This window comes from Fundulus heteroclitus, chromosome 17 (genome assembly GCF_011125445.2).
Source record: "Fundulus heteroclitus isolate FHET01 chromosome 17, MU-UCD_Fhet_4.1, whole genome shotgun sequence".
NCBI lineage: Eukaryota > Metazoa > Chordata > Actinopteri > Cyprinodontiformes > Fundulidae > Fundulus > Fundulus heteroclitus.
The window spans coordinates 181740-441533 of NC_046377.1; the positions used below are offsets into that span (position 1 = coordinate 181740).

The 259794-nt window shown below is 40.7% G+C and overlaps 5 protein-coding genes across 5 annotated transcripts; 1 reads left to right on the forward strand and 4 right to left on the reverse strand.

The window, feature by feature from the left end:
- Positions 1 to 50761: 50761 nt before the first annotated feature.
- On the reverse strand, positions 50762 to 167265 carry mpped1 (metallophosphoesterase domain containing 1). Its single transcript, XM_012876772.3, has 7 exons — positions 167096 to 167265; positions 154883 to 155261; positions 149152 to 149333; positions 113927 to 114152; positions 63816 to 63931; positions 53768 to 53881; positions 50762 to 51763 (listed from the first exon to the last, which is right to left on the reverse strand). The coding sequence occupies exons 2-7, from the start codon at positions 155059 to 155061 to the stop codon at positions 51645 to 51647; spliced, it is 936 nt and encodes a 311-aa protein (XP_012732226.1). The 5' UTR covers positions 155062 to 155261; positions 167096 to 167265; the 3' UTR covers positions 50762 to 51644.
- A 32467-nt stretch (positions 167266 to 199732) lies between these two features.
- Positions 199733 to 202951, reverse strand: b2m (beta-2-microglobulin). The gene is made up of 4 exons (XM_012876758.3): positions 202805 to 202951; positions 201766 to 202038; positions 201122 to 201153; positions 199733 to 200119 (listed from the first exon to the last, which is right to left on the reverse strand). Exons 1-3 carry the CDS (start codon positions 202866 to 202868, stop codon positions 201140 to 201142), a joined length of 351 nt encoding a protein of 116 aa, XP_012732212.2. The 5' UTR covers positions 202869 to 202951; the 3' UTR covers positions 199733 to 200119; positions 201122 to 201139.
- A 7281-nt stretch (positions 202952 to 210232) lies between these two features.
- hspa14 (heat shock protein 14) lies at positions 210233 to 217479 on the reverse strand. Its single transcript, XM_012876747.3, has 14 exons — positions 217411 to 217479; positions 216112 to 216192; positions 215872 to 215954; positions 215371 to 215419; positions 215123 to 215228; positions 214963 to 215053; positions 214651 to 214755; positions 213108 to 213269; positions 212852 to 213007; positions 212613 to 212715; positions 211863 to 212078; positions 210759 to 210923; positions 210481 to 210548; positions 210233 to 210404 (listed from the first exon to the last, which is right to left on the reverse strand). Exons 1-14 carry the CDS (start codon positions 217477 to 217479, stop codon positions 210326 to 210328), a joined length of 1533 nt encoding a protein of 510 aa, XP_012732201.2. The 3' UTR covers positions 210233 to 210325.
- Positions 217480 to 220487: 3008 nt separating this feature from the next.
- On the reverse strand, positions 220488 to 228962 carry prl2 (prolactin 2). The gene is made up of 5 exons (XM_036149370.1): positions 228892 to 228962; positions 226737 to 226977; positions 222949 to 223056; positions 222521 to 222700; positions 220488 to 220836 (listed from the first exon to the last, which is right to left on the reverse strand). Exons 1-5 carry the CDS (start codon positions 228960 to 228962, stop codon positions 220642 to 220644), a joined length of 795 nt encoding a protein of 264 aa, XP_036005263.1. The 3' UTR covers positions 220488 to 220641.
- A 10372-nt stretch (positions 228963 to 239334) lies between these two features.
- rint1 (RAD50 interactor 1) lies at positions 239335 to 258845 on the forward strand. Its single transcript, XM_012876707.3, has 15 exons — positions 239335 to 239593; positions 240451 to 240576; positions 241221 to 241336; positions 242960 to 243133; positions 243240 to 243377; positions 244722 to 244902; positions 246102 to 246212; positions 248464 to 248689; positions 249575 to 249712; positions 250368 to 250462; positions 250990 to 251094; positions 252605 to 252825; positions 253317 to 253497; positions 255035 to 255153; positions 258420 to 258845. Exons 1-15 carry the CDS (start codon positions 239363 to 239365, stop codon positions 258631 to 258633), a joined length of 2376 nt encoding a protein of 791 aa, XP_012732161.3. The 5' UTR covers positions 239335 to 239362; the 3' UTR covers positions 258634 to 258845.
- Positions 258846 to 259794: the final 949 nt, after the last annotated feature.

Below are 259794 nucleotides of genomic sequence, written 5' to 3' on the forward strand. Positions count from 1 at the left end.
CTAAGAATAAACGGCACTCAGAGCACACACACAAAAGAAGCAACATTTCCTTTAGGAAATGTGGGTTTGTAGCTTTTCACTGCAGAAAAACTGTTTGTGCCCATAGTCTCATGTGAAAATTAAGAAACAGAAAAATTTATTTGATGAATACAGGGCTCTTTAGACTTGTAGCATTCTGCCCAGAAACACTGTAGTTAGCTCAGGTGGACCGTCAGAACTACCCCTCTAAGTTTTTATAATTCTATCAGTTATGGTAATATTATGAATTTATCCTTAAAATGTGTGATCCAGTTGTCCCTTAAATCCAAAACAATTGATTCCATAACAAATTTTCTAGTTTTCACTTAAACAATTCTGCTATTTATATAATTTTTCAATATGAAGGAGATAAAAAGTGCCTTCATACTGGAATAAAATCATTGATGTACCGAAAGCAAACAATTTCTAACTGTGCTGTATTGTACATCATTGATCATGTATTACCAATACTGGTCAAGTTGATGATTTATGTTTCAGTCATTTTCACCCCGACTTGGTCATACCTGATCCATTGCAGATGGGGTTACATGTGTTGTAATGAACCAGGGTGGGTACAGGTAGTGATGGAAATGTGTTGACATGATAATGTACTGTTTATGATGGGTTTTGTTTTAGCTGAGGATTACTGGTTTAAAATAAGCAAATAAGTCAATTTAAAATAAAGCACATGACATAAAGTAATGTAAAGATATTCACTGAACCTCTATCTGCAGTAAAAATATTCCCCCACAAATTGCAGAATTATACTGAAGCCTATAAAAATAAGCACTGTAGCTGTGTTTTAACACATAACTTTATATCTTCAAAACATGTCCCGTATTTTGTCCTCACTTAGGTCCGTGTGAAAACTTTGAAACATTTTCATTTGTTTGGGTAGTGTGAATGGCAGCATGGTGGCTATACTCCATCCTACTCAACAGTTTCTGAGAAATGTTGGTGTTACCATTTCAATTTGGCGAGCAGTGTTAATGGTTCCGATTTAGTGTATCTGCCTACACGTTTCAGCACTAAACAAAAAGCTGCAGAAACCTGATGGCTTTTAGCGTGCTATCTGGTCTGTCTGTGTTCTCTTCTTGACATAGCTTGCTGGGTCTACTGTCCGTGCAAAACTCTTCTTTGCAGCGTTTATGCACTAGTCAGTTCTTTATTTCCTGCCACACTGTGTCTGTCGAGATTTGAGCTAAACCTTTGTGTTGATTGATTGTCTTAGACTCCTTTGTATGCTCTGCTCTGCTTTATTGAGTTCAGGGCCCCATCCACGCAAGGACAAACACAGTACATTTTCATAAATGATTAAGAAAAAAATTGTGTGTCCACATGAGCATGGGGTACCACTGAAAATGTTGGAGAAGGTATGCTGGGCAAAAAAAAACAAAAACAAAAAAAAAAACAACACCAGACATGCACAGGCAACACATGTTAAGTAAACAAAGCGGCGGAGGATGAGAGTGAAACTGTCATGGTTGAGTTTTGATTTGTTTTTTTTTTTTTTGTTATTTTCATTTTTTCATCTCTTTTGGGTTAGGTTTGACTTTATTTATTGTTAGTTTTCAGTCATCAGTTATTTTCTGTCATTTTTCACTTCACCTCCTCAGCAGTCAGTCACACCTGATAATCATTTACCAGTTAATTAGTTAGACCCTTGTTCCACCTGTGAAGTGCTCTATTTAAACCTCCCTCTGCCTTCAGTTCAGCACTGGGAGGCGGTTCGGTTGGAGTTGGAGAAGGAGAAAGACGAAGAAGAAGCGGGGAGATTGTGAGCAGAGTGAAAGTCGGTAGGAGTTGATTATTTCTGGCGGATTGCATAAACTGTACATTGAATGTAACTTTATGGCTTCTACATCAGGTGGAAATAGTGGAGAAGAAATGGAATGGATGATGTCTAGGTCGTCTAGGAGAAAGAGAGAAATAAGACAAAGACAGGAAAGAGATAGAAGTTGGTCAGATGGGAGTGAGGTTAGAGAGGAAAGAAGTAAAAAGACAAAAACAATAAAAAGTCAGGAAAAACAAGTACAGGGAGAGAGAGGAAATGGGGAAGAGGAGTGGAAAGTCACAGTAGAGTTTAAACAAGAGGGAGGACATCTTCATCCGATAAAACTAACAAAAGCAATAGAGAAAGAAATTGGACAAATTAATTCAGCCAGGATAATGAATAACCGAAAGATATTAATTTTTGCTACTAGCAAAAAACAACAAGAACAGATTCTCAAAATGACAACCTTGGTAGGTGAAAGAGTCAAAACATTCATCCCTGGTGCAGCTGCAAGATTAAGAGGAGTGATTACAGGAGTTCCACTAGACATGACAGTTGAAGAAATCAAACAAGAAATAAAAGGAGGCAAAGTTATGGAAGTAACAAGGATAAAACACAAAAGAGAAGGAGTAGTTAAAGACATAATGGCAATAATATTGATGTTTGAGGATGTTGTGCCGGAATCGGTACAGATAGGATACATAAATTACAGGGTGAGAGAATACATTCCAAATCCAATAAGGTGTTTTGTTTGTCAGAGAATGGGTCATGTAGCAAAGGAGTGTAAAGGGAAAATGAGGTGTGCAAGATGTGGAGGGTCGCATGAGTATGGAAAGTGTGATAAAGACGCTAAAGTGAAATGTTGTAATTGTGGAGGAGAACATAGTGCAGCATATGGAGGGTGTATAGTACAAAGAGAAGCAAGGCAAGCACAAAGAATAAAAATAACAGAGAAGGTGTCATATGCTGAGGCATTAAAGAAAGTTAGAAAAGAAAGTACAAATAACTTGGGAAATAAAGAACTTAATCAAGGAGATTTAAATCAGGAAAATAATGATTCACAAAGAAAACAGAAGCAAATCAATGTTAGTTCAACAGCTGAACGTAATGTATGTAAGCACAAATGTAATGTTGATGAGAATACAATGATGGTGAAAAAAGATAATTTTGTGGCATTTATTTGTCACATTATTAATGTTACAGTGCAAATGAAAAAGAAAAGTGATAAAATCAAAACGATTGTAGAAGCAGCAGGAAGGTTTCTGGACATGAAAGAGATTCAAGCAGATCAAATTCATAAACTTCTGAGTTCAGCTGGAAATGATCAAGAAAAGGATAAAAAAAAAAAAAAAAAAAAAAATGGTAATTCATATTCTACAATGGAATGCTAGAAGTCTTATAGTAAATGGTCAAGAACTTAAAAAATATGTACACAAATTAGAAACAGTTCCAGATGTTATTTGCATACAGGAAACTTGGCTAAAACCATCTTTAGATTATAAAATTCCAGGGTACAGTTCAGTCAGAAGAGATAGGAGTAACAATAGTAATGGAGGAGGTTGTGCAACTTTCATTAAAGATGGATTGGCATTTAAAGAATATCAAGTACCTGGTCAGTATGAATGTGTAAGTGTAGAATTATATAATTTAGAAAAAATTGGTAATATTAGGATTCTCAACTATTATAATCCATGTAAAAGGTTAGACAGTGAGGTGTTTAATAACATTTTAGGATCAATAACAAGAAGAGAAGTTTGGTGTGGGGATTTCAATGCACATAATAGCCTATGGGGAAGCAGACAGACGGACAATAATGGTAAAATAGTAGAGGAAATGATGGATGAAAGGTCACTGGTGTGTCTTAATAATGGACAGGGAACAAGAATTGATATACATAAAGGAACTATGTCATGTCTTGATCTAACATTAGTATCCAGTTCAATAGTAAGTTCTTGTGAATGGGGTGTGAGGGGAGAGTCTACAATAGGAAGTGATCATTTCCCTGTTAGCACAATTATTAAAGATAATTTATTTAGACAAGATGAAATTAAAATCACAAGATGGTGCTTTAGTAAAGCAAAATGGCAAATGTTTAGAACAGTATGTGAGCAAACTAGTCATTTAGTGACATTAAAAGGAAATATAGATGAGTGCACTAAACAGGTAACGGATCATATACTAAATGCTGCAGAAATAAGTATTCCAAAAGCAATTATTAAAGGAAAAACAAAAATTGTGCCATGGTGGAATGAGGATTGTAGCAGAGTGATTAAAGAACGAAATAAAGCTTTTAAAACTCTACAGAAAAATTTGACAGGAGAAAATCTTATTAAATATAAGAAGAAAAGGGCAGAGGCTCGTAAAATAATTAAAGAGGCTAAGAAGGAAACATGGAGAAATTATTGTTCATCTATAGGAGCAGAAGTTAAACTACAAAATGTTTGGTCAATGTTTAAGAAAATGGGTGGGAAAAGAAATCAAGTTAGAATTCCAGCACTGGTTAGTGGTCAAGAAATTGTGGTGTTAAATAAAGATAAGGCAGACATTTTGGGTGAGGCATTTGCAGCAGTGCATAGTGGGGAGCACTTAGGAAATATACATAGGAATCAAAAAGAACAAAAACTCAAAGAATTTAATGATATATACAAAAAGAAAGATAGATCTGTATCAGCATTAGATGAAGAAATAAGCATGAATGAAATAAAAACAGTTATTAAAGATACTGGATATTCAGCTCCAGGAGATGATAATCTTTGTTATGCAATGTTTAGAAGATTACCGGAAGCAACGTTAAAATTAATTATACGACTTTTTAATAAAATTTGGAGAGAAGGTGAAGTTCCAAAGAATTGGAAAATTGCAATAATCCTCCCATTTAATAAACCAGGAAAAGATACTTCAGACCCAAATAATTATAGACCAATAGCATTGACATCTCACTTATGTAAGTGGATGGAGAAAATATTAGTTAAGAGATTAGGGTTTATTTTAGAGCAGAGGCAGATATTCAGTAATTATCAATGTGGATTTAGAACAGGAAGGTCTACAATGGATGCACTAGTGAGAATTACTAATGATATAGAAAAAGGATTAAAAATGAAGGAATTGATAATAGCAGTATTCTTTGATATAGAAAAAGCATATGATTCAATGTGGAGGGAAGGTTTACTGATTAAGTTGGGAAATATGGGAATAGGTGGAAGAATGTATAATTGGATAGCAAGTTTCTTTGCAGATAGGAAAATTAGAGTTAAAGTTGGTGATAATTATTCAAGAGATTTTAAAGTAGAAAACGGCACTCCTCAAGGGAGTGTAATTAGTCCTTTACTTTTTAATATTATGATTAATGATATATTCTTAAATATAGATAAATGCATTAAATCAGCACTATATGCAGATGATGGAGCCATATGGATGAGGGGAAGGAATGTTTCGCACATAGTAAAAAATATAAAGAGAGTTGTAAATAAAATAGAAAAATGGTCATATGAATGGGGATTTAAATTGTCAGTGAGTAAATCTTGTTATATGATTTTCAGTAATAAAAGAAATATTGATATAGGAGAAATAAAATTATATGATCAACCTATAAAAAGAGTAGCAGAATTCAAATATTTAGGATTATGGTTAGATAGTTCATATAATTGGAAAATACATATTAAACATTTAGAAACAAAATGTAAGAAAGTAATAAATCTCATCAAAGCCGTGGCTGGGAATGATTGGGGGGCTGATAAGCAGTCACTATTGAATATTTACAGGGCACTTATGAGATCAGCAATAGATTATGGATGTATGGTATATGGAGCAGCAGCTAAATCATCATTACAAATAGTAGACAAATTACAATATAGGGCATTACGAATAGTTACTGGAGGAACTAAGACTACCCCTATTAATGCTCTTTTGGTAGAGGCTGGAGAAACTCCTTTGGAAATGAGACGGGTCAAAATATCACTTTCATACTGGATCAGAGTTAAAAGTAGTAGTCAAGAAAATTTAGCAACAAGCATTATAAAGAACTGTTGGGAATATTCCAAATTTACAAGAAAGGGTTTTGGCTGGAATGTGAATAAATGGGCAAAAATATATGAGTTAGATAATAAGACATTTGCAAAAAATAATCCAATTAGTGCTGTGCCACCATGGTTGTTTCCAGAAACCAAAGTTGACCTTAAAATACATGAAATGAAAAGAGAATGGAAACATAATGAAGTTGGGGTTAAAACTAGCATATATATTAGACAATGGTATTATAGTTATTTAAAAATATACACAGATGGTTCAAAAAATTCAAAGGGAAATGTGGGAATAGGGATATACATTCCAGAGTTTAATATATGTAAATGTGAAAGATTAACAGACCTTTTATCTATATACACAGCAGAAATGGTTGCAATTATTTTTAGTTTACAGTGGGTGGAGGAGGTTAGACCGGATAGAGTGGTAATTTGTACAGATTCAAAAGCTGCAATAGAAAGTATTCACTCAGGAGGAAATAATAGGAAAGACCTTGTTTTAGAAATATATCAGAGTTTATTTAGGTTATTTAGATATGGAATAGATGTTAAGTTCTGTTGGGTACCGGCACATGAAGGGGTGATAGGAAATGAAAAAGCAGACAAGCTAGCTAAAAAGGCTTTAGTAAAGCAAAATGTAGTAGAGATTACATTTGGGAAAGGGGAAGGGAAATCAATAATTAAAAAGAAAGAAACAGAAATGTGGCAAAAAATATGGGATGAAGATGAGAAAGGAAGAAGATTATATAGGATTCAAAAATCTGTAATAATTAAAAATTATGGAGAAAGAAGCAGAAGGGAAGAGATCATTTTTACTAGATTAAGAACTGGACACACATATCTGAATGAGTTTTTATATATATTAGGGAAGAGAAATGATGATATATGTGAGGGTTGTGGAGCAAAAGAAAATGTGGATCATGTTCTGATGAAATGCATTAAATATGCAACGGAAAGAGAGAGGATGAGGAAAGTAATTATGGAAAATGGGAGAGAATGGAGTATTAAAGGAATATTAGGGCGAGATGGAGATATAGAGGAAAATATGGTAATTAATAAAGCATTGTTTTTATTTTTACATAACACAAAATTAAAAAATAGAATATAGTAGGTTGAGCCACAGAGTTACACACTCATGTACAGTAGGTGGCGGTATGCACCTATAAGTTGTTTGCAATCCGCCAACAAAAGGAAAGAAGAAGAAGAAGAAGAAGTTCAGCACTGGGCCGTCATCATTCCACACCTTTCCATGCCAGTCCCCGTTTTGCCTTGGAAGCTTTGTTTTGCTCCTGTTGTTAAGGTTAGTCCTGCCAGTCACTCTAAAGACTGTTTGTTCACTGTTTGTTCCTGGAGAGGTTCTGCTCTGTGTCCTGGTGTCTCCAGAGAACTGCTAACTGGACTAGCCATCCTGGAAAGGCTCTGCTCTGTGCCCTGGTGTCTCTCAAGTTCTGCTAACCTGACTAGCCGCCCTGGAGAAGCTCAGCTCTGTGCCCTGGTGTCTCTCAAGTTCTGCTAACCTGACTAGCCGCCCTGGTGAAGCTCAGCTCTGTGCCCTGGTGTCTCCAATGAACTGCTAACCTGAGTGCTATGAGGCCTGCTAGCCGAGCAGCACCTAGCAAGTGTGGACTCTCTGTCTCCGGGCCGTCAGCTCCTGCCATCATCTACATCCCTGACTTTCTGCAGTCCTGAACCTCCGGTCTTCATCACTCATCACCCAGCACACTTCTTTCAACAAAGTCTCAAACTTTTAGTTCCGTGTGTGCGTCCTGAGTTCATCGGTAAACAAAACCCTGACAGAAACATATCAGGTTACCAAATGAGATGGAGCTACAACGTAATCGTTTAAGTTTAAATGTATGGAGCCAGAAAGGTCTCGATATTCACAAATACACATGTGAATCATACATGCACAGGACAAGATCCACAGTTCGATTTGTGCAAGCACAAAAAAATAAAAATAAAATAAAAATAAAAAAAATCCACGCACTCAATTTTTCATTTTCTGCCCTCAATTGCAAAACTACCTCCCTCAAGTCCTGCAGCTCTGCATCCATAACTACACCTTTAATCAACTAATAATTAAAACCAATATAGGGGGGACAGGAAAGCAGGACGTCTGGGCCCATATACAGGAGACACTGCTGCTCAACGTTTAAACTTTAACCCAATATTAGCAAAAATACAACAAGGGTTCTACCCCTTGGAGAAAAAGAAAACACACAAAAAAGTTTGTCTCTATTCTCAAAGGCAATCCTGCCAACAATGGCAGTTTGTGGTGTGAAAGTTAATCTGCTGTTCTGCCCTTTTAAACTTCACTTCAGAGTAACCAAATAAGAACTAACAATACCACTTTAGGGATTGCATCCAAGGAAATAACTTCAGCACCAATAAATGGCTCAGGTACGATCACCATTCCATGATTTAAAACAACAGGTATTTACTTCTGTCTCATTTTGTTAAAAAAAAACAAAAAAAAACAGGTAAACCACGCTGGAATTGGAGGGGAGGGAGGTGTGCAGAATTGAGGCCTGCAGGGGAGAGCCGTGTGACCAGGGAACAATGGTTCCTGAAATAAAACAAAAATTAAATCAAGACACATAAATCACCCCAAACACTGAACTCAAACGTGACAGAACCTTAACACCAACCCCTTCCACAACACAAAGGGCCAGTCTCCCTGAAAGCCCTCCACTCCCTTCAGCCTGGAAGCAAACAAACAGAGAGATTATATTATACGGAAAACAATGAAGTAATCACAAACAGTAAAACTTAAGGACAAGACTAAATCAAATGAGTAAACCCCACCCCCCCGACCCCATGTACACAGTAACAAATCACGGTTCCGATTAAAAAGCCTAAAATTCTAAAACTGCTAATAATAAAGACAAACATAAAGCAAAGCAGCAGGGTCTCCACAGAATCACCACAGCTCCATTGTCTGAAGAGAAGTGCAATTTAACCGTTATTAACTCTGGCAAATTGAGATTATTAAATGGCAAAAGGAGCAGATTTTACCTGCCAAACCTTGGTTTACTCTAATTATACCGGAGAGCACTTTCTGGCCCAGGCAGCAACAAGAGGCACAGCGTCCTACAATTTCTGGGGTGCAAACAGTTTGTCACAATCTCTATACTTGAACTACGGGGTGCAATGGGCACCATTCATACCCGCTCTATGGTGCTCTAATCACTTGGGGGAGGAAAGAATCGTACCACACCCCAGCAAAAAGCAGAGAGCTCCTCCAATCAGAGCCTAAATTCACAAAGTTAAATTCAAAACAAGCACTTACAGATTTTGTACATAAGAACCAACACGTACTAGGATAAATTTGCTCTGCGCACAGTGATGACCAAAACAACACCTCAAGCTAAAAATGTGACCGTGTCAGAAGGCATGAAGAGATGCATTTGAAAGAGCCTCCTTGCCTTTATACCCCGCAGCACCCCTGCTGTCAGTTAAATGGGTGCAACAGGTGTATTCAGTAATGGGGAGCAGGGTTTATTCATCCAGCTACAGTACCAATAATTGAGCCATACAACCAAAGAGACCTTTGAGACCACGATTGGCTTTGGTAGACAGGCACTAGGTATTGCTTCGCCCAATCAGCTGTGAAAGTTCTGCTGAATGTTCCTCTTGTCCTTAAACGGATTTGATGGGAGCAGACCCAGACTGATAATATGCCGAACGTAGAATGCAACACATTATCAAACTGGCTTGCTAGGTTATTTTCCAAGGCTCCCACAGTAAGTGTTGATCAGTGTCTGGCCTTGTTGTTTCCTGTCACTCTTTGCACCCAGTTGATGACTGATCGGTGTCTGTCTTTCTGAATGAGGTGTGCCGACACCTTCCCAGATTTTAAAATTCTCTTTGTGAGTAAAGTAATGTTGAAAATTGGTGAGTTCAGCACTTTTAACAAACTTTTTACCACCTGCTCTTTCAACACTCAATGGACTTCAGGTCAAGGAGGAGGAATATTGATTTTTGAAAATTGTCTTTAGATGCAAAACAGAGCTCTCTGACGAGCTCCTTAAGCAGTTGTGAGCTGCTTGTTTTTGGAGGTGGGCTGCTTTCATATACAGGGTTTAACTTTGTGTTAAAAGTTGGTGGGGACGCACTGTAGGGGAGGGGGGCTGACATACCTGCAGTTTCACAACCGCAAAGAAGAACTGCGGCTCTGGCCATTCAATTATAGGGAGGAATTATTTATGTGAAAAATATTTATTATTAGTTGGTAAGCCTTCATATCCATATTTATATATATGTAACATGTTTCTTTTCCATTGGGGCCTAGAACTCTGCCCACCCAAACACAAAAATGGTTTGACCATTAAAACGCATTTTAAACGCATTGAATATTTAAGTAAAATATTCAATTAAATTAAATTCAGTTTTATTAATATAGCGCCAATTCATGAAACATGTAATCTCAAGGCACTTTACAAAGTCGAATTCAATCAGATCATACAGATTAGGTCAGATTATACAGATTGACAAAAAATGTTCCTATCTAAGGGAACCCAGTTGATTGCATCATTTATTGACAAGCAGCATTCACTCCTGGGGAACCGTAGAGCCACAGGGAGAGTCGTATGCATTATCCATGGCTTTGCTGCAATCCCTCATACTGAGCAAGCATGAAGCGACAGTGGGAAGAAAAACTCCCCATTAACGGGAAGGAAAACCTCCAGCAGAACCAGGCTCAGTATGAACGGTCATCTGCCTCGACTGACTGGTGGTTACAGAAGACAGAGCAGAGACACAACAAGAGAGACAAACAAGCACAGAAGCACACATTGATCTAGTAATCTGTTCTACATTACATGGTAATATCAGAATGTTCAGTATTCAGGAGTCTGGTGCACATAAAATAAATGAGAAGAGGAGAAGATGAAGAGGGATTTTATGTGCAAATATTTTAATATTTTAAATATTTAAATCAGACTTGAAGAAGTGAGGGAAGGGAATCACAAAATCCCCTTTCACAGCCAGGTAAGAAGGTAATGCAGTCATTAAAGCTTATCAATGCAGATTTTAAGCTTAGCATCCATTAGCTGGGATAAAATTCAATTCAATTCAGTTTTATTTATATAGCGCTAATTCATGAAACATGCCATCTCAAGGCACTTTATAAAGTCAAGTTCAATCATATCATACAAAAATGTCCTATATAAGGGAAACCAGTTGATTGCTTCAAAGTCCTGACAAGCAGCATTCACTCCTGGAGAAGCGTAGAGCTACAGGGAGAGTCGTCTGCATTGTACATGGCTTTGCAGCAATCCCTCATACTGAGCAAGCATGAAGCGACAGTGGAAAGAAAAACTCCCCATTAACGGGAAGGAAAAACCTCCAGCAGAACCAGAATCAGTATGAACTGATCATCGGTCATCTGCCTCGATCAACTGGGGGTTAGAGAAGATGGAGCAGAGACACAACAAGAGAGAAAAAGAAGACACAACACGTTCTCTTTGAGAGAAACAGTTGTGCTTGGTGGCTTCAACAAAGCAGACGGGAGCAATGAGCTCAGCTGACAGACTGTCAGAGAGAAAGGAGGAGGACATAGCAAATCTTTAGCTGAAAGAATCTGCCTCAGAGCGGAGAGACTGTATGTGAGAAGGAGGAGACAGGGAGTGAGATAGAGCCCTCCTCATCAAGTAATTTATTAAGAATGATGATCATTAGTAAAACCCAGTGCCCCATAAATGCTGCAGCTTCTGACCATGAAAAAAATGATTATCTGTACTGGCAAAACTGGAGAGGTTCCAGTGGCTCGGTTTGGCACAGTGGTGCAGAAGTAAACTTGTGATTATGTAACCCAGATTTCTAACACAGTACTTTCCAAATTTTTGGTGAGACATTTAAAGATTAACAGAGCGTGTTTTATATCAGGTTGAAGCGTATGATAGCAGAATGGATTACCAAGGTGATGAGAGAGCGATAAGGAAGTGACAGGGAGCGACAGCACAGAAGGCACAGATGACTGGCTAACAGACCTAAAAATATAAATGCTCCACGTAAACAATTTTAGTTTGTCAAGTTACTTATGGCCGTATTTATTGAGTCAGATATTGTAATGTTTTGCCAACCATATCATAGCCCACCATGTAAATGCATATACCTGGAAAAACTGAGTAATTTTGCTATATTGCAAACCTACATCCTACAAATGTAAAATATTTGGTGCTGTATCAAAAAAAAAAAAAAATGGCAAAACTAAACCTTTTGTTAATTGTCGAACGGACATGGGACAGAAAAGATTTAGGGCAAAGACAAAGAAAACGGGATAAGTAAATTACAGTAAAAGGGTTAAAATGTATTTCTGATACAGGAACTTTGAATTAGCCTAAATCCTTTTACAAAATGAAATGATTGAATAAATAAATAAATAAATAGGCAGAGAGCTAAAGCCCCTAATGGTTGACCAAAAGTCACATCCTTGCCCACCACAGATACCAGTCACTGCGCTGATGAAGGGGCTGGTTGGCTGTTCAGAGAGTCTGACCAGAATGGATCAGAGGCCCAACATCTATCTAATTTCAGCGGTCCAGCATTTTGGCTAACTAAAATAACCATTTCTGATCGAGTGAACTTCATACGTCTAATGACAAAACAGATATCTGTCTCTGAGACTGCAAAGGAACTGCCGATAGATGCAGAGAGCCGGAATTCCCGTAGTATTTGACTCATACCTCCCACAACAGACAGGAAAAAAGGATGAGGACTGGATGATAAACAGCAGCTCAAAAAAATGCCTTATTTTACCCAACATGTTGCTTGTGCTCCTAAGTTCAGAAAAGGTCCAACATGTCCTACATAAAATATAGAAATCTGACAGAGATTTCCAGGAATTGTGAAAGCAAACATTTTGTTTGTGTATGTGGTGATGCTTTTGGTGGTGGGTGGAGCAAAAATACGGTGCCGTCCCAGGCCCTGACAACAGCCTAAAACTCAATAAGCAAATTGATTCTGTAGTAAAGGCAAGCTTTTTTCAGCTTCGCCTAATAGCTAAAGTTAAATCTTTTCTCACTCGTTGTGATGAAAAAAACATCTCATGTTTGGACTATTGCAAAGCTTTGTATACTGGACCTAACCAAGCCTCTATTTGTTTAGTTTGGCCTTTTATACATGAGAGTTATGACTCCTTTTAAAATTTGAACTGAATCACAGTTGTGTGTACAGCTGATTTATTTATTTTTCATTACTATTTCTATTTGTGTTTTTAATTCTGTACAGCACTTTGTTCAATCTGTTGTTGTTGTAACGCGCTTTAGGAAAAAAAATATATTGATTGATTGAAAGCTGTCATCTGGCCTGTACAAGTTCAATTAATTTCCACTGTGTTCTGACAAAGTACCAGTTTGTGGTTGGCTTTAGTTTAACGTATTTAAACATTTCTGCCTCTCTGTCTCACCTGTGATTCTGACTCCATAGCTGTCCCTGAATTGGTTGGCATAAGTATTTCTGTGCCTTGCTGAATTACACATAGCAGACAATATATGCTGTATATTCAATATAGCGTACAAAATTCTTTAAAAGTTATTTCAGACGACAAGTTCTAATGCAGTTTAACATAACTGAATCTCACCTAAGATGCTGCTGAACAAACTGTGGATAGGAACTATTGGTATTCTGTGTATATCTGATTGTTACAGAATATTCTCACTTTAGGTTGTGTGGGTTTATGTCTAACTGATCATCCTTTGATCTGGCAATAAACAAATGCAATTTTCTTGCACTGTTTTTGATGACTTGTACCACCACAATACACAAAAGTATTAATATGAATGTGTCAAAGTAGGTGTGACATTAAACAAGTTAGCAAAGAAAGTGATATAACACCAACTGCACATTGTAAGATCCACATACCTGTGCCCTATGATGAAGTGTTTATAGCACTAAAACAAAAACAGACAAAGTGCGACAAGCTGTCAAATAATGTTTTAGAAAACACAGACAGTAGAAAAGATCTAAATGAAACTGACAGTTGGTGTTAATTAACATGTAAAATGATATAGTTAACCTTTTCTATCTGACACAGCACCAGTTCTCCTTAAGAAAGATGAACGGGATTTTTACAGGGTTTTCCTTGTAAGGTTGTTCCATTAAATATTGCCAAGCTTCTATGATTAAGTCTTTGATTTATTCGACCAAGAAATTTGCTACAGCATAAGTGTGTCCCATAACTCTAACTACATTATATTACATAAAGCAACCAACAGAATTTCTCAACCAACAGAGCCTGTTTTTCTGACAGATTGTAAGGACTGTACACATTTTCAAAGGTGACCGCCTGGTTGAGGTGAGATACTTTACATGAGTGAATTTTTCCTTTGTTTAATTCTAGCGTTTACTTACCACATGACAGAAGATATAAAAAATAAACCCATTCCGTGATAATGGACATTTACAACTGTTGCTAAAGTTACATCATTAAGCCACCAGTTCTGAACTGATAGCGTGTGTATTTGCATGTATGTTAAAAAAAAGATTTCATGTGTATCACGTTTATTATGATCCCTAAATACTTTGAGTTATGGCGGTAGGTATGGTTTTTAGTTTTTATTCTTATGTTTTGTACAATGAGTAGTTTCCCCGTTATTTGGTATTAGGGTTTGTCTTTAAGTTTTAAATTTAGTAAATCCCATTTTTCACTTTTTTTTGCTAGTGTCCTTGTCCTACGCTTTCGTTCATTCATTTCTAGCCATTCCAACTCTGTACTTTACCCCTGAGCTGCTCCATATCCACCTAATTAGTCTCACCTCTCTTTTAATCCAGGAATCACTCTCTCCCTGTGTAGACTCCAGATCAAAGTTATAAGTCTTTATAATTGGTGCCTGTAGATCAGAACTATGTTGTGAGCAGAGCTTCAAAATGTAAAAAGAAGAAACGGGAGTAGGAGATAAAGTAAGGAGTGATTAAATTGTTCAATTCAGTTCAGTTTATTCATATAGTGCAGATCAAAACAAATTTCCACTCAAGGAATTTCACAAAAAACGAACATACCATTTGAATAAATGTTTCCTAATATATAGTCCCACAGAGCAGGGAAGGAGCTATGGGGGGGCCTGAGTGAGCCCAGGCCCATCCACTTTGTATCAGGGCCCACTCAACGAAGTGGCTATCCTTTGAAAATAAATAGGGATGTCACTTAAAGTCATCATAAAAATCATAAAATAAAATAAAATGAAGCAGAATCAAATGTAATTTATGCTTGTCCCAAACATGAAAACTGCAAGCTTGTCTATAATGAGCCGAATGCAAGGAGATGTTGGAAACATCACATTTGTTGAGAAACCATCAGCATGTGAAGGTGGTGTTGGATATTGTCATGATGTGTGCCAAACAGCAGACTGGCTGATTCTTTATGGGGTAGGTGCGCTATGGGGCTGCTGCATCTCCTTGCACTTGAATTCAGGTGCACATACTCAATTTAGTCACACTGTAATGTCGGTGTGTACTTTTAAGGGGCATTTTTAGGGTCTTGTAACATTGGGAGCTTAAGCACAGACCCCTCATTCCTCCTCCTCCCTCTTTAAAGAGAGTGCTTCACAGTCTGTATTTATCCATTTTCCCCAGTATGTTTATCCCATGATAAATCCAAATTAAACTTTTTTATGATCTTAGTGACCTCCTATCTGTGATCTGTGTTGATTACAACTGTTTAACTATCGTGGGAGACTTTCACGTTAACCTGCGGAATATCGCCAAAATTAGAAATATTCTGTCCAGGAGTGATTCTGAAAAACTAGTCCATGCATTTGTTACTTCAAGGGTGGGCTATTGTAATTCTTTACTATCAGGAAGTCCACAAAATGCAGTTCAAAATGCTGCAGCAAGAGTTCTGATGAAACTCAACAAGAGAGACCATAATATTTCTCCAATTTTAGCTTCCCTTCATTGGCTTCCTGTTAAATCAAGAATATAATTTAAAACTCTCCTTCTAACGTATAAAGCCCTTAATAATCAAGCTCCATCATATATCAGAGCTCTGATTACCCCGTATGTTCCTAACAGAGCACTTCGCTCTCAGACTGCAGGTCTGCTGGTGGTTCCTAGAGTCTCTAAAAGTAGAATGGGAGGCAGATCCTTTAGCTATCAGGCTTCTCTCCTGTGTAACCAACTCCCAGTTTTGGTCCGTGAGGCAGACACCCTGTCTACTTTTAAGACTAGGTCTTAACACTGTTCCTTTTTGACAAAGCCTATAGTTAGAGTGTCTTAGCTTACCCTGAGCTATCTCTGTAGTTTTGCTGCTATAGGCTTAAGCTGCCGGAGGAAGATCTATTTTTTCCTCATTGCTGAGTTCTCTTACTGTTCCCCAATTTTGCATTGTTTGTTATCATTTACAACTTTAAACTTTCTCTCTGTCTTTTTTCTCTTTAAAGTAGGTACACCCGGTCTGGCATTCTGTTAGCTGTGACACCATCCATGGAGGCAGATCATCTGCCATTCCCATACGACATAGAAACAATTTCTGGATTGATGTGTGTTTCTGTGCTTTTTTGGGTGTCTGTTCTGTCATGCATGCTCAGTATGAAGGATTGCTACAAAGCCATCAACAATGCAGATGACTGTCCACTGTGTCTCTACGCTCTTTCAGGAGTGAATGCTGCTTGGAGAGACTCAATGCAATCTGTTGGGTTTCCTTAGATAGGAGACTTTTTAACCAATCTGACTAGATGATATGATTGAATTTGACTTTGAAAAGTGCCTTGAGATGACATACGTTATGAACTGGTGCTACATATATAAAATTGAATTGAATTAAAAAGTCTCTAGAACTGTGTGAATTTCCCACATGATTAAACCACTCTACCATCATCTCTGTCCTCAAGAAACAGACCATCACAGGAATAAATGACTAGAGACCTTTTGCCCTGACGTCTGTGGTCATGAAATCATTTGAGTGCCTGTTGTCTTAAAGACATCAATCGCCCCCTGCTGGAACCCCCAGCAGTTTGCTTACCAGGCAAACAGTTTAGCAGAGGACACTGTCTACCTGGGTCCACGCTTGTCTTTGTGCAACCTTGACCTTCCAGGGACATACACCAGGTTGTACCTGTTTGTAGATTTCAGCTTAGCCTTCAATATGATCAACCCTGACATCCTTCACCAGAAACTCACCCAGCTCACAGTGCCGCCCCCTACCTGTCAGTGAATAACTAGCTTCCTGTCCGACTGCCAGCAGCAGGTGAGGCAGGGAACCATCTTTTCCCGCCCAAGAACAATCAACACCATTGCCCTCAAGGAATGTGTTCTCTCTCCTCTTCAACCTGTACACTAAAAACTGCACATCTGACGACCCGTCTGTGAAACCCCTGAATGCAGATGACATCACGGTGACACCATTGGTCGGATCCAGGATAGTGATGAGTCTGCACACAGACTGGAGGTGGGTCAGCTGGTCCACTGGTGTGCCCAGAACCATCTGGAACTAAACAGTGGACTTCAGGAGATCTCAAGTTTCTCAGACTCTTGCCTTCAGGTCAGCACTACAGTGCTGATGGCCAAAAAGAGCTGACACAGAGCCATTTTCTATCCCGATCTTGTGTCTCTGATGGACTCCTTACAGCCAGCGTAGCCAGCTACTCTGCAGACAGGGAAAAAAACATATGTACAAGTATTCATACTTACAGATATTTATGTGTGGAAAACTTATAACTAGAGTGACTCATGTTACTCTGAGCTACCTTTACAGTTTTACTGCTATAGGCTTAGGTTACTGGAGGACATCAGGATCTAATTTTCTCACTCGATAGAATTCTACTGTTCTTCAATTATGCAATTATGTGTTGTAATTTCTGCTTTAACTTTCTGTTCTCTCTCTTTTATCTTCATAGTAGGTACACCTGGTCTGGCGTTACGTTAGCTGTGACATCATCCAGAGAAGACAGATCACCCGCTACTACCATCTAATGTAGAACAGATTACTGGATCAATGTGTGCTTCTGTGCTTTTTTGTCTCTCTTGTTGTGTCTCTGCTCTGTCTTCTGTAACCCCAGTCGGTCGAGGCAGATGACCGTTCATACTGAGCCTGGTTCTGCCGGAGGTTTTCCTTCCCGTTATTGGGGAGTTTTTCTTCCCACTGTCGCTTCATGCTTGCTCAGTATGAGGGATTGCAGCAAAGCCATGTACAATGCAGACGACTCTCCCTGTAGCTCTACGGTTCCCCAGGAGTGAATGCTGCTTGTCGGGACTTTGAAGCAATCAACTGGTTTCCTTATATAGGACATTTTTGACCAATCTGTATAATCTGACCCAATCTGTATAATATGATTGAACTTGACTTTGTAAAGTGCCTTGAGATGACATGTTTCATAATTTGGCGCTATATAAATACAATTGAATTGAATTGAATTGAATTATACTCTCATGTACATATAATGCCTGTGTTCTTACCTTTTCCCCAAATACATGTTTTTTTCTGTTATAGATTGTAGCTGGCTGTTCTGCCTACTGTTATGTGTGGGCCTGTTTTAATACACGATGCAAGCATTGGAATCCGCTGTCTTCTGCTGAAATACACAGGAATTTGCAGGAATACCCTGGTAATTGCCTTTAAATGCTGAACTGCATATATACATTAAGGATTCTGGATAGGGTGAGTGTGTGTGTGTGGTTTCTGCTTCCTTCTAGCTTCCTTTATGATCACACAATACGTGACAGACACCTCCCATCTGTCATAGTTAATAAATCTCTCAGTGGGTCTATGGTATTCAATTCTTTGTTTAGCCTTCCTCTGTTGGATCAATACACCAAAAGGCAATGGGGGGGTTAGGAAAAAAGTAAGTAATGAAGGGAAATTATCAAGTTTTATCTTTAGTAGCATGTAGGACATTACATAGCAGCAAACCTGCTCTGCTTTCTCTTAGATTGCTTCCAGATTTTAGATACTAGGACACAGCAAGGTCATCATGAGAACAAAATAGCAATTCTATAGATTTACTGAGCTGTTAAGCTGTCAGGAAAGATTGTTTGATATTTCCTGAGCTAAGTGAAAATTAGATAGAAAACAAGGTAAAACTATATTTTGACCAGCAGTGTGAACAATCCTATCAATTCCTCCACACAGGGGTCCCTACGCTTAAATAGATGTTTTCTAAAATTATTTCCTACTCCCCACAAGGCTTCCGTCCTCCTCCACTTCATCTTCTCTTGCTCCAATTCCTTACCCCACCCAACAAAATTAAACTCGAACCCCCCGCTTTCAGTGATATTATCTCTTGTTAGGGACATGAGTCATAGAAGAAATCATCTTGTACAAAAAAATAGAGAAAGGGGTGTTTTGTCTTTGTAGATTCAGAATCAAATTCACTTCTGCTGGTTTGAGCTCGTATTCTGGCAGCATAGCACAGAACAGCAGAATATATTCTTAATTTGAATCCACCACAAAAAGATACACACTAGAAAGAATAAGGTGTGTAAAAGAGATTTTGAAAACTGCACTGAAATGTTTGCAAGGCAGAGAAAGTTAACATCGATTTCTAGATTATAAAATAAGTTTCTTCTAAACTTTAAAGGGGATGTGCAAAAACCCAATGTTTTAGCCCATAAATACATTTTGTTGTGGATTTAGAGTCTCTAGGAGTGCAGAAAGGTTGAATGTAGTGTTTCCAGGTACTGCATAAATATCTTAATATTCACATTGGGTCATATTTGTAGGCCATTCAGTTTTATCTGTTTTCAAATATGTTGTTTGAACTGTAACTGTTATGAATTTGAACATGTGGAAAGATGTTTCAATGCTGAAATGCAAGAAATGCACAAGTCATATGGAGCTAAAGCAGTGACAGCTTGCAGCGACATTGAAAAGACATTTGGCATTGTAAAAATCAAACACTGAAAAATTAAACATTGAAAAATTACTTGCAATGACATTGAAAAAGAGATTTGGCGTTGAAAAATTAGACATTGAAAAGTCAAACATTATGAGAAAGTAAAAACTTATGATGATATTCTCATTTTATGCTGCAGCTTTTTTTTTCAAAGAGAGATGTTTTCAGTGAGTTCCTTCAGCTACGACGTCCCTACAAGCTGGCACAGTTCTGCCGTCGGGGGCGGAGCTAAATTGGAATGACAACCTGGAGGGAAGCGGGGTGTGAAGAGACCTCACCAGAACAAGCTGCTCTTAGACACACCTCACAGCAGCGGTAAAAAGAGGGTCTGTGGGGCAAAAATTACCAGGAATTCAGGCCAAAGCTTTACAGTTCCACGTTACGTTTAAAACCACAACTGAATGATTTAAATTTAAAAGATTGATACTGTATGTCACTTTCAATAGAAATAAAAAAAATACAAATAAAGACCAATTTCCCTGCCTCTGCAGCATTCTCCTACTATTCTCCAATTATGCATTATTTGCAATTATTCCAACTATTGGCTTTATGTTTTTTGTTTTCTCTCTCCATAGTAGCTACATCTGACCTGGTGTTCTGTTTACCTGTGACACCATCCCGGGGGGGGGGGGGGGGGGGGGGGCAGATTGGCTGAGCTACAGCAGTCATCACCTTCATGTTATAAATGATACAGTTGGACCATTATTTCAGATTCCAACCTTGTTCCTCTCATAGACATAGCTATTAGCTCTCCTCTTTCATCCTCTTGATCTGGAAACATGCTCAGAGCTTATCTTCTAAGCTGTGTTTATTTCCTAGACACAGCCACCTTAGGAGCTAGTCTGCCATTATCTTCCCTAACACAGTGCTTGTCATTTTTGTGTCTCTGCTCTGTCTTCTCTAATCCCCAGTCAGTTATGGCAGATGTCTATTCACGCTGACCCTGGTTCTGGTTCTGCTGAAGGCTTCTTCCTGTTAAAGGGAGTGTTTTCCTCTCCACTGTTGCCACATGCATGCTCAGTATTACTGTGTATTACTACAATTACTAATTCAACGACTGAATGCAAGAATCTGTCCACTGTGGCTCAATGCAATCCGCTGGGTTTCCTTGGATAGGAAACGTTTAATCACTTTGTATGATTTAATCAAATTGACTTTGTAAAGTGTCCTGAGATGACACGTGTTGTGAATTGGTGCCATATGAATAAACGTGAATTGAATTGAAATGTCCTATAAAATGTGGTGAAGATGTTCTTATTTACATGACAATTTATTTTATCACAACCATCTCATTACTGATAAACAACAAGCACCTGCACAGTAACAACAAACCTGTTTAAAATACAGCAACCAGTAAAAAAAAGATTGAGAACCCTATCATTAAGATGAAATGCAATGTTTGAAAGAACCATATTTGGCTTTGTACAGAAGAATTCAGAGATGTAGAGAGGAGGACAGAGCAATAAACATTTTGTTTTGGTTGGGAGGATTAAGGGTGCGTGGAACCACTTTCCCTTTCTGTGCATTTACAGAATTCATGCAAATTCCACAACAGATTTAATGAAAATAAAGCATATATAAAAGCTGCTGTTGTATAGTGACGGTAAGTTACGTGAATGACTTTATAAATTGTATAAGAAAAATATTCACTTCATACCTTTCCCCTCCTCTTCTCGTTCCCTATTTGTCTGAAGTGAGGCTCCATGAACACACCATCAGCTGGGAGAAACAGGAAGCCCACCAGGCAGCATAGATAAGAGGCAGTGTGTGCCAGAGCAGAGTTGCCAAAAAGAAATCTAAACAACCTGACAAAGTATTAAAGAAAACCGCTTCTTGTAATCACATTGTTTGCAACTAATGAAGGAGCCTCTCAATATCAACTTCTGTTCACGTGAACACTATTTTAATAACCTTTAAACCATCATGTTTCAATCATGTTGGCATTGACTGTAAATTAAACAGAAACCAATAAATATTTACTTGTGAAAAGAAGGTGAGAGACCAGTTATGTTCCTGTGTGAACCGTGTACTGCCAACAGAACATGTGAAGCTCTTCCGGTCAAAGTAACTGATTTAAAGGTTAAACTTTGCAAAAATCTAATTTTTGTTATTTTAAGAACTGTTAAACTACCTTAGCTTTCATCAGGTAGTGACTCTGAACACATATACATGCTTGATTTTGGGCCTAAGGCTTACTCATAATGAATGATTGCTTCACACTTCAGGATGATAATTGTGGTGCGTGTCTTCCTATTTACAGATGTGTAATATGGGTTTTTCTGCTGTTAATAATGATAGCGATATTTCAAATCCATGCTTGGTGGTTGCTAATCTATAAATACACCTTATTCCATGCAGAGTATGTGATTTTTTTTATTTTGATATGTTTGATCTGTGATCAGAATTTTACTTTCGTAGCTCATTTTAACTTTTGTAGTTCCATGTAGCAATGAATTAATTTCTTTTTTATAGGTCCAATACTTAAAAGACCTGCTATCATAACGAAAGAAGTAGAGGATTCAAAAGCAAAGTGATTTTTTTTCAATCAAAGTCCAGAATGATCAATATTCTAATTTTCAAAGTATGCTTTTTTTCTTACTATTACAATTTTCTTTGACAGTTTTAGGTCATTTTTGCCCCATACAAGCCATAAGGAGAACATTCCAGAAAAGCCTATAATGATTAGGCCTCATAAATTTGATTAAAAAAGAAGCTCAGTGCACCAAGTTCAGTTTATTTATTTAATTAAACTTGACAGTAATTGAAACATATTCCCCTTCCTGTTATTCCAAACTACCAGCAGCATTTATGAGCTTCCTTTAGGCTCTAGTCTTTCTAATCAGCTTTCTAACAATAAGTTTATCCACCATTGTGAATAACAGTGAGTGTGTGAGTGTGCAGCAGATGGAGCAGATTGTACACAACAGTAGTGTAGTTGGTAAAATTTCACTGAATCCAAGGCTGTGAATATGTTCTCCTGTCACTCCACCAGTGATGCACACATCTGCGTTTGTCTTATTCTGGCATCCAAACCAGCTCAGATTATGTACAGTGGCCTGCAAAAGCATTCAACCTCTGAGCATTTTTCAGTCCATCCATCTCAAACAATCCATTATGGATTATTTCGAGAGTCTGTACCGTTTCATTTAGAGAGCATGCATACAATTTTGAAGAAGTATTCTTTTTTATTGTAAAGAAAACAAAAAGGGACAAAATAACAGAAAACATCAGCATGCACAACTGTTCACCCCTCTTAAAGTCAATACTTTGCAGCTCCCACTTTTGGAGCAATTACAGCTGTAAGTACGGTCCTGTATGTGCACAATGCAACAAAGCAATGTTTTAATATATAGTAATGCTTTCTTTTTTTTCTGGTATAAGAACGCAGTTATTAAGGCTGAATTGTTAGGTTAAAGGTTTTTAATGATTTAGCTCTAAGACAACACGAGTTAAAAACCATTGATTAACTGAAGACATTACAACAAAGATACAGACTATAGAATTTTATCTAATAACATCTTATTCATAGCAAAAGAAATATCAAAAAATTTAATTTCATTAAATTAAATCCAGTTTTATTTGCGTTTAAGACACTCAAAATTAATTCTAGCAAATCAGACAGGTCAAAAGGTTTCTAAGGAAACTCAGTAGATTGCATCCAGCCATTGACTTGCAGCATTCACTCCTCCTGGATAAGCATGTGGCAACAGTGTACAGTTGCTTTCATTGTTTTGTTGACTTTGCAGCAATCCGTCATACTGAGCATGCATGCAGCGACAGTGGCAGGGGTGGAAATTCACTTCTTCCACTGACTATATGTGGGTAAATTTATGAAGTTGCAGGTCAGATTGCAGACTGCAGCAGCCAAAGTGGTGGGTTTGGAATTCAAACAGAAAACACAGCATTCAGTTTGTATGTGTTGGAGCAGCAGTGCTCCTGGGTTTCTGCGAGTCTGTTCTAAATGCATTCAGTAAAAGAAGAAAAGCTAAGCAGCAACTTTTGCAATGTGGGTTTGTTCCTTGTAAAGAGTAAAGGGAAGGACCCAAAATTAAACGCTGTTATTTTAACATCACATAGAAAAGAAGCAGCAATGTTGAGTTTCGTGACTGGCTCACTTTTGATGAGTGTAGTCGGTGTTATGCTTGCCATGTTGTGGAAACACGCATTGCTCAATACAACTGCATATTGATGACAAAAACAGATTAAAATATTACTGACAGAGCTATTTTTTCTGACATTCCCTATATCAACTCGTTTCTTCCTTATACGATTTAAAGACCTGTTTTTTGGCAGATTAATTCAAGAAATTATGACTTTGACATAAGCACTGACTGACTCTCCAGAATATGTTCACGGTGTATGTTCACAGTGTGCAATTACGGCTCACAGTCAAAAAATGTCTTTTAACAGAAAGAAAGTTAAAGCTTTGTTTCATATACAGACCTGTTAAATTAATGCTATGACTAATAATATGACTGCATGGGTGCTTATAGGACAATAAAATTGAGAGTGCATTTGATGTTGGTGGATAATGCTGAGTTTGGTTTCTGTATGAATTCTGTGGGGTCAAGATAACTCAGCAGTGCAGTTATATGAAAAACATGATTGCATTTAAACAGGTGGACTTTGACAGAGGAAGAGTGATTTGTAATTCACTAAGTTGGTTCAAAAACCATAAAAATGTAAATTATACAGAATACACCTAATGCTTCCTAAGTGCAAATTGTAAGGAAAGAAATATATGCTTTTCTGGTAAAGGTATCTTTTGAGTGATGCATACATCTGCAGGTGTTATGCTTCTGTCTGCAACTGGCTGTGCTCCATAAAGTGCTTATCTGTTTCTAACACATAAGCACTTTTAAAACACATTCTCTGTTGCTACACTTCCCATTTGGGAACTCCTCGTGTTTCACATGGTTTGCTTTTCTATTGTGGAAAGAGGTCGCTAGCCTAGCTTTAGCCTTACAATGGCTTCCTCCCCAGCCTTCCATCTGCTTATCCGTCTCGGTCTAAGTCTCGCCCTCACTCCTGCTCTCTGTGCCTGATGTTTAGTTATTCCTCTGCCTCCTTTAGTGATAATGGTACATGTAATAAATGTAGTGTTTTTGTAGTTTTGGAGGCGAGTGTGTCAGAATTGGAGACCAGGCTCCATGCTGCTGAAAAAACAGCAGATAGCCAAGGCCCATTAGCTAGTGCAGAGCTAGCACAGAGGTTAGATTTACGTAGCGATCCTCCAGCAGCACCCGAGCAGCCGGATAACCAGGCTGGCTGGGTGAAAATATGCAGGAAGCATAGCTCTAGATTCCAGCCCAAAAGTCACCACCAACCCGTCTGTGTTTCTAACAGATTTTCCCCATTCAGCGAAACACCCGCTGAGAAGCCGACTCTGGTAATTGCCAGCTCCTTAGTCAGAAACGTGGCACTAGAGAAACCAGGGACCATAGTTAAATGCCTGCCAGGGGCCAGAACGGCGGACATAGAATCTTACCTCAAACTGCTGGCTAAGGATAAGCGTAAATACAGTAAGATTGTTATTCACGCTGGCGGTAATGACACCCGGTCACGCCGATCAGAGGTCACCAAAGTTGGTGTTGCTTCGGTGTGTGAGTTTGCTAAAGCTATGTCGGACTCCGTAATTTTCTCTGGTCCCCTGCCTGATCTGACCAGTGATGACATGTTTAGCCGCATGTCATCATTCAACCGCTGGTTGTCTAGGTGGTGTCCTGAAAACGACGTGAGCTACATTGCTAACTGCCGAACTTTCTGGGGAAAACCTGGTCTGATCCGGAGAGACGGCATCCATCCCACTTTGGATGGTGCTGCTCTTCTTTCTAGGAATATGTCCGGATTTATTAGTCCTCCTAAATGCTGACAACCCAGGGTCTAGACCAGGAAGCAGAGCCGTAGTTTAACACACCTCTCTGCAGCTTCTGTTCGGAAGACACGCGCTTGCAACCGGCACGGAAGGGCAGAATCCGTGTTTTACTACATGTGCTTCAGAATAACATTGTAAGTGGGTGTCTCCCCTTGGATTTCCAATTGTAATAAATATATGTATATTTCAAGTGTTTGGTCTCTGATAATTGTTTTCTTCCTTTGCTGCCAAATTTACAAAGCGGGTGAGGTGGGCTGGGTGAATGACACAGGAAGAACTAGAGGCCGCCTTATCACCTGACAAACACTTTTATATTTATTATTTATTTTAAACTATAAATGACAGACAAATTTATCATAAAATTGCTATAAACAAGAATTTATTGAGGAAACAATTTTTGTGGCCCTCTCAAGTCCACCCTGTTACATGTGTCCAACCTCTTATCATGAAAAGTTGTAACAGGGGGGACATTTTCAGCTGAAGTCATACATTGCTAGTCCTATATTAAAAATCAAGCTTGCACTTGGTCACTTCTAAGAAAGATTTTTCTTTTATTTACTAGCAATACTTTTCAAAACTACAAAAGTATCAGTTTTCAATCTAAATAAGGATAACAGAGTGGACATGCAATGCTTTACCACTTCAATGAACCATTCTAAAACACATACAAAAATTTTAAATAAAGAGTGATACTTACCCTGTTTCTTGTATATGTTTTCCCTCCAAAAATGTCTGCTACTTCTGGATTATAATTGTAACTCAATTTAAGGAAACATGGATGGGGACATGGCAGTAAACCCAAGCTGCATTTAAAATCAGATTTAATTATTTTAAATAAACTCATCTTGCGTACACATGATTTTGTTCTATGGTGGTTGAAGGTCAAACATATAAACTGAGATTAATAAAATAAATATTACTGCAACTTTAAACAAAATATACCACACTATGTTATGGGGACTCAAAAGGCACAGATTAGTAGGAATGCCCCAGCAATATTTTATTATGTAGCACTTGTCGATGTAAATGATAAGCGAAGAAAAATATTCCCTATATTTCCTCTCAAAAACAAAAACAAACATTTGTCCAATTTACCTAATGAAGTTATGTCAACAATTTCCACTAAAGAGAGTTGCGTTCTATATAATTCTAAATTATTATTAAGATGCCAATAATTGACCTGAATATAACCAATAACTATAATCCCTCATGGGGTCGGGGTTGCTGGTGCCTATCTCCAGCGTTCACTGGAGGCAGGGTTCACCCTGGACAGGTCGCCAGTCTGTCGCAGAGACAAACAACCATTCACACACACCTTAGGAGAATTTAGAGAAGCCAGTTAACCTAACACTCATGTTTTTGGACTGTGGGAGGAAGCCGGAGTACCTGGAGAGAACCCACAGGGAGAACATGCAAATTCCATGCAGAAAGACCTAACAGTGAGTGTTAGAGGGTTGGATTTGAATCCAGAACCTTCTTGCTGCAAGGCAACAGTGCAAACAACTGCGCCACTGTGCAGCCCAATTGTTGCTTTTTGTAGGCTGCATGCCAGCTGAAACACGCAACGCTTTTTTTTTTCACGGGTCCGCCATTTTGTATCCCTTTTGTATAGGTTATGGGCTACGGAAGCGTATTGCATTCACCAAAGAAAAAAAAAATCTGACAACTTATCTCATAATTACGAGATCAGGATCTCGCAATTATGACATTTCTCCATTGTGAGATCAATACAGTTCAATTACAATTATTATCTTATCTCGTAAATATGAGATAGGGAAGTCTGTCCAACCAGTGCACTTGGACCACCTAGTGGCAGAGAAAGGGACAGAATTGTGGAACACCATTTTTTTTTTTTTTATAATTTTTATTTTTAAACGTTTTCACAGTATCAAGACATATAAACACAAACATAAACATATGGGAAGCCTGCCAATATTCACAAGACAAGGTTTTAAGTACAGAAACGTATCCTTCATACAAAATCTGATCGTAGGGGTTTTATGTACTCAGTCCATTTAGTCCAGATTTTGTAAAATATGTCCTTTTGCATCCTGAGGGAAAAAGACAACTTTTCCATGACATATATTTCGTGTATTATATTAGTCCAGTCCTCAATAGTTGGAGATTCCACTCTCATCCACTTTCTTGTGATGGCCTTTTTACTTGCAATAAGTAACATACCAAGTAATTTTTTGTCATTGTTATTCCAATTTGTCACAGGAACATCACCCAAATACAGTGTTTCACATTTAGATTTAGTGGGGAATTTTAGTACCAAATACATTATTAACATGTTCACCTATCTGTGTCCAATAATTACTTATGACTTGACATTCCCAAAAAATATGGAAGTGGTTGGCACCAGAGACCCCACATAGTCTCCAACATGCATCCCCACCACCTAGATGACGTTTCTGGATAGGCGTAATGAAATACCTGATCATGTTCTTCCAACTGAACTCTCGCCATGTATTCGACCCTGTTATTGTCCACTGAAACTGACATTGGCCCAACTGTCATGTGAGATAACCATATTTCCCTCCTTTTCCCACCTCTTCTTTATATCTTCTGTGCTGCCTTGTGTACATTGCTGAATGCCCTTATATAATCTAGAAATTATATTATTCTGAGAATGAGACCTGGTTAGAGTTAAGAATATCTGTAAAAAACCTAAATCTTTCTGTTCATATACTGTTTTTAAATTTTGGTGGAAATAGTGTCTAATCTGCAAGTACCTGTAAAAATCATCTTGACCTAAACCATATTTAGTCTTTAGGGTCTCGAAACTCGAGAATGCCCCCTTGTGGATGAAGGAATGATAGGTTGTTAACCCTTTAGATATCCATCTCTTAAACCGATCGTCATATTTATTTGGCACAAACTCAGAGTCGTAGGCGCACCACCTCAAAATATTGGACAGTTCACCCAGTTTACACTTTTTAATGATTTCATTCCAGGAATTTAGCAGGGAATCATACATAAAGTCAGAAGTATATGGTGTGGTTTTCTGTAATTTTGTATCTGCCAATAGCGCCATGATAGGCACCTCTTTTGTAATAGCAACTTCTATATCCTTCCATCCTGCAGAATAGGTTGGCGAACTTAAACAGATTAAAGGTCTAAGCTGGGCAGCGTAGTAATATTCCTTAAGACAAGGAAGGCCCAATCCCCCTTTCTCTTTAATTAATTGAAGTGTTTTGTATTTAACCCTGGCTCTTTTATGTTGCCATATGTATTTCGCCAACATCCTGTCCCAATCATCAAAATATTTCTGAGGTATTTTAATTGGTAAACACTGGAAAAGGTAGAGCATACGAGGGAGAATATTCATTCTAATTGATTCCACTCGTGAGTGTAAATTTAAGAAGGGAACAGTGTTCCACCTCTGTAAATCAGATTTTACCTTTGAAGTTAAGGGTCCGTAATTGGCCTCGACCAATTTAGATAAATCCTTTGTCAGAGCTACCCCCAGATATTTAATGTGTTCTGAGTCCCAGTTCCATTTGTACATGTTCTTAATTCTAATGGATGGCTTAAAATTTAGACATAATATCTGGGTTTTGTTAACATTAATTTTATATCCTGAGAGTGATCCGTATTCTTCAAGTGCTGTCATTAATCTGGGGAGTGTCTGATTTGGCTGTGTTAAGAATATCAACACGTCATCGGCGAATAGGGCCAGTTTTTGTTCCCCAGCTGTCATTGTAACCCCACTAATATCGGATCTTTGTCGTATCCATTGCCCCAGGGGTTCTAGAAATAAGGCGAAGAGGAGTGGAGAGGCGCCACAGCCCTGTCGGGCTCCCCTCTGTAAAGTAAAACTATTAGTCAAATCCCCATTTACTTTGATTTTGGCCGTAGGTTTGCCATACAGTGCGTCAAAAGTATCAATTATGTTTGAATGGAAGCCAAATTTAGATAAAACTTTATATAGAAAAGCCCACCGTACCGAATCAAAGGCTTTTTCAGCGTCTAAACTCAAAATCAGAGTTTCCACTTTGTGCTGATTAACTTGCTTCATAATATGCAGTGTTTTTCGAATATTGTCTTGGGTTTGCCTTTGTCTAATAAAGCCTGTCTGGTCTTTGTTAATGAGGTCTGGAAGTATTATTTCCAATCTTTTAGATAAAATGGAGGTGAACAATTTATAATCAATATTTAATACACTAATTGGCCGATAATTACCACACTCTAATTTATCTCTATTCTCCTTTGGGATTATAGAGATGATGGCCTCACTCCACGAAGAGGGAATCACCTTTCTCTCCATTACCCAGTTAAATGCTCTCAGTAATGTTGGTACCAGTTCCTCCTGCATACTTTTATACCACTCCGAATTGTAACCGTCTGCGCCGGGGGATTTACATGTTTTTAATCTTTTAATAGCTGATAAAACCTCCTCTTCAGTAATTTTGGATATCAATCTTTCATTTTGAGCATCAGTGACCTTTGGTAGTTTTAGTAAAGACAGAAAAGTATCAATTTGGTTAATCTCACCTAATTGCGGTTGGGAATATAATTTCTGATAGTATTCCTCAAAACACTGTTTTATTTTCTCCGGGTCAGTTTCTATTTGATTCGTCAATGGATTTCTGATTTTGTGTATTGTCCTTTCTGCTTGCTGTTTTCTTAACCTATAAGAGAGTAGTTTCAATGCTTTCCCTCCTGTATCATAGTACTGCTGTTTTGTAAAAAGCAGCTTCTTTTGGATTTCTTGTGTATTTATTTCATTGATTTCATTCCTTACTTCTGCTATTTTTGTTTTGATTGTATCCTGTAATGATTTGGAATGCTCTTTCTGTAGTCTCATAAGTTTGTCTTCTAGATCCTTCAGTTTCTGACTTTTAAGTTTCTTTACCGTGGCAGAAATAGCTATTATTTTACCTCGGATTACTGCTTTTAAAGCATCCCACAACACAGTTGGTGAAACCTCTTCATTGTCATTAAACTCTAGGTACGATCTGATTTCAAGTTTCAGTTTTTCCTTAATTACACTGTCTTTTAAGATGTTTTCATTTAACCTCCAAAGAGTAGATCTTGTCTTATTAAACAACTGAAGTGATAAAAAAACAGGGTTGTGATCTGAAAGCGTACTAGCGCCGATATCACAATTAGTGGCTCTAAAAATGTTGTTTTTAAACATAAAGAAATAGTCAATGCGAGAGTGTACATTATGAGCAGAGGAGTAGTGTGTATAGTCTCGACTTGTTGGATTAATTTCCCTCCATACGTCAACAATTCCCAATTCTTTCATTAAGATATTTATTCTTTTACTAATATTTTTAGCATCAGATTTCCCATTGGACGAATCGATTTTTGGGTGTAACCTAATATTGAAGGCACCCCCACATATTACAATACCTTGACATTTTGTAGTCATAATGTCGAAGACATGTTTGTAAACTGACCAGTCACTGCCTGGAGGCACGTAAACATTGAGAAGACTTACTAGAACACCATGGATTTTCCCGATTATCATAACATATCTCCCTTCACTATCCTTGTATTCAGATATATATTCAAAATCTACTGCATTAGATAGCAAAATCGCCACCCCCCTTCGCCTTCCGGAGCTATGGGAAGAGAAATAGACTGTTTTAAATCCCATTTTATTTAATTTAGCATGTTCAATGTCATCAAGATGTGATTCCTGGATGAATGCTATCTGGATTTTATCCCTTTTTAACTGAGACAACATTTTCCAACGTTTGATTGGGTTGAGTACCCCATTTATATTAAGTGAAACAAATCTTATCGGCCTGTCTTGCATCTGAATATATAACGAAGTGAACAACTTAATAAACAATGTGGCAAGCTTCCCCTTCTCTGCACATAACAGCAGATGATCAACAAAGAAATGAGTGAAACACCCAAACAAAACATACCGTTAACTAACAAACAATGACAGAACACAAAATGTGACTCCTTATGCAGGGGTCTGATCTATAGACCCTAGTTACCCTAATGGGTGCCAAAACACAAACCCTTCTCGGTGAAGGCGGTGCTTAGTGACTGCAACCGTATAGTGAGGTTAATCCTCAAAACCCCTGTAAGAAATTTCGCAGCTTACTTACCCACTCTCCTTTTGCATTGTCCATAATTAAAACGGTGGTTAATTGCAAGAAAGAAAATTAAGGTAAACCAAAGCCCAAGTCCTCATTCTGCAGAAGCACCTGGTGATGGCCGTCTGAATGCGCGAAGCTTCTCCTTGTAACTCGCGTCTTTGACGGGATCGTGCGCGCTCCTGCTTGTGGGCCGGTCCGTCCTCGTCCAAGTCAGCTGCTTTATTCGCTCTATGAGAGACTCCGGTGCTTTCGTAGTTTTAACAGCGTATCCTTTCCTCCTCAGGTCATCCGCCGCATCCGCCGCAGAGTCATACACTTTGATCCCTTCTGTGTATTTTACTCGCAGCCTGGCAGGAAATAGGGTCTGGAAAGGAACTTGATTCTCTTTCAAAACCTTGCGGACCCCAGCGTATTCTCTTCGTTTATTAATAATGCGCAATGGGTAGTCGTGGTCCAGGTTTACATGTTTGTCCATCCATTTAAACCCCCTTATCTGCCAAGCTTTGCGGAGCAGAGAGTCTTTGGACTTAAAACTCCCGAACTTCACTATGATGGAGCGTGGGGGTGCCCCCGCCGGCGGCTGCGGCCCGAGGGAACGGTGCGCCCTCTCGATATGAAGATCCGGCACCTCCTCCTCGGATAACTGTAGACCCTCACGTAGTAGCTTTTCTACGAATGATGCCATGGTTGTTGAGTCTTTCTCTGCACCCTCGCACACGCCGTATATCCTTATGTTGTCTCGTCTGGAGCGGCTCTCTAAATCTGTAATCTTATCCTCTAGCTTCACATGTAGCTTTAGCATCTCCGTCACTACGTCTTCTGTAGTTTGGATCCGCTCCTCAGCTTGTTCTATTCGGTTCTCTGCTTCGTCCAGTCTTGTATTAATTTTGGAAATCTCGTCTTTTATAGTCTCTAGCTTTTCGTTGTTTTCCTGCCGAAATCCTCTGAGTTCCTGGAGGATTACATCTAGATCAGCCATGGCTTTAATCTCGGCGAGCAGATGCTAACGAGGTGCTAGTTAGCTTTAGCTTCGGCTACCGGGCTAAAACAATATATTTATCTTCCCACCTACAAAAAAGTTGCTTAGGGCGAGCTGTGCCCCCTTTGTATTAACAATCTTGAATTAGTACTTCTTCAGAAATGGGGCTTTAGGTGAATTCGCTGGGGTTTTGACGGGAGCGCTCCTAACGTGCTGCCATCTTGGCGATGTTCCGGCCGGAAGTCCGAACACCATTTTTTTTATGTTCAATAAAAGAAGAAACAAATAATGCTTTGTTCCTGTCGTTTTATTTAAACAATTATTTATAAAGAAAAGTCAGCAAGTCATCTTTTGCCTGCAGTAAGAGATAGTTATGTAAAGTCAGCAATACTACTATGTGTAAAATGGTGTATTAGAATTTACTCTGAAGGTCCTTTTGAAGCAACTCGATCTCTAGTGCAGTTTTTTTCTTTTTCACGTTGTGGAGTTCAATTTCTCTTTTTAATTTGTATTTTTTTTCAGGTCAAAATACTTTTTCTTTTGTTGAAGATGCCGTTAATATAGGGAACAGATGGCACCTTGAGTCATTTGTGAAAAAAGAAAGAAAAACAAAAAAGGGTTAAACATGTAAAAGTAAAAAGAACCCGATTTTTTTCAGCCTTCTTATTGGTGGCTGTTAAAAACAGACAAACACATAATTTAACAGTGGCTTTTAAAACATAGGAAGAAGTTGCATTTTAAAATACAGTATAATAATTAAAGGCTATCATTTTGTAGAATATTCTTGTACTTCACTTTTTTCCCCATGTTCTAGTGGCTCCCATGGAGGCTCTGACATAAAAGAACAAAGTACTTATGAAATTATTAAAATGCAAAAATACATACTGTAGAAAGTTATAGAAACATCTACCATGGACAGTATTTACAATTTAATTTGTCTGCTGCTGTTTGCCAGCCCTCTCTCCTGGTTTTAGCAGACTTTGAGGTGTTCCCTGTTGTTTTAATTAATGACACAAATTTGACATAACCTTCTTTTAAAAGCTCGTGTTCTGCTTGGGAGAAAAACTGTGGGCGTTCTTTGCTGAACAGCCAATAGCAGCGCTGCTGATCATTGTTTCTACTATCGATACATTTCCCCTTTTAAACAAACCCATGAACGCGCAGTTGTCTCAGATAACTCAATCCAGCCATACTAATCGTAAACAACAGGTGTGTTGGAAGAACCCAATTAGCCGGATCTTGGTTAGCCGGATGAAATCATCTTGGATGTCTCATTTGATCTTTGTTTTAAGCAACGTACGAAGAACGGAGCCCAGAACAGCTGAGCATCTTTACGACAGTGCACTTTTACTTTCGCCCTCTGGGGGAGCCTCGCTGGAAAATCAACCCCGGTTGCATAGTATACCTTTAAGTGGTCAGTATGACTGAAAAAGCGCTATTTGAGTTCCGTTTACCATTTTCAAAGGAGCAAGTGCTCAATTTGTAGAAAACATAAATGAATTATGTTATTTTCACCTTTGTTCAAAATAAAAAAAGCTTCAAAAAAACAATAATATCTCTTCTGTGTTTACAGGTTGGCATCTCTGAGGCTGAATGCTTGGAGGGTTGCTGTCCAGCTCATCTACAGTGAAAAGATTCCTTTCTAAAGATTTTGGCAAGGAATAAGAAGCACAGACTGCCTCATTCATGGATGCAGATAGGGGACATTTACATTCCCTAATTGAATACTATTATCTATCATATAACTATGTATTACTCTTATTAAATATGTAGTATGTACTTTAATAACTTGTTTATTTTCTTTTCTTTCAGAAAAAACTCCAAAAAGTGGTTCACTTATGGAACACCCACATCATTCATAAAAGTAGAGATGCAATTGCTACAAGTGGCCGGCCCTACATGCTGTATACCCTTCCACAGCTTTTTCTTGGACAAGATCATTTTAAAAAGGTTTCTGAGCAAGCAGTGGAAACTTGCAAAGCCCAATGTCTTCAGAGAGGACCATTTACATGATGAGACAGTGTTCGAACTATCATAGCTTCTGATGACTTTCTTCATGCACTGTCCACACCAGATGAAACAATTGAGTTATACTTATTTTTAAGAGCTTGAATACGTACAAACCTGTGAGAGTTGTGATATTTGCTTGCAAAAAATTAGAAGAGTTTGTGCAGCAAATGATTTTGACTTGTCCAGAATGACCCTGTCACTTTCCCACACAGTCAGAAATAACCAGCTGGAGACCCCACAACCACTGAAGGCCAAGCAGTGAAAGAAATTCATATGGAGGTACGAAAAAGAAACAGACCTGTTTTCATTTACTCCCATGTACCTATACGTTTCATCATGATGTACATAATTTTTTGAATTTTGCTGCTAGGTGTTATATTTTGTGTGCTTCTGGTTGTGTATAACAGCAAATATATGCTGCTACATCTATTAGGACAATAGCAAGAAATTTAACTTCACATTTGCCTTGTTTTCTATCATACAGGACAGAAACTATTTAAATTATATATGTTCTATAAACGCCCTGCGACAGACTGGCGACCTGTCCTCTCGCCCAGTAAACCCCCGTGACCCCATGAGGGATTAAGCGGGCAGAAAATGGATGGATGTTCTATAAACCATTTCTATAAATAATATTCAAGACATCCATCCATTATCTATGCATGCTTATCCCTCATGGGGTTGTGAGGGGTGCTGGTGCCTAACTCCAGCTGTCAATGGGCGAGAGGCGGGGTACACCCTGGACAGGTCGCCAGTCTGTCGCAGGGCAACATATATTTCATATTTGTAACAGCAAGACTCTTGTAGTTCTCTGTTACTGAACACTGAGACCCAAGTTATGTACCTTGACAGTGATGATATGGTCAAATTAGTTGAAAAATAGCATTAAAACTTTGAATGAATCTTTGGTAAAAATCCATTACAAAATAGTGTTATGTTTTTTGATCAAACCAACTCATTCTTTTGTTAGAAATGTTACATCAACTCACAGAAGAACAAACATTATACGTACAAGTGCTGTGAAAGATCCTTTTGAAAGGAAGTTCTCTACCTCTAGAAGATGACTTAAGTAGAAAATTATTTATGTGTATTTAAAAGGTGGATACATGAATCTCAAAATTGAACATGAGAAAATCCTTATACATACAACAGACAAAAGTCTTTATTATAAATCAGGGCACTCTTGCGCTCAATGCATTTATATATTCTACAATCAACTTTGAAGAGTATAAAAGAAAAATCATGCCCTGTGGAAAGAACAGGAAAATAAGTATAGTTCAACACATGTTTCAACATTTTAACTGGATGAGCTGGAGACCAGAAGATGTAGGCAGTGACAGATCCAAACAGGTGATGTGGACCGGGGAACCACCAGAACGGGCAGAGCAAGCGGCTGGAACTTACAGGGAAACGGGCAGAACTGCAGCACGCAGACTCAGGCAATCTTTAACAGAAGAGACCAACTGGCTGAGCACACAGGATCTGGTAGAGACAGGGCACATCAAACTGGATGAGGCGAGAAGATTCTGGTAGCGATGAGTTGGCTGAGGCAGGTATATGTAGGCTTGTGAACAGGTGAGCTGAGTAGACTAGTCAGTGGCAACAGGTGGAGATGATCTAGAGTAGGGTGGTGGTTGGAGGGAGACTGAGCTGATTGGATAGTTGCTGGTGGCTGAGAGGTGACTGGCTAAATAAGAAAAGTCCAGAAAAGTCCAAAGGCAAAATAAACAAAAACCCAAATCATGACAGCAGATTAATATTTGAAAGTCTTTATTTCAGTTAATTATGATGATTTTTTTTTTTGCTTCTGAAAACGCAACATTGAAGATTAAAATATTACATCAGACCAATAAAAAAACTATTGTTGATACAGAAATATGGGCTTGATGAAAAGTATGTTTGATACCTACTTAACGGTTGTTATTTTCAAATGGTAACTTTATTCTGACAAACCTACCATTGGAATTTCTGGAGTATTAATGTATATATGTTCAACACATGCTGAAGGAAAATGTGATTATGACACCAGTGAATAGCAACAGAAGGTTTTTCAGAGTTTGATGATCTTTATCATTTCATTATAGTCAACTGGACCAAATTCAATGCTGACCCAAAATCAATGGACATAGGATGGAAAACAAAGTTTTTGTAAACAAAATGCTATTACAGTGGGATTTGAACATTTTACAACCATTTATCTATATCACTAATGGAAATAATCAACTACCAAAAAAACAGGCTGATAGGCAAATACTTAAGTACATGACTATTAACTGTTTTGTTTACAAGGACAATATGTAGGTGTAAATTTCGAAGCTGGCAATGGAGAGAATTTACCCAGAGCAACTTTGAGATGACATTTGTTGTGAACCAGAACTAAATAAACTAAATTGAAATATTACCCCTTACTGTTCTTATTGCATTATATCCTCACCTCCCCAGAAGCAAAAATTATGTTCTTGGATCCCTTTTAAAACTGGGTTACTGTAAAGTGAGGGGAGAGGGTGGCGGTGGAATGTGAGGGGGTGGTGATGGGCGACGGCGGGTTGCCAGATTGTGTAAACACAGCAGGGACCTCCCACCCTCAGGCTCTCGACTGTCACCTCCCATGATGGGCAAATTGGACAAGTTTGGTGTGTTAATGCTAATCTGGCACAGAGAAGTGTACATGAAGCTTTGAACAATGACACACGGGTGGGCACGCTCTGAAAGAAATCCTGCTGAGTGGCTAAGTCATACCCCAAGCTTCAGTGAAGCGTGTGGGTGAGGGCCTAATCTGGCAACCCACAAGCTCCAACCTTCCAAACCAAAACCTTATTCACAAAGACCTGCATTGTTTTGAACAATCCCACCATCTGTGTAAAATTGCATATACTCACTGCGTGGTATCTAATTTGATAGTGTCTGTACATTAGTTTGAATGCAAAACCTCTTTATCTAATCACAGAATTACAAACACTTGTAAAAAGGTGACATTTTCTGAAAATGCAGAGGCTCTCACCTCTAGGTGTATTTTCTTTTTCATTATTTTTGTCTTCTGTGTGGGCCTTTCGTTGTGATTCTTAATAAAGAAACAAGCTTGAGCATTGTTATTAAACACTGTGAGCAGATCAGAAGATCTAGTCACTTTGGCATGTTGGAGCTTTTCAGAAGACATTAAATAATATTTAGTAAAATGTAAATTTAGGGAATTTCTTTGCCTGGATAAGTGTACAGATTTTCCCTCATCCACAGTTTTAATACTTGGTCAAATTAGCTGTGATCAATAGTTCAGTGGTAAAGGACTAAAATACAAATCTGAAACATGTCAGCCAGCCAAGTAGCTAGCTAAACAATCAAACTACTAAAAGGAAACCAAGCCAAACAGAAACAGACCTATCTAATAAAAAGAGGTGTCAACAAATAGGTTAGATAATGTCACACTGCATTATAAGAAAAGTCAACAGGAAATACCGACAACATCAAATCCTGCCTGAAACTGATGCCGGATAAGCATAAATGTTGTGAAAATGTTAATCATTCACTGGTGGTAATGACACCTGGGTATGTCAATCGGAGTTCACTGAAGTTAGAATTACTTCAGTGTGTAAGTCTGTTAAAATAATGTCAGACTCTGTATTTTTTTCTGGTCCTCTGCCTGATCTGACCAATGATGACAGCCCCTGTCATCACTGGTAAAGGGAGAGCCCCTGGCTCTCCCTTCCCTCAATGCCAGGGGCTTTTATCAGCAGCTAAACAAGTGGGTTGTTTGTACCGTCACTTAGGAACCAGTGAGACACAGAGCTTGAAAAGCTGCACCTATACTCATCAATTTTGGGGCTGCAATGCATAAAAAGTGCTATATTTCCTATAGGATTCCCCATTTAAGACTATTAGTGGGCTCAAAAGCGATGCATGAAGTCATTCTGTCCGCTCTGACCACAAATAAAACACACTCAGAGAACAACTTCAAATTCAACTTTTGGCTTGTGTAATTACGCACCAGAGTGCCCTGCGCCATAGAGGAGATTTGTCTGGTCAGCGTGGAGTCTGAGATGAGAAACCTGTCACTGTGAAAGGTGACAACATAGATTATAAACTGTAACAGGCTAGAAGTGCGTGGAGTTAGAAAGAGGGAAAACATCAGCTCGGTATCAAGCTCACTGTCACATATGAAACAGTTCAATATGAAGAGTTCTTGTTGCAGAGCAGTATATAGTGTGACACCACGTACACGGTTGTAAAATATTGAGCTCTGCACGTGCCTGTCAAGTAATGCCGGCTCCCACATTTAAATTCACAGTTAAAATATTTTTTAAAGCGATCTTTGGTTATATGAATCGATTTTTAGGAATTTATTTGAGAATTGATTCATAATTGGAAAATCGATTTTATTAACACAGCCCTAGGTATAACACTGCCCCAAGCCCCTCCTGAGAAGCATCGCAGTCCACTCATTTTCTTTTTTGCCTGCCGTTTTTGTTTCTATTTATCTTTTGATGCGTTTTCATTGGCCAGAAGGTCATAGAGGGGCTTTGATGTCTGTAAGAAGTTTGGAATATAGCTGCGATAACATGAGATCAATCCTAGCAACTTCCTTAACCCGCCAATGATGGAGGGCTTTTGCTGTTTTAGGGCCTGCACTGGGGCATTGTCAGCAGAATCCATTGAGTAACCCTCTTTGGTGACTATTTTCCCCAGAAAATGAACCTGATTCTTGAATAACTCACATTTCCTGGTTGTGAACTTCATCCCATGACTTTGGTAGAGGCACAGGACGTCTCTCAAGTGATGAAGGTGGTCCTAAGATGTCCATGAATGGACAAGAATATCATTGAGGTAAGGCAAACCGATTTCATGCCTCAACCCCCCCAAATAATCGCAGCACAGCTGCAGACCTCCATCTTTTGCCCCACACACAGACTATTGGACTGGAGTATAACAACTTGGGTTCTGAAGTGGAAGGAAGTGGAATATTCCACAATGGCAAAGTCAATGACCAGACCTCAACCCTATCGAGAATTCATTTCATTTGCTCAAGACAAAACTTGAGGCAGAATGACCCACAAACAAGCACCAACTGAAGACAACTGCAGTAAAGGCCTGGCAAAGCATCACTAAGGAGAAAACCCAGCATTTGGTGATGTCCATGGGTTCCAGACTTCAGGCAGTCATTGCTTGCAAAGGATTTTTAACAAAATACTGAAAAGTAACATTTTACTTTTATGTTATGTTTATTTGTCCAATTACTTTTGAGCCCCTGAAATGAGGAGAGTTTGTATAAAAATAGCTAAAATTCCTACATGTTTGATCATATATTTTTGTTCAACCCCTTGAACAAAATTGCACTTCAATTACGTTGTAGTTGTTTTAAAATCCAATGTGATGGCATGCAGAGCCCAAATCATGAAGATTGTGTCACTGTCCAAATGTTGTGTCACTGTCCATAAAATTAACCTTTTGCCACATGTTCATGCTGAGAAACTCTCCAGTGTGAATTAATATAAATAATTCTGAAAAGAGAATGATCAAATACCTTGATGACAAGTCTTTCTTCTTCTTGTTCTGTGGAAATTGCATGTCAGAGTGCTTCTATTCTGAATAAAGCCTGATGCATGTCAACGCTCGTCATTGTCAGATTATTTGATTTTGTGCCCATTATAAATGAGGAAATATTAGATTATTTTCTCTTTTTCAATTCTAACACATTTCAATCCAATCAAGGACTTTTGTGCATATAAACATAGCTATTGTCACTTATCCCACATACTTGATGGCAATTTTTGCCGCCATAGGTGGCACAACCAGTTATTAGAACTTGTCTGACAGCATGAGTTAGAAGAAAAGGTTTAAGGGATAATTACTTTTTTCACCAAGGGCCAAGTTGGTTTGGATAGCTTTTTCCTTGGTAAATTGAGTGATAACCTGAAAACTGCCAGGATACTTGGGTGTTTTCCGTCCGTCCGTTGTCTTCCGCTTATCCGGGGTCGGGTCGCGGGGGCAGCAGCTTCAGTAGGGAGGCCCAGACGTCCCTCTCCCCAGCCACTTGGGCCAGCTCCTCAGGAGGAATCCCAAGGCGTTCCCAGGCCAGCCGGGAGACATAGTCCCTCCAGCGTGTTCTGGGTCTTCCCCTGGGTCTCCTCCCGGTGGGACGTGCCCGGAACACCTCTCCAGGGAGGCGTCCAGGAGGCATCCTGACCAGATGCCCGAGCCACCTCAACTGGCTCCTCTCGACGTGGAGGAGCAGCGGCTCTACTCTGAGTCCTCCCCGGATGACTGAGCTCCTCACCCTATCTCTAAGGGAGAGCCCAGACACACTACGGAGAAAACTCATTTCAGCCGCTTGTATCCGGGATCTCGTTCTTTCGGTCACGACCCAAAGCTCGTGACCATAGATGAGGGTAGGAACGTAGATCGACCGGTAAATCGAGAGCTTCGCCTTTTGGCTCAGCTCTCTCTTCACCACAACGGATCGGTACAGCGCCCGCTTCACAGCAGACGCTGCACCAATCCGCCTGTCGACCTCCCGCTCCATCTTCCCCTCATTCGTGAACAAGACCCCAAGATACTTGAACTCCTCCACTAGGGGCAGGACATCCTCCCCAACCCGGAGAAGGCATTCTACCCTTTTCCGGTTCAAGACCATGGTCTCGGATTTGGAGGCACTGATCTTCATCCCGGCCGCTTCGCACTCGGCTGCGAACCGCTCCAGTGAGAGCTGTAGATCACGCCCTGATGAAGCCAATAGGACCACGTCATCCGCGAATAGCAGAGACGCAATCCTAAGGCCACCAAAGCGGATCCCCTCAACACCTTGGCTGCGCCTAGAAATTCTGTCCATAAAAGTTATGAACAGAATCGGTGACAAAGGGCAGCCTTGGCGGAGTCCAACTCTCACCGGAAACGAGTCCGACTTACTGCCGGCAATGCGGACCAGACTCTGACACCGGTCGTACAGAGACCTGACAGCCCTTATTAAAGGGTCCGGTACTCCATACTCCCGGAGTACCCCCCACAGGATCCCCCGGGGGACACGGTCGAATGCCTTCTCCAGATCCACAAAGCACATGTAGACTGGTTGGGCAAACTCCCATGCCCCCTCAAGAATCCTGCTGAGGGTGTAGAGCTGGTCCAGTGTTCCACGGCCAGGACGAAAACCACACTGCTCTTCCTGAATCCGAGATTCGACTATCCGACGGACCCTCCTTTCCAGAACCCCTGAATAGACCTTACCAGGGAGGCTTAAGAGTGTGATTCCTCTGTAGTTGGAACACACCCTCCGGTCCCCCTTTTTAAATAGGGGGACCACCACCCCAGTCTGCCAATCCAGGGGAACTGCCCCCGATGTCCACGCAATGTTGCAGAGCCGCGTTAACCAACACAGCCCCACAACATCCAGAGCCTTAAGGTACTCAGGGCGAATCTCATCCACCCCCGGAGCCTTGCCACCGAGGAGCTTTTTAACAACCTCGGCAACCTCAGCACCAGAGATGGGAGAACCCGACCCAGAGTCCTCAGGCTCTGCTTCCTCAATGGAAGACGTGTTGGTGGGATTAAGGAGGTCTTCGAAGTATTCCGCCCACCGACGCACGACGTCCCGAGTCGAGGTCAGCAGCACACCACCCCCACTGTAAACAGTGTTGGTACTGCACTGCTTCCCCCTCCTGAGACGCCGGATGGCGGACCAGAATCGCTTCGAAGCCGTACGGAAGTCTTTCTCCATGGCCTCTCCGAACTCTTCCCACGCCCGAGTTTTTGCCTCGGCGACCAGCCGAGCCGCCCGCCGCTTCGACTGCCGGTACACATCAGCTGCTTCCGGAGTCCCACAGGCCAAAAAAGCCCGGTAGGACTCCTTCTTCAGCTTGACGGCTTCCCTCACCGCTGGTGTCCACCAGCGGGTTCGAGGGTTGCCGCCACGACATGCACCGACAACCTTGCGGCCACAGCTCCGACTAGCCGCCTCAGCAATAGAGGCGTGGAACATGGTCCATTCAGACTCAATGTCCCCCGCCTCCCTCGGGACGTGTTTAAAGTTCTCCCGGAGGTGGGAGTTAAAGCTCCGCCTCACAGGGGACTCCGCCAGACGTTCCCAGCAAACCCTCACAGTACGTTTGGGCCTGCCCGGTCGGACCGGCTTCCTCCCCCGCCATCGGAGCCAACTCACCACCAGGTAGTGGTCGGTGGAGAGCTCCGCCCCTCTCTTCACCCGAGTGTCCAAGACATGCGGCCGCAGGTCAGATGAAACGACAACAAAGTCGATCATTGAACTGCGACCTAGGGTGTCCTGGTGCCAAGAGCACATATGGACACCCTTATGCTTGAACATGGTGTTTGTGATGGACAATCCATGACGAGCACAGAAGTCCAACAACAAAACACCACTCGGGTTCAGATCAGGTGGGCCATTCCTCCCAACCACGCCCCTCCAGGTCCCACTGTCATTGCCCACGTGAGCGTTGAAGTCCCCCAGCAAAACGAGGGAGTCCCCAGGAGGGGCACTCTCCAGTACCCCTTCCAAGGACTCCAAAAAGGGTGGGTAATCTGAACTGCTGTTTGGCGCATAAGCGCAAACAACAGTCAGAACCCGTCCCCCCACACGGATGCGGAGGGAGGCCACCCTCTCGTTCACCGGGGAAAACCCCAACGTGCAGGCACCGAGATGGGGGGCAACAAGTATGCCAACCCCAGCTCGGCGCCTCTCACCATGGGCAACTCCAGAGTGGAAGAATGTCCAGCCCCTCTCAAGGAGACTGGTTCCGGAGCCAGAGCGGTGCGTCGAGGTGAGTCCGACTATCTCTAGTCGGAACCTCTCAACCTCACGCACAAGCTCAGGCTCCTTCCCCACCAGAGAGGTGACATTCCACGTCCCAAGAGCCAGCTTCTGCAGCCGAGGATCGGAACGCCAAGGTCCCCGCCCTCCACTGATACCTGGGTGTTTTGATTTTCTTATTTTTGGATCATGTCTTCTTTATCCTTTAATATGTGAGTTTATTTGTACATTGTAGATGTAATAAGTAGTTTATGTTAGTTCCTTCTGTATCTTGGTAAATTTCTATTTCTCCCTGTCACCAGTCTCCTTCAGCTCATCACTTTTATTGGTTTCACTTATTATTATTCGATTGCCTTCACTTGCTCTACTGCTTTTCTCTCTGCTCTTTACTCTGTATTTAAACCACCTGTCCCTCTCCCCAGTTGTCAGATCCTCTGTTATAATCACTCCTGCTTGCTCTCCAAGACTTCCTTTGCTCTCTATACCCACCCTCCATTACCCCTGTAACTTTGTTTATTCTCATTAAACAACTACACAAATGTAAGACGCATGTCTTGGGGCAAGATTCAGCAGTCCACTTGCACCTCAACAACAAAGGACAAACTTTTGACGAAAACGATGTCCAAAATTTGGACAGGGAGAACAGATGGTTTGGAAGAGGGGTGAAAGAAGCCATCTTGGTCAAAAGAGAAAAGCCATCACTGAACAGAAGGGGGAGATTTGCTCTTCCATCTCTCCAGTGTTTACAAGTTTGTCCTCCAACACATTCCAGAGAGATTACATCAGCAGTCTCGTCATGATTCAGGTGACCAAGTACTCCATTCTCTAAGCAATAGCCTCTAATGACCCAGGACAGCGACGGGTGGGTCATTGATTTGCATCTGACTTGGATTGGGCCTAGGAGGATTATAACTACAGGTTGCTTCATGCGAGTCGTCACAACTGACAAAGACTGCAGGATAGTTGTCGAAACGTTTTTCAGAAAGAACTGAATGAAAGTCCGGTTGCTTCCGATTTAAAGGGGAAGTCAACAAGAAAAAATCAGGGAAAATATGGGCAGTAATGGCCGCCTGACATCACATCCTGTGACGTGGATAAGCGGAGAGCCGATGGCAGTTCGCCGCGCATTAGCAGCTGTAGGAGCTGTTGGACACAGCTGCGATCAACAACAATTATTTCGGATTTCCAGAGGACATCACCATTGTAATTCGCGAGAGCTATTGTTGAAGCAACAATGCTCAAGTGAATGGCAGTTGGATGTAACAATACATATCCTCAATACTATATCGGGTAAAAGTAGAAAAAATATTATTTTTTTCACCTTTCCGATTCATCATCCACCATGGGCTGTTTTGCTGGATTACCACCGTGAAGAGAGAGGATTTGACATCGTGCTTCTGGCCAGAGAGAAAACACGTCGTCTGTAGCCAACATTTCGAATAAGGATGTCTTCAAGATGACATGAGAGCGAGGATTTTCGGTAGGTTTTTCTTTTTTATAATGTAGAATTTGCTGTAACATTTGTTTACCCAATCAGAGTGGCGGACGGATATGACGAACTTGGAAAGAGTGCTCACTGTTGTAAAACCCAACCTATAAACCGTACTTTAATGCTTATTTGTTGTCTTTGTATGTCTCTAAAATGTAAAATTAGTATTAATTTAAATTTAAATGCTTAATACCATGTCTATCTTTGTTTAAGTGGTTAAAAAATATATTTCGGCATGAAAACGGGTATTTATTTACAAGGGGACAGATAGGGCATTGGAACTTGCTTTACAGTTGATACCGCACAGTGAAGTCACAAACTGGGAGGTGGCAGTACTGTTCTTCACCAAGAAGGCGGCCCCCATAAAAAGAACTTCAAATGGAAATTACTCTTAATTAAAAAAGCTTATCATTTATTGAACAGTATGTAATAATTTTATATTTAAAGTACTTTCAGCAGTTTGAATTCTGATTTTCACCGGACTTCTTCCTTTAAAACTGTTTGCTGTTCTTATTAAAATCTTTGAACTCACCATGTGGCTCCCCAGCTCTTGTCTGTGCTTCACTCCAACTACCACCTCAGTTATTATGACAAAAACAGTTTTGTTATATTTACTCGGGTTTTCTTTTTCTGATATTAACAATTATATTATGATGTGAAACATTTAAAAGTGACAAAATAGCAAAAATATGGGAAACTGTAAGGGGTGAAAACCTTTCCATGGCACTGTATAAAAATGGACAGAGTTGAAGTTGTCATAATTATGGGTTTGTCTTGTCATTGAAATAAAATTAATGTGGTATGCAGAAGAAGAAAAAAACTGCTAGACTACCAAAGGAAAAGGTGCAGCATGATTTGCAGTGGTGCCCAGAGTGTAGAGAGCTGCCTGGAAGTCAATATCTGTGGAGCCTGATAAAAGGATTGGCAAACAGAACTAGGAGATGATCAGGAGTGAGGAAAATATTACAGTTTTGTAGTTGGGGAAGAAGGATGGGAAAGAAGAAGGGAACAAGAAGCTGATGTTGGAGCACATGAAAGCCAGTGGTTTAATGGCAAAGTAAAACACTGTCTGTGAATAAATTACCCGCTCTCCCCCGAGATTACTAATGTAATTATTTAAACTAGGATCCTCATTTTTATGTCTAAAGGTGTGGAAGGCTTATGGAACACAATTTGAGGTAGACAAAGAGCAGAAAGGGTTTAGCTACTGGAAATTAACTTTCCTGCAGCTCTGACCTCTACAATTGGTACTAGACAAAGATACCTTTGATTGGAGAAACACCAGGGGGGGAATCTTACCTCACGTCCTCAGAATTTCTTCTTCTGTAAAATCTCAAAGAAAAAGGGTCAGATAGGAGCAAAGTAAGGAGACATGATCTGCTGATCACAGATAAGGTTTTATTTGATTGTTGATTAGTCTCTCAGAACTAGCAGCCTTATCCATTTTTTTAAGAAAAAGAGGGTACTATACATTACAGATGTCTGCAGTGGCTGCTGAGAATTTGTCCAAAGACACATAATGTCCCCAACAATGATGGCAAAAATATAACAGCAAATGAACACTTTCATCTGCAAATGTGATGTACATTCATTCATTAAAAAAGGGTTATAAACATCCAGTAATATTGAAATATAAAAGGTCCAGGAAGTAAAATTGTCCCAGCTGACAAAAAATGACTCCCTTTTAAATCACACCACTGCTGCTGTCCATTAGTCCAGCTGTGGGGGCTGTGCGTTAGTTCAGTAGTAAATATGTCACCTAAAACAAAACTTAGATACAGAGATTGTCTGAAGAGCTGAAGTCCTTTTGTCTTAATGGATAATGCCTAAAGAAAAGAATCAATAAGCACGTTGTCTCTTTGTGGACGGAACAGGACACACATTAACACAGAAGCAGAAAAGAAGCTTCTACATATGGACAGGAACGCTACAGGTGGACCATACACACAGCATTGCATAAAAAAACTCAATATCGTGTGTTTTCTTTGTGCCTTTACATTCAAGCGAACGTTCTTTTCAACATCTACAGTTCCCAAATGTAAACCAATCTTTTATTGACAGATTTTCCTCAACCTGCTTTTTTATGTTTTGTACATTTCAAATGCATTTCTCACTATGTTTGATACACTGCTAATAAAAGACTTTAAAATTCATAAGATCCAAACCTTTTGGAAGCTGTTGGTCTTTTTTTGTCATTCAGATTTTTAAGCTGACTAAACTGTACCTGTGTCCCCACATGGCAATAGTTACTAAGTTTTAACACAGATCATAACATTATGGTAGCCAAACAAATAAAAAAATCAAATGGCCAGAACAGTCCATCTGTTTTTAAAGGCTGTGTGCTCATGTGCCAAAAGCTGCTATGCCATGGAAACATATTTGCTTCCTTACATATTATTTTCTATTTTTCCTTTTTTCTTGTCAGTTACATGTTTCAGATCATCAATCCCATTTTCTACAATCATACAAAGATACACTTAAACAAATAAAAATGGTGATTTTTTTATCAGGTGTAAGAACTGTCCAAATCAACTTGGCCCTATGTGAAAAAGTTATTGCCACTAAATCTAATAAATGGTTTTGCTAACCTTGGCAATAACTCCTGTCCAATGCTCCTCTTGCAGAATTCTGTTATTCCAGCCACATTGAAGTTTTTTTTGTTTTTTTTCAAGAATCCGTGACTTTGTTTAATATCATGCCACAGCATCCTAACCAGCCTGTGATTAGACAGACTCTAACCACTTCTTTTTTCTTCTTTTTTTGTAGCCAGTCAGTGGTAGACCTGGTAGTGTAATTCTGATGATTCTGATAAGTTGTGCTTGACCTTTAAGTCAGAAACTGATACCCAGACAAATTCTTCAGGACTTTCTCATGGAAAACAGAACGTATGGTACCATCAATTATGGTGAGGTGTCCTAAAGAAACAGAGCTGACAAAGACATCACACCCTTTCATATCTGACTGTCTGTATGATGTTTTTTGTTTTGTTTTGCCTGAAATGCCACGTTAGTTTTACAGATATGATGGGAGTTACTCATTCTAAAATGTTTAACCTCTGTCGTATGATTCCGCAGAATATTTCTGTAAACGCATCATCAAGATGTTTTTGGAAAATGTAAACCAGACCTTTATGTTCTTTTTGATCAACAATGGTTCTGTTGGAGTTCTCCCAGAGAGGCCATTCTTTGGCAGTCTCTCTTTCTTATTGTATTCCACTTTGGATGTTGCAGCTCTTTTTTCTAGGAATCTGGCCAAATTTATTAGTTCTCCAAAATGCTAACAACCCAGGGTCCAGACCAGGAAGCAGAGCTGTAAACACAACTTCATTTAATAATGTACGTATTCCATTAAAAAGCCAAAACAGTTCAGCTTTCAATACTCTTTACCTGTAGAACAGTAGTTTGAAGGGAGAGTTTTCTTTGTTCAAAAGTAGGGCAGAAAGGATTTAGGTAGTTGGTCACTTTCCTGCAGGAGATACATTTTCAACCCACTCCAGTTGCATAAAGAGAAAGAAGCTTGGACTTAATCAGGTAATTTTACAATAAGAAAAAAGAGCCCAAACCAAAGCATATTTCTAACAACCTTTGGAAGCTACAATGCAGAATTTTCATTGTGATTAATATAAATGTTATATTAACATTTGCAACAGGTCAATATTTTCAAACCCTACTTTACAGGGAATAAAATACAAAAATGTCTTCAAGGTGAGGTTCAAACCTTTTACTATTTGTTTTTGCATAAAGGTTTTTCTGTGAAATGTCTATACTCATTCTTTCTCATGACATCTAGTGAGAAATTAGAACTGATAAGACAAAACAATAGGCTTCCTATCCTCTAAGCATTTTTAATAACTGTTGACGACAAGACATCACAATAAATAAAAACAACCAAACAAAATTCAAAATTTTTGTTTGGACTGTTTAGATGCAATAGAACTTTATGAGTTATTTAAAATTTTAGCTTCATCTAAACCTTCAACTTGTATGTTAGACCCAATCCCAAACGTTACTCAAGGAAGTAGTCTCTTTGATTAATGCCCCTATTTAACCATGATTAATCTATCCTTAGTAAATGGATATGTACCACAGGCTTTTAAACTAGCTGTCATTCAACCATTACTTAAGAAATCCTCTCTTGAGCAAGATGACTTAATAAATTACAGACATATATGTAATCTTCTTTTCCTATCAAAAATTCTTGAGAAAGTAGTTGCTAATCAAGTATGCGAACACTTACAAAGTAATGACCTCTTTGAAGAGTTTCAGTCAGGCTTTAGAGCTCATAGCACTGAAACAGCTCTGGTGAAGGTCACTAATGATATTCTCATGGCCTCAGATAATGGCCTTGTGTACTTGTCCTGTTAGATCTCAGTGCTGCATTTGATACAGTTGATCCCAATATTCTCCTAGAAAGACTTGAACATACTGTAGGGATTAAGGGAAAAGCATTTGGCTATGCCTAAACATTTTTTGAATTGATTAAGTTTAACTTTAGAGGAATGTTGTGTTCTAGGTGAGCGGATCAATGTTACGGACTACAACCATGTCACATTCCTTTTAACAATAGTGTTATTAGACAAATAATGGTCTCATGTAACGTGACAGCAGTTTGAAATTTTCCTATAACGTTTTTGCATGGAAGTTTTTAGGATGGTAGGAATCTGCTTTGGTTTTGACCCTTTCTGGTTTGCCCTTAGTTCACCAGGACTTTCTGAACGTCTAATAATACTGCAGGTTCTGTTGAACGTGGAACTATAACATGAACATGAAATGACCTCCCAGTTGACTTAAAGGGTTAGTTCAGATTACTGAAGGCTGTCATGTAAAGGTATTATTGGTAACAGTTCCCTTACTGGTAGTAGAACGATGTAATTTCACAGTGAAGCTTATAGAGAGTAAAAAACTCTAAACGTATAAAGGTTACTTGTTAGAAAACTTGTGGAATTTGTTCAAGCATGTGCTCTGTGAACAGACTAACTGGATTTTATGCATTCAAATACCTTTTGAAAATGTTCACTACCAGAAGTTGTCATACTATTTGTAAGACTGAGGTAACGCAATCCTAAATAGTAGCAGTGGAAATAAACTGTACCTAAAATGTTGCTACATTTTATCCATGGCAGCCAAATTGGATGTAAGTTCAGGATTGATGTGAGACTTCTGATATCCCATGTTGCAATTCTGCTTTAAAGTGCCCGTCTCACTGAAAGCCCAATGACACTTTGTCAAAGCACACACACACACACAGACTTCTTCAAATAAACAAAACTGTCCCATTAACGCACACAATCTATCTTAAAAGTGAATGCAGACACATTCTCTGCCTTCTCTTTACCTTTACCCAATTTGAAACATTAAGACATCAGCATAGTGCAATAAGTTCTCATGTGCTTAGGAAGCAAAGGAGGAGAAGGAGTAAACTGCAGCCATGGGGAATATTCACACATAACCTTAGAGAGCAGACCTGGTTCTCTTATGCAAAGCATATTCAGATATCCAAAACCAGGTAATAGAGGCTTGAAAAAATTCCAAACAATTTTACAAATCTGTATCTCTCTTTAAAGAACAAAAGATGTAATAAGAGTTAATTAGTAAATACAGTTGGGGAAAAAAAAAGAATAAATACCACAACAAGCTTTAACAATACTAAGAAATAGACCAAATGAAATGCAGCAACCACAAATATTTACCTTTTTTTCATTTGAAAGCATAGCATAGCAACAGTATTGAAGAGCTGTTCTTTATTCTGAAGAAGGACCTTTACAAATATCATTTACATTGTGTGTAGTTACAGCTTTACTTCTCTTGAATGAAAGAATCAGATGCTCGTCCTCCTACAAAATATCCTAACTGAGTAACTTGAAACATCAACTGCTGCTTTCGGTTGTCCAGCTTTCCTCTGGCTGAATGGACAGAAGTGTTAGCACTCCATGTTTAATAGTCGTTTTTTTTTTTTTCACGTCTCAGAAACTTCCAGTAACAGATACACTGGGGGCTAGTCACAGCATTGAGGATGGAGAGGATGAAGGAGCGTAAGGAACACATAGAGCCCTGGTACATTGGGGTGGGACAGAGTACCCTGTTTCTGCCTTCCAGCTGGTTAAGAGGCTCACCTGAGGCTGTAACGAGCCCCAGAGAGCAGCGTCGACACATCTGACACCCCAACATACTTTTAGCCCGTGGCAGAGACCTCTTACTGCCCTTGTACTCTTCCTTTGATGTTTTGCATGTGCAAACATGCCAAAGGGGAAAAAAGAAAAGAAAAAAAAAAACACATTCCAGCATGCTTTGGCCCCTAGGAGAGGAGAGGAAATGGAGGCATAAAAGGGAAGAGGGGTAACGTCTGTGTATGTGCAGGGGGATTGGAAAAGACATGGGAAATTAAAGTTGAAAAGTAGGAAGAATGGTGTGAAATCCTCTTGGCAAACGTTCCGTAGCTGCTCAGCCAAAAGCTCTCGTCTAGATGAGGAGTTGGCGTGTTTACTGTTAATTTTAATGAAGTAACAATGAAGTCTCTTTTGTCTCCAACAGCAGCATCGGATTGTCAGTTGCAGCGAGGACGCAGAAATGTTACAAATCGTCTGCATGTTAATGCGTCTTTCCATGAGTCCACGCATCTGCTTTTCAAGCTCCGTTTTAACATGAAGAAGTAGTTATGGCACATGAAATGATGGTGAAAGCCTGAGGAAGCATCCATCCATCACAAATCACACCCTATGAAACACGGACCTGTATTATATGTACAGAACGCCATCCGTCCAGCTCCTCAAACTCTACTTCCTCTTTGGGCGCCTTTCTCTTGACTGACAGCCGGGGTCTGGGTTCCAGCTTTTTCTAGTCATGTGGTCCTGGGGTTGGGAAGGTCAAAGACGATGGGGGGGTTCATGGGCAGGAAGTTGACCGTGCAGGCTGAGGCATTGATGAACGTTGTGGTGCCGTCTGTCATCATGCCATAGCCTAATGAATTAGAGAAATTAGGCAAAAAAAGGTAAAAAAAAAAAGAGAATGAGGCAAACATTGTGCTTATCTTTTTCACGACAACTTTGATGACTCAAGTGAAGAAGCAGTAGCAAGTCATGCTGGGAAATTACAATCAGCTTCTCCATAAAGCCTGTCAGCATATTTCCTTTAATATGCTTGGATAAAGCACTCTGTGAAGAACTAGCCACTACAGCAAAGAACTTTTGGGTGTTAGCCTCCTTGTAGAGGGCATCAGTGACTATATATGAAACTCAATTCAAATTGTTTGCCAAAATAAACCAACTGTTCAAACATACAGGTACGTCTTTAAAATTAGAAAATCTTTAAAAGGTTTAATATTTCTTAAGACTCAAAGGGAAACTCATGTAATATATAGATTCTTTACATAAAGTGTGAAAAATTTAAAGTCTTTACTTTTTCTAAATTTTGGTGAACATGGCATACAAATAATGAAAAAACCCCAAATTCAGTGTCACAAAATTTTAACATGGTAAACTCACGGGACAAACAAGCATGCACACGCCTAAGGTGTGTGTGCAGCTACAGACTGCATGCAAGCAAATATCAGTGGAAGTGTATGCATACATTTAATCTATATTTGATCTAATCTGTTACAGATTTTCTCAGATTCACAGATCAGAGAAATTGTGCAATAAAATCAAACTTGTGTACCCAATTTCTGTCTTTAAAATTCCAAAAATGTGTTTGTTGTTATTCCACTCCACTAAAAGAAACTGTTCAACTAAACTCATTAAAAGCAAAGAAACTAATCTCAGTAATGCCAATGATGAGTATAAGGTACAGTTTTGACTGGAAAAGCGCTACAATTTAAGTCACATGGTACAAAATGAAAACAAATGCAGTTTTTGTATTCTTTTTTGTAGAACTAGTGGCCTTTTTATTGAAGGTAGGCTGACAGGAAGGGGGCTGAGAGAGGGAGAAGAAATGCAGCAAAGGACTGCAGGCTGGAGTCAAACCTGGTCAGCAGCGTTGAAAACTAAAGCCTCTATACGTGTGCTACTCCTGTGCAGTTTTAATCTTGAGTTTAGCCAGAACAGACAGAATTTTTTAGTGAATATTCCGAAATATAAACCAAGGAGATGAAAAGGTTTGTTTCATGAGTCAAGAAGTAGAGAAATAATTCTACTTGCAGTTATTGATGATGAAAGTTAGGAAAATTACCAACATTAGACCCTGTAAATGTAAGGAATTGGAGCACGTTCTGGCTTCCGAAGCCCTTTGGAACAACATGTCTGTCAAGTAAGAGATGTAAAACTGATATCACCACCTTTAAGAAGGGTCCCAATGTGAGACACATTTCTTTGACTCCAGGTGTGTGAAAGCAATCTCTATAGCTGTTTTGGCCCTTTGATATTTGAATTAGATTTATTCAAAACACACCTATTTTTGAATGTCTTGGATAGCTGCTCTCAGCTAATTTCATCTTCAAAAAAAACCTGAGTCACTTTCTAATCTGGTTGTCTCTGATCAGGGACTGCTGCTCCAGGGCCCAACACTGACCTGATAACCCTGGAATAAAAAGCAATCCTCAGCACAGGGAGCTGCATCTCTGCCCTTGCTGGCCTGGATGAATTGCAGATTAGGAAGTAGCGGCTAATCAGCAGTCATGGGGAAATATCTAAGTAACCAGGGAAGATATGGCCATCCAGTCCATGTCAGGTCTTGAAATGATGTAAATAAAATCTGAGATGAACGAGAACTGCTGAAACAGCAAAATTGGAGAAGTAACATGTAGAAAGCTAGACCAATCCTAACAGTTTGACTAGAAATTAGGGATAACAGACGCCAAGGGCAGTGATGCACCAGCTTGTGTGAACACAATGCCAAGGCCGAAAGTCATTAGCACTGAACGTTTGTGTGCATTTGTATGCAACTGGTTAAAAACATTGGTACTCAAACATGATGGATTCCATCATCTAGCAGTGCAAAAAAAAAAAAAAAAAAAGCAGATGCACTTACCTTCATGAATGTGTCCAAACACGTGTAATTTGGGCTGGACTCTCCTCTGAACTGTGTTGAGCAGCTCCATGCATCCGACGCGCTGCATCTTTTTAGGAACCCAGTCCAGAAAGCCTGCACGAAGCAAAGGGCAAATCAGACAGGCGTGGCAGCAAATACTGAACTCCATTCAAAGTCCAGCTGGGGCACAGGGGGGGGGGGGGGGGGGGGGGGGATTTTTGGATTTACTTTGGAATCATTTTTGTGAATGTGTTAGGAGGGCATAGGAGAGATTCTTTGGGATGCAAAGATGGAAAGAAAAAAACCTTTTAAACATGAGTGGTTGTTGCTTTAACAATGAATGAGGTTTTCCAAATGTTCATGAAGAGAGTATAACGGCCTCACTCCAGTTTTGTTATAGAATCAACAAAAACTGTTGGACTTGGGTTAAACAGTAGATGTTTTTTTTATAGAATTGGTTGTAAAGCCTTACACATCATCATCATCATATTTGTACTGTTGCAGGTACTGTTACACTGATTCATGATATTACTTTTTCATGATATAGGGTTCTTCTAAATGCCGACAATAAACAAAGTGATCTGTCAATAAATGTAAATATGAGCTTCTCAAGTTCCTATATGTAAGCACAAGTTGTACATTTTAAAAATGAATGCAAAACAATCTTCTGTCAACAAAAGAAAAGTCTTCATTTTAAATGTTTCTTTAAAAGGTGATTATTATAATTATTAAAAGTATGTAGCCAACTTTAGCCACTGTTTAGAAATGTACATTAACCTGCAAAAGTATCATATCCCTTAAACCTTTTCTCAAACCCTAATGCCTTTTATTTGCTATATATTATATTTGAAAAAAGTGTAAAGTGAAAGGAAAAGAAGTTTTTAGCATTTTTGATAGTACACACCCTTGGTAAGAGAACCATGTTTTACTGCAGTTACAGCTGGAAGTCCTTGGAGGATGTTTCTAGCAGCTTAGGCTCAATCAGACTGGATCTAGAGCATCTGTGAACATTGTGAAGTACTGCACCATATTCTCTGTTATGTTCAGATCTAACACATGAAAATTCTTTGATATGAACCATCTCATTGTATCAATATGTTTGGGGTTTTCCTGCTGGAAGGTGAACATCCACTCCAGTTTCAAATCCTCTACAGCCTCTATCAGGTATTCTGAAAGGATTCTCCTTGATTTAGCTCCAGCCATCTTCCAGTCAACATTTGACCAGCTTCCTTATCATCTCTCCACAGCATTATGCTGCCACCACCATGGGAATCGTATGTTTAGAGGAATGAGCAGTGTTACTTTTCTGTCCCACATACTGCTGTGCTTTTAGACTGAAAGGTGCAATTTTGGTCTCTTCTGAGCAAAGTACCTTCTTCCACGTTTACAGTGTCCCTCTGGGATTGCTCAATTGGAGATGTATTTCAGAAGGAAATACATCTCCTTATCAAAAATCCTGGCTTATGATTGGATAAACCACTTATCCCTCATTTGTACTGACGTGCTACTTCAACCGCTCACATCGAAACAAACACCGAAACATAAACCAAAAGACGGGGCGGGAAATGTGCGTTCAGCCCAGCTCTTCTACTACGTCAGAACAGCGGCAGGACCTGGTAAACACTTCTTGCTGAGTTAAACCTTTCTACTCTATTATGATGCACTGAAATCGGGGACATTTCCGGGACAACTTTTGCCGGGAACAGGACATCCAAAATGGGCACTAGGGGGCGTCTGGTCACCCTTGCTTCCTCGCTGCCAGCCGCCATTGTTGTCTGCATCCAAACAGTTGCTTCTCTGATACGTCACATCTACGAAAATCCTGACCAGTGATCCTGATTGGCTCGTCCATTTTATTTGGTATTGAAATCACCCAATGGCAGCGAGTCCAGATGGATGTGTGGAGCTCGGTGGAACTATATCCATCTGGCAAGAGTCATGTTAGTGCCCCCCATACGGAGTGTGGCAAACAAAAACTAGGACTTTCTATAGCCTTCTTTTTGCCACTCTTCCATAAAAGCCATAGCCATGATCTCCATGATTAATAATTATCCTTTCAACATATTATCTCACCTGAGCTGTAAATCTGTACAGCTCTTCGTGTTAATTCAACTCATTTCAATTCAATTTTATTTATGTAGTGCCAGTTCACAACTTCCTATCCAGTTCCTATCCAGTTCACAACACATGTCATCTCAAGGCATTTTACAAAGTCAAATTCGATCAAATCATACAGACAGATTGGTCAAAAATTTTCTATCTAAGGAAACCCAGCAGGTTGCAACAAGTCTCTCCAAGCAGCATTCACTCCTCCTGAAAGAGCGTAGAGCCACAGTGGACAGTCGTCTGCATTGTTGATGGCTTTGCAGCAATCCCTCATACTGAGCATGCATGAAGCGACAGTGGAGAGGAAAACTTCCCTTTAACAGGGAGGAAAACCTCTAGCAGAACCAGAACCAGGCTCAGTGTGAACGCTCATCTGCCTCGACTTACTGGGGGTTAGAGAAGACGGAGCAGAGACACACAAAAGCAGAGAAGCACACATTGATCCAGGAATCCTTTCTATCTTAGAGGGTAATGGCAGTTACCATTGACCTCTTTTCTAATTCTCTAATTGATGCTCTCATTGCCCAGCCTGTCAGGTCAGGTAGACATACATGTCTTCGTAGGTCTGTAGTTGGTCCATCCTATTTCCATGCTCAGCTGAACAGAACTCTGTGAGATGGAGGCATGTAGTGGTCTACCACACAAATGCGTTTGCATTGCATACAGTAGTGTGATGAATTTTGAAACAAACTGTGGGCCTCTGTCACAGATGTTGTGGATGCTAGGGGAACCACTTCAGGACACCGGATCATGGTCAGGAGGTGTGTTAAACCTTGTGAAAGAGGTAGAGGACCCACCAGGTCCACTTGAATGTGATCAAAGTAATGACCAGGAGTGAGGAATGATTCAAGAGGTAACTTAGTATACCTGTACACATGCTGCAGCCCATCCCCTAATAGGTTTGCGTTGACCAGGCCAAAAAAAAAAAGACCACCTTCCTGCACCTGCCTCTCCTCCAAATTGAGACCTGTGGGTGCAGCCTGGAGTGCTACAGTCCACAGCTATAGCAGAAAAAAATCCATGCCAACATTGTGTCACAGACTCTCAGCCAACAAGTTGGACTGGCCGGCTATATGCTGAATGTCTGTCACAAACTCAGAAACAATGACAAGGTGTTGTTGCTGGAACAGACCCGAGGTCAGAAATGCTCTACGTGGTAAATGTTAAGGGCTTGTGGTCCATGTGCCTAAAAACATATAGAAAAAAATAAAATGGTGAGTTGCTAAGTAGAGAGCCTGTAACTGCCTGTCAATACCTGGCATGGACTTACCATATAGGAAAAGTAGGCAACCACCTGGGGCCCCCCACAAGTTGTCCACCCCACTAACAGTGCCCCTGCATTATTTCTGTACATATAAAATAAAACAATTATGATTTACAATCAAAATAAAAATGAAAAAAGTGAGAGAAAAAAAAAAAAATATATATATATATATATATATATATATATATATATATATATATATATATATATATATATATATATATATTTGTACCATACTAAAATTGGGGGAAGCCCTGCTTGTTTTCTGACTAGCCCGGATCTCACTTCAGAAGACATTTTTTTTGCGTCTTGCATGTACATCTTTTGTAACAGACATTTAGTTTAAAAAAGATGCATTAAGCCCTAAAATGACATTATATTTAATTATCACATTTTAAAACAGATTAGTTTTGTTGTATTCCATATAATCACTATCACTCCACCATAACCTTAAAATGATTAAAATCAAAATGTAACATAAAAAATGTTTCCCAGCCACTGCTACAACAGGGGGCACGGCTCATTTCAGAGCAGAGCATTAAGGCCTACTGCGGCATTAAGGCAGACTTAGAAGAGCCACCCTTCACAAAACCTTGCCTGGCACTGGTCAAAAACTCTGATTTTCCAACAGTTTAAAGCTGAAAAAGGCAAACGGTTGAAAACCCCCAGAGACTCGCTGCTCTAACACTGCCTGATGTGTCAGTCATCAAAGCCATCTGCTCAGACAGGGAAGGTTGGGCCAAAAGAGCAGCATATAGGTCAACGTGGATTTAGCATCACAAAATGCCTGGAGTCGTCCAGTCAATGCTGTCACTGGCTTTTTTTCCTCTTAAGCGAGCCATGAAGTGACTGGAGAAGTTGTACTGCCCTGGGGAGGAAATGGTTGTAAAAATGAACCATCTCCAATAAACTCCTGCAGAGCTTTCACAGTATGCAGCAGCAGAAAATCAGACAGGCCATCATCACAAGGAATGAATGATAGACTACACATCCCTGCATGCATTGCTCTGATGTTACAGACAGAGGTTAAGCGGATGAGCCATGCAGGTCGCCAGCTCCTCTCCAGTGGTGATGGGAATGCCGGTTTTTTTTGATTGTACTAAATTACTAGAATCAGTACATTAAAATGACTTGTTCACTGAATCATTCTATATTTTAGCTTCCTTAAAATGAAGATAGGCAATAAGCATGGCTTCAATGACACTAAGGCTATGTTCACACTGCAGCCGGAAGTGACCCAATCTCAAATTTTTTTTTTTTGCCCTTATGCGACCTGGATCTGATCTTTTCATGAAAGTCTGAACAACACAGATCGGATTTTTTCAAATGCGACCTGTGTCTGTACGGCCAGGTCGCATTTATCCCACCTGTACGTCATTCATACTCGACAAACGTCACTAATCAGCGTCCTGCTATGCAGAAGCGGGAAGAAAAACGACACCCATGGCGGACAACAATGATGAGAGCAGTCAGTGGAGGGAAAGCCGCCAGCATTATAATCCATGTTTACTTCCAGAAACACTGAGTACGCTTGCTACGTGTGACGTCATCGCGTTCTCAACTGGCATGCGGGACACTTAAGTTGCATGAATTCAGTTAACACAGGAGATCACATACAAGTCACATATATTTGGAAATGTGAATGGAATTGAGCATTAAGGCCTGCAGTGTGAACGTAGCCTAAGTGTGATATTTGTAGAAGTTTAACTGTCTATTTCAGGGGTGTCAAACACACGGCCCGCGGGCCGCTTCTGGCCCGCTGAACAATTTAGTCCTGCCCAGTGGCTAAATGCATTAAAAAAATATATTTTTATTATTTTTTCCCCCAGTGTCCTGTCTGGCAATGTGACAATAAGAATTGTTGTCTTAATGCCAGAAAGAGCTAATCAGATTTGACTTTCACAAGTGGAGCAGTACTGCTTTTGCCATAGTGCTCCGCTGGATTTATGAAGGTGAATAGTTTTATTATGATTCATGCAGGGAATATCTCAAATGATATGGACACTACAATGGGAAAGTAGGAGAGGAAAGGAAGAACAAGAAGAAAAAAAACAAAAGGTGAAAGAAAGAGGAGATAAAAGGAAGAGAATGATAAAACAATTATTGAAAAAAACATGTACTTCGTTTAATTAAAAATCTGCAGTTCCTATATTGTCCACGAGGGGCGCTGTGTTTTAATTAGCAGATGGTAGCACTGAGCTTCAGATGTGGAAAATTGATTTTAAATAATTTCTTATTTTATTTTTATGTTTGTATTTTGCCATGCATGACAGTGTTTTTAAGTTCCAAAGAATGTGAATAAATGTTTTTCAACATTGTACAATCACTGTGATCAGTTCTTATGCATAATGCACAAGTAAATGTTTAACTGAGTAAAAGTATTGTTGAAATTGCACATACTTTTCTTAAAAACGCTGAGGTTATTCATAATATATTGTGTAAACGTGAAATTCATTTAATATAAAAATCAACAACAAGTCTACTTTTATTAGTTCTATTTAAACTTGCAATGAGTTTACTCATGTGGCCCTCTTGAGATCAGATTAAGCTGTATGCGGCCCCTAAACTAAAATGACTTTGACACCCCTGATCTATTTTGTTCATTTACAGCTATAAAGAGATTTCTAAAGATAAGACAGCCTTCTAAGCTCTTTCTTTGCATTATTTTGAAGTTCTGTCAACCAGACATCAGTCAGCTCAGATGGAAAAAAGAAAAAAATACATCTCTAAATATGACTTTTGAATCAAAAAATCTATCACTTCCAAATATATATATAATTCAAGATTCCGTTATTCATTACAGTGATTTATCCATTACATAAATCACTGTAATGTGTATCCCAAACTAGATCCGTCCACCCTATCTCAATCCCTTGGTGTTGTGGAAGTGACACAGCATCCTTTAATCAGGAAAGTTTATCAATATTGAAAGAAAGATGCTGCTTAGCCCTATTCTCCACAACTTTCTCCCCAAGCTGATGTGTTCCTCTGTCTTCATGATGGTGTTTGTTATATATAATATTTTCTAACAGACCTCTGGGGCCAGAAACAAAACAGCTGCATTTAGACTCAGATTAAACTAAACACAAATTATCAAACTCTATGCAAATTTAGGGGCATTGGAGTAAAGGGGGCCTAGATGCAAATCCATGACACACATTACACATTTTTATTAGGTAAAAAATAAACAATTCATTAGCTTTCTTTTCCCATGAAAAAGATAAATAAATACATTGTAATTTGCTGTAACGTGACAATATGTAAAGCAATTCGGTGGATAAAATAGTTTTACTGGGATCTGCAGTTGCAGGTAAATGTTTCCATCGGTGTGTTGTCTGTCGGACAAAAAACAAACTAAAGTAATATCTTACCTTGGTACAATAATGCTTCTGTACAGATTGTTTCAGAAATTCGTTTAATTGGATGTTTGATGGCTTTGGGTGGATTTCCTGCGTGTTTGCCGCTGACATGCCTGAGTGAAGGTTATAAATTCCACCTCCCCTCTAATGGCGATACATCAAATTTTCAAACAAAGCTTTTCATTTCGGGCTGTTTGTGGGATGGTAAACTGCTCGGCACAGCACAAAGAGTACAAAAAAAAAAAAAAACAGGCTGTCTGAAAGCAGCCATATAAAATAAAGATCAATCAAAGCCACACACAGATGCAAACTTCACAGTAAGTGTGACAAGGATGAAGCATGGAGCGTGTAGGATTTAATGGCTGAACAGTGAGGAGTCACGCTTCTGACGCTGAGTCAATAAAAGCATCTAGTCGGAGGAATAAAATGAGCGAGGAGTATGAGACTCCATTTTTCGCCTCCTGTCACTTTTTGCAGACAACAATAATAAAGTGCAAACAAAAGACGACAGAGAAAAGAAGCAAACAAGGGGGGGGGGAAATGAAAAAAAAGGGACTGACTAATGGAGGTTTTAAAAAAGGAGAAACTAATCTGTATTTTTGAACAACAGATTCAATTTTTCTGTTTGTGAATTTTCAGATGAGACTTCAGTAAAAACATCTAATAAATGTTGAGTTTTAACTTTCTTATTTAAAAACCTTTTTCCCCATCTTGTTTCTTTTAATCAATGCACACTTTAGCCCACGTCTTGGTAAGTTAGCACTTATTTCATATTCTGATGTTTTTCAGAAGATGGATTGAATAGCACTCTTTGTGATGTAGGAAGTTTGTGATGACATGATAACATGGATTGTATTCAAGGGTATCACAGTTAAAGGGTCTAAATATCCTTGCATTATAATTATGAACACATTTATGCACTACTCTGTATTTTTCTATCCCTCACAGAGCAAATACGCATTGTGCTATCTGCTGTTTTATTCTGAGGCACCGCTAAAGTAAACAGACTGACCTTCCAATAGCTCATTGTTAATATGTACCAATCTTATTGAAACTATTTTATTTGCTTTCAGTTTTAGAGGTATTGTGTTTCATTGGTTGTAAATTGTAACAGTTTTACAGTCTTTGTAAAGCATTTGGTCAATGGAAAATTGTTTTATTGGGATAGAGAGCCACTTATGTATTTAAGGGGTAGCCAGTAAAATAACATAAATAGAAATCCCAATTTTTGTAATAATGGAAATATTTCACAGGAGTGAGGTATAAACCCCACTACCTGCTCATGGAAAAGAGTTTTCTACATTTCACTATATACTTCTCACCTTTTAAACCAATGTACATATGGGGATGGGGGACATAGAATAATTTACTGTAATTTTTGCAATCCTATGGCAGCAGCGGAGGTGAAGTGAGAATTTACCAGGGCTCTTTCTGTCTCAGGGTGTTTTCCTCTAATACGCCTCTTGTTTAAAGCAGCTGCTGCTTTTGGGCAGGGAGTCTGTTTTCCTCTTTTTCTCTCTCTCGCTCTCACGCCATCTCATTGCGATGTTACCTTCTTCCTCACAGCCGGATAGAAAGCACACGTTCTTTCTCTTTGGCCTCTGATATGCAGATTTATCTCACTTCTTAAGACATAATAACCTCTCCTGCACTGGCAACCAGTGTCTTGCTCACTCTTTTCTCTCATTCATTTCTTCATTTTTATTTTTTTTTTTTTTAGTAAGAGAAGAAAACAATTTGTAACATCTGTCCTTTTCTCTCCCTTCCTCCCATGTCAATTGCTCAGCTTTGGCATCTGAGTGACTGCGTGTCATGCACTAGTAGTCTGCTGTAGCTGCTCCATATGCCGGCGGCTCGGCTTGCGAGCAGATAGTTGGAGGCAGTTGGCTAAGCTGAATGAAAAACAAATTGTGGCGTTCGAAGCCGCGGCGCAGACACAAGAAATCAATCATAAACAGTTGTCGGAACAGCACAGCTGCAGCAGGAGATGAGGTGTAAAAGCGTGTGTGTGTGTGCGCGCGGCGCAGGGCGATGACTGTTTGTGTGTAAGCATGCGCGTACAGTAGGACATCAGTCAGCGTGCGATCTGGCGTCTGTGTTTGTTAATGTGTGGTAAAGTTGTCAGCGGCTAAAAGGTGAGCACTTTTCCAAAGTGGTTGTAATTAAAGACTTCTCCCGTAGGGGGGGCCGGGGTGGGGGGGGGGGGGTGTTATTAAGGAGCAGAGCAAGCTGACTGAATCCAAACTTTTATCTGCTAACTTGGCGGAGAAGAGGCTCATCAGTACACCTTCCTCTGACAAAACAAAAATCCCAAAGAGGTTTTCAATGTAACCATGGTGATAGCAAGCACAGCCAGACCTATTAAAAACATCACCTGGTCAACACCAGGCTGTGTAATTACTGAATCTGTCAGTATTTACAGTCTGAGAAGAAAACGAACATATTCCACTGAGACATTGAACAAAAGCTAAGACAAAATGGTGATGGTCCAACCGACATGTGATTTTGTCAAACCCTCTCTAGCGACAACAAATGGGAGCACAACATTTTGATTTGACCTTCTCCGTCTGTCACATCATTTTTTTTTAGAGATTGTGGTTGCCATTTGAATCATTATAATTGTCTTACAATTGCTGTACATAGAAAGGAATAATGGTTTAAAACTGTGAAAGGGGATTCTTTAATTTTTGTAACTGCTTCAACTTAGTTTAAATTTGGCAAAACTTGGGTCAGAATGATGAACTGGATGGAAAATAGCTGACTGGGAGAAAGAGATACTTGTGCATTCTCAAAACCATCCCTAGTATGTAGAGATGTCAAACGTTACGTTTTTAGGCTCTTTAAAACACATTTTGTGATTTGTGAAAACTTTACACAAAACTGAGTAAAACTATAGTTCTCTCAAGTAGCCTATATTATAAAAACTCCTCTTGTCTGGATGTTAAGCTAATATCATGGTTGTCTTATTGTGGAACCAAATGTATTTTTATATTCTTCTTGCTAACAGAAATGAGCCAGCAGTAGGAAGGCTTTAGACTTCTGTCCAATCTACTTCTTTTTCTACAAATCTGTGTTTCTCAAATAATTTTTTTTTGCAGTCAGAACACCAGAACCTGACCTGCTCTTCGTGCCCTGCTGTTAACCTGAACTATTGAGCAGCTCTAGGTTTCAGGTCAGGAGTTCCTACGTGACTGGTTAAGGTAATATAAGATTTTACATTATCTGACTGACTGAGTGTGTGTGTGTGTGTGTGTGTGTGTGTGTGTGTGTGTGTGTGTACTGAGAGTGGGGGGGGTACACACTGTAATACATATCTCACCCAGTGGGGGGCAATGTGTGAGCAGGATGTCTGTGTTGTCTGGAATCTGGTTCCATTTGTCCAGAAGAGCCTGACCCCGCGGCAAGTTGAAGCCCCAGCCGTAGTACCAGGGTTGCCTGCACGTACACACACACACAGTGGAAATGATTAATTTCATATAAATACAAGACAGACACCCTGTATCATCTAATCATCAAACTCATCTAAGATTTCAAAACTAAACAACATCAACATTCATTTTATGATAACAGTACGTTAAATAGCTCCAAACATCATCCGTCAACTTGAAGCATAAACACAAGGTGAAAACCATGAACGGACTTGTATTTTATATACGGCTTTAAGATTCTTGAGTTATGTTCTGAACTGAAACACGGGGAGAGAAGCACACCGAGAGAAAAAACAACACCTAAAAGAAAGAAGCACACCTCTGTGTGTCTTTGAGCTGAATTCCCCTCTTTCACTTAGTGATTGTCGAATTTAATCAAAGCTGACTAATAACACTGACCTTTCCTTTTTCAATGAGCTCAAAAGAAGTCTCTGTTGCGGTAAAGTTCATACGTTAGGGACTCCTGCCGTAAACACGAGGTCTGACCTTGACTTTGAGAGGATGCATGTGGCCTTATGAGGAGCAATCTTTAAAACGTCGAGAAGCTTGCAGGCATGTGGCAAAAAGATGAATGAAACGTTTCTTTGATCCTTGAACAGTGACGGAATTTGCAATGACAGGACGAAGAGTAAAGAAAAGGGGATAAGTGAGAAAAGAACAGAGGAGGAAGAAATTCTTGATGGCTCAGCCTGCCGTTCCTTTACTGCGGGAGCTAACGTCTCGGCCGTGAGTGACGGAGAAGAAATTAACATGTCACTTACAATCTGTACTCCGATCCATCTTCCGCCACAACACACAGCACACGTGTGTGCACGACGGCAGGCGACAGCGTCTGTCACTGCCGGCGTTCAACCGGCTTTTAATAAATTGCTGAGCTCAGTCACTTGAAAAGCCAACTTTATCGCCGTAGCTGCTGCAGCGGCATCTGTGTCTAATGGAACATCAGATGAGGATTTCTTAGAATAATATCCGGTGTGCATGTGTGTGTGTGTGTTTGTGTGTTGAAATGTATGGAGACTTCAAAATAATGAGAAAAAGCAAGATGGGCTGATTAAAGAATAATTGTTCTCCATTTAGAGCAGCTACAGATGGTAATGTGGAGGTTGCAGTTTCTGAGGGGGCAGATCATGTCCAGGCAAAAGATCAGGACAGGAAAAATTCCTCCTGTTTCTGCTGCAGATTATGATTAGAATTCAGTCACTCTCTTAGAAAGATCCAAGAACAAACATGTCTGTCAAATGATTCAAAGTTGCCCATGAACACGCTTTCAATAATTTACACGGTGGCTATTAAAACATTTAGACTGGGCTCAGCATATTAATAGGGCCTAGAGATGCAATATTAATATCCATCTTAACATGGACATCTAAATTAAAATGAAATGAGCTCAGCAGTGTAACTGATGCCCCTGATTTCCAGGAAGAAAGAAGGAATGAAGTGACAGCAGAAGGAGAAAAAGAAGGGTAAAGAAAGGGACTACATAAAGTGATTCATCTGAACAAATGATAAATGAACAGTAATAAAATGCTCACATGGATGGACACGGAAATGGTTTGAAGACTGACGAGTGTTGAATACCGGATGGGAAACAATGAGGAGTTTTATTTGCATTTGTCAAATGTACACACAGTTCTGATAAAAATTACGTTCAAACCTTTTTTATTCCTAAAGAATGAAGTAAAATTCTCGTGTCCCTAAAATTAGAAAGTGTATGTGCTTAATAAAAACTAGGGAAAAATCCAAAGGCAGTAGATACAACAGTTCAATGTGGCTATTTTCTAGAAAACATTATAACAACAAGCGCTAAGATAATTTAATTCAGTTCAATTTTATTTATATTGCGCTAATTCGGAACACGAGGTACTTTACAAAGTTAAATCAAATCAAATAATACAGACAGATTGGTCTAAAATGTCCTTTCTAAGGAAACCCAGCAGATTGCATCGAGTCTAGACAAGCAGCATTCACTCCTGAAAGAGCGTAGAGCCACAGTGGACAGTCGTCTGCACTGTTGATGGCTTTGCAGCAATCCCTCATACTGAGCATGCATGAAGTGACGGTGGAGAGGAAAACTCCCCTTTAACATGGTGACCAGACTTTGCTAAAGTCTGGTCATCTTAGGTGATGACTATACTGCCGAGTCCCTGTCGAGGGTTGGTTTGTTTTGCCTGGTCTGCAAAGCAAATCAAGGGTGCATTCAGCTCAGCTCAGCTCAGCTCTTCTACTACATCAGGACAGCAGCAGGACCAGGTAAATACCTTTAGCTGTGTTCAACTTATTTACTCTATCATGATACAATGAAATTGGGAACATTTCCGGGGACAGCTTTTTGCCGGAAACAGGACACCCAAACGGGGACTGTCCCCATTAATCGGGGACATCTGGTCACCCTACTTTAACAGGAAGGAAAGCCTCCAGCAGAACCAGAACCAGGCTCACTGTGAACGGTCATCTGCCTCGACCAACTGGGGGTGAGAGAAGACAGAGCAGAGACACAAAAGCACAGAAGCACACATTGATCTAGGAATCCTTTCTATGTTATATGGCAGGGATTCCCAAAGTGTGGTACGTGCAAGCCTGGGGTTGCACAAGCTGCCACTAGGGGGTGCACAAGTTGGAAAAATGTAATGGCACCCTGACAGTGTTTTTCCCCACACAATAAAGATGTGTAAATAAACATTTCTTTTGTAAAAAATAAAAATCAGAAACTGTAAATTTGGTAAATAAATAAATAAAACTGTATTCACACAAACATTTATTAATTTAGAGGAAGTCTTCTTCTACGCTTCATTTTAAGATGAAACATAGAAGAAGTTATCTTTTTCTACACATTGTACTTTATATGAGCACCTAGCTTGTGGCGTCTACTAAATTCATTCTCGCAAATATCACCCATGACGTCATGAAAAAATGGGTCAGTTTGATTAGTATCCCAACACACCGCAAGACAATTTGCCCTTATGAAAAATGGGACCTAAGTAGCAGTGGCACCACTAGGGGTGGCCAGGGGTGGCCATGCCCCCCCCCCCTCCCCTCCATGCCACACCACTGGCTACCCCAGTGTAAATTGTAATAGCATCAGTTTAGCATTTCATCCCATAATGCACAGCCAGCAAGGCAGCCGCTCTTCCTGACCTTGTATCATGCTTTTATTTGTATCTGCCAGTATGCTAGTAATTGTTTTGTTTTTCAATAAATTAATAAATGTGAACCTTATTCCTAATGTAATTCCGCAAAAAGTAATTGTTGTTCAACTCAAAATGTACTGTTATTGGTCTATGCATATCAGATCATTAGTAACATTAAAAATCAAACAATGAACTAAAAGACGTTAGTAAGCGTTTACTTTAGTCTTTCTGGTAGTTTTCTACAGGCAGATTTAGTACAACAGTAGAATAAAATCCTGAAATTATAACTTTTAGTTTCAGTGTGCCCCATCTGGCCACCCCTGTGCAAGGTTTCTGGAGGCGCCACTGCTAAGTAGTTTCTGGCCAAAAGTTGTCTGGCAATGCATTGCTAAATCAGTCTCACTGAAAAACGTGTAATAACCAAGTAGGTCCACAGGGGGAGGCATAATATTGTCACAATTAGGCTCCTTAAAACATTTTAGTTCTACGTTGTATTTGGCTTATTCATTCACATTGGCTTTCCACCTGGTCACATGACTATCAAGTTTCTCGCTGCAAAAAAAGAACATGGCCGCCATTCCCTGCACTTTACGTGGGAAAACAAAACATTTAAAGAAAACATCTGCACTTATAAGCATTTTAATTACAGTATGCATATTTTCATAATCTTTATTCTGACAATGTAGACAATCTTTCCTTTTTTAGTTTTGCCGAAGATTTCAGGGTCACGTGTTCTACCATGTGTAGGCTGGAGCTATGGAAACTGCTGTGGTCATAGTAGGGCTGCATTCCATTTAGTCTGTGATCATTTCTCTTATTTACAGTGGGAAAAGCAACCTTTTAAGACAGGATCTGCAATCCTATATATTTTTATGACATTTCTAGAAAAAGGCATGCATAATGTTTTCATAATCTTTGTTCAAGGAAGGTAGACAATATTTGGTTTAGTAGTTTCCCTAGCCCCAACCCTTACCCATTTTGTTAAGGCTGTTTCATCAAAGCTTTTTTGAAATTATGAGAAATACAGAACAACAGTCGGTTCTCAAGTTATCAAGAAGATTAATCAACACACAATCATAATACAAAGTGCCAGTGGGATACATAACTCAATATTTATACACAGGGCGATGAATCCATCCTCTCTCTTGCACCAATATACACCATGTTGGATGGAAATCAGAGGTGCTGATAAACAGAAATATGACGTACAGTATCATCTGGCAAGTACCTCCAACTGTTTTACACATAAGGATCTAACTTGATGCGTTTAGCAGAAGTGTAACTGGCATTCACAAGGCTAAAACACATGCACCTATTCAACTCCAGATACCCAATGATAGTGGGAAGCCTTCACATAGGTACCACATGACAGCCAATACCACTATGTTTATATGATTGTTACGTTAGATGTAAGACTGATAAGATGCCCCCTGTGAAATTTTCTCTCTCCTAAATATTCCACTTTCAACTGTCAATGGTTTGATATATATTATAAATTATTCACCCTAACTTCGTACTTCTCAACAATAATGTCATTAAAATGTAGAAAATTCTATCTTACAATGCATCATTGTAAGATAGAAAGAACGCAGACTAAATGGATTGCGGCCCTGCTTTGGCTACTGCCTACACAGTAGAACACATGACACTGAAATCTTTGGTGAAACTAATAAATGAAAGACTGTATAGATTCCAGGAACAAAGATTATGAAAATATTATGCATACTTTTTGCTAGAAATATCATTAACGTTCATGTATCTACAGATGTTTTCCTTAAATGTGATTTTATGTCCGGGGATTGACGGCACAGGTTGGTGATGTAGAAATAGCTATGCCCATAGCAACTGCTGTAGATTGTGAGATCATGAAAATATTATGCATAGTTCTCACTAGAAATGTCATCAAAATGCAGATGTGTTCTTTCAATGTTGTGTTTTCTTTGATCCATAGGTTTCTGCCATAACTTCACGAACTTCCAAGGAGGGTGAACTTGCAGACCAACGCATTTCGGCTTGTGGCCTGACCCTGAAGAAGGCCACAAGCAGAAACGCATTGGTCTGCAAATAGAGTCTGCTCCTTGTGCAGAGTGTTGCTGATTTTGTCATGTTACCAATATTGAGTTTTCTCACATAAATTATGACAATGGCATCTGTGTTCTTTTTGAGCAGGGCGAAAAATTGATAGTGAGGTGATCGGGTTGCAAGCCAGTGTGAATGAATAGGCCAAATAAAAGGTAGGCTTGAAATGGTTAAGAAGCCAATTTGTGACAATACTTCCCCCTGTGGACACACATGGTTATTACAAGTTTTTTCAGTGACACATGGTTGGCTATGCACTATAACACAACATTGTTAACACATAGGCTTTTTTATTCATGTTTTGGGATTGGCACCACATGCTATGCATTTAATAAAATCCTATATATATATATATATATATATATATATATATATATATATATATATATATATATATATATATATATATATATATATATTTACACACACATGTTTGTATACAATGTATGTTTGCAACAACACCGTTCATTAATATTGGCCACAGTGTTCAGGGAATATAGTTCCTGTGTAGGCGTATCCTTCGAGATGATCTTTGGCAGGAAAGCCACCATACTCCCATGTTTGCTGTGAAAAGCACAGCATAACTGAATGTAATTCATGGATAATAACCCTGCTCAAGCGTTATGATGTTTTCATCAGGTAAGGGATTACACTGGCGCAGTGATATGTGTTAACTCAGAGGAGAAGTATGGAGCATGTTAAGGATTATGGTAATGTACCAAGATGCTGTGGGCTTTTACAAAAAAAAGGAGAAAACAGATGTTTGTGCTGGAGGACACAATCCCCAAGCATCTCATCAGGCTGCCTGCTGGGACGGTAACGCAGCTTAAACCTTTGCTTTTACCTCGTTTCTTCACACACACACACACACACACACACACACACACACACACACACACACACACACACACACACACACACACACACACACACACACACACACACACAGATACGTGCTTTGCCTTTCAAAAGAACAAGAAAAGAAGCCAAACTTCCCACTCTCTCTTTAACTCATTCTGTTTAAAGTCAAACAGAGGATTGTTTGACTTTTAGCTTTCATATTTAAACCTGTGTGTTTTTCTGTGTCTCACTATCAGAGGTTCACTGATATCACTGGACAATGTCCGCGATTCACTGAATGCCTCTGCTGAGGGCTGCAAGGCCTTTCTCTCCTCTCCCTCATTCTCTATCTCTCTTCTTCATCTCTCCAGGTTCTCATCCTATTTGCCTGTGTCTCCTCTTGACATATTACCCCTGCTCTCTTTCCCTCCTCATTTACTCCTTCCTCATCTCGTTAGCAAGGAAACGGCTTGCTAACAAGGTAGCGGCCAATGATGGGGCATACTTTTTAACCACCTCAGTCCAGAAGGGAAGTCAAAAGAGGCTGCTGATATCCTACTTTGGTTTTGCCTTTTAGGGAAGAAAAATCATTAGTTAGTTTTGAGAGCTTATTTGTGTAGGCTGAGACCATAGTGAGACCAAAACCTTTCAAAATACAGCCTTTATTTCTACATTTATCAGGAATGTCTCCATCCCAGATGGTTATTGGTGTACTGTCCAAATTGTCATTGTTATATAATCTCTATAGGTATACAGCATAGTATATTCTATTGATTACATAAGTTTTTTCTTTTTCAAGAATCAAGGCCTTTTTTACCCTTAAGTGTGACAGCCACTGTGGAGTGCAGTTCAACAGCTCCCTTTATTATTAATATTTGTTTGCCTTTTGAGAGATTTATTTTTGAGCGTTTTAGTTGTTTTCAACTGCTGAATCTAAAACAGGGTTGGATGACTGGGGAATCACTCCATAAGTGAGTGCTCCATTGCCAAAATAAAGCCACGATTTTCTTCAAAACTATAACGGATGATTCTTTCACAATGAATACACTTTATACTCTATATAGGATCACCATAATGTTTATGTAGAGGCTTATCTGGGTTTGATTCATTTTTTAACTTACTTGGATCGGTATTAGATACAAAGACTTCTTACAATATTAGGAACATCCCTTATTCTAACTTATTTAGACAGAAGTTCTGGATGGTGTTGGGAAAATTTCAGACTGAAATAAAATTTTAATTATTTTCTGAAAGGAAACAAACTAAAGACAAACAATCAAACAGGCAAAAGTCTTTCTTTAGTTGTTAACCAAACCTTCTTTTCTTCACCACCACTCCTCAAACTATAGATGCACACATTGTTGTTTACACTTGCACTGTTGATTTATATATATAAAAAAATTATAGAAAACTGGCTGGTTCTATTGGTTAAACTTAGGGTCAGTTAGAGTACTGCTTACATTACATACCACAACTGATGGAACAATCCTTTCTCACTATCTGCCCAGTAGGAAGCACACAAAGTCATGTGCCAAAATGATAAATCCATTCAAATTTCATGATTTACTGCTTCAAAACAGCCAGACCTTCTGTTTGTAATCAGCAATATTTAAAGGAAAGAATCAATATAATAAGTAAAATAAAGAAAAAAGAAAACTTAAATCAAAACATCTTTTTAAATCCTAAACATAACATGTATTTTTTTTTATGACAAAAGACTCTGACATAACCAGGTATCCTAAATCAATTTTCAACTAATGGAATTTACATTGGTTTCTCAAGAAAGACTTTCCTGACAAATATTGTTACATCAAACAGGCAATAAACAGTGATGATTGAAATAGAAGGAAAAAAACTGACAACTGTAATATGGTGGATGTTTCACACAAACCCAGTGTTAATGGCTGCATGCACTGACACACTAAAAACACTTAGCCATAATCACCTTTGCTAGATTTAATTAACTACTCACGGCTTAATGACCCCCATAGCCTAGAAGGGGTGCTGGAGGAGTAAAGCAGTCTGCACACATAAGTCTACTTTCCTCCATGATTAGGAGCGTGCACAGACAGTGAAGTGCATTTACACATACGTTGGTCTCGTTAATGTTTTCTCTGCATCGCCATGTGCCAAACAGTCATATTTTTATGAATTACCTGCCCTGCTCAGGGTAATAACAAAAGACGGGACATGTTTGAGTAAAAGTGAGAGGAGGAAAGCTTGCTGCCTACCTGAGAGTCTCTTGTTCTATCTATCTATCTATCTATCTATCTATCTATCTATCTATCTATCTATCTATCTATCTATCTATCTATCTATCTATCTATCTATCTATCTATCTATCTATCTATCTATCTATCTATCTATCTATCTATCCATCATCCATCCATCCAGTCCAGCCAGCCAGCCAGCCAGCCATCCAGCCAGCCAGCCAGCCATCCAGCCAGCCAGCCAGCCAGCCAGCCATCCTCGAGCTAGCGATGCGAGCTATCGATCGAGAGCGATCTATCTATCGCTAGCTATCTAGCCAGCCAGCCATCCATCCAGCCAGACCATATAAGATATATATATATATATAAATATATATATATATATAGATATATATATATATATATATATATATATATATATATATATATACACTCACTGGCCACTTTATTATGTACACCTCGCTAGTACCGGCTTGGACCCCTTTTGCCTTCAGAACTGCCTTAATTCTTCGTGGCATACCTTGGAACTTCATTCACTCGTCTTATGTGTATTTTTTTTTCTGTTGTTTCCTGGTTCCCCGCTGCAGCCACTTTTACCAGAGACTAACTCCTAAACATTAGGGACTTCACTCTGGGCAGCTTTGCTCCATCCTCCATTGAACCTGAGAGCATCTCTGAGATGGTCAACTCTCTGTGGGTTTTACTGAAGACGTGCGCCAGGTAAGCAGGCAGGGAAACTTGTCAAACTCTGCTGGAGGAGACTATTAACTCTGCTATCATCCATCCATCCATCTGCCAACTAACCCCTTCTCTGCAGTCAGACTTTCACCGTTCTGCCACACTACGCTTTACAGAGAAGTGGCTGGGTCATGTCCTAGAGCGTGCTCTGCCACTGCCGGGGTTCCAGCTGTTTTGTGTGGATCACAGCGCGGAACAACACAGAAGGTGGGATTCGCTCTTATATCAATGAAGACTGGTGCTCAGATGTTACACGGCTACATAAATTATGCAGTTCTCACACAGAGTTGCTCTCTATTAACAGTAAATCCTTTTATTCACCGCGGGAATTATCCTTGATCATTCTGGTCAAAGCCTATATCCCACACTCTCCTCCACATCTGAGAAGGAAGGGGAGGTCACTGAACTGATAACAGACATGGTGAGAAACACCCTGACTCACTCGTGATTGTTTTGGGGGATTTTAACGGCGCAAATCTCTAATGAGTTACCCAGATATAGACAGCATGTGGTGCCAGAGGAAAAAACACACTGGACTACTGCTACACTGTTTTAAGGAATGTATACAGTGCTGTCCCTCGTGCAGGGCTTCACTGATTAGAATCCTTTTGAAGCTTTAGCCTCTGACTTAAACCAACTAACTGACGGTATATATCAACCACTGTGAGGACATATGCGCGTGGACTAAGACCGTCCGCAGTTTCAACAAGACTAAACCATGGTTCTCCTCACATTTGAGGCAAATGCATTGTGCCAAAGAAGAAGGTTTCAACAGTGGAGATCTGGCCCTGTATAAGCAGACGAGAGACAAGCTGACAACGGAGATCAAACTAGCAAAAAGACATTTCAATTAGAAAGTAAAACAAATGTTTTCACTTCTTCATTGTGGAAAAGCCTGAAATCTATTACCAACTATAGATCCCCTCCTCCACATGTTGCGATGACCAACCGCCTAAGTGAGGGTCTGAACCACTTCAGACTTTCACACATCACTCTCACACAAAGGGCCTTCCAAAACCCCCCACCAACAACTCTTCAACCCCCCACCCCTCCACTTCTGTCTGCACCTAAGATCAAAGAGGATTACATCAAAAACCTTCAAGCATCTGAGTGAGAAGAAAGCCACGGGTCCTGACGGTGTCTCCCCCTCTGCTTATAAACATGTAATGACGACCCATATTCACCAGCATATTCAACAAGTCTCTAGAACTGTGTGAAGTTTCCACCTGCTTAGAACACTCTACCATCATCCCTGTTCCCATGAAACAGACTATCACAGGTTTAAATTGCTATAGACATAATGCCCTGACGTCTGTGGTCATTAAATACTTTGAGCGCCTGGTGCTAAAGCATCTGAAAGGCATCACAGGCTCCCTGCTGAACCACCTGCAGTTTGCTTACCGAGCAAACAGGTTAGCAGAAGACGATGTCAACCTGGGTCTACACTTCACCACCTCAACCATCCAGGGACATACACCGGGATCCTGTTTGTAGACGTCAGCTCGGCCTTTAACACAATCAACCCTGACATCCTCCACCAGAGGCTCACCCCGCTCATAGTGCCGCCATCACCTGTCAGTGGATAACCAGCTTCCTGTTTGACCGCCAGCAGCAGGCGAGGCTGGGGAGAAACTTTTCCTGTTTTAATGTCTTTGCACTAGTTGCGTTCTCATTTTAGAATTCGTTTTAAAATCTTGACCCTAACTTTCAGGGCCCTTCATGGTCAAGCTCCTTTGTATGTTGCTGAATTGTTAAAGCCACACACTCCAACTGGAGCCATCAGGTCCTCAAACCAAAATCTATTCATAGTCCCAGGACCAGATATAAAAAGTAGATAAAAGTGGTCGCTCATTGAATGTTGTCGCACCTCAACTGTGGAACAATTGTCCTTTGGTTTTCATGTTTTCTGTCTGAACTAATTTAAAAAGCAGCTGAAGACATTTTATTCCGACAGGCTTTTCCTTACAAGCTTTTTAAATATGACTGGATCTATTTTAAGGAATTTGTATTATTTTATTTATTTATTCCTCGTTTTCTATTCATGTTTTAATGTATTTTTTTTAAATCTAATTCAGTTTTTTACGTTTCTACCCTTTTTATTGAGGCACTTTGTCATTTTTATTTGTGAAAGGTGCCTTATAACTAAACTTAACTGAAAATGTTATCGACACAATGTTAACTTCATGATCCAAAAAATTAAAAAAAAAATCTATTTAAGAAATTCAGGACAGACTGAAAGAGCTTTTAAATGTTCTTGTTATTTAGAATAACTGTTTTTTTTTTTCACAGATGGTGGTAAATTAAAAAGCAGAGCTTCATATAGTCTTATGTTTTTGTCATTTCCCCCTCTTTCCACCCACACAAAGGGATTTGCAGTGCTTGTTTAGGCTAATTTCACAGTTGCAGCTCAGTAGTCAATTCGGTGCTCCTGGACAGTGTGTATAGAGACAAAATGTACATGTGTGTTTCAGTGCTAACATAGCCTGTGGTGATGCATGGCGCGTGTGCAAGTTTTTGACTTGGTCTACCCACTCAGCACAGTGGGGTGCCAAGTTAGAAAAACTCTGTGAGGGAACATGTTTTTTAATATGATGAAAAGACAATTCAAGCCATTAATGATTTATATACACCCAATCTACAGCAGAGATATGCCATTTAATCTTCAACCACCAGAGTACTTCCCTGAATCACAGGAGAAATATTCTGTAGTTAGATAACCCCATGTGTTTTGGTGAGAGCAGAGTAAAAACAACAGGTTTGGACACAAGACAGGTGAGAGGACAAGCTGGGAGCGAAAACGTAGGACACAGAATCGGTTAATAAACAAAACTATAGCGCAGGAAATGAAGATGAACAGATGAGAGGAATAAAATGAGGAGGATAGGAGAATTATTAAAGACATCCGGAGGGGACTCAGAGTAGAGCCGCTTCATCTCCGCGTCGAGAGAAATCAGTTGAGGTGGCTTGGGCATCTGGTTTGGATGCCTCCTGGAAGCCTCCCTGGTGAGATGTTCCGGGAATCGTCCCACTGGGAGGAGACCCAGAGGAAGACCCAGGACACGCTGGAGGGACTATGTTTCTCAGCTAGCATGGGAATGCCCTGGGGTTCTTTCAGAGGAGAACGGATAGGATAGAGGGAATGCTGTCCCAATCATTCTCTCTGCTGTCCTCACCACTCTCTCTGCACATTTCCAGTCAGAGGTATTGCAGGCCCCAAACCAGAGAGATGCAGCTGGCCATTACGCTCTCTATTTTCCCTCTATAGAAAGTAGTGAGGATGGGAGAAGAGAGATTTGCTCATCTTTCCTCTTCTCTCTGTTGAATTCCTGCTCTTAGTGAAGGCTGACTCTTTTCTTTCTCATTTCCTCTTCTCTCCTTTCCCCTCTCCCTCCCCCATATCTGCTCTGCTCTGCTCTTATCAATCTTGTTGGAGCCTCTTTTTACATATCCAAATTGTAAATTATGTATCTGGTCAGCTGGACTCTCAACACAACTGGTCAAATTTTCTCAACAAGAAGACTGGGCGAAGGAGAGCCCATGTGCAGTTTGCAGTTGGACACACGGTGGACTCCAGGGAGTAAGATCATGAGTCTGTCCATTTTGTCATTCGAGGATGTTGAAATGCATTTAACGTTGGATTTATGATGACAAGATTTCTGCTTTTTGGAGCTGGCGGGTACCTGCAGTATCGAGAAATTCCGAAAATGTCTGCAGCTGTTTCGGCCCATGTCAAGGCTGCCTGAACTATGTGAGGGATATGTCATGCTACTAATACTCAGACTGAAATGCTGTGTAAGCAGAACTGCAGGCCAGCTGCGATTACTGAACTTGCTGGCGGGATGGAATAGATCTTGGAGAAGTTGGAAGCTTGGCTTTGGCAGAATGACCACAAATTTAGCTGTCTGGAATCACCATTTGAAAAGAACCAGTAAGACTTTAAGTCAGATAAAAAAAGTCTGCCTGCTTGAAAACCAATGCTATTATCAAAATCTGGCCGCCCCACATTGGCCTTGAAAGGCAGATGATCTTAATTTCTCCTGAATGTTACGTAAGCAAGATGCTCTGTGACACCTGTGACCTGGAACGTAGTGCTAGTGCACTGCCTGCACTGGCAATCAAAAGGTTGTGGGTTCAATTCCAGCTTCCCCTTCCCACATGTCGATGTGCCCCTGGGCAAGGCAATTAACTCCAAATTGCCTACCGAGCTGCGTCTCGGTGTATGGGGAGTGCTGGCCTAGTGGTTAGAGTAGCGTGCTTGCACTCAGAGAAGGATGCAAGTACCCGGTTCGATCGTCTGCACTCTGGGTCCCTGAGCAAGACCCTTAATCGCACATGGCAGCCCACTGCTCCCCAAGGGTGATGGGTTAAAAGCAGAGAACAAGTTTCGTTGTAATGTATGTTTCAATGACAATAAAGATGATACTACTATTAAAACAGAAAGCAGCAGAGTAGAGGAAAAGCACAGAAAAGGCGGTATCTGTGCCTGTGGGTTTTATTGTAATTATGTGTGTGCGTGTGTGCTTGCACGTGTGTGTGCTAGTGTGGGTCTGTGAACTGTCGCAGATAGTTCTCACAACCTTAGTCCTTGATAGACTTAGACAACTTTATTTGTCATTTTGTATGCACAGAGTGTGTACAGAACGAAATTTTGTTTGCATACAGCTTGAAAAAAATCACAGTAAAGTGATGATATGACCCCCACAGTGTACATAGAAGAATTTATGCTGTTTTGAAGGCACAAGGTGGTCACAGCAAATATTGATTTGATCTAGATTTCTCTTTTGTTCATTCACTGCATTTTGTTGATTGATAAAAATAAACAATTAACACTTTCAAAGCATTCTTTGTTTGTAGCATTTTTTCAAACTTGCCTAAAACGTTTGCACAGTAATATATACCTCATGCCTCCTCCTTTGTTTTAAATGGCTCAACTCAGATTCAGCCGTACACAGGAAGAAGTTAAGGTAGGGCTACTAAAAAATGGAAATAAAAAACAGCCAATCAAACCTAGGAAGGGACTATCTATGTGATGAACACCTGTGCTGGTCTCTGACAGTATCTCGGCTAAAAATGTGTTACATAGCTCAGAGTCCATCTTTTGAACTATCTTGAGTCAAAGAATGTCACTTAGCATGTCTATTCTCAGAGGTTCTGGGCTTAATATTTGGCCCTGTTCAGTTAAAGACTAGTGTTCATCATATTGATGTGCACTGCCGTATGTCCACAGTAATTAATGAAAAGGGCACAAAATCAACGTTCACAAGACTGTTCCTCTCAGTACTGGAAATTCTACACTCCAAACACAAGTCAAATACCTTTTGTCTCCACAAAAGGTAGATTATGAATAGAAACTTCAAACAGCACCATGAAAATTTCCAATTATCACACTAATGTGTGTGTGGCAACTCCATTCAGGTTATCCAAAAATGCCTATTTTTACTTTAAAAATACTGCTGATTAGTTTTCCTTTCTTCTGTATTTCATACAATAAGTCCACTTCACAAATGTTGGCACCATCAGCTCTTAAAGGTCAAACATAAAAACTGGTCATTTGTGCACATGCAAAAGCACGGAAATGCAAATGTGGTTGGGGATCATTCTTCCAGCGCCTCAACTCTGTAGTCACACAGTTATTAATAAAGTTTGTTTCTCAATCAGAAAGGTTTAGTGGAGACTAGAGGAGAGTAGAGGAGCTGAGCTGCTTCCTCCAGAGAAACAGGTCTGATGGATTTTATCAATCTCAGCTGATTAATTGGATCTGAAATCATGAAAATATTTTCTTCTGTTGGAGCAGATGTATACAATTACTTAAGAGCATATCAATAAGGACAATAAATCAACACAAAATAGGAAGTGTACATTTTAAAATCCCTTCAATTACCATTACATCTCCTTCCAAATAATCAGATGTTTTTACATTCTTTTAAAGTCAAGGTCCTGTAAGGAGGCAGACAGGCAGGAAACCCAAGATTCAAGCCAGACATGATGTTGCATTTTTAAAAGGTTTATTAACTAAAAATCTGCTGCAGGCAGGAAGCTGGAAATCTGGCAGCGAAGATAGCTGGCTTATTTACTGCAAAAGGATTGCTGTGGCTTGATCAAAGTCGGAGGAACAGGCGTGGGTCATGCACCGGTGGACAGAGACGGGCAGACAAATCCAAAACATAAGGCAAGACCTCTTGGTCAGGGTGAAGAAACATGGTCATAATCCAAAAGCTTGGTAGGAGTCCCACAAGGGCAAGGAAGAACAGAGAAATCCAGAAAACATGTACAACATCTATGACGCGATAATCAGGCACAAATCAAAATGCTGGACATCTGGTCACGACAAAGCTTTCAATAATCTAGCGTTGTCCTGTTGTCTGTGAAGAGCTTATGAAGAGCAGGAAACAGTGGTGTGGCATGGACTCGCAGATGAATGAGACTTAATAACCACAGCGCATAGGAGAAGTGGCAGGACGAAGACAGCAGGCAGGCCAGATCATCACAGGTTCTCATAGTCAAATGAGATTGACCTTGCAGTTCTTGTTGCTGCCAACTATTTTTCAGACCCATTATCTGCTCTATTAGCGCTAACAGAGTGTAATACAATTTTCAGGAATTTAAATGCCTTACCTGACTATTAGAGTGTGGTAAAATAGTATATTTCCTATTTTCCATTTTGCATTACTAACACTGTTCATTGTACAGATTTCACTTAAATAACTACATAGAATCAGTTAGCATACACTGCAAAAAGGGAACTAAAAGTAAGTAAAATTATCTTAAAATGAGTGTATCTTCCCGTGATTTGAGCAGCTAAATAAGACTATTTGCCAGTGGAATGAGTGTTTTTACCGCTAAAATAAGATAATTTTATATTTAGCACTTGAAATAAGATGACGGAGATGAATTGTTCTTATTTTAAGTGCAAAACTCTTATTCCAATGGCAAACAGTCTTATTTAGCTGCTTAAATCAAGGAAAAATGCACTAATTTCAAGAAAATTTGACTTACTTTTAGTTTCCTTTTTGCAGTGTTGTCAGAGTAAATTAATAGAAGAACACTGCAAAAATAGAACTAAAAATAAGTACAATTTTCTTGAAATTAGTGTATTTGTCCTTGATTTGAGCAGGTAAATCAGATTATTTTCCAATGGAATGAGATTTTTGCACTTAAAATGGGAAAAATTCATCTCCATCATCTTATTTCAAGTGCAGTATATCTAATTATCTTATTTTAGGGGTAGAAATACTCATTCCATTGGCAAATAGTCTCATTTACCTGCTCAAATCAAGGACAAATACACTCATTTCAAGAACATTTTACTTATTTTTAGTTCTATTTTTGCAGTGAAGGTCCCAATAGATCATCCTTAAACCACATTAGCTGGTTTTAAGGATCAATAACACAAAACATGGACACTGGAGTGTCCCTTGAACCATCTGGAGGTTGTTCCAAAACAAAAACAACAACAACAAAAAAAAAAAACTGGAAAAGTTTGTCCAGCTGGAGAAGCAGGCATACAGAAAGTCCTCTGCTAAAACAAATCTTCCCTCTGCTGGAAGGAGTACATATTTTATCCCCCATCCATTCCTCCAGTGAGTGCTGCCACTGCCAGCTGCCTCCTACTAAAATCCTTACATCCATCACACCAGGCTCCTTTCACTGAAATTATCCATCCATCTGGATGAATTCAGACTGTGGAAGAGTAAAATCAGTTTGTTTGCTGAAATGCTAAAATATTACACCGTAAGGCTCACATCTACTGTCTGCAAATAAACGCACACCTGGTAGGTCCCAGTCTCCCCAATGTTTCCTGTTTTTCAATAAGAGAGACTCGGCTGTCAGTGATGGCGGGAAGGTGTGTAAAGGGTGGGGGAGGAAGGCCTGTGGGATGTGGAGCAGGGGAAAGGCAGACAAAGAAAAGATAACGAGCAACCCAGGGAAGATTGAAATGAAAAGAGGTTTAACTATGTCTACGAAGGAAGCGCGTAAAACTGAGACGGGGAAACCATGAATATCACCGGACATGGAGAGGGAGGGAATCAGATGCTGGGTTAGAGAGAGATGAAAAGTTGACTCCCTCGTGGCATTGCGTTCCTACTTTTCTGAAAATCCCGTTCTCTCATTCCTTTTCTCTTCGCTTTCCCTTTGGTTCTCCAGTCAAATATGATGCAGAGGGAGCTAGTCTAGTCAGCCTGAAGAAGACAGATTAATGTCACAAAACCTCAGTTCACATCTTAGCCTACATCATTGGTTCTCAAACTTTTTCTGTTGCCCCCCCCCCCCCTCCCCGCCCTTTGAAGAAAGAAAAAATGTTCAGCCCCTCCCAATTTCAACAAAACTTCAACAAAATGGGTCAAAAGTGAAACGTTTACCATTCACTCTGTTAAAGCAGTGGAGCTGTTGCTCTACGGATTATCCAGAATCCCTTTTACTTTTTATAACAACTAAATACATACTATACCAACAATGGTTTCAAACAACTGGCAATTTTTAACATTGCTAAATGTTATAAACTATGTTATATTATCATTTATCTAAGATTTTTCCCACAAACCATTTTAACTATAACATCTGTGCTGTGTTGTCACATGTAAAAATTCAGCCCCCCCCCAAACCTTTGATAAACATACATGAATTTTAACATTTGGATACTTCAAGTCTCTCAGTCCTATTGCTACTGTAAGGGTGTTATTTTATTTCTGAATTGATTCTAGATTCTAGATCACTGTGAACAATACCTGAAACATGATAAACACCTGAAGGAAACAGTTTCAACATGTACTACGTCGGTAGTTGCCGTCCCCTGTTACTGACCCTAGTCACTGTGGTGGAACAAGACGGCGACATGCACAGCCTGAGCAAAATGGTTTGTGATGGTCCCCAGAGTGGGGAGTTCTGAACAATTCCTCAACCCTGACTCTACTGACTCTAGCCCACTCGCCACCCACAGACACACATGCACCACTCAACAACACCCTCAATCAGCCACGCTCGGCGGCAGGAGGGAGCCAGGATGCAGCAAATCAGCCGAGACCCTGACAGTCAACTTCATGCCCAGCGATAATGAGCTCCCAACGGAAACGCCACTACAGGAGGGACTTGCGACATGGAAGAACGTAAGTAATGAGTGAATCAGTCATCAAAGTATTAAAAGTAAAAAAAAAAAAAAAGAACAACCATTTAAATTCAACATATTTTTGAGGACTGGAAGAATGTAAGACAATGGACGGGTGGAAGGCAGCGGAGAGGAGGAATGTAAAGACACAGATGGACAGAAAGATATGATTAGGATGACGATGAGTGGGGGGGAGTCTCTGTAGACTAACGGAGCGTCTGCTGGTTGTGCAGGGGATTATGAAGAGCTGGATCTGAGCACATGCTTTCAGAACTGTGTAAACTTCCCTCAGAAGCAGGAGGATGCTGTAGTGCATGCGTGCGAGTGTGTGTGTGTTAGGCTATGGTGTGTTCAAAAGCAGGTGGAAGAAAAGGTTCATGCTCTTTTACTACGAGGTTTCATGAGGATTTTACAGAAACAAAAAAGCAGTAGTTATAGATCAGAGGATACAAAACTGTATCAACTTCTTTTTAGGCAGTGGTGCATACTGCACAGCTCTGAAAAACCAAGCTAAAAATAAAAAATAAATATTTGTTCACATTTACTAAATCAAGTTTCAGTAGGTATAGTCTTTGAAAATAAAAAATAAAAAGATATACAGCAATCATTGTAAGGAAAAACATTCCAGCTCCATGAGTGTTAAACTGATGAAAGACAACGTCATCATCCTCAAAATGAACGATATCATAACACCAAATAAGCAAAGTGCTATTGTGGTTGCATAGATTGGTTCAGAGATGGTGCATGAGTAAATGCATGTCAATTCAAATGGAAAGTTACCAGAAAGTAATTACTGAATTATTAAATACATCTTTATTTTTTTTACTAAATTAAGGTCTGACATGACGTGGGCCAGACTACTGCAGCCGAGCGTGTCGTGCACTATGTATAGACAGAGCCAAAACAAACTTTTGTCGTGTTCTTCCCAACCCGACTACGAGAAAGAAACTCTGTTCTCGTGGAGTATGTAGCGGCCTTAACCTTATATGTCACCTTTACCAGTGTAGACCTAACCCTAACCCTCACCTAAACCTAATTGACACCATGGTCCTAAAGTGAGGACAGAATACAAGACCCACTATGCAGAGCTGGGCAGAATTTTAGGTTGCCAACCTGCTCATCAGTTGACTGGATCGCTGGAAAGTGGAGAAACCAGTTATTTCACGGTAAGTTTACGCAATGCCATGTTGCATTTCTTAGTGTAGTTTTCACCGGTTATGTGTTTACTGACCGTCTGCATTGTATTGGTGATCATTCTTCTCCAATGAAGGGATACTGTGATTGTGATGTTTTTATATGTCTTTACTGTTTGGGTTTTTCTAAAATACAACACAGCATTTTAAAGTATTTGTGGCATTTTACAAACCCGATATTGTGATATGAGAAGCTAAGTTGGGTAGCTGGAAGCTAATTTCAGCTCTGTCTTTTTTCTTCCTCTACTGTTTTCATGAATCCACATACTGCGTTTTAACCGGCTCTAGATTGCAGTCTTTAGTGCTTGGGCTCTTCTAAGGTGGAATGCAGCAGGTTAAACAGAAAGCATAATTTTTGCAAAATTAATTTTTAGTACGGGAGGCTACAACTACTTCAGAAACATCTTTTTTCCTTCTCTTACTAAAATGTAAATCATTTAAACATGTAGCACGTGATAATAACTGTGTAAAACAATACCCTGTCTGACGATTCTTTCTTCTCTGTTTCAGAGGAAAGCACTACTTCTACATCCACTGCAACTTCTAGTGGACCTTTAACAGCCCAGCAGACCACTATCACCTCCATCATGTCAGGAAGATTTGGTAGAAGCTTCCATCGACTTTACATTTCAAAGATTTTCCCTGGAAACCCCAAAGAAGAGAACAAGGATGTGCAGCTCAAATTATGACTAGATAATCCTGTGCTAGTCGATAGTACAGTGCAGTGAACAACTGTTTGTGATTTAGAAAAAAGGAAGGCGAATTAAAAACATTTTGCATTATCTTGAAGAGTTGGATGACAAAGCTGACAGAAGCCAAAGGGGAAAGCCCACGGTTTAGGACATACATGGGAGAATGCATCAGCATGTGCAGCGGACAGACTATTCAACAGTGATTTTAGGGCGCACTGGACAGACTCATGAAAAAACTGGAAGACCAGCAATATCTCACACATTACATTTTGTGTTTTAGGCTGAAAGCCCATGCATGTGCACAATAACACTTTTCCTATGGAGTAACACATACTGTATCGCTCGCTCAAGACACACACACACACACACACACACACACACACACACACCTCTATGGGTTTGTCATCATACACATATGTATTATAACCTTTTCCTATATGTAAACATACCTATATATATTATAACACACAAACACACAGATAGATAGATAGATAGATAGATAGATAGATAGATAGATAGATAGATAGATAGATAGATAGATAGATAGATAGATAGATAGATAGATAGATAGATAGATAGTATTTTATTGAAATGCACTGGGTGTACAATTTCAAAGATAAAGGATGCAAAAGAAAGACGCTGGTTCTCCACAGGTTCTTATTAACAAATGTTTTATACATGTAATGTCAGAGAATTAAAGCTAGAGTCTGTGATTTTTCCAACTCCCTTTTTAATTTACTGCACATGTACAAGATCGTCTTACCTTCCTCTTGCACTCTTCAGGGGGATCACATGAAAAGAATCTCACAAATCCACTCTGGTGTGAGTTTACAGTGGGAGCAGCGGCGCTACAATGAATGTCTAACCGCTAACCTAGCTGCTAAGCTAACTAGATACATAAACAATAGAAGTGCGCATGCGCAGCCAGCAAGCAGAAACTCGGAAAGAAAGAGTACAGACACTGGTGTTACGTGAGCACATCAGAATGATTGGCAATGTGGAACAACCAATAGATAAGGCGATTGCCACGGAACTTGAGGGACAGAGGGGGATGGGTGAGATCAGGAATAACACTTTGACAAATCTATGCCCTGTGGACCGAATTTCCACCAATGCACCAGCGGGTCAAGGCGCCAACCACCGGCACAGAGCCTGATAAGGGGGTTAGGTCCCACACTTAGTGAAGAGCTGAGATGTCCCCAGGAGTGGGGGCAGCCCAGAACCCAACCTGACAAAGAGACGAGCACATGATCACAGGCATGCAGTCACAGTCACATGTTCTCATCCTAATTCCTTTAAATGCAAACACTCATAACCAATGTTTCCCCTAATTTTTCATCTGTCTGAGCAAACACACAAACTCCCTGAGCGATCACTTGACCTCTGTGAGCAACATCGTGCACACTGAGACTACATTACGGCTGTCCGAAACCTGAGATTCAATCAAGCTACATGGCTTACTAAAAGAATCAAGTTACAGCAAATATTTCTGTTAGATCACTTAGTTTAGATAATACTGATTTAGCCAGATTACATGAAAAAGACAAAATTCTTGTCATATTTTCATTTCAGAGTAGGGGTCCTGATAAGCAACAACTTAGAGATGTGCATATCTTTCAGGGTTCCAATATTATTGCCATTAAATTATTTACATTTTCTGCAGTGAGATTTAGCACCAGCATGTAGTGCTGCGTGCAGCATTTCTTCTGTCAGTCTGCTCTTTCTGCTGCAACAGCATCGTTTCTTATGGTTTAATATTCTCCATATACCTTCATTAAAGATTTCTAATTCCACTTGTGGGAAATGCCGCTTCAAAGATTCTTATTCCTGCCGTTGCCATGGTGAATCAGGTTAACTGCGTTCCATTGATCATGCTCCTGCTCGCGTTCAACTCATGGTTGATCGGACGCTGTGTTTAGTTATCTGACTGATATCGGCTGTTCTAAAACTGGAAACGCTGAGTATGACAGAGTGAGGTAGAACTACTAAGAGCAGCAGCTTTCTACTTTAGGTGGACCAGCCATTAGTGCCCAACTAATAAAGACGTCTGCTCCACCCACCAATCAGTGGTGTGCTCAGATCAGCACCTGCCGCTCACAGAGTGAGACAGTGAAAAACCGTCTCACCAGAGTTGCGAAATTGTACAAAATAACTTGGTTTATTATTATTTATTTTTATACAGTTTAGCTTGGATTTTATTTTCTGTGCAGCATAAATTTGTTGTGCGCACTGAAACCAGATGCTGTGCGCGATTGCGCACGCACGCAGCTTAGAGGGAACACTGCTCATAACTATACATGAGAAGAGACACTGTACACACACTTGCACTCAACACACACATCCTATACTACAAAGACTGGGTACCGATACCCCAGAGGGGTGTCCAGACCCAAGATATAATACCCATTGCCAGGGTGGAGAGGAGCAGACCACCCAAGCCACAAGCTGAGATGAGGGCGGAGCACCGCCCCAACCTAGGCAAACCCAGTCCATACCTCAACTCAACCAGACACCTGTGGTATCTCTCAGGAGTTAGTCCTTGGTCCCATTCTGTTTACCCTCTACGATCTCCCCCTAAGTAACATTATCACTCCACAAAGGATTTTCTTTCACTGCTATGCAGATGACACACAGTTCTCCATTATAGAGTTAGAGTTGACCCAAGCCCTAACCATTATGGATTTCAATCCAAAGATAGATTGGTTAATTTTGGCAGGTTTGGTATCAGGCTGGAACGAGATCCTCACTACCATGCCTTATCTCTTGTAGAATGGTACAGCTTCCCCGAGCAACGCTTTGGTATTCTGCAGCCATATTGTAGTCTTCACTCATATCTTGCGTTATCTGTAGAAGTGATTGAGAATCAAACTTTGAGTCGTAATTTGGAATCTTAGGGCCATAATGCAGATATTGCATGATGTTTGAGGCCTGAACGGGTGGTAACAAAAAAAATCTAAACTGAGTTTTCATTTGATACTCCAATGCAGACATCCTTCTAGCTTTGATGCATCACATGACCTCCCTAGACATACTTTGCTGAACAACCTTCTGAAAATTCAAGATTTAGACTAATTGAGTTTATATATGGCAACAAATATATTGAAAATCAAGTTTCGAACTCAACATGAAGTTATGACATTAGCCTATGAAGATAGGGCCATAGCTTATTTTCGAAAATACAAGCAACTGTATGTATTTCTCAGATGAAGAAACTATGGTTGGCTGCCAGGAGGCTAACGATGGATCTGAAGGAGCTGCAGCAATTTCCACAGACTGGTTGTGCTGTACCTGTGACATAAATGTGGACTAAGAAGTAGAGTTGAGAAATAAAATCTGTTGTTTCCAAAGAAAGCTGTGTCCAAATCATTGAAACCTTGTGGAAGAAAGCATTTTAATCATGATGAAACAAAACTTTACCTTTTGAATAATAATTTCAAAACTGGGCATCACTAAAAAGAACACAGTACCCACAGTTAAACATCATTACGCTCTTGGGTTACGCTTTTCTTTGAATAGAACTGGAGTTTATTTCAAGGTGGGTGAAATTATGAACAATTCTAAACCCCACTGTAAAGTTAGAAAGCGTGCCTAAGCAAATGTTCAAATTAACTGAAGAATGCCTTCACTAGAAGAAAAGTAATATTTCTGTGCACAAGAGATGTTCTCGCAATCTAATAGATTTGGAGAACTTTTGCAAGGTAAAGCAGGGAAATCTTGATAGAGCATTCAGGAGCACAAAAAAACTAAATACCAAAACCAAATCAGAAGCTGTTTCAACAAACTAATTAGTTTTACGTTTTACAATTTTCCTTCTACAGGATTTGTTTGTTTGTCTGTTTAAGTTTGCGGGATATACAGTATGTTATATTAAAGATGGAAAAAATTCCGCAATTATTCGTCATGGTCTCAATTTATTCTCTCAAAACCTAAAATTGTAACATGGGTGTGTCGACGTTTGAGAGTCACTATGTAATACTTGGACACACCATTCTTCTTTTATGCTTGTGCGTGCAAAATGTCGAGCCAATTTATCTTGTATTTAGTTGCGCTAGGGAAGTAGATTTGTCCTTTCTTGTAAATAGCAGGCATTTCGCAGAGAACAGCGTGAAGCTGCAGGGCTGGTGTTTAAACACAGAGACTTTAGGATTCTAATTGGGGCCAATTCACAAAGATACTTCTCATGATGCAATGTGAAGGGTAGGAACAGTGAATGTTAGGGGAAAGGAAGTAAAGTCAAACAAAAGGTAGGAAATACGACGGCGTGAGCAAAAAAAAGAGTTAATAAAAAGAGACAAAGTGGAATAAATGATGATGACAATAAAAAGAGAAAATCAAGGAGACGCTGCTGCTGTATGTCATGCAAGGATAACATTTCACCAAAGTCTAATTTTGTCCGTAAAAGCAGTTGAATTTTTTTTTTTCTTCCCTCACAACCTACCCCCCTTCCTTCCTTTCACAGTGATAGTTGCCTTGGCAACCATGGCAAATCTTTCTTTTCTCAAACAGATGTCCCATTTAGTTGGAAATTAGAATGTGTAAAACACCCATGAGACGCAAATTATTTCAAAGTTCTCTGCTTGTAGAGAGGGAACGGAGGGTGGGGGAGAGGAAAATAAAGGTAGAGAAAAAAAAAACAGACAAAATTTAACTGTAGCCCCCTTCCCAGGCCTTCTCTTTGCCTAATTCCCCCCATCCCCACCCGACTCAGTCGCCTGTGTTTCTATGTATGAAACATGGAGATTAGCCAGTTCAGCCGGCGCCAGCGGCTTGTTGAAGGGAAGTGGATAAAATGTTGGGGGTGGAAGGTAAGGTGGAGGCGGGGAGCTAAGTGTCCTTCTTCTGGGATGGGTGGAGACAAGAAGTGTACACCCGGTGCCAACCTGGCAGAAGGGGCAGACTGTGGATCCCTGGGCTGCCCTCCAGGGAGAAGCCGGGGCTTCTCCTCTGGTTTTTATCCATAACGAAATAATCTCTTCACAGAAGCATTGAACTTTTTATTGGTCTTTATGTGCAAATCAATTTCAACTAGACAGCATGTAAACTAACACACTAATGATCTGTTTAGTCATTATTAAAGAATAAAGAATTGTTTTGTTTTCCATACAATTGAAGTGTTTGCCATTTGGCTGAATTCGTTTTTGCTGTTTGAAATGTAAATCAGTTCTGGGGGAAAAAAATGTTTACTGAGAATTTGACTTTAACTAAAGAAAAAAAATATCTGTCTCGCTGGGATGACCCAACAATCTTCAAGAATGTAATGACTTCCTAAAGATTTTTCAGTGTAGCCACAAGGGAAACACAAAATTAAGCACTTCAAACAGCAGTCACACTAAACCAACAATATATATATATATATATAAAAGCCACTGATATTATCACTATCTCAAAGCCACATAATCCTCCAGCTGCGATCCTTGTAAAAGTATTCACAGTGCTTGAAGTTTTTCACAATTGTTAAAAATCTTGTACTTATATAGTGCTTTAACTAGTCTGACAACCTCTAAAGCGCTTCACACTACAGTTTAGTCATTCATCCATTCACACCCTGACGGTGGTGAGCTATGTTATTAGCCACAGCTGCCCTGGGGCAGACTGACAGAGGTAAGGCTGCCATGCACCGGCGCCACCGGGCCCTCTGACCACCGCCAGCAGGTAATGCAGGTGAAGTGTCTTGCCCAAGGGCACAAGGACGGAGACAGTCAGAGCAGTGGGTTGAACTGGCAACCCACCAATTGCAGGACGAACTCCCTAACCTATGTGCCAAGCACAAGCAACACACAGTATGTGACGATGAAGTGTAAGAACAATCATAGATGGGTGATGTATACGTTACTTATTTGGAAATACAAATCTGAAAACAAATGTACTCAGCCCATTTTAACATGATGCCCTTAAATAAAGTTAGTGAACATTAGAGCTCTAACAGCATTTTGAAGACCAAGAAACACAGCAGGCAGGTCAGGGAGAGAGTTGTGGATATGTTTTAGTTCTAAAAAATCTCCCAAGCTTTTGGATTCATCAACTGAACATGGAGGGTGGTTGGAGCAACTGCAGACCTACCAAGACATGGGGCATTAAATCAGAGAAGCTGCCAAGAGGTCCATGGTAACTCTGGAGGAGCTGCAGAGATCACCAAGGCAAAATCGGTTATAAGGACAATTGATATTCATGCACTCTCCTGATCTGTTCTCTATGAAAAAGTTAAAAGATTGTTGAAAGCATTGACTGAACATGAATGAACACAAATGTGTGCTGCTGTTAAGATTTTTATTTGTTCAAAACTATGTATCATTTCCTTCCATTGAACCACTATGTGCTGGTCTGCTGAAGTTTTTAGCTTGTAAAAGGAGGGAATAGAACATTTCAACATTTCAAAAGGGCCAAACCGCATGTATTGTAGGATGTACGTCTTAATATGGAATGTTGAAGTATGTTTAAGGTGGATAAGTGACACCATTAGGTGTAAACAGCTCAGATAAACATGGTGGACCAAACTAGTTTTTCACAACTATTTCTGTTTTAAAGGAGAAGTCCGGTCAACAAGGAAAAATCAGTGGCTCATTAGCCTGACATCACATCCTGTGACGTTATGTTGCGCTAAGGCTCTGCGCTCTACAAGCTAATTCAATAGGAACTGTTGTACACAGCTGCGATCAACAACAATTATTTTGGATTTCGAGAGGACTTCACCATTGAAATTCGCGAGAGCTATTGTTAAAGCAACAATGCCCACATGCATAACCGTTGGATGTTCCAATATATCCGGTAAAAGTGAAAAAAACATTAGTTTTTTCACCTTTCCAATTCATCATCCACCACGGGCTGTTTTGTTGGATTGCCTACTTGAAGAGGGAGGATTTGCCATCGAACTTCTGGCCAGAGAGAAAACACGTCGTCTGTAGCCAACATTTCGAAGAAGAATGTCTTCAAGATGACATGAGAGCGAGACTTTTCGGTAGGTTTTTCTTTTTTATAATGTAGAATTTGCCGGGACATTTGTTTACTCGACCACGTGGAAAGAATACTCACTGTTGCGAATCCCACTTATTTTATGCAACTTTGGTCTTATATTTTCTAAACTCGCTTGTAAATTTCATGAGTTGCGGGTTGCAGTTTTTTGGGCTTGTTTCTGAAAGTGAAGTCACTTGTTTGGGCTCCAAACTAAGTGACGCTGAAATATCCCTCCGCCTCATAACGCACTGCAGCTCATCCTTTTGACCGGACTTCTCCTTTAAGAAACAAAATAAAGTACCTGCTATAGAAAACAGCCTTTTATTAGAGGTGTGCTGTTAAAAATCTTAAAGTATTCAAATCGCAAAGAAAAAAATGAGGCCAAGCAATGCAACGGATAATAATAAATACGATTTAATTGTGGTCATGGAATGCTGAAATTAATTCTGATAATTATTGCAGGCAGTGCAATCAGTGTTTATCAGTATTTCCAAAGGTTCAAGCAAATCAGATGTACTCCTGTTGCCCTTTAAGGAATTTCAGTAAATTATTTCTACACCAGGTTTAATGGTTTTTAGTTTATTAAGCATTCCTCAGCTTGTTGTCCGTTAGCGAAACATGAGAATTAATTAGTCCAAAAAGGCTTCCTCCCATGACATCTAAAAACATGATGTCTTGACACTGTCTCATTATGGCCTGCTACTTTTGCTCCATTTACCCCCGTCCTGGTGTTGAACTTCTTATTTGTTTGTTGAGGCCAAAGAAAGAAAGGAAAAGGAAAGAACAAGAAAATGAAAAGACAAGAAAGAAGTTGGGGTAATGCTAAAGGTGTCATCCAAAATAATACAAAACAACAGGAAAATGTAAAGTTAGGACAAAACCAAACTGGCAATTTCTTTAAAGTGCCTGTGACATGAATGGAAAGATTACATTGACGAAACTGTTTCGATATGAATATTATACAGGTTGTTGACATATATGGTCATAAATCTCACTACAAAGGATTTTTTTTTTTTAGATTTTGTTGCACTCCTGTATGACGTTGAAAGGGGAACCCTGGCGCATAAACCGACTGCTGTTACAATGCTACCCTCAGCAGAGCCGAGCGTCCCCCCTGGAGGTTAAACTGTGCTGCAAGGAGCAGCAGCAGACAGTTGATTTTTTTTTAGATTAGATGACAATACCTGGTTTATAATTTTGAAACTTTGCGTTTGCAATTTTAGGATTCTGTGAAAATGAAGAGTAATCACCTGTGGTTGCTTATCCTAATTCCTGCTAATGCCACTCTTGCTGAAAATGTCCATATAAACAACATCCCTTAACAGCAGTACTAAAGGAGCAATAAGCAACTTTTCCCAACTAGCTGGAGCTTGAGCACTGCCTGTACAACAAAACAAGATGCCACGCCTCTCTCTATCTCTGCTCCAGCACTCGGCACCCATTTCCTCTTCTCACCCATCAACTCATGTGAGCCTATTTGCAAAGGATAAAAACACAGTAAAACAGCATCACCTTTTGGAGGAACGTGTCTAGTAAAGAAGTAAGTAGCTCATAACTTTATAATGCTGCTAGCAAGAGAATGTTTTGATCCGATAGCCGCGCTCTCTGCCATTTTGTGCATGGCGGTGGCATTTTATGGGGAGGGAGGGGACAGCTGTTCACGTGCACGTACATGCAGGTTATGTACACAAGAGATTGGAGAACACAGAGGGATAGTGTGTGACGTTTAACCAGAGTCCATCTAAAAACACACCTTTAGTTCTTCACAAAACTATTTTTTTAATCTAAAATAATGAAATTTCTCTTATTGCTCCTTTAAAGACCTAAAGGAGACAAATGAAGGGTTCAGTGATAAGAGACACCTAATAACTTCATTATGTTATGCACCTTGGACCTACAGGACTGAGAAGGCTCAGGTAAATTTGTCCCTTCACCAATTCATGGTCCCACTTCTCATACTCTCTCCAAGCTTTCTATTCACAGTAATGTGTTTAAACGTGAATCAGTTTGTTTATCTTGTTTAATGACTTAGATCCGCTGAGGTGCAATTACTAATACAAATGTTAAAATCCCCACATTGAATTAAATGTAATTCTATGCCTTAGTCTGAAGACTTCAGATCATTATTAATTACCTTACAACATACTATGAATAGATCATCACTTTAAATCATCAGTTATTAAACTGACGTGGTTTATTCCAGAAAAAAACAGCAGCAGAAAGCTTTACTTTGTACAGAATGACCCAAACTCCAAAAACATAAAATAGGCCAAAGCGATCAGCATCTACTTATCCAAACCACTTCATCTGGAAAGGCAATAATCTTAGTCGGAAACACTCATGAGAATTTCAGCACCTGAAAACACAAAATCTATGCAAGTGTGTCAACCTAAGCTTTTAAGATGTGTGTCACAACAAATAAAATAGGCAGAATCCAAGTGTCCATTTTCATTAAGGCTTGCAGTCCAACACACAACATAATCATTAGATGATCAGGCATTCAGTTTAGAGGAAGCCAGCATGGTGGTTGCTTTGGGGTCCAGGTTTACACAGTTAATGAACGTCAGGGCATACTTATGTGTGTGAGAAAGAAAGCGAGGGTGTGTTGTACATATAGCAGCAGGAAGGGGAGGTACAGAGGAACATAAGGACAGAATCATTTTAATTCCTTTCTTTCCCCCCATCAACAGTGCCACATGCCTTGGGGAGTGAAGTCATGTGTGAAATGGAGGAAAATGCCCCATAGCAGGCGATAACACAAAAGCACACACAAATGCTGACACGCACACCCACGCATGTTAAAGCTCAGCCCCTTGAGGCCATTTAACAGGTAATTTAAAGAGAAATCCCTCCAGGGATACGACACAGTAAAACGTCCTCCTGTCTGCTCTTCCTGCTTTCCATAACTGTTTATTCGGCAACAGGCTGGCAAACCCGCAGCACTTAGGAGGAAGATAAAGATGAAATGCGAGAGGAGTTGGAAAACAGAATAGGGAATGGGGAGGGGAGGGGAGGAGAGATGCATGGGAGGGTGCAGGCAACTGCTAAAATAGACTGTTTTTTTCTTCATTTTTCTTCCATCTCCCATAAGAACTCATTTATTGATGATCATCATTCAAAGTCTCCTCCATGATTTTTGTTTGTAGGAAAATTATAGGACTGAAAGTGGAAGACAGAAATCGAAGAGATGGTGCCAAAGGTGGGTGTAGAGCCAAAGTGGAAAATGCCCTGAGAATTATGGTGCGTGGGGGTTACAGAGATGTTCACAAGTCAATTACCAAGTCCAACTCAAATCTCTAGGCATCTAGGCTGCTAGTTCACCTCTAACGTCTGACCCTGCACCACTGTAGGTTAGGGTTTCAGACCTGTAGGCCTTCTGTTGGTCCTCAGGCCTAAAATACTACATTAACATTTGATAATTGTCTTTCAATTATCTTTTATTCAGTAACAATTATGGTTTGATCTTTTAACATGTAATTTACCATCCAAAAAACTGCTGTCTTCTGTTTATGTTTGAAAATGTATCAAATTGAATATTTTCCTTATTAGAAATATAAATAGGCATTCGATTTGCTCTAAGAAAAAACAGAGATTGAAACCTGTTAATGTTAAATTTCTGCTTTTTTGTCATTGTAATTACAATTACAAAAACAGACACCTTATCTCCGTCTTCCTATAGTCCACTCCTTCATTAGCACTGCTCCAAGAATGCCATAACATTTTTCAGACTATATTATAAAGTCAGTCTGTCATGGTTTCTGTTTTGGTCTGGCTACTTTTCTTGTTATTTTTCAGTTCCTCCTCCTATCACTCAGCTCACCCTCCCTCAGCAACTAGTTACACCTTTTGGACACTAATTAGTCAGGATTCACTTCACCTGCCAGGCTTCCTACATAAGCTCACCTTAGTCTGTTCCTCGTTGCCGGCTCGTAATTCAGTCAACCCAACACCACGCCTGTCCGTTCCTGTCCTCCCATCTTGGTTCCCGTCTGTCCTGTTGTGTTCCTGTTAGCTGCGCTGCTGGACTCTGTACCTCCGTTCCAGTCTTCATGATCTCTGGCTTCACTCCTGTTCCTGCAGCAGCTCAGCTCCTCCGTTTCCTGGTCAGTCTCTCCGCTCTGTTCCTGCCAGCCAGCTCCTGTACCCTACATCCCCGCCTGGTAACTGACTCTGGTTCATCATGTCATCCATCATCCACTGTTACAATAAACTCTCTAAGACAGCTTTGTGTGTGCGTGCTCTGTCCGGGTTCATCCAAAGACAAATCATGACACAGTCAAACTTCTGTAACATTGATCTGGTCAGTTCAGTAGTAGAGAAGGTTGTTAACAAGTGTAAGCTATTTTGATGTTAATGCTTGGAGTGTTAACAACACACTGCATGAAAAGTAGGGTGTGCAAAATAATCGTCATGACGATGTATCTCGATTCTAATATTCGCGATCCAATGCATCGCTTCTTGACACCAAGTATCGATTATTAATTAAAAAAATGAATAAATAAAATTGCATGAATGGTTGGCGAACATCAGCCAAAAACAAGTGCAATACAACTTCCGGTCCAGTAGATGTCGCTGCGGATGTGTTGACGCCCGCTGCCTTGTGTCACAAGCATTTCCAGCCGCGGTATACTGCGACGAGTCATTCATAAACAAAACATGGAGGAGACTGAGAACATTCGCCCGGCTCCATCACATTTTAGTCAGATGTTTGGACGCATTGGGGCTTTAAAAACAAAGAAGGTAAAAACAAAATTGATATGACGCACGCAACTTGCAAACACTGTTACATCATAATGAAATACTGTGGGAACACAACAAACTTAAAGGCACACATGCAGAGGCTCCATCCAGAAAAACAAGAGCCGTGAGCGTCCCAAGCATTGATTAAACAAACGACATTGGATTGCAAGCTAGCCCCAATTTCTACATGCGCAAACATTTTAATGTTTTCATTTCATTGGTTTAAAGGACCACTGAGGCCATGTAAACGGCACTGATTATCCTTATTTTGTTATTTTAAGTTTTATAAATCCTAAGCACTTTTTGTCAGTGTGTCCACTCCAGTAATAGTAATATTTGTGTCCGGTAACAGTAATATTTATTTTCATGGCAATACCTCCAAAAGTCATTTCAATAAATACAGCTATGTATGAATTCAGTTGCTTTCAGTTATGTATCAATTGAAGACACTATCCAGATCATACACAGCCTGTCAGCCACTGGTAATGGCTGTATTTTTTTCTAACAGTGTTCAGTGAAAATATCACAATGCATTGCGATGCATCGCAATAATTCAAGTATCGTGATGCATCGTGATAGAATCGTATCGTGGCATGTGAATCGTGATTCGAATCGAATCGTGACTTCTTTGGCAATACCCACCCCTAATGAAAAGTGGGATATTCTGCAGTAAATGGGACATAAACCTGTCATGGAAGACTGCTGGCATCTTCCCGGATATTTAGTCCCATAACGCTCAAACAGGTCTGGAAGTAACAACAGGTACGTGTGGACCGACGAAGAGACGCAAACATTTCCATCATCCATAAAAAAAAAAACTCGGCACATTCATTAAAGCCTTGCTCTAATACTGATCTGTGGTCAGTGCTAGTTAGCAACATCTACTTCCTGTTTCTTACAGCCAACCAATGTATGATCACGCTGTGCATCTCCTGGTCAATTTGCTACAAACTAAATGCAAACACCTTTGAAGCGCATTTTCTTCTTTGCTATATTTCAAAAAGTTCAGTCAGACAGTCACTGGGGAACCAACATGCAGGCAGTAAGGGGGGTCGTTCTGGCAGGGAAGTGTTGTGTGAGGCAGATATAAAGCTAGAGTACCAGGTGTAATGGTAGGTGAAGCTGATTATGGTAACTGATTATGGAGTGGTGGCTGGGAGGAGCATGGAATGGGGAAGGATCAATCAGCACCAAAAACACAAACAAGAGTCCAAAGCATGACAGGTGACTACCTTACTGTAACCACATGCTTACATTTTAATGGAGATTCACATGCTTTGTAATCTTTTAAGCTTTTTTCTGTCCAACTAAGTGACTGCACATGAAATATAAGACATCATTCTGATTTAGATTGCAATATGACACTTAAATGTACTGTAAAAGTCAGGCAATGATGAAAGTTGAATGAAACATGGTCTGAAAGGTTATCAGTCACCTGAGTCCTACTTATCCAAAAATAGTTCAAATCATGGCCTTCAAGTCGCCTTGGATAGTAACATATTACAACTTACAGTTTTTACGGTGAGATATTTGCAGCTAGGTATACAGGACTGTCTCAGAAAATTAGAATATTGTGATAGGATTTTTGAGTTTTCTTCAGCTGTACGCCATAATCAGCCATATTAAAACAATAAAAGACTTGCAATATTTCAGTTGATTTGTAATGAATCCAGAATGTATGACATTTCATGTTTTTTAATTGCATTACAGAAAATAAAGAACTTTATCACAATTTTCTAATTTTCTGAGACAGTCCTGTAGGTCAGTGTTAATTATTAAGGTAAATCTTCCCCTCATGTCTTGGTGCACCATACATTATCTAAATCTCCTAGATCTCAAGCACTCTGCAGAATTTTGAAACTTGCAGGAAAGAGACACTGTGTGTCCTGCAAGCTCCAAACTTCTACTGGCTTTCTATAAAATTGTTGTCTGGGTGGGGAATAAGCCAGTAAACCTGTGCAGTGACATGTTTAAGTTTACAGAGGTACATTTTGACACAACATTGAAAGCTATGAACTGTTTTATAATGGCTGACTGTGGTTCTGCTAAAGGGTCAAGGTTAGTGTTTCCTCACCACTTAGCACATACATATGCTGACCTTTCTGCTCTGGATCCATCTATGGAGTAAGTTACAAGCTTTTCTTTTTTTAACATGTCCTGTCACGGCATTTCTTAGCTTACCATATGAATCCGATGGTTAACTTCCTATTGTTGGTTGACAGTGTGAGTAGAAGGCCACTCCCTGGCAGCATCAAATTGTACACAGTCAGCACAAATTATTGTGTGGTTGATGGCACCATTTTGTACCTGAAAGATTCTGGCTAACCAAAACCGCAAAGTTATGATATGAGGAAGAAACAAAAATGACTTAGATCACCTTGATATGCAGTATGCAGGTAAGCAAACAGGGTTTCAGAAAAATGATCATCATTGTGATGTTGTAGGCGCTGCCACAGTACTGTAATCATAATTTCCCCATTGGTCGGCGCAGAGGAAAGTTCTACCGATGACTCACTACAGAGTTACCAAGGTCACTTCAAGCATCTGTTATTTAAACCGTCATGGCGACAAAGTGGAAATCAACCCACTTCGTCACCATGAAATGAATGCTGAAACAATGCCTATTCTTCGGATACTTTGAAAGAAATTTCCAGTAATCTGTCCTTCAAAGGTTTACGTTGATCTCATTCTTAAGGCCAGTCTGCTCAGTGATCAGAGTCTCACGGGCTTTCAAAGTCCACAGAACAAGAAGTCCCGTTTATGTCATTGGAGGAAGCTGTAAATGTGCCAGATCAACTAGAATGCCCAGACCAAAAAAAAAAAAAAGTTTGTGCATTAAAAGCTAGGGTAGGAGATTTTTTTGGAAGTTTCCCTAAGTCCCTTTTTCTCCAAAGTACATGGTGAGAGCAGCAGAGTTACAATAAATGGCTAACACCAAAGCCAAGTGCTTTCTCACGCATACACGTATTTTCCCTCTCATATACCTATATCTTACCTCTCACAAGTTTCTCACCACTATGAACACAAAGTCAACATCACACTGTTTGCAGAAAAATAAACACAGTGATTTGCATAACACTAAACACACTTTGTCTACGTTAGACACAGAAGTATATCATGGTGTCTCTTCCTTGGAATTCCAAAGCAATGGCTGACAGATCACCACACTGATGAGCCAGCTGATGTGTGTGCAAACACATGATTGCTTTGCTGTAGACACACCAATCAGGTTGAAGCACTACAAAAAGGCAGCAGGTGAGTTCACCTGCTTTCACCCTAATTGGAAGAAGTCAGAGGAAGAAGAGTGAGGGTAAGAGAGTGAATCCGTGAAGGGCGAGCAGGAGGTAGAGGAAGACCTGAAACAGGAGGAGAACATCCTCCTTTTTCCAAATTTGTCAAATGTTAGCTGTGCAATGATGGAGCCATCATTCAAGACGGTTTTTACAACAGTAAATTTGTCTGATTCAAATTTACTCAAATTGAGTAAAATTTACTCAAAAACAGATAACATAAAACACTCAATCTGAGTCTAAATGTTACCCAGTTTCCTGTACAATTTGTCTTGCCAATGAAGATATTGCCTGTGGTGTTGACGAAATTCTCTGGCCAGATCCAGCTAGGCGAAGAGATGTGTAGTATTTACTGTACACATTTATTTATGTTTTCTTCTTTTACTTAACAGTACGTTTACTGTAACCTATAGGAGTTGTACAGTATTTTTATATTTGTCTATTTTCTGGGCTTACAGTGTTGGGACATGTTTTGGTTATATGAAGAGAAATAATATTTTCAACAGTCTTGATTTTGTGTTGTGTTTGGTGAATTTACAATGTTGTATATTTCCACTTTATCTGTGGACTTCACTTACAGTTATCTAATCACTCAGAGACAGAATTGTTCAGCGTGTTTTAAGTTAAACACAGCAGTGTGTAACTGGTTCGAACAGAATTTACCCTAATGACATTTGTGTTTCACATATTAACAAAATATGTTTTTTATGAATGTGTATATAGTTTTTACAAGAGCGCTTCATTTTGGACATGCTTTGAGGTGTTCTGCATATTCTGTGTGTGGTTGTGCTAATTGTGTGTTGAAAATCTGAGTCCTGTTTTTAAAATTGTGCTTAAGCAATGGTAAAAAAAAAAAAAAAAAACTGTTATTCTCTTTATATAACTAAATCAGTCAACATAGAAAATCACAACAAAACACATTGTGAACAAGAGGAAAGTAGTGGAATGACACACTGACATATACAACAGCAGATGTTTTGATTAAATGTGTCAAGTGTACCGGAATCTCAGTGACACTCTGTGAATTAGGTAGAAAACATCGCTTCCTCACATCTTTCTGACAAAAAATCTTCGGTCAAACTAAGAAAGGAAAGGTTATCTACCTTCCCTGAACAAAGATTATGAAAATATTAGGTATACTTCTTGCTAGAAAAGTAATCAAAATGCATAAAACGCAGTTGTTTTGCTTGAATGTTTACTTTTCCACAAGCAAGGGCGGCCATGTTCTTTTTTTGCTGAGGAAAACTTGATAGTCACATGACCTGGTTGCAAGCCAATGTAAATGAATAGGCCACATTCATTAATGTAAGCCTGACACGCATTGAAGAGCCTAATTGTAAAAATACTATGTCTCCCCTATGGACCAACGTGGGTATTACACGTTTTTCAATGAGACTGGGTTGGTGTTACACTGGATTTGTAATCAGTGTAAACCTGTTTGTGTACAGTATAGCTTTGGGTACTTGTATGTGTAAAGCATGATTTATAAACCATAAAACACATTTTGTGAGTAACTTCGAAGTTTGGATCCGACAACCTTCTTGTGCCTACTCCTCATTCCACTGAGCTCTTTTCAGTTTTATTCATGAAAAACTGCAGTGCATTGCAGTTCATATCTGAATAGTTTGTTTACACTTGCCTCCAAGCATGACGCTGCTGTTGTGTTCTCTTTTTTTGTTGTAACAAGTTAAACATGGTGGAAATGTGCTGTGTCATTTACACATGGTCACAAAATCACTTCAGGAAAACAACGATGTAGTGAGTTTTTTTTTACTTTGGTCCAACATTGAAGCAAAGTGAAGGACCTCGGATCTGTCATCTATTAGCTAACTGGTAGATAGAGAATAGCCTGGAAAGCAGTCCATGAGATGACCAAACATCACTTTCAACACTATTTTTCAACACAAGTTGGTGCCTTTACGTACTTTTTAGACTAGTAAGTTTGAATCAAAGCATGTTCTTCTGTTTTACACAGAGCTTTTAGATGACTGCTAGCGTTAGCCTAGCTAGCTGAGGGCAACTATCAGCTATAAGCAGACGCTCTCTTGGATGCTCTCTGGAGTTTAAATCATAAATCATCTCAATCATAGGGGATTAACTGTGAGATTTCATAACCTAATTTTACATCTTGAACAAACGGAGGAGAGAGCTGCAGAGATTTCAACTGAGGACCAGGAGATGGGAGAATGAACCAACAGTTAGCAGTACGGCTGCTCCCCCTACACCTCCTACATCCGTTGTGGATGAAGATCCAGCAGCCCTGCAGAGGGGTCAGAGTAACATGGGACCTGCATTTAATCTACATCGCTATATGTTTCAGTTTTTCTGAAAATTAAAATTGTCTTTTAATCCTCCTTTTATTATTTCTATAATTTATTCTCTTTACAGAAACTGTTGAAATGACTGCCTGTTATATGACAACATTCAAGCTACTTCAATTAGACCATACTTATGCAAAAAGTCTTTATTACAATTCTTGTGCATTACAATGACTTTGTAAAAGTCACCTGAATAGTGAAAATAAAGTCCCAGCAACAAAGACTTTGTGCAAACGGAAAACTTTTTTTCTCCCCTTTTAGATAAGTCTTTCTCCTCTGCTTTGCAGCTTAAATTTAAATTCTGCATTTTATTTTTATAATAATTAATCTTGTGATGTATAAATCCAGTGTCTTCTGTCTACTTGTTGTTGCAATTGTCACCTCCGAATTTCTCCACAGTGGGAAGGTATCTCTATTGTATTTTAACACTGTTAATGAGATATCAAAGAAAAATGCAATGTGTAATTCCAATATCTTTGTTAATGAGATAAAGAAGATATATAATAAGTGCCAACCCAGATGTAAAGACAAAAAAAGGATGCTAAAAAAAAAGACATCTAATGTCATAGGTTAAAAGGTTTTGGCTGTGCAGAAGATTTTCCAGTTTGATGAACAAAGGAGTAAAACCAAAGGCAAGTGCAGGTGCAATCTTCCTCTTAAGTGCATGTTTTTAAAAACCCTCAGAGCTCTCAGAGTTAAATTAATCTTGAAGAGCGCTGCTGCAACATGTGAGCACATAATACACATGCAACACATTCCTGTTAGTTCGATTTATACTCAGAAGTACAATTTTCAAAGATCCAAAACTAAATAGATAGCCCATGTCCCCAGAACCTGGAATTGCAGATCGGCAAGTTGGAGGTTTCTCAGAAAACCAGACTACAAAATCCAAAATGGCTGCAGCACATTTAAAAGATAGTAACAGTAGCAGTATAATGTATGTACACATATCCTTACCAATTAATTAATCAGTCAATCTTAAAAATACAGCAGCCTTCAGAGAAGCAGATTTAGACTTATTGACCATGTAGTTGCCATGGAAACTACTGATGCACTAACGTCATTGGAAAAACTGGGGATAGGACATACCACAGGACAATAAATAAAACGTTAGAACAAAAGTGAGAACACAGTCACGTTAAGCTTACAAATGTATTAGGCTTGTTAAATTGGACAACTGGACAACTGTTATTTATGGTATCATAAATAACATCTAAGACATCTAAGTTTCAATGTGTCAAGTTAAATCAGAATCACTGATTTTTCTGGGAATGCAGTCTAAAAGCCCAGGTGAGAGAAACAGTTTTATGTGGATGTCGTCACCATCATCATTAGACTCATTATGATTAAAGGAAGCTTTCCTGCCACCTTTACCCCCCAAACCCCCACCCCCACCCCCACCCCCACCCTTTTCTTTTACCATATCCATGAAAACAAGCAAGTTAATTAAACCTGGCAAGAATCCACTCCATTTCCTGCTCATTGGTGCAGACAAGCCATCTAACAGAATGCAGGTAGTCCATTCATGAAAAATGAAAGCACAGAGGAATAAGAGATGGAGAAGGAGAAGGAGGAGGAGGGGACAAGACAGAAAGGAGGAGGAACATGGAAGAAAAAGAGTCTCTCTTCATCTCTTTAGTTTTTGATGAGCTTTTTTAATTGGGTCACTATAGAAGGAGAAGTGAATCCTCAATAATTAAAAAATCTAATTAAGGAGTCTTTTGCATCTCCATCCTTAATTATTTCACGTGGAGCAGTGGGGAACGGTTCATCTGAGCTGTTTTCATTTAAAAAGGAAAACAGAATCTCCAGTTCTGCCTCTCCAGTCACTCATATGCACAATCAACAAATGGACTGTTTCCATTTCTCCTTTTATGTATATGTGAATATGAACATGTATTGGCAATTTTGCCTCTACTTGCTTCTTAATCACTTTACTGACAAATCCTCTTGCTTAAAGGTGCATTGCACAAGTTTATTTTCTTTTCCATATATGACTGTAGAATTGTCCAACATGTATAAAATGAGTTATCTTCTATTTACCACAGTTGCCACTACAGTCAGTTAATAAGAGAGGGATTCAAGCCGAATCCTCTGGGCAAGCGCGTGCATGCTCGTTCAAACAGTTTGAACTGTCTTAGTCTCCGCTGCCACTGCGGTATTAGAGAACACCGACTGCTTTAAAAGATGGACCACAAAAGGCCAGCAACAAGCTCATCTCCAACCCCATCACAGACTCAACACAAGAGTAAAATAAAAATCTCTAGTGCGACAAAGGGCAAAATTGGAGTCTTATCGGTGAAGGAACATGACCGGAGTAAATAACGGGACAGTTTTCAAGCAATGGAGGGAGCTCCGTTCTGCCCTGGCAATGAAAAGTTGGCCCTCTTTTCCTGTTATTAGCGACTTGAGGGAGCTTCCACTTGGGTAGTCAGCCTCACTGCTTCCCCCAAACCCCGCTATGAAGCTTGTACCTACCTGCAGTCATAGCAGGGTTTGCAGTCAGGGCGAGGTAACAGCAGCTGTCTGTCAGACTGACTACAGAAGTGGAAAGGAAATCACAGTTACCTCAACTAACTGGAGAACGATGGTGTTTTCACGTGAAGTCCCCAATACAACAGAAAAAAAGCCGAGAAGTTGCTCTTTTGAAAATGAATAAATGGTAAGGCAGGGGTCAGAAAAAATCATTGTTAACAGCGCTGTTGTTGCCAGCCTCCTCAGATAATGAAAGGAGGGGGGTGTCTGTCTCTTCCCTCTCGCAACTGCAATCTGAAGGAGTTTCACACTGCCAGATACCCGAATGGTATGTATTGTTTGTTATTAAGACACCCGAACCTTTGCGATCGCTGAGTGGACCAGCCCGGGCCAGCAGGCCAGAGCACCATCCGGGCCGCCGGGAAAAACTCCAAGTGCTCCCAGTACAGACACAGTGGCCAGTCCACTGCTGCCATTATTGACCAACTAAAAGGGTAGCTATGTTTTTCCCGCTAAAAAAATAACTCTTGACTCAATATGAAATACTTCTATTCAAAATGAAATATTTTTTTCTATACAATATTAAATGACAAAATAATATTTAAAACTTTCTTATATTGCACCTCTAAAAAAACTGTGAATTCCTAACAGTTAGCTTCTTTAACTCTTCTCCCATGTGCGTACATGAGACTGGTGTAATTTCAACTTGTTGCCAGAGGGGGCAGACGTCAGCAAAAATCCTGGACCTTGCTCTATGCACCTTTAAGGATTTAAGAAGCATTTTCAAAGACAAAAACAAAAATTCAAACATAGACCAATATCTTGACCATACAAGGGTTTAATACACTACTTATTGTCCCAAAATACTTTGCCAACAAGGAAATGTTCTAATTATAGCTCCTACTGCGGGCTCCTGTTCCTTAACGTTCAAGAGGTTAACAGTAAGTACTCTATCGTTGGGAGTAGAGAAGCTTCAAATTTTGGCTAGCCTTTAACTTATACGTCAATAGGAGATGAAAACACACATGGATGATTCTAGTCAAATTCGAGCATGCCGTCTTCCGAAAAAGTTAAAAGTTTGTGCTTACTTCTCACAGGACATTTTCCTTAATTTCTGTAGTGGGATGTGCTTATACATCATGTCACGCAGAGGATTGTGGGATTCCTTATAGCTCCTTAAAGCCAGTAAGGGACGTCACAAGGTTCTTATGCTAAAGGAGCTGTGAGAGGGAGCACACAGGCTCCTTCTCCTACCTCCTTATCATGGCGATTGTTGACACACTCCGACTTTGGCTGAAAAATCCTTACTAATTAGATGTTTTCGGATGCAGCCGATGTTGGTTTATAGCGTTCAGCATTTTTTTCCCCTTCAGTGTTGGAAACATAGCAGTGTTCTTGACATTTTAAAAGGTCTGTATCAAACAGTAAAGCACTGCAGGGTTCAATTTAAATCGGATTTATTTTTTATTTGAAGATGGATTCCAATGAAATGTGTGCTCTGCATTTAACCCATCCCTTAGGGAGCAGTTTGCTGCCATTATGTGGGGCAACGGGAGCATTCTGGGACTAGGGTCTTGCTCGGGACCCAAAGGGGTAGTGTGTGGGAGTTGAACCAGGAAATGTACACCTTTTCCAGCAAGCACCAAGCTTTAACAACTCCACAGCAGAATCAAAACATACTGGCATCCGTCAGCTTCTCCTGTTTGTCTAATAAATAAAAAAATACCAATACCTAATGCTCTGCCTTTTTGACTAAAGAAAGAGATGCTGACTGTTTGTGTGTCTGCAGTGCTGCTGTGTGAAGTTGTGTGGCTCAGTCTGTTGATTTTGATGAGCGTGTTCAAAAGAATACATTTTTAGTACCTGTTACGTGGAAACATCAATCATTTTACAATAGGTTTATGGTCGGTTGTGGTCCTAATCTTTCCCTGAGCAATACAAACTGCAAACTGGAAAGTGTTTTATCCAGTCAGAGTAACTATTTATTGCAAAAGTAATGCAATACAACACAATAAAATGGTAATCTAAGAGAACACCATTTCACTTCACACTACTTTTCCATTTAAGTTGAAGCCTAATGCAAGCTGTCATGTCCTGTATGATACAACTAGCAGTAGTTCACTTTCATAATGGCCCTGAACTGAGTGGTTGTTAGCACACAAACTAATCTCTCTTTTAAATCAATGTTAAGCCACTAAAACAGTAATTTAGCACAGCTAAGATATTTACCTGTCACAACAGAACGCCCAAGCCCCCTTCAAACCCCACACCCTCTACCTCCTCATTTTCTGTAACAACAAATTGGTTTGCCAAAGTATTTACGCTTTTCTGATTGTCCAGGCTTCCAAATCTGAACTGTTAAGTAGTGAAACTGTTTTAGAATAAGTTTGGCTGAGTTGTTCTGAAAGAGTTTCTGTGTTGTTATACGAGTAACAGTTATGCAAATTTAACCAGCATTTTATGTATGTGCAAACTGTATAAAATACATTTATTTTTCACTATTTGCTTAACATAGAACCATCCGTTAATCTTAAATAGGAGGAGCTAGGGCTGGACTATAATTCAATAACGATATATATTAATCGATAGACGTATGGTTCAATGTAAAAAACAGAGGTCAATAAAAAGTTCAATAAAAAAACAGTGCATTTTAGCCTATCATGTAGGTTAATACTACAGTCATTGTATCCTCCTAACCAATCACAAACCCAGGCAAGCTCCATCAGCGTTCAGAGAGTTGAAAGAGCACATGTTCTTTTTCTCTTTTTTAACACTTACAGTTTTCGTAAAAAGTTGGTTGAAAAAAGGGTTTTATTTGAATCCATTTATTTAAAAATAGGTAATCAAGCAACAGCAAAAAATGGCCAGGGCTGCATTTAAAATGCATATTTTTAATTTCTTAGATAATTATCGATATCGATCAATATGATTTCTAATTCATTGATATGCTTATTTTCTATATCGTCCAGCTATATATTTTATCCTCTTCAAGAATAATTGGTTTCAAAATCCACTATTGCTCATGTGAATTGTCATCTTGGATGATGATTTAGGAAAACGCATTGTTTGTTTTTAATGTAGAAAGTATGAGCATATTTTCAACTAAAAAAAAAACTAAAAAAACTAAAAAACTTGAATTTGGATCCTTCTGAGCAACAGTTAATACATGTCGAGTCACTGTTATGTGTATTATAAGGACACCAGAAAAGGTTCAGAGCCTTGTCTGTTTTTAGCCTTAGATTTAAATAGCTGTAACCATTTTAACATTAAAAGTAAATCACTCCATTTGTTGACCAATTCTTATTTTAACTTTTGCATTTCTACAGTAACAACTTTTTAGAAGGTGGCTCTTGACTGAGAAATTTTAATGTATTTTTGAAATGTTCATGTAAATCCAGATAGGGAAGAACATTCCTTCTTGCAAAGAAAAAGATTTTTCTCTCCTTCTCATCAGACACGGCTGTGAGCTTAACAGGCTGCTAACTGCACAGAATGACACATGCATACTCATTTCTGCGTTTGCTCTCAAACAAGAGAGAACCCATGAATGTGTGAAGCTGTGTGTCCCTGCCATGTAGCTCATTATTATTAATGACTCAGATGTCATTTGCTGAGGACCAGCCATGTTTCTGAGAATCTAAGTTGCTAAATTATGAGTAGGACGTATTCCTAAAACACTGAAGACCCCAGATCTGTGACACATGACCAGTCAGAGAAAGAATAATGTGATTCAGTGAAAATATACATACATTTCTGAGGGATATTTAAGGTTTAAAAAATACTTTCAAAAAGTAGCATTCGAGCTTAGCATGAAAGTACTAATTTGTACAAATTATGTTCACACATAAAATGAAGAAGATAGACGTTGAATGAGTAAATAAAGGTAAAGACGTTCTTATTATAGCTAAAGAAGTTGAGTAAAAATCTCTTTTTCATGAACACTAGAGCTGGGATTGGAAGATTGCTTACAATGTGTCAAGTTTGTTCTGTTTTTTTAAGATACATATTCTGCGTAAAAAAAAAAAGATAATCTCAACGTTCTTGGCTTCCTTTTCTGTATGAACATGAATGTTCACTGATGCTGTCAGGAGGGGGGGGGGGGGGGGGGAGGGAGACACGCTCAACAAAAAACTCAGTCAGGGACAGTTCCAAAGCCAGCTTTTGCTGGGGACATGTAGTCCAAAATGGGGACTGTCCCCTGAAATCAGGGACGCTGGTCATCCTAGTCCAGACTTCATTGGGCATCTCTTTGTTAATTCAGAGCTCCGAGCTTCTTGGCTTTGATTCCATGTTGGTAAACGGAAAAATCTCAACCCATCACTCTTTTTCCCCGAAGCGAGCACATGAACCAGTTAATGACAGCACATTTGTACCATGTTTTTAACTTTCTTAAAAACCAAAACAGATACAATATTTTATATGTCAGACTCACCGTCACACAGATATGACAAACAGGCATTCAGGCAGGTGGAGGTGGGTGTTGTTGCAGGTAGGGAGGGAAGATGGGGGGGGGGGTGCTGCTAAAATAATGGCCATATAGGAGCACAAGCCTGGGAGAATAAACTGATGTAAAAATTGTGATGTTCCAGCAACATGCAGCGCCCATCAGCTGAGCAGGGCTGTTAGGAGGTGTTAAAGTGAGAAGAAGAAGAAAAAAGACAAGAGTGGGGGGGGGGGGGGGGTGATAGGGAGGGTTGCTGACTGAGCCTCCAGCTGGAGCACCTTTGTGCTGCTAGACCACACCCTGAAGCTATTATACACACACACACACACACACACACACACACACACACACACACACACACACACACACACACACACACACACACACACTTACACTTCAAAAACTCATCACAATCAGCAACCGGGACCAGCTGGTGAACAGAAGATCTTCCATGCTTCAAACCTGTTCTGACTTCCCATGCCCTCTGTGTTTCATTCACACACACACACCCCCCCCCCCCCCCCCCCCCTTCGCCGTTTCTATCCCCTCGCTCTGTCTCCCAACCCTCTACCCAGAATGGCTACCCAGACCAGACCAGCTCGCTGCAGCAGCTTAAGCAACCACTTTGGGAAACCTGCTATTACCGCAAACCAATTATCCCAGACACACAATTAGACACACATGCACACAAGGATAAAGGACCAAACTCACACGTTCATGTTGTTTATGTGAAAAACAGCAGGTCTGAGGGAAAAGCCAAATACAAGCCAAGCCAGTGGTAAAAGCTACCCCCTCTTTTTTTTTTTAAAACACTTCATTCAATTATCAGAACACTTCTATAAAAAATATATAAACAGATTTAAAGGAACTTGGTTTTCAAACACTGTTAATGTATCCTCAATATTTTCTATGAACAGCTTAAACAGTGATATACAAAACCTAAAACCCTTTGAACATTACATTCTTTATGATTGCTGTAAGACGCGGTATACACTGAAGTCCAAAAGCTTTTAGTTTTCTTACTGCCATAATGGCGATGATCCAAAAAAGTTTATTAAGTTGAACCAATTGTGATTTACGTCAGTCCTGAAAGCTGAGGTACATTTTACCCAGGCCTAACTCGGAGACTTTTAAATTTGAAAGCTGTATTAGGACCTTCACAAATTGACGAAACCACAAATTGTGCTCAGGACCAGAAAATCCTTGGGTACAACATCCGACCATCAGCTTAGACCATCTTAGACCATCAGCTAAGTTCAAGCGAATTTGGGTTATGCAGCAGGGCAAATGACCCGAAACACACCAGTCCCCCACAAATGGCTCAAAAAAGGAGAATTTACTGGAGTGGTCTAGTGAAATTCTGGATTTAACTACACTGGAGTGTGACCTTAAACAGAGTGTTTCATGTTTGTGAAACCCTCTAACATGACTGAATAAAAAAAAAACTCTGCAAAGAGTAGATTTGTTTTGTTCTTGTTGTCTTTGAGGTTTCAGGCCGGTGCTGACAAAGACCTGCTAAATGTCATATAAAACTGCTCTTTTGTTCCTAAATGAATATTGGATCCCTTCCACCTGTGTACTGTCAAAGCCTCAGTGTTACATAGTCTAAGAAAAAGAACAGAACAGTGGCCTACAGAATATTGTTATGGAAATGGGTTACAAGTGCTGTAACGGAGGCAGAAAACAGTTTTATTCCCTGTATGATCGCCATAAAATGGCATTACAGTGATATTTTGGTGTCGCTCTGTCTTTTTTTACATTTTAGTCCTGCTTACAAAAGAACGTTAACACAATAAGTAATCTAAATGTCATTGCATGTCTGGTTAGTAGGGAAGATTTAAAAAACAAAAGATTTATAAATCTTAGTTATGCAACATGTAGCTTTGCCTTCATGTTTTACGAACAATGATCTTTGAATGATGGTGTTCACACCAATATTTTAACCTCTGCTGTTTCACCCAGAAAAATTACATTTCTATGCCTATTATATTTTTTTGTATTTTTTTACTAGTTACAAGATGAACGGACAGTGTGTAACCAATTTGGCTTTTTATTAGCAAAAAGCCCGCCGGTTTTCACTCGCTCTACTCGGCTCCTTGGATTACGTTTCCTGATTGCACTGGCCTAGAAAGGCCTGGAAGAGGACCTGTGTGCCGTACACTGATCTGAAGAATGCCCTGAAAGACGGCTTCAGCTTCTCTGTGTGGAATCACTCTGCTATCCTAACGAGGAGGACATTGGTGAAAAAACAGAATGCGTTACAGTCTACGTCAGTATCAGCGTGGACTCTTCTGTTCCCCTCATAAAAGTCAGATGCCTCTCTAACAACAGGCCCGGATAAACTGCAACATAAAAGCTTTGCTCAAGGAAAAGAAGAGGGATTTCAGGTCAAGAAGTAAAGAAGCACTGAGAACTGCACTGAGGAAAAACATCAGAGAAGGCAAAAACAGCTAAAGGAAGAAGATGGAGGATCAGCTAAAAAAAACTGTGATTTCTGGAGAACTCTGAAAAAATTTCAGGTCACAAACGGTATGGTCAGACATATAGTACGATTCATTTCTAAACAGCTGGATACACCTCCATTTGGGCGGGGTAAAAAAGTTGAGTCAGTACTTTCTGAAGTTTGACCAGCCCCTCGCCCCTCCCTCAACCAGTCTATGATGCTGCAGACACTCTCATCTTGGACGCTTTTGTTGACTCCATGAATCACCCCCCGCCCTGTCTTTCTCAGCAATCCAGATGAGGAACATACTGTGAAAAACCAAAGGCTCCAGGTTCCTGAGGTACTGCGCAGATCAGCTGTGTAACGTCATCGGACTCATTATCAACAGCAGTCTAAAGTTGAAGAAAGTACCACAGCTGTGGAAAACCCGATGCTGGTGCCTAAGAGCACTAACATTGCATCTGATGAAAACCTTCGAGAGGTTGGTCCTCCACCATCTTTACTTCTTCCCAATCTGGAAAACCCTGGGAGTATTTTTCCGTTGCTTTCTACACCATCCAACCACAGTCTCTGATGAAGAAGCTGGAACGGTCAGGAGTGGACCAACACCTGTCCCAGGGGATACTGGACTACCTCACTGCAGTATGTGAGAGCATGGGGCTGTGTCTCTGACAGGCTGGTCTGCAGTACCATGGAGAACTTTCATGGCACTATTTCTGTTCACCCTCTACACTGCAGACTTATCCATCAGCTCCCCAAGATCTTCCAAAGTTCACTGAAGACTCTGCCATAGCAGATCTCATCACAGATGAGGATGACTCAGAGTAGAGACACTGGATACAGAGCTTTGTAGACTGGTGCCATTAGACGTTTATGCCACTGTCATTCCCGAATTTCCCCATCGTAAGACAATAAAGGTATTTCTATTCTATCTATTCTGTTCTAAGAGCCAATAGGTCTAAATCTGAGGCAACCAGACCTTCACTCAGTTTTTCTGACATTTTTGACTCCTATCCAGGAGTCTTTGTCAATTCTGGCTGATTGCACTTGAGCAGCCTGTAGTTGGAGCGCTGCTGTTTTTACTCTTTAAGGTTACATCAGCAGTCTCATCGTGACTAAGGTTACCAAGTACTTAACTCACACCAAGCAATAGGCTCTAATGACACAGGACAGTGATGGGAAGGATTCAATGCCAGATTTGCATCTGGCATTGAATCCTTCTAGAAGGATGGCCATCCAGTGCGCCAACTGCAGGTTGCTCAAGTGCAAGCAGCCAGGATTGGAAAAAAAAAACTCTGACTTGTGTCAAAACATTTTTAGGAAAAACTGAGCAAAAGTCCAGTTGCCTCTAATTTAAGCCTGTTTCACGTAGCCATGACTCGGATAACTTACATAGACATATTCTATTCTACCTACTTGTAATGCATCAGACTTAAAAGAAAAACATGTCTGTACACATGGTCTTAATTTAACTTATTAAATGAAGAAAGGGCTTTTGGTTTCTACTGTGAGATGCTGATTGTGGACGTACTTCCAAGCACCCATGTCAACACAACCCTTCGTCTCATTCTCAGTACCACAGCCAACTGGGGAAGAGATTTCTCAGGAAACCAAATGTACAGTGAGTTGTTTAATGGAGACTTCTCTTACTTACAGCGCAAAATTATCTGGGTTCTCTTTCGCAAACTCTACATGTGAATATAAGGGTTGGAACATTGCTCAATCATACGGTTTTCTCTGCATTTAGAAAATCAATAATATGATATTAAACACAAATTAGGTAATTTATTTAATGCAAACAGCTCTGGGGTCTCATTTCTAAAGCTTGTGTAGGCACAAAAGGCGACCTGAAACTTGCGTACATCACTTTTCATGCAAAAGTTGGGGTCTTTAAAAAAAATATGATGGGAAAATGTGCGGTCCTCATGGTAACCCTCACCCATGCGTATACTCATTTTGGAGAAAGGGGGAATTGGTAACACAGATGGTAAAGTAGTGAGTTGAAACCAAACTACTTAGATGATTCCTCTCAGATGCTCTATTTCACTCCAAATCAGAGATAGATCGACTTCATCAGAAGCATTCAAAACCGCTGTACAATTCATGCTAGCAATGGTGATACATAACTATACATGAAAACCCTTCAAATTAATAAAACAATGCCTATAAGCCATCTAAAATCTGAAATAAATGTCCGCACAACATTGCATGTGGGTTTTCTGCCATCCCGTTCTTCTCCCTGATGATCACCAGGGCGACATTAACGGATAAACTGTGACAAGGTGTGTGACAATTACTTTAAACAGTCAAATACACTCGTGTGTAACGCTGCGCAGTGGATCTATGGGCACTGCTGGAAGACCTGCAAACGGAGGACTTAGAAGGCCAAGCAGCTTTTTAACAACCAAAGCTTTTCTGACCAATGATGATGATTGGCCAATATGCCGCTTTAGACTCCGAGCATTGCATTCTGCTACAACCCACAGGGGACAGTGGCCACAACCCCCCAGGTTCTGGGTCCAAAGAGAGCGCAGAGAAGGTGCGCGCTTAATCCAGAGTCTGCATCCTGTCAGCTTCCTAAACAGCTTTTTTTGTTTTTTGTTTTTTTTTTTGGGGGGGGGGGGGTCTTTATAATCTGGGGGTAGACCTCTCATCCCTCGTGGTCTCACTCCCTCCTCAGATTGGCAATCTCTATGCACAGCCTCAGGAGGTTCAACATGGTGTGAGGCTGTCATCCGACGTTTAAAACTGCGATCAATTAGGTTTTTAACAAGTTATTTTAATGTGGGCAACATCTGTGCTTTTACCTCTGATTTACACAACTCTGTGATTTTTTTTCACATTTTTTGTTGTTTTTTTTCTCTGTTGTTGCAACATCACCATGATAAAAAACGATCAGCTGACCCATTTTTAATACACATTAACCTTCATGGGGTGTTTTGCCTTGACCATTTATGGTTAAATCTGGGTGTGTAGAGGGCGGAGCCTGAGGCAGAACCTGGTATGTAAACGTTCAGGTACAGCTCTGATCTATAAAGGAAAAATTGTGTGCTGGTGTGTGTGCGCATGGTTTCATAAATCTGATTTTTTTTTTCCTACGCCATTTTCTTTTTTCTTGACATACTGTACACTTTTAGTATGGATTGCACGGAACGTTTTATAACTGATACTCCTGGTCTTCAAGAATCCAAAGCTCTCTGCTCTGGCAGTAATTCACACAGAGAGAGTTTACTAAATGCGTAATGCCTCAGTTAAATGTGGGCAAATCGCTTCCTAAGAAAGACACTGTACATTCTGGAACTGAAAGGACACAGTTGTCAGTAGCTCTGGTGCTCCTTGTAGAGCGGCAGTGACTCACCATGGAGAACCATAGATCCTGAAGCCCCGCACGGTCACCTCAGAGTCCTGCAGGTAGATGCAGTTGGTGAGCAGCGACTGGACGTTTTCATAGTTCTCAGGCTTCAACTTGGAGGCTGAGGGGAAGTAGTAGAAGTCCTGTTTGATGAGATCTGCCATGAATTCTTGATCGAAGGTCAACTCGTGGTTTCCAGCGATAACAATCTTGATGTCGTACGGCAGGGTACCTGGTATGGAGGAGAGGAATATTAAACGGGTGAATGACCAAAGAGAGTCAGATGGTGCGGGTTAAAAAGGTTATAAAAATGTAAGACACACCAATGACAGGAGGAATAGATTTGATTATAAAAAAATAATAACAACTTAACAGTGGGTGGGAACATATATATATATTTATTGATAAATATATTGAAATGGATACATCTAAATACATAAATAGAAGAAAAGTAAGGAAAAATAATAAAGGAGATAAAGGACAAAGAAGAAAATGAGAACAGAAGGAAGCTACGATGAGGAGGAAGAAACTGAGGACCATATGGAAGCCCTCTCAGATGCTTTGGCATTCATATGTGACAAGGCTTTCTTCTTGTTTTCCTTGCTATTCCTAGTAAATCTGTACATCTGTCTCAGATTTCCTCAATCATTCAAGGTCTCAACCCAGTGCACTGCTGCTGCCTTTTGTCGATGCAAGAAAAGCTGACGGCATCTCTCTAGAAATCTTTCTGTCTAGAGGAAGGATAAGAAAGAAGAGCAGAATTGGCCATCACTGTCATCTTACGATGCAGAATATTAAACATTTACGGGCTACAGCAATCACTGGTGGATCTTTACCCCGTCTTCTTTCATCCTCCTCTAATCAAACCCTCACTCCTTCATCCTCTCCGCCTTTTCAATGGCTTTAATTGGCTATTCAGAGCTTGGCACAGCGGGGTGTGACATTGATCCCGGCTCATCAGGCTCAGCGGTATCCGAGCCTTCGCGATTTTTAAAATGACATTTTCAAAGCTCGACTCAGGAAACAGAGAGTCAACATTGACAAACATCTGGGGGTCTGCCGTGTGAGGTAAGTTGGCTGGCAGAGAGTTCAATCGCCGTTCTTTTTTTCCATTCTTGCCGCCAGCACAACAGAGCGTGCAGCTTAGCGCGCCGGTTTGTGTGTGACTGGGCCTATTTGTGACTGACTTCCCGATGTGTGCACAAGTTTGCATGCATCTGTGCATGAACATGTCACGTTAGTGAAAAGGAGTAATTAAACTGAGCTTCAGAAGAAGCTGACAACCAGGCGACAAGTCTGTCACAACAGCCAATCACTGCTCAGTACCATCGGAAGGATGGAGGGAGGGAGGGAGGGAGAGGAAGGAGACGGCAAAAGAAATACTTTGGGAAGCCCAAAAATCCTTGAGTGTGAAGGAGGAATAATAACGAGATGAAAGAAGCTGTCAAAGCGAACCCGTCTCTACAGTTTGGACCCAGGCCGACGCCTCTTCATACATAACTGCCATTTGTTTGGAGAAAGGGCTTCTGTTTAGCTGTCACAAAGACACAGAAAAAAAAAATCCCCCATAAACAAGGGGCTGCACTTCCCCGAAGGCAAATGGACACACAAAGCCAACATACCATAAACCATTTTTCTGATTCCTTTATGTCTAAAACATCTAAAAAAAAAAAACATTTGCTGTAAAAATTTGGCTTCATGGGAAACAACACTGTGAAATGAATCAAAATGTAAACCATTGGTCACAATGCTCCCGATTAGCTAAATGTCTGATTTATAAATTATTATGTTCCCTCCAAATGTCTGTAAAATTGTGAAATGTGTCATAGTACTAGTCTTGTGGTTGAGATAAGTCTTATCAAATAATTGTCCAAACTTTTATTAAGTAGATAAAATTTGATGTTTATGTGTGTATATTAGAGTTCCTTAGAGTTCCTGCGTATGGGTTGAAAACACTTTTCACCTTTCTAGAGTTTGCAGCCCTTAACATTGATTTCTCTCCCTGAAATCTTTTTAGAGGCTTTTCAACAACAACACAAACTGAACAAAATCTGCATGTGGAGAGCATACTACTTACACAGTCTTACATATTGGTATATTCCTTTTAAATAGATTTTAAAACATAGTGTTTACTATGAGGAGTTTGGATGGATGGATGGATGGATGGATGGATGGATGGATGGATGGATGGATGGATGGATGGATGGATGGATGGATGGATGGATGGAGGGATGGATGGATGGAGGGAAGGAACTGAGGTAGCCATTCTCATGGACGGCCATCCTTAGTAGGTAAATTGATTTGTCTTTTTATTTCCAATATGGAGTGCGACTCCGGCCTGCTAACTGCTTACACAGCAGGGCAGGAAAAGCTTATCAGTTGATGCTTTGATTAGGTTACAATTCAGAGGGCTACAATGTGAAGCCTTCTCCTCAAAATAAGATCATAGGTTAAAATTAAAATAATAAAATTTTGAGATTGCGTACTGATCCAGGGTGTTGCACGTCAGCAATTCCATGTACCTAAAAAATGGATTTAGCCTGTGAACGCTTGACAAAGTATCAATGTAGGAGTATCAATGTAATTGTTGTGTTGGTCTATTTTCATGATTTCTGCACTGGATATGTATTATCCACCTCCCAGGGAAATCCATGGATATTTTGGAGCTTCATGCCTGTTCAATATATGTTCAAGATGAACATGAGTTTCTAGAAACTGAAACCTGGTGTCATGTTTCTGGCTAGGCTGTCTGTACTCTCCCTCGCTTTCCCCTGGCTCCGCAGTAATTAAGAAGATACCACCCACCCGCTATCTCTGCCATTGTGACACAATTAGCCAGACCGCTTTCAACTGTGTCCGCTCCTTTATGGGAGTTTCACAGTTGCCAGATTTTTGAAAGCCACTGAGTGTGTAGAAGTCCAGCGTTCCCTGCTTGCCTTGCCTGACCCTGTCCTTGTTCTATTTTCCTGGTTTTCCTCATCTCGTCTTGCCCTTGTTGGACACCTCCTTGGCTTCTCTGTTTGTCTGGACCTTTACCTGGACTGTTTTCATGACTATGAGCATTTACCAAACCCTTTAATCTGTCTGAATGTCTGCATCAGGGCTTTATCTTTAATTTTAATAAACCTTTCAATGCAAGCTCCATGTCTGGCTTGAACATTGGGTTCTCTGCCTGTCATCGCATGAAACCTGGTGTATAATTGGGAAGGACCCTGTCAACATTCCCTTTAGTCAAACTATGTAGCTTCTATTAAATTGACTGTACCTACAAATGGAACAGGAACAATACACACATTTTGTTTCAGATCAATTTAGGCTAAAAGTGATTAGCGGACTGCTGTGCCTCCAAATCTTTTACTTTTCCAGATTACTGATGCTGCTTTGGAAATATTCTCTCTTTAAATGTCCCCTCCGCTGGAGCACAGCCCAGACCTCTGTGACTACAAGATCATCTGTCCTCTCAAAAATGGATCGACCAACGCCTGCAACAACAATGCTGCTTCCAACAAGCGAACAAGCTTAAGAAGCTGTTCTACACCACATCAGCCGCCCATGCTGAGAGCTTTTTGTCACCCTTCATGCTCTAGAACGTTCGTTCGTGTTGCTAATTATCCATAACATACAGTTTAATAAAAGATTAAGTGTGACGTGTTGCAGCACAAAGAGGTCCAGGTGATGGTGGACGTTCTGGAAGGGATTCTCTGCAGCACGACTACAGGTGACAGCATTCCTTTGGCAATAGCACAGCAGTTTATTAATCTACAGGAGGTTCTGTCTGAGTTAATCATGTTGAGTTGTAAAACGATATAATTGTTGATGGCTGTCTTCCATTAAGATATGCTTTACCCAGCAGTTCTGTATTGCCTTAAACCAGTCTTGATTAATAACTAATAAAGCAAGTGTTGTATTATTATGAGACTAGTCTACTGCAGCAACATCCAATACTTTTTTTTAAATTAATAACAAGTTGTCTAATTCATTGGATAAATTTAGGTAAAATTTGGAAAACTACTGATGTTCTCTGTGCAAAGTAAAGTTTAGACATACCTAGAAAGATTTGAAAGATTTGAAATAAGGAGTGCTGCATTGCTCAGGATAAGACATGCACAACCAAATCTCTCTTCCCCATTTAAATGATGCGTTGCGTGTGCTACAAGCGGTTTGGAAATGGCCGTAAAAAAGACGAAGTTCCAAGTAATGGAGTGTGTTGCTACCCGGAACGGAATTTGGGGAAGGGCAAAATATCTCTCTTTCCAAAGTTATAGATACATGTCAATATGTTATATCTGTGGATGATTGTGGCCAGGAAAAAAACATTTTTAATTTTCCCCAGCTGAGACAGCGTGAGGGTAGAATGATTTAGTTAAAGTTTAAGGGGAAATTAGAATAAATAAATAAAAATAATAATCTGAATGATTTAAACCTCATAAAGGGCTCAAAAACGTTCTAAGATTGTATCGATCATACCCTTTATGTTTAAAGGCCAGATGCACTGAATCTTTATCTGAAATAAGTAAACTTCATAATAACAATAAAGCTGGTGAACAAAAGCAACCATTAAACACCCTGTATTCTCTTTAATAAAGAGAATCACAGTTTATTATTCAATTATTTTTCAAGCTTCTGCAATGTATATCTTAAATATTATTTATGAACATGATCCATGCCTACCCTGTAAAACATTTTGTGGATGGATCACATTTATGTTTACACTGAAAAAAAGAATAGAATAGTATATTTATTTATTTATTATTGTTATTTATTTATCCCTCTGTGGGAAAATCAATTCAGTGCTCTTCCAGCATCCCCCTGTCACATGTTGATGAACCTTGGCAAGGCAGTTAAAATTCCTACAGATCTGCATATAGGTGTCGGAATGTGTGCGACTTAACGAGTGCGATTGGGTTAAATAGGCACACTCAAAGTGCTTTATCCCTTACGATAAAGTGCTCAGTATGACTAGAAAAGCACTATACAAATTCAGTCCATTTAACAGCAGTACAGTGACAGGAAAATGGAAGTATACAGATACACACTAAAGGTTAGCAATTTTCCTTCCAAAAAAAGTAAAAAACAAAGGAACTGGACTTGTTTTCCGTAGTTGAAGACGTTTCGCTTCCTCTCCAGGAAGCTTTGTCAATTCAAAAAGTCTGGAGTAATGTGGAGTACCAAGCTTTATACTACTGCCTAACAAAGGCCTTGTAATGGCTTAGATAACATGCAAAATTAACCGAAACAGGTCCACCCCTTAGTAATGGGCGGTCGTTAAAGCCATTAAGCCAGCCGATTGGACCAAAACTGGTCCACTCCTCTGTAACGAGGAGTCCTCAGGGTCGTTATTGGCCTGGCTTAAAGGAACAATGTTTTGATCACCAATATGAGGGTGAGAATGGGGTACCGCGCACGTGACGTCACCGTCTCAAGAGCAACGCCCCTTTTGCCGCTTAGGTAGGGCATACAGGAGAGAACGCACGGATAACTCAGCTATTACAAGCGCAACAGAACCAGCGATATGACCGACTTTACAGCCGTTAAACTTTCCCAAGACGATGTCCCATGCACACGGTTTACTGGTCGCACTGTCGAAGAACACACCAACGTTCAGCTCAAACGATGGCTTGAGGTTCGATGGCTTAAAAAGACTGGAAAACGGGCCGAGTTGATGAACGGTAAGCTTTGTTTTTTTTTCCTGCGCGGCGATCATGGCAGCGTCGGCCGTTTTTTTTTTTTTTTGTTGTTGTTTGCAATCACCGTCCAGGAATGGGTATATGTTTAATGTTTGTCTCATTTGAAATGTTTTTGAGTAAGCTATCCTGGTAGCAGGCTATCATGTTAGCGCCTGCTACCATGATAGCCTATATGCTGTCATGGTAGCAGGCGCTACTTTATTAACATGTCGGCCACCAAAATACTCTTACCTTGACTTGATGTCGCTGGAATTGGGTCAGGATGTTCTTCGGTTGGGCCCTTTCCTCCGACAAAATGCTTGCTACATATGTACTTGAATTTGGTAACTTTTTCCGGGTTGAACTGTTGTGTAGGCCGACCGCCCCGGTGTTCCAAGCGCACACGTTTCTCCTTGGCAGTCTTGAAGAAAACATCCTTCATATGCGGCCGATCAGCGTAACTCGAGTCGCTGTTGCACGTTCCATAGCAACAATGTTTAAAAACCATGGTCTTAGATTTGGAAAAAGCAGTCGTTTACCGAGTAAAACCTAGGCTAACGCATGTCTCTTTTACAGCAAAACAGCGGCGGGTTTCCGGAGTTTGCCCCACTGCGTACCACGTGATGTGACGTCATCGTGACGTTGTGTTTCTAAAAATAGCTCGCGCGCGGTACCCCATTGAGGTGATGATTGGATAGAATTAATTCTATAGCTGTGTTGTAAGTTTTTGAGAGTTGGAACCTATAAGGCCTCCTCCTCTGTTTAAGGTTGGTTTTTCTCTTTTAACGTAGATGGCTTCCTTCACTCCCCTTTCCAACCATCTGTCTTCTTTGTCCAAAATGTGGACATTTTGGTCCTCAAAAGAGTGTCCTTTTTTTTGGAATGACCACGACCTGGATGACTGAGAATCTTCCCCAGCATAAAGGTTAGCAATGATAATAAATTGCCATTTGTGCGTGGCGGCTCTTGTTTATAGTTGCGGTCTAAAACAAGCACAAAAAATTTGCTTATAATAAGCAGACTTGGCAACTCTGGTCACAATCCTGGTGTGGGTATGGTTGTATGGGATCTTTGAGTTAATCCTGTCCCTGAATAGAGAAGCTCTGCTGGAGGGCATGGTTCACCTGCTGCAGACTACACACACCCAATAAGGTGAATCAGGGCACCTGTGCTGGTTATTCCCCTTATCATACTGCTGGGGATTTAAGGATCTGCAGGCCGGGCACTGTACGGATGATTATCAGCCTTGTTGGTAGAGTCAGCTCCCTGCATTCTCACTCATTTTACTCTCAAGTCTCTTTTTCGTTTCTCGGAATAACCCACATCACTCAGTTTACTTTTATAGCAGTTGGCTGCATGGCGTTACTAAAGATTAGCCCTTCTTTCGGTCCCTTCGTCTCTCTAGTTTCTCTTCGTTATTTTTCAGTCCACTTTTTTTCATTGCCTGCTCTATTGTTGAACGCCCACCCGTCAGTTGTACACATTCCAGATCAAGTGTTGTCTGTGTTTAAACGTTGTGCCACCAACTCTACCTGTTGGCTTACTTATTTAAACTGCCGTATAGCTACAATAGCAGCCTGCAGGCATGTTTATGATCCTATAAATTGTGTGTCCGTGTCCGTGTCCGTGTGGGTGTGTGTGTGTGTGTGTGTGGGCTCCAACTACAGCCACAGGAAATCTTCCGGAGCACGGCCATCATTGTTCTGTCACTGCTATGGGTGGTCTGCTCTTTGAAGATGAAAATCCCTGGTCTGGCCAATGCTCCCATGTGTACAGGCAGATTATTGCCCATTGTGTCTCTGCATGTGTGCTCCGTGTGTTCGTGTGCACATAGATTCCTGAGACAAAAAAATAAATAATAAAAAAAAAAAAGGCCACAAAAAAATCTGCCTGCCAACAGTCAATTCCAAAGTGTGTGTATGTGTGCATGTTGATATAAAAAAGCAGTAGCCAAGACAACTTGCCAAATAACTTCATAACAGTGCTTAAGTCAAGGAATTCTGGGAGTGTGTGCAGTTGCATAAAATAAGGGCCAAACACTTTCTGCCAGCCTGAAATGTCTGATTTAATACTACAATGTGTTTCCGTAGTAGTCAACAAGTTAGCCAGGAGCAGCAGCAACCAAACTTTCTTCTGAAATAAAACGAAAAGAAAAATGAAGTTTCTTAAAACATTCATCCAGTTTTCCATTTCTTTAATGTCTCTTTATTGTTTGGTCAAGTCAAGTTAGTCGTAGTCTCTCAAAATCCTTTGGAACATATACAAATTTCCTATTATTACCTGAATCCTTTGGAAGTTTGGATGTTTATTCCTGGGTGTCCTTGAATGTCAACAACTGTCAGTGTCTTATTCCCCGTAGACAACAGTCAGTGTGCTCCAGTTCTGTAGATTCTATTTTAAGTAAAGGAACACCCAACGAAAACAAAAAGTTCAGTTACAGAGAAACGACCCCTTGGTCTTTTTCATGTTTTGTTGCCTCACAACCTGGAATTTAGATGAGACTATAAGAAATACGAGTCGATGGAAAAGGTTACCCTAAGGCCAGGTAATGATAAAGTGATGGTTCAGCAATAATTATTAACTCTGAAAAAATAGGAATTGGCAACAGTTACATTCAAGTTATGTGGGACTACTGCTGCACCAATTGTGTTAATAATAGTGTTCAAAAATCTTTAAACCCAGAAGAGGTGAAAGAATAGAATGTCTTTATGCTATTTTGTAGTTTTTCACAACCCTAAACATGAATTATTGTCACTAGTATTTATTTTAGAAAGTATCAGTGAATTAAACTTTGAAATTTTCCCCTATTGATGTTTGGTCAATATTTTAATAAGTATTACTTACTTACGTCCAAACAGTCACTGGTTGTGAAACCAGCAACAAAGTGAAAACATCAACACACATCAAATCTGTTGGTCAGTGTTCCTGTTATTATGGGTCAAATGCAGCTCTAAACAGGTGAGTTTTTAGTCTTTATTTAAAGGAACTCGGTGTTTTGGCTTTTTTTGCGGTTTTCTGGAAGTTTGTCCAGATTTATGGAGCATAGAAGCTGAATGCTGCTTCTCTGCAGTTGGTTTTGGTTTGGTTCTACATTCCTGTAACCTCTATGGTCATTGGTCAGCAGTCCATTCAAAGATTAACCGCAGAGTTCAATGTCAGGTGATAATTAGTGTCAGTATTAGCTATTATTACTGTCTTTGTTCCTTGTTAATTCTTATAAATACCCAGCCATTAACTAATAACTAAATAGTAACAGCCAATAAGTAATGACTGGGTCTCCAACAAAATTTAATTAGTAGATTATTTGCATGGTCTTCTCTGTTGATTGACTGGTAAATAACTGTTCTGGAGTACTGGTTAACTAGCAGGTAATTATAAAATTTATAACATTAGTTTCTTTGGAAATAAGCACAAGATTGTGACCCCCAGCATGAACAGTTCTTGGTTGGTCAAGTCAACTATCCTTAAATCTACGTTAAATATTCTAATATTTAAATCTACTTTAAATATTATAAAGAAGCAAGTTTTCCTAGTACAAAACAGCACAAACTTCGAACACACACCTGTTTGATATAAAGCCATAATGTATTTTTATATAGTGCACATTTTATTTTGTCCCAGTGTCATTGCAGAATGTCCAGACATGGATAGAGTAGCAAAACAGCAAGTTTAAAGTGTTGACCTGAGTTGCGCTCCCCATTTTTCCGAATCATAATGCAATCCAGCATCTGTGGTACATTTTGAGCAAACGACTCTGAGCTATGGAGGCTCCACTTCACAACATCTAAGATTTATTGGATCAGCTACTGATGACTTGGTGCCAGGTACCTTGGCAGACCTTTATAGATCTTAATGTATATCTGCTTCAGTGACTCAAGGCTGTGATGGCAGCAATATGGTGATAAGATAAGATAAGATAAGATAAGATAAGATAAGATAAGATAAGATAAGATAAGAAATACCCTTATTGTCCCATAATGGGTAAATTCAGGCATGCCAGTGGCAAAGACACAGAGTTATGCACTAAATTAATCATATGACTAATAAACCTATTTTAAAATTTAATTCTACAGTGAAAGGGAATGAACTTATCAGAAAGCCAAAAAAGAAAATGATTTATATACAGCATATCCAGACAAAATGTAATTTAAAAGTTAAATAGAGGAAAAACAGCAGCCCCTTTAAAGAACGATGTGAGAAAAACTATGCAATATGCATGATGGTACACGCAAACACCTCAGAGTAACTACAGCATGTGCAAATGGGCATTAGCATCTAAGAGACTGCGTAAAGGATTCATGATCAGATCAAGAGCCTGTGGAAGCAGTGTCTGTAAACACATGTACAAAGGTGGGCAGCCACAACGTTTGGGTTCAGGTGTGTTACTGGTACTAAGGGGGAAAAATCATTTAGAAGATTGCTGTGGTTTCGTAAATTTCTGATTTTTTATTGAATGACAACACATTGTACACAATAGCATATAAATTTATTACACAGGAGTTGCATCATTGAATAATGAAATTATAAACACTAACACCAAATATTTTAACTACTGTTATGTTCTGTATGATTATATTGAATTTGACATTGTAAAGTCCCTTGAAATGAAGTGTTGTGAATTGTGCTATATAAATTGAATTGAATTGTTACTAACCTAATTTTACACAGGTATCTTTTAACATGAAACGTTGAGTTTTTGTTTTTTTAAAGGGGCGATGGGCACAGAGGTTAGGCATTTCATCTTGCAATTGGCGGGTTGCCGGTTCGATACCCTGGACGGACTGTCTCTGTCGTTGTCTGCTGGCGGTGGTCAGAGGACCCGGCAGCGCCGATGTATGGCAGCCTCGCCTCTGTCAGTCTGCCCCAGGGCAGCTGTAGCTACTAACATAGCTCACCACCGTCAGGGTGTGAATGGGTGAAAGACTAACTGTAGTGTGAAGCGCTTTGGAGGTTGTCAAGACTAGTTAAAGCGCCATTTACCATTTTAATATGCTTGTGGATTAGATAATCTAGTTAAAGAAATACTTGACCAAATCTATTGGTTATCCAACTGCTTTCATCTGTTGCCTTGTCAGCCATTTTTCTGATCCGGAATATGGGAAATAAGATTGAACCTGGAACTACCAGATCTGTTCTCTCATACAAGGATCTCTGTCACTGACAAGAACGGGCTTATGTTGGTCTGAACACACCCTTAATGTGCAGAGCATTGTAAAAACTGCAGGCTCACAGCACAGTTTAAGCCAGAATTAAAAAAGAGGCGTTGAACTCAAAGTGAAGCTTTAGACAAAACAGAACTAATGTTCAGAGACAGACAAATTAAAGACTCGGTCATGATTCCAACACACAGTGTGAGAAAAACAGGGAAAGACTGTATGAGAGAGAAAAAAGGTCATAAATCACATAACAGAGAAACAAAGGGAAAGAGAAGAGCACACAAGATGGACTGACAAGATAAAGGTACACCATGATGGAAGAAAAAAGAACTTTTGGCTTTCCACCTCAGCTCAAACTTCATACACACTTCATTTAATCCACCACCCACACTCTACAGCGTCCATCACACACACACACACACACACACACACACACACACACACACACACACACACACACACACACACACACACACACACACACACACACACACACACTTGTACAAGCAGACATAAAACAAAGACAGCCAGCAATTATGAGAGAGGGTACATAAACACCACCTACTGCGCCGCCATGCATCCAAAACCGTAATTTTATCTGAGTCCAGCAGAACTTCCTAACACTTTACAATGTCCACAGCAAACATAAAGCATTTCGCACGCAGACACATCCGAAGACGCTCACACAGAGGCAGAGACAAAGACAGATGCAGTGCATCATCAAGCATCCTCGTAGGTGGTCTGCCTCCTCTCTGTCTCCTGCATTCCATCTCTCTCTTTCATTCTGTCTGCTCCACTTCCTTGTTCAGTGTGACAAACGTCGCCTCCAGGATAATATGGCGGAAGATTAAGCTGCAACTTTTAAGACAAGCAGCGTGGGCTTCTGATAAATACTGGCGAATTAAGGTACTTGGCGACACGCCATCCACCCCAGGCCTGGGTTCAGTCTTCTGTTGTGCCAAATTAAATTAATGTTAAATGACATCCCTTTTATGCTTTGCCATTTTGCAGAAATTCTGTTCACCTATTCGTCAGTGCTATTTAGGATTTCCACATCCACATGACTGCAGGGACAGACAAACTTGCGTTTGATCATCGGGGCTAGTAAATAAAACCTCTAGATTAATCTGAAGACTGACGTTCCAGGGTCACAAAGACACACCACGCACAAAAGACTCATTAGCAAGCTCATATAGGAGCTGCAAAGCACTTGTTGATTGGTGTGTTGTTAAACTGCTTCACACAGCAGGCCCTTGTGGCAAAGTAACAACCCATGCTAACGCTACATTTTAGCTGTTCCACAGCTAGGATGGTTAGTAAAGTGGTCAAGGAAAGCCAGCTTTATGTTAAACTTTGCCTTTCTATTATATCAATAGTGTTACGCTATTATCACTGTAGGTAACAAATGACCAACCCTTGTTTGCATCAAGTTGTCAAAAAAAAAAAAGTAATTTAATAAATAATGAATAATATTGTTATCAGTAGGTGTGTTGCGATAATCAATTAATCGCATGATACATTTTATTCACCATTAATTTAAGTTGCGCAGGCATGCTTACTTATTTCCCCTTGTGTTTCCGGTGTAGGTACCTGATCGGTTACCTGACTCCGCCAGATAGATTTGCTCCGCATATTCATCTGGAAACCTTCCGTTGAAGTAATTTTGGGAAGGGGCGAATATACTGGTTAGCTGATTGGCCTATGTTGGTGATAGACGGGCCAATTAAACCAATCAGATCAACGAAGCATATGACGTACTCGTCAACATGCTTCAACACAATCACAAGCCAAGCTACTCTTGCTGCTGCAGGTAAAGGCTCGTTAGCTCAGCAAAGAAATACTCTGTAATTCCGATAAAACTTGCTCGATAGCCACGCTAACGCTAGTTTCATCGGCTGAAGCCGCCATGTTGTTTAGACTGAACTGTCGCGCTTCCCGTTGCGTCACACCTCAACCCGCCTCAAAGCCAACGCTGATTGGACGTTCGTTTGGTGAACGGCTCCAAATTTTCTTTAACGGAGAGTAGCCAGACTGATCTGCGAGTGAAACCCTGAAAGCTCGCAAGATCAGGATGGTCTCACGAGGCTACCAGATCGGCTCGGGTGGTCAGATCTGCTCGGGGCCCTGCGCCTTCTGATGACGTCACTATACATGATTGGTTTAACGTTTGCACAATTACGCAAAACATTGTGATTGGTCTGGACAACTTACTAAAGTAATTATAGTGGGGTGTAGATTTTCTTCGAGAGCGGGATTGCGGTTTGTAAACGGACAATTTTACGAAGAAATTCTCCATGGTCCCTGCGTCTCCCGATGACGTCACATTATGGCAACGCCACTCAAACAAACTACATTGAGCCCGCGGTCTGCATTTGTAACAAATCAATTTTATTTAGTTAATTTAGCGGTTTATTTTTTCTCAAAAGCTTCAGGCTTAAAGATGAACATAGAAAAATGTGAAATCTTAGCAATTCAAAATAATCAACCCACTTTAATTGATAAAAAATGACGTAAAATATTTAGGGATAATGATTAACAAGGACCACACTGAAAATGACAGAACAAATATTCAAGCCATTTTACAAAAAAAATCAACAAATATTTGACAGTTGGCTAAATTTTTAGAAGAATATTGTTAACAAAAACGGAAGGGATAGCCAGATTAATTTATCCAGCATATATCTTAAATGTACCAAATACTACAATAAAAAATTATCAAATTCATCACAATTTCATCTGGAATAATAAACAACATGTGATCAGAAAGAACGACATAGTAATATCAGTAGAAAAAGGAGGAATAAACGTTATTGATTTTAAAGTGATGAATGCCGTGATAAAATTAAAATGGCTGCAGACTTTTATTAACAATGAAAAGAGTTTATGATTTAGTTTCCCTTCACAACTTTTTTTTTTTTAAATTGGATGAAGGAAATTTCTCTTAAAATGTAACTTTGATCCTGCAAAATTACCGATTAAATTGTCAGACTACCACACAAGCATTTCAAAATGATGTTAAAAGTTTTCATGTCTCTATTAAGTTACTGGAAAATAACCGTAAATTAACAAAATAAAATTGATTTGTAACAAATGGAGACAGCGGGCGCAATGTAGTTTGTTTGAGTGGAGTTGCCATATAATGATGTCATCGGGAAGCGCAGGCCCCCGAGCCCATCTGGTACCTACACCGTCTCCTCTCTCTGAGACGGGATAGCAAAAAGGTTTCAGTACGCTGCATCGGTTTCTGCTCACCACTCCTTTCTCCTTTCCTCAGTGTAGGCGGGGTTAAAGCTCACCAGGGTTTCCCACAGAAAATGGGGGAAACCTGGCGGTACTGGTCTGGTAGCTTGCTGGAGGCGCCTGGGGAATCGCGAGGAGCATTGTGGATGAGAGGGAGGGTTTGACTTTTGAGTGTTTGATTTTACAATGTCTCATTTTTCAGTGGTTCATTTTTCAATGTCAAAACTCTTTTTAAATGTCGTTTCAAGCTGCCACTGGTGTAGCTCCATGGGGTGCTGCCCTTAACCAGGTACCGTAGTGTGCATCAAGCTAATAACAGCTAGTGTGTGTGTGTGTGTGTGTGTGTGTGTGTGTGTGTGTGTGTGTGTGTGTGTGTGTGTGTGTGTGTGTGTGTGTGTGTGTGTGTGTGTGTGTGTGTGTGTGTGGGTGTTTTTAAACCAAATAACGCCGCCTGCTTAATTTATCTGAGCTGGTAGGTCCGGAGGTTATACTTGCATTATTATGCCATTATCATATTAGTTGAAAAGGGTCTCCAAATAACAAGAATATGGTTTATCACAATCATTTTTAGAAAACGTTATCATCGAGCAAAATTTGTTATCATGACAGACCTAGTTAACAGCTTCTTAATTAAAGCTTTATTTTGATTTTCACGTGGAGTGAACGTTTTGTATCTTTGCAAAAAAAAAAAAAAAAAGGGAATCAGATCCATCCATCCATTATCCAACACGCTTATCCCTACTGGGGTCGTGAGGGGCGTTGGTCCCTATCTCCAGCTTTTAATGGGCGAGAGGCGGGGTACACCCTGGACAGGTTGCCAGTCTATCACAGGGCAACACAGAGACAGACAGGACAAACAACCATTCTCGCACTCACACCTAAAGAGAATTTAGAGAGGCCAATTAACCTAACAGTCATGTTTTTGGACTGTGGGAGGAAGCCGGACTACCCAGAGAGAACCCACGCATGCACAGGAATCAGAGTCATGTGATAATATGAATAATAATATTAATAATTAATAAGAGAAATCCTACAACAGGCTTTTTAGAAGAGTTTCCTTTTTAGTTTGGGAGATTTAGTTATTAATTAGAGTTTTGACACAATCAAGCCCTGTGATAGACTGGCGACCTGGGCAAGGTATATCCCTCCTCTACACCAATGATAGCTGGAAATATTCATCTGCCTACTTAATGACCCTACACAGATTAAGAGGGTACAGAAGATGGATGGATATTCAAAGCAGATTTCATTAAACACATGCAGAGGCAAACACGGTCTTCTTTAACAAAAGATTTAACATCAGCTACAAACACAGCAGAAGCAGTAAGGGGATCAAAGTGATATAGAGGAAATATTTAACTTTTTGCTATTATTGTAATCAATTTAGAATTCCAGTCATGACTTGATCAGGCTTCCAATTTAAGAACCACATGTTTCTGTATCAGCGAGGGAATTATGTAAAAATGGTGTTTGTAACTCAATAAGCGGTAGACATTTCAAGTGCACCACAGCAGATTGTAAAAGAAAGTGGAGCGAAGCATCTCTTTAACTCAATTATTCAGCGATGGACTGAAGTATAGAATGTAGCAGATATTGTAGTAGTAGTTCATCCAAACCTGCACTGTTCTAATTTGTGATCACATTGAGTTAATTTCACTCACCATTAAAGCAACAGCGGAGCAAGGCAGAGATTTTCCTGTGTAGCTCACCCTCGTTGAACAGGACAGATGTTGGATTCTATTTTTTTTTTTTTACTTCACCATTTAAATCAGACTTTTGTCGCATTCCACAGTCATACATTTTGTATTGTGAATTTTAAAAAGCAGCAACGCTCTTTTAACACAGTTCAGACAGTTAAATGTTTTTTTAATCAAGATGTTTGCCTAATGCAGACTTTTGGTCTTTGATAAAACCGCGTTATTTGGCCAGGTGATGTGCAGTCAGGGCGAGCAGGAGAGTTAGTGCCTCACCAGTTATCATGACAAGTAAAATAGTAACACTGAAAAATAAAATCAGTTTGTCCACTCGACTGTTCCATATCTGAATCTATTTATTTATTTTCAAATGGTTTTATGGTTAAAATTTCAAAATTTCTGCATTACCTGTTGAAATACATGAGCAAAGGGCGAGTTGAGGCAGCGAGGAGCTTTGCCTCCACTCTGATGGCTCTGTGCTTCATGTTTCATGCATATTATTATTTAGACACGTACTAAACATGCTGATGTTCCACAGTCTGTCTAAAATATTTAAAGAATGTGTGTGACATATGTATACTTTGTAATTGACCATAAACGGGCAATGAAAACTTTCTGAGTGAGGCAGAAAGTTTTGTGCGGCACTAATAGGGGGCAGTGCTGAGCCCTGTAGGAACAGCAGGTAACAGGTGCAGGTGTTCTTGTGCACATAGCCCATGGGTGTTGCACCGACAAGTCTAATGCTACACTCATTTAAATGTGTTCCAACAAAGCGAAAGATTACATTTCTAAACTAAACTTTTGTAAATTGGGTTTTCAGTGGAAACAGGAGTGGAACAAAGGTGACCTGCTCTATTCAACCGGGGTGGTACAACCAAAGTGTCTTGCTGGGCTACACAATGCCACCGTTTTCTGCTTTCCATGCCCTTTATTTTCTTCTTATTTTCTTTTTATTGTTTGTCCTGTCTAGCATTGCAGCATTAAGAATTGCTGTCTTAAAACCAAACCAAGAGCCCAACAGATGTTACTTTCACAAGTGGAGCATTACTGCTTTCGAGATAGTGCTCCGCTTGATTTATATATGCATACAGCTTTATTAGATTTTATGCTGGGAGTCCTTCATGATCAGTGGACACAGAAATGGGAAGGTAGAAGAGGAAGGAAAAAAAGGAGAGAAACAGATGAGACAAAATGCTAAAAGAGAGAAAAGGTGAAAGAAAAAGGGAGGAACGGGAGAAAGCAATATAACGTCCTCTGAGTCTGCTTCTACACCGGCAAAGAGAGACATATGAAAAGAACAGCAAAACCAACCAATAATGTGTTTCCAGGTACAAACAACCAATGCCCTGATGCCATCACTGAAGAATATACATTTTATTTAATTTGAAATGTATAAAGTGACAGCTAAAAGGTTTTCTGTATTAGAGTCTGTAAGTACCTGAATCCAAGCACCTGTAGGTGTTTGTGAGAGTGCACTTGTGTATGTAAGGTTTATCCATAAGACAAATGCTCAACAGTGGTGGTGAGGAAACAAAGTAACACACACCCCCCCCCCCCCCCCCGAGCACTGAGGCAGACGCCAGGGGAACTAGAAGATGGCCTCCATACTTAGAGACCTGAGATGTCCCAGGAGAGGGAGCAGCCCAAACCCAACCTGAATAAAGACAAACAGAAAACCAGGTACACAGTCACAATCACAAATTCCAACCCTAGTGCCCCCTCATGCAAACACGCTTACCCATAAAAAAAGGGACACAGTACACACACTCACGCTCACCAAATGCATCCTATACTCCCAGGACCAGGCACTGGCACCCTAGATGGGAATCCAGTCCCCAGACTCAGGAGATGAACCCCAACATCAAGATGGGGGGGGGGGGGGGGGGGGGGGGACGACGACAACACAACCCAACCTGCCTGATCCATACTCCAGCCCTAACCCCCCACCCACGATACCAGCACAGATGATTCACGGGCCCATCCATCTGGAGATGGGACCAACATGAACCAAAGCGCCCAGACCCGACCAGGTGGCCCGCTCCTCCTCCTGGCCCGACCTCCGGATGGCAATTGGAGAACAGGGGTGTGAGAAACACCCTGAGCCTACCTCTGCCTGCCTTAATGTGGCGTTGTTGCACTTTGTTCTCAAGGGCATTTAAAAGCAGGAGGGCCAAAAAAGGGGGGTACCCGGCACAACCCAACAACTCCCCCACCTTCCCAGCGACGCCCCCAAGTCCTATATGTGTGGCAACGTGATGGAGCAGGCGGAGGGAGGTGTTCGGGGATGGAGAGGAAGGACTAGGGAGCAACATGCCCTCCCAGGAGGTCAGCTCCCTCGCTAACTCCAATAGGCACCCCCGCTCTCCAAAAAGCCACCCAGAGAGGGAGGCTCTGCGGACCACCATAGTCCGCGGGGCCAGAGATAACCGGCAGGTAGAGATAGGCCGCAAACACAGACCAACCCCCCACCCCCTTCACCCCCCTCCCAAACCACCCGTCCACCCTCCGGACCATCCGTGGGGAAGGAAGGATAAAAAAATACTCTAGTCAGCCAGCCTGTCTGAACCATACAGACCCCTGTTCCCCAGAAAGAATCAGTCCTGAGAGCCAACCCACGACCGAGACAAGGAGCCGGACACGAAGCCACGTCCATCCCACAGCATTCCATGTAACTTCATCAAGATACCATAACACATGTGGCTCCCAGGTTAATCCATTAAACTTCACCAAGATACCATAACACATGTGGCTCCCAGGTTAATCCATTAAACTTCACCAAACACAGTTGGACTTTAAGCAGAATTATCACCTTCTGCTTTGTCTGCACTCAGGGAGGCTCCAGTGCTACTGACTTCCTTCACCTGCTCCTTGTTCATTTCTCCACCAGCTGGGCCTTTGTTTGTAAAATGCTGCCTTCCCTTTGAAAGAGAGGCTAAAAGCTATGTTTATTTTCATTCATTCATTCATTCATTCATTCATTCATTCATTCATCCATTCATTCATCCATCCATTGATTTATTTAATGATGCTAGCCCAGAGAGAACTCTGCTCCACTGTCTTTTTAATGTTTCCTAAAAATTCAATAGTTTAAAAAAAAATAGTGGAAATGTTTCTGTGAGCATTTCACAGCTGATTTAATCTTTCTGCATGCACAGACATTTAGATAGCACATATTAGTTAAGCATGTGGACAGAAAATTGCCAAAGCAATGAGAGACAGGTGGCAATAGGTGCCCAAACGTATGGTGCAGTTCTCGGATATATATATATATATATATATATATATATATATATATATATATATATATATATATATATATATATATATATATATATATATATATATATATATATATATATATATATATATATATATAAAATAAAAAATGATGGGAGGTAAACAAAAAGTGAAATTAGAAAAGACAAACGCAGAATAGGAGGAAAACAAAAAAGAGACATAAGCAACAAAATGCTAAAAAGAAAAGAAATGTGACAAGGGAAAGACAAGAGGAAAAGAGGGAGGGAAAGAAGAAATACAACATACCATAAAAAGACAGCAGTTATGAAAGTTTAATGCCTTCACCGTTATAGAGCTGAAGCAATCCAGGAGAAGAATGAGGGAAGATGAAGATGCTAAAATGATGTACAGATATGAGATCACACAGTAAAACCCAAATATAAGAATGGAGGTTCAAAATATGGCCACAACAGCAGAGAAAGCCACTGTCTCTATTTCCTGACCAGAAAAAAAAAATCAACTCATACTTACTTGCATTTAAAATGACTACATGGCAATTGCATCATGGTCTCTACTCATTTATTATTCAACAAGTAGAGAGGAACAGAGCAGCCTTTAAATAAGGGATTGCAGAAAAGATGCTAAAGGCTGTGAACCTTGCAGCCTTGAGTGAAAAAGCGAAGCACAGTAACATTTAAGAGGTGGACAGTGAAACAAATATTGGAAAAGCAGAGCCTTGTTTTGCGATTTAAAACAGGTCCCACACTAATGTCACATTATGAGCATTGTTTTAAAGCTGTACTAAAATAATTTTACATTAACTGAAGTTAAATGTGTTGGTTTCACAGCTTTTTAATGCCTCCATTGAATTAATATTCTTCTTGTCAGAGTAACACAAAAGCAGGCTGCTCTAATGACATCAAAAGAATAATGGGGTCACCTGGTAATATAACTATAACAAGAGTTTGGGCAATTACCTACCTTTTGGTTGCGTTTGTTTGTTCAACTTGTAAGCACCTCATGTATATCGGTACACTAATGGCATTTTATTGAGAGTTTAATTATACCTGGCACAACAGTCAAATTAATATGTTTTGCTGCCTAAAGCACACTGACCAGATATTTTTGTCAAGAGTCAAAACAGCAGATAAAATATGGCAACTTCCTTCAAACCCTCACAGTAACAGTTGTACTGCACACAGAACTTCAAATCTCTGGGGTTTTGCTTCCCCATCATATAATGGAGGGTATGGCATGTAGAATCCAGATGATGGAGGACCTGACAATGTGTCTGATAGAGTGAGCTGAATTTAAAGAGGACGAGACAGTGGGAACAATAGGTGGATAATTGGGCACAGATTAACTGAGAGAAACAATCAGCTGCGGGATAAGAGCGGCAACGGACCTGCAGGTGCAGAGAATAACAGAATCTAACAGGGAATTAGAGCAATGGCCCACACATGGGGGGAAACCTAAATAAACTACTAAGAAGGGACAAATCTAACAGACAAAAGAACTAATGATGAACAGAAGCTAACTAACACTGGAGCTTAATCTAACAGTAAAAAAGTGCATTAGAATTTATACTGAACAGAAACAGAACTAAAGAAAGGCGAGCATTAAAATAAGAACCAAAGAGCACTACTAAGGTAGTAAAATAACATAGCTAACCAGTCTGGAACTAATCGAGCAAACACCCAAATATATGATTAACTTAAATGCTGAACGGAAAACTAAACAGATGATAACACGAGGATCTAGGGATGACCAGAATATAAGTGTAACAAACAGGGAGCTAACATAAATAATCACATCCCTGGAGACCCTGGCATTTTTTCTGCAACATTACTGGAATGTTATTAACCCCTTTGGGCGAAACCATTATCCATTTATTGTTTGATCCCCAAATTATATGTTTTATCTAAGATTATAAGATTTAAAGATGTAGACTTGCTAATAAGCTAAGAACTGTGTATTCTAAATTATCTGTCTATAAAACATACCTTAAATCGTTGTAAAAAAAAAAAAATAGCAAAAGAAAGCTAAAGAAGTAATATGTGACCAAATATAATAGTAGGAGGTGGGGAATCCAGGTACATGAAGTAAAAAGCCAGTCCAGAGATTAGTTACAACCATTTGCATTTCCAACTCCACAGCATAAACAGGGGCTAAAATCACCTGGTTGAGTGACCAGGATGAGGGAAAAGCAGGCAGGGGGGGGGGGGGGGGGGGTTACTTTCCTGATGCCAAATTCCCCACCTCTGGATTTAGCATAGAAATCTTTGTCCCTCATCTATGGAACTTGAACTGCTTTTCTATGTCGTTTACAATAATAAGATGATGTGTTAGTTGGTTAATTGCTTATTTTATTTCAATGGATTGACCAAATATAATGACATTGAGCATTCCAGTGTCAAAATCCAAATGATGTGGATCTAATGCTGCCTACTCCTGAACTTACTGCTTAACCCTAGCCAGGAGGCCATGAAACCTAAGCCTAACTATGTTGTTTGGTGGTCTGAACTGCCCTAAATAGAAAGAGAATCAACAGCAAGCGACAAAGTGAAAAAAAAGGATGAAAAAAGGTTTCAAACATATATTCCATATGTCTCGTAGCTGTCTGGGTCCTGCAGCTCTCCAACTGGTTTTGGAAGGAATTGTCATCCATCCATTCATCATCTATATTTGTTTATCCATGTAAGGTCGTGGGCGGTAGGGTGCAAATATGTCCCCAGCAGTCAATGGGCCAGAGCCGGGGTCCGCCCTGAACAGGTCACCACTACATCCCAGTGGAATCATTCGGCTTGTTCAGAAGGAGACTCAACCAATGAACATTTGTTACATCCGCCGTTGTTGTTTCATTGTCGCTGATGGGTATTTCCTAGTGATTGCATAACAGATAACTTGCATATGGGTGTCAAGCACTGTTTGAACGCTACTTTTAGGTTCATAAATAATAAACGCTGTCAAGTCAAGAACATTTTTCAGCACAGCAGTGTTGGCCTAAAAAAGTCCATAGGTGCATCACAGTCAATTAAATATAGTCAAAAAGTCTAAATCTATTTTAATAATCCAATAAAAAAATAAAAAAATTTCAAACATTCATTATACAACGAATTAATCGGTTTAATTGTGATGATTATGTCTACAACTAATGAAGACCCAAAATGCAGTTTTTTAGAAAAGCAGAATTATTCGCAAGAATCCTGACAAAAGGTTTTGGTTTGCAGAAACAAATGTTTGAAACTCCTTTATTACTCTAAAATCAATCCCCTATGCATTGCCCTTAGAACTTATTGAAATGGTTCTGTAAGTCCTGAACCTGTAGCCCAAAACTGTAAGAACATGACAACATGTGAAATAATAAAAACTAGTCTCCCAGCTAGTCATTCTGTGAGTGAAATAACATGATGTGCTCCACATCAGAGAGCCTCTTTATCCACTGTAACTAAGAAAAAATCCATTTGTGGCTCCAAACAGCCAAAGAAAAATTACATTAGGCACAGGACAGGGTGGGAAATTAGTGAAAGAGCCAAAGAGCTGGGTTCTTAATGGAACAAAATTAGACTGTGTGTAAAAACAATGACAACAACAATAACATCTCCTGCTGTCAAAAACCAAAAGCATTCCTGGAGCAAGAGAAAACTGTTTCCTTTAAAGACGAACAGTTGCCTTTTAATCATTTCTAAACTGGTCCATGTCCAAATATAGGGAAATAAATTAAACATCTGGAGATATTTTTTACAGTTCATATGTTCTGCATCTACAAATACATTTTACATAAAACGATTAACAATACCACTGCAAATAGGCAGGTGGTGGGTGACCGAGAGCTTAACTTAGCTTTTCAACATGAAAGCAGCCCTTTTTGCTGCACAGCTTTTTGTGACCAAGTCCAAAGAAAACAAGCTCCTCGTTTAAAGACGGCATATTTCTGACATCTACAGCCTGCTCACACTATCACATGGCATGAATAAAGATGGCTCAACAGTCTAGAGATGGGAGGACACAAACAAAAACACAAGTGTTGCCTCAGCAAACCTGAGTGTTTGTTGCAGAGGGAGCTTTTGCAAGTTTGAGCGTGTCTAGAAAGACGATTCAAGACGCCATTATTGGAGGCGTTTGGACTGCAGTGCTCCTGCCAAGATCTGCTAGTCTCTCTCACCAAATTTTACCCCCTTCCTATTCCATTTTTACTTAAACTTATCGACCTAGCCTCGGCCTAATCCTTATCTAGAGCTTACTTTTCCTAAAATCTACCTTTTTACCTCTGCCTAGTTATCTGTCAGAGGTCTTTGTAAAAAGACAATCTTTCAAGTGTCTCAAGAGATATAAAAAGTTATCAGCTTGCTTAGCAGCTGTAAAAAGGAGGAAACTGTGACCATAGGTCACCGTTGTAAAATCCTCCTTTTGTTACATTGAAATTACATTAAAACATATTGGTCTATTGAAAATGCTGTCTAGCTCTACGTCACCATGTCACCAGGTCACTATGAACCAGTTCAAGCACTGAGTAAATGCCTAGAAAAAATCAATGCATGGATGTGCCAAATATTTCTTCAATTGAATAAAAACAGAAGAGAAATAATCATTTTTGGACCAATAGAGGAGAGATCAAAAGTTAGCACACAGCTTCAGTCGCTTCAGCTAGAAACCACTGATCAGGCTTGAAATCTGGTTGTAGTGATGGACTCAGACCTGAACCTCCAGCATCTAAAGACAATTACAAGGTCGGCTTTCTATCACCTGAAGAACAGTTCTAGGATTAAAGGACTGATGTCTCAGCAGGATCTGGAAAAATTAAACCAATGCGTTTATTTTTAGTCGAATTGATTACTGCAACGGTGTTTTCACAGGTCTACCTAAAAAGTGGATCAGACAGCTGCAGCTGATCCAGAACGCTGCTGCCCGCGTCCTCACTAAGACTAAGAAAGTAGAGCACATCACCCCAGTTCTAAAGTCCTTACACTGGCTCCCTGTATCTCTGAGAATAGACTTTAAAATACTTCTGTTAGTCTATAAATCCCTGAATGGCTTAGCACCTAAATACATTACAGACTTGTTATCAGTATATCAACCAGAACAACTTCCAGAAAACTGTAAAAGTGCAGAAAGCCTGAGTTCCTTTAAATCAAAATTAAAAACACATTTGTTTAGGGTTGCCTTCGACTGCTCTAGTTAAACTGTTCTACTGAAACATCATTAGTTCAACTTTGTAGTCCAACTGTTTTTAATGTTTGTTTTTAGTTTCTATAGTCCCATGTTCTATTTTGTTTCTACATTTGATTCCTACTTGCTTTTATTCTGTTTTATTTTCCTATATTTTAATCACGTAAAGCACTTTGCATTGTCTCTGTACTGAAATGTGCTATACAAATAAATTTGCCTTGCCTTGCCATTTTATTGTTCATCAAATAGGACATCTTAAATGCTGCGCTGCAGAGGCAAACAGAAGGCGAAGAAAGTAAAGGGAGTTATTTCAGCCTCCAAAGAGCACAAGAGTCAAACGTAGCTTTGGATGTTAGAACTGATAGAACTTGAGGACTTTCTGAAGATGTTTTTATTTGAACACAAAGGAAGAAATGACAGGAGTGGTTTTCTGCCTCCAGCTGCTCCTAGCTGCCTAACAGCTGTAGTGAATGAAAGGTAACTTCTACAGCTCTGTTTGGCCTCTTCAGAGCGGTTGTTAAATCAACTCATCTGATATGTTGGAGTCACAGCATTTTACCGAGGTTTATTGGAACAAGAGTAGAAATAATACAAGGCTTTTTGCCTAAAGCACGTTGGCAAGATATTTTTTTGTCAAGTGTCAAAGAAGCTATTGAACTGAGACACGACTTCATTCAAACCTCTGCAATAAGAGTCTTAGGCATAATTCCTGCACACTAAACTTTAAATCACATGGTTATGGCTAATTCAATTATTAGGTCTGCACTTTGAAAGCATTTAGATAAAAATGTTTCTGTGACATTATATTGTAATGGATTCCTGTCAAATTTGTTACCTTTAATACGGGCAGACATAATGTATTACAGCTCAAAAGATGAGAGGATACACAATGTTGGCTTTATTAGAATCTGAGACTTTAGCAATATTTTAGAGAGATCCTACCCCTTTTTGTGTTTGGATAACAAAGCAATAGTTTCACAAATCACCATTAGTGTTTTAAATAGTTATCAATCAGTGTGGAGTCCAGATTTAACATAGTTTTTCTGTTTGTATAGTTTAAAGGGGGTCAAATTCATTTGTAACAAACTGCTTCAAAGAGTCTCATCCAGTGAAGAATTTGATCAGTCTAGGTCTCAACATAATTGTTTTTAACCAACTGCAGTCATTTCAAACTGTGAAACAGCCCTTTAGCTGCTAACAGTGCTAAAGTTGGAATCTGCTACAGAGCTTACTGTTGGTGCTGGACTAACGACTTGCTACTCTTTGTGTTCTCACAGTTTGACACAGCTTGTCTGTCACTGTCACTAAAATGCTGCCAGAGCAATAATCTGAACAAGGTAGAGACAAATCCAGTGGTTTTCTGACCAAGTGCTGTCAGCAGGCCTGATGTGCAGTTTCTTTGCTGACAACGTAGCCGTGCAAAACAAAAACTGCAGGTTTCGTACTTCCAAATTGGTCTCATACATAATTCTAACAGGTTGTTAGAATTACTTGAATAGACCAAGTTCCATAATGACAGAAACGGAATAAAACGCCATGAAAAAGACTCCTGATGAGAAATATAATGGCGTCTTAAAGGAGCAATAAATAATACTGACTCCTTGTGGCTTAAATCAGTACTACAGCTTGCCTATCACAACAATCTAATATGCCGTTTTTAAATGGTGTGTTGCTATTTAGAATTTTTACCAACACAGGACAGGTCTATGATATTGTATTCTGTGTATATCTGCTCTTCTTCTCTTACTGGCTTCCATGTTGCTGGCTGCTGCCCCTTTGCCAAGATAAAATACCAAATTCTGTGCTCTTTTCTGGGAACCCTGGAAACTCTAAAAGGATTGGCTGAGGAACCAGGAAGTAAAGAAGGGCTACCCACTGAACCAAAGTAGTTCTGCACCGTACCTCTAAGTTTGAATGAAGAAAACTTGACTTAGACATTATTAATGGAGAAAACTGATCGTTAATGTTACTTCTATCCCAGGTGACACATGAGAATAATTTAGGTTGATTTTACAACAAATATCTTACATATAGGTCCTTTAATGTTGTCTCAGCCCTACATCCCATTACTGAGTGTTTACATGTGCTGTGCCATTTTAGCAATCTTCTAAGACTACTCCACAACACACTATGTGCCTTAAATCAAATAAACTTTGGTGTGGCGTCGGTTTGGTGTATGCACCTTGTATGATCAACGTTTCGTACCAAATTGCTCATGACAAATGTCAAAGCCATCAATCTACAACACCAGCTGGATTTAATATAAACCAACAAAATCAGCTGTTCATTCACTACTCTTCGATCTCAAATCCTTCCGAAATATAGCCACAATCAAATAAATCTAGTTTAAAAAAAGTCCAGCAATAAATTAAAAAGGTCAAATCAATTGTCACTGTCCAATCATAAATAATAAAAAAAAAATTAGTTCAACCAAATGTTCTTAGTTCAGCGCATCAAAGTCCACTGCAAGCACAGGAAAAAAAAAAAATCTAACAGGAACAAAAAATGCGTTGGGGCCCAAATGAGGATGCATGTTCACAGGTTGATGCTCTGTGTGGCGTTGTGTTTGCTTACAAACAGGATGGGTTATCCCTGACTGGAATTGATTCGATGTTCATACCAGGTCTGATTAGTAGACATAGGTGGAAGCAGCTGTCCCATAATGAGATATTCATTCTAAATATGTGACACAGTCAGATATTTATCGCAGGCTGTCTTTGGTCAAAAGACACCAACAACAGCTGTCCTTGAACCTTGAAATTAGGCATGATAGTGGCAAAAACACATACACAGAAAACACCGGACTTACACATTAGATTGAATAATACAGATAAAAAGCTAATTCAAAGTCAAGTTGTAAAGCAGAAGATAATTAACTTATCAGAAAGGGGAAAATACTATGCAATTAATGATAGATAAAATGGCATATTCAGATAAAAACAGAATGTTCAACTTAAAAGTGTGATTTGAGTTGGGTTCCTGCTCCCACTCCCACTCTGTCCCTCAACTTTTTTTTATTGCCTCATCTATTTGTTGTCCCACATGCCAATCATTCTGACACACTCACGTAACGGCAGTTTATCTGTTTATTTATGCGGTTAGCTTAGCAGTTAGCTTAGCGGTTTGCTGTTCATTGTAGCTCCGCTGCTCTCACTGTAGACTTTGAACATGGCTGAAAGTTGCAAGAAGCAAACCACGTTCATGCTTATGAGAAGAAGAGGAAGGACTCAGTAGACAGAAATAGACCTGAGTGGATTTAGGAGATTTTTTCAACCGATCCCCCTGAAGAGCAAAAGAGCAAGGTAAGAGGGTCTTGAGCATTCGCTGTCATTTAAAAAGGGACTTGGGAAACTTCTGGAAAAATCGTCGACGCTAGCTTTAAAGCCTCATGTCTGCTTTAAGTGGCCCAGATGACAACAAAAGCACTTGCGATGACCCCAACCTTTATCAGTCCTGCTTTCACCCGTTTGCCTTTTTGCTTTGAGCTGCAGATGCTAACACCGGTGTCAAAGATAAATATAAAAAAAGAGGCCACAGGATACATAGCCAAAAAAAATCTGATATTATGCTTAGAAAATGCCAGGTTATGAAAACCCTTTAGAATGTCAGATACTGTAAAGGGCTCAGACTTCAGCTTAGATGTGCTGGACTTAAAATAAATAAATAACGATCTAAAATGATCACGTAAAACAACTTGTGATAGGACTACACACATAATTAACCTGCAACACAAAACAGATGATGTCAGAAATCACTGACAAGGAAACTCATAACATCACACTAATTCAGGGAATGAATACTGTGCATAACATATGGGGAAAAAACTATACAGAAGATATTAGAAGAGGAGAATGGAGGAAGACACACACACACACACACACACACACACACTTCCCCTGCCTTTTCTGAGTGACTGACAGCAGTAACTACATGGTTTTCTATGACAGTGACAAAAATGGGGAGGGGGGGGGGGTAGTAAGTCGTGGAATCAACCTCTATGTTTTAAAACCCTGAGCTCCTCCAGGTATGGCAGGGGAAAAAAAGTGTAATCCTCCCCCCATCACCAGACTTACCATACCTCCAGTCCCTTTTCTCATCATCTCCTCCATGGCCAATCACTGTCCCTGCATGAATCCCAACTCCTACCTCCTCACTCATTCTCTCCTTCCTTTCTTTTCCTGCCTCTCCTGCAACGTTGCCATCCCCTGACAAAAGCCTTGAGTGGATGCCAGCCGCCCCCCCCCCCACCCCCACCCCCAAGAGCCGGCTGACTTCCTGCTAAAAATAAAAGCCAAAAGAAGAATTGTACCAAGTGAGAGGGAGTGGAACGGGGAAGGACTGGAATGGGAGCGAACCAGCTGGAAAATACGAAGGAGAAAGAGAAACTGGAAGAAGGAAAATCTCCACAGAAAATAACAAATGAAGGAGGCAAGGAAGCGAGTATGAAAAGGAGAGGAAATGGGAGGAAAAGAGAAAAGGCGACAAAATAAAGAACAAAGTAAGGAGAAGAAACCTGTTTGGGAACAGGATCATTTGCGGCTAGGCAGTTTGTGGAGAGAGCCGTCACAAATAAATCCACTACAGCTGATCACACACTGAATCTCTTCGGGACAATAAGCAGCAGGAGTTCTGTTCATCTGCAGCGTGAAGACAGGAAGGAACGGAGCTACATTATAAATATTTATATGAGCAGAGGAAGATGGCAGCGTTGTAGGGGGGGGGGGATAATAGGAGAGGAGAGGAGTGAGGAAGGCATGGAGGGAGGGGTGTCTAACTTCAGAGGTGGCAGCAGGTGCTTTTGGCTCGGTTTATCTTCTCATCCCCATCTCTCCCATCGCCTCGCCCGCTGCTGGAGTACAGGCGGGCGGATTTGCAGCTCACACTCCCTGTAGCTCCTCTATATGTGAATAAACAGGGGAGGGGCAGGATGTCCCCCCCCCGCTCACCCCCAGTCCTACCTCTCTGACTTCCCCAGAGAACGACATGAACACACAAAGGCTCCCAGACTCTCACACAGCAGACCTCCGGCAGTCCTGGGAAGGTTTTTGTTCCAGCAACAATCATGATGGAGTGGGCCGCATAATAGCGGAGCTGCTTGGGCTGCTGTTAATTCTGAGATTTTATTCCACTTCATAACCCATCTTTGTAAATAAGGCTTTTCATTACAGATATCATGAAGGCTGATAAAATGTCCTCACTCAGTAGTGGGAAGATGCTTCCGGGTGGGTGGGGGGGGGGGGGCAATAGGGCCCCACCTGGGCTCTTCTTTGCCTCCAGAGGCATGGCTGGATTCTGTTAAAGTTCTTTTACAAATTTTTGAAAAAAATAAAATAAATGTATGTTCAAAAATGTTCACAGACAACACACTCATTAGAAATGTCAAAGCATTTAAACAACTAAGGTCCTCTTGCTCTTCACAGACTTTCTAAATATTTTTATATTCATTACTTCTGCAAATTATTTAGCTGTTTCCACCATTCAAATATTCCAGGACTTATTTAAAATGTTGATACTTTCTTAAAAAAAAGTCCCATAGAAATCAATAGATGGGTTTTTCAAATGTATAATAGGTGATAAGCGATTGTGGTATTATTAAATGGTCCAGCCTATAATCACAAAATTGCTGTTTTGATCCTGGGATTTCCTTTTGGTCTGATAAAGCTTTTTCCTTTTGCCACATCTTTAACAGTGAATAAACAAGTTATACATCAAGCTTAGGAAAGGCTTCTCACCCTCCTACTTTCAAATAACAGCGTCAAAATGCATTTAAACTACACACCCCAGAAGTAAGAATACACCTCCTCCAAAAAAAGTCAAACACTAATTTGCTTTTGACCATCTTTAACTTTGATCACAGCACACATGCACTATGGCTTGTTTTTATTGGGGTTTTGCAGCGAGACTAAATTTATTTCCTTCACAGAGTTGCATTGAATTTTCCTCAACATCTTGCAGAAACGATGAGTGAGTCAGACCACTGAGCAGGTTCTTCTCAAACACGTCGGATAGATTCTCTCTGGACCCTGTGGAGGCCAATCCATGTGTGAAAACGATGCCTCGGGCACCTTAAACCACTTTTGTACGAATTGACCCCGTGAATCCACACATTATCATTTTGAAATATGCCTGTGCCATCAGGGAAGAAGAACCTCACTGATGGAATAACCTGGTCGTTCAATATATTCAGAGGTGCAAAGAGTATCTTCAAACCGTACTCAAGAAGCAGAAGCAGTCACAATAATATTTCCTAGGTAGAAATCAAAAGTAGTCATTCAAAAGCTTACTCAAGAAAAAACATATTTAATGAATGTAATTGTTAAATACTTAAGTTAAAGATAGGTTAAAATAAACTGTTTGTCATGGTTGAGTTTTGGTTTGGCTTTGTTTTTCTGTTATTTTCATTTTTTCATCTCTTTTGGGTTAGGTTTGACTTTATTTATTGTTAGTTTTCAGTCATCAGTTATTTTCTGTCAATCTTCACCTCACCTCCTCAGCAGTCAGTCACACCTGATATCATTTGCTGGTTAATTAGTCAGACCCTGGTTTCACCTGTTAGTTCTCTATTTAAACCTCCCTCTGCCTTCAGTTCAGGACTGGGCCGTCATCATTCCACACCTCTCCATGCCAGTCCCCGTTTTGCCTTGGAAGCTTTGTTTTGCTCCTGTTGTTAAGGTTAGTCCTGTCAGTCACGCTAAAGACTGTTCATTCACTGTTTGTTCCTGGAGAGGTTCTGCTCTGTGTCCTGGTGTCTCTCAAGTTCTGCTAACCTGACTAGACGCCCTGGTGAAGCTCAGCTCTGTGCCCCGGTGTCTCCAATGAACTGCTAACCTGAGTGGCTATGAGGCCTGCTAGCAGAGCAGCTCTTAGCAAGTGTGGACTCTCTGTCTCCGGGCCGTCAGCTCCTGCCATCCCCTTCACTCCGTTTCTGTGCAACCAGCTCCTCTGGCCTCATCAAACCTCCATTCATCAACCTTGTAATAAAGACTCTCAAACTTTTAGTCCCGTGTGTGCATCCTGAGTTTATCGGTAAACAAAACCCTGACACTGTTTAAATATTCAAATTAATATTTAAGAAACCAACATTTCCACATCTCACTCTTTTACAAGTTTTAAAAATCCACAGGTCCAGTTGGTGGTGTATGCATGTTTGAACACTGCAAACTGCCTCAGGATATACTGTCCACTAAATATTTTCCTGCCAGCTACTAGTGCAGCACACTCAACAGTTAGAAAAATCAGAAAACAACCTTGAGTAGGACCTCTGGACGGGTTCTTCTCTGCTGAAATCTTTGGTCTCCTATCACAGGAGACCTCTTCCGTCAGAGAAATTCAGGTGAACTCAGCCATATAAAAGTACCGAGTATGACTCGGCCCCCTGCCATCAGAGCACTAATGAGAAGTTGTTAGGCATGTGAGCAACCAGTTTTGATTGTAACAATTAAACTTATTGATCAACTATGGAAAAGTACCGCTTATAAGGATGAGTTTACCAGAAACTCCTCAAGACCGACAAAGTTTGTTGGGGAAGAGACGCAACGTTTCAACAAAGGAGAACCCGTCCAGAGGGCCTACTCAACTATTTTAGATTTTTCCATCTGGACTATTGAGATGCATCAGGATACATGAGAACTGTGTGGGCGTGTCTGTGCATGCACAGCTTGTTCCTCACAGTGAAGAAGTGGGCATAATAGTCTTACTTCAAAATATCATCAGGAAGTAAAAAGTCTGGTGCAGTCACCCTACTCCCCAAAGGTTACTCAGGTAGATGTAACCATTTACTACTCACCTTTGGCTATATTCTGCTGACCATTGTTCGGGGATGCAATATGACCTAACTTTGACCTGAACAACAGCACACAGAACCCTCCGCCCTGGATGGTAGGCACAAAGCATGATGGGTATGTCACCGCATGCTGCTTTCATCACTCAGTCTGGACTCATCAGACCACATGACGTTCTTCCATTGCTCCAGAGTCCAGCCCTTATAATTCTTTTTTTTCCCATTTAGCATCACTGATCAGAGGTTTCCTCTGGGCTACACAGATATTTAATCCCAGTCCCCTGGGTTTTCCTTGCGTTGTGAGTGTGGAAATGCTGTCATAGCTATAGGCTCTGTTGTTTATTTATGATTTCATTTCACCAAAAGGTTTGGGTGAATGCGAATCATGATTATTCAGGATTTAGAAGTGCGTTTCTTCCACTAAGATTATATTTTCCCACTATACTGCTAGTCCTTAATGTGTCGGATTGTTCTTCAAATGTAGTAGTTTCAGCAATCTCCTTAGGTGTTTTCTTTGCTTGATGCATGCTAATCCTTTGACCCTTCGGAGACAGATTAACATATTTTCCTCAACCAAAGTATGCATCTTCTAATATTAAGAAATCAGTCAGAGTTAAATAACCTGTTGAGCTCAAACATAATCAGTCATACGGCGGTTATCCAGTTGGTGACTTTGTGTACAGGCAATGGTTTAACATGGGAATCCACCAAAGAACTCTTTGGTGGATTGGCCATGGGCGATTTGCCATGTTCAGTCACATGGGAAATCGCCCATGGCCAGCTGTGTGTGCTTTAGCTACATGTTCACTGGCTGATCAGCTTTACTTTGGTATGTGATGAAGTACTTTTTCAAAACCTTGGATGATTTCACTTCCTGTCTGATTCACATACCGTGCACTGTGACTAACTCAAAAATGTTTACATTTATTTTCATGTGATGGATCTGCACAAAATACTCTTTGGTTTCTGAAGTGATATGAGAAAAAAATATATATAAAAAGATTTTCAAAAAATGATAGCAGAAAATTGTCACGTGCATGTATATCCACCCCCTTTGCTATGAAGTCCCTAAAAAGTTCTGCTTCAACCAATTTTCCTTCAAAAGTCCCATAGTTAGTGAGATAAAGTCCACCTGTGTGCAGTCTAAGTCATCATCTGTCAGTTTAAACACACCTTTTCTGAAAGGCCTCAGAGGCTGCAGCGGCACTAAGCAAGAGGCATCACACCATGAAGACCAAGGAACTCACCCAACGAGTCAATGTTGGGTTAGAAAAAAATACCCAGATGTTCCCCGGGAACACCATCAGATCCATCATCTTCAGATGGAAGGCACATGGAACCACAACAAACCTGCCTAGGGAGGTTTAATGCTTATTTATTATTTAAAATTGCTTCTTCATGGTTCAGATCATATTTTCTCCTTTAACCTATCTGAAATTCTGCCTGCTTTTAGGTTCTCCAATACACTCCAGCTCGTGACGAACAGATACAAAAGCAGGAAAAAAAAGCACAAGCTTCCTTCCTTTGGAAATTTGAGAAGCTCTAAGTACAGAAGCCACTACCTGTCATCCTTCTATACGTTACCCAGATCCATTTGTGGACTGCCAGCGTCTTTTTCCACTATTTTGTTTTCTCCTGAGTATTATGTCATCTGGAGTTAATTATATAACCACAAACACAACTTTTGCGGTTTTATTTTTGTGGATTAGCTTTTGTTTTGTTAACCATCCATACACAGAAAAGCCATTGTCTTATGTAGAATGTAAAATTAAAACTCCAAACCTTTTGCTCAAATATACACACACACCCCAACTAATATTTGGATACCTTTCCCTGAACAAGTTGCAGAAAGATCCTGTGCTTCCTGGGGTCATTGTCAACCTTCTGACTAATGGCTACTCAACTAAGCTGGAGATTTAGAAGAATTTAATAGAAATAATATAGAATATTTAAGTGTAAGAGCGTCAAACTGACAGGTAAATGGTGCATGCAGATACACAGAAAGGGTAAATATATAGGTAACAGAGAATAGGAGACTGTACAGTAAGGAGTGTCCTTCCTGTTTCTTCCTTCTTTTAACAGGAAGAATCCTCTCCACCATTGATATACTCAGTACGAGGGATTGCTGCAAAGTTAAAGACTCAATGTTTATTACCTCCTCACCATCACAAGTGCTGGTTCAGGAGGAGGAATTGCTGCACGGTTAGCAATGCTTTTGGGTTTCCTTAAATATATATTTTTTTATCAACTGGCATAATGAACACAATTTGATTGCACTTACAAATAACATTGAAATAGAATGGATGCAACTGATTTTGAATCATAGTGTGACTGGATTTAATTGGAAGAATATTTCTGTAGACAAACTAGATGTTTTGTCTTTCCTGGGGACGACCTTTGTTTTTATTCTGTGCAGTATAGTTAAACTAGACATAAGTGAAGTTTTATAGACCATTGAGCTCTACCAATTCTGTCAAGAAGAATTTGTTCAGGAAAATGCCAGGGCTTTGCTAATGGCTACAAAAGTGGGATGTTTCTATGCAAGTTGAGGACATAAAACTAAATATTAGTCGGGGTGTATTTTATGCATATTGGATCCTGTACATATAATTTTTAACCTGTTTGGATAAGAGAAAATCTGCATTCAATAAAAAAAAAATTTGAGCCACACTCTTTTAAACTGATTTCAATAGTTTGTGTCTTGATTCCACCATCAAAAAGAACAGTTCAAAGGCATCTTAAAAAAATCCCAAATTCAAATCCTTTCCTGTAACTGTAGGTTTATATTTATATTTAAGCAACCCAAAGAGCAACAGTGGTAAATTCTGTTCAATAACTTGAGCATTGAGTAAATTTTTGGTTTACTAAAGTTTTCACTGTGAGCAGAAGCAGAAGTTAATTCAGTGAACATCTGGCAGACTTTAGATGCTACAAAGCATTGCTGTTCTGGGTAAAGGTTTAGAAAAAGGAATAAAGCTCTGCCCTGAGTCTATAAATTCATTGAACATTCTCAGATGTCCTTGAGCATACTACTGAAGGAAACAAATCCAACCAGAGCAAAAGTTACAAAATAGATTTTTAGAAAGCATGGTGCGCTGGGAGAAATTGCTGCATTAAACAGAGTCATCTTTTTACTTTGAAACTTCAGTTCAAATTTATGCATGATAAAAAAGTAAGCCTATACAAGATTTCTGAGACACCGCAGATGATTTATAGTCAAAGTAAGAATTATAGCGGTCCATTTTAAACACCTGCCCCACAGAAGTAATAGAACCAAGGCTTTACTAACCTAGCCAGTCATTGAACTTTTTGACCTCAGAGGGTAGCCCGAGCTCAGTGAAGTCTCCAGCATGGATAAACACGTCCCCGTACGGCATCTGGATGGCGTCTGTGCGGGAATGAGTGTCAGAAATGCACACAAAGCGCGTGTAACCCGGTGGTTTGGGAGTGTCGTGGGGCATCGGGTCCACCCTGAGAAGGGGAAAAAAAAGAGCAAACGAGGAGAGAGGGTGAGCGTGAGGGCATGTGTAAAACAATACGGATAAATAACAAAAGTTCTGCAGTAGGAGGCTGACAGCGAAAGAAGTTTAAATTAGTATCAAGCAGAAAAGACATCCCCGCAGACCGAGGTAGCTGAAGAAACAGGAGACTCGGGAAGAAGTAGGAACGAGAGGCCACAATAAAAAGCACAGTACAGAAACACGCTGGGAAAGAAATGTGCAAAAATAGAAAAGAAAAAAAGAATAAAGCACAGATATAGGAAAGTCTCGAGTCCTGTGGGATTGTCAGTGAGCGTGTACATTCATGCGGTCTCCGGGGAATGAGACGAGATGGTGAATAACCATGGCCCACTTTAGTAAGTTTCCTCCAGGTACAGTTCCACACAGTCCTTTATCCTCCTCACTGCAACCCCACCATATCCTCACCCCCACCACCCAACCTCTAAAATGTAAGGAGAGGATGGGGGGAAGCAGATATCCACTACTTGCATCTAAGAAAGGGAAAACAAAGTGAAACGTAGAGAAACAACATTAAAGTTCATGCTTTCCCTTGAACGCTCACATTCTATATACTGTATATGAAAGTGAACATGGTCCTCAACTAGCAGAGTTGTTTTGTCATAACACCAACATAGGTACATGTTCGTGTGATTCTGTTTGTAATTTAATTTCTTTAAATTCAGTCAAAATTAGTCCACAATGTCTGCTGTTTTATATTGTACTCATAAACTGACAGATGGTTGAAGGGTAGCTTCAGAAAGGAAAATATCATGTAGTGCATGAGATGATTTCTTAATTTGCAATAGGCCTCTAAATTTTCCAGGTCATGAAATTATTGATTGGACATGAATTCTTCAGTGCTGACAGAAAGTCAAGAAAAGAACAATACGTTCTCATACAGCTACATCTGAACCCACACTGCTATAACACCACTGCTACATCACGGTGTCATGTCATGGGACAGATATCAAATCCTGCTGAACAAACCTGACTGCTTATTGGTCTTTAGTGTTGTAATAATGGTTGATTTTTAATTCAATTCAATTCAATTTTATTTATATAGCGCCAAATCATGAAAGATGTCATCTCAAGGCACTTTACAAAGTCAAGTTCAATCATATTATACAGATTGGGTCAGATTATACAGATTGGTCAAAAATGTCCTATATAAGGAAACCAGTTGATTGCATCAAAGTCCCGACAAGCAGCATTCACTGGGGAAGCGTAGAGCCACAGGAAGAGTCATCTGCATTGTACATGGCTTTGCAGCAATCCCTCATACTGAGCAAGCATGAAGCGACAGTGGGAAGAAAAACTCCCCATTAATTAGATAATTAGGTGTAAATCATTTATACCTATGCTGTTCCTTGCTAAACTATTGTACCCCTTGTACCTTTCCAAATAGTCACACATTACATCCATAAACTTCAATACCTTTGATTGGGATTTGATATGAAAGAGCAACACCAAGCTGTGCAAAATATGGCTTGCACTGATATTCTACTCTATTATTCTAATACCCTTAAAAACTCCAGCAATCACCCAATCAAAAAACTAAGTCCAGCTCTTTCTAGTTTAATCTGAGTCTAAATGCGGCTGTTCTGTTTCTGGCCTCAGTGGTTTGTCTGAGAACATTATGGAATGAACAGCATCATGAAGACCAAACAGACAGGTGTGCAGAAGCTTAAAGCACGGTTAGGTTCTATAATATTACCCTGCTTTGAACGTCTCCCAGAGCTCTGTTCAATCCATCATCTGAACATGCAGAGAAGATGGATTACCTGCAGACCTACCAAGACATGGATGTTCTCCTAGACTGACAGGCTGGGCCAGGAGAATATACCATACCATCTTTATTTATAAAGCTCTTAAAAACAGCTCACACCTGAAACAACATTCCTAAAAGCTAAAACATCCATGAAAAAATAAGATGAAAAAATAATGCATTAAAACACTTAAAAGAAACAATAAAACCAATTAAAAATGAAAACTAAGTCTTGCTAGTGGTAAAAGCTAAAGAATAGTAGTGGGTTTTAAGGCGAGTTTTAAAGTGGGCAGTGAAGGAGCCTCTCTTATGTGCAGGGACAGGTTATTTTACAATTGAGGACCAACAATAGAAAAGGCCCTGCTCTCTCTGAGCTTCCTCTTAGACCTCAGTACCTCCAGGAGATGCAGTCCAGCTGACCTGAGGACCTGAGAGGGCAAGTAGGGATGAAGAAGCTCTGAGAGGTACGGCGGGGCAAGGTCATTAAAACACTTAAAAACAAAAATAGTAATATTAAAATAAACTCTAAAATGTACTGGGAGCCAATGGAGTGAGGCCAAAATAGGGTAATATGCTCTGTTTTTCAAACACTTGTTAAAAGACGCGCAGCAGTGTTTTTAACCAGCTGTAGATGAGAAAGCAAAGGCTGGTTTACACCAACATAGAGTCCATTACAGTAATCCAGGCGGGATGATATGAAAGCATGGATCAACATTTCAAGGAGTTGTCTTGACAGTCCATCAGGGCATTCACCAAGAAGCTGTCACCCTGGTTCAGGGGCAGATAGAGCTGACAATCGTCAGCATAGAGATGGAAAGGTGTTCCATATCTCCTGAGGATGGAGCCTAAAGGTAATACGTATAACCAAAAGAGTTAAGGTCCAAAAATTTAACCCTGTGGGACCCCACATGAAACAGAAGTTTGGTCCATATTGACATGATAGCGTCACGCAGATTCTGCAGATTTGTCGTCTGCACATCCAGGATACGAATCTCCCATTCCACCACAGAAATCAAGACTCATCAGACCAAGCAACGTTCTTCTATTGTCCAATTTTGGTCAGCCTGTGCGAATTGTTGTCTCAGTTTGCTGTTCTTAGCTGACAGGATTGGCACCCGGTGTGGTCTTCTGCTGCTGTAGCCCATCCACCACACGTGTTGTGTGTTCAGAGATGCTCTTCTGCATTTACCTGACTCCGCCAGATGGATTTGCTCCGCATATGCTTCTGGAAACCTTCCGTTTAAGCAATTTTGGGAAGGGGCGAAAATACTGGTTAGCTGATTGGTCTATGTTGGTGATAGACGGGCCAAATAAACCAATCAGATCAACGAAGCATATGACGTACTAACAGAGCGACGACGAAAACACAACCACAAGCCAGGCAACTCTTGCTGCTGCAGGTAAAGGCTCGTTAGCTCAGCAAATAAGCAACATGTCGGCAAAGGATATTTGCCGTTTATGTAAAGATAATTTGCAAATAAAAGGCACAATTTCAGGTACCCGGTCCATATTCCAAAAGAAGGATGCAAGAGAAAAAAGCATTAGCTCGATAGCCACGCTAACGCTAGTTTCATCTGCTGAAGCCGCCATGTTCTTTAGACTGAACTGTCGCGCTTCTCGTTGCATCACACCTCAACCCGTCTCAAAGCCAACGCTGATTGGACGTTCGTTTGGTGAACGGCTCCAAATTTTCTTTAACGGAAAGTAGCCAGACTGATCTGCGAGTGAAACCTTGAAAGCTCGCGAGATCAGGATGTTCTCACGAGGCTACTTCTGCATAGCTTGGTTGTAATGAGTGGTTATTTGAGATACTGTTGCCTTTCTATCAGCTCAAACCAGTCTGGCCTTCTCCTCTGACTTCTGCCATCAACAAGGCATTTGCGCTCACAGAACTGGCACTCACTGGATATTCTCCATTTTTCGGACCATTCTCTGTAAACCCTAGAGATGGTTGTGTGTAAAAATCACAGAAGATCAGCTGTTTCTGTCATACTCAGACCAGCCCGTCTGGCACCAACAACCATGCTATGTTCAGTCACTTAAATCACCTTTCTTCCCTATTCTGATGCTCGGTTTGAACTGCAGTAGATCTTCTTGACCATGTCTACATGCCTAAATGCATTGGGTTCGTTAACGAGCAGTTGGACAGGTGTACCTAACAAAGTGGCCAGTGAGTCTATGTGTAGGTTTCAGAGGCCGGACAAATACACAAGGTTGCAGTCAGAAAGAGACTACGGTCTGAAAGTTTTGCCAAATTTGTCATGTGAGTCAAGAAAATGATCTCCATACAGAATCTGTCAAGGCCCTGGTTAACAACGACTTACTGGTTGGTCAGCAAAGACAAAGGACAAGGTGGACAGGGAGGAAGACGTATCAACAGGAACATTCTATGGCTGATTCTGAAATGTTCTAATTATCGCTCCTAGCTCCTGTTTCTAGCTTCTTTTTTCTGATGTTTCATGAGGCCTACAGTAAGAACTCTATCACGGGGAGGAGAGGAGCTTCAGATTGCTGTGTATATTTCGTACAGCCTTTAACTCATACAGTATCATGTGACGGAAACGCACATGGTTGATTCTAGTCAAATTCGGGTCAATAGCCTTCCAAAAAAAAAAAAACTAATAAGAGCCGCTCTCATGTCTCCAGACAGTTTCATTAATTTCTGTGAGGTGGGCTGTACTTATAGATCATGTCACAATGCACAGGATTGTAGGATTGTGGATGGATGGGTTTGGGGGTTGTTGGGGCTGGGATCATGGCAGGGTCTTATGCATGGGGTTTGCCCATGTCGGGGCAGTGTTCGTCCCTGGTCTTGGCTTGTGGCTCAATCGGTCTGGGGCGGGGCTAGATGCTGGATGCTGGATTGTTACTCTTGTTTTTGTGTCCATTTGAATAATCCCAAAAATAATGTCCAAAAAAGTTTCTTGCCTGAGGATCATTGTAGCGCCATAGCGAAAGCAGTTGTGCTCCAATTGTGAAAGTAAATCTATCACTTAGGCATTAAGAAAGCTATTCTGAGTGCTACACAGCCAGACAGGAAACACACAAAAAAGAACAATAAAATGGGTCCCTGGGGGCTTTAAATTCTGGGGCTCGCAATGGAAAGGGAGCTAACACTACTTACTGAATGGCTCTCCTACCAAACTTTTTAATATATATAAAAGTTTAAATATTCAAGCAGGAAAGAGGAGGAAACAGGTAGAGTATTTATTTGTTTGGTTGGTTCATGTCAAGCTTGGCAACAGTGCCAAAGTGATGCAAAGTGCAATATTAGATGCACAGACATTAGTTTGACTGTACTGTTTTTTTTTTTTTTTCAATAAAAATGGTACACACTATTCATGGCTGTTTTCCTAGCTCACAAATACACTTCACAATGTGTATGAAGTTCTGGCTAGTAACCTGTTATCAATGTTTGCCTTTGAAGCAATTATTAGTTACTTTTTACCCAATAGACGGCAACATTAGACAAACTGAACATCAATCTTTGATCCTAGTCTGAATGTCAAATATTCTTTGAAGAATCATAACTGTTAGCAAAGCTACAGTAGGTTTCCTTAGAAGATGGATTTCCTCTTTCACCCGATTTGGACTGAAAAGACGAAATGGGTGGAATTGGCAGTCCATATGATCACACTTTCCTTATTGTGAATGCTGGTGTCTAAATGTTGTGAACAAAGTCAAAGGGATCTGCCCAACATGGGAAACATGTCAAAGAACAACATGGCTGCACCTTTTCTTTCCCATCTACTCACATGTGAACATGAGGTGGCTGGAAGCGTCCCTGGTTGATGTTGTAGAAGGTGAAGGCCTGAGTGGGATTGGTGCTGTACTCGTCCACCTCCACGGCCGCCCTGCCGCCTCTCTGGGTGTGGGACTGAGCCTGGGACTGCTGCCGCCTCGCTGCCATGATCTCTGACAGGGTGAAGGCCATGGCTCTTGTGCTCAGCGTGGGAGAGGAGAGCGTCAGCTGCTGGTTGCTTTTTGATTTGGACAGCGAGGGGATTGTATCGGCCAGAGGGGAAGATTTCTGTCCTCGAGACAATCAAACGCACGCTGAGCTCACCGTTACCATGATCTGTGGAGTGAACATTGCCTCCTTTTCTTCCTCTGCTTTCTACAACTCCTCAGCACCTAAAGGATTACAAAAAAAAACAGAGCTTACCCAAAAAGCATGGAATACAGAAAAAGTTGGAAATCTGTAAAACAACACCTACATAAAAGGGTATCTACTGAAAAATAACCAATTTCTATATAGAGAGACATCACGGCAGACTCCAACGATGACATAATAATCTTTTTGAATTAGTAATCATCACATTCACAATCAAATTTTAATGTTGGTGTAATTTGTAATTGTGCGTGTGGTACATTTATTTTGTACTCATCATTTTTTTAGATTTGTGTGTTTATTTAAGCACTCAGTTATAGCAGAGTTGAATGGTGTTTCATAGTGAGAGACCCACAAGATTAATAAAAGAACTACATAGAATGAAAGCAATAATTTTATTCTGTATCAAATTATGAGAATTTTCCATTCATATATTTTAGTTTCCATTCATCTCCCAACACAGTTAGGGCTGCGGCAGGTTTCTTTATTTAAATAACGCCACCTGTACTTCAACTTAAAATATAAATATAGCCTATATGATTAATATAAAGTCAGGTTGACACAAATTATACTCCTACAAGAAAATCTGTGTCAACTCATTTTTAGAAGGATGGGTAAAGCCAAATTCTGGCAAAATGATGAATGAACATATCAGTTATTTCAATTACTCACACCATCCCATCATTAACTTATATGTTGAATATAGCCAATTAATGCTTTAGTTGGTTAAGGTTAAAAATAAGAATAACTTGGAATAACTGGACCTTATTAAACTGTATTTTCATACTTCATTTTAATTTGCTGCCATGTCCTTTTTATACCTGTCGGATTGCACCTATAGAAATGTAATCGACGTGTGAGAATATAGCTTTATTTCTGTCAAACAACACTCAGCTCACATTCACTTTTTCAGCAATTCTCTGCTGCTAACATGCTTTTTTTTCCAGCAGCAACAGCATTGTTTCTTTTTGTTAAACATGGTTTAATATTCTCCATATGCCTTTTGCGGTTCTAATTCCACTCGTGGGAAATGCCACTTCCAGGCTTCTTGTTTCCTGCCGTTGTCATGGTGAATTCCATTGATGAGGGCTTCTTTCATGCTTGTGCTTAACTCAGAGTTGATAGGATGCCGAGTTTAGTTACCTGATTGATATCACCTGTTCTGAAACCGAAAACACTGAGTATGACAGCGTGAGGTAGAACTAGTCAGAGTAGCTGCTCTCTACTCAGGATAGATCAGCCATTCTTTCTGAAACGAGGCCCTCGTGACAATGAACACATTCATGCACTGAGTAAATGCTTAAAAGAAATCAATATACGGATGTGCCAAAATGTTCTTCAACTGAATAAATACAAAACAGAAGTAATAACATTTGGACCAATAGAGGAAAGATCAGACGTTAGCACACAGCTTCAGCTGCTTCAGCTAGAAACCACTGATCAGGCCCAAAATCTGGGAGTAGTGATGGACTCAGACCTGAACCTCCAAAAGCATCTAAAGACAATTACAAGGTCGGCTTTCTATCACCTGAAGAATATTTCCAGGATTAAAGGACTGATGTCTCAGCAGGATCTCAAAAAACTAATCCATGCGTTTATCTTAGTCAAATTGATTACTGCAGCAGTGTTTACAGGTCTGCTAAAAAAAAAAGTCAATCAGAGAACTGCAGCTGATCCAGAACGCTGCTGCCCGCGTCCTCACTAAGACTAAGAAAGTAGAGCACATCACCCCAGTTCTAAGGTCCTTACACTGGCTCCCTGTATCTCAGAGAATAGACTTTAAAATACTTCTGTTAGTCTATAAATCCCTAAATGGCTTAGCACCTAAATACATCACAGACTTGTTATCAGTGCATCAACCCTCCAGACCACTCAGGTCTTCTGGCTCCAGCCTGCTCTGCATACCCAGCACAAACCCCTCCATTAAACTTTCAAAATACAGACAGCATGTAAAATAACACACTGGATCATTGTAACACACTTTAACAGATGAACACCACGCTGTAAGCAGGGTTGCTTTGGGGCTTTCTGATCACTGTGTCAGCTTCATCTCATTCCAATTTACAGGCAAAAACCTCTCAGCCTAACCCTGCGGTTAGGACTGTTAGGAAGTACACTGAAGTACACATTTGCAGTGTATTGTGCAGCCCAAGTAACAGAGAGCATTGATAAGCTGTCATAATGCTCAGTCTTTTGTTGTCTTGAAACTTTTTTCTTGTTGTGCACCTGTGAGATGTCTCTGTTGCAGCCAGTCATCTGCCACACATGTTTTAAAACGGCTCATCGTTCATCCTGATACTCTGCTCTCCTCGTCTTTCCATCACATCAAACTTCATCACCACCACCTTTCTATATAGTTGCTGTGTTTGAAGCACATCCTCTCAGAGATTGTCTGCTAACTTCTGTTTTCACCTGTAAACTGTTTGTATGAATTGAACATTTAGACATAGTGCGAAACCCCCCACCCCCCCGACCCTGTGCTACATTTACTTAATTTTTTTTTTTATTTGTTTCTGCTTTTTTTTGGCGGTGCCCGTAACATTCAGGCAGTTATGCTTGGTGAAACGTCGTTGTTTGCGGAGAGTCAGGCGAAGACGGCAACTTTTGGTGAATTTACTTGACAGAGTCGGCTTTTGGGAAGTGGATAAGACAAATGAACGTCTAATAAGGATTTACAGGTTTATGAATGTCTGAAATGTCAGCTGACTGTAAGGAGATGATGCGGTCTGCTCATGCGCTCTTTGTTATTAGAGAAACGGGCTACTGAAAGACCGAGCCGAACCCGCAAATGGAACTGGTCTGCATTTAGCGCGGTCTGGTTGTGTCTGGCTCGGTTCAGTTCAGTTTGCGATCCATTTACACTCGATAGTTATCTCAGTTACCGAGCTCGGACTGGTCTCGGCACGGTTAAAAAGGGCTAGTGTAAACGGGGTAGTTATCTGCCACGACCGACTGGGGGTTAAATTCAGAGCAGAGACACAAAAAAAGCACAGAAGCACACATTAGCCTCATTTACACTACCCTTGTTAAACCGATCTGAGCCGAGACCAGTCTGAGCTTGGATCAGTTAACCAAGCCAAGACGACCGTTTACACACCACACTATCCCGATTCCTTGGTTGCTCCTCGCCTCCTAGTGGTGATCTGCGGTACTGCTGCTCTCTGGGATGGAAGGCAGGACAAAGCGAATCAAAATGCCGGCGCCCGTAACATTAAGGATGAAGGAGTCGGCTTTTGGGACGTGGATAAGACAAATGAACGTCTAATAAGGATTTACAGACGCAGGAAACAACAACAGACGCTGAGGTTCATAAGCAGAATCATCTCTGGAAATCGTGTGGCACGGTAAGGAAGCTGGTATTTTTATGAATGTCTGAAATTTGTCTGAATGGAGTGTGAATCGGGACGTGCAGCCAGACACGCCGGAAAAAACGCAGACAGTCAGCTGACTGTAAGGGGATGACGCGGTCTGCTCATGTGCTCTTCGTTATTAGGTAACCGGGATAAAAAAAACAGTCCGAGACCTACTAGGGAACTGGTCTGCAGTTAGCGTGGTCCGGTTCAGTCTGCTGACCATTTACACGAGAGTTATCTCGGTTACCGAGCTCTGACTGGTCTCGGCTCGGTTAAAAAAGTGTAGTGTAAACGGGCCTATTATTGATCCAGATCCAGATCCAGATCAAGATTCGAGATTGTTACTGTTTACCACATCTTTCAGTAACAGCAATCAATAAACCAAACTGAATACTATGTAATAAACCTTTAAGAGCATTTTCTAACTTTGTTAGCTCTTAATTTTTTACAGACAATTTACTTGGAATGTATTAAAACTAATATATTGTGCATTCCTATGACTGTTAAAGAACTGCAATGGGTGGACGGGAAGGATCTAGTGCCGCAGGTTCTCACCTATCAGCAGACTGGCCAGAAGCTCGTGCAACATGAACCTCACCGGGTCATTGTTGTTCGCCTAAGGTCCCGTGTGCATGCAGTGATGCACCAACACTCCACCAGACTTAAAAGAGAAGTCTGTGTTGAACAGAAAATTCATATCATGCCACCCATAACAGTGAGACCAACATTAACACTGTTTGACGGAACAGCTTACAAAAACACGGCGTTTGTCTTAAAGCAGCCAATTACAGGGATGAAAACTTCTCAGAGCAACAGGCTGTGACCAGTGATTAGCAAAATCATCCATCCGTCAGCGCTCCGGAAAATCAGAATCATTTCATTGAACAAAAGAAGCCAAGTCTTTTCAAACCCCTAATTTTAGTCAAGTTATGAAACGGTGAATGCGTCTGAGAATTGAAAGACTGTACATGACAGGAATGCCTTGTTTTAAAACTGTGAAGCCCTCGCTTCACAGTTTGGCCTGACGAAATAAATGGGAAATAAATCCAACAAATCGTAGGTCCAGATGAAATTATTTCCCAATTTCCAGATGTTTTAATGAATGCGTAAATGTTTCGCTCGTAACAGCCTCAGGTTCAGTGAATCTGCTGCAGCGTTTAGCTGCTGTGATCGCAGCGTCGGACGAGACGGAGCCTGAACGGGATTTAGCAAATTTCCCTGCCTCTCCCTCGTGTTAGGCCCGTCTGCGCGCTCGTCATCTATTAAAGGCACGGATTCAATTCTGCGGCTCATTTTTCACCGGCTGTTGGAAGCGGAGCGGAGCCGCTGAGAGGTGCTGAATGATGGCGACAGTGTAAGGAGGAGGCGATAATTTGGGGACAGGCGGCTTCGGCGGAGTCCACCTGGACCGCCGCGCGATGTCGGCGTGCCATCTCGATTCATCATTCACTGCAACCTCACACGCTGACAGCCCACTGATGAGACAGAAACACACTTCACACTTCACACCGCGGTTGTTTGTCACAGGCCAATCCCCGGCATGGCTGGTGGATGTGTTTGGGGAGCGCCCGCAGCGCGCGTGTGCATCCCGCGCACAGGCGGGCGAGCATGGAGGCCTGCGCATGCATATTTAAAAGTGTTTCTGTTGTCGTGAATTTGACAGTGACAGCCCCTCACACTGCTAGTGTCAGACAGAGAAATGCATTAGCAGATGCTGAGTGTCTAACACTCCCGGCTCAGATGCAGCTGTCTTGATCACGTAAGCTTCACAGAACGACTGAATCTGCGCTTTCCAGACTTCTGTGTCAATTCTTCACCCTAATGTGATTCAGTTTGATAATGTCTGTTGGGATAAATCTTATATCCACGCGTATAATTATAAATCGGACGCACCGTTAGTGCATTGGAATCTAACTCTAACTATTTTCTCCTTTCTTTGAAGCCTGTTTTGACCTTATTAGCCGCTGATCTTCTAGCAAATAGTCATTTTCTTTTTGTGACTCTAATTTAATCCAGTGCGGCTCCAACCACTCAGATCTCACCCATATCTCGGATAAGAGCAAGGAAAACTATTTGATGAAATTAAAGACATGAGAATGCTGTGCTGTTAGCTCGTTTTTATTACTATCACGTTTTTGGGTTTTGGTCATATCTCCCGGTTCAGTTGGAATAATTCTGATCCTAAATTGATCAGGAAGTATAACCCCTACTCCTGGATTCTGTGACCTCTTTGCTTTTAATTTTAAATCATGAGACGGAATGAGTCACAGACTAATTCATTCTAGAGATGCACCGATACATTTTTTTTCCGATCCAACCTGATACGATACCTGGGCTGAGCGTATGGGCCAGTACCCCATACCACTGCTGAATGAATGAACTTGCCATGTGAGTGCAGGCTTGTCATAAATGTTGTTTAAGAAAAGGGTACACATGTTCTTTAGAATGGTGCTTTTGGACGTACTTATTTAAGTTTGTGGTTTTGAATTTAGGAACTTTATCGTTGGCGTTTTACGTTTGAAATGTTTCCACGTAGCAGACTTGGCTCAGTCTGGTACTTGCTCCATGTTTTGTTCCCCGTGTTTGCTCGTCTCTAGCTACTGCGCGTGAAGACGTAGCCGGTGTAGTAAACATAGAATGGAAGTGACTAGATACTGCGGTTTATGATATCAATTAAAAAAAAATGACTGGATCGGAATGCTGTATCGCCGTCATTCGTCCGATATCTGATCCAGTTAATTAGTCGATATCGGCACCGATATCCGATGCGGGTATTGGATCGGTGCATCTCTAATTCATACCCCTTGAATTAGTCACATTTTTTTCACCTTAAAGCCGCAAACTTGAATGTATTTTATTGAGATTCTATATGAAAGACCAACACAAAGCAGTAAATAGGATGGAAAGTGATGGAGAATGAAACTGCACATCACCTTTAGTGATTAAATTACATACCAGTGGACTCTGCCAACTCATATGTAGTGGTACCACAGTAAAGTGGGGGTGAACACAAAAGCAAGCCACAGTTTTCATACATTTATTTTTAAAATAATTTTGAACATCATTTTCCTTCAACTTCACAGTGATTGCAAACGGACTTAAATCGGAGGCACCTGGACTTTCGATCACTCTGAACTTGCACAGGCATGTTCACATTGGTCCGTCACGTAAAATCCCAATAAAACACCTTAAAGGATGCGTTAGTAAGGCACTGTAAACAGAAAATAACCGCCCTTATAGAAACCGAGCTGCCATCGGTCGCCACAGATCTCTTTCTACTTCCACCAGTGTTGCAGGTTTGCACTGAAGCTCCAATATGCTGCTCTCAGCTGTTGTGATTTATAGTCAGAGGGCTACAGGCATCTTTTTATAGCTGTCTGCTTTAAAATGGACAAGTGTAAGAAAACACGGTTGTCTTAAACACCTGGAAATGGACTAATTTACACACTTTTAGCACCGCACTGAAAATATGCCAGAAAAACACTTCAGTATGAAGAGTGCAAAGCCTTCCAGCTATATATTCCTCCTATTTTTCTAAAAGAACCAGGAGATTACGAGTATTTATGCGGGAAAATGAGCCAAAGTATCCCATATGGACCACATGCTTTCTCCAGTGCCAGGCGTTCACATGCTGTGGGGAACGTTGGGCTCACTGAGGGACAGGTTTACGTGATGGTGAAGCTCCTGACTAACAGGCCCATCCTCTTCCTCACCGAGCCACAGCTGCTTTACCTCAAAATACGGCAAGAAAGAAAGGCAAAAGCTGCTGGCTAATCAAAAGTGGACCCCATCAGAGGAAGCAGCAGACCGGGACAGAAGGCCGGACAGATTCCCAAAGTTTCCTGGTGGTAAAATGAAAACCTTTTCATACTACTGAAGGCACAAAACCAATATTTTGTCAAAAAGGATTAAAATATTGCTGCTGCAATACTCCACTACAGTAGTTTTCCCCGGTCTGCCATTACTATGGATGCTGTAGAATCCAAGAAGAATGGATTTCTTCCATTTTTTACTGTGATTGTTCCTCTGGAGAAGCCCCCTGTGTGCTGGCTGACCCAACCTGCCTGTAGAAAAGCTGTAATTCTTCTTATTGCAAGCGTATCCTTCAATATTTAGTTTATAATTATTATGTTTATTACATCAAGAACAGACCATGTTGAAAAATCTCCTTTCATTTTGATCCATTTCTCAGCTCGCTAAAAAAAAAAATGAAACTTTTAAATAAAAACAGTTTAGAGCAGACCTTTCAGGCAATTACATTTTTAACAGGCATTAATTGCATAGCCGTGTGTTTGCAATTATTTTTGACTGCAAATGAATCACAGATTTATTTAATTTGATTTGCAAAGTTTTGCAAAATTTCAATTGAGGTATAAAACCAAACATTAAAGGGCATCAATGGAAATTTGAATTCACTTAAACCTAATTAGATTAACCTAACATTTTTACTGATTATTAGAAGAGCACCCATTATGACAATTCTACATGTATCTAAAAAAGCCACAGAGTAATGCTGGGAATCATGATTTAAAAATAATAAACCCATTTATCTCCAATATTAACTCTAATATTAACGCATTCATTTGGCACAATGACAGCAGCTTGATCATTTTAAGGCAACATTTCTGTTTATTATCCAAACGTTCATCAGTATTGCAGTTCATAAGAAAGAATGATGTAGTAGCTAAGGTGTATTCTGACTTGAATCCAGTGATTAACAGGTTAGATTCATTGTAAAGAGCTGTATTTGAGTCCTGTACCGCTTTCCTTTTTACAGATAAATGTGACCCAGAAATGCAGAGAATAACAGCTCCACATGTTTGGAAATTGTTTTTTTTTTCATATTAATATTTCTCACCAATAAGATGATCAATACATCTAACCTTTTCCTGACAGTGGTGCTGTATCACTGCGGATGCTCCGGGTTCCAGGACTAGTTTCTCCCATTTTGCTGCTGTGAGAAAACTACAGCCAAGGTGATAGAGTCTCCACTGTTAAAAGTTACAGTTTGTACATTTTGGAGTATTTAACATCTATTATTAAAATAATTAAATAAATAAAATGTTCCTGTTTGAAGCCAAGATGACCTGCTGGTTGTGCAGCTTAAGCCTAAAGGTCTGCCGGTTCATTTCTTTGTGAGTCGTAAAACATCATTTTCATTCATTTATGGAGAAAGAGAGCGAGACAACAAAGCTGTCCGTTCAAGAGGAAACTATGCATGGTTATAAAGCCTGCAACACTTTAATGTTCCTACCCAAATATTCTGGCAAGTCCTGCTGCTAATACACATAATGACAGGAGATGAAGACTAGGGAACCAGATTTGGTGAGAGCGGTGCTCTGCGAATTCTAAACGCATCTGAACAAAAAGACCCCGATGAGGAGCCGTGATGGAAATTAGAACAATAAAAGCAGATTAATAATGACGGTAACAGCCAGTGTACATGAGAACAGCTGACATTTAGAGAGCAGGAAGCAGGTGGATTCCTGCCCTACCGTCACAGAGAGCTGGAGGGAACAAATACAACATGAACGGCATCAATTTGACCGCTAACGACTCTCTAAATACATTTCTGACAATGTCGCCGTTTCAGAACGACTACATTGTTTTCATACTCTTCTGGTATTGTGAAGGCAAAGTCGTCTGGTTGAAATGCTTTCTGGTAGCAAAAGAACAAGCGAAGTGATGGTTTGGTTATCAGAAGAGCACCGCCCGTTGCTTTTTTAAGGGACCACGGTTGTGAACAGGAGGATAAAAAATTTTAGTATTAAATTTCATTTCAATAAGTGGGATAAAATTAGGCCATTTAGTCTACAAAATAACGGCGCCTGTAGTCATGATAAGTATCACGGGTACAATATGTGAGGCAGATTATTAAAAAGATTGTCAACACGCACCAACGTTCTCTCACTCTTTATGCATCTTTGCATCAAATCAGAAATATTTTTCTAAATAAAAGCAATTAGACCACAGAACACTTTGTTCTAATTTGACTTTTTTATGTGATAGTAATGAAAACAAAGATATATATATATATATATATATATATATATATATATATATATATATATATATATATATATATATATATATATATATATATATATATATATATACACACACATATATATTACATTTTTCTATAATCGGCTGCTGTTTTTATTTTAATGAGAGCATTATTTCCTATTCATCTGAGTATGATATTAAGAGGCTTCCTCTTACATATTATTTAATTTTGGGTGTAAGTCTGGTGTCTTCAGTCTACATGTTTTTGCCGCTGTCATGCCCGAATTTCCCCACTGTAGGACAAAAAAGGTATGTCTATACTATTAAAAAAAAAAAAATAAATAAATAAATTAATTAATAATAAAAAAAAAAAAAAATATATATATATATATATATATATATATATATATATATATATATATATATATATATATATATATATATATATTTATGGTGCTGTTGTTGAGTTGTGATTCATATACAGCGCTTGCCTTTTTAATTCAGGCATGTTGATTAATTTTTCTCATTTGAGTTGTTCCTTGGGTTTGAGGACTCTAATTTACAGGAAAGAAGACTGTGTGTGTTTGGAGCAGTGTCCTGCAGCGTCTTTGTAATAGAAGGACTAATCCCTTCTTCTTAGTTTTATGCTTGGCTGGTGTCTGATGTCGCATTCAGAACACTTATTTCATCTTCCTCCGTTTTCTTGCAGTCGTCAAGACAGAGCTGAATTAAATGTGTTCGTTTCTCTGATTAGCTTCAAGAGCATTTCTTTTTCCAAAACAGACAAAATCTTACAGTTTAACGTAGATATTTTGTTTCTGAATATACAAAAAATTACTACACTAACTTAGACACTGTTGTAAAGTATTAATTAAATATGTGTTAATATCCTGGAAATGCCACGTCAGATATATTGTCCATAAAAAGTATTATAATCTGACTCTGATCAAATGTAAACTGTGGCACATTTTACATCTTCTGGTGTGCTCCTCTTTCAACTTTCAGCTGCACTGAATTTCTCATTTTTAAAATCACATTTTTTCATCTTCTAAAGAAAAAAGGGGTGAGCATTTTTCCTGAAACAGCATCAAAGTTTAGCTCATTTCTCCATGACCTGACCTGAAGAATAAGAAATGCTGAACTCTCACAGCCTGGTTCCACCTCCAGTCACAGTGGTAGAAAGATCCAGAAGATTTTCTCTCTCAAATTAAAAGAGGTGAGCAGATCTGAACCCTTAGGTTTGACTTACTGCTCTCATTTGCACTTCTTATAAATGTTTCAGTTCATTGCTATGATTCCATCTCATCAGCATCTAGAATCCTTCTGCGTTAGCGGCAGTCAGCACACGGCTGATCAGAGCGGCGTCCCTCAAAATCTGAACGAGTTAATTAATAATAGTTTATATTCTGGTCTCTGGTCAATTACTCTGGTTCTATTCTGTGCACACATGAAAGAGTTCAAGCACATCGGCTCTTCTTGAAGCACTTTAAATTTAAAGTATGTTATATTATTATTATTAGTTGTTTGCTTCTTTTTTTAAAGCACCAAAAAAATGTTGGAAACAAACCCACAGTTCTGGAAAAAGGAGGAAACCACATGGAATGTTTTCTGAAAGCATCTCTCCATCCCAACACAAGCACAGGTCTACAGGTGAGGTGAGCACCTGAGTCTCAAGAGAGGCAGGTGGAGAGGATGCTGAAAACCAGGACCACTGCTCCAAATACCCATTTCTGAAACATTCTTAGTTTTGCTCTTGTTTTGTTAGTTTCTTACTTTTTTTTTTTTTTTTTTTTTTTATAAATATGAGCTTGCTTTCTTTGCATCATTTGTGGTCATTTCCTTAATAAATGCTTGAAATAATTTCATGACTCTTTTCATTTAATTAAACAGAAAAACGAATGTGACTAAAATACTTAATAAAAACAGAGAAATTATATATATATATATATATATATATATATATATATATATATATATATATATATATATATATATATATATATATATATATAAATTCCGTCTGAGTGGACTCCACAGTTACTTTCAGCGGCTGTTTGTGGAGCAGAGTCCTGACTGAAAATGAGAGCCGGTCCCCTGATGGAGCTGGGTGAGCACCGGAGCTCCTGTCAGGTGTCGCCTCCCTGCCTCCTCCTACAGAGCCATGCTCCTACAGCCTCTCGCTCAACTGCATTTAAACTTTCCAGCCATTCGGTCCCGCCAACTGTCCTGCTTGTTCTTGGCAGGGAGATGCCAGGAGAGGGGAAGGACTGGGCAGTACTCAGAGGAGACTCCGGAGCAGCGGAATCTACTCATGCGTTCCTACGCTGAGGTGCTGGATTCAAAAATAAAATTAAAATAAAAATAAAAGCGCAGATTCCCGCTGTCAGAAAACTCGGAGCTGAATAAACCACGGAGCGCGTATCTCTGCCGCGCACTGAGACGCAGCTGTTCTATCCGGGGGGCTTGGACAAGGCAAACAAGATGTTAAAGAAACGTACCGGTTCTGGAGGTGAGCTGCAGAACGACCGCTTGGATCAGGTGCCAGGAGGAAGCGCCGATCAGTTTGGAAGAAGGCGCACCGGAGTGGAGAGAGCTGCTTCCTCTCTGCCTCTGCCTGCCAAAGAGGGGCCATCCGCCACTGCTTCAGCCGCACACTGAAGAGGAGCAGGAGGAGGAGGGGGGAGGAGGAGGAGGAGGAGGAGGGATGGAGGGATGGAGGGATGGAGGACAGACCCATCTTCACTGTTGTCCTGAACTTCCTCAGAAGAGGCACAGAGGGGTCATTACTTTGATTTTAAAGCTCCAACAGCTCAATTCAACAATTCAACAAATGATCCATCTGTTTCTCTCTGGGTCCATTATGATGTAAATATTCTGTCCAGGACTGCTGCTGGAAAAACTAGTCCATGCATTTGTTCCTTCAAGGCTGGACATAATTCTTTACTATCAGGATGTCCACAAAATGCAGTTCAAAGCCTTCAGCTGACCCACAATGCTGCTGCAAGAGTTCTAGCCTGGAACCCTTAAACGAAGCTCCCAAGACGACCTCAGGTAAGCGTCTGACATCCTCCTCCATCCCAAACAGAGCCCATCGTTACTTTTAAACCGGATAGTAAACTATGTGCTGGTGACAGGTTCATGTTTTTGGCCAGAAAGTACTGTAATGATTACAAGTATGTACGTGCCAGATCATGACAAAGATGTGTTGTGCTATTAAACACTGTTTTAAGTTATTTAATGTTTATCAAATAACTAATTCTCTGGTCTGATAAAAAGACAGCTGATATTAGCACAATAGTTGAAAGGGTGATTCGAGCACCGGCGTTCTTCCGACAGCAAACTCTGCACACATATGGAATAAACGAGAGGCAACTTCTCTTCAAAAATTTATTAACAGAAATAAAATAAACATCCAGAGAACCTCACTATAGAATGCTGTTTATTTGAATTAACACTATGTTTCAATCAAGAAATCCTACCAGGCTAGTGAAACTCAACTAAACTACTAAGAAAAATTAAGATAACAAGAATCTAAGGAACTATGTAAACACAGAAGAAGCAGAAAAGGGCTAAATGAAATGGTTTCTCATCATCAGAATGATGCAGTGAATCCTAAATCAAAGAACCAAAATTCATCTTAAAGAATGTGAGATTAAATTAGTTTAACTAATTCAGAACAACATTTGTATGTGTTACAACCCATTCACAATGCAAACCCTGAGTTAAAACATTATCTGATAAAATAACATTTTAAAGAATGATTAGCTCAGTAAAATCAGTCAACTTTAGAATGCTTGATTTTATTATTGTAATTATTCCTCTGGGAAGCTAGGGGTCCCTGTAGCGATCGGTCGCTAAATGGGTTAATCCTAAAGTTATACAAAAACACCATTAAATCCACATTAATCTTCCATATTAATGTGGTAATAATGCTCATAGCACTATCGAACGATGGTGGAGCGAAATGAAACAAATCTCATGTGTGAAACGAATCGTAGTCGTGCATCCAGGAAGAACGATTGTTATCCGGAAGCTAATAGCATTAGGCTAGCAGACATTCACCAAATTAAAGCTTGTTATCCGGTCCGTAATGAGCAAACCGGATAACACAAACATTAATATCCCATCAATATATAAAACCCTTATGGAAATAAAGGTATAATTTGTTATAACCGTAAAACACACTCGAATTACATCAGCATGGCATCATTTCAAAATGCTAACGGGAACTATGACGGTTAGCTCCCCGTGTTTAAAAACACAGTGAAAACACATTAAGTAATCCGTTCTTAATAAATCATTTAACCAGTTTATTTCTCTGCCACACCTGCCGGTGCCTCTGTGTCAGTTCAGTTCACTTTGGGGCATCCAGTCGGAAGCAGTTGAAGTACTCCAAGGGAAAGTTGGTTATCTCAGCAGCGGGCAGCGGCTAGCTCGGAACGTAGCCGTGGGGAAACGGCTCCGGGTCCTAGGCGGGTCTCCGGCATGTTGCGGTACTGCAGGCCTGCAATATGAGGACACGGGGACCACAGCATGGGGACGTGCGTCCTCAGAATCAGAAATACTTTAATACTTTAATAATCCCAGAGGGAAATTACAGTCCTGTGCTGGCAACAGAGGTTGGGTCGCTTGGGTAGCAGCTTCAGTAGGGAGGCCCAGACGTCCCTCTCCCCGGCCACTTGGGCCAGCTCCTCAGGAGGAATCCCAAGGCGTTCCCAGGCCAGCTGGGAGACATAGTCCCTCCAGCGTGTCCTGGGTCTTCCCCTGGGCCTCCTCCCGGTGGGACGTGCCCGGAACACCTCACCAGGGAGGCGTCCAGGAGGCATCCTGACCAGATGCCCGAGCCACCTCAACTGGCTCCTCTCGACGTGGAGGAGCAGCGGCTCTACTCTGAGTCCTCCCCGGATGACTGAGCTCCTCACCCTATCTCTAAGGGAGAGCCCAGACACACTACGGAGAAAACTCATTTCATTTGCGTCCGCAATCTCTGTCACGACCCAAAGCTCATGACCATAGATGAGGGTGGGAACGTAGATCGACTGGTAAATTGAGAGCTTCGCCTTTTGACTCTCTCTTCACCACCACAGACCGGTACAGCGCTCACTTCACTGCAGACGCAGCACCAGTTTGCCTGTTAATCTCCCGTTCCATCTTTCCCTCATTCATGAACAAGACCTTCAGATACTTAAACAAGAGGATGTCTTGCTCCACTTGGAGAAGGACATCCTCTCTGATCCGGAGAAGGCTCTCTACCCGTTTCGAGCTCAAAGTTTAAATTCCTATACTAAAGTTCAAATTCTTTTAGCGTTCTTGATTATTTCTGCTTCATTGTATCACACATAAAAGTAGGATGCACCAAAACCTCCTAAATAATCTGGTCTGGCTGATCTTAATCAGCCGTAGTGATGACAACAGATCCCTCTGCATTATGCCACACATTTGAAAAATAATTCCATAATCTCACACCATTACAGTGTTGTGCTGCTTTAACTAGCCTCTTCTGTCCCACTTTAGAATCTGTTGGTCATTTTACACAGCAGCTCGTGAATTTCATTAAATGAGAATGAAATGTCTTGTCATCTGGTGTTCTTGTGTCCATTAGGAGACAAAAGGAACGTGTAAATGAAGCAGAGAAGCACCCGTTTATGAATTTATATGCCTGCGATATCATATAAGTACTGTCTAACTATGTAAAAGGGTTTTAATTTCCACTTTTTGTGATTAGTAAAGTGTCAGTGAATTTAAATTTCACTCAAACACGCTTATATCCTCATTAGTATGAGTATGGAGCAAATATCAAATGGAATGATATTTCAAAGATGTCATCAAAAGGTGTCATTTAACGTTTTTAAATCAGCTGGCCTGATTCAGGAATGCTGAATGTGAGTCAGGTCGAGAACTTTTACATTTATGAAGAAATGGAAAAAAAACTGTAGCATATAAGTGCTTCTCAGCTGGGATATCATCAAACTGTAAATGTATTTTGTTATTTCATTGCAAAAGCTGAAAGTGTTGGGCCCAGAGATGGGAATAAAGGAGGAGTATAAGGGAATAAGAACTACACACCAAACTAAAGAGATGGGTGGTAAAAAAAACTCTGAATCCAGGAATGCACAGTTTTAACCCATTTTCATGCTCAACTCCCAGGAAGGAGAAGTTTCAGTGCTGGAATCCATGTGACCTGAAAAAAGCTACAAAACCTGGAGCGCAGCAGCATTTCTTCCTCCTTTCCCGCAGCTCTCCACGTCTGCAAAGGCATCTAAATAGTGATTATTTCATCGTAGTTTTGGGTTTGTTTGTCGTGCTTAACTGCTTGAATAGTAATAGGCCACTGACCCTGAAGCTACAACAGTACATTGCAAAAAGGGAACTAAAAGTAAGTACAATTTTCTTAAAATTAGTATATTTTTCCTTGATTTGAGCAGCTAAATAAGATTATTTTCCAGTGGAATGAGAATTTCTACCCCTAAAATAAGATAATTAGACATCCTGCACTTGAAATAAGATGATGGAGATGAATTGTTCTTATTTTAAGTGCAAAAATATTATTCCATTGGTAAATAGTCTGATTTACCAGCTCAAATGAATGAAAAATACACTAATTTCAAGAGGATTTTACCTACTTTGAGTTCCCTTTTTGCAGTGTGTCTTGGGTCTGCTGTGGCATGGAATACCTTTCTTTGATGTGACGTCATCCCCAAGGTTAAGGGTTAGGGTGCACCAGAAGTGAACCAAATATTTTGGAAAGCCCAAAACCATGACATGTAATGTCATTACTGAAGAATTACTGAAGACTGCAGTTTGCCGTCGCACTTCCCTCATACAAGGCAGATACTGAGACAATTTTCCACAGGGCGAGTGGAACATGGAGAGGAACCAAACACTGCCGAGTAAGACCAGCTCTGCAGCACAATATGGATGAGGAAACAAGGAGAGTGAAGAAAAAAAAAAATGAAGATAAGGAAGAAAACTAAAGATAGGAGTATACACATTTTTGTTTGTTGAATGGCTTTGCTTTTTATATTCATTCTTACACAGAAAATAAAAGAATGCTTTTTTTTTTTTTGGGACAGTCTTTCAGATTTTTGCCAATTTATCTATCCAGTTTGACTCAGAGAAGAGTCATTACAGAAGAACATTTAAGAGTCTTTATTTTTATTATTTAATTTCATGGATTTCAGTAACTTCTGTACTTGTTGACTCATGGAAGCCCATCTGAAGTTGGTTATTTAATATTCTTTCTACTCACACAGAGAAGGCAAACTTAATATATTGAAATGAACTGAGCTAAAAGTCTTATTATTATTATTATTATTATTAATATTATTATTATTATTATTGTTATTATTATTATTATTATTATTATTATTATTATTATTATTATTATTATTATTATTATTATACCTTAGTAATAAGGCAGGTTATTTTAATGACTCTGTTACCCAGGTAATGCTAGGGCTTTATAGTTCTGCAAATACAAAGACAGTAACCATCGTTAGCTCTGCTGTGTTTAAAACTCAGCCCGTTCTGTTCGCACTGAGATCAGCCACAGCATGCAGGAGCTCATACACACATTATTTATATTAGTGGTAATTAAAGGTACATGTGGGCTTTAGAAGGGTTGCTAAATAATGCAGCCACCACCATTGTTTTGCTGTCAACTGAGCCGCTAACCTCAGCTGTTATCATGCCCGCCGTCCATCTGCCAAATTGTGCAAGTATATCCAGCTGCAGTCTTAGATAGCACACATCACACCCCCTGCCCTGCAAAACACACCTTGTCCTACAAAAGCCATTGTAAGTTAAAATATGTCACACTCAGTTTTGTTATTGGGTTCATGTACTATTTTTCTATAGTTTATCAGTTTTCCTTCTTTTCAGTTTTCCTGAGTAGTTCAGTTGAATTTTACCAGTCTAGTTAAAGAGCTTGTTCGCTGAAATATTTTAACATGAGGTTGAAATATTTTAATAAATTATTGGATTTTTGAGATAATTTTTTTCTATGTATACAGGCTAGTAACAGTGGGGTTGATTTAAAACCATTTTTTTTTCTGCAGTCCCGACGCTTTTAATTCGCCCCCACTGTTACTAGCCTAACGTACGTTACAGTCACCTAAATGTTACTGCCTACTGTACACCATCATCTCAGAATATCTAAATGTAAATTCCTGTAAACGAAGCCTCAATCATCATTGTTCAATAAGTAAATATAACAAAAAATATATATATTCTGATTGTGATTCTTACTGTTAGAGAACAGCAGTGCATGAATTCACTCCATCTATTGTTCCATAATACCTCGCCTCTCCAGGCAGGAGTGTATTAAACAACAACTGACATAGACTTAAAGCTATTTGGCTTTCCTGGTAACCAGGCAGTGCCCTGACGTTATAATTTTGATTATGATGACTAACTGTGTTAATAAGTACTTTCTATTGGAACTTTGTTATGTAGTTTAAAGTCCATATGACTTAAAACATTTAGTAAATGGACTTTCAACCAATGCCTTGGGCTGTTTCGACAATTTTAGTGGAACAACGTTCACTAAATACTGTTGTGCAATCTCCAGTTGGATCGTGGCTGTGTTTTTTGCAGAACCCTTTACAGGACACTCTTCTGATGCAAATAAAATATATTACTCTGACCTCAAAAGGGAAATCAAAGCGTATTTATTATTTAGATTTGTTCTAAAGACCATCTTTTACCAGCAGACTGGGGAAAAGGAATTGAAACACTAGAGATCACAGAAAAATCACTTAGTCTTGATTTAGCAAAAAAAACGAAACAAATTGTATTCAAATAAGAGTTACCTGAAGAAAATAATGCTGAACAAACAGAATACAAATGTGTCATTAAAAACTAATGGAAACACTACTCAATTATTTATTTAGGAAAATGCTAATTACAGATACTTTTTGACAATGTAAAGTGTTTGAAAGCAATGCCTGCAGTAGGTAACATGCTTAAAGAGTGTAAAGTAATTCCAGGGACCAGGCTTACTACCTATGACATATTTACTTGCCTTCATGCAGAGCAGGGTCAGCAGAGTTCTTTAGTTCTTTAAGTCTTGCCTTTTTATTTCATGCTTTGCGTTCAGTTTCTTAGTTTATTTTATTTTCTGTGAACCTTTCAGTTTTATCACCATTTCCTTTAATTGATATTTCTTTGTCTTCCTGCCCTGCTCATTCTGTTACATAGTCCTGCTGATTGCCGTTCCTTCTCAGTTGGTCCGCTATCCACGGATTTGCGCACCTGTGGTCCAGTGACATGTGATGAGGTATTTTATCTGCGTTTTTGTGTAATTTAGACAGACTGTGGAACATCAGCATATGTAGTGCATGTGTAATTGGCGCTAAAAAAAAGAGGGACAGCAATGCGGCAACTGCCTGCATCAGTCAGCGTGTGCGGCACGGCGCCATCAGAATGGAGGCACGGCGCCATACTGCCTCACCTCGTTCTCCTCTCATGGATTTAAACAGGTAATTCATAAACTCTGTCTGATTGGATTGGATCTGACTTTGTAAAGTGCCTTGAGATGACATGTATTGTGAATTGGGGCTATGTAAATAAAATTGTATTTAATTGAATTGAAAATAAATTCAGTCACTGACAATATATTTTTTTTTAAATAACACTGAAAATAAATCAACACATTTATAGAACAGTGAAGTGGACAAGTGGGTTTTATGTTTGTATTTTATTGTCTTAATGAGGGGTGAGGCACTGCCTAATCTGCCTCTCCTGCCTGCATGTCACTGCTGTAGTCCGTGTCATTAACCACACCTCCCTACAGGATATGGACCCACTGGGGTTCTAATCTCTTTGGTTTCTCCTGTTCACTTCATGTTCCCTGTTTCTCCATCACCCTGCCTGTTCTTCACACCAACATTGTGAGTCTGGTTTATTTTTTCTCTATTTAGGGGTCCTCCCTAAACTAAACCATGACAAGTACATTGTTGAAAAAAGATGTGGTGCACTGAAAAGTATTATATTATTCGTTACTACCCACCTCTGGATTTAAACTGTAAAAGGCAAATATGCAGGAATAAACACAATATTATGTGCTTCGGTCAATTATAAAAATGTATGTTTCATCAGAAACAATAAAAAGTTGTCCTGGTGGATGAAAGCAGGCAATCACAGGTAAATTCAGTACTATCGCGTGATTTCAGTGCATCACCACCTCTCACCCTAAAAATCCACAGGCCAGCGGCGGTAAATTAGCTAATTAAGATCAGGTGCGATGCCCAGACCGATGCACCCATAACGAGCTCCTTCAGAATGGAAGCTGTGACGAGGGCGCCATCTGGTGGACATACTCATACAAAACTGTATGCTTATTGTGCAAGATCTAAAACGCCCTAATCCTTCACCCCTTCCCACATATAACTTAACATGCACGCTATATATATTCTCTCATTTCATTCAGATCTGGTTTTATACTTTGGACAAGTCTTTTAAAAATGTTCTGCTTTATTTCACCATGGAGTAATTTGTAAGAAATATGTAGTACATCATATCTTTCTTAGTTATTTAAAGGATTGGTCTTAGTCTGGGAGGAATTTGCTGAGATGGCCAGCAAAGCAGCATGCAGCACACAAAAAAATTTATATATACTTATACCCTACTGTGGAGGTTCCTCCATCTTCTCCTCAGTGTTAGTATTTATTTAAATGTCTTCACACAATATAGTTTTGTTTTTGCATTAGGTTGTTTACTATTATGGGTGCACACATTTGGTAAACACCTTTTTGTTTATTGCAATCATTAATTTCTGTTTTGCTGAGTTTGAAGGACTGGCTGGGGGAGAGGACTGGTTGAAAGGCAAACCAGGAAATGGAACAAACCATCAGGCAGCTGGAAGCAGGGGACTTGATGTTAAAGAATCTACCTCTCTCTCTACTAACAACATAACTGCTAAAACCTCTGTGGTGTTAGGTTGTCGTGTTTTGATAGTTGTGTTGTAGTCAAGATATGTTGGTTTGAATTAGTTATTTATGTTGATGTATTGTTGTCTTTGTCTCATCTCCCACCCCTTCTCGTTTTGTGTAGGCTAGCCTTTGTGTATAAATTCCCCTGTGTGTTCATTGTAGGAAGTCAGTTTTTTTCTTGAGATTTGATGTTAGAAGTCTTCTGTGAACAATTTTTGGAAAAATAAATAGAAAATACTTTTTATATATGCCTTTGTCCTTTTGCCTTACTGGTCGGATCGTCACACCTACATATACATACACATTACAAAGTAAAATTACCACACAGATTTACTCACAGTACCTGTCCAGGGTGTACCCCACCTTTCGCCCATTGACAGCTGGAGATAGGCACCAGCACCCCTCACAACCCCAGTAGGGATAAGATGTGTCTGACAATGGATGGATGGATGTTTACCATTATGGTTAGTCAATAAAAAGTGCATGCACAATCAATTTTCCCAGCATTTGTTAGATTTCTCCAACTCCATTTTCAAAGAAAATGTAAGTCTCTCCATACCATTGATTCCTTTTAAATTACACGGTATTTGTACCATTACCAGACAGTCAATTTGCTGCCATTTTTGGGTTAAAGCCTTTCTGTTACTTGCCAAAAAAAATGTTAAGGTGGTACTCATGTTTATAAGGGACTGTTTCAGGTATCATACCCAGGTATAAGGTCATGAAGAAAAAAAATAGTCCCACTCCCATTATTTTGTGAACCTCAGAGGCAACTACCCTCCAGTAAGATTGGATTTTTGGACAGTTCCAATACGAACTCCACGCTGTCTCCCATTGAAGCCACGATTTTTAGCTGGTATTTTAGGAGAGACAAAAAAAAATCTCATTACATTCCTCCAGCCAAACTCTCTCGATGATCTTGAGTTTGCGGTGGAAGCTTGTGTCTGACATATTTCCAACCGGTTCTCTTCTGATATTTAGGATTCTGACTCATTCTCCCATTGTTTAGGCTTCTAAAGCAAACACATCGCATGTATTTTGCAGTCAGAATAATTCTAACATTTGAGGCCTACAACCTTTGAAGCATGTTTCAGGTAAGTAACCTGGTCAATTAAATCTTAAAAACTAGCCACAGTTCTTCCTTGTTGATTTAAGCTATTTTAGGGGAATAAACAGCCGCACAAAGTTTTCTTACCATTTTAAGAATAAAGCGAGTACTTAGAGTTTAAAAGGTTCCCTACCAGGCATACTGCATTACTATCGATCATATGGGGTGCTTGGTAACTCCACATTGTTCTGGGAGGATTGAAAACTTTTTAACTTTTTGTCATATGCTAATATATTTTACACTGTATAATGAAACATGTTTTTTTGAGCATTTGTCTTATTAAACTTTGCTGATTGACAGTTGGCTAAAGTTGCTCTTCTGAGTTTTAGCCTGATATCTTTCCATCTTGGCATTGTGCTGACATAGCTATTTGGTTCAGAGCCACAAAACGGCCAAAACTTTTGCTTTTGTAGCGGTGTTCTGGCTGTGAGTCTGAGGTTAAGAGTCAGGGTCTACTATTTAGAGAAGAGGAGGTGTTTTTCATTGACTGCATGCCTGCCAGCTTCTCCATCATCTCGAAGACTTTTGTTAATCCTCCTACAAAGATAAATTACCGGGCTGACATCCCTACCATCCAGAGTCAAGGAAAACAAATTTTCTTTTGCAGCTGAAGAGCCAGATTCCCATGATGTTCTCAAGCCAACCTGTTACAGTGTGCTTCAACGGAGACCATTTACAAACACCTATTTTCTTTCATCTCAGGGCAAATTAGTGCTGTGGAATCCACTTTTTGATAAACTTCCCAACCACATAATGGCTCACCAAATCTTGTAGTTTAGTAGGAACAAAGTAGGTTCCTTCATGAAGGTAAATGTGTGTCAAGAGAATGTGTGCATTGTAACTGTAAAGACAGAGAGGAGTTTTATAATTGTAGAAATCCACACACCTATATCAATATTATCCCAGACTTCCTCATCATTATCATCAATATTATCCCAGACTTTTTCTTTTTAGAATTTTTTTTTCTTTAACACAAATCAGTGACAGCAACTGCACACATCTGCTGTGGCATTACAGATGCACTGATGGGATTGAATTTATCAGTCTTTATCAAGCACATCCGGCAACATGCGGTTGAAGCTCTGCTATATATGACCAGCTTTTTTTGAAGAATTATCTTCAGCCATGGTTGAAGCTCCATTACCAAATTAAGTTGCTGGAAGGTTCATATCCAAAGAAATTAGAAAACCAGCTGGCAATCTATTCGTTTGATGCGTGGTTTGTAAAGGAAATCATTGCTTTTCCTTGAGTTTAGGTTACCTGGCTAATACTCAGGAGGAGTAGGAAATGGTGGGAATTTGGAATTACTTCAGCTTTGTGTCACTTCCTAAACACTGCATTGTTGTATTTTCAGAGATGAGTGTGTTGACCCAGGGCATTTCAGAAAAAAGAGCACGTTGTCATTAATGACTGTCCTACTCTTATGTAAGGGTCACATAGTTTGCTATAGATAGCCAGTGTGGAAAAACATCTTAACTCTTAAACTAAGTCTTTTTCCAAGTCTGTGTCAGAATCAGTTCAGCAATACAGCCAACAGTTTGTGTGGTTCATAGCTACAAAGAGAGTCAGGAGTTTGTGCTGCTGCTCTCATTCCTCCACCAAACAGTATGAGTCTTTCTTCATTTCACCAAATCAGTTTTGCTTTTTAGCTTTTTCTACAATTATGTGCTGTCATTGTGGCCTTTTCAGCATAAACAAATGTAGAAGTATTTAAGTGACGTGTAATTCTTCTCAAACTGCCGAAAGAGGTGTCCTGTAGTCATCAACCAACAGTATCCTTGAGGCTTTCACTGACCTCTGGAAGGGAATCTGATGTTTTTCAGACTGAGGTTAGTGCAGGGTTGCTGTACGACAGGGCTATTAAACTAATTTGCTCAGAGGGCCAATCAGCCCGGGATCCCGACATCCAGCAATTACAGTAATTATGTATAAAAAAAAAAAGTATTACGATAATCTGTAACCTTTTAAATTGTTTTATTTCACTGCATCAAATCATTAAAGTAATTAGCAGAACCCAAGAGTGTAATTCAAAGAATGATTTCAAGTGTGGAAAATGCCTTCATCTTTTATGTAATACTGGAGAAAAAAAACGTGAAAATATGTATACATTTTTGTACACCTTACATAGTTTCTTTCAAAATAAACACACAAATTAAGGGAAAACGCATGAACCTCATGTCATTCAATCAAAAACACATGAATAAAGAAATCTTCGTCATTGCACATTGCACTGAAATGTGTCTTCCAGTCAAAGGCAGCTTACAGCGCCAAGGGAGTAATCAAGCCCCTCTAAATAATTTGGCGCAATTTTATTTTTAATTGTATTTATTTTTTTTTTATAAAAAGCAGCCAACAAATTCAATACAATGTGGTCTGAACATAAGTTTATATAACAATTGGTAAGAATTGACAGCATCCAGTTGCGTTCACCCATGGTTCTTTTTCCTGAAAGATGTGGTGTTCTCAAAATGTAGACTTCATTCACTTCTGTAGTGATAAAAGCAGAAACTATACTTCAACACATTTAAACTAAAAGGGCAGAGGGACGTTTACAGCTGCAGTACTGGACTCTCACACACAAAACAACACGAGACGGGTAGATATCCGTATGCCAGGGAGAGCCCCATTTATTCTTCACCCAGACGTTAAGTAGGACCAACTGTGCACACCCATTCAGGGGCGTGCACAGAATGACATCAGTGTTCCTCGCATCACATTGGTGGAGAAGATCATACTATAATGCAGACGTGACCAAGCGGACCCATTTAACCCTAATCAGTCATTCTGTCCAATCTAAGCATGTCAGCCTCCAAGTCTCCAGTGTTCTTGGATTAGCTGTTGTTTCTGTTAACTGCGTTCTGCAGCTCTAGCTCGTTAGCTCATAATCCATAACATAATCAAATAAACTGTGACTATTAACTCAACTATGATCATATATCTGTCAGGTTTCCTTTACTTTATGATACCAAGGTACCAAGGTTTACTGAGCAGGCCAGGAGAAGATACAGAAAGGGAAGGATGGAACGTAAGTATTAATTATCACTGCTGGTAGTAACAATTAGTTAGCTCCAGCCCCCAACTTACAGCCTAAAGTTCCATGTATTTACTGAACCAAGTGTTACCTGACTCCGCCAGATGGATTTGCTCCGCATATCCATCTGGAAACCTTCCGTTGTAGTAATTTTGGGAAGGGGCGAAAATACTGGTTAGCTGATTGGCCTATGTTGGTGATAGACGGGCCAAATAAACCAATCAGATAAACGAAGCATATGACGTACTCGTCAACATGCTTCGTCGTCGCTCTGTTACGAGCGACAACAAAAACACAAACACAAGCCAAGCTACTCTCCCTGCTGCAGGTAAAGGCTCGTTAGCTCAGCAGAGAAATACTCTGTAATTCCGATAAAACTTGCTCGATAGCCATGCTAACGCTAGTTTCATCGGCTGAAGCCGCCATGTTCTTTAGACTGAACTGTCGATCTTCTCGTTGCGTCACACCTCAACCCGCCTCAAAGCCAACGCTGATTGGACGTTGGTTTGGTGAACGGCTCCAAATTTTCTTTAAAGGCATACTATGCAACATTTTTCAGTTAATTAATGTGTTCCATACCGTTTTGGATGATTAAATGAGTCATTTCAGGTCGAACAAAGGTTTTCTCGGCCGCCCTGGGGGTCTGTGGGGGAAATACCGCACTTGCAATTGCAAGAGCTCACGGCCCGCACACACAGAAGTCCATGTGTTTTTGCCCTGCCATTCACTATATGCACGCACGAAAGCAACAACAAAGAACTGCGTGTTTACGTCAAATAAACATGCAAGCATATCGAGTTTTATTATTGTTATTATTATTATTTATTTATTTTTATTTTTTTATGTTGGCAAGACGCTACCGCGGCGAGGCGGCGGCGGCGGCTTGGCGAGGCGGTGGCGGTAGCGTCTTGCCAACATAAAAAAAAAAAATAATAATAATAATAATAATAAAACTGGCGAGGCGGCGGCGGCTTGGCGAGGTGGCGGCGGCTTGGCGAGGTGAGGCGAGGCGGCGGCTTGGCGAGGCGAGGCGGCGGCTTGGCGAGGCGGCGGCTTGGCGAGGCGAGGCGGCGGCTTGGAGCGGCGGCGGTGGCCGCCTTGCCAAGATAGCGCTGCGGTAAGCTTGATGTTCATACCTTCACTGTGTTAGTCATTGTTTGTACTGCCGTTTTTTCGACTTTTCGTTGCGTTCGCCTGTCTGCTGAGCTCAAAATAACCGCGCCTGGCTTGACTGAGAAACCAGAACAGCTGAGCATCTTTATGACAGTGCACTTTTACTTTCGCCCTCTGGGGGGAGCCTCGCTGGAAAATCAACCCCGGTTGTATAGTATACCTTTAACGGAGAGTAGCCAGACTGATCTGCGAGTGAAACCTTGAAAGCTCGCGAGATCAGGATGGTCTCACGAGGCTAAACCAAGTGCTCCCTGTTTGACAAATAAAAACCTGGCTTACACTCTGTGTGAGAGAGTTACGTTCCAGCACTAAAAGAACGCTGCTACCTAGCTAAGTTAGTCTAAAATGCATTGGGAAGGTTCTGGTTGTTTATAGAGACAAGTGTGCATTGTTTTGCTGTCTTTGGGCGCATTTCCTTCTGGAGGAGTGCGTAGCACTGTTGACTTACAGCAAGAAGGTCCTGGGTTTGAGTCCTATCCTTGCCCTGAGTCTTTCTGCATGGAGTTTGCAAGTTCTCCGTGTGCATGCGTGGGTTATCTCCAGGTACTCAGGCTTCCTCCCACAGTCCAAAAACATGACTGTTAGGTTAATTGGCCTCTCTAAATTCTCCTTAGGTGAGAGTGCGAGAATGGTTGTTTGTCCTGTTTGTCTCTGTGTTGCCCTGTGATAGACTGGTGACCTGTCCAGGGTGTACCCCGCCTCTCACCCATTGACAGCTGGAGATAGGCACCAGCATCCCTCGTGACCCCAACAGGGATAAGCATGTAGGAAAATGGATGGATGGATAACTAGATAAATAACCTTTATGTTGATCAGTTATTAATTTCATTCATTGCGTTTTGTACCATGGAGGCTCAGGCAGAAGGAGATGCTGAGGGAGAAGCAGATCAACAGGCACAGTGGAGCAAGTCAGACAGAGCAAGGGGATACAGAGATGAATTAAGAGGCAGAGAAAGACCAAGATATTACAGAGAGAGGAGCGAAAACAGACCAAAGAGAAAAAAAATTATGAAGTAGCATCAAATTACTTCACTACAGGGTTTGATTTAGGTGACAAAAATACAGGGACCAGACAGGTAAAACTGAAGAGCTACCTTCTCATCAGTTCTGGTACACAAAAGTGAACATTTCACCATAGCTGGTTTAAAAAGCACAACTGGTTGGAATATTCAGTCAACCAGACTACAGTGTTCTGCTTCCCATGTAGAGTGTTTGGCAAAAACATCAAACATGATAGTTGGTTACAAGAAATGGAATAAAGCTTTAGTCTCGTTGGCAAACATGAGATTTGCCGCATGGAAAAGCTACCCGGCATCTGGCAAACAGAGAAACATTGTACAGAAGATCGCAATCTGCAAATGTGAATGAGATACTAAAGAGAATAGAGCATCTCAGGCGAGTTATTGCAGTTACTTATATGTTAGGGAGACTTCATCATGGCCACAAAAAGTCCCTTTTTGTGGCCATGATGAAGGTAGAGACAGGATATACAGGCAATGTTCTTGCTTGCATTGAGCTTTAGAAGGAATTTGATCCTTTTCTTCAAAAACATGACCCTCAGCTGTGTGTCTGCGTCTCTGCTACTGCTATCAAGCTCATCTCACACGCCTCTTTCCTGTCATTTCTGACCCCGCTGCAGACATTCACACAGTGCCAGATTACTGAAAGCTTTTGGTTAGAAGATGTCTAGCACTCCATGCCTGATTACCTTGTCATACATTTCTTGGATTACCTTGGCATGCCCTTGTCAGACATCTACACTGCTTTTGATTTCTTGACCGCAACCTGGATTCTGCACTATAGGGTAGTTCCCGCGTGACGTCAGCGCTACATCCGGGTCCCGCGGGTAGGCAAAAAGCAGTACTGTTCTCGTCAACTACATGACAAAACAGGTGATTTAGAGCGTACTTTTAGTTTATTTTTGGAATCTAAACAATGCCTACGACTTGTTGTGCTCCCGGTTGCACAGAGAGGCATTCCAAATCGTTGGATGTACGTTTCTGTCGTTTACCGAAGAAGGAAGGACGAAGAAAGAAATGGATATTTTCAATGAAAAGAGCGCAGGCAGACACTCCCAATGGACTGGGGGGCTTCAGACAACGGCAGCGGAGCAGGCAGCGGCGGAGCAGGCAGCGGCGGAGCAGGCAGCGGCGGAGCAGGCAGCGGCGGCGGAGCAGGCAGCGGCGGCGGAGCAGGCAGCGGCGGCGGAGCAGGCAGCGGCGGCGGAGCAGGCAGGGGCTAAGCGTAAACTACATGGGCCGGAGAAGCCGCTGCTGCTGCTAGCAGCGGCCGCTGCATTATGCCGCCGTTTACGGGCGCTAGTACTTCTGTGTTTACGCTGCAATGTCGCCGACACCTCCACCCATTTTAACAAGACAAAAACACCTAAATAATCCGTAGTGAAAAATGTGTTTTTTTATCCTACCGGGCGGGTCTTCCTCTCTGCTGAGACGCGGCCTGTGTCCGACGCCGCTTTGTGCTGTTGCACAAATATGTGTGAACAACATCCATCTATCCATCCATCCATTTTCTGACCGCTTAATCCTTCATGGCGTCGCGGGCGTTGCTGGAGCCTTTTTCCTGATATAAAATAATTGTAGCCGTGCAGTGGTTTCAGGGGCTTTCATGCTCTCTTGTGTGTACTGGCCTGCCGTGTTTATAAGGCAGCTGTATATGTCGCGGTAAGGAACACTTGGCCAGCATTTCACAGACTCACTCTGTCCCTTCAGGCTTTTGCTGTGTGGATCTGGCAATCTGACACCATCAACCATCAACTTACTCTTAAAACGATCTTGTAGTACGTTATCTAAAGAAGAAAAATACGTGGAGAACTCGTCAGTTTCTCTGTTTGCGTCCGCCATTGTGTTCGTCTTTTGCCAACCAGTCCGGCGTGCATGCGCGAAAAACCCGCATCAAAACAATAACAATGAACTACCCTATGAGCCTTGCCATGCCCCTTTCTGTATTTTTCAATCTAAATCTCCCTTAAATGACCCACATCTCTTTACCAGATATTGATCTAGCCTCATTCATTTTTCCTGTCTTCACTGCTGTAAATACTGGTACTGGTATGACCAGAGCCACTGCGATTTGATCGCGTTTTAAAAGTAGGCCAGAAATGGGCACATTTTCCCCCTAAATACCTCCAAGGAGGACGCTTTAATGTTTCTGAAACAAGTCCCTATTTTTTCACAAAAGCTTGGTTTTACAGCACTTTAAACACAGAAGATGCCATTTAACTGTCTATCAAACATTGCTGACTCACTCAGAAAAATGCTTTGCTGCAACAGCAATGCTTAACTCCGCTTTGTAAAAAGATGAGTCATGATTTATTAGTTTCTCTTTATTTTATTGATTTATGCCATGCACAGTGCTGCGTCTTGATGAAACACATGGTAAATATTTTAACCAAAGGCTTTGTAATGTGTAGAAGGAGTCCTACAATTAAAATCAGCACTTTTATTTGATCTGCATCCATTTTATAAGGTGAAAAACACATTTGGGAAAATATTTGGCACATTTAGTTAAACTCTGGCAAATTCAGAGATCTGCCTGGCACATAGCCTACTAAACTCTTTGTGAAACAAATATGCTTCAGCTGATCCAGTCCAGATTTTCTGGAGTTATAGCCAAGATGTGGATTGTCAAGGTCTGAGGCTTCTCCTATATTTTCGAAAGGGTTTTTGCAGTGTTTATTTAGAAAAATATTTAGGCAATGCTTTTATAAATTTACATTATATACCATTGGAGCTGTACTTGCTTTAAATCAGATATGTAATTTCAGGCAGAAATTACTCCTAAAACCCTCTGGGTTTAAGGGATTATTAAACCTTTTCATACGAAACGTCATGCATGGCTCCCCGTCTCCCTAGCCTTCCTGACATAAAAGGTATAATCACAGCCTTCCCTCTAGTGTAAAAATGATACCTTAGGTGTCTGAAAATTCACTTCAAATGCTTAGAAGTCTTGATGGTTCTACTCCAAAGAGACAATGTGTTGAAATTGAAGAAGGGAGACTTTGTCAGGATATCCAAGTTACTGGGTAGTGTTAGATATTACATGAAGTTACAGGTTGTTGGAACTGTGAATTATCTGTTTGTTTTTTTACTGTAGTTTTGATAAAACATGAACAGTTTCGCAGACTGTACCTGACTGCATTCCTCACTCTAAACTTGTGTTGTATAGACTTTTAGATTATGATAGAGAACTGACTGAAGGGTCTTTTTATACAGAAGAGCCTCAAAATGTATAAATATCTAAAGACAAGTTGTACCAAGGGAAAAGATAATAAGCTTTCACAGTCAGAGTTGAAAATAGTCAGAGCTGAAAATCAGCCAAGAAAATTCCAATGAATAGCCGGGTGGTTTATTATAAATGAAACAAATAAAAGTTGCATATGGAGCAGGCAAAGACAAGGATCATGAATAAACAAGGAGCTGACCAGAACAGGCGAAACACAACAGAGGACAAGACAAGTAGGAAGAGGAGCAAGTGGTTTAAATAGAAAGGGGAAGCACAGAGGAGGAAGGAGGCGAGCTGGTCGAGGCAGTTTGGGAGACAATTAGGTGATTAGCTGAAGGAGAGGGAGAGCAATGAAATGACTGATGTAAGGAGCTATATAACAAGAATACAGAAACCACAAAGGATAAACAGACTAAAACCAACCCATTACTAAGTGAACTAATACGGGTAGGGAAACAAAGATGTAATAGAAACAGCAATACTAATCCATAATGAACAAGACATTAACTAATGACAGGAAACAAAAAGGAAGGCACAGAATCTACAGACTAATAAGCAATAATAAAGAGGTGAAAACACAAACAGACTGCACAATACTCTGGAGCCTAGAAAAAAAATCAAAGACCTAGGGATCGTGACAGGATAAGGATCAGAAGGTTCATCATCAAAAGCGTAAATGCGAGTAATATCAAACATTTATTTATTTATTTTTAGAATAACAGACTCAGATATTTACTTAAACTTGACCAGCACTCGAAAATAGTTTGAGTTCCAAACAGGGAGGTACTTCCATATATCCTATTATCACAACACATACTGAGATGATGTAGAGACAAATGTATAAACATCCTGAATGATCAGGGTATCATTCAAACCCTGCTGCTGTGTGCGAGAGACAATTAAAAACTTTCAGTGGAGGAAAGATCTAAAGAAAAAAAATGACAATGTTATTCACATTACCAGAGCCATGTAGGGGTACTTAATTAGATTTTTATAGAGCACCTGTGATGTATGGATGTGAAATTGGATCACTATTTTCAAAATTATTTCGCTTTGTCTCACCATTAGTTAAAAAAGCTTTTGCTAAACCTCAGGTAAAAAAGGCAGTCACAAACATTGTCTCAGAAGGGTGTTGTGCCATTACCCATGTTTTTAAGTTATTTAATGTTTATCAAATAACTAATTCGCTGGTCTGATAAACCAACAGCTGATATTAGCACAATAGTTGAAAGGGAGATTTGTGAGCACTGGCATTCTTTTAACAGCAAACTCTGCACACATATGGAATAAATGAGTGACAACTGTTATTTATAAACAGAAATAAATTAACATCCAGGGAACACCATTATATAATGTTGTTTATCTGAATTAACACTATATTTCAATCAACAAATCCTCACTAATAGGCTAGTGAAACTAAACTACTAAGCAAAATTAAGATGAAAGAAACTAAGGAAGTATTTACACACAAAAGATCAAAAGGAGAAATAAAGATAAGGATGATCAAGTGAATCTCAGGTTCGCTTCATTTCCAAGTTAGACAACCAAAGTTCATCTTAAAGAATGTGGAATTACATTAAATTAGCTTTACTAATTTTAGAACAACATTTTATGTGTTCAACCCATCATAAACAATGCAACTCCAAGTTGGATGAAACATTATTTGAGGAAATAACATTTTAAATAATGATTTGCTAAATAAAGATCAACAACCTTTATTATGACGCTTGATTTTTATTAATGTAGTTAAATCCTGGAAATAAAAGACTCAAATTTGTTAACTTTGGAAGCTAGAATGTATGGCCATTGGCTTGATGAGGAAATTTTAAGTTACACACACCACCACCATTAAATCGACATTAATGTTCCCTATTAATGCTGTACTGACGCTTGTAGCACTATCGAACGATGGCGGAGAAAAACGAAAAGTTTTATGTTTAAACAAACCATGGTTATGTTTACTTGGGTTAATAGTAAGTTATTATGGTAAGCTAATAGCGGCTATTGCTAGCAGACATTCGCCTAAGAAGACTTTTAAGCTATATTTTGTTGTAATGAGCGGACTGGAAAACATACATAATAATGTCCCATCGGTATATATGGAAATAAAGTTTGTCATAACCGAAAAACACACCCAAAACAACATAGCATTGTTTCAAAGGTCGCTAATGGGTAGCTTACCCTAAACACAGTAAAGTACATTAAAAGTAAAACATTTTAACTTTCCCTGCTCATTTATGCCAAACCTCTGTATCCATGTCCATTCTGTTCGACTTTGGGGCATCCGGTTGCAATTAATTACTCCAGGGTGAAGCTGGTTTCCTGGGCAGGCGGCAAGGAAGCGGCTGTCACCCTACTTTGTTCACCACGGCTGGGATGAGTTCTTTCCGGATGGGCTGCTCTCGGCCTGTGGAGGGGGGATCTGAAGGGTTTCCTTATCCTATGAAGGCCTCTGCACAGTTTGCACCAAGAGCAACTTACATGTCATTTTGTTCTGCAAAACTGAGGAAAGATTTCAAACATTATATTTCCATGGCAGTAGGCATGCTTAGGTTTTTAATGTTGAAGAATGCAGGCTTTACTTAGCTGGGTCCAGCCTGCGTGGGGTTGCCGGTCTCTCCAGTGTAAATGTTCTCTTCACAAGAGCCCACGGAAAAGAGAAAGATAAGAGGGGATATCCTGGCCGTACAGCGGTGGCACCCTGTTGTGGGGGCAGTTTCTTGAAGAGGGGGGACTGCAGCAGGTTGTTTTTCTAGATTTTTTTTAATTCTTGCCCTCTTTCCGAGTACCCTCTGCCAACCTTGGTTGTTTTTTTGTTTTGTTTTGTTTTCTTGTGGCTTTGGCCTTAGTGTCTCTTACTGTGATTTCTTCTTGTCTGATTTCACAACAAGGGAAAGAAAAGACTCGGGAGAAAATATCAGGCCCGTCTGACAGGGCTGATGTTCAGGACAGGTCAGAAATTATGGTTCTTGTAAGAAAGTGACCTCCAGCAAACCGTGTGTGGTGTTCTCAGATTTGTGGAGCGGATAAAAATAAGTCAGTCGGCAGTAGTGGCGGGCACTCATAAACTCATATTTAGCAAACAACAATATTTGCTTCACTATCATTAAACTGATGGTAAATAAGGAAATTTGAGGAAGTTAACGTTAACTGATAACAAACGTCTGTGTGACACATAGGGTTGCCAACTGTCCCGTATTAGCTGGGATGTTCCAGTTTTTGAGCAACATCAAGTGTTCTGTAAGGGTACAATTTGTATTTAAATTCACTAGATGGCACTCTTCACCTTAGAACAAAATAAGGAAGTAGCACTGAAGCAGAAATCATGGTGCTGCCTTGCGTCTCCAACGGATTAAGTTTACGTGAACACCTCCTCTGTAAGTTTTGATGCCTTGGTTTATTAATAAATTATTTTTCACTCAGTGTCATCATCCTTTTCATCTACACTCCTGGCTCAGTCAGCATCCTCATCTTCATCTATGACCCAGTCATCTTCCTCATCATTATCATCTTCATCTACATTCCTGGCTCAGGGATGAGGGCATCCACTCATATAGGTCCCTGTTGAGAGTGTCCAGGTGGACATGCATCAGGGCTCCGAAATCTTCTTTGGGTTTGTGACTGGCTTCTTGTCAGAACTCCTCAGTGGTTCCAAGTCTCCAGAGAACCACTGTGGTCTGAAGTCTCCAGAGATTTTCAGAGGTCCTGCTTTACCAGGGGTCCTAAATGGTCCCCGGTGGACACCACAGCTCCTACTGAAGTCTCTGAGGGTCCAGTGAACATCTCAGCTTCTGCTCAAGTCTCTGAGGGTCCAGTGAACATCTCAGCTTCTGCTCAAGTCTCTGAGGGTCCAGTGGACACCCCGACTTCTGTCCACGTCTCAGAGGGTCCAGTGGATGTCTTAGCTCCTGTCCACGTTCCTGAACTCAGTGACAATAGAGTCCAGGTACACCCAGGTCTTCAGAGATCTGCCATGAGTTCCAGTGGTCCGGCCGCCAACCATTATAGCACTGCAGTGGGTTCCAGTGGTCCAGACGCCCCCGTCTAACCTCCAGCGTGGGTTCCAATGAATGCCTTGGAGATTTAGTTCCGGTCTGCCAAGCCCAGTCCCTGGCTTCAGTCTTTCAAGCCCAGCTCTTGGTTCCAGCCTGAAGCGGTTCAGCCTGTAGGGTGCCGGCCTGCAGACCTCCTGCTCCAGCCTTGAGGGTTACAACCAAGGCCACAGTTCCAGCTTGCAGTGTTCCAGGCTGCAGGATCAAGGCTCTGGTCTCTAGCCAGCAGGGACCAGCTCCGGGTTCTAGCATGCAGGGAAAAGCTCTGGGTTCCTCCTCATCACTCGATGAACTACCTTGTAGTTTCATCGCCTGTTCCTGCATTGCTGGGCTCCAGATATCGTCTTGGACTGCTAGACTCCTGACATCGTCCTGTTCCACCAACTTCAAGGACTGTATGCCTCGTCAGAATGACCTCCCGGTCTCCTTCCTGACCTCTGTGTCTTGTAGAGATGACCTTCCGGTCACCTCTATGAACTATGTTTCTTTTGGGTTGTCTTTCTTGTTTGTTTTTTTATTCTTGCCCTCCTTCCAAGGCATCCTCTACCCACCCTGGTTGGGTTGTTTGATTATTCTTACTGTTAGGTCTCTGGGAATCATGTATTCTGTGGGCTTTTCATCTTCTAGTATTTATTCGCCTGTAGATTCTGTTCCTTCCTTCTTGTTTCTTTTCATTATTTAGCATTCTGTTCATTATGGATTTAGTTAGTGTGGACAGGTAGGCAACAAGTGGTAGGAATGACAGTGGTGTACTGAAGAAAATGATGGAAGCCAGGCAGCTTTGAGGTCCTCAATCTCTTTTTTATTTATTTTCTCCAAAAATAATTCAAGGTGGAAGTGCAAAAAATAAAGTACATGGAGACATAGCAGCACCGGTCTCCTAGCAGCAGCAGAACATCTTAATGAATGACCAATGTAAAACCCCTCCATTAAAACCCACCAATAAACAATGTAAAAATAACCCATCAACTAAATAGAAAAATCCTAAAACCAAACACCATAACTCTAAATAATTCCCCAAGCAATCTAAAACCATAAACTACTCCCAGTTCCTCGATGAGCTAACACAAACACTACACACTAACACTTAAAAGATAATACTAAAATCACATATTGCACAAATGATTGCACATTTTGAATTGTTGTTTCTGCAGGCCAGAGCACTGGGGATGTGTCGCTACCGGACGTGCATGGGAAACTCAGAATATTCAATAAATATCTTTTAAAATAATTGTGTGCAGTTCTTTAATTCTAGTTGTGCAAATTAACCAATACTTTAAAAGTGCCGTGTGCTATGAAAGGTGCCATGTACATGTTCCAAGTGCTTCAGGTAAGGTGCATGTGGGTAGTTGTCCAGTAACGAACTGGGCCTTTGTTACAGTTTGTTTATTCTTGCTCCTGTTTGGTCTTTGTTTTCCCATTTGCCTGTCTTTTGTTTTTGGTTCATTCATTATGGGTTAATTTAGTTATAGAGTCCCTTTATTTGGTTGTGTTATTTATATTCAAGTTAGGTCCTGTGTTTCCTCCTTGTCTCTGTCAGACTATTGCTTTTTCTCTCAGTGTCATCAACTGATTTTTTGATCAAAAATCTGTTTCATCCTTGCGGTGTACAAACATGTCTCCCTATCAATATCTTGAACTTTGTTATTGGACTGATGTGTTAACTGACTATCTCCCAGTAGTGGGTGTTAACTGGTCTGCAAACAGTTTCTGAAATGAGCATGAACGACAAATGAAAAGTCAGCACCGTAATTATGTGGTTTCGGATTAGCGTGACTATGTCTACCGCTGGTTAGCGAGAGCAAAAGTAAAGTGGCGCAGTGGGTAGTGTGGTTGTAGTGCCACTTGTTGCCTTGCAGCAAGAAGGTCTTGGGTTCGAGTCCAACCCTTGGTCTTTCTGCATGGAGTTTGCATGTTTGTGGGTACTCTGGCTTCCTCCCACAGTCCAAAAACATGACTTAATTGGCCTCTCCTTAGATGTCAGTGTGTGTTGTCTGTCTCTGTGTTAGTGACAGGTGTACCCTGCCACTTGCCCATTGGAGATAGGCTCCAGCATCCCTTGCGTGTCGGAAAATGGATGGATGGTGATCTATCACCAAACATCATACAGATGTCTATATTCTGGCTCGGCCAGAAAGAGCCCTTGCTTGTTTTTTCGCACTGGACTATCCACGTATTTAGGAATTTTCCTAGGTGTGCAGAGCGGAAAGTTTTGGCCGTGCGGAGGATCATGGTAGCAAAAAAATGGTAGCCAAAATGACATAATATGGCCGTGGGGACCTTGTCAAATCTTCAAGCATAAGCCAGGCTTAAAGGAGCTATAAGACATTTACTGTAAAATCAACCTAAATCATTCTCATTTGTTAACTGGGATGGAAGTAACATTGGCTGTAAACAATCAGTCCTCTCCATTAACAATGTCTTAGTCACGTTTTTCTCCTTTGAAACCTAGAGTGTGGCCTGTGGTTACTTCCTGTTTCCTGAGCCAATCACATGCGACTTGCTCAGGTTCCCAAAACAAAGTGCAGAGAATGAATTTAAATAGTACAAACAAGGCTAGTTAAACTTAACTAAACTACTAAGCAAAATTAAGATAAAAAGAAGCTAAAGAACTATGTACACACAAAAGAAACAAAAGGACAAATAAAATTAAAGCTGCTAGCAGCATTGGCGGCTCTCGCAGCTCACCGCCGCTCGGCCTATGTCGCCACAGCGGAAGCGTCGCTTGACGACCTCCATGCCAACAGCGGGATTGGTGCTCAATTCCACCCATCACCACCATTGCAATAGTCATAACTAGTGATGGGTAGATGAAGCATCATGAAGCATTTTGACACATTGCCAAACTGTATTGATACTGTGTCAGTACTGTGTCACTGAATACAGATTCTGCTGGAACTTAAAAATCCTTACAGCCAACCTAGTTGACAGACTCAACTGACATAGATTTTATGACCTAGTATCAGAATAATATAATTTGGCTGTTGCTTCTAGAAAATGGATAAATGAGAAGACTTTTGTCAGTGACTGTGTATGATTTGATTTGTGAGAAAATCCAGATCACTCGTGTAACCCTCAAAAATTGCCTTGTTTAAAGACAACATACTAATATGTCATTCTATTAATAAACATACTAAAATAATTTTCTCATTTTCTATTTACTGTGATACATATGTAGTTTTTGAATAAGGCAGAATCTCTTAATTTATCTGCCATTCAACGTACTGTAATGAAAAAGGGTGAAACAGCACCAATAGTGGGCGAAAGTGTTATTTTTCCATAGAGAATGAATAGGGCAGTTCCTGTGAAATTCAAATATTTATAAAGATTCAACCGCTGGCCCTAAAATCCTGAAAATATTTACAGGTAATCTAGAATGCGTGTTCTAACTCAATGTAGTTTGATGCAGAAATTGTAGAGAAAATTTTTTTTGAGTTTATAGTGACATAGGAAAAAACTTTAACGTGACCTAATTTAGTCAAACAGGTATGGATTTGTATCAAACTTGCATCATATTTTAGGCTCTGTTAACTAAAGATGTGTGCCCGTTTACAAAAAGATTGAGACATAGTGATTTGTTAATTTGACAAACTTTTGAAAATTTAGAGTGACGGACATAAAAAACAAAAAAGCTTGGATTAGAGTGTACCATATGCTTTAATCTATCCAAGGAATAAATCCTGAGATTCTGATCTCATAAAAACAAACGGCTGATTTTTGGTAAATTTTCTTCATTTACCGACTAATGCCCCTAAACTTTTTAAAAAACTCATGAATTCCATAACTTTTACTCTCATATGCCTCAATGGCAAACAGACCAAATTTGAAGTCACTAGCTCGAAAGCCCTAGGAGGAGTTGGTTAAAGGTCAAGGTGAGTAAAAGTAAAAAAAGGGCCCAAAATGACCTTTGACCCAAAATGGCCGACTCCCTGTTGGTTTTAGGGCATACCCCCAAGAGACTTTTTTCATTTTTGGGAAGATCTACCAACATGAATTTTTTCAAATTTTTAGGATTTATGAGATGAAATAACATTTGGTATGTGTTACAACCCATTAAAAATGCAAATCCTGAGTTAAACAAAACATTATTCAAGAAAATAAAATTTTAAAGAATGATTTGTTCAGTGAAAATGTATGTCTTTAGGATGCTTGATTTTATTAATGTGATTATTCCTCCGGGAAGCCAGGGGAACTGTCGTTTGATGAATGAATATTAAAGTTATTCAAAACACCATTTAATTGACATTAATCTTACAGATGTGCTTAGGTTGGAACCATTTTCATTGATCCTCCACATAATCCTCTTACACCATATAGTCCCTAAGCCCCACATTTCTTTCATAGAATTCTTGATGCAAACAGTGATAATCAACATGAAGTTTGTTATTTTAATAATTTCCACATTTTTATCCTTTTCCATTAATTTATCAAGGTGATTGATCATGACTTTACAACTCTTTTGAGCGTCTCTCAGTCTGCAGCAGTGCGGCTGCCGTACCATACTGTGATACAGTATTTCAGCAGGATCTCTATGGACGATTGAAGGTCAGCAACAGTTTGAAGTCTAGTTTTTGCTTTCTGAGGACTCTCAGGAACTGTAGAAAACACTGAGCTTTCTTGGGGACTGCTGCAATATTTTCAGACCAGGCGGTATCAGCGGAGATGAGGACACAAAGAAACCTGAAGGTGTGGACCCTCTCCACACGCTTACTTTTTTTTCATTGATAAAAAGGGGGGCTTGGTCAGTGCTGTGCTTCCTGAAGTCAGCGATAATTTCTTTGGCTGTCTTGGTGTACAAAGCAAGGTTATTCACTGAAGACCAGACCACCAGCACACATCCCTGTGGGAGGAGAGGTGGGGGCCAAGTCTCACAGTCTAGGGTCGGTTGGTCAAAAAACAAACGTAGCTTTTCTGCTCTAGGTGGCTCAGTGCAGAGTGGAGAGCTACACCGATGGTGTCCTCTGTGGATCTGCACGGTATGCGAACTAGTGAGGGTCCAACTCTGGAGGGAGATAGTCCATGACGTGCTGAAGAACTGGTCTCTCGAAACACTTCATGATTACCGGAGTAAGAGCCAATGGAGGTTAATTGTTCAGACTGGTGATGGGACACATCTTCGGCACTAGGATTATTGTAGTTGATATGAAGCAGGGTGGGATGACTCTCCAGGGAGAGGTTGAAGATTCTGGTGAAGGTGGGGGCAAGCTGGTAGGCACACGCTCTGAGCACCTTGCCAGGTACTCTGTCTGGGCCGGCAACTTTCATGGGGTTCACTGCCAGCACACTTTGTGCTCCTGTACAGTGAGTGGAGTGGAGCAGGAGGGTGGTGGGGTTAGGGCTGGAGCAGATGAGTGCTGCTGAGGCCTGTCAAAGCGTACAAAGAAGCAGTTTAGCTCCTCTGTCAGCGGCACACTTAGGTCTCCTGTTGACACATCACAGCTCCTGAAGTTTGTGATGTCTTTTATGCCCCACCACACCTCCTTTGCGTTGTTACTCGCCAGGGGGGAGTCTATGCCTTTCCTCTTTTAACTCCTCTTTTCAGGTCAGCTCGAGCAGCTCTGTACAGAATTCTGTCGCCTGCCTTGAAGGCTGTGTCACGGACCCTGAGGAGTGTGCGGACCTGGCTCCTCATTCAGGGTTTCTGGTTTGGGAAAACCTGGATGTTTTTGTCCACAGTCACATTTCCGACACAGTACTGAATATAGTCCAGTACCGTTCCTGTGAATGTCTCCAGCACCTGGTGTTCAAATAAGTCCCAGTCGAACCCGGCAGTCTTTCTATGTTGTGAAAGTTGCTCGAAACAGACATCTGGATTTTGGTCTCCGTCCAAAAGCAACTGCCGGGTGTGCTGGATGTTCACAGTACCGATAGTGCACAAAAGAAAGAAAAGCAAGAGAAAAGAAAAGAGCACAGAAGTTGAGAGTCACAAGACACAGCACCCATACACACCGCCATCATGAATGTTTTACCTTCCTCGTTATCTTCATCAAACAACCCAATTGACACAAAAGTTCGTTATCCACTTGCACTCACTAATTTCCCAGGCATTTCCTTTGTCCAGAAATCCATTGGGAGCAGTTTTTTTGACTGAATGTGTGATGATCTCAGCACTGGTGCTGGTCTGATCCACAACTCAGCACACCTGCCCTGCTCCGCCCTGCCTGCAATCATCCCTCACCAGTTCCACCTGTTCTCAAGAGTATAAAACCTGCCATCTGACCAGCCACCAGTGCCAGATTATCTTGTGCCATCCCGGTAAAACCAATCCAGCGTCCACTGAAATCTATCAACCTGCCTGTCTGTTTCCTGACCTGTTTTTGCCTTCTGTTTCTGAGCCTGCCTAATCCTGTTTTTACTTTGTCTGCCTACCTAGAAAACCTGATCGGATCTGCCTCTGGACTCCTGACTCTGCCAAGCCTGGACTGCCTGCCTGTGTGCCCGACCCTATCTTCCCGTGAGTAACTGAGCCTGACTAACCCCTGTGTACCTCTGAACCCAACCTGTTATCGGACTCGGACCGGACCTTACCTCGCCTTTGGACTGCCGCTGGAACTCCGCTCTCTCGGCTTCGACCACGGACTGATCTTGGACCACGCCCCTGGAAATCCCCGCCGACACTCGGACTTCTGACTCCGACCCCGCTCTCCAGCTTTAAGCCGGCACTCTGCACCCTGGTTCTCTTAAGTTAAGGTTAGTGATCTAGTGTCATATACTTGTTTTTCCTCATCAGATGGTTATCAATTTTTATAAATTCATATGATGTGAATTTCTGGAATTTTCTTTGGGATTCTGTCTCTCACTTTTAGAATGTACATATGATTAAAATTATAGATTGTTGCATTCTTTGTAAGTGGGCAAACCTGCAAAATCAGCAAGGGGTCAAATACTTTCCCCCACTGTAAACACAAAATATAGATTCAGGCTCCTACATCAAGTTTATTCTGAAACTCCAGACAAGCCCAAAATATGATAAACTGCTGGTGTTCCTGCACAAACCACTGCAAATTCAGATGACATCATGGGTGACGTCACAGTTCATGCTGAAAGACCAGCTGATCTGCCGTGCTAGTGCTGAACCACAGTTTGTGTTGTAGAATCTCTTTTTTTCTTTGGAAAGATGCAACAAAAACACATTGGGGGACCAGAAAGGGCTTCAAACCATGTTGGTGGAGAATGTGTTGTATATGCTGCATTTTAATCTGTAATTAGATCAAGCAGTCAGCCTCTATCTCTTTAAATCAAGTGAACTTTCACTTGATGACTGCTGGAGGGAATCCAACAGGACAGCAACTAGAGTGTAATCACAACATCTGGCACAGTCACATTTGCCTGCAGATGCTTCTGCTTATTGGATGCCCAGGAAATATCACAAGGAGATATCTGCTCTACCTGTCAAACATGATGAATGAGGTACAGCAGAACATCAGAGCTGTTAAAGCGCTATTCACCACTGGCTGTAAATGCCCGCATTGATGGATATTCCCTCTGTCAGTCATACAGTATATAAACTAAAGGTGGGATCGAGACAAAGCTATAGACCAACTTCTACTTGTTACAGTTTTCCATTGTAGAACCAATCCATTTAAGACATCAAAGGGCCAAGGGAGAACGATATAATAATAGTAAATAAAAAATAATAATAACTTTATCTATAAAACACTTTCCAACAAAGTGAAGAACAGTACATGATAAAAATAATAAAACAAGGAATAAAACAATACAATTTACAAACAGATAAAAACATAGCAACCAAAAAAAAAAACAGCAAAAAATATAAATTAAAATCTAACTTTAGGCATCAAATTAAGCCGCATAAGATAATGTGAACAAGTGGGTGGACTTTAAAAACTTCCATAAAACATGCCTACTGAATGATTGGAGGGAGATTGTTCCACAACGACGGGGTATGAAAGGAAAAAGCACGCTCCCAAACAGTTTTTCCTTTTAGCCTTAGGAACTTATAGAAGACCTGTACCCTGAGATCGGATAACACGGGATGGAGCATACAAATGCAGAAGGTCAGAGAGATAAGAAGGCGCCAGACCATTTAGTGCCTTGTAGGTGGGCAGCATGACCTTAAAATCAACTTGAACCTGACAAGTCAACCAGTGGAGAGATGTCAGTGCTGGAGTAATATGCTTGTATTTGCCAACTTTGGTTAACATGCAAGCAGCCATGTTTTGAACCATCTGCAGGCCTCTAAAACCTTTCCTAGGGAACCCAAACAGAGTAGCATTACAGTAATCAATGTATGAAGATACAAATGCATGGTTAAAAACTTTTGCTTTTTCTTTTTTTCTTTTTTACAGATCCTGTCTGGCTGTGTAGCACTAAGGCAACCGCAGACCCTTGAGGTCCCCCGTGTCTCACAGCACAGGCCTCAGAGAGATAATTATATTCAAGCTAATAATCTGATATCTCCCTGTAGGATATCAGCCATATGAGAACATTTGCTTTAACTCCAGTAACGTGTTTAAGTCTATCCAAAATACAGTGGTGCTGGAATGAGGGGAAGATGGAGCAGGAGGGAGGATTCAGAGTAGAGCCACTGCTCCTCCACGTCAAGAGGAGCCAGTTGAGGTGGCTCGGGCATCTGGTCAGGATGCCTCCTGGACGCCTCCCTGGTGAGGTGTTCCGGACATGTCCCACCGTGAGGAGGCCCTGAGGAAGACCCAGGACACGCTGGAGGGACTATGTCTCCCAGCTGGCCTGGGAACGCCAATGGATGGATGGGGTCATGTGGGTTCACTGAGCAAGATGGTCGCTTGATGTGAAATCGTCCGTAAAAGCTCTCGAATTTGCCGGTCAATTTTGGCTTCTTTGTTAATAAGTCTTAAAAAGAGAAGCCAGAGAGTATTCTTCGTTTGAAAGGTGATATTTTAGCAATTATGACGACTAAGTCAAAGTGCCAGAGCTAGCGGCGCTAATGAGAAATTTGTTAATGTTAGCCCTAGCCAAACTGTTGACAAAAGTGTAGTAGCTGCCAAGCAACCATCTTTGGAAAGAGCTAACGCAGAAATGTTGAAATTTGACCCGCTTTTGTCGAGTTTGTAAGATGACATGAACAACATGAAAGAGGTTAACTCGGGGTTGAGAGCGGATGTAGATGGTGGATTGCAACGGCTGGATGAGGCAGAGCATCGCATTTCTCAACTTGAAGATGACAACTATGAGCTTTGTAAGTCTGCTGATAAAAGCGGCAGAAAATGTGAGGAGTTATATCCAGCTATAGAGGATGCAGCTAACAGAGATAGACGTCAAAACAGGCGACTGATTGGACTAAAAGAAAAGCTGGAAGGTGGGTAGGTGGATGAATGCGTGAGGAACGCACGTCAACGTATTCATTGTAAAATTGTACACCGGTACTATTATACGTCATCGAAAATGTTTAAAATGGGTCTATTGCAAGACAATATATGCTGGAAATGTGGTAAGGACACCGGTACCTATCTCCATGCTGTCTGAGAATGTATCTGGGTGTTTCCTTTTTGGACCGGAGTCATTGAAAAACTAGAAAAGTGGGTTGGACTGTCCATACCTAAATCAGCACAGCTGTGGTTGCTGGGACGTAAGTCTCTCATGCTGCCTGGATTTATACAAGAAAGATTAGGGCTTGTGATGGCTGGAAGACTTATTCTGCGGAAAAGTCCCCACAGGCCTCAGATGGAGGAATGGATTAAACTCAAAACAGAGACTGCTTTTAATTGAATCACTGCTCACTAAGCTAAACAATATCGAGCCAAAAACAAGTCTTTTTGTCTCACTTATCAGGTCAAATATTTATTCCACCGTATAGTGACCGGGAATGTGCCTTTTTTCCCCTTTTTTTTATTTTTTATTGTATAAAATTGTGTTGTTGTTCTTGTATTTTATACTTGTTTTTTGTTGTTTATTTGTAAACTTAAATGACTTAAATGAAAAAAAAAACCAATAAAGAAGTATACATTAACAATACAAAAAACAAAATCAATATTTTAGACAGGAAATGCTGTTTATCTAAACACCCGTGCTCGCTCTACAAATTCTAGTTTCTTCATGTTTTCAGGGATTTTTATTCTGGATATGGTTCTTTATTATTTAGGTTATTGTTTCATATTTTGCTCTCTGTAAAGTTAATCTTCTTCATCCATTTATTTGAGCCACCTGTTTCACATCCACCACACTCCTACCAACAACACACTCCTGTTGCATGGAGTCCTTGTCAGGTTCTTGTTATTTATCTCAAGGTTTGTCCCAGTTGTTCTGGTACCTCACTTAATGCCATTTCTCCGCAGTGCCCACCAGTTCATATATTTTTTTATAATACATTTTTTCTCTAATTGATCCCGTGTTCCCATCAATCTGTTCAGATCTTCATTTGTACAAAAAAGTACAGATTTTTAAAAATAATTTCTCAAAATGTAGAATTGTTCTGTCAACAAAAACTAAACTTTTACTCGAACCTTATTTACATTTAAACCATAATTACACATTTATGAGCTAACCCTAGTTTAAGGTTTTTGACCTGGAATAGGTCTGTAAACAGTTATTTTCTTTTCTAATGAATTATAATTTTGTATCCATTGTAATGGTCCAAATAACAAATGACAATAAAAAACTATTATCAAGAGGCCTTTATTTATTGACAATAATCTTAAACCAAAAATCAATAGAAAAAAAACGGCAGACCTCCGCCACCTTGTTTAATCTGGCCAATTATCCTAGAAAGAATCTAACTTACAAGGTTTACATATTAAACAAGAAAAAAAATCATTTACAGGATGTAAAGAAATAAAAACAACACGCTTAAATTACAACATAGTTATAAGCCTTAGCCTTGTGTCTGTTAACTGAAAAAGCCTAAAGATTTCCCATCACCTTTCTAACTAACTCCTGATTTTTCTTAGACTGAAAGAGAGAGCAAAACTGAGGAAAACTGCTGTAGCATGGTGATGAAACGATAAATCAATGATGCTGTAGAGGAGGACAGAACATCTGGTGTGATTCTGAAAAAGAAACATCACAGCATTAGGACACATTTAGATTCAAGCGTTCAAGTCCTGCTGAGGAGTCACTGGGTGCGGCCAAATATTCCCAGCAGGGTAGAACTGGATACAAACTGGTCAGTCACTTCCGTGTCGTTGCCATAAAAACATTGTTTAAACGAGCTAGCATTCCACAGCCATTGGCAGACGCTGCGGTACATGCTGCAGGCATTACTATCAGTGAAAAATCCTGAAAAATTCCTGATTTACATTTCAGAAACCTTTAGGACACTAAATACAGCAAAACACTAAAATATCCGCTTTAAAGGATTACAAGGAGGGGCCGCTGAGTAAGGAGGAGCTTCAAAAGACGTCCAATAGTGCCTGAGCAGATCACGCTTTGAAGTCAAATTATTTCAAAATGTAACTACAAAAGCTTGGAGGGGGAAAAAAATAATGTTCCGACATTAAAGACGTGTTAGCCAAAATGTGTCGGAACAGGACCAAAGAATCACTTGGGAAAAAATCTCAATGGGGCTTTCTAGTTTTTTGTTTTTATTAGCCTGCTGATTGCTGCGTCAGACCATTAAATGTATGCAAAATAGTTTAAAAATATACAATATAAATGAAGATGGTAAATTAGGGTCTGGATGTTATTTCTGTCCGGATCTTGTGCTTTTTGTCTAGAACAGCCCTCTCTAAACCGGAGGATCAAGCAGGAAATGCCGCTCCACATCACTGAGAATGTTGCTAACTAAAAGCAATCGAACAATGTAGTTATCTGTTTAATCCTGTTATTGTGCGTCTGTACCAATTTAATATCTGTTCTTCCATTTTCCTGTCGATTTTTTTTCTCCACCGGACTGAAAAAGGCTGCGTTAATAAAGCCCGAGCGAACGTGACTCGCTCGTTTCTCCGATCCCCTCTGCTAACTAAATGCTGTTAAGAACCTGGCTGAGCATTAAGGGCGACCTGGCCGCACCCATGAAGCGTCTGCACTGAGAGCAACAACAAGAAACTTACCTGCATGGCCTTCTGCGCTTACATGTTGGGCTCTGCGAAAACACAAGACATCGACATGTTATTCGTCTGAGGAGTCGGCAGGAGCGTTTCTGTGAGAGTGTGTGCGTGTGTGTTGCCACAAAATGCAGCTTCCCATAAGGCCGTGCGTCTGAGTCAAAAGTGAAAACGCATGCGACGCAACAATTTACCGCGAGGTAAAAATGAAAGAAATAAACACCACATCAACACTAAAGTTTTCTTTTTCTTCTTTTTGCCTTTACACCGGAACCCGTTCCCCGGCTACCAAAGCACAACGTTGGAGGAACGACTGGATCAGAAACCTCCAGGTTCAGTTTAATGAGATTTATATACGATCAGAAGTGCTACTCAGAAAGCCTGACCAAATGAAATACAACAAATTCAGATTTAGTTTCACTCTGTAAACGTTCCCCATGTTTAAATTGTTGTTTATATGAAACTATTTTCCCCCTAACCGTGCCCTGTTGGTCATGTGACCGCGCGTGATCAGGCTCTGGAGCTTGCCAGGGATCTCAGAGGGGAAATCGAAAGTATACCGACTGAGCCGAATTCAGACTTAGGGGAATTCCTGGAGCCACACATAAAAAAAAAATTATTGAAGAAATATTTTAAGTGAGCAAACTTACCCCAAGCATAGTCTTTCTGGTTTCCCATATGAGTGACCCTGCAGGTGCACTTCTCCCCGTTGTTTGGAGTGAAGCTGGCGCTCTTTGTCAGGTGGAAGTGCCAGTCCTGTTTGAAGGCCAGATCGGTCTGCTTGGGATTGGGGAGGGGGGCGTCATTGCAGAGGAGGTCGATGGTGATGTCAGGGGGGTGGAAGTTGCTCACGTGGCAAATAAGAGTGTTGTCCTTCCCATACTCCCCGGGGTCACGGCTGTACACCTGGACTTTGGGTGGAGCTGAAGCGAGAAGGAAACAGTTCAAATGTTATCATTTTACAGAGAGATGTTAGTCACAGAAATAAAGGGAGTTTTTTTTTGTAAGTGGTTGCCACTCGATGTCTCGTCATCAGGCCGTTTCTCGCACTAACATGTAAACATCTCCCATTTCGACGGCCTGATGTGTTCTTGTTGGCAGCCAGAAAGTCTCACAGCTGTTTATTTCTATTTCGCTCCAAACAGCAAACCGCTTTTCTCAGGAGGAAGACAATAAAGCTTTAATCCAGCTGATGCTCATTCATTTAGCCCAGAGGAGCAATGACAGAAAGGGTTCAGAGAAACCTCCCGAAGTCAAGCACCAGGACAAGTTAAACAGCACTTAGCATGGACCACCAGCAGGGGGTGCTATTCAGCAGTTTGCTTAAAATCAGGGTGAATCGAAACTAAACTCAGATAATAAAAAAAAAATCGATCATTATTTCTGCTTTTTGTTTATCATTTGCTCTAATTTCCACCAACATTCATGCTTTTGATGGATTATCTCAAAGAAGAAAAAAAAAACTCTGAACAAAAGTATAACTGAGTTGTGTGTCTATTTAGGCCTCATCTTAATCGCCTAAACAAATAAAAGCTGTCGGTCCTGTCGTCTATAACATGTCTGCTGAACAGGACAGGCCTGTGTATAACAGCAGGGGAACGTTCCTCCTAGAAGTAGAAACATTTTCTGGTATACCTGATGATGGCCTAGCTGTTCTACTAGAATAAAACAGAAAACGGCAGTACTTACTCTCTTTGGAGTTCACTGAGCAGCAAACAGCAGCCAGAAAAGCGAGACAGAGTAGCAGCTTCATTTCTGCTTGGTTTTGTTCTTCCTGAAGGCGCTGAAAGTCAGACACAGGAGCGGCTCCTTGTCTGTTTTCTAAATTCTAAAGCGAAAGCGCCTCCGCTCAGAGGGAAAAAGCCACTCTAACCCCGCCCACCGTGTCACCTCAACCAATCAACAATTTTAAGTCCTGTTGTTACCAGGTAAGATATCACCAAACACGTTTTGGTTATTGAGAGCGCAGGAACCTTGCGGGAAGGGGTTGCGCATTTCCTTCTTCTGATTCTCTAAATAATGAAGTCATTGAACAACTCTAATTTTTGCTTTCTTCCCCTCTTTTACAGAGAGATAACTGTACTTATCCTCAGTTCTCTAAACTTGAACAAAAACAAAAAGTTGATTTAAGTCAGCTTAAGTTGATGTTTTTGGGAAAGTCCCAAAATGTAATGTTTACATGGATAGCTGGTGTCTGTAATAACCCCCCCCCCCCCCTTCTTCCAACCACCCAGTATTCCCTTGTCCATTTCATCCCTCGGTTTAGGCAGCTTTAAAAAAAAAAAGGTTCATTGTCTTTCACTTTTGGTAGCAATTTGTCAACACTATATACAGCAACATAATAGTCTACGTCACTGTTATATAATAATATAAATAGGCAATCATTTGAAGACATGGGCCAGTTTTATGAAGGCACAATCAGCTGTAGCGTAAATTTGGTGAGATTATTTTCATATTCTCTCCTGTAGCAGAACAACATAGCAGATGTGTGAAACGGCCAATCAGAAGAAATATCCAACTAAACTGATAAGATGACGTTCAGCTTACCGGTAACAAATTGATAATCTAGGGAATTACAGTAGATCAGACATGACGTTGATGGTCCGTGTAAACTTCCAGAGCGGCCCATAAGGGTGAATTCACACCTGACACATTTGGTCTGCTCTAAACAGACCAGAGTTTGTTTCCCCCTTTGATCCGGACCTTTTGTGCAGGTGTAAATGCACTCAAGCAAACCGTGGTCTGGACCAAACGATCACACTGAGAACCACTTCTGAGGGGGCCTCAATGCGCTTCCAAACAGCTGTGTTTTGCTTCCAGTGCGAATATGAAACTACCTCGATCCAACCCAACCACATACGTCTCTTTGCACTTAGCAAGCCACTGTAGCAGTTCATTTTGTATGGAAATTAAAACAGTTAGCAACGCTGGTGCCAGCGTAGCCTTCGGCTTGCAGGACACATTCTCAGGCGCAGTTCCAAATTAGTAAATAAAATGTCTTGAAACCCGCATTGAATGAGCTGCTCTTGACACTCAAAGTGATTTAGCCGCTGTAATAGCAGCACAAATATCCAGAGTGGATTTCCAAAATAGTTTTCCTCCATTTTCGGGCCTGTGCTACGTTCCGCCTTAGTCATTTTGGTCCAGTGGGGGCAACAATCGTCACATGCGTGCCTTTGTTACAAGTTATAGTTCACTCACAAAACGTACGACGTGAAAGCAACCGCACCAAAGAAATAAAGACCTCTTTTGGTCCAGACCAAACAAGCAGACCAAAATACACCCTACCTTTCTGAAGTCAGCTATAGACCTCCAAACTTCATGTGAACTTCAGAGAAGAACAGTGTATATAGAGCTTCCATCCAAATTCTCATTCATGTGCTGTGTGGAATTGTACCAACTGATTCACAGTACAAAACAGATCTACTTGCGTTATGTTTCGCTGGTAAGGATGAACATGTACTTGATTGTATTCGTTCATTACAATGTCATTATAACGTGTGTTTGTGTGTGTATGTATATATATATATATATATATATATATATATATATATATATATATATATATATATATATATATATATATATAGATATATATATATATATATATATAGATATAGATATAGATATATATATATATATATATATATATATATATATATATATATATATATATATATATATGCCAGTGGGCTTCATTGCCCCTCTTTGTTTACTCATTGTCCAAATGTGCAACTTGTACTTCAGGTTACTTGGCCTTCTTGTTTTAAATATACACAAAAGTGCTTTGTTTACTAACAAATAAGGTAAAACCAAAGTGTAAAACACAGAAATAAAATATAATAAGCCAACAGGGTGGCATAATTTAATCTGAAAACTGTGTACACAACTACAGTGAGCTACTGGCATAGAAATTTGTCATGACTAGGCCATCTTAATACTTCAGTTTATTTTGAAAAATTTCTTACTCCCAGCTTTAAAATCAAACATGGCTGAGCTAGTTTAGTGTTGACGAACTTGACAGGTTTGCACAGAGATGTGACATTAACCCAATAAACACCTTCGGTGGGAATTAGAGCCGAGACTGGGAGCCTAGTCAACATCACTGTCTGACCTCCGTGATTAACTTTCTTTAGAAACAGGCCAACATTTCCAGGTGTGCTCAGTGTCTCATAAAGTTGAGAAACAGAACCATATATTGAATATCTGGTCCTGAACCCCATACTATGGGCTTTATAATAAAGGAGAATGATCCCTTTTTAACAACATGAATGCTAAGCTTTTGTTGACTGAATTTGATTTCTCAGAAGAACTGAGAAGAACAGAAGAAGAAAGTCTGATCTTAGACTTTATAACTAGTTTAATAACACAGTAATAAAAATGTGTGCAATTTCAATGTGAAGAAAAAACAACAAAAGGCCGAACACTGTACCAGAGTTTCACTTTCTGTCTAAATGCAGTTTGTTGTTCGGATATCATTGGATCAAACATTACTCATTCCATTCTGAGATAAACGCCCCTTCATTGCTCCTGGGCGGTGCTTCTATGCCGTTTTTTTTTTTTTTTAGAGGTGTGGATTTGGCAGATGACCCAACGGAATGTTTGGGGAATTCCAGCCATTTGGTTTTATATTAAAAAAATTAAAGACCAACTGATTTAGTTTCTCTTTCGTCTCGGTTATTATATGCGCATATAAGCTGTGTAGGAGCTGCTTCATGTGTCAGAATAATAGTAAAATACACCAATTTAACAACCTACTTTCAAATGGCCAGCTGTTTCCATGACAGACTTTGACGAAACTTTAGGAAAAGTGAATATAATAAATGTTACAGCTTTGGTATATGTTTGACATGTTTCAATTAACTCAGTTTTTTTTTTTCTAAACCACAGGGTTGCAACATTACAGGTTACTAAGCGTCAACATTCAATCTTACAAGTGTTCATTCATTGTTGCTTCTTTAGAAACTTTGTAAAAGAGAGCTGAAATGAATCTATTTGTCATATTTAATGTATGTGTCGTGTCTGTCTCTAAACTGTTGAATTTTGTACGGCTGTTTTAGGCCAGGAACTCTCGTAAAAGAGATTTTTAGTCCCAGTCAGGCTAACAAGTTTTGATTAGGTCTTTTCAACATATTTAAATGTTTCTCCTTAAACTGCTTGAGTGTTGCTTTAGCAGTGGAAGGTGAACCTCTGTCCCAGTCTCAGAACACAGGCAGGCTGACCTGTTCAATTTTAGTCTCATCTAACCATATTTTTAACACTGAGTAACGGCTTTTTTTTCTGTGCTCCTTCTCCATAAAGGCCAGCTCTGTGGAGCATACGACTTATTGTGGCCCTATGGGCAGATCCTCCAGTCTCTTCTGTGGACTTCTGCAGTTCCCTCTGGGTGACCTGGTCTCTGTGCTGCCTCGCTGATTAATGCCCTCTGGGTCCGGTCTGTGAGTTCTGGTGGGCGGCCCTCTCTTGGCTGGTGTCTAATGTTTCCTTGTCTTTTCAATTTGAAAATGATGAATCTGATGGTGTACTGGGGGAACATCAAAGATCTGGATATTTTTTTATAACCCAACCCTGACTTGTACTTTTTAACAACTTTGTCCCTGACTTGTCTGGAGAGCTCCTTGGTCTTCTTGCTTAGTGGTGCTGCAGCCTCTGGGGCCTTTCAGAAAAAGGTCTGTTTATACTGACAGGCGGACTCACACAGGTGGACTTTATATCACTAGTTACTTGGCTTTTGAATTTAATTGGTTTCAGCAGAACTTTTAAGGGATTCAAAAGCCAAAAAATCGGTGGAATATACTGCATAGCGTTTAATGCTTTAATATTATCATACACTGGCTGAATCTTACTTGCTATGAATAATTTGGATGCCCATTCTGCTGGGCTTAGAATGGCAAAATAACCCCAACAACTCAGGACAAAGACATTGTCAGCAGGAAAAGCCCAACTGTTCCACAGTTGGCCGTTCCACAAGCCCTCAACTACTTGCGTGAGCCGCATGCCGGCCAGATTAACCCTCCTCTACACCTGGGACTCAGCAGATTCCTGATCATCTACACTAGAGACATCAGAACACTGGTTGACTCCACAAATCATAGCCCTGGGTGTCCAGAGTTGGGAAGAATTCCGACTGATTCCTGCACATCATGTCTGGTGGGTCTGTTGCTTTACTGTATGATGTTCAATTATGATCTCACAGTGGTGAAATTCACTTCTGCATCTTAACCCATCCCATTGGGGAGCAGTGGGCTGCCATGGCCATTGTCTTGTTGAAACACCCATTTCAAGAGCATTTCATCTTCAGCATGCGCCAGTATGACTTCTGAGTACACCAGTATTCTGATGTACTCAAAGTGATCCATGATCCCTGATATGCGATAAATAGGAGCAACACCATAGTACGAGAAACATCCCCATATCAGGACGCTTGCACCACCATGCTTCACCGTCTTCACTGTGTACTGTGGCTTTAATTCAGTGTTAGGATCTGTCAAACTGTCTCTGGCCCTTAGACCCAAAAAGAACAATCTTACTCTCATCAGTGTCAGGATTCTGCAGGAAGTGCTGTGCAGCTCTCTGCCAGCGCTGCCTGCTCTCTCTTCTCTCCCTCTTTCACAGGTGATTGCAGTTTGACAGATGGGAGTGGTACGCACCTGCGGCTCATTTGGCAGCTCCGATCTGGAGCTTAAAAGCAGGTTGCAGGCAGCTGAAGGACGCCAGAGTGTTAAACCGTTGTGGTAGGCTTAAGTGGCTGCTGTCTCTCGACCGTTTACCAGTCCCCAGCGCTAATTTGTGTTTCCTGTTTCTCACAGATCACTTCATGCACTGGATCACTCTCTGGACGCTATTCCGAGTTCTGAAGTCTCAAGTCTAGTCCCTGGAACCTCTTCCCTCAGATTTTGCTCTGGCATTCCCCTCGAGCCCCCTTGGTGTTACCAAGCCGGACAAGAGTTCCCTTCTGCACCCTCCCTGGTTCCTCCAGCTGCTTACTGCCACTGCCTCCTGCTTCGGTGCTGCTCGGACCTCCGGCAAGTCCCATCTACCCGCTTACCTGTCGCTCAGTCACCTGGTTCCCACATCCAAGAGAGCCCTGCTTAGTTACACTTTCTGCTCCACTCTCCCCAGCCCGGTTCACGTGCTCTGTGGTAAGCTCCCCCCTCCTTGACATCTCCCATTCACTAGTATTATCTAATCACTTTCCTCTCGTCCTTAGATTGAGCAAGTCCTGGCTTCGCGTCTCTCACTGGCGCTGTCACATCATGATTTGTCCCCTCGTTCTCCTCTGTTCGCCTGAGTGTCTTAAACATCTTAAAACTGCTCTCAGCCTCCCGATTGTGTTCTCCATGTGGGCCAAACACCTAAAAACCATGACAATCAGTCCACAAAATATTAAGCCATTTTCTTTTTAGGCCAGTCAGTGTGTTCTTTGGCAAATTGTACCACTTCCGTATGGTTTTTTTCTTTTTTTTTTTTTGACAAAAAAAAAAAAACAATATCTGCGTGTTGCTGGTAGCTTGACTTCACATAGACGTAATGATTGTTACAGTACTCACAGACAATCTTAGATCTTCTTTGATCCTCCTGGAGCTGATCATTGGCTGAGCCTCAGCCATTTTTGTTATTCTCCAATCCATTTGAATAGTATTTGTTTTTCTTCCTCACATTTCTGGGTTTGGCTGCTTTTTTAAAGCGTTTATCATTTTCTGCACTTCTTTAAAGGTTTTCCCCTTTTATTGATTTCTTAATCAAAGAACATTCTTTTAAACAGTGTCTTGAACGACCCATTCAACTTTTTCAAGGACAAATACACCACCAGCATATGCAGCATCAGTTGTCTTGATCCTTAAGGGCCACCTATTTAACAACTTTTTTTTGTTTTCACATAATCAATGACCTCACTAATTGAACTTGGCACTGCTATTTTGTTTGAACATGCCCCTTTCAGTAAATGATTCAGTTTCACAGAATCAGCAGCATGCACATCATGCCTGGTGGGTCTGTTGATTCTCTATACCTTTACTAAATCTTCAGGAAACTTACTTGCAGTGTAGAAATTGAAATTCTAACAAAAATGGCGATTTATCTAGCTAGTGAGGTGGGACTGCTGTTATTTTGGATACCACTGGATGTATGTACTTATGCATGTGCTTTTGAAATGATTTAGATTTTCTGTCAAAGGGCCCAAAATTCCTGGCAGCACCATTGTAGGGCGGAACACGCAGATATTATAGAACTAAACAAGTTCACATGAAAATGTATAAATTTGGACAGTAACATTAAAGTAGCACCGTTAGGCCACGTTTATACAGTTTACCTGCAAAAAATATATACATATTTTGGGGTGAGTTACACTTTTAAGGATACTGGCTGAAAATAAAAAGTTGTTGTGTTTTATAATGTTTATCAAATTCAAACTTTGTCTGCCTGCGGCATTGATCTCTATTAAGGCTTAAAACTGGTAATTCTTTAAAACGAGTCAGGATGTTAAATAAAAAAATTAACTTGAAGTCTGCTAACACGCACAGAGCCTGCTGTTATTTTGTTACCAACACAACTGTTGTAGTGAAAATAATTCTAATTATTTTGATAGTATAGCAGAATCCTGAGTTGAGCGGGATTATGGCAATACGAGTGCAGTCATAGTTCTGATTACATGTGGAAAAAACATGGAGTATACTACGAGTATACTTATTTAATATTAAAATGAGGCAGTGTACTTGAAGTGGAATTTTTATAAACATTTCATATATTGTATATGTATATATTGTATAGTGAAGTATACTTGAATTTTACTGAAAAGTTTAAACAGAAGTACTTATACTTAAGTTCACTTAATAAAATGAACTTGGGGAATACTGCTTTTTGCTAAGGGTAAGCTGCAATGGAGATGTCCCATTTGAGCTCATATCGATGTCTCTGATAAAGGCCACATCCAGGAGAGCTTGGCTGAAAGGCCTTAGTTTCATGTTTTCTGAGTAAGCTCCTTCTATCCTGCTCACCCTGCCCACCGTTTTACAAACCTGCCTACAAGAACTACCCAAGTGTGACACCTAGTGGTCATTTCTGGAACATTTATAGTCCCCTGCACATTTCCTGTCAGCATAAAACGCAGAGCAGCAATACAGTTTAACTTGACTGTTTATTGAGTTGTACAAAAACCAAAATAAGTGATACAACACTGCATATCGTGTAATGAAGGGTATTTCCGTGTGCTCATGATGCTGCTGGTATGGTGACAGCCTCTGATTTTCCATTCTTCTGTGCAGCACATGACACGTGGACAGATCCATCCCTGAAACACAGAAATGAGGATTTTCCACAAATGTGAACAGTTTGAGCAGTGCATTGATGCTTCCCTGGACACATACCTTTTCATGGTGACTACAGCATCGATGCTGTGGTTCTCCTCACTAGGCTGCAGGTCTCTTAAAATAATCTGAATATTAAACAGAGAGGCCAGTCGTGAGATGGTGGATTTCATCACCACCAGATCAGACACTGATCAACAACCCATGCTACTACTGGACTGACCAGATCAATAATCCAGATGTTTACCTGACTTGATGTTATACTCTGATTAAAAAGGATTCCTTTCATTTTTTGAGCAGTGTATTTAGACTTTAGGACTGTTATTGAGCATAACTACCTTAGAAAGTATTTCGGGCTGCTCCGTGACCAATCTCTGATAAATCTCCAAACAAAGGGAGGACAGTTTTCCCTCAGCAGATAAGGTGTGATGTCTGCGGGCAGGGAGGGGAGTTCCCACAGGAAGGAGGATGCTAAACGTCTCGGCTCCTGATTCGTTCACCTCCTGCAACACAACACCACATAACCGTTGAGCCTAATGACCACCATTTTTTTTTTTTAACCACTGAAAGATTTTTTTTTATATCAATAATAAATACAACAACTTTGAATCATCCAATTCCGCTGGCCAATTTTTAATCATTTTTAAATTTAGCTGAACATGCAATATTTTACTGAAAACTTTCTGCAAAATCAACACTTAAGATTCTAGTCTGTGGGTCAGAATCTGTAGGGTGACTTTTCGTATGTGGTATCCTGCTGCGCTAGGATAGCACAGGCGACAGGTGTCGTCCCATAAAACGGTTTATGAAAAGTTTCTTTAAAAAAAAACTGAACGAGCAATTAAAAAACAACAACAGCACTGTGCATGATGCAACTTGCAGACACAAAAACACGTAGAGGTAAAATTAAACTGTTCAACATTCACCAATTTTGAACATAACTGTTTATGTTTTTTTTTTTTACTTTGTATGTATTGTCATTTTTTGACAAGTTGAAAGTTCTAACACAGATATTGTAATGCAGAGCTGTGAATTATCTTGAACAAAGTAGTGCTGTGCATTAATCTGGCCCCTCTAATGACAAGCATTGAAGGGGTGGGAGGTGTTGCTGCAGCTTTTGTTAACACCCCCTAGGTTAAAGGTGATTGTAAAGAAACTTTGAGGCCTCTTTTCTCACTAATCTTTGCAGAGTGCCAACATTCAAAGGGTCAAATATTCTAAAAAATTTTGTTGAAATCCACAACTGTGACATCATTGGAAAGCTTAGAGTCCACTCTTTCAGAATCTGTAACTAACTCAATCCAGCCCCGGGGAGACTCGTTCTGGTCACATAACAATATCTGGACCACTTTGGGTATTACAGTCACATTCCAAAGAGAACACCGTCCATGTGTTTCCTGCAGTAAATTTACTTCATACAGCATGTTTGAAATGGAGGATACCTTCAAGAGAATGTCAGCAGCAGAAACATCCACAGCAACAGACTCTTCCTCGGGGGCAAGGCCATCCCTGCCGACCAGCAGGCCAGCTTCTATGGCGGCTCCTACAGCGATGACTTCATCCGGGGGCGACGAGTTGAGCAGCTCCACGTCAGGAAACATCTCCCGGATCATTTGCTGTAGGCGAGGGATCCTGGATGATCCGCCACAGAGAACCACCTAAAACACAAATGTGTGCATGTTGCGTGTGCTGGGTTAATCGTGATGATGATGGTTCACGGCTAATAAATACCCAGAATTCCTTTAGTCAGAAAATTTGAATATTACATGGGACCTATAAAAAATGGATTTTACATAATGATCGGGAGACTGCTGACTAAAGAAGCTGACTGTTCACAAACTGATGTATCTAAACTTAATGAATGGAAAGTTGTGTGGAAGGAAAACATATGGTAGAAGCACATGTTGAGACCCAACCATGTAAACAATTAAAGGGACTGTGTGTAATTTCACATGCCTTTCAGCACAATCACACCCTCTGACTAGGCTGGCCTGAGAAAAAAAAAAGGGATCTAGTAAAACAACCCGTCATAGCCTTTCACACGGGGGGCCTGAAGTAATCCCATTGGCTGAAAAAGCAGGGATCCCCCGTGACATCATAAAGGAACTGCAGAAACCTAGCCAATGCTTGAATTACATCACACTGTTTCACTTTTCATCAGGACGTGAACAAGTTATCTGCGGCCGTCTCACCTTGTTGATGTCTCTGGCAGAGAGCCCTGCCTCGTCCAGCAGCGACCTGATTGGCTGGATGCTTTTGTTGAAAAGTGTGGAGCAGAGCAGCTCAAATCGTGCTCTGTGGAAAAAAAAGAACAAAGAAAAAGGTCAAAATAATATGAACTGTTGACAACGTCATCAGTTATTACTTTATTGATGAGACAAATATCAAGCCGGTCTCATTTCCATCTCTTAACACCGCGCCGAGAGCTCACCTGGAAACGGCGCACTCAAAGTCAATGCCGTCATGCAGGGAATCCACAAAGCAGTTGGCTGATCCCAGGGAGGACAGGGAGTGCTTGGCCATGTCGGCACTGTTCATCAGCTTCAGCAAGGCCCGCGGATTGCTGCTCACGTCGTGTTTAAAGCTTCTGCAGAACGACAGAGACACGCGGGGTGAGGGCGGCTGGGCTGACGGTGCATCTATCGGCATCTGATTCGTTTCTCCTGCAGCTGAACAACGGCGGCTACCGTTTGAACTCGGAGGCGAGGTGTTGGGCCAGGGCCTGGGTGAAGCGCTCTCCTCCGATGCTGTGGTCGGTACTGGTGCTGACGACCCGCATCATTCCTCCGTTTATCTGCAGCACCGTCACACTCAGGGACGTCCCTCCAAGCTTGTAGACCAAGACGTGGCTGGGGAAACAGGGGCAGCAAGTCAGACATCACACAGGAAGGAGGGAGCGTTTCTATAGCACGACGATTAAGACGTGTTAAAACTCAGTAAAGTCAACGTCACAAGGAGAAAACGTTGATCAACATCAGTAATTATCAAAAAAAATTCAAAACATACAATTTAGGTGCAGCCCTGACCATTTTATGCTGTTGCTTAATGACCAATTTATAAATAAATGGATTCAAACATAACCCTTTATTAAACCAACTTTTGCCAAGTGCTCTCTGAAGGCTGACCTTCCTGGGTCTGTGTTTGTGATTGGTTGGGAGGATGTAATGACTGCAGTATTGACCTACATGATAGGCTAGAATGTTATTTTATTGAACTTTTTATTGACCCTTTTTTCCTATTGAACCACACGTCTATCGATCGATATATATATATATATATATATATATATATATATATATATATAAAAAAATATATATATATATAAAAATAAAAAAATATATATATATATATAAAAAAAATATATATATATATATATAAAAAAAAAATCTCTCTCTCCTCAAAAAAAAATCTCTCTCTCTCTAAAAAACTCTCTATCTCTCTCTCTCCCTATCTCTCTCTCTCTCTCCCTCTCTCTCTCTCTCTCTATACCCTCTCTCTCTCTCTCTCTCCCCCCCCTCTCTCTCTCTCTCTCTCCCCTCTCTCTCTCTCTCTCCCCTCTCTCTCTCTCTCTCCTCTATCTCTCTCTCTCTTCTCTCTCTCTCTCTCTCTCTCTCTCTCTCTCTCTATCTCTCTATCTATATATATATATATATATATATATATCGTTATTGAATTATTGTCCAGCCCCATTATGCGCACCAGTTCAATTGCTTCTTAAATCAGCTGGCTAATCAGCCAATCAAAAGGCAGCAATGTAAAGACTTTAAGCATGGAGATGTGTGCAGAAGTTCAACGTGAGCCTCAGAGAATGGGACCTTTTACTTGGGTTGGTAGTTGGTGGCAGACGGCAGATCCAGCAAGAAGATGCTGATGGAAGTCCCTCAGATTAAACGTGAAAACAGGGCGACCACACCTTTGTGGTCACCCTGGACCTCTTTAGTGGCTGGTATTTATTTTATTTTTATTTTGCACTTTCTGATAAGCTCATCCTCTGTTGCTTGATCTCTAGAGGATCGTCGCTAGAGGGGCCAGATTAATGCACTGATCTCTTTCTTGCCGATTATGGAAAGTAATCGACTGATTGACACAACACACCGTTCCCGTTCACCCTGTACTCTGCAGACTCCATCAACGCCCTGAGACGTCTCAGATTCCTCAGGCGAGGACGACTGAGAGGACAGAGGGGGACGCTAAAGGACATTTTACTGGAGGACATTTCTAACGCAGCACCTGTTCCCAGAGGAGCAGTCCTGTCCCACATCATAGGCCAGCAGAGCAGCAGCAGGTTCATGGATCATCCTCAACACATGGAAGCCTGCAGCTTCAGCTGCATCTCTGAAAAACAAAACGCCACAGCTTAAAGCACATTTATTCAAACTTTACTATCATTTCCCATAAAGCAGAGTTTAGCCTACTAATAGCAGTTCTATACCCAGCTACCAGTTAAAGAAACACAAACACCATGATTTCCCCCCCCAGAGCAGTGAAGCTAGGTGAGATACAGCGATGGCACAGCAGTAAACCAGAATGAAACCTTCTTACCTCAACGCGTGCTTCTGAGCATGTGCGAACTCAAAGGGAACGGTAATAACGGTGTCAGTGACATCAGAGCCCAACGCTGACTGAGCCGTTTCTGGGAACACAGAAATAAGTCAGCCGACCGTTTCTTCACGAAGACAAGGCTGCGTTTCAATCAGACTACCTTTCATCTTCTTAAAGATGAGCTTCGCCACATCTCCTGGTGCCACAAACTGTGTGTGCTCTCCACACGTGATCTCATAATAGGGCATGTGTTCTCTGTTGACCACCTGCACACAGCAGTCACACGTCAGAGCCACAGCTTTTCCTCTGGTGGCTAAAGCTCCTAAAAACAAACTAAACTCCTTTCCAGGTAGATTTGTTTCTCTAGTGAAGCTGGTTTAAAAATGTTCCATACGGCCACAAACGTACCTGGCATTTGGTCTCAGATTTGTGTGTCTGTGTCACGGGATCATCGAATCTAAACCATGAAAGAGAAACAAAATGAGGAAGACGAGGATAACAACATTTCTGGCAGCATTCTTTAAAGCACTTAGATCCTTAGGCCACAACAGGAGTTAAATTAAAGTTAAACAACAGGTTAAATTGCCTTAAAGCTATTAAACTCTAAACCTTCCAATCAATGATCAATAGAAAATACAGCACATTTTATCTAAAGAGTGGGAAACAAACTTTGATGGGAGTCAATTTAACCAATAGAATATGAAGGATTAACCATAATATCCTCATCAGTGTAAATAATGTGTCCATGAACGTTATCTGACATTTAAATAAGCTTTATGAAGCAAATGTTGGTTCATGGGATTAAAAGAACACTAATGTTGGAGTTTTACACATTTTGAAATGTAAAAACTAGTCCAGATTGGGGGGGACTTGTCTGATGCACAGAGCTGCATGTGAAGCGAAGGTTACCTTCTGCCCAGCACCTGCTTCACTTTAACAACGGTGTTGGCCGCGTTGCGCACCTGACCTTGCTTGGCTGCTATCCCTACGATCTGTAAATGGAGAAATGCATATGGAGTCAGCAAAAATGGCACGGCTTTCATAAAACATCAGAAAAGATAGGAAAAGGATCAATTTGGCAGTGATTTAAAGGCATTAATGCAACAATAACTTAGATAGAAGGACAGATGTCAAATCTAAGTGAAATACCTGCTCAGTGTCCCTGTAGCCCACCACAGCTGGAGTGACCCGGTCTCCTGCATCATTAGCCACCACATCAGCCCGCCCATCCTAAAAAAAAAGACACATTTCACTGTATTAAAGAAAACAGGCAACAGAGAGGACATCCAGGGTTGGTGCTACCGGGACAATGGAAACGGTTCTGTGTAGGTGGGTCCTTATTGGGTCAGGCCTGCTTCTCTTGAATCCAACAGAAATGCATATCTGCAGACTATCAATGAACATGTCCGACTATATGGTGTCTTTCAAAAATCAAATGTTCCATTGAAGAAAATGCAGTAAACCTAAACATAAACATACTGTTGGTTTAAATAATAAAAACTTTATCTTTTATTTAAAAAATGTAAACAAATTTCCTATAGTGTAATATAAAAACAAGCTCTTGTTTCAAAGAGATGTAATAATATAGTAATATCATCTTTATTGTCATTGAAACATACATTACAACGAAATTTGTTCTCTGCTTTTAACTCATCACCCTTGGGGAGCAGTGGGCTGCCATGTGCGGCGCCCGGGAAGCAATCTGGGGTTAAGGGTCTTGCTCAGGGACCCAGAATGCAGGCGCTGGGGATTGAACCCGGTACTTGCATCCTTCTCTGAGTACAAGCATGCTGCTCTAAGCACTAGGCCAGCTCGGTAGGTAATTTGGGGTTAAGTGCCATGCCCAGGGGCACATCAGCATGTGGCAAGGGGAAGCTGGAATCGAACCCACAACCTTCTGATTGCCAAAGGACTACTCAACCCATTAACTCATCCTAACCTGGTTAACTTACTCTCATCTTTGCAGCATCGCGTTCTTCCTTCACATTTTTTGCCAAACTGGTCCACAGTCCACTCCCCTCTCCATCTTTACAAGGTCAGCTCCCTCCCCTCCCCTCCCTGTCCCCCTCCCCAGAAAACCCTCCTTAAACAGTGCTTGCGTCTGTGTGTGTTGAGAAATGCAGGAACCAACGACCCTTCGCAGCATCCTCAGTAAAACGCTTAGCCCCCCTTAGCAGCTGCTGGCCGTCCTCTCCGCGGACAGCAGCGAGGAGCTCAGCAGGGAAAGCTTTATGTCTGGGATGCCCGAGTCCAGTCCTAGTCGCTATTATCCACCAACTTTTACAATACAACCCCCCTCCCTCCGTCAGAGCGGGTGAATATGCTGGTGAGGGACTAGATCCAGGTGCGTTGCCGCAGAGGCGCAGCTAACATAATGAAACAAAGCGGCTCTCCGGGTCTGGACTCGGGTACCGCTGGTTTACAGAGAACAAACCGCCAGCAGCTCACCTTAAACACCGCCACACAGGCACATGTATAACCGAAGTGAATCCCAATGGCAGACATGCTGGAAAACATGGGCTTTCTTCTTCTTCTTTTCCTGGAGTTCGCCGGTGTTTACCAGCGGAGTGAGTTGCAATATCGCCCCCTCTGGTTGGATCGTGCATGACATTTCTTCTTCTTTGTGGAATTTCACTGGCGGTTGGCAAACAACGAAATGGCCCTTTACCGCCACCAACTGGTATGGAGTGTGGACAAAAATGACTACTTATTTTATACTAAAACAAACCAATCAACACAGCAAACCATCTGAGGTTAAATGCAGGGAAACCAAAAGAGCTGATGGGGGACTTTGCAGACGTAGACCCACTTTACTGATACCAGTTAAAATCAAGAGAACTGATAAGCAGACAGCTGACTCTTCTAAGTACTTTGGTGTTTACCTGAACAATAAATGGACTAGAATCACAACAATGAGTCCCCAGTTCTCTTTAATTTGTATCTGGACGAACTGTCAACCAAGTTGAGAGTTTGTAACACTGGTTGTGTGGCTGGTAACTCTATACCTAATCACCTGATGTATGCAGATGATTTAGTAATATTTAGTCCGAGTACTGCTGGGTTACTAGCCTGGGTGCCATTCCGAACTTAGTCCCGCCCACAACGTTTTAGGACGAGAAGTTCGGTCTGGCATTACTCAATAGTAGCACGAGTATGCTCGCCCAATATCTGGCGGGCCAATCAAATTGTCAGGGCGGGCTTTATACGATGATGAACAGATGATCAACAGTAACGTAATCAACCACGTCACCAAAGCGCGCTTGGCTTGAATTCGTTTACAACAACGATGGCTGCCGCTGGAGAGTTGAGGTGTGGAGATTCTGCTATTAGGTCTGTTCAAGAAGATATCGACAGGTTCGTGTGTTGAAGGACTCCTTGGATTCTTACATTCTTTTTGCAACACCGGCAAAAATCGTTAACGCTCATCTTCTTATGCTAGGCTAACAGTTGAGTTCCGTTAACAACAACTATTTGTCGCTTAACATACGTCACACACTCCGTTGCTCTTATTGGTTGTAGGTCTATCCAATTGAGTGCAGAGGAATTATTTTTCCTGGTTCGTTCGAAACAGGCCCCATAATCACAGCTCTATGGAGCAGTATCAGACTCAAATTCTGACTAGAATTGAGTATGACCATGTCAGGCTACTGGGTTACAGCAACTACTTAACATCTGTTCTGAGTATGGTCTGGAACATGACATTAAGTACAATCCATCTAAAAGTGTGGTCATGATCTGTAGGAGTAAAGAAGATAAATCGATTCAGTTTGCAGATTTTCGGCTGTCAAATACTGTGCTGGGTGTTACATACAAAACCAAGTATCTTGGGCACATCATCACAGAAGATCTGTCAGACGATGATATCTGTAGACAATGTAGAATGTTGTATGCTCAGGCTAATACCCTTGCTCGCAAATTCGGTGCATGTACTGATGAAGTCAAAGTGGAATTATTTAATGCATACTGTACCTCTCTGTACACTGCTCACCTGTGGTCTACATCTAGAAAAACCAACCTGCAAAGGCTGCAGGTGGCCTATAATGATGCTTTGCGGGTTCCTTAGAAACAGCCAAGATGGACTAGTGCGAGTGAGATGTTTGTCACAGCAAGAGTAAATACCCTACATGCTGTTTTACGAAAGTTAATGTATAAGTGGCATCAGCCATCTTCTATGGTGTGGTCCGTTGGAGCAGCAGCTTATCTGTAGCTGAGAGGAAGCGTCTGGATAAACTCATAAGGAGAGCCAGCTCTGTCCTGGGATGCCTCCTGGACCCAGTGCAGGTGGTGGGAAACAAGAGGGCTACAAGAAAAATCACACCACGGACAGACAACGTCTCACACCCTATCCATGGAGCTGTTGCAGAACTGGAGAGCTCTTCCAGTGACAGACTGCTGCATCCTAGATGCTCTAAGGTGTGCTTCCTCAGGTCGTTCCTCCCAGCTGATGTTATGGTACCTTCACATCGAACGCGATTAAGGGGAATTTCGCCGCTCTCTACCAAACAATCGGTGCTGACAAGGCAGCCATTTCCCCCCAACTCGTTTCACCGCGTCATCAAATAGGAGGAGTGTCTATCTACTTTGCCGGTTCCTCCTGTCTGTTGAACTCACCGTGGCTGAGATGGATTTCACTGAGCTAATCACAATGCTGTATTTAATGTGGGAAGCAGAATAATGGCGTCAGCACCACTGGGTCCGCCCGTTCCTCCTGAGCAGGCGTCCAGAGACGCATACCCAGTGTAGTACCACCACCTGTAGCTGTGTCTGGATGACGGTCCATTCCAGCGGTACTTAACTTTACATTTTTTTTATTCATGTTATTTAATCTGGTGAATACTGTGTGTTTTTGCTACTGTCATGATTGAATTTCCCCATTGTGGAACAAAAAATTTATTTCTATTCTATGAGCTTCCACAATTGTAAAACTCCTTTTCTCACAGCCAGTGGGTCCTCACAGTATTCTTGTGTTCTTTGTTTTCATGAAGACAACAAGTAAAATCATGATGTTTAAAATGAACAGGGTCTTCAAAGGTACTGCTGCGGTCTCAGATCTGTAGAATATTTTCCATATGTTTAATCCTGATTACCGATAGTTCTGCTCTCAGCCGGCAATTACACACATAACCACAAGATAGAGGTATTAAGAGTGATGTGAAGTTTCACATCACTCTTAATACCTCTATCTTGTGCTCAGACTGGAAATGGCCATTCCTACACATGATAGCACTTTTTTTCCAAGACTGTTTAAAAAAAGACTGATTATCCTGGCTGAGTGGGACTGTTCCTACCTTTCTGTCCACATAAAAAGCCGAGGCCAGGGTGGACTGTGGGAACTCTGCTCCTATATCTTCTGTTAAAATGACAAAGATATATGTTTTTTCTTGTAATGTTTTTTTTTATTACAAGCATTCTTCAATGGATTGTGCATTTCACTTGACATTTGTAAATCTTTTTACAACCCCTTCACCCTGTCATCATGTCCATTCAAGGGAAGATTTCCAGGTAAAATCATGCATGAAGTCAGCAGGTCTTCATTCATGACAGAACTGAACAGATTATAAGTGTAGCAAATTCATTCTGCACATGGAAAGTGAATCAGTATATGTGTTGTTTCTAAATAGAGCATTTCATAGCTGATGTAACTGAGAGTCCAACACAACTTCTACTGTTGTTTTCCCTTTAGCATCCATGTTCTGGAACTGTCCGACATTTCAGGATCTTCAGGTAGTTCTGGATCTTGTTCGAGTCGCGGCGAAAGCAGTAGAGGAGGTCGTAGTCATTCATGAGTCGCCATTCAGCGCCGTCAGATGCCAACAGAGCCTTAGGGGAACCCAGGTTGCCAAGGGAATTGCTTATTATTCCCAGCGTCTGCATCTGAGGCACAAGGAGACTCATGATTACTTTAATTATAAATATACCAAAATGCTCATGTTAATACTGGACCACATTTATTACCTAGTCATAAAAGATTTCAGAAATTCTTAACATCTACTTGGATTCTTGAACTCCTTTTTTCAAAAATTACAGCTTATATGTCTTTATTAAAGATGTCTTGAGACAAAGCAGCTAAGGCAGTGGATCTTAACTTGGAGCAAGATGGTCTCTCGAACCTCAATTTTTGTTTTAGATAAAACCCAAGACACACCGCTTGCATCTGATCCTTCGTGCTCCGATCCGCCTTTTTTTCGAATAAACTGGCCGCATAGAGGGTCCCTCTATAGACCAGCTGCCTCGCAAGATTCACGAGAGAGTATGTACCGTAAATTCAGCCAGCATACCCAAGCCGGGCAGTAACAAACAAACTCAAGAAAGATCGTTGTTTCACTTTCTTGTCTGTATTCCGTGCTTTTGAGCTTCTATCCTGGGTAGGTACACTGTTTATTGAAATGTTTAATTGATTTTATATTGACCTGTGTGGTTCCGGATGAACCTAAATGGGACAAACCTGGATGGAAATAGCATAAAGTTTACCTTGTGGTTCAGAAATTTTATTTATATTTACTCGGTATCGGTATCAAAGTAAAAGCAAACATGGAACGTTATTACAGGTGGTCCAGACACCTTTTGCTTGTTTGTTTTTACAAGCCCAGCTGCTCCAGTACGTTGAGGTTCAAAGGAGAAAGAGTGCTCCCAATACAGAGTCACAATGATGTTCAATGTTGCCATTTTTTAAGGATTCTGATTGGCTGGTATAGCTTAGCAGTACATAGCCCACAGGTGTCAAACTCAAGGCCCGCGGGCCGAATCCGGCCTGTCAAGGTAAGTTATCCGGCCCTCAAGAGCCAAAAAAAAAAAGCATATCATGTCATAAAGTAGAGGCATATATCCTTTCAAAGTGTATAAAGTGGCTAAAATTGTACCTCCTGTAAGTGTAACTCACCCCAATATCAACTTTTTTGCAGATAAACTGTATAAACTGGGCCTAAGGTTGCTACTTTTATGTTACTGTGCATTTTTTTATACTTCTATCTGAACTGGAATGAAATTATGAAATGAAAATTATCGTGTATAGACCTGCAACCGGCCCTTTTAATAACTTCATGACGCCAAAGTGGCTCCATATAGAAATGAGGTTGACACCCCTGACATAGCCCCTGTTGTTGTCGGACTTGAACTAAACCCCCTCCTTTCTTCTATATGCGGTTGGCATGTTTTTAACAATGCTCATTGGGGTGTTTGTGCAGGTAACTGTGGATGAAAACCTTTCTGAAAATGATGTCTGATATTATTTTTGAAAAACAATGTGGGGGAGATATTCATTTTTACAAAGATCCGGCCACGTGTGGAAGAGGCCTCTTTGCTCTCTGCTGGATTTCTCCGGTTTGGTCCTGAACAAACAGCAGTCGTCGCAAACAGTACCGCACATTATTGTTGATGTGTCATAAACTGCAGCATAGAAACGTTCTTCAAATCTGGTTTACATTTGCAACACATCTACTATTGATGTAAAAAAGAACAGCCTGTGATCTAAACCAGCAGAGTTTGATGCTGTGTGTGTGTGTGTGTGTGTGTGTGTGTGTGCGTGTGTGTGTGTGTGTGTGTGTGTGCAGGCATGTACCTTCTCAGCCACTTTCTGCACGCCTTTCTGCAGCTCGTGCACCATGTCGCTCATTTCCAGAGTCTTGTTTGAGCTGAAGTGACTGAATGTAAGTTGTTGAGCCATGTTCTGGTGAAAATGCCACAGAGGATCTCGCCACGCAACCAGGAGCTTCAGAATCACCTCCGTCAGCTCCTCTCTCTGCGGCGATGCGGGGGGCAGGTGGAAACATTGTTAGATACAAATGTCAAGACGTTCCTGTTCATCATACAGTTGTACGCATTCCTTTCTTTAACTGCTACCTTGAAAACAAAGGGTGAACGAATACTACTGCGTGTTGTGCAAGGCAATAACTGAAAGGGAAACCCGAAAGGTTAAATGACGATTTTTCTCTGATGTAGACGGTTGATGTCATCAGCAGGAAACAACTTCCGGAAAGGTTAACTCACCGCTATTCTCTGAGCATACTCTTTGCCATTTGGAGTCAGGATGGTAGACGTATGGCAGTTGCGACTGAGCCGACCAATCTGGTTCTTACTGGGAAGGAAGTACAGCTCCTGACAGAACGAACGTGAATGAGAATGTCAAAGGTGAGGCTTCATCTAAATGTCAGCTGTGGACAGAGTACGCAAGTGGTTAATATTAGTGATGCACTCTGTGTGCGTGCGTAGGTGTGCATGGGTGAAGAACAGCCAGTAAAGGAATGGACGATAGTTTCAAGAGAGCATTTAGGATACTGCAGTCTGTGGTGTTTCATCAGTGTACCATATGACGTAGACTGTTGTCCTGGGCATTCAAATGCTTTTCTAGATCGGCTAAAATAACATTCCTGTATTTAATAGTGAGCCTTTGTCCTAATGCACCTCATGGCTTCATGCAAATCATTCAGCAAACTGCAAAAATGGCCCATCTAACCGAGTCTCACGATGTTATATTTAGCCAAAAAGTCTTTTTGATCTTGTTTAGAGATTTATATACTAAGCAAGAGCATATTCTGTTAGATTATTAATCTCCGTTTTAGAGGCTTGTGTTCAAAATAAATGTGATAATCTGCCATGGCAGTGATACATATGCACTTGGTAAGACTTCTTGGAATCATGATATATATTATATAAGTCTTTCTGCGCTGGCAGATTATTGCACTTATTTTGAGCAAAATAAAGAGCCTTGGGATGACATGTGTCATGAGTTTGTGCTGTATAAATGACATTTATTTGAATTGAACTGATTTGAAAACCAAGTAGCTAATGACAGAGAGCAGCTCTGAGTCTGTGTCCGACGATCAGTTCATAAGTCTTTTTTCTGTAGTTTTCTTATAACACCACTCCTTCACTCTACCCTTCCAAATTAGTTTCCTGTTCATTTTCATCAGTCTGTTGCTTTCAGACTTTCTTTCGCCATAAATGTCTCTAAAATACACTAAAAAACATGTGTTGTCAGCTTAAAACTGTCCAACCAATCACCATGAATGTCTGCAACCCACTCGGGCCCCCCAGGGTTTTTGGACCTTAATGACGGCGAAAACACTCAATTTTACCAATAACCCTAACCCTAACCCCTACCCTACCCACTAACCCTAACCCTTGTGACAGATTCTGCCTGGGTCCTACATGTGGAGCACCACAGAGGAAGTCAGCAGAACAAAAACTTAAATTATACAAAAGCATGATCAGTTTAAATAAATAATAAAATCTTATTATTTACTTGGGTACATAGTCTTGGTACTTATGTCTGCAAAAAAGTATTGGCAGAATTATATGGTGTCTTGGGAGTATCTTAGGGCCTCCTTGCATCAGACAACTCTGTACCAAGTGCTTTAAGTCTCCTTGCATGCCATTTACTGTTAACTGATCACACCAAGGCTCCGAAGCCCCGAGGTTTTGAAGTTATTTTATAAACCTTATATGTCTGTGCTCAAACGTTTTACTCCTTCTCATTCTTGTCTTCCTAACCCTCTTCACCATTGTCATTCTGAATCCCATCTAAATTTGTGGTTGCAGGGCTTCTCTTTGACACTGTGTCAAACACATTTTTCATTTGAATTACGGCCTAAAATACTCCACAGCTTCCCGACACTTTCCAATAACTTGGCTATGTGCAATTTGGAGAGGTGTGCGATTATCTCACATAACAATATTTGTGTTTAATGGTGTATTTTATTCATGTCGAAGGTATGAATGGTTTATTCCATCTACTTAGTGAGATCATTTTTTTGTTGCGTCATTCTACCTTACAGCTGATTACAGGGCTCATTTTCAAACAAAACCAAGATGTGGAAAGCATGAAAAAACAACCTTTTAGATGCTTCTCAGCTACTGGCACTCTTGAACATAATCAAAAACTCTTCTCTATTGTTGATGTAGCTAGAGAGGACGGATAGGCTGATCTAGGGGATTGACACACCAAGCAAGCTCAAACAATGTAACTCCATATATTAACATTGATGTGGCCAGTCTGAAAAAAAAAACCATCCCCAAATGTTTCAAATGACATGCTGTTAAATTGTAGAATGTTGATACACTCTTACGTAGCATTCTATCCCACTGATCTGCTAGGTCAATGGCAGTGTTTGGCCTGTTTACTCCTAACAAGAGCTAGTTCTGAAGTCAGTGCCACCAGGTTAAAATGAAGTACCGTGTTTTTCGGACTATGAGACGCACTTAAAATCCTTAAATATTCTCATAAATTGATGGTGTGCCTTATAATCCGCTGCGCCTTACGATATGATTAACGCTGTGCTTACTGACTGATTTTATGTGGTACAATGCGCTCAAAAATCAGTTAAAATGCGTAAGCACGACCTTGGTGAGCAACCAAGCCGCTCTGCTTCGTAGATATTCAGAGCATTATGGTACACTGTGTCACTACCTGATCCCTGAGCTGTCTACAGTCTGACTGTAATGTCTAAACTAGAGGTGCATTCATGTAAGGCAGCCCGCGCCTGGAGTACGCTCTAGCAACAACAAACCTAGTAAGTTAATTCTGTAACATTCTGTGTGGTTCAAGTTATTTTCTTTCAGTTTAGCCACTTTTCGGTCTTAGGTTTTATTTCTGCTTTCTTGTTTTGTATTGGATTTATCCTTAGCCGGTATTAGTCTTTATTTCAGCTAGTGTTTGTTCAGTCTTTGTCTTGCTTTTTACCTTAGGTTTATTAGTCTGTGTGCTCCGTTTATTATTTCCACCTGTGTTGGTTAATTAGTCCCGCCCTGCTTTTCTGTTCCGTTCATCTATTTAAGCCCGCTTTAGTTTTTGGTTTGTTGCCAGGACGTCTCGTGTTATCCTCATGTCCAAGTTCCCCGGTAAGAGTACTTTTCCCTTGACTGTTTTTGTTTAGTCTGCCTGTCCGTTTGCCTGTTTAACTTTCGGCGCGTCTGCTTTTGGAGTTTGCCTTGTTGTGTTGCCTGAAGCCCGTTCTTTTGTCTCCTGGACCTTTTTGTTAATAAACCCCTTTTTTAAGCTTCAGCTCTGTGTCCGGCTAACATTTGGGTTCTCCTTATACAATTCATTACAAATTCAATATAAAAGTTACATTTATTTTGGACTTATGTTAGAAACGGCAGTGTAGTCCAACTACTCTGTCCTCCCCACAGAGACGGACAGCTCTCCTTTCAGGAGAGAGCTGTATACAGGAGAGGGCGGAGTGATACTACACACACAGGAAGAATATTAAGTGTGCCTTATAATCTGGTATTTTATGTGTGGACATAGACATAGACACTTTAATTCACAGTGGTCTGGTGCACCTTATGGTCCGAAAAATACGATAATTCATGTCCAGAGCTAATTACCTAAATATTTTCAAATACATCAACGACAACAACATTAATTCATTTTTGTTTACTTATATTTTGTTAGACTAAATCTTTAAAAAATGCTTTATCGGTCATGCACAAATTACTATACGGATTATACTATTGCTCAGCAACTTTGTTGTCTTTTATAATATCTACTGTGCACAACCGAAACAACAGAGAAGTATTTACATGCTTTAAGATTCCTCTTTTAATTCTTCTTTTTAATTATTGGAGTAGTAAAGTCCAGCTGCAGACCAGACTGTGTAATCGCTGACATCATTAACATTGTAGGACTGTTGAATTCAACAGGTTGATCACATAAGCGCAATCTGAGCACCACAGATCTGACATTCAGACGGACATGAAAAAAAAAAAGTCAAAATGAATTTGATCTGAGCCATTAAAAATGATCAGAGAATGATTTTGATAATAAGGACACTTACGAACTCAGAGTGAAGGTCATTGGATATGCCGTGCATCCTCGCTGAGTGCTGAATGACCCGATCAAAGAGGTTGGCCAGGGACAGGAAGTGGCATCCAGCCTGGTCACTGGAGCAGATGGATGCTGCTTTCATTCTGCCCAGCCTGCTGCAGAACGCCAGACAGACCAGCACCACAAACACAGGGGACACTGAGAGAGACCGAAGAAAGAGAAATAACCAATCAAACTTTATGTATAAAGCACTTTACACGTCAAAGTGACCAAAGAGCTGTAGAGCTGTCTATAAAAAATAAAAACAAGCAATAAAACACAACATCTAAAACTAGTATAATAAGAGCAGTTAAAACAATAACCATTAATAAAAAAAGCAGCCTGATGCTCCTGCTCAACTGGAATTTAAAGCCATGTTAAAATGAGGAAGATCATTGGTTGGAGCGGCAGCAGAGAAATCTGTCTCCTCGGCTCACAAGACAAGTGCCGGGAACATCTAAAAGAAGCAGAGTTCTGCTGGAAATAACACAAGCAGCACAAAAAAAATAACAAAAACCTCACGGAGAGATGGATTGAGAAAACAGATGAAGGAACGGGAAGAGAAGAGCAGGCAGAAGGAAAAGTCTTTCTTTCTCAGGCGTGACACCTACCTGGTCTGATGTGTGCAGCCATCCTGTAGGGTGCAGAAGAGTTTACGCTTCTGTTGCAGAAATGCTTCAGTTTTACAGGCAGAAGGAGCTTTAGAAGATTCCTCACTGATAATTTCACTTTTATGTGTAAAATGGGGGGGGGGGGTGGTCAGTCAGATTATTCCTTTAAGCCCAACCCTAAAAACAATGAGTCATGCTTGAACACAGTTATATGAGAGGATTATTTTCTATTTGTGGGATTTAGCTATGTACATAAAATAGTAAATAAATTGGTATGCTTTATTTATTGTATGCTTGCTTTGTCCTTCACTGTGCCCCATTTTTTTTTATTTTTGTCCCTCGCTCCCTTAGTTTCACATACCATGTTCCAATATTGGCAAAGTTACAGCATAGATGGATGGATGGATTTAGAAGCATGATGTGCACTTGAAAACAGGAACTGAAGGAACATGTTAACTTATCGAAGAAAAATCATGATTTTGCTTCTGTGTTTATTTTAACTAAATTAGAACTAGAGCAACAAACCCTGATAAAACTTTCTGGCTTTTAGTTTTACTGTGTCAACATCTTTAAAAAAAAAAAAAAAAAAAAAAAAAAAAAACATAACCTTTCTCACTGCCAATAAACCTGTTATAATTCAGCCAGTATTACAAAATATTTCCTAATTGTCCTAAAAAATGTAACGTTTCTGGCACTGGAGCTGCTGATTGCAATCAGCACACCTGTGTCTGTCTCCACCCTGGCTGCTTATAAGCTCTGCTCCTCGTAGCCTCCAGTGCCAGAACGTCTCTAGCCATACGGTGAGCGCTTCCAGCATTTTTGAAATTCCTGTCTGCCTGTCTGCCTCTCGACCTGTTCTGCCTCTGTTTTTTGGATACCTGCCTGCCCCTTTGGATTTGTCTGCCTGCCTGGGTCCTGCCTGTCAGCCTCAGTGTTTTGGACTGCCTCACCGTGATTCCGACCCCAGCCTGTCCGTGAGTAAACGAGTTCGCCTGCCCCCCCTGTTCTGTCTGTGCCTTCTGGATTGACCTGGACCTGGACCTGGACGCTCTATTGGATTCCCCCTCGGAGACCGCTGCCTGAACTAAACGGATTTCCCCCTGACAAAGACCTGGACCGGATCTGGACAAAGGAGCCCTGGATAACCCCCCTCTCGGACGCCTTCGTAACAAGGAGTCAGAGTTCTGCCCTCAGCACGTCCAGGTTAGTGACCAAACTTCTCTCTAACAAGCCTGTTAATATCTGCTGGTCACTAACCTGAGACTCTGCCTTCAGGAGCGGCCAGTCGCAGAGTGCGAGCCGAACCAGGGACCGAGCCGCAGCGTCAAAAATAAAGACTGATATTATTTTTGTACTCACTTGTTTTCGGGTATTTCTTGGGTCCTCCTAAATTCATCACAGTACGTTCTGGCCAAACATGGACCCTGTACCCGAAACCCAGTGGCGTGCGGGGGTAGAGAAATCCATTTCTGAATTAGAAGCCGGCGTCTCGGAGATTTTAGGCCATCTTCGTACTCAGGGGAGCACGCAGCCTTCACTTCCGCAAGCCGCTTCCTCTGGCCCTCCGTCACTTCCGGTGACGTCATCCTCGTCGGAGCCCCGTCTCTCCCCGCCGGCAATGTTCTCCGGTGATCCAGAACATTGCAGGGCTTTTCTCACACAGTGTGAGATACACTTCGAATTGCAACCTTCCTCATACCCTTCAGACCGGTCCAAAGTAGCGTACGTGATTTCACTGCTAGCCGGCAAAGCCAGGTTGTGGGGAACTTCCGAGTGGCAAAATGACTCGCGCATCTGCCACTCATATCATGACTTCTCCACGGAGCTTGTTAGAGTTTTCAGTCCCTTGCTGCCCTGCCGGGAATCCTCTAGGGGGCTTCTGACCCTGAGACAGGGAGATAGGTCTGTGGCAGATTATGTTATTGATTTTCATTTGTTGTCTGCCGACAGCCTCTGGAACGAGTATGCCCTTATGGACGTTTTTATTTTTGGGCTCAACGATAAGATTAAGGATGAGCTTGCCACTCGAGAGTACCCTAAATCCCTGAAGCAGCTCGAGGAGCTGGCTAACAGAGTGGATCTCCGCCTCATGGAACGGCGAAGGGAACGTCGTTCGACGTCTTCTGTTCCCCCTCGAGTTTCGGCTCCTTCCCCTGTTACGTCACCGGTTTCGCCCAAGCTTTCAGAGCCAGAGCCCATGCAATTGGGTAAGGTGGGCCTAACCAAGGATGAGTACCAGCGCAGGCAACAGCAGAGACTTTGCCTGTACTGTGGAGGGGTGGGCCACCAAGTCCGGAACTGCCCGTTAAAAGACCAAGCTCAGTAGGGGGTGGGGCATCCCTACTGAGCTACACCAAGCTTGCTGTCCCACCTAACCGTTTAATTCCTGCTACCTTGTCTTTCTCCTCACAGTCCCACAGGCTCTCGGTTTTTATTGATTCTGGAGCCGACACTGAGTTTCTGGACGAGGGCCTGGCCAGGAAGCTTAACATCCCACTACAGAACGCCTCTTCAGCCCGCAGTGTTCTCGCCCTGGATGGGCACGAGCTCAATCAATCACGCCTCCTCTCTGAGCCGGTGGAGATGACCTTGGGAGGTAATCATAAGGAGAGACTCACCTTTATGGTTATTGACTCCCCGCAGGTTCCAGTGATCCTGGGCGCTACCTGGCTCCGCAAACACAACCCCCAGATTGATTGGAGGCGTAACGAGATTACGGGTTGGGCCTCTTCGTGCTCCGAGTCCTGTCTGTCCTCTGCTCACCCTCCCCGCTCTCCCGAAGGTAAAGCAGACGAGTTTTACCCGGACCTGTCCAGAGTTCCTTCCGTATACCATGATTTAAAGGAGGTCTTTAATAAGGCCAAGGCTACGAGTTTACCTCCTCATCGCCCATATGATTGTGCGATCGACCTGTTGCCAGGCGCCGCTCCACCCAGAGGCCGCCTTTACTCATTATCCCCTCCAGAATCCCAGGCCATGCAGGACTACATTAATGGGTCCCTAAGAGCAGGCATCATCCGCCCGTCGTCCTCTCCAGCTGGGGCGGGATTTTTCTTTGTTGAAAAGAAGGACGGCTCCCTCCGCCCTTGCATTGATTATAGGGGCCTAAATGACATATCGGTTAAGAACCGATATCCTATTCCCTTGATGAACTCTGCTTTTGACCAGGTCCAAGGGGCTAAAGTTTTTACCAAGTTGGACCTCCGCAACGCCTACCACTTAGTCCGGATTAGAGAGGGAGACGAGTGGAAGACCGCTTTTAACACCCCCACCGGCCATTACGAATACCTGGTGATGCCTTTTGGCCTAACTAATGCCCCAGCAGTCTTTCAGAACCTGGTTAATGAGGTTCTTGGGGACATGATCGGCCGGTTCGTATTCGTTTATCTTGATGATATTCTCGTTTATTCCAAGGACCTGGCTTCTCATAAGCAACACGTCCGCTCTGTCCTCCTCCGCCTCCTTCAAAATCAACTTTATGTTAAGGCAGAAAAATGCGAGTTTCATACTACTTCTACATCCTTCCTTGGTTTTATTCTGTCGCCTGGGCAGATTGCCATGGACCCAGCCAAGGTTCGGGCCGTAACGGAGTGGCCTGCTCCGGTGGACCGTAAGCAACTCCAGAGATTTCTGGGATTTGCTAATTTTTATAGGAGGTTTATCAAAAACTACAGCCAGGTAGCCTCTCCTCTCCACGCCCTCACCTCTTGTAAAACTAAGTATATGTGGAATGAACAGGCAGACAAGGCTTTCAGGCGCCTTAAAGAGCTGTTCACTTCAGCCCCGGTCCTCGTTTCTCCTGACCCTGAGAAGCAATTCATAGTAGAGGTGGATGCTTCTAGCTCTGGAGTCGGAGCCATCCTCAGCCAGCAGGGGGAGGATGGTCGTGTGCACCCCTGTGCTTTCTTTTCCAGGAGGTTATCCAGTTCTGAGCAGAACTACGATGTGGGCAACCGTGAACTTCTGGCAGTTAAACTGGCCCTTGAAGAGTGGCGGCATTGGCTCGAGGGCTCCAAGATACCATTCCTAGTCTGGACTGATCATCGCAACCTGGAGTACCTCAAGACAGCAAAAAGACTCAACCCCAGGCAGGCCAGGTGGGCACTATTTTTCAGTCGGTTCAGTTTCACCCTCTCTTACAGACCGGGGTCGAAAAACACCAAGCCGGATGCCTTGTCAAGGGTCTTCGAGGCTAACGAGGGGGATCCGGAGGAGGAACGGGGGTTCATCTTGCCGGATTCTGTGAGGTGTGCTGTCTCCCGCCTGGAACTAGAGAGGGAGGTAAGGGAATCCCTCGTCTCTGTCCAGATGCCCGAAGCCTGCCCCAAGGACAGGCTCTTTGTCCCTCCTGAACTCAGATCAAAGGTGCTAGAGTTCTGTCACAGCTCCCGGTTATACGGCCATCCAGGCGTGAGCAAGACCATTCGCCTCATCAGGTCTCAGTTCTGGTGGCCGTCTCTGGTCAGAGACGTCGGGGAGTTTGTCGCAGCCTGTTCCTCCTGCAGCCAGGCTAAGGTGTCTCGTCGTCCCCCCTCTGGCTTGCTTCATCCTCTCCCAGTCCCTCCTCGACCGTGGTCCAGCCTCTCTATGGACTTTATCACGGGTCTCCCCTCATCTGACGGTCACACGGTCATCCTCACGGTCGTTGACCGTTTTTCCAAAATGGTCCATCTGGTCCCCCTTAACAAGCTTCCCTCTGCCAAGGAGATGGGGTTCATCCTTGCCAGGGAGGTTTTCAGGCTGCACGGTCTGCCCTCTGACATTGTGTCAGATCGGGGTCCCCAGTTTGTGGCTCGTTATTGGAAAGAGTTCTGTGCGATGCTGGGGATTTCTGTAAATCTCTCCTCCGGTTTCCACCCCCAGTCAGATGGACAAACTGAACGGATGAACCAGGAGGTCGAGACGAAGATCCGCCTTTTCTGCCAGGCGGACCCCTCTAAGTGGGCGCAGAACTTACCTTGGGTGGAACATGCGATAAACGCTACACCCTCCTCCTCTACTGGCCTCTCTCCCTTCTATGTGGTTTACGGTTTCCAACCGCCAGTTTTTACCACAGAAGAGGTTGAGTCCAGAGTCCCGTCCGCCCGTCTTTCTGCTCTGAGATGTCGGCGAGCCTGGAGAAGGGCCAGGAAGGCCATACTCGCCGCATCTCAGAGTCAGTCCCGTGCAGCCAATCGTCGGCGGGTTCCTGCTCCAACCTATCGAGTGGGAGATAGGGTTTGGTTGTCCACCAGGGACCTTCCTCTGAGGGTGGACAGCAAGAAGCTGGCGCCACGCTTTATTGGACCATTTCCCATCATCAAAATCATCAATCCTGTGGCGGTCCGTCTCCGTCTGCCTTCTACCATGAAGGTTCACCCCACCTTCCACGTATCCCGTATCAAGCCTGTCAACACCTCCAGTCTGTCTCCCACCACCACGCCCCCACCTCCCCCCCGCCTGGTGGATGGCTCTCCGGTTTACACCGTGAAGAGGATCCTTAAGTCCCGTAAATGGGGTCGAGGCACCCAGTACCTCATCGACTGGGAGGGTTATGGTCCTGAGGAACGGCAGTGGGTTCCGGCTCGCCACGTCCTGGACAAATCCCTCATTAGGGATTTCCACAGAGCCCATCCAGACCAACCTGGGGCGTCTGGAATCCGCCCTTGAGGGGGGGGCTCTGTAACGTTTCTGGCACTGGAGCTGCTGATTGCAATCAGCACACCTGTGTCTGTCTCCACCCTGGCTGCTTAAAAGCTCTGCTCCTCGTAGCCTCCAGTGCCAGAACGTCTCTAGCCATACGGTGAGCGCTTCCAGCATTTTTGAAATTCCTGTCTGCCTGTCTGCCTCTCGACCTGTTCTGCCTCTGTTTTTTGGATACCTGCCTGCCCCTTTGGATTTGTCTGCCTGCCTGGGTCCTGCCTGTCAGCCTCAGTGTTTTGGACTGCCTCACCGTGATTCCGACCCCAGCCTGTCCGTGAGTAAACGAGTTCGCCTGCCCCCCCTGTTCTGTCTGTGCCTTCTGGATTGACCTGGACCTGGACCTGGACGCTCTATTGGATTCCCCCTCGGAGACCGCTGCCTGAACTAAACGGATTTCCCCCTGACAAAGACCTGGACCGGATCTGGACAAAGGAGCCCTGGATAACCCCCCTCTCGGACGCCTTCGTAACAAGGAGTCAGAGTTCTGCCCTCAGCACGTCCAGGTTAGTGACCAAACTTCTCTCTAACAAGCCTGTTAATATCTGCTGGTCACTAACCTGAGACTCTGCCTTCAGGAGCGGCCAGTCGCAGAGTGCGAGCCGAACCAGGGACCGAGCCGCAGCGTCAAAAATAAAGACTGATATTATTTTTGTACTCACTTGTTTTCGGGTATTTCTTGGGTCCTCCTAAATTCATCACAAAAAAATAAATCTTTTACCCATACTGAGGTTTACAGGCAATATAGGGATCTTATCAGCGGAGGATCGATGGGCTCTTTCTAAAGGTCGAACACGTTTTCAAAATATGTTTTGATAGACCTTGTGATTAAACATAAAATATCAAACTTTAATTACATTTAATTTAATTTCTATAACCAAGCAATCAGCGAGCGTCAGCAAGTTTATACCCAACTACAATTTATTCTTGTCAAGTTCTGACACGTGGTTGCAGGACAAAATTCCAGATAGGAACTCGGGATCGGCATAGTGAGTTGAAAAGTTTGAATTAAATGAAAGTAACAAACTTACTGGTTACACAAGAGATGCAAGAGAAAGAGCATGAACGAGGAGCAGAGGAATGAGTTTGTAAGTATTTCAATGCGGTTACCCACAGCAACACTAACATCATGGCTGCTCCCTGCTTCTTTTAACTCCTCCAAGCAACTTAAAACTATAAATGCCCTCCTGTCATGATTTGTCTACGTGAACCCAGACAGAGAGCGCACACACAGTTTGTTCTATTGCAGTTTATTGAAAGTAATGACTAGGAGGATGATGACCAGAGTTAGAAACCGGACTGGAGATCTAAGAATAATGCCATTTATTGCCTAAACCTGCGCAAAATTAAGGCTAATACTATTATAGAAGTGTCTTAAGTTTTAGGACTTATTGGGGAAAAATAGACTTGAAAACAATCTTTTTGAAGGCATAAAGTCATTTATCTCACTGTAATCAGACACCCACCTCTCTTCTCACATTCACAGACACACAAAATCAATCTTGAGAGAAACAAGCCACTTGATCCATGAAAACAAGCCCAAAGGAAGCCCAACAAGCAAACCACCACACATTAATACAAAGGTTGCCTCTAATCCTCACCATTGCATGAATTTGCATGGTATTTATACAGGATTTTTTCTTGCTTGTAAAATAAATATCAGGGGGAGTTATTGGCCCAGCAAATAGATCTTGTTGCAGTGCGATAACCAGTAAAGACATTAAAACGGATTCTGTAGTAAAACAAAAATGAAGCCCAAAAAAAGCAACTTCACGTTAGTCCTATGAAGAGTGTCTCAATACAAATGAACGCAGTGTTGAATACAACGGAAGTCTCCATGAAACAAGAGAAATCATTCACATCACACAGACTTACCAGTATATGTCTAATATTAATTCCAACAGTTAATAACTAAGTGACTAATATAGCGTTAAACAATTAACCACAAAAAGGCCAATTCAAACAGTTGTCATGGTTTTCAGTGATTTGATCCACATGCAGAACACACTCAGGAGACAGGAAGGAAACTTTAAGAAGTTTGATTGGTTGAGTAAATCAATCTGGAATCCGGAACCGGGAACACAGAACGGGTCTTCAACTGCACACAGGAGAAGACGGGCGGTGTTAAAGAATGTGTTGATGGATCTTAGAATATTGTTTGGAGGTTAGCTTACATGAGAGGTGATGATAACCGCCAGGGAGACAGTGGGGCCTGGGAGTCTGGTTCAGCCGGAGAGAGGTTAACCCGACCCGGGTGAGGCTTGTATGATGAACATGATGGAGGGTGAGCAGTAGTGATGTGTCCAGCAACACCGACGCGTCGGCGAATGCGTCGAGCTCATAGAGCAAAACCTGTGTCGATGCACGTATCGCTATGGGAAAGTCACGTGACCGATACAGGAATCGCTTCGAACTGACTCTGACACGCCAAACTGTATTTATAAGGAAGGGTATCTGGCAACGGGATGCATCTGCCAAAATAATCCTTGATCTTTAGAGGTTCATCAAATTCATCAAGAATTATGGAGCTTCCTCAAGCCAAACCGTGTGAGACCATTTTGATCTCATATCGAAAATAAGGTATCTGTTTGAATTTCCTTGTTTCGTCCTGTTCCTCACAGAGTTTCCACTTGATCTATCTGAATTGAAATTCATTTCAAAGTGACTCTTAATTTACTGTTCCTCTTATTTTCTGCAGGTTAAATGTTGCATTTGTTTAGCAGAACTTTCCTATTTAAACAAAAGCACCTCCTCAATTTAAATCACTCGGGTTCCTCCGTTCCTCCAGGTGCAGTGAGGCCATCAGCAGACTGCGGTCAGAACGTGCATCTGTAATCGGAAGCACAAATGAGCCCCAGCCAGGAACATCTTTACAACAGCTGTCTGCCCCCACTTCATGCATGTTATTGAGCATTATTTGTTGTTTGTAAATCATGTACTAAAATGCCAATTTGTTCTTTTTTGACAACATCGTGACGTCAAAGTGGGCAGGCAGACCCAAAGAGCCACAGCTAATGCCATCCAGGAGGTGCACAGATAGAGGGTCCCAGGATCCTATGATATACTAGATAAACCAAAAGACAGTCTGTCCAAACCTTTCATTACAATTTCTCTGCACTCCAGCGCCATCTGGGCCGTGTGAGCGGCTGTTTTCCACAGCTGGAGAAGTGATATCAAAAAAGTGTAACAATTTCAAAACGTTGGAACAACTTTCTTTTTTTCCATTAAAATTTGTGGGGGAAAAAAATGCCAGTCCACAAGCATCCTCATTCACAAAATGTTTACTTAGAGGTTATTACGTTATGATACAGGTTCACATTATTTATTGACTGTATCTAAAAAGATCAATGATTTTAAATCTAAATTAAAATATAAAACAATACAATGCAACATACAATGACTCAAATTGTATTATTGTGTAGGTCATCAAATCAGTGTCAGTTACCTCTGTCAACCAGGTTGCCTGTAGGGATTTTTAATGTCCAGCAGGTGTGTCAGTATTCAGTGACACAGTATCGGCATAGTTTGGCAATGTGTCGAAACGCTTCATGACGCCTCATCGACCCATCACTAGTGAGCGGGCTCCGATCCCAGGAGAGTCCGAGGAAACGGGAGGGCACACGCTGCCAGCCAGGAGGTTCAGCCAAAGGTAACAACTTGAATTGGTGTGAGATAACTCTGGAACCGGGAACCGAACTGGAGCAGAATCCAGTACTCAGGAGTGGCCTAGTAAGTAGGAACACACAAGGTAAGACTGATCCTTCTAAGTCTAAGAGCCAGGACCAACAGGAGGGCTAGAGTCATACCACGTTGGTAAACACTCAGCAGGCTCCTCTCCTGATGAGGCTTGATGAGTAACACCTGCTGCATCACCCAGCCACCATGCTCGCTGACACCATCTAGTGGAGGAATACTAGACTGCACCACCCAGAGGAGATCTCCCAGACCCCGATAACACCTGCATCATATTAAAAAAAAAAAAAAACTCACTTTGATAATGCTAGTATCACTAAGATACACAAAAAGATAACCTTTCTCACCTTTTCTTTGTAGCAGTTCCAAACGCATGCTGTGCTTGCGTTTGGACTGATGCCTCAGTCCTGAACAGCAATGCAGCAATGTGACTGCATGCCTCCCCAAGCCTGCATTTGTAAATAAATAGACAATAAGTTGCAGGAGACAGTAAGTAATACCCCGTCTATGTAGCTACAAGTACACACTGTAATCTTAATGTTACGCACACATTTGTGTTAAAAGTCAGTATTACAGTTAGTAATTACAATCAGTAAATAAAACACAAAAATGTATGCCTTGCATCTACTATTTTCACATAGATTTAAATCAAATATTAAATCAGACCCTTACGCTGCTTTGCATGTGCAGTGGGCAGACACCACGTGGCCTTTTAATTTGTCAAGGCAGACACGCATGCCCTGGGGCACACTGACTTATTTCATTTTTCAAACAGGCAGCCTACCAGTTTACAGCAGTGCTTCCTTACTCTGGTCCTCAGGTACCGCTATTTATCTCTTATATCTATATCTTATATCTATTTATGGCAGCAAGAAGAGACCTGAAACATGCAGGAGAGGGGTACAAGGGGACACCTGGGGTCTGGAGTTAGCCAAGCCTCCGCTCAACACCGTCTCAGTACCTACTACCGAGGTCAGGCCAGTACGCACCAACAATCAGAAATACTTTACCTTAAGTAGAAGTGATATGTTTTATTATTAAAGATCAGATCATTTAAATTCATTCTCTTATTACTAAAAAGCAGAGATTTCTGCATTGGTTTGTTTCCATTAAAGCAATTTGTTACCAAGCAGAGCAAGGGCAGACTGGGACTGTGTACTCTTAATATATTCATAACTCTTGACATACATGAGCTCAAAGTCACATACAGGTGAAGAAAAATAAATCTTTAGTTGTCATTGCAATTGTACATTCCAATGAAATTTGTCTTCTGCATTTAACCCATCCCATAGGCCAGATATCACAGTGCCTGGGGAGCAATCTGGGGCTAAGGGTCTTGCTCAGGGACCCACAGTAGCAGTCTGCAGGGATCTAACCGTGAACTGCAACCTTCTCAGAGTGCAGGGGCGCTGCTCTGACCACTAGGCCACCACCTAGTGTGCAGAGCCAGAGAGCGTGTAGACTGTCATCAGGTAAATTTAACATCCATTCGTTTCCCCTTTGGTGTGTTTTTGCATAGACATAATATAAGAGTAGACGCGTCATTGGGCGGGTTCTGCCTCTGCTGCGATGCGTCAGAGCGTCCGCCATCTTAAATGTGGCAAATCTGCAGTTACTCAGTCACTTAAACAGTATCAGAGGGACTTTAATCTCTGAATATACTTTGTATTCGTAGTATTTTTATTGTAATATTACAAGTTTATATTCGTATCCCTTTAGATTCATTCTCCTGAATTTATTCTCCTAAAGAATAAAAATATTCAAAATAATCTAACCTGGCCCTATTATTCCAGGAGTGAAATAATTCTGCAAACTGTGATTATTCTGGAAATGTTCCCTCTTAATTCTCATAATATGATGTTTTTATCATAACATTATCACTTTTGTGTTTGTTTGTTTATTTTTACTTTATTGACCTAGGACTTTTTTTCCTCATATTATTAATTTTACCTCTTTAACACTCACCCAAAAAGTCTGTTCCTAAAGGTTCACATGTGACGCGGTTTTATGAAATCATGAAGACCACAATGTTTAGATTTAACATATTGATCCTTATATTCATAACACATACACACACAAATATATATATATATATATATATATATATATATATATATATATATATATATATATATATATATATATATATATATATATATATATATGTGTGTGTGTGTGTGTGTGTGTATTTATTGCAGCACAGGAATGAGGCATCTTCTCTGATTCACGTTCACAATAACAGAACTCAACTTTTTTCTGCCACATACAATATGGCGGTGACGTTGACGTGCGAACCTGCGCCCTATGACGCGTCTACGTATATGATGTCTATGAGTTTTTGTATTTCTTTCTATGAAATAAACGAGTCTATCATTTTCTGATAATGTTCGTATCGCCCACATTCTGGGTGAATCCAAAGTCAAACTCCTTTGGCCACGTTTGTGCGCGTGTGAGCTTTGATTAGGACTAAAAGTCATAAAAACAGAAAAATTGCCTTCATCCTCTTCTCATACCACCCCGACGCTGTAGGGGGCAGTGTTTCATCATCATCATCATCGTCATCATGCCGGCTTCCACTCGCCGGAAAGAAAACGTCATCCCGGTACATGAAGCGATGGCTGCAGTCGTAGACGGGTCGCGGGGCTGTGCAGGGAATAAAGTGAGCGACTTTTTACCAGACCGAGTCTGTGAGAGCAGTGAAGGTGATGTGGCTGATGAAGGCGGAAGCGCAGCGGACTTCCTGCAGGGGGAGCACAGCAGCAGCAGCTGGAGCCTGAAATCCTCAAAGGATGTTGGCGAGCTGCTGGAAAAGTTCCGAGAGGAGACCGAAGCTTTGGAGGAACAGGTCGGTTGGCTCAGCTCGAAACGGGACGGCAAAGCCCTAAAGTTGTAAAGCTGCGAAACCATATAATGTTATGTCAACACGGACAGAGTAATGACAGAGACACCGGCCTGACAGATTTATACGGAGCTGCCTTTAAGCTAATGTCCGTTCCTTCCTGTAAGAGCAGCCTCTCTAACAGCCCGTAGGTCATTATGACAGCTGCATGAAAAAGATGGCATGCAGCATAGATGAGCTGCAGCATCCAGCCCAGCTATTTCCCTGCTGTTCAGTCAGTCTGAGCCTAAAGCGAAGCTCAGCTGGCCCTGCGGGCTTCCCGTACCTCTGTTAAAGCTCACCCTCCTCCACCCAGCTGTGGAAGGGTGGGTGTGTAGAGAGGTTGCACCTTGTATTTCTAATGGATTTGTTTGTATAAATGTTTCACATTTCAGGTGGGGAAAAAAATAACCAAATGATTTTCCAGTCTTGTTTTAGTATTTTGAGAAAATATAATAATAATAATAATAATAATAATAATAATAATAACATAATAATAATAATAATACATTTTATTTCATTGGCCTTTTAAAAATACTCAAGGACTCTGTACAAGTAGGACAAAAGAAGCAACATCAACATCATCGTGATTAAAAGACCTGGCCTGTGGTTAAAATAGACCTGTTACCTTATAAGTAAACTTTATTTGTATGTAAACGTTAAAGGTGCGCCGAGGTTGCTGCACATATAGAAACATTACAAACACAGAGAGCTACAGGGACCAGTCTGATGAAGCAATCGGATGAGTGCAACTCAATGGGGGACGGTGCCGTTTTTTGCAATATGAAATCCAATATTAATGTCTTTCCCTTTCTTCCATTCAGGTTCTGACCGTCTGCAGCTCTGTGCCTCCCAAAGTTTCAGCGGCTCTGTCAGCCGCAGGGGAGGCCAGGTGTTCCCTGGATGAGCTGCTGCAGAGAGAGCAGTTTATCTCCAACAAGCTGCAACAGGTAGAACTACTGCAGTGAAACGGAGCCATCATAATCTTAGTCTCAGGTCCAGGTTCAGTCTTTAAAAAGGCTGATGGTGTGTTCCTGGGGATTTAACCCGAGCTCCTTCATGAATGTCCTAGCAGAATTTAGTCTTAAAGCAAACTAGTTTTCAGATTTAGTCATTTTCCTGGAGATTTGCCTTTTTAACAGGAAACAGCTCCAGCACCACTGGTGCTTCTTACGCAGCAGTCGCAGTAATGGACTGATGTGTTTCATACAAGCCCTCCATAAACCATGAGGTCAACGTTGATTTAAAGAGGTTTCATTTGAAAACAGGCTGATGTGAACTTCCACACACTCAGACTGACCCGCTGTCTCCTACGCCTCCTGAAGTTCACTTTTGATCTGCTTATTTTTTACAGGTGGATCCAATTTTTACATCTTTAATTATTCAATTCTACATTGAAAGCCCAAATATTAGCATTAAGTATTAAGTCAGTATTTGTACTTCATTTTACCTAAACAAGCAACAAAAGTTAAGTTTAGCCACAGAAACTGTAGTGGGTCCAGTTGGTTCTGTGTAGTTTCCATCTTTGTCTCAGTGTTTGTGTGTAGAAAAGGTGTTTATACGTAAAATGATACTGATACTTACTGTTTTCTAGCACTTACAGGGGACCAAACAGTGGATGGGGGATCTTGGCCAGACATGTAACCAAGTGGACTTTATAGAGCGGTCCATAAAATACCTGAAGTGCCTTCACCACATAGAGGAACTTAGGTACAGTAAACCGGGCGAGATGGTTAGGAAGCTGCAGTAGTTGTCAAATACAGCAAGATAAACACAAAACAGAAATCTGATTTGGATGATGTTGTTTTTTTCTGAAATGCTGTGCTAGTTTTACCGTTGATGCAACAAGGTGCACACTTTCTACAAAGTTCCAATTTGTCTCGTCACTCCGCAGAATATTTTCCCAGTAGTTTTGGGGATCATCAAGATGTTTTTGGGAAATTAGAGAGGTCTTTAATTTTTTGGTCCCCAGTGGTTCTGGCCTTGGAACTTTCCTATGGAGGCCATTTTTGCCCAGTCTCTTTATTATTGTCGGATTCCGAAATCCGACAATAATAAATAACATAAATGTCTCACGTCTGTGGAACTGCGGCCTCGCAGTCTCACACTTCAACTCTGGTGGTTGAAGTGTGAGACCCCGCCCACCCAGTCTTCAGTCACATGGGGCTGACTTCTGCAGCTGAGCGTCTTGTGCACTATGTATAGACAGAGCCAATTCAAACTTTCTTTCGTATTCTTCCCACCCCCGACTACGAGAAAAAAAACTCTTTGTTCTCATGGAGTATGTAGCAAGCTTTTTAGAAGTTGCTTAGTAACCTTTTCTGAGAGGAGAGACAACAAAATACTTTTTTTCTGCTTTGGCGTTTTTTTTTTTCATGTTTTAGCCTACTTCCTGTTGTCAGACAGGTTCTATTTTGAGTTATTTCTTGGCTATACAGGTCCCGCAGTTATCAAGCCTGAGTCAGAAATCAGAATGAGCAAATGCGTCACTGTAACAAAATCTGTTTATCAGTCTTATGAGAAGAGAAACATGTTGTATCAATGATGTCTGCTGAGTAATTTTACCGGCAGGAAATGGCTTTAAGTTAAATGAATGTCACTAAATGGTAGCAGTGCTAGTAGATGGTAGGCTTGTAAAATGTGAACAGAATAGCGCTCACTCTTGATCTCGGTCTTCTATTGAATGAATTTTAGTCCTACTTGGATCTTAGCCGTGTCTCAAGTTAAAACAACAAAAAAGCGTGCCCATATATGGACAATCTGCAAAGATAACCAGTTTTAATGGTTATTTTTTATGCACATGTGCGCATCTTGTTTTTCTCACAGAGTATAGTACTTAATATTATATATAGAGTAATAAACTGCATAAAGTGATAATAAAGAATATTTACAACCGTTTTTGTCATGTTTTCTTTTTTTTATCTTATTGTGGTTTGTTTCCTGACTAAAAATTAGATGTGAACATGTTAGCAAAAATGTAGCAAAATTCTAATGAGTATAATGTTGATTGTCACACCTCCACTCTTGAAACTTGTTCTTTGTGGTGTGTCCATATGTGGGCGTGTCATTTATTCTGATCACGCTTTTGACCTGACGGAGATCCAGGTAGGAATAAAATACGGTCAGTAAATCAAGATTTTTAGACAATAAAACTGGGCTCCGCGTTAGACACAAAGAGGGAATCAGACGAGTAAAAACCAATGTCCATGTGGGTTGGTGTAGTTTTGGGTTTGTGTCACAGCTGGAAGGATGTGGTGGGGCTGTTGGACTGCAGCTGGTGGAGTCTGTTCTGCTGCTGTCTGATAGCCAGTGTACATGCTGCTGTGTCCACAGTGCTGCAGTCCAGCAGTATCTGATGATCAACAGCGTGTGGGACGCTATAAAAGGAGTGGAAAGCATGGCAGCCCTGGACTGTGGACTAAGCCAGTCGGAGTGTCCCCATCTTTGTGACTTTCTCAGGAAAACACTATGTTTCTGGCACACCATCATCAAGGATCGACTGACCAGGTGGATCTCCCTCAAACCTGCCTCCTTTTTAAGTTTCTTCATGTCAGAAAGAGTTTAGGGACGCAAAAGAAAACAAGACTAATTGTCCTTTTTATTTCTTTCATAGTGATTTTGAGAAAGTGTTAATTCAACTTCAGTGGCCAATCATCACACCCAACCAGTCGGTGACTCCCCCGGCCAACCATCAGGATCTCAGCAGCCAGTTGGAGGGGCTGGTGCTACAGCTGCTCGCTCTGCAGACTTCGTATCCTTTAATCCCGGCTTCTGCAGAGACGTAGAGGGTGGCAGCACATTTATCTGACATGTTGATTATGCTGCATTTCCTTTTCATCTTGTATTTATTCACCAAGTGCAGCACGCTGTATAACTTCAGCAGAAGAGTTGTCCTTTTTTGTGCGACAGCTCAACAGTGTGGATTATTTAAAAGGGAATTATGTTTACATATAATTTCACTTTGACTGAATTGACAATTATTTGTGAGATTATTCTGGACCATTTTTACTTCACTGTAGTCAGACATCTTTATGAAGTTTAGCCTGAATGCTGCTGTTGATTTTTTTTCGTTGTCTGTTCTAGTTTCTGCTCCTGCAGTTCAAAAAGTCTTGTTCCAGAAACATTACCCACTGATAAATCAGTGTCTTATGTCATATAAAATAGAACAATGTCAGGATACAACAATAGCTGAAAAAATAGCCTTACTGACGGAAGCTGTTATTATTGTCTAAAAAACAAATTGTGTTTTAAAGCGTGACACAAACTCTGAATTAAGTAGGCGGTGGTTATTTAAATGTAGCACATAGGGTCAGATAAATAATTATTTAGTAATCAAGTTGGGAGATTAGGCATAAATTAATGAAACTGCGACATCTAGATGGCAGCAAAGTGCTTCCAGTATTATCTTTGGTGTACATCAACTACATTAAGGCTGGTTCACACGGTAGGATTTTAAAATTGTCGACGATGTGAGGGTCTTCTGCGCCCTCTCCTGTACTTGATAAGTATTGAATTGGCAGCTTCCACTCTCCATAGATATCCCTCCGTCCCTCCCCATACACACATAGAGGGAGACGAACAACTGAGCCATCTCTCAGACAGCTAGCAACGTCCATATCCGTTTTAAATCCCCGCTCCCTCATGATTTTTCTCCACCTGGTAATAAAAGCCGACATTGACTCTCATTTTTTCCTGGTTATTACTTCTTTTTCTTTTCTTGGTTACTTTCTTTTTCCTCTTGCTTGGCAAAGAGTATGGCTGGTCCTCCATTTCAACAGACAACAGCAAATAGAATGATCTACCGTCGTCTTTGCTTGTTTTCTGCTCCTCCTCCACCGACGGTGCGTCTTCATTTAGAAGACGGATGGGGAAAATGTGTAATGCTGACAAATTTGTCCTCTTACTACTGTAATCTGTATTAGACTTTGCCAGAATATGTGTTTATAAAAGCAAATTGCGAATTAAAAGGCAAATTAGTTACATACCGTCCATTTAAGTGACTGAAAGACGTTTGCAGAAACCCTGTCAAATACCTGCTCATCAAAGCTATGTCTCACAGTTTCCATCAGCCGGTTTCTTTAACTTTACCTCAAAGTGATGACCTCATATCCCAGAGAGCTTCAGCCTCCACCCAAGGACCGCCCACTGTGTCTTCATCCACGCTTGCCTCACCAGCACCTCCACTCTGTCTGCCCATTCAGATCATGCTGCAGCCACTCGCCAAGAGGTTCCGATACCATTTCTACGGAAATCGCCAAACCAACTCCATACACAAGGTTTTTCATGCACTGAACTCCCCGCAGTACAGTCATAATTGCTTCATTTCGGGGCGTACTGTCTCCAAACCAAAGTCCTTTTTGCATTTCCTTCTTGTGAGATTCAATCTCAGAAAGAAAGCAAATTTGAAGTGTTTATACCTACATTTGAAGGAGATAGAGGGAAACTTGCTAGCTAGAGAACACTATCCCAACCTAAATGGGATGGTGGCAGCTTTACGTTGAGACTGTGTTGCTGCAGGAGGGACTGGTGCACTTCACAAATAAGACGGCATCAGACGGACAGAGGCGGGTAATCCAAGTTCAGAGTAAAAAGCTAGTCCTCACCGTTTGCATTCATAGCTCCAGAGCACAGACAGGGACTAAAATCACCTGCTTAAGTGAACAGGTTGAAGGATAACCAGACAGGGTTTTACTTCCCTGAAGCCGCATTCTTCACCTGAAAGAACATCAGACTAAATATGCAAGCAAGTATCTCATGACATAAGCTAGGAAGTTGAAACTTGGGCACAAACAGGCAATGTCCCTCAGCATAGCAGCACATTAGTTACAAAACGGTTTAAAGAATCAGTGTTCAGGAGTAACAATCACAAAGCCCTCATCTCTGTGTCAGAAAATGTTGATTCTCACAAACTGTTGTGAGAATCTTGTGGAAGTACAGCCAGAACATTTGACCTAAGTCATACAGTTTAGAGGCAATTCTACCAAAGGCTGTGGAAAGGTGAGGAATGTGAAGAAATCCTCTAACTGTTCTGGCTTTTAGCAAACAGAAAGAATTTTGACCCATAACACGTAAACATGGCCTGATTTATTGTCAGATGATGAGGAAAACTGAGTGTGTGTGGCATCTCTTTTTCAAGCTTTTTTTTAAGCATGTGTGTGTTTCCATTGGCTAATTTCCTAAGTGAGGGAGGAAAAAAGATTTTTTTCTCTTGCTCTTGCCTCTTGTCTCGTTGCTTTATATTCTTACACTGTAAACTAACTTTGACCCAATCTGTGTGAATCAGTTTTATTTATTTTTCCCTTCAAAGTAATTTTCATTCCATCCTGACCTCGAAGGGTTTCTGTGCTTCAAAGGTCGATGCCACATCACTGGAGCTCATAACCTCAGCGCTGTTTGTGTGTAACACTTTGCTAACTAAGAATGCTTCCCTTAAAACAAGTTTTAGAAGATTGTCATGTGTTTGTGGTTTTTCCAGCCTGAGTGGTACCTAACACAAGTTCTGAAATGGCTGGAGAGCAGCTCAACCTTCATGGAGGAAAAGATTCAGCCCGTTTTTGATCAAGCCGGGCAAACTATCAGCGCAAAGGTACGTTGTTGTTCATGGAGGCTTGGCTTGGGTTTAGGCTGAAGGTATTCCCTGGTAAAGATACGTAACGGTAAATAGGATTTGGAGCCAGCAGCATTATTTACATATTATTACAAATGATACAGGATTCAGGGTGAATTTTAAAGAGAATGAAATGATTTTAAAAGTTTTCTTTTTACAGTGTTTGTAAGGTTAGATTCCAAGCAGATTATTAATTTTAGTGCTGCAGACCCACATCATAGCAGTGCAGTTGGATTCTTGATGTAAAGCTGGTACAGGCTTCTGTTGTCTTACGTATTTCTTCTACAATCTTTCCTAAAGATGGAAATGTTTTAAACCTGCTTTAAGGATAAAGAGAAAATGGGACTAGTTAATTTGACTATATTCACTTTTCTTGGCTTTATTTGCTCAGAAAGCATCTGTCATTTTAACCACGCTTGTCTCATGTAAGTTCAATCCAGGGGGTCGGATAAAAAACAGAAACTTTTAAACGAGTGAAACACATTTTTATCAAATATAAATATTATAAGCAAAGTGTTTCAGTTCAATACCTTTATGTTTAACCGAATCAACAAAAAGACATAACATTTGTGATGAAGTAGCAACATTGAAGCATCTTCGGCTGTTTTACTTCTTTTCACCTCTTCAGGATGTCTCATTCAACCACAGATAATATCTGACATTAGATTATCTGACTTTTTTAATTTATTTAATGGGAAAGAAAACAGAAATATGTTTGCCCTAATTCTTTTTTTCTTTAAATGCAAGAACCCCCCCCCCCCCCTCAAAACAATACCCCGCACCCAGCTGACTGGACAGGTCCAGTTAGCTCTGCCTCCAACTCCGCACCGCCCCCGAAAATGAACATAACCTCACTCTCAACTTTTGATAAAAGCTGAGAGGTCTGTCTAAGAATGTGTTTAATGTTCGATGAATGTATTGGTTCTGATAGTAAACCTTAATTAGTTTATGGATATTTTATTGCAAACGGAAAAATACTAATATGCTTGAATGATATTCAGCTTTTTTTTTTACAAAACTGAGTTTTTGAACCATTGAGGTACATTATCTAAATTGTGAAAGTAATGCCATTATGCACTTTTTTCTTAATTGAGTATAGATCTCTTGCTAGGTGCATTTATTTATTATTATTCCTTTTACTTTAACTGGCCTTTACTGCAGCTAAAACAGGAACTTAACTGACCCTTCATAAACATTCAGGTTTAATGTATTGCCAGAAAACTTAATGAGGAGAACAAGAATGGGAGTGGTGAAGGAGCGGGAGTCATTCTGAACGAGAGCAGGATGGGAGTGGGAGTCATTTTACCAGCAGTGGGACGGGACAGGACTTTATTTTTTACTCTGGCCCAGGATTGGGACGGGACACACATTTTTTCTGTGGGAGTGGGATGGGACAGGAGTGAAAATCCACTCCAGTGTCACCCTCTACTATACATATCCTACATCTAACTGAGAAAGCTCCCAGCTGTTGTTTTACAATAAGCTTCCTGTCACACAATATGACAACATAATCTACAGGTAGTTGTGCAAAACATTTGTCATAATCATAAGAGATCAACAAAAAGGTGTTTATGTGCCAACATTCTTATATTAATAATAAAAGAAAGGAAATGGAATATGCACAGAACCACTAAAGAGAAACAGAGGGATAACATTGGGTCTGGGACCGGATCCATGACGATATGATCTAGACCCTGGGGCGTCTAACTCACATCTGGCGGGTCCGCAAATCTTCAAAAAGTAAAACAGTTCCCTGACAGTTGCTACGGCGCAAAACCCAAAACAATGGAGGCCAGTCTTTTATTCCTTTCCCAGATACTGGTCCAAGAACCTGTGAGCCTCCTAGGTGTGTTAAGGATGAGCAGGTCGTTGCCATGGGTCAGGATACAGCAGCTGGAAGCAAACTTTTTTCTGGAACAGGGCTTGTTTCACACCGTTGAAGGTCGCTCGTTTAAAGTTTAAAATAAATAAAATGAAGTGTAATTTCTTCTTTGATTTAAAGGCAGTCAGGTTGGCATTATTAATTAAAACACCTTAATTTACAATAAATGTAATGCATTAAGATGTATAACTCTAGATCATTACACCTGAACATTTAAACTAGACTGTGTTTGAATTAAGAAAGAAAAGCAAACCCAAGAAGACAGAAAACCCGTGAGATATCTCGAAATAAAAATTTTAATAAAAACAGATGAGAAAAGCAAGCTGTTGCACGTGTGTTTGCCTGCAGGTGGAGCTGTGTCGAGGCCTGGTGACTTTGGTCCAGGAGAAGGTTGGCAGCGATGCGTCTCGCATGCTGTATGACGACGGACTCTTCTGCCACCTGGTGGAGGAGGTGCTGCAGTTTGAAAAGGACCTGAGGAGCAACCATTCATACCCTGCAACGCTGCCCGCTCTCCTTCACATCCTGCTCGAGGATGCATTCCTTCAGAAGTGGCTCGCTGTAGAAAGGAAGAGTGAGTTCTCCAGTTATTGCCGTCCAGAGTCCCCCAAACTACCTAAAAGGCTCCGTCTCACCACTCTGCTCTTGGGAGGATACACAAAGCTGTAAACACAGTAGCTTAAAGACTTTCTGTTAAATAGCTGGCAATGGGAGGAACTAGACCTAAAATACTGCAAGGAGGTTTTTCTTCTTTCTTTTTTTTAAACAGACAAGGAGAAATAAAGAGGATGTTAATGTAGTTGTTTTGAGGCGTGAGGGGATGCATGAGCCCCAACAGCTCAAATATTGAGCTGACTGAGCAGCCGATGCCTGGGAAACACAGTGATCTGTTGCCATTTGTAGTAACTCGGGGTATAATGTGAGATGAGAATGGCATGTGGTCTCCTGGACCAGTGGTAGTGATAACAGCGTTCTTCTAAACTCCATCCTTTCTGACTGCCAATCTTATCGGAATGAGCTGAGCGCAATTATTGTGCTTCGTTGTGTATTAAAATAGGCCTGAGTTAAGAGAATGGGACAAACAATGTCTGTCAAATTCCAATTCAGTTCAATTTAGAAATATTTTATTAATCCCAAAAGGAAATAAAATGTTGTTGGAACTTATATGGGTTTCTTCAGCGTTCAGGAAAGAAGAGAACGGATTATTCATGTGTGTGCATTTTATCTGTTCCTGTTCATTTAGACTTGTGTTGTAGTGAATAGATAGCTGAGAGAAGGCCTGTAAAGTGGGAGAGGTTACAGGTAGAATGGGTGGGCAGCGGGGTTACAGGGCTCCAGCATTAGTGTGTACAGGCGCCAGACTCTGTAAGCTTTTAAAACAGAATAAAATGTAACCTCCTTCATGTTTGCCACGAGTAGAACTGCATCACTTCTTGTGCTTCCTTCCACTCCCTCCCAGTGGCTGTAGAGAAGATGGATGCCATGCTGTCCGCCGAGGGAGCTTGGACATCTCAGTATAAAGACATCAGTGACATGGATGAGCTGAAGGCACCCGAGTGTGCCGAGACGTTCATGACTCTGCTACAGGTCATCACTGGTAAGACCTCATCAGTAGGCTAACGTCTTCACACGTTAAGCAGAAGCTGAGAGAAATGTTCCTGTGTAGAGACGTCCGTGCCCTGAAGGGAGTCTCCCTAAAATGTCTTTTTCAAGCTCGTAGTCTGGTTATCGGACACAAACTCATGCACTATAATATTCCTTAGTCAGAACCAGCTGTATTGGGCCGTGATTTTGGGCACAATCAGGACATTTGACTGCAGTTGCAGCACAACACAGACATTTGTTATAGAGTATAACAACCAGAAGGCTTTTTATGCAGAGAAAATCAGACATTATACACTACCGCTCAAAGTCTGGAGTCATCCAAACGTGTCATATTTTTCCAAGAAAACACGTTTTATTAATCAAATGAATTGCAAAATGAATCGAAAATATAGTCAATACAGTGACAAGTTTGGAAATAATGATTCATACTTGAAAAACTAATGTTGTCCTCCAAAATTGCTTTCATGAAAGAAGTCACTGCAGCAGACCTTCAGCGTTCCAGCTGTTATTGTTGAGCTAATCTGAGGAAATGTCCCCCTCTGCTTCCTGAAGCTCCTCCTACACGTTCTTACTGTCATTTTTGAATAGTTCATATTGTGGGTACGATTTTTCGCAAACCAGCTCTGTGTTTGGTTCCTAACCTGCAGAACGTTACCGAGCCTTGCCCAGTCCTGCCGCACAGCTCAGGTTTTTCGGGCTGCAGAAGGAACTGGTCGATGACTTCCGCATACGGCTGACTCAGGTAAGGCTCGCCGTCTGGATGGGATGTTTGACATGAAAAAAACTGCAAAACATAAAGTCCTCTTGAGGCCTACTGGATGAGAGATGAACCCTGAAGGGAAGTACCGGAGCAGGTATACAGGATCAGCAGAAGCAAAAAGCCTTTTTTTATATAGACCATTAGAACCTCTCTTGTAGTTTGAACACGACTCAGCTTAATGAGGGGATGCCCTTCCTCAGGAGACTGAAGCATGTGACAAATCAGCTCCAGTCTTTGAAAGCATCCTGACCCAGCAGCCGCCTGAAAGCCCGTAGAGAAGGAGAGATGATGCTGTGAGAGGTCCGTCTCAGTCTTCCTATCAACTGTTTAGTCTCCAGTCATCAGGAGTCAGACACCGACCGCTCCAGCACCTTAAGAACAACCAGAACCTTCAGCATGAAGACTCCTGAATCTCCATTAACACTCACATGGACAACAGCAACCGGGTTTTTTGTTCACTAGACGTTTAATGCCAATAAAAGTAACCTAGTCTTCCATTTTCTTTGCAGGTGATGAAGGAAGAGTCCCGCTGTCCACTGGGGAGCCGTTATTGTGCCATCCTCAATGCAGTCAACTACATTTCAACCATCCTGAGAGACTGGGGAGACAACGTGGTGCGTCTGGACCTTCTGGCTGGCCTTTTTACCGCAGCGTTAGCAGAACGGGTTTAAGGTTCTGCAACTTCTTATTGCGCTCCCGTTATTGATGAGCTTTTCAGAAGAACAGGAGCTACTACAGGACTGTCTCAGAAAATTAGAATATTGTGATAAAGTTCTTTATTTTCTGTAATGCAATTAAAAAACATGAAATGTCATACATTCTGGATTCATTACAAATCAACTGAAATATCGCAAGCCTTTTATTGTTTTAATATCGCTGATTATGGCTTACATCTTAAGAAACCCAGATATCCTATCTCAAAATATTAGAATATCGTGAAAAAGTATACTAGTAGGCTATTCAACTAATCACTTGAATCGTCTAATTAACTGGAAACACTGCAGGGTTTCCTGAGCCTTGAAAAACACTCAGCTTGGTTCAGTAAACTAAATCACAAGTATGGTAGTGGTTAAGAGACGACATCAGATTCTCACAGTAACTGGTGTACTGACCATGGCATTACTGTCCTTGATTGGCCTGCCAATTCCCCTGACCTGAACCCCATAGAGAATTTGTGGGGTATAGTGAAGAAGAAGCTGAAAGACACCAGAGCCAACAATGCAAATGAGCTAAAGGCCGCTATTGAAGCATCCTGGGCATCCATAACACCTCAGCAATGCCACAGGCTGATTGCCTCCATGCCACGCCGCATTGATGCACTAATCTGTGCAAAAGGATTCCCAACCAAGTACTGAGTGCATTAATGGACATTTTCAAATGTTTGATTTTGTTTTGCTGTTATCATTTTTTTTTTACCTGGTCTGAGGAAATATTCTAATATTTTGAGATAGGTAATCAGCGATATTAAAACAATAAAAGGCTTGCGATATTTCAGTTGATTTGTAATGAATCCAGAATGTATGACATTTCATGTTTTTTAATTGCATTACAGAAAATAAAGAACTTTATCACAATATTCTAATTTTCTGAGACAGTCCTGTAAATGCTCACGTTGGACTACGATAAATTACTGAAGGTTCTTAGAGGTAAAGCATTTACTACGACCCTGACCGTAGAAGCAGAGCTCCAGCATTGTGGTTTGGATCAAAGCATATGCACAAAGTAGAGCCAAGATTTTCCACATATTCGTTAACAATGTTGAGAACCGTGATTAATCTTCCCTCCTCCCAGTTTGGTCCTACTTTGTGTTGCTCTGGTGCATAAAATCCAAGCCTAAAAGGCTGCAGACATCTTTACTTCCTGGTCCAGAATAGGTCTAAAGCAGATTAGGACCAGTGTTCCAGAGTGCCATGCCTTATTTCACCACTACACAACTCTTTTTAATGTCTTCTTGCTCAAACGTAAGGTTTTGGCACTAGTTAAAAAGTTAATGGGCCGCTTATATAAAACAAAATGTGTCAGGGAAACAAATGTAAGCAACCCTTCACCAAAGGTTACAGAGGGTAAGAGCTAAGAGTGTGTTGGGAGGGTTTAGTTTGTGATTGCTCTGTCCTTCTCCCCCAGTTTTTCCTCCAGCTGCAGCAGGCGGTGGTTTCTCTGGGTGAGCAGGAGTTACTGGGTAGCATTGAGATGATGGAGGTCGGTCGCCTGGCTTCCCTGGAGGGATCTCTGTTTGATGGCCTGTTGTCACTACTGGATCGCTTAAAGGGAGACATGCTGGGAAGACTGCTCCACTCTCTAATGAGAGACACGGCTGAAAAGGCCCAGCCGTACTGCCAGGAGAGGTGAGCTTGTTGGTGGCTGCCACACACGGCAAGTTAAACAGTCTGCAAGGGGCACGTAAGACGTTGTCCAACACACTGTGGTAACGTGTTGCTTCCATCATGGGCTGCTGTACATCCCACACGGCGGGCAGTTGCAGGATAACACCAACAGACCCAATTCAACCAAAATGCACCAGGGTTTTAACTAGGGACACACAATATATCGGTATCAGCTGACGTTAGTCATTTTTCATTATATCTGTATGGGTCCAATAAGTAAAACTGGGCCGATATTAACAACTGATGTTTATTCACATCAAAATGACATCCAGTCGAGGTCGTTACTGCAAGCGGTTTGGAAACGTTAGATATGAAATTCAAGGGAAAATCTGTTCTTTTTTTTTCCTGGTTAATGTTTGTTTCATTTTGACTTTTTAAATATTTCCCTGTACACAATTTGCGGAATCCATCTTTACAAGAGTATGATGTATTCCTTTTTTCCTCTGATCTAGATGGCTGTCCATTCCAGCGCCACAAGACCAGTCCGCCATGTCCCTGTCCAGTTCAGCATGTCCCATGATGCTGTGCGTGAGGGACAGGCTGCTGAACCTTCATCAGGTCTTGAGTGTTTCTCTCTTCCAGCTGGCCTGGCAGGGCTTGGCAGAAAAACTGGACAACTTTATCTACCAGGAGGTATGAGATGTTACCCACTAGATGTATCAGCGTTATGTTTCTATCTGTAGCTTAGCTAACTCAGAAATGTGTGGCACTCAGCGGCTGTATTCTGTTGTTTAGGTTCTAGCAGGGTACTGAAACATTCCCTGGGGGACGATAAAGGGAACTTTGGGTTTCTGTGTCACAAACATTTGGGCCTGGTATTTGGGGATGGACCAAAATGCTCTCGGGTAGAAAGGCGATGGATAGTATAGGAGTGCAAATGGACCCTTGACTTGTGGTGCAGTCTACAGAAATCAGGCTTAATTAAGTGAATGATACCTGTGGGAAAATGTGATCAACTCTCTTAATTGCTATATTATAAGCACAAAATAAGCCTGTTTGGGTCTATTAAGTGTATATTACGCTCAAAAGTATTTCCTAGAGAAAGGTTCTCAAATTCTGGCCTCAAAGCTGCTGACTTTCAGGTTTTAGATGTGTATCTGCTTTAACACACCTGCTTAGGTAAAAATCTTTTAAATGTTCCGTTCTGCTCAAGTCAGAAGCCTCAATTTATTTGAATCAGCCGTGTTAAAGCAGGGACACAGTTAAAACTACCTTTTCCACAATATATATAAGGTGTGACTTGACACATTTTGCAGCTATCTATGAATGCTATGAGGGAAGCCTATTCTAATTATATAAGCACATGCAACACATTTGCTGTCCTTTATTCCCATTGCCCCATACCTGACTATTCAGAACAATCAATAAAATGTCAATAATAAGAGCAAAAGCCAACTTTGCAACCGGTGTTCTTCCTTAATCACCGTGTGTTCCTGCTGCAGAATAGATGAATTTCTTGCATCTTTATTGCTGTTTGGAGGCTGGATAAAGTCAGTTTAGGCTGAAGGCAGATGACAGTTTAGATATGAGACCAGATATTGTTTTACATCTGCTTATGAAGAAGTGTTATACTGCAATCTGTGTTTTAAGTCTTAAACAATCCTAGTAACACAAATTAATATTCCAGAAGTCGTAATGTAATCCTTTATAAAATAAAAGTGTGTGGAATCTATTAAATTAGAAGAAGAAAAACAGTGGCAGTGTTCAATTGTGAGCAACATTAAATAACATTTAGAACATTTAGGAACATTTGTAAGGGAAACGGACTACTTTTCTACAACAATTACAGTCTACATCCTGTAGACAGAAGGCCAGCGTAACTCAATTAGCAACATTTTCACTGGTTGCTGGCCCCCAGCTCCCAACCAAAGTCATTCTTCCAGCTAAAATTAATGTGTAAATGAACCACTTTGTATTAAAACATTGTGATTAAAGATTTGAAAGCAAAACGTAAAACTAACATTTCATCGTTTAGGTGAACGGTATACTGAAAAAAAAGAGATTTCCTCATCACTTGGCTTCTTGTTTTACTAGAGGAAAAACGTAACATTATTTTTATCAACACTTGGAGGGAGAAATATGCTGATTTTGAAATGGAGGCAGAAATGGTCTGTTTACTGACCTCACAGCAGTGCTGTCGGTGATCTCATGAAATGTTTGTGTCTGTTAGGTCATCCTGGCTAACCATTTCAGTGACGGCGGAGCAGCTCAGCTTCAGTTTGACATGACCAGAAACTTGTTTCCGTTGTTCGGCCATTACTGCAGAAGACCTGAGAACTTCTTCAAGCAGTAAGTGTTTGACATGAGCGTGGCTTTATAGCCGCTGAAGCAGCCGCTAGCCAGGATCCAGAGGTGGCAAAGGGTTGGAGGCCAGTGCGGCATTCTGGTCATAAGATAAGAAGTCAAAATTAGAGCTGCTATTAAATCCAGTCAGTCATCATCGCCACATCTTAATTGCAGAGAGTCACTTGGATGTTGTATTCAGAGGGATATGATGCTTTAAGTATCAGAGCCTGTTTAGCCAGATGGTAAAGACAGAAAAATGGCTGAAGATGAGAGTTGGTCATAATTGATATTATCCCAATTTCTAGCAATAGCATCTGCAATAAAATATTTTCATGATATCATGGAGCCCCACTAAAAATACACTCCTGAAGGCTTCAGACAGCTGTTTGGATTGTGTTCTTACTTTAAAGCAGCAGTAGGGAGTTCTGAAAATCTGAACAAGCACACCTTCCAGGTCCCTCCACAGCGGAGCCTGCCGTGCTGCGCCATGTTTGCCCTCGTTTTATTTCGGGCTTGGTCCAATTAGTTCTTTTTAGCTTGATTTTTGTCATCAGTCTCCTTCTGCTTACCTGTCTTTGTTTTTTGAGCAGGCGCCACTCAGCAGTTTGGCAGTTTTCATGTAACTATTGGTTGTTTCTGTCTAGAAGTGGTGTATTTGTGCAAATAGCACCCCCGGGAGGAGACAGAGGAGATTGATTTATTCTTTTCTTTGCACAGATCTGTCACCTATTTTACTGTCAGGACTTAGCGTCAGTTTTAACAAATGTGTTAAAAAAAAAAAAGAGAATCAAGAATCTTTATTATGATTATGTAACCATGATGCTCATTTTTAGTGTGAAAAACAAGACATAATGTTCAAGTAGTTGAATGCATTGACAACACTCCCTGAGAAGTCAAAAAAGATAGCAGTCACTTTACACAGTGACGTAAAATACTGCGCAGCTGGCTGAATGTATTAGAACCTTGGTTCTCAAACCTTTTCTGTTGCGCTCCACTTTGAAGAAGGAAACATTTTCAGCCCCCCATCCCAACAAAATGGGTCAAAACTATAACTTTTTTCAGTTGTTTTCTGTTTTAATACACTAAAGCTGTCGTTCTGAAAAATTACACAAACTCTTTTTAAAGTTACTATATATATGGGTTCATTTGTAATTTATAACAATGGTTTCTAACAACTAGAATGTTTTTTTAACATATGATATTAACAATATTATAAATGGGTTTTAGTCCAACTTGTGACTGCAGTCAACTTTTAACTAGCTATGGACCTCATATGGAAAACATAATATCAAGCTATTAGCATTAAAGATAAAGTTCATTTGCATTAGGTTTGTACTTTTTTAGGATTTTATTAGTAATATTCATAATGCAACTGCCTGCAGGTACAGACCAAACAGCAGGGGGTGGTGTTGTCACATTCTGGACAAAAAGTGTTGTGCAACTTGCTTGGATGTCCAACCAAGCACTCCCTGAGAAGTCAGATTTGTGAGAATAAACATTAGCATGTGAGAGACAGTGTAAATAATTCTTAATTGAATCAAGAACCTGTGGAACCAGTACCATCCTTGTTTGTTTTTTACCAGATTTGGGCAGTTGGCCACATTTTGTTCAGAGAATCAATTATGAACTCCTTAGTATGTGCAGGAGTCAGATTTGAGCCTACATCACACCGCTAAATCTTGGCCCAACTGGGTATCAACACAACAGGGATACCTGCAGAAGAGTGGTTAAAAGGCACAGATCCAGCCCTAAGCCTGGCTGGAATGCTGTGGTGTGATCTTAAAAGGCCCATGTCATGCCTTTCACTTATCCACCTGCAGCTTTGGCATCCTTCAGCTTGGTCTACAAAACTGCAACAAAAAATAAATCAAAATGGCGGATTTGTGAAATTGGTGCGCCTGAAGCCCATGACTTTGTTTAGCAGTGCCGCAGCAAATACTGTGGTGTTATTGTTCAAAAAATGTAAAACTGAACAGCTTAAAAATATGACCCAGGCAGAATATTCAGACATCTGCCTGGACAAATTAAATACAACTTTTCACACCCAAAATGTATTTAATGTTCAAAAAGGTGGATTTTACATGATATGTCCCTTTTTTAAACGATATGTGCAGAAGCAGTTGTATGCATACATCAATGAGCTGAAGCAATGTAAAAAGTTCCACAGTGATTGGAGTGACTTATTAAGGCCTACAGAAACTACTACCCACAGTCCTTGCTGCTAAAGTCATCCCAGGCTTATTCCTACTAAAAAAGCCTGGACTTGCTCAATCGCACAATAAATTAGTCAATTGTTTTCATCAAATACATTTTTAACTCACAATACATTCCGTAATAAGCATTTTTCTTAACCAGACAAAACTAAATTCAGGCACAGCTTTTTTAAGTACCATATTGAGGTCCATATGTTGGTGAAGATTCTCAGTTATCACGTCATGATCAAGCCAACAAGAAGGTTTGAAAATAAATCCACAGTACTCCAAACATTTTGAATTGACAAAGCTCCCTGGATGGGAAGCGAAACGTCTTCAGCTTCAGAATGGAAGTCCAGTTGTTTTATTTCTTAAACTTTTTTTGTTTTTGGATTTATATTAAGGTCCTGATCCAGATTTTAGAATATTTTTTAGTAATGTGTATTAAAGCCCTGGATTACAGTTTACTCTAGACCCAGTGCTACGTCTATAATTGTCTATTAAAATAGTTATTTAAAAATAACGTAGATGCTGAAATTATTTTATACTTTGGACTGGGACTTAAATATTCGATTGAATTTTATTTATATCGCACCAATTCACAACACATGTCATCTCAAGGCACTTTACGAAGTCAAATTCAATCAAATCCTCCAGACAGATTGGTGAGAAAGTTTCCTCTCTAAGGAAACCCAGCAGGTTTTGCATCAAGTCTCTCCAAGCAGCATTCACTCCTGAAAGAGCATAAAGCCACAGGGAGAGTCGTCTGCATTGTTGATGGCTTTGCAGCAATCCCTCATACTGAGCATGCATGAAGCGACAGTGGAGAGGAAAACTCCCCTTTAACGGGGAAGGAGAACCTCCAGCAGAACCAGAACCAGGCTCAGTGTGAACGCTCATCTGCCTCCACCCACTGGGGTCAGAAAATGTAGAGAAAATATAATGATTTATGGAAACCGTTTTTTTAAGTGTTTTTGTTTAAAACTAAAATGCCTTTGTGGAATATGACGTGTGTGACAGCTTTTATATGCTGGTTTTATTGTTCAGCCTACATCTGTTCCCTTTGTTTCTCTGCAGTGTCAAGGAGGCGTGCATCATTTTGTCCTTAAAGTTGGGCTCTGCCATTCTCCTCAGGGATCTCCTGAAACGCTCCAAGCTAGAGGCAAAAGATTGGGAAGATGCAGGAGATCCTTCACCAGAGTCTGCTCTCAATGAGTTGGGGGTTTTCTGCCTGGCACCATGTGATGTGTTAATTCTTCTTAACCTCAGAGCTTCGTTGCCAGGAATATAAATGGTGCTAGTTAGGCAGTATTCCTGTTTTGTGGAGTGTGGATCAGATCAGATCAGTGGAAGGACTGACTCCCCATCTTATTGCATCCCATCTCCCTTGTAACAAATCCAAAGTATTGTTACTTACATTAGAACTAAAGTTAATAAATCCAGATGCCTCTGAGCTAATTTTTGTTTTATGAGTCTTTTTGTGATGATGGTTATATTGCATCACTCCCTGGAATTGGGAAGTAAAATGTACTTCCTAATTCCATATGTTTCATAGATGGGAAATAATACAATCTAAATGTATCCCACTGTTGTACAATCAGCCATAGAGGATAAAATCAGACTAAGCCACTGAAATGTGAGACTTTTAAAGGCCCCCAGGGGACTGCCCATCACAGCAGGGGGTGCCAACTCTGGTCTGTACCCCATGGATTTATCTCCCTCCTTGGCCTGTGGACTCTCAAGAAGAGAGGAGTTCTACACTGGGAAGACAAGCCCCCCATGTATGGGGTTTGGAGACTGCAGGGTCTGCTGAGTAAACCTTTGCAGGGAAAAAGCTGATCAGAAAATCGCCCCTTCACGCTGTTGTCGGGAAGCTGAGGTGAGGCTGCATGGGGCGGTTTCCTGCGACAAAGCGGTCACCCAGTCAGAACTGTCGTCTTGTGCTGAAATCTTGCTGTGGCTTCTGGAGTTTACTTCAGAGCGCTTCACAACTGCTATTTTCACCTGTTGTACACACAACCTTGTAAATAAATTATAAAATCCCTGCGTTGTTGGACCATTTGCATTTTGTTCAAGTTTTGTTTGTTCATTTCTTTACCACTGTAGGGAAGCAACTTGCGAGTTAGCTTGTTAGGCCAGCCACAATGGCAGCAGATGGTGTTGCTGCTAACATTGTGGACACGATTTTAGCGAAGACATCTGATAGTCTTATGAGGAAAAACTCTGAATTAAAGAGCAGGGCAGAGCAACACCAAATATTAGCTTTAGTTCAAAAGGACAGACAGCATAGGAGCACCACAGGGGACTGTACTCTCACCGTTCCTTTTCACTCTACACTTCAGACTTTCAGCACAAGTCTGACTCTTGGAATCTACAGAAATACTCAGATGACTCTACAGTTGTCGGGTGTATCATACATGGCCAAAAAGCTGAGTACAGAGAGCTAGTGGAC

Bases quoted from the DNA above. Each gene is read 5' to 3' on its own strand.
- mpped1 (XM_012876772.3), bottom strand. From the start codon at position 155,061: ATGGCCTTCACCCTGTCAGAGATCATGGCAGCGAGGCGGCAGCAGTCC. The intron at 149,334-154,882 runs GTGAGTAGATGG...TCCCCTTCTCAG, and splicing joins CAGCCACCTCATGTTCACAT to GGTGGACCCGATGCCCCACG. The intron at 114,153-149,151 runs GTTAGTAAAGCC...CCTCCATACCAG, and splicing joins AAAGTTCAATGACTGGCTAG to GTACCCTGCCGTACGACATC.
- b2m (XM_012876758.3), bottom strand. From the start codon at position 202,868: ATGAAGCTGCTACTCTGTCTCGCTTTTCTGGCTGCTGTTTGCTGCTCA. The intron at 202,039-202,804 runs GTAAGTACTGCC...TTCTCGCTTCAG, and splicing joins CTCAGTGAACTCCAAAGAGA to CTCCACCCAAAGTCCAGGTG.
- hspa14 (XM_012876747.3), bottom strand. From the start codon at position 217,479: ATGTTTTCCAGCATGTCTGCCATTGGGATTCACTTCGGTTATACATGT. The intron at 213,008-213,107 runs GTAGCCGCCGTT...GTCGTTCTGCAG, and splicing joins CTCGCCTCCGAGTTCAAACG to AAGCTTTAAACACGACGTGA. The intron at 210,549-210,758 runs GTAGTTATGCTC...TTTAATATTCAG, and splicing joins AGCCCGAAATACTTTCTAAG to ATTATTTTAAGAGACCTGCA.
- prl2 (XM_036149370.1), bottom strand. From the start codon at position 228,962: ATGACGTCACCGGAAGTGACGGAGGGCCAGAGGAAGCGGCTTGCGGAA. The intron at 223,057-226,736 runs GTAAGTGTCCTT...TCGTTCTGTCAG, and splicing joins ATGACCTTCACTCTGAGTTC to GAGCTGTACTTCCTTCCCAG. The intron at 220,837-222,520 runs GTACATGCCTGC...CTTGTGCCTCAG, and splicing joins TGCAGAAAGTGGCTGAGAAG to ATGCAGACGCTGGGAATAAT.
- rint1 (XM_012876707.3), top strand. From the start codon at position 239,363: ATGGCTGCAGTCGTAGACGGGTCGCGGGGCTGTGCAGGGAATAAAGTG. The intron at 250,463-250,989 runs GTAAGGCTCGCC...TTTTCTTTGCAG, and splicing joins TCCGCATACGGCTGACTCAG to GTGATGAAGGAAGAGTCCCG. The intron at 255,154-258,419 runs GTAAGTGTTTGA...GTTTCTCTGCAG, and splicing joins CCTGAGAACTTCTTCAAGCA to TGTCAAGGAGGCGTGCATCA.